Consider the following 276,870-nt stretch of genomic DNA (forward strand, 5'->3'; position numbering starts at 1 on the left):
AATCATCAGGGAATTTTAAAGTCACAATGAATTATCTCTTTTATGCTTGTTAAAAAAACATTAGGTAAGTTTTAGTGATTATGTGATGAGAGGGGAGCTCTTGCACACTGTTGATGATAATATGTACTAGTCCAGTTGTTATAAAAAAAGAGCATGGAATTTTCTTCAAAATTAAGGACAGAACTACCACATGATCCAGTGATTCTTCAGCCAGATAGCATTACTCTCAACAACTAATAAGTAGAATTCACCTAAGATGAATGAATCAAGAAAAAAGTGGTACATATATATAATGCTATATGTTAATGGTTAAAAAAGAAGGAACTCACCTGTGACCACAGATGGGCCTAGAGGATATTATGCTGAGTGAGATATTGCAGACACAGAAAAGCAAGAACTGTACAGTCTCACTCAGATATAATGTCTAAAAACATTGAGCTTATAGAAGATGAGAATTGAATAGAGGCTACTAGTTTGGAGAAAAAGTTCTCAAAGGATACATAGGCAGATAAAAGCAAAAACTTCAGAAGATGTGATGTCATTGTTGAGTAGGGTGAAGATAGTTAATGAGGATACAATGTATTCTAATATTTGGTGGTGGGGCATAGATTTGTGTGTGTGTGTGTGTATCCCAAGGTGGACTTGAGCTCCCAATCCTCCTACCTTTAGTTCTCACAATTTTGAGATTAGAAGCAAGTGTCGCCACACATATCACTAATGCTTTATATTCTTGAAAAAGCAAAGTGGTTGTTGTATGTTCTATGAGTTAATGCTTCTGTTAATTAGCTAAAGTTCATAATTCCACAATGTATGTACACCTGGAGAAATTAAGTTGTATGTGATCAATACATTCAGTGTTGTCTTTCCAATTTAAAAAGTGTCCATCATGATTTTTTTTAAATCTTTTTAAAATTTTTTCTTCACAAATTATTCATTATATATCCCAGTTGAAGCCCCCTCCCTCAACTCTCCCTATTCCCACCCTCCCCCCTTCTTCTCCCCCATCATCTTTCCCTAGTCTACTGAAAGAGTGAGTTCTCCACCATTGCCATCTGCCCATAGCTTGTTAAATCTCATCAGGACTGCCTGGATCCTCTTCCTCTGTGGCCTGGCAAGGCCACATCACCAAGGGCGAGTGATCAGACAGCAGTCAACCCAGTTCAGGATAGAGGCAGCCCCTGCTCCCCTCACTCAGAGATCCACATGGAGACTGAGCTGCCAATAGGCCACATCTGAGCAGGGAGTCTAGGTCTTCTCTATAGTCTTCTATTGGCGCATCAGTCTCTGCAGAACCCCCTGGGCTCAGATCCTTCAGCTTTGTTGGTCTCCTTGTGGTATCTTTTTGTTAGATTATTTTGTGTATATGATTGTTCTGTCTGCATGTATGAATGTACACTACTTACATGCTTGGTGCCCTTGGAGGTCAGAATAGGGCATTGGGTATTCTAGAACTGGAGTTACAGATGGTTGTGAGCCACCAAACTGGGTGCTGGGACCCAATCCATACCCTCTGCAAGAGCAGCCAGCACTTTTAACAATGTAGGCATCTCTTCAGCCCTGTTATTTCTTTGCAAATAGAGAAATCTTTTTTAAAAATAAAAATCTAGAGAAACTGATAAATCAACCCTGGGGGTTGATACTTTGCTAGGAATGTAATATTAATCTTCCAGATTTGGGTACCTCCCAGGAACACTCCTCTAGTCACACATGCATAATGGAAATAAGCTAGAAAGAACTGCCACAGTCATTCTAGTTAGTTTTGTGACCTATGCCCCAGATAAGGTACCTGCCAGTCTGCCATCTGAGAGTAATACCGTGCAGAATACCATTTTCTAGGCCTCTAGAGGGCAATCACCACTTAGGCCAGACTTTAAATTTCTCCTGGTATGGTCTTGGACCCATGGTAGCTAACAGTGGGGTATCTCTTGAGTATTTATCACAGAACTGTAATCACAATAACTTACTAACCATCGTGATTTTTAATAATGCAATACTGTTCAGTCTTTAAGAAGACAACTCTACCATTTGCATTAGCATGTATAAACCTAAAAATCATTATACTTAATGAGATAAGCAAGGAGTAGAAAGACAAATAACACATGCTATCACTTATAAGTGGAATCTACAAAAATAGAGGCTAGGATGTTGGCTGCCAAGAATTGGAAGAATAAGGATAGGATAGGGAAAGATGTTGATCACAGGGTAAAAGGGGTTGTTGCTTCAAGTTCTGCTAGGAAAAAAAAAAGGTTTTGAGATTCATTGTACAGCATGGTGATAACAGTTAATGTGTTATATATATATTTAAATTGTTAGAAGTATAGATTTTTGTTGTTATTGTATTTTGAGACACCGTTTCTGGCTGTCCTGCAACTAACTCATTCTGTAAGTTGAGATCAAATTGCCTCAGATCAGGCTGGCTTTGAATTCAGAGACCCATCTGCCTTTGCCTTCCAAGTACTGGGATTAAAGACATGAACCACCACTAACCGATTTCGAAAGGTAGGTTTTATGTTCTTGTAACCATATATAACCATATGGCTTCCACTTAATGAAGTAAATGAATAGGGAAGCAAAGAAAAAAAAGTTTTTTCTAGCAGTAGGTCAGAATGTTGGGAGATGACAGGCTCTTGCCTTTTAAGTACCATCTTATCAGAAAAATATTTTTAAATGATTTAAAAAAAAATCTAGACAGGGTCTACATAACCAGGATGGACCCAGACTCTATTCTTCTGTCTCAGCCTCTAGACTGTTGAGATTAGAGGAGTGAGCCACAATACCCAGATTTTTTTTTTTATGGTTTTCAAGGGAGATACTCTAGTTCCATACAGGTGTGTGTCCTGTGTTTCAAAATGTGACCTCTTATGGAGTGTGGGCTGTTTAAGTCATCATCAATTTGGGTTCATAAGAGCTCCAATGTGGTGGCTCTAAAAAGTACATATGTGATCAAAATTTCAGTGTTTGAGACAGTTATTGCAATCAGTATTTCTGGCAAGAACTCTTGTAGGTGAGATCTTCTCCAGTATAACTTGTGAACAATGAAAGTGTATATTTAGCTGAAGGTTTGCCTTTAATTTTTTAAAATGTATTTGTATGTGTGGGTGGGTGCTTGTGAGCTCTACAGGCATGCTGTACGTATGCCTTTACACAAATATAAAGGTTGGAGAACAACTTGCATAAGTGAGTTCTCTCCTTTTATCATGTAAGTCCCAGGGACTGATTTCAGGTGTTAGGCTTGGCAGCAAGTGATCTAAACCACTGAGCCATGTCACTGGTCCTGAAGCTATTATTACTTTTAAAAACTGACAAAAAAATAGCAAAATATCCATAATACAATGTTTTAAAATATGCATGCATAGTGGAATAACTAAATTGAGCACATAACATATGCATTACCTGAGCTGGAGCTATAGCTCAGTGGTGGTAGAGCACTTCTTTGACATAGTCAAGGCTCAAGTGTTGTAAGATGGAAAACACTAAAATAACAACAAAAGCTCCCACCTTCCCCTCAAAGAAAACCTGTATGTCAGTACTTCTCAGCCTTCTTACTTCTGTGACCCTTTAATACATTTCCTCATGTTATGGTAAACCCCCAACCACAAAATTGTTTTCGTTGCTACTCCCTAGGTGTAATTTTGCTACTGCTATGAATCATTATCTAAATATCTGTGTTTTCCGATGGTCTTAGCAGACCCCTGTAAAAGGGTTGTTTGACCCTCAGTGGTCTCTGTAATATGCATTACTAAACATATGTCTCTTTATAGTGAAAATACTTTTAAAATATATTCATTTAGTTACATTTATTTAGTAATCCCAAAGTATATGCTGTTGTTAACAAAAGTCATTGTGTTGTACAACAGAGTTCTTGAGGGTGATTTCATTGAGACTAGGTCTCACTATGTAACCAGACCCTCCTGATTCAGACTTCCAAGGGCTTGAATAACAGGTAGCCACCACTAATCTCTTGAACTACCTCCCATTAGATCTGGATCTCTCTCCCAGATTAACTTAAATCTCTTACTCTCTCCTCAAATCTCCCTAGCCCTGAGCTCCAGCTACAAGTAACCATAATTCTACTAGCTGAAGTTATTTCTAAGCAAAGTATCTAATGAATGACCTGCTTCCTTTTGGCTGCTTAGGTTAAAGAGCAAGAAGAGATAAATATTTTAATGAAATTGTTCATCAAGCCACATAGATGGCTCACACCTATAATCCCAGCACCTGAGCATCTGAAAATTAGGACACTTGCTGCAAATTTGGAGTTAGCTTTGACTATATAGTATGTAGTATATTCCAGGCCAGTCTAGGCTACATAGTGAGATGTTTTCTTTAAAAACTAGGAACAAAGAGGATAAAAATAAAAAGAAAATTTTAATTAAGAGGAAGCAGGACTTAAAATTGAGAAAACAGCTAACCCTATCTGGGGGAAATCAGAATGCTTGGTTGCATTCAAGTGTCAACACATGAAAGTCTTCTTTCATAGGATGATGTGGTTAAACCCCATTACAAGAGTATACAGACTAGGCACATACCTTTAGTCCCAGTACTTGGGAGGCAAAGGCAAGTGGCTCTCTGTGAGTTTGAGGCCATCCTAGTCTACAGACTGAGTCCAGAAGGAGGGGAATGCTGGTTAGTTTTACATCAACTTGAAATAAGCTGGAGTTATCTGAAAGGAGGGAATCTCAATTGAGAAAAATCCTCCATAAAATTGGGCTGTAGTCAGGCCCGGAGGACATTTTTTTATTTTGTGGTTGATGGGGGAAGGCCCAGCCCATTGTCGGTGGTGCCATCCTTGGGCTAGTGGTACTGGATTTTATAAGAAAGTAGGCTAAGCAAGGCACCGTTCCATGGCTTCCGCATCAGCTCCTGCTTCCAGGTTCCTGCCCTGTTTGAGTTCCTGTCCTGAGTTTCTTCAGTGATGAACAGTGACATTGAAGTGCAAGCCAAAAAACCCCTTCCTTCCCAACTAGCTTTTTGGTCCTGGTGTTTCATCACAGCAAAAGTAACCCTAAGAGAGGGGATAACCCACATATCAATTAGTGCTGTCCATATGTGCATGAGTGTGTGGCCATCCACTAGAGCATGGGAAACACACCAGTGGCTACAACCTTAAAGAAGAATGATTCGCCCTCCTCCAGCACCTCTCAGCTGCTAATAGCTGAGGAACTAGTTTCTGAAGAATAACGTTTATTTTACCACATCCAACTCCTATTTGAACACTACAAATACTTCAACCGATAGAATGTAGCTGATAAAAAAATAACCAAACAAAGAATTGACACCAGATACATAAATCTCAGTAAAGTAACGTAAGACACAAAATCCAACACAACATAATTACTCCAAAATTTACTAATTCTATAGGAATGGCATCTAGTGGGAATGAATTACATGAAATTCCTGATAGAGATTAGAAAGAATGAATATGAGTTTGTTCAAGGAAAACAAAAAAGAAAATAAGCTCCAGGTTGAGAACATAAACAGCTGAATTAAATAAGGGAGAGGGACTCTGGAATGATGGCTCGTTGGAAAAGAGCACTCACTGTGTGCTCCTCCAGAGGTCCTCAGTTCAATTCCCAGGAACAACATAGACGGTGGCTCTCAACCATATATATTGGGATTTGATGCCCTCTTGTACATGCAGAGAGAGCACTCACATATAAAATAAATAAAATCTTTTTAAAAAAGAAATAAGGGGATGATGCAAGATATCAAAGAATTCAACAAACACAAGCACTGAAGAAAAAAAAAGTTCCAAAATTCTGGAAATGAAAAACATGATAAGTCAAATAAAAAGCTTTGGCAGGGGTATCACCAACAAATGTATCAAGGAGAGGTCAGAATATCTGAGCTTGAAGACAAGGTGGATGAACTGGAAAAACATAACAAGCAAAAGATAAAATAATGAGAAGGTAGAGATAAATTGGAATTCTCAGATACACGTAACACTCAGAAAAGATCAAGTCTACAGATAATAGGCACTGAAAGAGAATAGCCTAGTTCTAAAGGCATAGAGAAATGTCTTCAAAAGAATCATGACAGCATGTTTTGTGCAGTGGATGGTGGTTAACACAAACTCACAACTGGTCCAAGTGCAGAGAATATGTGTCATTGGAGTGCTCAGCCACAAAGGGACATTTTACAATCCCCCATAAGGTTCAGGAACTGTCTAAGAAGGGGAACAGGAAGATTGTACGCCAATGGCTGAAAAATACAGGAACAAACCAGTATCTTGTGGACAGGACCATTGTACTCATGAACTCACCACAGCTGTGGTTACCTACACAAAACTTCAACAATATCAAACCTGTTAACATTCTAGCTTGGATGAGGGAGAGGCTCATGAGCCCCAATTCTTAACAGGAGAGAAATTGGCAGTTGATAACTTCTGGTGGATGGAAAGTCAGTTTTCTTTAAGAGTGTGGCTCTTTGGAAGGAGTCAAGGACACCACAAGAAGACCTACAAAGTACACTAACTTGGGTCCATGGAGGCTCACAAAGACTGAACCATTAACAAAAGAGCATGCATGGGCTGGACCTAGACCCTCTACACATATGTAGCAGATGTGCAGCTTTGTCAACATATGGGTGCCCCAACAATGGGAATAGGAGCTGTCTCAGACTCTGTTGCCTGCCTTTGGATCCCTTTCCTCTAGCTGGGCTGCCTTGTCGGGCCTCAGTGAAAAAAAGATGTGCTTAGTCCTGCTGTGACTTGAGGTTTGGGATGGACTGGTACCCATGGGGCTCTTCCTCTTCTCTGAGAAGTAGAAAAGGGCATGATGGCGTGACTGGGAGGAGAGGAGAGAGGGGGCAGGGATCAGGCTGCAAAGTGATTAAATAAGGATAAAATACAAATGATGAATAAGAGTATGGCTCTTGATGGGTCAACTAAACTCCAGTGGATGGCCTCATACTTAGGACTCTATGGGCAGATGAAATTGGACTTGATGGATTATTTTTTTTTTTTTGTAAAGTAGGACATGAAGTTAGAGGATATAAAGAGATAGGAATGGATCTGGGTGGAGTTAAGGGGAGTGGAGAGTGAATATGGTCAAAATACATTACAAATACACTATGGGAAACTATTCATTTGTAAAGAAAATGAAATTGTGAACTTTGTAGGTAAATTGAGAGAAATAGTAAAGATCAAATTGAGTGAGGTAACCCAGAACCAGAAAGATATCACATGTTCTCCCTCATCTGAGGCTCCCAGTTTTAAATCATCAGCACCTTGCACAGCCTTAAGGTAGCTCAATAGGTTGAAGACTGTCCTTTCCATGTGAATTAATTGGTATAAACCTCTTCCAGGCAGCTTGGCTGGCTTCTGCTTCATGCAGACAGCTAGCTGGGCCTCACAGTTTTCTTTGCAACTTGGCTTGTCTGGGAATGACTCTCAGCAGTATTTATCATTTACTCTGGGAGTGAGGGGGAGTCCTGGTGAATCTAGTCAGTTTCAGGAACTTCCTGAAGCTATTTTGAGATGTTTACCTTCTGGTTTAAGGAACTCTGCAGAATGGGATGTTTAAATCTCCAGGAAAATGCTATACAACAGGCCCAATGGGCCCATGAGCTAAAATTGAACTGACCTGAAAGTCAAAAGGTGCCATGTAGACTTCCAAAGATGGGAAGCAACCAATAGTCATACCCAGATATGATGCATATGAATTACAAAGAATAGAGTTGCACAATAACCCTAAGGGTGTAGTAGTGAAATGAATACCTTGGCAGTAACCAAGCGCTCTGTAATTGAACTTAAAACATATTAAAAAAAAAAGGGAAATCATGTGTGGCACTGAAAATTTCACCAGATATCCAGGGCTAGTGAAGTCATGGATCTTAGAAGACAAGCTACAACCACCACTTTACTAAACTAGTATAAGCCCTAACTACATTCTAACTATTTGTTCTTATACGCACAGGTAAATTTAGTTCTCACCCCTCATCAAGGAAATGTCTGCAACAGAGACTATTGCAGAAAACCACAGCTAATTAAAATGCAGAGTTGTGGAGCTCAGTCTCAATGGATACATCTACAAAACAACTCTGCACTTAAGACTCAGAGAACATAGAAAAGAAGGTGAAAGATTTTAAGAGCCAGAGATAATGAAGTTCTCTGTGAGAATGTATCTCCTAGGAATGTCAAAATCTATATTCATAAAGTCTTTCCAATATGACTGCCTAGACATGAGCCAAACAGGAACAACAGCAATAGACATGCTAAACTAAATGGTGGAAGGCCCATGAGGTCTTGATCCTATACAAAGAACTACAGTCAAGTAAGGAATACTGAGAGTGGGAAAAAGAGTGTTACCCAGGGAAGAGTACACAAATTGGTTATCTAACACCAAATGGTCAGCCCTGAAAATAGACATACAAACAGCATTATACATATTGATCAATCTATATTTAGAATGTATATGTACACACACACACACAGATACACACACATATGTGAAAACTGAGGCCGTGAACTTGAAAGGGAGAAAGAAGGGGTGGGTGGGAGAGTTTGAAAGGAGTAAGGGGTAAATGGTGTAATTATAATCTTTAAAAATAAAAGAAAATTTATAAAACATATTGTATGAAATTCCCAAAGAATTAATAAAAATATTAACAAAATAATCATAACAAAATTCCTCAGAGTTATGAAAAAAAGATGACAATTTATATATTTAAAGGAACTTAGGATGCCAAATAGACAAAACTAGAAAAGAATTACTCTTCATCATAGTTGAATTAAGATGCTAAATACACAGAACAAAGAAAGTATTTTGAAAACAGCAAAAGAAAAACACTGTCACATATAAAGGCAGGCCCATCAGAACAACAGCAGATTGCTCAACTGAAAACTCTAAAAAACAGAAGGCCTTGGGATTATGTATTTCAAGTTCTAAAAGACAACTAACAACCCAAACTGCTATACCCAGCAAAGCTACCTGGCATAATTTAAATGAAAACTAAATTTGTGACCACTAAACCAGCTCTACAGGAAACACTCAAAGGAATCATTTCAACTGAAGAGAAAAACAGATGTCCATATAGGAAAGGCTCTTCTATGCTTCAATTTGAATTCTTGAATTTTTATATTTCTCTGAAGAATCATACTAGAATTTTGATTAGGATGACACTGAATCACAGATTGCTTTTGGTAGATGACAATATTCACATTAATTCTGATCATGAGCATAGGAGCACTCACTATTTTCTAGTCTATTTCTTTGTCAACTTCTTCAGTGTTTTAAGGTTTTCATTGTAGAGATCTTTCAGTTCCTTGTTAGGTTTAGTCCCAAGTATTTTGTGTGTTGTGTGCTGTGTGTCTGTCTGTCTGTCTGTCTACTGTGAATGGCATTGTTTCCATAATTTTTTTTAGTTTGTTTGTAACTGGTATACAGGAAAGCTACTAACTTTTATATATTACTTTTGTGTTGTACCACTTTGCTAAAAGGGTTTATCAGCTCTAGAAGTTTTTAGGTGCAGTTTTTAGGGTCTTCTATACATGTAGAATTGTATTATCTGCATATGAGGATACTTTGACTTCTTCCTTTCCTATTTATATACTTTTAAATTTCTTCTCTTTCTTATGGCTCTAGCTACAATTTTAAGCACTATATCAAATAGGAATACTAAGTTCATTAGAAGAATTTGGAAGCATTTTTTTGGTCTTGTTCCTGATGGGGATGCTTTGAGTTTTTCTCCAGTTATCAAGATGTTTACTACAAACTTGTATTATATAGCTTTTAAGGACATAGGTTCTCTCTGCCATTAGTGTTCTGAGGTCTTACACTTTTTAAAGATCCATTGATTTTATTTTATACAGATGTATGTTTTGCCAGTGTGTCTGTATGTTTACTGTTTGCATCCTTGCAACTTACAGAGATTAGAAAAGAGCTTTAAATTCCCTGAAATTGGAATTATGGATTATTGAGACACCATATTGGTCCTGGGAACTGAACCCAGGTTCTCTGCAAAAGCAACAGGTGCTTTTTAACTGTTGAGAAACCTCTTCAGCATGTTTTGGGGTCTTTTATCATGAATGGATGTAGATTTTGTCAAATGAAAAATTTTTCCATCTATTGAGATGATCATGAGATTTCTCTTCAAGTCCAGGTATGTGGTTAATCACATGTATTGAATTATACATATTGAACCATTTCTGCATCTATGGAATGAAGACAATTTGGTTATGATGAATGGTGTTTTTACTATTCTCAGATGATGGGACAAGATGAGAGCCATTTCCAAGCCGCTCTAGCCCTTTCTGGACTCTTTCTGTCTCGTTCAACTCAGCTGTTCTGGATTAAACTCCTCCCCAACTAACTGATTCAAACTGGCTTCTGTTGGCTTCTGATTGAATTGTTCTGTGTTGCTTCAAACTAATTCTGGTAATATATTTTTGTTGTTGTTTTGGTTTGGTTTTTTGTTTTTTGAGATAGGGTTTCTCTGGATAGCCTTTCCTGTCCTGAACTCACTTTTTAGACCAGGCTGGTCTCAAATTCACAGAGCTCCTCCTGCCTCTGCCTCCCTGAGTGCTGGGATTACAAGTGTGTACCACTGTACCCAGCTCTGGGAATATGTTTTAATTTTCTGGCTCCTTCTCTGGCTAATTCTGTCTTCACCTGTATCTAGCTTGTTCTCTCTGCAAACTGTCTCAATAAAACTGTCCCAGTAAAAAACTCTTGGTAAATCTCTCTCTCCCTCCCTCCACCTCCCGCTTTCTCTCTCTCTCCTTGCACTGCTCTTAAGTAACCTGTCTTTTCTGTTCTGTTCTTGTGAGACTGGGGAATATCCTATCTCTGACTCATTCTGTCAAATCTTTCTCTGTTTCGTTACTTTGTCTATCCCTCAACAAGACATCACTTTCAAACATGGGTGCTTCCTTCTATAAACTAACTTTGCCTTCATTGTTTGAGATTAAAAGCGTGTGCTAAGGATGTGTCTCTATTCCAGCCAGATCATACTGTAATTCAGAGTGTGTCAGCATTGCAGCTGGATAATTTAGACTTAGAAAGTCTTTAGATGTGATCCCTTGCCAGAGAAGCTATGTTGCTGGATTAAAATTCCTCTACATAATGTCTTCTAGAATTCAGTTTTCAAGTATTTATTTTATTTGTTTGAAACAGGGTCTCACTATATGGCTATGTATAGCATAGAAATTACTGTGTAAATCAGGCTGGCCTCAAACTCAGAGATCCACCTGCCTCTGACTAGGATTAAGGGCATTTGACACTATGACCAATACATTTTTTTGAGACAGGATCTCACTAAATTGCCTGGCTAGCTGCAAACTCTCCATCTTTGTCTCAGCCTCTTGAGTTGCTGGGATTACATACATATTTCACCGTGCCCAGCTATATTTCACCTTCTTAACTAAATGTTAGAATTTAGAGTTTTAACTGCCTACAGTTTATATGGATATGCCAAGTGTGTAGATCTACACTTGTGAACCATGGTCAAGACAAAATGTTTGGGAATCCTATGGGTTTGAGTTTGAATTCTACCTCTGACATTCTTATATCTGTGAATCTCAGTTCTTACCTCTGTAACAAACACAATGTCTCAGGCAGCATTTAGTCTCAGGTGGGACAATAATTTCTACCTAATAGTTGGGGGGGAGGAGATTGTCATAGATATTGCATATAAAGCATCCAACACCAGGCTTGTTAGACAGCAGGTGTCAAAAATAGGAGCAGTCACTTCTTAATGGGGGCGAGTGGAAAATAAGATCAGAAAGATTTGAATCAGGTGTTCAGAGGACTGGAATGCCAGGTCTGATCCTTGTGACACTGAGGAACCTTGGCAGGTGTGTCACCAGGGTTGTTAATTAATCCTAAAGCATCTGTGGCATTGTTCTCTTAGTCTGGTCTGGGAAAGGAACAAGAAGCCCTTGGCCCAGCAGCTCTGGGGTTAAAATCTTTGCCTGCATCTGAGTTATTTGTAACCTGTTGTCATGGCAACAAGTTTGGCAAGCTAGCCAGTGCTGCAAGCTCCTGACAGTGGGGCGGGGAGGGCAGTAGGAGAAGACAGAAGATTCAGAAAGGGGTTCATCTGTGACCAGTGTCTCACTTTCCTCTGATTTTCCCAAAGCTTTTCCTCTCCAGATGAGGGTGAGTGCCCTTTGGGAGAACCTCTGGATGTTGGGGCTTCTCCTCCCCAATCTCCTGATATTTCAGATGGAAAAATAGGCTGAGAGGTCCAGCAGCTGGCTCAAGGCCACAAAACGAGTCAGGGACAGGGAGAGTACTAGCACCTACCTTTTAAAAGCCCCTGTGTCATGGAACTAAAGCACCTGGAGTAAGCCCTTGAGAGCAATCCATCCATTTACCCCCACAACACACATCTGTCTTCTTTTTGTTGCTGTTGTTCATATGGGAAACTAGGACCCAGGGTGATTTACAACTGACTGGGCATCACACAGCAATTCTGAGCTTGAGACTAGTGATCTCTTAGGCCTCTATGCTGACCTCCAAGATAGAGCCTCCCATAGTAACATTGGTACAGTTGGTACAACTGCCTTGGCCTTTGATGCCTGTCAAAAGCACATGTGTTCTGGTCACACATCCCCTTCGCTGAAACCCCTTCAGTTGTGTGTAAGGATGTCTGTATTAGTCATTTTTCTCATTGCTATGGCAAAATACACAACAGAAACAACTTACGATGAGAGGGTTTATTTTTGGCTCACCATATGAGGGTACAGGGAAGGCATGGTAGCAAAAGAATGAGGCGATGGGTCACATTGCACCCACTTTCATGATCCAGAGAGATAAAGAGCTGGCGTTCTCCTTTCTCCCTCTTTATTCAGTCGGGAACTCCAGCCCATAGGATGAAGTACTCAAATTCAGGGTGCCTCTTCCCCTCCTCAGTTACTCCTGTCTGGAAACACTCTCACAGATATACCCAGATACGTCTCCTAGGTAATTCCAAATCCAGCCAAGCGTGCAATGGAGATTTGCCATCATCAATATACCCCCCATGCCTGCAGCAAGGGCAGCAGGGTTGTGTAAATATCATGCAACCCCACTCTGACCCAAGTTACCCCCAGAGATAGGCCCTTCCTGAGTCCTGAGCACTCTTTCCCTTTAGTGTGCGTGTGCGTGTGTGTGTGTGTGTGTGTGTGTGTGTGTGTGTGCACATGTGTGATTACATGTGTGTCATGGAGTCCATGTGGAGTTGAGAGGACAATTGCTGGACTTGGTGTTCTCCTTCCATCGTGTTGGTCCTGAGCTTGGCCTCAGATCATCAGGCTTGGTGGAGGCTCTTGTATGTGCTGAGCCATCTCCCCAGCCCTTAGCATCTCCTTATGTAATGTGGTCCTCACAATTTGTCTCTGTCTTCTTATTTAGCAGGTGGAAACCTAAAGGACCAGAAAAAGTCAATGTGGCTGGCCAAAGTCACACAGTGAGTCTTAGCCTGAATCCCTCCTCCTCCAGAAAGGTCTTTCTGCCTGTCCTAGTCCACAGCCCTCAGAGTTCCTCTGGTGCTTATCTTTCTTACATTTTTACACTTATGCATGCACCCCACTCTGTGTTCTCTGTCCTATGTGCAGGACAGGCTCCTGTCTCCTCATAGCTGATCCCAACAGGTCCACCTGTTTTTCTCCTGTCTGTCAAATCTACCACTGCCTGTCAATCTGCCACTACCCTGCTACAGCCTGGAAGTCTCTTAAATGTATAATACCTAGTCTTCCCTGCTAGACTAGCTATCTATTTTGTGTAATTTAAAATGTGCAAATGGTTGGTTGGATGGTGCCTAAAGAAGGCCCATTTGATGTCACTTGTCACATGGTAGGTTTCTTTCTATATGTGGATTGTCTTTGATTTTTATTTTTTGATAATTTGGGTTTGTTTGCTTGGTTTTTCCTCTTATCGAAAATAGATTTTTTTCTCACATAATCCTGATTTTCCCCTTCCTCTACTCCTCCCAGTTCCTCCCCACCTCCTCTCCCAACCAGATCTAACACTTTCTGTCTCTCATTAGAAAACAATTAGGCTTCTATAGGATAATATTAAAATAAGATAAAACAAAAACTAACACATGAGAATTGAACAAAACAAAAAGAATAAAAACATCCCATGAGAATGCACAGTAAACAGAGAGGAAATTATTCACATAGGCAGGAATTCCATAAAAACTTTGAAGTGGAAGCCATAATATGTATACAGAGAACCTACAGGGTAAAAAGAGATGAAAAACATAAATAACATAAAAATAAAAAGATAAAATGCTAATAATACAATGTTTTTTTAAAGTAAGAGCCCTGATACAACATTATTGAGACAAGGAATTTCCAAAGATTCCAGTGAGTTCATTTTCTGTTGGCCATCTACTGCCAGGTATGCAGCCTCCCCTTAAGAGTAATTTGTTTCCCCATCAAGATTCCTTTGAAGAAAACTAAAGTTACATTTGCAAGTGGTTACCAATTGAAGATTGCTTCTGGGACATGTATAGGGGCATATGTATTCACTTCTCATTTCAACTCTAGGACCCTGTCTGGTACAGAACCGTGGAGGCCCTGTGCATGCTGCCTCAGTTACTGTGAGTTCATATGAGCTTTGATCACGTTGATTTAGAGGACCTTGTTCTCCTGGTGTCCTCCATCCCCTCTGGTTTTTACGCTGTTTCTGCCTCCTCTTCCATAGAGTCCCCTGAGCTCTGAGGGGAAGAATTTGATGGAGGCATCCCATTTAAGGCTGAGAGTTCCAAGTTCTCTCACTTTGCAAAATGTCTGACTGTGGGTCTCTGTGTTTATTCTCGTCTGCTGTAGGAGGAAGCTCCTCTGATGGTGGCTGAGCAAGACACTGATCTATGAGTATAGCAGAATGTCATAAGAAGTCATTTTATATGGTGAGTGCTCTCTGTCACAAACAACTCCATATTTGGCTAAGGCTGAGGATCTGGCTGGCTTCCGTGTATGTGGACCTATCTGCATTGCCCACGAGGCACGCTGGGGTTGGCTACCCAGAGGCTATTTAAGCTGTGGGCTGGCTTTCCCCAGGGTCAGAAGATTGTTCAAGGTTCCTGAATAAACTGCATTGAGAAGAACAAAAAAAAAAAAAAAAAGATCAGAAAGAAGGAGAGGAGGACCTCCCCTATCAGTGGACTTGGGGAGAGGCATGCATGCAGAAACGGGGGGAGGGTGGGACCGGGAGGGGAGGAGGGAGGAGCTTATGGTGGAAAACAAAAGGAATAAAGTGTAATTAATAAAAGTTAAATAAAAAATTTAAAAAAAGAAGTCATTTTATTACTATGTTCATTTAGTAGAACAGTAGTGTCTGGTTATACCCTAGATTCCTAGGCTATCTAATCTCAAGGTTCTTGGTCATTCAACCAGTGTTGAGTATGGCTTCCATCTTGTGAAGGGGTCCTTCAGTCAAATCAGATATTGGTTAGTTACTTCTACAAAATTTGTGTCACAATTGCACTAGCATTTCTTGCACTATTGTAGGTTTGTGGCTGGGGTAGTGTTTATGTTTCTCCTATTGTAGCCTGTAGATTACCTTCTAGTACCAAAGACACTAGAATCTAAGGGCAAAGACCCAGCTTGATATCTCTGTGTTCAGGGAGTTGTACAGGTATTGTATTCAGCAATGGGGCCTTGCCATCAGTTTATGGAGGGCAACTTATAGTATTGTCAACAAGCTGTTTGTTTGGAGGTTCCCATGGGACCCCTTTGTCCAATAACTCAATAAGATGTAACATAATCCCAGTCCTGGAAGCTTCATTTGGTTGTGAGATGACTAGTTGGGTCTCTGTGTCCCCCCCTTATTTTGTGATTTCTTTTGGATTACCTTTTTAATTAGGTTATTTTTTTCTTTTCTTTCTTTTTATTGAAAATAAAAAATAGATTCTTCTCTTACACAATACATCCCAACCAGTTTTCCTTCCCTCCACTCCTCCTTGCATCCTCCCCAACTTCTTCTCTGCCCTTAGATAAACTCTCCTTCCATTTCCTCTTCAGAAAAGAGCAGACCTTAAAGAGACAACAGCCAAATAGGAAAAAAAAAAAGATACAATAAAACAAGAATAAAGCTCATATCAAGCCTGGACAAGGCAACCCAATAGAGGGAAAAAAGTCTCAAGAGCAGGCAAGAGTCAGAGACACACCGACTTCCATTGTTAGGAGCCCCACAAAAACACCAAACTAGCAGCCATAACATGTACATCGAGGACCTGGTGTAAACCCATACAGGCCCCATCCTTGTTGGTTCAGTCTCTGTGAGCCCATGTGAGTCCTGCTCAGTTGATTCAGTGGGCCATGTTCTGGTGTCATCCATCCCTTTTGACTCCTACAGTCTTTCCTCCTCCTCCTCCTCCTCCATAGGGTTCTCCAATCTTTAAGAGAAGGAACCCTACAGAGGCCTCTAATTTGGACTCTCTCTACATAATGTCTGGATGTGGGCCTCTGTACCCTCTCCCATCCACTGTTGGAGGAAGCCTCTCAGATGACAATAAGACATGGCAATAATTTGTGAGTATAGCAGACTATTATTAGGAATCATTTCATTTATTATTTATTTATTTATTTATTTATTTATTTATTTATTTATTGCCAGTTACCTTTGGGTCTATCCTAGGTCTTTGGGCTATCCAGTCTCCAGTTCCTGACCATCCAAGCATGGATTTCCTCTCGTGGAGTGGGCCTCAAGTTAAACCAAACATTGATTGACCACTCCCACAAATCCTGGACCACCATTGCCCCAGCATGTCTTACAGATAGAACAGATTATAGGTAGACGGTTTTGTTGTTGGGTTGGTGTCCAGGTTTCTCTTTCCATAGCCTACAGAGTACCTTCTCACATTAAAAAGGCTAGAACATAGAGGTGAAGGCTCCAAACCCACCCAATCTCAACTATTCTATGTTCAATGAATTTTGTGGAAGTTGCCCTTTGCAGTCAGTCCTCACTATCAGTTTGTAGTGAGCAATCTTTTGTCTTAGCAACAACCTAGGTAATTTAGGGAGTTTGAATTAATTTGCATAACAAATAAATTGAATGCAACCCAGTCCTGATATTGGATGCCTCACCTGGCTATGAAAGATGGCCAGTTGAGACTCCATTTTCCCCATTACTAGGAGTCCTCACTAGGACTACCTTCAGAAATTCCAGGAAGTTTCCACTGCGTATTTCCACACTAGGCATTCCACAAATGCCTCCCATATTCTTTTCCTCCACCCCATCCCCTCTACTTGATCCCCTAGCTCCCATCCCAACCAGCTCCCAGTCTACCTGTAAAATCTATTCCATTTTCCCCTCCCAGGGAGAGCCATGTGTCCCACCTAGACCCCTCCTCTTTACCTAACCTCTCTAGGTCTGTGGATTGTAGCTTGATTATCATTTATGTAACAACTAATACCCAATTTTAAGTGAATACACACCATATTTGTTTTTATAGGTCTGGGTTACCTTACTCAGGATGTTTTTTTTCCTAGTTGCATCCATTTGCCTGCAAATTTCATGCTGTCATCTTTTTAACTGTGGAGAAATACTCCATTGTACAAATGTACCACATTTTCATAGTTCATTCTTCTTTTGAGAGACATCTAGGTTGTTGTTAATAATTTAGTTATTATTACTAAAGCTGCAATGAGCATAGTTGAGTAAGTCTCCATGTGGTAGGATGTAGCATCCCTTTGGTGTGTCCAGGAGTGATATGGTAGAGATGGTAGAGTCCCAACTTTCTGAGGAACTGTCATACTTAACTCCATAAAGACTGTATAAATTTGCATCCCCCACCAGCAATGAAAGTGTGTTCTCCTTGCTTCAAATCCTTTCCAGCATGAACTGTCACTTGTTTTTATTGATCTTAGCCATTCTGAGAGGTATAAGATGGAATCTCAAAGTAGGTTTGATTTGCATTTCTTGATGCCTAAGGATGTTGAACATTTCTTTACATGTTTCACAGCTATTTGAGATTCCTCTGTTGCAAATTCCTTGTTTATATCTGTACCCCATTTTTAAAATTAGGTTATTTGGTTTTTTGATATCTAGTTTCTTGAGTTCTTTAGTGATTCTATTTCTACAGTCAGGTCTTAGAGTGTATCCTAGTCACTGTTCTATTGCTGTGAAAGAGACATCATGACCAGGGAAACTCTTATAAAAGAAAGCATTTAATTGGGGGCTTACAGACAATGGGGGTTTAGTCTATTATCATCATGGCAGAGACCATGGTAGTTGACAGGTGTGCTGGAAAAGTAGCTGAGAGCTACATCCTAATCCATAGGCTAAGAAAGAGAGCAACTAGGTCTGACATGGTCTTTTGAAAACTCAAAGCCCACTCACAGTGACACACTTCCTTCAACAAAGCCACACCTCCTAATCCAATTCAAATAATGCCACTTCCTAATAACTTAGTGTAGTTGTTTGAAAAAAGATGACTCCCATAGGCTCACAGGAAGTATCACTATTAGGAGGTGTGGCCTTGCTGAAGTAGATGTGGCTTTGTTGAAGGAACTATGTCTCAGTGTCTTCCTGTTGTTGGTGGGTGATCAAGATATAGGACTCTAAGCTACTTCTCTAGCATGATGTATGACTGCATGTCTCCATATTTCCTGCCATGATGATAATGAACTAAATCTCTAAACTGTAAGCCAGTTCCTTTTAAATGTTTTCTTTTATAAGAGTTGCTGTGGTAATGGTGTCTCTTCACAGCAATAGAAACCCTAACAAAGATACTAAACATTCAAATATATGAGCCTGTGGGGCCATTCTTATTCAAACCATCACAGACTGTTGTATTCTTTCATTGTCTGTGTTTTCCGTAGATTAAGGGATTTATTTAGTTCCTCTTTAAGGACCTCTGTCATTAATAAAAGCAATTTTAATGTATTTGTCTTGTGCTTCAGCTATGTTGCAATACTCAGGGCCTACTGTGGTAATGTTGCTGGTTTCAAGTGAAAACAATGGTTAAAAAAAGAGCCTATAAATTTTAAAAGGGGGCTGGAGAGATGGCTCAGAGGTTATGCACACTGACTGTTCTTCCAGATGGTCCTGAGTTCAATTCCCAGCAACCACATGGTGGCTCACACCATTTAAAAACTGATATCTGGTGCCCTCTTCTGACCTGCAGGCATATGTATAGGCAGAATATGCTAAATAATAAATAAAACATAAAAAAATTAAAAGTGGAAGCTGGGTGCAGTGGCACATGCCTGTAATCCCAGCACAATGGAAGGTAGAGGCAGGTAGATCTCTGTGAGTTCGAGGCCAGCCTGGTCTACAAAGTAAGTTCAGGACAGTGAAGGCTACAAAAACAAGCAAACAAACAAACAAAAAACACCCTGTCTCAAAAAAAAATGAAAAAATTTAAAGTAGGGGTTGAAGATGGGTGGAGTAGTAGAGGGAAGATAGAGGAGAGAAATGTTTTAGTTTTATTTCAATTATATTAAAAAAATCAGTGAAAAAAACCAATAATATGTATTTGTATATACATAGACAAAATTTTATAATTCTGAAAGTAAAACTCACAAAATACATTAAAATAATTGTCTTTGGGAATAGAAGAATGGGGAGTAGAGTATGAGAAATCTAGGAATAAACACAAATTAAAAGACATAGATTAACAGATGATGAAAATGTTCTTAATTTGAAAAATATGAGTAACCTCACTCTGCACAGAAGCTCCAAGTAGCATATTAAAGTCCTGTTTCCTCCAAAGAATGCATGTCTACTAATGACTATTTGGGGAGAATGAATTATGTCAAGTTAGTTAAGGCACTTACTCTTCATTGCCTTGACTGGATTTAAATTTACCTGTGAAACATGCCTCTTGCCTTGTCTGTGAGGGCATTTCTAAAGAGGTTTGACTCTGTATGTGGGTGTATCAGTATCTGGACTGTAGTCTTGGACTGAATGAAAACAAGAGAGCTGGACATTGAAATTCATTCTTTCTCTTTCTCTTTTCTTCCCTCCTCTTCCTACTTCATGAACATAGAACACAAAGCAATGCCTTATGTTCCTATTACTGTGTCTTCCCTGCCATAATGGACTGAACCCTCTTCAAACTGTAAGCCAAGGTAAACCTTTCCTGTCAAGTTCCTTTTGTCAAGTATTTGATCTTAACAAGAAAAATAATTGATACAGTGGTGAAATAGGAGCTTTCCATTATCATTTTCATGTAAGAACAATGATTTTGATAACTATACATAGATGAGTATACTTCTGTGGAAGTCTAGAAGTCCACAAAGATATACAACTGGGTCAGAAAATCTAAGCATTAAGAGACTAAGAAAAATTACATCACCTTATTAGTCTTACCCATTTGCCTATTGTAGAAAAACTCAGAAAAAGACCTTTTTGGTGCACAGTTCCCTTCTGTGATAAGAGAAAAATGAGTCAAAATGCCTGGCATCTCCAATTTAAGATGCTGTTCAAGATACCCACTGCTTTATTGTACCACCCCTATTATTAATGTAATAATGCATTTGAGAGGTTAGGACTGGCTGAGAGCAAGATAAAGAGAACATAGCCCTACTAACTCCTTGGATTCCATGAGAAGGTCCAAAATTTAATTTTTTGGAATAGCTCACCTACAGATATCTCCTAGTTATCCATGAATATACCAAATGCTCTGCATGCTTTAGTCCTCCCAGGCCAGATCCCAAAGCATTTCATGAATGACAAATGTGTCTTACAAAATCAGGTGAGTTATGTAGAGTTGGAGAAGGTATACTACTTGGTACCATGAAGGGAAAGGGATAGGAATCTTTCGATAATCAGTCTAAGTGTCCTCAATCAAGAAAAGGCATACAGGCTTAAAAATTACCTTCCAATAGGAATCAATCAGCATGAGCCAGGCATATCTAAAGTAAATGTCAGGAAAAAAAATATTAGGAATTTCTAGATGGGCTTACTGGTGATGTTCCCTCCCTCCCAAAACAAAATCAGTAAAGCCTAGAGGATGTCTTTGCTCCTTTGGATATAAATACAACACACAGGACTTGAAGGAACAGTAAACATCAAAGAAACATGAACTTCCCATAGTACTACAGTATTTATTATCACACTAACACCAATGAAACTAAAATTTAAAAAATCATCTGTAAAGAATTAAACATCGTTGTTTCACAAACATCATCAACTTCTAAGAGAAAGCAGCTAAGTAACTCGATAACAGCAAAAAAAGAAAAATGTAGAGGAACTTTAATCCAGCAACACAGCTGCTCTGGCAAAGGATTACATCCAAAGACCTTCTAGGTCTGTGTGATCCTGATGGAATACAAACATGCCTTTAAAACCTGAAGATAGGTAAATGTACCAGCCTAGTATAGAGCAAGTTTCAGGTAAAGAAAAGCTTAGTTCCAGCTTAGTGAAGGTAAAGTTAGTTTGTAGAAGGAAACACCCATGTTTGAAAGTGATGTTTAATTGAGTGGCAGAAAAAGTAATGAATCAGAAAAAGATTTGACAGAGTAGGATATGCCCAACTCTCTTGAGAAGAGAGAGGAAAGGGAAGCTACTTAAGGGGCAATGCAGAGAGAGAGAAAGTTTTACCAGGAGAGATATACAGAGACAAGTTGCAGAGAGAGAACTCAGGTGAAGGCCAAATGAACCTAAGAAGGAGCCGGAAGATTAGAGCAAATTGCTAGAGTTAGTTTGAGGCCAAGCAGAGTAATTCAGAGGCTGAGAGAAAAGCCGGAAGGAATAAGTCAGCTGGGAGAGGAGTTTCTTTGATCTAGAAGAGCTGAGTTTAACCAGCCAGCCCAGAGCTCAGCAAGAACAAGAAAGGATGAACTTGTTCAGTAATACATCTCAGAGGCTGAAAATATTCTAGGCCTAGGTTAGATTGTAGAGGCTAGAAGCTTCCAGAATGAGGCCTAGGTTAGCAGACAGAGGCAATGAGTCTCCAAGACAACAACTTAAGCAGGTAAATAAAATAAAAGTATATTTACAAAGAAGATCTATAAAGAAAGCACTATTTTTTTAAGCATAAAAAATTCTGGACATGAAATGAGATTAAAAATGCAACACAGGGGTTGGGGAGATGGCTGTACTTGTTGGTATTTGTCAACTTGACACATTTCTCATTCCTGGAAATGAGGAATCATAATGAGAAAATGCCTCTATAAGAAAATGCCTATAAGCCAGGCCCAGTGGCGCATGCCTGTGATCCTATCACTCACGAAGGCAGAGGCAGGAGAATCTATGAGCTCGAAGCTAGCCTAGTCTACAAAGCAAGTCAATGACAGCCAAGACTACACAGAGAAATGCTGTCTAGAAAAAAAAAAAGATTGGCCTATAGGGAAGTTTGTGGGTCATTGTCTTGATTAATGATTGATGTGGGAGTGCCCAGCTCAATGTGAGCAATGCCATCCCTTGGCAGGTGGTCCTGTGTTGAGTAAGAAAGCAGGTTGAGGAGGCTGGAGAGATGGCTCAGAGGCTCAGAGGTTAAGAGCAGGTCCTGAAAGTCCTGAATTCAATTCACAGGAACCACATGGTTCCACATCAATTCACACAACCACCTATAATGAGATCTGCAGCCCTCTTAGGGCATACAGTTATACACACAGTACAGAACACTGTATAAATAATAAATAAATATTTAAAAAAAAGAAAGCAGGTTGAGCAAGCCAGTAAGCAGCATTGCTCCATTGTTTCTGCTTTTTTCTGCCTCCTGGTCCCTGCCCAGACTTCCTTTGATGATGATGTGGAAGTGGGAAGTGTAAGCCAAATAAATCCTTTCCTCCCCAAATTTCTTTTGATCATGTGTTTTTGTTGTTGTTGTTGTTGCTGCTGCTGCTGCTGTTGAATGCTTTGTTGTGTTGTGGTTTTGTTTTGTTTTGTTTTGTTTTTCTTTCCACAGCCATAGAAACCCTAACTAAGACAGAAATTGGTACTAGGTTCCTGAAATATTGCTGTAGCAGACAATTGTTTTGTTCTGGGGAGGAATGTGGACGTATTTGGAACATTGGACTGAGAAAGCCTTTGTGCTCAGAGCTTAATGGGATGTTCTGTGGGCTCTTGTAAGATAATGCTGAGTACAACTCAGACAATGGAGGCCTGGCTTATGAAATTTCAAAGGGAAGCAAAGACTGTACTGGGGCTCTTTGAATAAAATTTTGAGTTAAAAATCTGTGGTTAGCTGGGGCTGAAGAATCAGCCATAATTGACAAGAGACCAGCACTACTGAAGTAAAACCTTTGCTGTACTAGGATGTTTGGTATTGGTTAGCTGGAGCTGAGAAATTAATGTCAATTAAAAAGAAGCCAACCTCACTTGGGTGGTGGTGGGGAACGCCTTTAATCCCCGCAGAGGCAGGCAGATCACTGTGAGTTGGAAGCCAGCCTACTCTACAGAGCAAGTTCCAGAACAGCCAGAGCTTCACATAGAGAAACCCCGTCTTGAAAAAAAAAAAAAAAAAAAAAAAAAGCATCATTGAGGATAGTAACTCTGGGAGTATTTCCTCAGGGTCATCACACAGAAGCTGTGGTCCAGAAGGGGATAATAATGTAATTCATGGTAGCAGCCAAACTTGGTAATGTGATGTTTCCCACATGGTACTGGTTTTGAAGGCTTGAAGAGGTTGTGGAGACTAGAGGAGGCTTGGCACCATGAAAAGCCATTGGTGAAAGTGCAGCCTCAGTCAGGACTGTGGTGTGGAACTGTAAGCCAAACAAACCACTTTCTCTCCAAGTTCCTTTTGGTCATGGTATTTTGTGACAATAGAAATGCTATTTAAGATAATGGCTCAACTGGTAAAGTGTTTGACATACAAGACGAGGCTCCTAATTTCAGATGCTAATTAAGCACTCCTGTTTTTAAAAAAATTAAAAAGCTAAGCTTGGTGGCACATTGCTGTAATCCCAGCAAGGGAGACTAGCATCAGAAGGATCCCTGGGGCTTGCTGGCCAGCTAATCTTGCCAAATCGGTGAGTCCCAGATTCAATATGTATCCTAGTTTACTTCCCAGATTCAATATGTATCCTAGTTTACTTCTCAGTTATTGAGACAAATACCATGACCAAAATGCAAATTGGGGAGGAAAGGGTTTATTCATCTTAGAGTCATGCAGGAATTTAAGCTAAGGCAGGAACTCAAGGCAGGAATCTGGAAGCAGGAACCGAAGCAGAGACCAAAGAGGAATTCTGCTTACTGGCTTACTTTTTTACTTTTTTTATGGCTTTTTCGGTTTTGGGGGGTTTTGGGTTTTTTTTTTTTTTCACAGCCTGGGACAACCTGTCCTGGCTAGCACTGCCCACAGTGGACTAGGCCTTTCCACATCAATCATTAATTAAAAACAAAATACCCCAAAGAAATGCCTACAACTCAATAAGATGGAGGCTATTCCTCTTGAGATTCCCTCTTCACAAGTGACTCAGTTTGTGCGAAAGTGTCAAAAACTAACCAGCACAATGAGAGGCCATGCCTCAGAAAATAAAGTGGAAAGTGATGTAACAAGACATTCTTAGTGTGCATGCATGCATGAACACACAAAAAATACACAATAACACACACAGCAATTGATAGCTGGGTATGTTGGCTTGTGTTCGTAATTCCAGCACTCAGGAGGAGAAGACAAGATTATCACTATATTCAAGGCCAGGCTGTACTACTGAGTAAATTTTGAGATATCCTGTGCTACAAAGTAAGACTCCATCTTAGAATGAAAGCAAAAGCAAAAGAGAGTATCAGCAGCATAATTGGTCAAACAGAAGAAATAATTTGTGAATTAGGAGAATAGGATTTTTCAAATCATCTAATTAGAAAACAGAAAAGAATGAAAAACAATGAAGAAAGCCTATGAGATTTATGTGACACCAAATATGGCCATAACATTTGTATTATGGATGTTCAAAAACAAGAAGACAGAAAAAAAAAGACTCAAAAAGCTTTAAAAAATAATGTCTGCATTATTCAAATCCAAGGAAATACAGACATCAAAATAGGTGGAACTTAAATCCGCTTTCAACCTGAAGAAAAAAATACATTGACCCAAAAGTCACAGAGACTTCTGAAAATCAGTAGGAGAAAAAAAAGAAGTTTGTCATTTACAAGGGAAAATGAATGAGGCTATTAACTTCTCAGCAGAAACCTTAAAGATATTGTGGTTGTTAGTTTAGATTGTCTACTTTATTGGATTAGGAAATACCTAGAGCATTAATAAGCCACACATTTAAACATGTCTTTAAGGGTGTTCCAAAGAGTATTAAGCATCATGATGGGCAACACATGTCATGAGCTGGGGTTCCAGGGTAAATCAGATGGGGAAAATGAGAAAGCCAGTTAAGCACTAGTGTTCATCCCTGCTTCCTCACTGTAGGAGTATTGTAACTAATCACTCACACAGTTACCACCATATCTTCCCCTCCAGGATGGACTGTGTCCTTTCAAACTGTAGCTCAAAAGTTATTCCTTTCTTGAATTACCTTGGTCAGGTTATTTTGTCAATGATAAAAGTAACTAATATAGGCTTGGAGAATGAGTGCTGGTGGGAAAAATAAAGGAGAGTAAAAGATTTTTCCAAGCTGGGTGAAGTGGTGTACACCTGTAATCTCAGCACTCTGGGAGACAGGGGCAGTTAGATTTCTGTGAGTTTGAGGCCAGCCTGGTCTACAAAGTGAATCCACAACAGCCAAGGCTACAAAGAAACCCTATCTCAAAAAACAAACAAACAAACAAACAAACAAACAAACAAACAAAAAGTATTTCACAAATAAAACCTGAAGGAATTCACTACCTGGCCTACCTTATAAGAAATGCTCATTTCAGGCAGGCCAGATCTCTGTGCATCTGAGGCCAGGCTGGTCTACAGAGCAAGGTTGAGAACAACCATAGCTACAGAGAGAAAATCTGTTTTGGAAAAAAAGAAAATAAAAAGAAATGCTAAAGGGAATTCTTTAAGCTGAATGAAAATGGTGCTAAATAGTGTAAATATACAAAATGTTGAAAATACAATACAGTGGTAATGGTAAGTTCAATATTCAAAATACTCAAATACTCAAATATTATGAGACATATAAATAAAGACTAAAAATGAAACTACTTAGGATAATACTAGCTCTCATAATTTAAGGGATAGACAGTATAAAAATATGCGAAGTTTAATACCAAAATATGTGTAGGGAAATGAAATGAGAATGTTTTCATGCAATTGAAATTAAATTGAACTATTGCATTATAACTTGGGTTTTGACAAAATATATTTATTTTTATTATTTTTAGTAATGTATTAGTGTGTGTCTTTGAATGTAGGTATGACCAAGTGAGTGTAGGAGACTGAGGAAGCCAGAGGCATCAGATCCCCTGGAGTTACAGCCTCAGAGTATTGTGAACCAACTGATGTGGATGCTGGGAACTGAACTCGCTTCTTCTGAAAGAACAATAAGAGCTCTTAATCTCTGAGCCATCTTTCCATCAATAATAAGTCTCTTATTGATATTTTATATAAGCCTTTTAATAATTACAAATAAAAAATATGTAACAGATACCAAAAATAAAAGTAAGGTATTAAAATATATTACTAGAAAAAAAAAAACTAGTCAAAAAAGAGAAAGGAAGAAAGGAACAAGGAATCTACAAAGAAACAGAAAATAATTTTCTAAATGCCAGTAATAAGGTTTATCTACCTTAAAAGATCTATCATGTGTTCCTCATTAAAATGGAAGGACATAATACATGTGTTAAATGATGAAAGGATAATAAATCAATGCTTAGTGATGATTGTTTTTCCTTCAAACTGACGCTAGTATGACTTTAAATCTGGGCATAGAACTTTTCATTCTACTCATTTAAAGTGTAATTGGCTGGAGATAATGCTTAACACTTCAAAAAAGAATTGCATTATTTTAGTAGAATGTCATTTTTCTTTTCTTTGTTTTTTTTTCCCTCTTACAATACATGGTAAATGCAGCTTCCCCAGCTCCCCTCCTCCCAGTCCTTCACCACCTCTCCCCAAGATCTACTGGTCCTCTAGTTTCTTTTCAGAAAAGAGCAGGTCTCTCAATGATATCAAACAAAGTTGGCATAACAAGATGCATAAGATTAGGTACAATGGAGAGATGGTTCAGCAGTTAAGAGCTCTTGCTGCTCTTGCAGAGGACCCTGGGTTTGGTTCCCAGCACCCACATGACAGCTGACTCCCTAGAACTGGCCTCTGTGAGTACCAGGCATGCATATGATACCCATAAATACATTTAAGGAAATACTCATATGTATAAAATAAAAATGAATCACTAAAACAAACAAACAAAAAGGTTTATCTAGCAACAACTATCTTCCATATAAATGATTTAAACTCTTCTTTCAGGAGACATACGGTGTTGAAACAGAGTGATTTTTTTTTAAGATCCAATTGTATACTGCCTACAAAAGACTACAACTTTGGGGGCTGGAGAGATGGCTCAGCGGTTAAGAGCAGTGGCTGCACTTCCAGAGGACCAGGGTTCAATTCCCAATGGCAGCTCACAACTGTCTACCTCCTGTTCCAGGGGATCTGATGCCTTCACACATATATGCAGGCAAAACACCAGTGTAAGTAAAATAAAAATAATAATAAATTTAAAAAATTCTCTTTTTAGGGTCCGATGATTGTTCAAGGTTCCTGAATAATCTGCATTGAAAAAAAAAAAAAGACTATAACTTTAAAGACAAATGTAAAGTGAAATGTTGTGAAAATATATTCAATACAAATGGAAACCAAAAGAAAGTAGAAGTAGCTACATTTATATCAGCTAGTAGATTTTTGGATAAAAACTAGGAAAAGAGACAAAGAAAGTCATTATGAAATAAGGGTGTTAATTCACCAAAAAGGTGATCACAATTAGAAGTAAATATGTACCTCACATTGGAGACCTTAGATATATAAAGCAATCATAAGCAAATTTGAAGAAAGATTTAGAAAAATGTATTAAAATATCGGGATTGGAGAAGTTTAGGTAAGATGGTGAGTTGGAAGCTGCATCTATGAGATTGGATGAAAAGAAAGACAGAAAAACAATAGATCCTGATTCTATAAAAGAAAGTGCAGTGATGAAAATAGCTCTTAAATTCTATGAGACTAAAACTTTTCCTGGACCTCTCTGCCAAAGTTAATAATACATCTTGAGGTCACTTAAGACTGCAATCTTACTGTACACTCATCTATTTGTTTAATGTGCCTCTAAAAGAACAATGTTGCAACCAATCTTGCTTGCCTTGAATTTCCATGTAATCAACTTTTACAACCTAAGATAATCCTTAGCTGTAATCTTAAGATATGCACCCCTCCATGACCCTTCCCAGAACAATGCATGTGTATCATTTACTGAAAGCAGCAAATGCAGACATTGAAAGCAACCTAAAATTTACCATAAAGGTTGAAAGCATCCATTTATAATTATTGGTTAATAACCAATGGTGTTTGTAGTACTGCTTTTTGTCTGTGTCCGTTGGGATCAGTTGAAGCCAGTGACTTAATGCATTGTAAACCTGTTAGCAATTTCTGTGAAATGTCCCATTCCTTCCCCATGTGATGCTTTTTGTGCAGTTCAGTAAAGACAGAGTGAAGCCCCTTGTAATTGACATACAGTCACACACAGACACAGGCAAGACACACACATGGCAGACACACACTGAAGACAGAGTCATGCACACATGGACAGGCACAGATTCACAAGACAACCTTCCTTAGGCAGACACAAATTCAGACTCATGCAACAGACAGACCAAAGACCAAAGATGCAGGGAGCATAAGGTAGAGAATACTAATACAGATGTGCTTGCGGCTAAATGACTGAGGGGAAGTGCCTTTCTTTCTTTCCTTAGTGAGACATGAATGCATTATTGGCAACTCTAGAGTTAATCACTAACATATATAATCCACACACAAAAAGAGTGAAGGCACAAATAAGAATAGGTGGGATTTTTCTCCATAAAAAGCAGCCAAGACAATGTTTCTACCCACACCACATGGCTTGCATCAGGCCAAGTTCAGATGTAGTTGTCAGGGAAGTACCCTCAATGAGTGCCAAGTCCTAAAAAGAACTGGAGAGATGGTTGAGGCTGTAGAAACAAGACAAGAGGCTGGAGCCAGTAGAGTTCAGAAAACCATGGACTGTATAGCTATAGAAGCAGAAACATGCCCTGGGACTGTATAGATAGCAGCAGAAGCATGCGTGGAATCCTGAAGCTGAGGTGTGTCACTATCCACCCTTCCACCCTTGTCCTTGCCTGAAGAAACTATACAAAATTACATGAAGTATATTGCAGAGCTAGTGCAGTATGTTTATGGGAGCAACAACAGTGAAAACAGTCAGGAAGGCCATTTTCACCCTCCAGTTACAAAAAGTTCTGTGAGGAAAAAATCATCTCTAAATCACCAGAGACAAAGTGACAATAATCTGCAGGGAGGGAGTCTCTTACCAGGAAATTCTGGCGGAGTGAATTTTTGTCACAACAATTCTTCTCAGGGGAAGAACATGTTGAAGACATGTTGACATACCTTGCTTGGATTACAGACAATGGCAGGTCTGCCCCCACCTGTGGAAACTGATAGAAGAGATAATCCAAAAAGAGGGAAAAAGCATATCTTCCCAACTGAAAAGAAATACTGGCTGAGATCATAATAACTTTTATCTCATTTTATTGTACATTTTAAATTTTATTACTTATATTTTTGTACTTTCTTGTGTTTTAACTTGTATCTCACAAGAAAAAGTTTTTCACTGTCCTTTTGTTTTTCTACACCTACTCTACAGTACTTTTCTTTGTTATTTCTGTTATCTCTAACTGATATACTTTTCTTCTCATTTTATTTTTGTTTTTATTTTTTTCAGACAGCATCTCTCTACATATCCCTGGCTGCACCACCACTGCCTAGCTGTCTTCTCATGCTTATTCATTCTTTTCTGCATCCCCTCTCCATTTCACTACTTAAATACCAACACCCTCAGCTCTTAAAAAAATCTGTAAACTTTCCCCACCAGTACTGTAGTGCTGTTGTCCCTGAATCTTATCAGGAGCATAAAGTCCATGTGTCTTCTATGGTATACCACTGAAACCACTGTCAGTATTATGTCCATTACTGTATTTGCCTTCACCTATGAATTGCAATAAGAAACATAAAATGAATGAAGATAATTCACCAGGAGGACCCCAAAAAAAAATAAAATAAAAAGGGCAAAAAAGAAGGTTTAAAATAAGAAGCTGGAAAAAATCCTCATCCCAACAGATGCCAAAACACAACAAAGAAGCCAGGCACAGGTGGTGCACACCTATAATCCCAGCACGCAGGGAGGCAGAGGCAGGTGGATCTCTGTGAATTCGAGGGCAGCCTGGTCTACAAAGTGAGTCCAGGAGAGTCAAGGCTACACAGAGAAACCCTGTCTCAAAAAACAAAACAAAACAAAACAAAAAAAAACCCACAACAAAGAAACAAAACTATGAAACATTGACCCACTACAATATCTTGACAACTCCTAAAATGGTAGAAACCAAAAACAATGAGATAGATGAAGTGCCAGAAAAAAAAGTACCTGAGTCCTACTTTAAAAATAATCAATGATTTGTGGGAGAGATGCCTCAGAAGTCAAGAGTACTTCCAGAGGACTCAAGTTCAGTGCCAAGTACCCATTTCAGGTGAATCACAATTGCATAATAACTCCAGATCCAGGGAATCTGATGTCCTCTTCTGGCCTCTGCAGGCACCCACACTCATGCACATAACAGCACACAGAGACATATCTAAAATAAAATATATCTTTTTATTAAAAAATCAATGATTATATTGTTGTGGGTTATTAATATTAACTATTGATTTATCTTTTAGTTAAGCAGCCATTATTCTTAAACCACCCAAATCACCACACAGAGACTAAGATGTATTTAATTAACCTAGAGCACAATGCTGGGCATAGTTATTCCATCTGAAAACTCTAAGCCCACATAGCTTCCTACCATTCAGATTTCACCCATTGTACTTGCTTTTCATTATATCTTAGGTCCGGTCCACCTCTCCTCATGGTTCCAAGTCCTCTCCTGCCAATCCCTGCTCCTCCTCTCCTCCCACTCACTTCTTCTCCCCTCTGGATCAGTATGTCCCACCCTATTCTCTCCTTTGCTCAGCTTTGTGGCTGGTTGTTTTACTAACAATACAGAGAACAAATGGTTGCATGTTTACACAAACTTGAGACAAGTGATGCTTAGAACAAGCATCACAATGCAATGTCCAGATTGAAACCAGATAGTGGGTTAGAGAAATTAGCATTTGAATGAACAAGGGTAAATTGTATACATTCCACAAGAACATTATACCAACATTTCCCCCCTTTTATTTATTTTTATTTTTATTAATTATACTTTATTCACTTTGTATCCCCCTATAAGCCCCTCCCTCCTCCCTACCTGACCCCACCCTCCCTCCCCCTTCTTCACACATGCCCCTCCACAAGTCCACTGATAAGGGAGGTCCTCTTCTCCTTCCTTCTGATCTTAGTCTATCAGATCACATCAGGAGTGGCTGCATTGTCATCTTCTGTGGCCTGGTAAGGCTGCTCCCCCATCAGGAGGAAGTGATCAAAGAGCAGGCCAATCAGATTATGTCAGAGGCAGTCCCTCTCCCCATTACTATGTAACCCACTTGGACACTGAACTGTCATGTGCTACATCTGTGCATGGGTTCTAGGTTATCTCCATGAATAGTCCTTGGTTTGAGTATGAGTGTCTGGAAAGACCCCTGTGTTCAAATTTTCTGGTTCTGTTGCTCTCCTTGTGGAGTTCCTGTCCTCTCCAGCTCTTACTATTTCCCACTTCTTACATAAGATTCTATGCACTCTGCCCAACAGTTGGCCATAAGTCTCAGCATCTGCTTTGATAGTCTGCAGGGCAGAGCCTTTCAGAGGCCCTCTGTGGCAGGTTCCTAACTTGTTTCCTGTTTTCTTCTTCTTCTGATGTCCATCCTCTTTGCCTTTCAGGATGGGGATTGAGTGTTTTAGTCAGGGTCCTCTCTCTTGATTAGTTTCTTTAGATATACAGATTTTAGTAGGTTTATCCTATGTTATATGTCTATATGAGTGAGTATATACCGTGTGTGTCTTTCTGCTTCTGGGATACCTCACTCAGGATAATCTTTTCTAGACCCCACCATTTACCTGAAAATTTCATGATTTCCTTATTTTTCATTGCTGAGTAATACTCCATTGTGTAGATGTACCACAATTTCTGCATCCATTCTTCAGTGGAGGGGCATCTGGGCTGTTTATAGCTTCTGGCTATTACAAATAAAGCTGCTACAAACATGGTTGAGCAAATGTCCTTATTGTGTACTTGAGCCTCTTTTGGATATATGCCTAGGAGTGGTATGGCTGGATCTTGAGGAAGCACTATTCCTAGTTGTCTGAGAAAGTGCCAGATTGATTTCCAGAGTGGTTGTACAAGTTTACATTCCCACCAGCAGTGGAGGAGGGTTCCCCTTTCTCCACAACCTCTCCAGCATGTGTTGTCACTTGAGTTTTTCATCTTGGCCATTCTGATGGGTGTAAGGTGAAATCTCAGGGTCATTTTGATTTGCATTTCCCTAATGGCTAATGAGGTTGAGCACTTCTTTAAGTGTTTCTCTGCCATTCGATATTCCTCTGTCGAGAGTTCTCTGTTTAGCTCTGTTCCCCATTTTTTAATTGGATTACTTGGTTTGCTGTTTTTCAGCTTCTTTAGTTCTTTATATGTACTTGATATGAGTCCTCTGTCAGATAAAGGGTTGGTGAAGATTCTTTCCCAATCTGTAGGCAGTCGTTTTGTTTTGATGATGGTGTCCTTTGCTTTACAGAAGCTTTTCAGTTTCATGAGGTCCCATTTATTGATTGTTGCTCTTAGAGCCTGTGCTGTTGGTGTTCTGTTCAGGAAGTTGTCTCCTGTGCCAATGAGTTCCAGGGTTTTCCCCACTTTTTTTCTAGCTGATTTAATGTGTCTGGTTTTAGGTTGAGGTCTTTGATTCACTTCGAGTTTAGTTTTGTGCAGGGTGATAAGTATGGATCTATTTTCATTTTTCTACATGTAGACATCCAGTTAGACCAGCACCATTTGTTGAAGATGCTATCTTTTCTCCATTGTATGGTTTTGGCATTTTTGTCAAAGATCAGGTGTCCATAAGTTTATTTCTGGGTCCTCTGTTTGGTTCCATTGATCCACCATTCTGTTTCTATGACAGTACCATGCAGTTTTTATAACTGTTGCTCTATAGTACAGCTTAATATCAGGAATGGAAATAGCTCCAGAAGATCTTTTATTGTAAAGGATTGTTTTAGCAATTCTGGGTTTCTTGTTATTCCATATGAAGTTGAGAATTTTTCTTTCCAGGTCTGTAAAGAATTGTGTTGGTAATTTGATGGGAATTGCATTGAATCTGTAGATTGCTTTTGGTAAGATGGCCATTTTTACTATGTTAATCCTGCCAAGCCATGAGCACGAGAGGTCTTTCCATCTTCTGATATCTTCTTCTAATTCTTTCTTCAGAGACTTGAATTTTTTTTAATACAAGTCTTTGACTTGCTTGGTTAGGGTTACTCCAAGGTACTTTCTGTCATTTGTGGCTATTGTGAAGGGAACATTTCCCCCCTTTAAGTCCAATAAACAGCTCCTTTTCTTTCAATACAATAATAATTATAAAAGTTATGAATACTATTTGGTAATGTCCAATTCACATGCATTTGGCGAATTAGGAGAAAGTATTTGATTATCTATCATATCTTGACAAGTTGAGGGTTCTATACCTAAATTAACTGTTATTCTTATTGGTATTACCTATATGAAAACATCTTCTTAAATTCTAAACAACTTAAGCTTAATTGTGGAACTGTAACTATTTGGTCTTCAACCCCACCAGAGACTTGAAAAAGAGTAAAATTAGTTACTGGTGTTAATAGGAAGTGTATGTTAACAGCTTCCCAAAAAAAAAAAAAATGACAGAGACAGTTTGCTGCCTGAACGGTCACCCAAAACTCTTTATAACATTGGAGCATCATCTTCAGCCTTCTGGTTCAGAATATTTGACAGACATATATATGAAGTAGGAACTATTTAAGACTTGCTTACCCTGTCTTGGCAGGGTTTAGCAGTCGACTTGTCCTGCATTTAAACCTGCCCATTTTTGGCAGAATTCTGTCTGTCATGAAATGAGGGATTTTTCTTTTTGCCGGTTGGCTCATTTGCCACATTTGATGCCATCTCCATATGGAGGTTCTTTGATGATCATCATCTTCTTTGAGGTAGGCAGGGTGCTGCCAGAAGATGGCCTGTCTCATTGTCAAAGAATCTTTAAAATAATAAAGACATTTTAAATGCCATATTCTGTAGGTCTCTGAAGGTTATGAAGACTTACCTATCTTTATGTAATCGATCTGTCTACAAAATAATTTCTATCTGTTAAACCTAGGATGTATATGCCTGTGATAAATTAGACTAGTGTCTGACATGAGCATGAGTTGAGTTACTAGCAATTAACTTGCATTACCTAATAACCTGAACAGTTGGTAATAGTAGTTTAAAACTATTGGAAGTAACCTTGAATTTGTATCAATATACTAAAACTTACTAATGTATTAAAAATAGACTTATTTTTGCATCAATATACAGGATCCTATACCAGAGTTAAAATTAACCTTATTTGAGAATGACAAATAAAACCTTAAGTTGAGTAGATTCAATAATCTACCTTTTGTCTTATTATCCCTATAAGATACCCCTGTATTCTCTTTTCTTTCTTTTCAACCCCTTTTCTCCTTATCTAAGAAAGAAAGATAGAGAAAAGAAAAAGGGAAAGAGAGAAATCCTAGAGTCTAACCTTGTTTTCTCTCTGAATAAGACCATTAATAATTTATAATCATCTCTCAATTGTCATTCATAGCCACAGAAAACAACCTAAAACCTACCCAATCCCCCTTAAAGGAAATTGGACATCATTCTCATTAATTTCTTTTAGATGACTTTTTGGACACGCAGAAATCCTGTTAGGGAGCCCAAAGGAAATTGGGAAAAATGGTTAATTAAGCAAGTATTAACATTTGTGGTCCAGTCTTTGCATGTTGAGAAACTTCAGGCTTAATGGAAGTCCTGTTTGGAACAGTCTAAAATGCTGGGCCAATTGCTTTCTTCAAAGCTTTCTTAGGAGCAGGCTTTGATGAGAAACAGCAACTGAAGCAGTTGATACAGGAACAAGCAGAATGCTGGAACATGCAAAATGCTAGGTCCGGTCCTTTTGTTCTGCAAACATGTAATTTATCACAAGCATTATATAGTCCTAAAATTGTGAATGTATGAGATTTGTAAGATGAACCTAAGCTGTAAACCAATTTTTATCCATGCCAATTAAAAGAATGGCATAATAAATTTTGAGGATATTGTAGCTAAGGATTTATTGGCCATGTAATATTGAAGTTCTGGCTGGAGACATTTTTTTATGTCTCAGTCAGTTTCAGAGTTGTTCCCATGTAAAGGGATCAGCAATATAAGTTACCATTATTATTGAACATGCAATCATTATCATGTTGAAATCAAAACAAGGTTCTATAGATCAAAATATCTTTTGTGGGCTTTTGGGCACCTGTTGTAATAGGCCAAGCTCTTACCTATCTTCCCCAGAGAAGGCTTCCCCTTAGAGACAAGCTGGTTGTCTTAAGCAATAGAAAAGGTATGTTTTGAGTAAACTTTATATAAACTCCTTTTTTTAAATAGACTTTAAGCATACCCTAGACATCTTGTACCTCTTTAGAGGTTTAGGTCTAGGTTTTTATATATGTTGTAGCTATTTTTGTCTTATCCAGTTTTCTATACAGAATGGGCAGTTATGCCTTTATAGCCAAACTTTATATAAACTTCCATTTACCTTTAGCATTTAAGCATACCCTAGGCATCTTGTGCCTGGATTTTTACATTGGTTGTGGCTTTTCTTTGGTTTACCCTTTTTTGATCTGAAATGGATGGTTCAGCCTTTTAAACATATGAATTGTAATATTTGAGTTTCTAGGACTTAACTAGGCTGGTGTATACTTTTGCCATCTGTAAGCCCCCTGTGTCTTTTTAGCATTAAGTATGACCAATATTTGCTCCTCGCTCCCCTGTCTTACATTGAAAAGGATAAGCCTGCTTCCAGAACAGTGTGACACCTTTATCTAGTCAGCATTTAAAATTGTTTTTGATGTGGGAGGCATGCAGTTTGCAAGTTTGTCTCCTAGCCTAATTTTGAGTCCTTACATTGACCAACAGAACATATTTCATAAGTGGAAATGCCCTTTTGTACCAGTTCTGTGGAAGTACCAGTTTTTGAGATTGTTTGGCCTTTTTTGAGCAGTGTGACATCATTTCTGCTTACATAAACCTAAAATTGGTATAAATGCAACCTTTAGATCAGTAAGGATATAACATCTATTATTAAGAAAAAAGAACTCACATAGTAATTTTAAAGAAAATTTTGTCATTTTGAATCTTAGACTATCTCACTTGCAAGTGGCTAAACAGCATGAGTTGCCACCCTGGCTTTTATTATGTAAATTAGGCTGATCTGGAACTCAGAGATCTGCCTAATGTGCCTTCATCAACTTGTTTAATTTTTTTTCTCAAATCCATATCATTGTAACTCAAAGCTTTTAAATGAAAATCAAGCAAAGAGATGAGAAAATTTTAAGTTTTGGGTCAGTTGTATTAATTTAGGCTCTAACAAGCAAAGCCCAGTTGGTTATTTTTGGGAATTTAGTTATTACAGTGAATTGGCAGACGCTCACCAGAAAGAGTTGACAAGCTCTCTTGCAGTCAGAGAGCTTTGAATTTTAGCTGCTATTAATCTAATTTTTATTAGGAAGAGTGCCCTTTCTATTGTCTGTAACTTCATATTCCATTCCTTGCCTTTTTCCCCATTTTCTCCTTGAACTTTCTTGGAGAAGGCATGGAAAAGAGCCATCACCATTAAACCTATTGCAACCAGATCCGTGACTATGACAACCAAAACAAAGCTAAAAGGGATTAAAACATCCTCTGCCATGGCATTTTTTATTTTAGATGCAGTTTTAGGCCAAGCTCTATCTAAAGATCTGTATGCCTCCAGGTCCTTTCTTTCCAGCCCTGGTTGCTGTTGTTGCTCTGAGCTGAGGCAGCCACAGTATAAGGAAGCCATGCTTGTGTACCCCTCCTGTTAGACTGTAGCAGCAGCCAGTTTTGTTATGTTAAGTCTCAGGTCTGCCCTCAGGAGGCTGTCTTTTGCTCATTGGCCTGTTTAGGAGTCTCTCTTAAAGAGACAGTAATTGACCTGGCAGATTTTAGGTTTTAAGTTTGGGTTGTATCGCTGGGAATTTATTCTCCCCACCAAATTATGTTAAAGTATGATTTAAAAGGTATGGATACTTAGATTGGTTGGGCACCATTTGTTGTGAGCTATTAATATTTATTATTGATTTATTTTTTAGTTAAGCAGCCATTATTCCTAAACCAGCTGTATACCCAAATCACCACACTGAGACTAGGATTATTTTAGTTAACCTAGAACACAATGCTGGGCATAGTTATTTCATCCTAAACCTCCAAGCCCATATAGTTTCCTACCATTCAGATTTCACCCATTATACTTGCTTTTAGTCATACCTTAGGTCCGGTCCATCTCTCTTCATGGTTCCAAGTCCTCTTTGGCCAATCCCTGCTCCTCCTCTCCTCCCACTCCCCTTCTTCTCCTCCCCTCCTGACCAGGATGTCCTACCCTATTCTATCCTTTACTCAGCATTGTGGTTGGTTGTTTTATTGACAATACAAAAAAACAAATAGTAGCATGTTTACACAAATTTGAGACAGGTGATGCTTAGAATAAGCATCACAACGTAATGTCTGGATTGAAGCCAGATAGTGGGGTAGAGAATTCAGCCTAAGAATTAACAAGGCTTTAAATTGCATCCATTCCAAAAGAACATTATACCAACATTATATAGAAGATTTAAACAAGCAGATGAATGAAGTAGGGAAATCAATTCAGGATACAAACAAGGTTATCAAAGTGAATGAAATGCTCCATAATTCAGAGGAGAAATCTTTTTTTTTTCAAATAATTATTTTATTTTATTTTTTAAAAATTCTCCAACAATTTTATAGTTTATTTATTTATTCACTTTATTTTTTGACATTAAAAATTTATTTATTTTTTATTTATTACAATTTATTTACAAGAGGAGAAATCATAAAGCACAGAGAAAAATATCAAAAATGAAATTGGGACTCTGAAAAAGAACTGAACAGAAATACTAGAAACAAGAGTCAATGAATTCAATAAAAATACGGTGTCAAGTACTACCAACAGATAAAACCAAACAGAAAAATGAATTTCGGCTAAAAGACAAGGTCTAGACAATAATACATTAATGTATAAATAAAGGAAAATTTAACAAACATCACCAAATTTTTCAGGAACTCTGGGATGTATTTGAGAGATCAAATATAATATTATGCAGAGACAGGAGCCAAGATAATAAAATTAACGAAAATTTCACAACCCCAGAGGAAAAAAAATGGCATCCAAACACAAGATATTTAAGAGTTCCGAGGGCAAGATTAAAACCCTTTCCACAACAAATTATAGACAAAATGCTAAAGATTCATGGCCAAGAAATAATATTAAAACCTGTAAGAACAGTATGTCAAATCACATATTAAGACAGAAAAAATCAGCATAACATCACTTTTCTCATGAGCAACCTAAAAACCATGAAAGCTTTCAGATGTATTTCAAGCCTTGCAAACTTGAGTTGTTGAGCTGTCAACAAAGATTGATGTATTCAGCAAAATTATCTCTTAAAATTAATGGATGCATGAGAACATTTCAAGAGTAGCACTTCTTTAATCGCCACACTCAGGAGGCAGGAGGACCTCTGTGAGTTCAGGGCCAGTCGTTTACTACATAGCAATCTCCAGGACAAGAAGGACTACATAGAGAGACCCTGTCTTAAAAAAAAAAAAAAGAGTCCAGGAGATTAAAAATTTCACAGGTAAATGCATGCAGCTGGAGTCAATCATTCAGTGAGGCAATACAAGAAAGACAAATTTTGCTTGCTTTCTTTTACTTGTAGGCATGTGTGTTTTATTTGGAATACCCACAGAGGTCAGAAAATTAGTAAGGAATCATGGGATGTGCTTTTAAGGGAGGGAAATAAAATGCAATTGTAGGGGTTCTAGGTTATCTCCATGAATAGTCCTTGGTAGGAGTATGAGTCTCTGGGAAGTTCCCTGTGTTCAAATTTTCTTGTTCTGTTGCTCTCCTTGTGGAGACCCTGTCCTCTCCAGCTCTTACTATTTCCCACTTCTTACATAAAATTCCATTCACTCTGCCCGACAGTTGACCATCAGGCTCAGCATCTGCTTTGATAGTCTGCAGGGCAGAGGCTTGCACAGATGTAGCCCATGGCAGTTCAGTGTCCAAGTGGGTTACATAGTAATGGGAAGAGGGACTGCCTCTGACATAATCTGATTGACCTGCTCTTTGATCACCTCCCCCTAAGGGGGGAGCAGCCTTACCAGGCCACAGTAGAGGACAATGCAACCACTCCTAATGAGATCTGATAGACTAAGATCAGAAAGGAGAGGAGAACCTCCCCTATCAGTGGACTTGGGGAGTGTCATGCATGCAGAAAGAGGAGGGAGGGTGGAATCGGGAGGGGAGAAGGGAGGAGCTTATGGGGGATACAAAATGAATAAAGTGTAATTAATAAAAAATTTTAAAAATGCAATTGTATAAAGGGTTACAGGAAAATAATGAAACAAGAAATTTTAAATTGTGGTGAGGGACAGGAGGGTAGAACAGATGAGAGAATACAGGGAGAGATAACTAACATAAAAGCCTTTAGAAAAAGTAACTCCAGTCCCTGGAAAGCTAATTCACAGCACCCTCCAGCACTATGAATGCTATCCAGCAGGGAGGAAGCTTCCTGGTTAGTTCCAGATTGATTACTCTATATCCTTTAGCCAAAGTGTTCAGCAGTAGGGTCTTACTGTCTAATTATGGTGGATAATCAAGAGTACTGGACAATATCCTGTGTTGATTTAGTTCTACAACTCATAAGAAGTATTCCATGCCTGCCACTGAGATTTTTCTTTTTAATAATCCATGTTTTTAGGGAGCTGCATTGCCTCCCCTTGCAAGGTTCCTGTGTTTAAACTCCATTAAGTTTTTGAAATTATATTTTAAATTATCTTGCAAATTAATGAGGTCCATAAAAATGTTCACAAAGCCTCAGTTTTAGTTGGCTTGTCCCTCAATTCTTCCTCCATCTGCCTGCCTCCATCCTTCTTTAACCCCCTGTGTTGGTTAGTTATTGTTATTGTCAAGTTGACTCAAATGAGAAGATTCTTCCATCAGACTAGGCCATAAGACAGCCTGTAAGACGTTTTCTTGATTGGTGGCTGCGCTTCAGTTTTTGCTTCTAAGTTCCTGCTTGAGTTCCTGCCCTGACTTCCCCCAATGATAAACTGTGAGGTGGAAGTGTAAGCCAAGTAAACCCTGTTTTGCCCAAGTTCCTTTTGATTATGATCTTCACCACTGCAATAGAAACCAAACTAAGTCATTCCCTGAGTCCCCACTTGTACTTGAATATCACATGTGTTCTACTACCTCTATCTTTTATGAAGGATTGTTTCTCTCCTCCATCTCATGGGCCCTTTCTATCAGACCTCTATAGGCACTCCAAGTCAAATATAAAAATCTAAAGTTTTGAGGCTAAAATCTTTCTGGGTCTAGATTATCCCACTATAATATTTTCCAGTTACATCCATTATCCTGATATTTTCATTTTAAAGTAGTGAAGAACATAGTTATGCAAATGTCTCTTTGGTAGGATATGGATCCATGGTATATTCTCAGGAATGGTTAGTGGAATCATAGATTTTAGGTCTACACTAATTTCATCAATAGTGGCTACATGAATTTGCACTCCTACCAACAATGGATAATTGTTGCCTGCCCCTGCCCCCACCTTTGTTTGTTTTGTTTTGTTTTTTATTTCTCGATGATAGCCATTCAGTTTGGAATGAGGGGAAATCTTAAAATTAGTTTCAATTTGCATTTCCCTGATCGCTAATGATGTTCAACACTAAAAAAAAAAAAAAAAAAAAAAAAAAAAAAAAAAAATCCTTGTTAGACATTTGTATTTCTTCTTTTGAGAATTCTGTTCAGTTTCTTTTGTTGTTGTTGTTCTTTTTTAATTTTAATTTTATTAATTATAGTTTATTCATTTTGTATCCTAGCAGTAGCCACCTCCTTCATCCCCTCCCAATTCTACCCTCCCTCCCTCTTCTTCTCCTATGCCTCTCCCCGAGTCCAGTGATAGGGAGGTCCTCCTCCCCTTCCATCTGACCCCAGTCTATCAGGTCTCATCAGGACTGGCTTCATTGTCCTCCTCTGTGGACTGGCAAGGCCGCTCCTCCTTTCAGGTGGAGATGATCAAAGAGCCAGCCCATGAGTTCATGTCAGAGACAGTCCCTTTTCCTATTACTATGGAAGCCTCATGGACACTGAGCTGCTATGGGCTACATCTGTGCAGGCGTTCCAGGTTATCTCCATGCATGGTCCTTGTTTGGAGTTTCAGTTTCAAAAAAAAAAAAAAAAAACAAAAAACTGTGCCCAGAGTTTTTTGGTTCTGTTGCTCTTCTTGTGGAGCTCCTTTCCTTCCATGTCCCTCCATCTCCCCCTTCATTCATAAGACTCCCTGCACTCTGCCCAAAGTTTGGCTCTGAGACTCAGCATATGTTTTGATACCCTGCCGGGTAGAGTATTTCAGAGGCCCTCTGTGGTAGGCTCCTGTCCTGTTCCCTGTCCTTTCCCTCTTCCAATGTCCATCCCATTTGCCTTTCTGAATGAAGATTGAGCAGCTTACCCAGGGTCCTCCTTGATTGGCTTCCTTAGATGTACAAATTTTAGTATGATTATCCTACATTATATGTCTAATATCCACTTATAAGTGAGTATATAGCATGTGTGTCTTTCTTCTTCTGGGATACCTCACTCAGGATAATCTTTTCTAGACCCCACCATTTGCCTGCAAATTTCATGACTTCCTTCTTTTTAATTGCTGAGTAATATTACATTGTGTAAATGTACCACAATTTCTGTATCCATTCCTCCTTTAAGGGACATCTGGGTTGTTTCCAGCTTCTGGCTATTACGAATAAAGCTGCTATGAACATGGTTGAGCAAATGTCCTTATAGTATACTTGAGCATCTTTTGGATATATGCCTAGGAATGGTATAGCTGGATCTTGAAGTAGCACTATTCCTAATTGTCTGAGAAAGCACCAGATTTATTTCCAAAGTGGTTGTACAAGTTTACATTCCCACCAGCAATGGAGTAGGGTTCCTCTTTCTCCACATCCTCTCCAGCATGTGTTGTCACTTAAGTTTTTGATCTTAGCCATTCTGATGGGTGTAAGGTGAAATCTCAGGGTCGTTTGGATTTGCATTTCTCTGATGACTAAGGATGTCGAGCATTCTTTAAGTGTTCCTCTGCCATTTGATATTTCTCTATTGAGAATTCTCTGTTTAGCTCTGTATCCCATTTAATTGGATTACTTGATTTGTTGCTGTTTAACTTCTTAAGTTATTTATTTATTCTAGATCTGTAGTTTCTTAGTCCATGTTTTGATTGGATTGTTTTCTTGATGCTTAGTTTCTCGAGTTTTTTTCTATTCTAGATACTAACCTCTGTTGTATTTATAGCTAGCAAAGATTTTCTTCTACTCACTTTGTTCTATTGACAGTTTCCAGTGGTGTCCCACTCGGAAAGTCCTTATATATGCATGTATCTGGCAGTCTACAGCATAGCTTTCTTCTATCAATCTCAGAGTTTCCAGTCATGTGTTAATGTCCTTGATTTAAATCAGGCTTTTGTTAAATATCCTTGTTAATATTCTTGATTGTGTTGAATTTTGTGCAAAGTGAAGGACAGGAGTCTAATTTCATTCTTCTCTATGTGGACATTTGGTTTTCACACCACCATTTTTGAAAATGCTGTATTTTTCTCAACGTGTATGTGTATTTTTTAAACACGTTTATAAAAAATTAGCTGCATGGGTGCATGGGCTTATATCTGTTTTTATCTTCTATTCCATTGATCTATATCAATGTTCCTTCTTAAATTGATAAGTTTGTTTTGTTATATTACTTTATCTTATAAATATGGTTTCTTGGCTTGCCCTTATGAGAATATGCTTCCACATACTATCTTTTGATATGTTATATGGTAAGTTCATATGATAAATTCCTCACCAAAGTGTTTGACTTGGTTTGGTTTATAAGTAAGCACTCAAATAAATTTGGTACATAAATAGGTACTTTCAAAATGTCTGAGACATTTAGAATTTTCTTATAATTTAATATAATTTTGGAAATGGTAGAAATCATAATGATCTCAGCCTGAGAAACATACAAATAAGGATGATGTAGTCCTGTTGATTATCTTTTAGTTATGATGCTTTGCTTACCCACACCTCTTATTTTACTTAAACCAAGTTTTGTGTTCAAAAACATTCAATTTTCTAATGACTCTAATAAAATATCTTTTTTATTTAGTAAATATGGATTTAAAAAAATAAGTTTTAGATTTTTTTCCAAGACAGGCTTTCTCTGTGTAGCCTTGCCTGTCTTGGACACAATCTGTAGACCAGGCTGGCCTTGAACTCACAAAGGTCTGCCTGTCTCTGCCACCCAAGTGCTGGGATTAAAGACATGTGCCACCACTGCCTGGTTCAATTTTCAGATTTTCAGAGACCTATCTTCAATCTCAAAAAAGCAGTGCATTTGGTAGAATACTTCAATGTTTTTTTTCTTATATACCAAAAATTCTATAAGCAAAACAATAGAGCTTTTTCTTCTTAAGAAAAAAAGGACAAAATTAACTTAGTCCAATATATTACTGCATTACTATTGATATTAAAATCTTTAACTAGGGTTGTAGCTTACTGATACAGTACTTGCTTAACATATAGCGGGACCCAGAGCTTGAATAACTAATGGGACTGAAATAAATGTGAAGATGCAACAAATTATTGGAAATAATGGACAATCAGCTACAGATACCTTTATTTCCTGTCACAACACAACCTGTTCTGATGGCCATCTACCTTATATTTGTTGCTAGGTTACCAATAGCATGAGACCTACCTTTCAATCTCATATACTTCAATTCAGAGGATTAATTTGCTAGTCTTGAATTCCAGATGGGTAAAAACTGCCATCTGACCTGAAAGCCTATGGTGAATACTCAAACTTCTGCCTACCTCAGAGTATCTTTGACTCTCATTTTGTTACTCAGAGATTTGGGGTTGTCATCCTCTATCTTTTTTTTTTTCCTGGTTTTATGAGACAGTGTTCTCTGTGTAGCCTTGGCTGTCCTGGACTCACTCTATAGACAAGGCTGTCCTCAAACTCACAGAGATCCACCTGCCTGTGCCTTCCAGAGTGCTGAAACTATAGGTGTGCGCCACCGTGCTGGGCAACTCCCTTTATCCAGAATTTACAAAATCGGTGCCTGGTAGCAACAGCATTTACAGTTTTGTTTTGTCTTTTTTTTGTTTTTTTTTTTTCATATCAGAATTGAATAAAAGAAACTTCACTGGAGATATAGGTACTGAACTATGAATTTTAGGAAAGGCTGAATTTACTAAAAATAATGATGAAATATATATCTTATAAAAGCATTCATGTTCAAAAATAGAACACACAAAAAAGTGTTATTTTGAAAAAGAGTGAACTTGTAACCTTAGAGATTATACCTTGAGAGCCCACTGTTCCCTGATTAAATGCATCTTCAAGGAGTTCCATGCTACAGTGAGTGAACATTGGAAAAATACTAAACAATGTTCATACTTTACCAATGAAAAGTTGATGGGCAACATTAAATAATGAGTCCTACTTCCTCTTCTGTTTGTGAAAGAAAAAAAATATATATATATACTTTTGACATACTCACAAAACTGTTGAGATACTGATTTCTCACATGCCTGGCCTCTTTTCCCAATCCCTGTCACTACATGGTACATAGGGAAAGGATAGTTTTCTTGGAAAAATGTTCAAACATACAACATTGTCCTCTAATTCCTTCTGTAACAGGATTATCCATTTTCTTCCCTAACCTGAATCCAACATAATACCAAAAAAGAAAAAAATAAAAACTATTACTCACAAATAAGAGTTACAATAATCTGTACAATAAAGATCAATCTTTCCTAAAATTAAAATTAGTGAGATCCACATGAAATTGTTGCTATAAAATCAAACTGGCCAGGAGAAACACTAGAATTAAAAATAATTAAATGGCCAGGTGTGGTGGTGCACACCTGTAATCACAGCACTCGGGGAGGCAGAGGCAGAGGCAGGTGGATCTCTGTGAGTTCGAGGCCAGCCTAGTCTACAGAGTGAGTCCAGGACAGCCAAGACTACACAGAGAAACCTGTCTCAAAAAAACCAAAAATAACTAAATAAATAACGAAATGTTTAAAATAATGTAAACATTAAATCCCTTTTTTCTTTCATCGTGCTTTCTGTTTTTATTTTTTATGAGAAAAGTCTTCCCTTTTATTTTGAAAATAGAAGCATTAAAAGTAAGAGAGAGAGAGAGCAAACTGGATACATTAAGAAACATGAAACATTCCAATAAACAACCTCCAATTTTTTTTTAATATAAAAGTTTAGTATGTTACCAGGTATAGTGACACACGCCTATGATCCCAGCACTCAAGGAGGCAGAAGTGGAAAGATCTCTGTGAGTTCAAGGCTAGCCTGGTCTACAAAGTGAGTCCAGGACAGCCAAGGCTACACAAAGAAACCCTATCTCAACAAACAAACAAACAAACAAAAACTCCATCTTTATTCCATTGTAGTCAGATACAATACCAGGATGTTGTTTCAATTTCTGTATTTGTTTAGTCTTATTTTGTGTCTTAATATGTGGTTAGTTTTGAAGAAAGTTGTATGGGCTTCTGAGAAGAATGTCTATTATTTAATATTTGGGTGAGATGTTCTGTAGAAACTCATTTGGTCCATTTGATTTATGGTGTAATTTAATCACAAAATGTCTCTGTTTAGTTTTTTCCAAGTGACCTATCTATTGGTGAGTGGGGTATTAAAATCACCCAGTGTGGTGGTTTGAATAGGTTTGGCCTCATAGATTCATGTGTTGGAATGCCAGGCCATAGGGAGAGGCACTATTAGGACGTGTGACCTTATTGGAGTAGGTGTGGCTTTGTTAGAGGAAGTGTGTCACTATGGAAACAGGGCTTTGGGATCTTAGATATATGCTCAAGCTCCGTCCAATGGAGAAACTAGTCTCCTGGCTTCCTGCAGATCAAGACGTATAACTCTTGGCTCCTCCATAATCATATCTGCCTGCAGGCTGTCATACTTCCCACCATGATGATAATAGACTAAACCCCTGAAACTATAAGCCAGCCTCAATTGGATGTTTATTTGTTTGTTTTTTTTATAAGAGTTGCCTTGGTCATGGTGTCTCCTCACAGCAATATAGCCCTAACTAAGGCACCCACTATCATTGTGTTGAGAATTAATCTATTATTTTAGATCTAATAGTATTTCGTTCATGAAATTGGAGTAGTAGTTCTCACCTTATCTCCCTTTAACACTCCTGTTTGTCTTGTGCAGAAGACAGGTGGATCATGGAGAATGACAGCTCACTATCACAAACTTAATAGTGACTCCAATTGTAGCTGCTATGCCAGATGTGGTGTCCTTACTTGAGCAGATTAACAAACACATCTCCTGGTACATGGTTTACAGCTATTGATCTAGCAAATTCCTTTTTCTTAGTACCTGTTGAGAAAAGGACCAGAAGCATTTTGCTTTCAGTTGCCAAGGCCAGAAGTACACCTTTAGAGTTTTACCTCAAGAACATAGTAACTCTCCAGCCCTGTGTCATAACTTAGATAGAAGGGATCTTGATTGTCCATCTTGTCCACAAAGTATCACACCAGTGCACCATGTTGATGACATTATGCTGATTGGACCAAGTGAGCAGGAGGCAGCAACCACTTTGCACTTGTTGGTAACACATATGTGCATCAGAGGAAGGAAATAAATCCAACCAAAATCCAAGGACCTTTTTCCTCAGTGAAATTTCTAGGAGTCTGGTGGTATAGGGCACACAGAGATACTCCATCTAAAGTAAAGGATAAGTTATTGCACCTGGCCCCTCCTGCCACCAAGAGAGAAGCTTACTGGACCTATTTGGAGGCAGCACATTCCTCACTTGGGTGTATTACTCTGGCCCATGTACCAAGTGACTCATAAAGCTAACTAGCTTTGCGTGGGGCCTGGAACAGGAGAATGCTCTTCAACAGGTTCAGGCTGTTGTGAAGGCTGCTCTACCAGTTGAACCATATTATCCAAAAGATCCAAAGGTACTTGAGGTGTCAGTGGCAGAGAAAGATACTCTTTGAAGCCTTTGGCAAGCTCCTATAGGTGAATCACAGAGATTTCTGGAATTTTGGAGCAATGTATATGCAGACAACTATCGTCCCTTTGAGAGATAGCTCTTATCCTACTATTGAGCCTTAGGGAAAACTAAACATTCGACAATGTGCTAAGTTACCATGTGACCTGAGCTGTCCATCATGAGCTGGGTGTTTCTTGATCCATCATGATTATACATGGGTCCATCATGGCAATCCATTATCAAATGGAAATGGTATATATGTGATCAGACCTGAACAAGTCCTAAAGACACAAGCCAGTCACATGAAAAAGTTTCCCAAATGTTTCTGGTTTCTTCTCCTTTTGCAATGCTTTCTACTCCCAAACATGGACCTATAGCCTAATGGGATGTGCCCTATGATCAGCTAACTGAGGAAGAGAAAACTAAGACCTGATTTAATGATGGCTCTGCACACGATGTAAGCACCACCCAAGAGTGCACAGCATTACAACCTTTTTCTGGGACAACTGTGAAAGACACTGGTGAAGGCACATCTTCTGGCAGTACATTTTCTTTGGAAGAAGAAATAGTCAGATGTGTGATTATTCATTGGCTGTAGCCAGTGGTTTGGATGGGTGGTCAGGGGTTTAGAAAGAACATGATTAGAAAATTGTTGAGAAAGATCTGGGGAAGAAATGTGTGGATAAATCTCTTCAAATAGGCAAAAGATGTAGAAATATTTTTGTCCCATCAAAAGGTAAGTTCAGGATGACATGTTCTGTGGACAGGACAGTGAGTCTCTTTCCTCAGACATCTCTGTCATTTTCCAGTTTGCCCATGAACAAAGTAGCCATGGTGACAGAGATGGGGGTAATGTATGGTCTCAACATCATGGACTTCCACTCACCAAGGCTGACCTGGCTACAGCTGATACCGAATGCATTATCCACAAGCAGCAAAAAACAACACTAATCCCCAGATATGACATCATTACCAGGGATGACCATTCAGCAGCGTGGTAGAAGGTTGACTACATTGAACCACTTCCTTCATGGAAAGGACAATGGTTTGTTCTTCCTGGTATGGATTTGTCTTTCCTGGTGCTTCTGCCAAAATTACCAGGGTCTTACAAAATACCTTAGTCACCATTATAGTATTCCATACAGCATTGCTTCTGATCAAGGAACTTACTTTACAGCCAGAAAAGTGTGACAGTGGTCCCATGTTTATGTAATCTCCTGGTCTTACTATATTCGCCACCATCCTAAAGCAGCTTACTTGATAGAATGATGGACTGTCCTTCTGAAGACACAGTTCCAGCACTAATTAGATGACAGTAACCTGGAGGGCTAGGACAGGGCTCTCCAGAAGGCAGTGTATGCTTTGAGTCAGCATCTAATATATGTTATGGTTTAAAGTCAGGATTCATGGGTCCAGGCACCAAGAGGTAAAAATGGTAATGGTTCCATTCACTGTCGCTCCTAGTGATCCACTAAGAAAGTCTTTGCTTCCTCTCCCTGTGACTTTAAGATCTGTTTGCCTAGAACTATTAGTTCCAGATGGGAGTGGGTGATTGGGGAGTAACAAGCACTCATGCTTGGAGACACAACAAACATTCTATTAACCTCTAAGCTCAGACTTCTTACTGGCCACTTTGGGCTTTGGATGCCCTTATGACAAGAAATGACAGTGTTAGGAGGGGTTATTAATTCAGATTACCAGGGGGAAATTGAATGGCTTCTCCACAACGTAGGTAAGAAAGTGTATGTCTGGAGTGCAGGAGATCCATTAGGCCATCTCTTGGTGCTACTATGTCCTGGATTAACATAAATAAAAACTAAAACATTCTAATTAAGGCAGGATGACAAATGGCACAGACCCTTCAGGAATGAAGGTATGGACACTCCTAAAGGAAAAGAGCCAAGACCTGCTGAGGTGCTTGCTGAGGGTGGAGGGAATACAGAATCGTTAGCAGAGGGAGGTAGTTACAAATACCAGCCAAGGCCACATGATCAGTTGCAGAAATGACATGACTGTTTCTGTCCTATTTTGTTAAAAACTTGTTTGTACCTATATTGAGCAGTTATTTTTGTTTTCTTTCCTCTATTTATTTATCATATTCTGTAATATACCTAGGTAATATCAGTGTTTATCATATTAAATTTAGAGACACTAAAAGACTAAACATTCCTCAAGGGATATTGCTACCAATTCTAAAATATATTATTTTCAGTTGAATTTGTTGTAGTTATATTAGGCATAATTATTACCTGGTTATTGTTTTTATTTGGAAATTAAGTATGACATAAAATGTGATTGCTTGTCAAGTTTACACTGAGTTGGCTTATAATGACCAACCTTTGTTGTCAATTTTACTACATCTGAAATCAACTAAAATTCAAGCAGCTGGCCATGCTTGTGAGATAATTTCTTGATTGGGTCATTTGCAGCTGGAAGTTCCACTCAAAATCTGGGCCACACATAGAAACAGAAAGGAGGATCAATGGAACCGCATAGAAGACCCAGAAATAAACCCACACACCTATGAATACTCGATATTTGACAAAGAAGCCAAATCCATTCAATGGAAAAAAGACAGCATCTTCAACAAATGGTGCTGGACCAACTGGATGTCTACATACAGAAAAATGAAAATAGATCCATATTTATCATCCTGCACAAAACTAAAGTCAAAGTGGATCAAGGACCTCAACATAAAACCAGATACTCTAAATCAATTGGAAAAAAAAGTGGGGAACAGCCTAGAACTCATTGGCACAGGAGACAACTTCCTAAACAGAACACCAACAGCACAGGCTCTAACAGCAACAATCAATAAATGGGACCTCATGAAACTGAAAAGCTTCTGTAAAGCAAAGGACACCGTCATCAAAACAAAACGACTGCCTACAGATTGGGAAAGAATCTTGACTAACCCTTTATCTGACAGAGGACTAATATCCAGTATAAACAAAGAACTAAAGAAGCTGAAAAGCAACAAACCAAGTAATCCAATTAAAAAATGGGGAACAGAGCTAAATAGAGAACTCTCGACAGAGGAATATCGAATGGCAGAGAAACACTTAAAGAAATGCTCATCCTCATTAGCCATCAGGGAAATGCAAATCAAAACGACCCTGAGATTTCACCTTACACCCATGAGAATGGCCAAGATGAAAAACTCAAGTGACAACACATGCTGGAGAGGTTGTGGAGAAAGGGGAACCCTCCTCCACTGCTGGTGGGAATGTAAACTGGTACAACCACTCTGGAAAGCTATCTGGCGCTTTCTAAGACAATTAGGAATAGTGCTTCCTCAAGACCCAGCTATACCACTGCTAGGTATATACCCAAAGTTTGCTCAAGTACACAAAAGGGATACTTGCTCAACCATGTTTATAGCAGCTTTATTTGTAATAGCCAGAACCTGGAAACAACCCAGATGTCCATCAACGGAAGAATGGGTACAGAAATTGTGGTATTTCTACACAATGGAATACTACTCAGCAATCAAAAAAGAGGAAATCATGAAATTTGCAGGCAAACGGTGGGATCTAGAAAAGATCATTCTGAGTGAAATATCCCAGAAGGAGAAAGACAAACACGGTATATACTCACTTATATAGACCTATAAGATATGATAAACATAATGAAATCTATACACCTAAAAAAGATAATCAAGAGAGCGGACATGGGGTAAGATGATCAATCCTCATTTAGAAAGACAGATGGGATGTGCATTGAATGTATTGCAGGAGTCTATTGAGCGCATCTGAAAGACTCTAACTAGCAGTGTTTTCAAAGCAAAGACTCATAACCAAACCCTTGGCAGAGTGCAGGGAATTATATGAAAAAAGGGGAGTTAGTATGATATGGAAAGGATAGGAGCTCCACAAGGACCAAATATATCTGGGCACAGGGTCTTTTCTGAGACTGATACTCCACCAAGGACCATGTATGGATATAACCTAGAACCTCTGCTCAGATGTAGCCTGTGGTAGCTCAGTAACCAATTGATTTCCCAAAGTGAGGGGAACAAGGACTATTTCTAACAGGAACTCAATGACTGGCTCTTTGGCCTCCCCATCCCCGAAGGGAGGAGCAGTCCTGTTAGGCCACAGAGGAGGGCTTTGCAGCCAGTCCTGAAGATACCTGATAAAACAGGATCAGATGAATGGGGAGGAGGTCCCCCCATCAGTGGACTTGGAAAGGGGCACGGTGGAGATGAGGGAGGGAGGGAGGGACTGGGGGAAAATGAGGGATCGGGACACGGCTGGGATACAGAGTTAATAAAATGTAACTGATAAAAAAAAAAGAAGTGAAGAACTGTTCTAAGCAGTAAATAAAATTCATATTCATCATCTAAAAAAAAAAAAAATCTGGGCCACACCTTCTGGTGGAAGCACACATAAAAGGGCATGGAAGAGGGAAGCTTTTGCTTTTTGCTTGCTCTCATTCTTGTTGGCAAGTTCATGTATACTGCTGTTGAGGCATTCCTTTTCTAGTATGAAAATCTACTTCTTGGGGCTGAAGAGGTCAGTCAACGGCTAAAAGAAACTGTCTGCTCTTCCAAAGGTCCTGAGTTCAATTCCCAGCAAGCACACGGTGGCTCACAACCATCTATGATATAATATGATGCCATCTTTTGGTGTGCAAGTGTACATGCAGATAGAGCACGCACATACATAAAAGAAATAAATCTTTAAAAAAGATAAAGAAAATATACTTCTTCAAAATTCTGACATAGGCTAAAGACCAGTAGCTCAGCCTTCTGGGAATTCTCCACCACTCCAATACCAGACTGGGAATGCTAAAATATCTAGCCTTGTGAACTTAAAGAACTGGTGAATTATTGCCTTTGCTCTGGGAAATAGCCATTAGTGGTCATGCTGGAACACAGCCTGTAAATCACTCTGCTAAATCCCACATATATGCATATGGACAAATCTCCTTGGTGAAGATAAATGTGAACTTCACAACAAAATAGTTGGAAAGTGAATTAAAGAACAAATCAAAAAGACCAATTGTGGGTCAGCCAGATGGCTCAGTTGGAAAAGCTGCCTGCTGCCAAGAGGGAAGACACAAACAGTGTTAAGAATTAAATATCCTCAACCATTACCCCAGAGTTCAGCTATAATAATGCATGTACAATTTCAGGGCCAGTCATAATACTGAAAATCAGTGTGGAGAAGTCTCAAAAAGCTAAAAGTAGATCTACCATGTGACCTATATATAGCACACATTGGCATATACCCAAATGACTCACTATACTACTACACAATTACTTGTTAAGCCATAGTCATTGCTGCTCTAGTAACAATAGCCAGAAGATGGAAACAGCTTAAATGTCTTCAACTGACAAACGAACAATCATGAAATTTACATATAAATAGCTGGACCCATGAAACATTACAATTAGTAAGGTAAAAAAGACCCATAAAAGCACATGTTCTGTCATCTGCAGTTCCTAGGTCTAAATCTTCAGATGTGAATATACAACACAAATAACCACATAAAACAGGAAAGCATAAAGGAGGGGACAGTTTGAGAAGGGAATGCAGGTGATATGAAGTGTAAAATTGGGCCAGGCATTGTGGCACAAGTCTTTAATCCCTTGGGAGGCAGAAGTGAGTTTGAGGCCAGCCTGGTCTACAACAGGCAAGTCTAGGACAGGCAGGGCTCTGTTACACAGAGAAACCTAAGATTTCTGTTACTGTTTTCCAGAAACCATTTATTTGTTTAGAATTTATCTCACTTTGTAGTCCAGGCTGGTCTTGAGCTCGCAGAGATACATCAATGCAGTCATTTCTAGGAGAGATTATTTTACAACTGTCTTCCTGGTATTCTGCCCCCTCAGTGTTCACCGAGCAACAGATGCAGGAGCTGTGATGTAGAAGTATTAATTGCGGCCTTGATTTTATGTTCAGGGTAAATATTAGATCATAGGATTCCTTGAGGATTTATCAAACAACCTTAGCATTATTTTTCTCTTGTCCCTCCTCATTCTGTATTGATATCCCTTCCTCCTTCCTAGCTGGAACCCTCTCGTTACTTTTCAAATTCATACTTTTCAAATTCATTCTTTTCTTTCTTTCTTTTTTGTTTTGTTTTGTTTTTCAAGACAGGTTCTAGGGATGAGCCATTAATTGGTTATCTAATGCAAAGTGGTTAAACCTGAAACCAGACACACACAAACAACAAAAATGGACTCGGTAGGTCATTTTTATGGTTTTTTTTTTGGGGGGGGGAGTGTCAGATATGGTTTCCATCTTATGGAGTGGGCCTTAGGTCAAATCAGACATTGGTTCGCTACTCCCACATGTTCTATGCCACCACTGTGTAGCAAATAAACTTCTGGTCCTATCTTCACTGTTTGTTGGAATTGAAGACACAGCTTCATGAAAACAAGCTACCAATTGAGCTACAGCTATAGCCACTATCATAGGAGATAAATTCTAAAACAAACAAAAAGACATCTGATATGATTTGGATATCATCACCAAAACTCATGTTGAAATTTAAACTCTGTTATAAAGTAAGATGAGAGTTTTTCTTTCTTTCTTTTCTTTTTTTTTTTCAGATAGGGTTTCTCTGTGTAGAGTTGGCTCTCCTATAAACTCTCTTTGTAGACCAGGCTGTCCTCAAACTTACAGAGATACGCTTGCCACTGCCTCCTGAGTGCTGGGATGAAAGATGTGAGCTACTATGCATCGCTTGATTTGATTTTTCTTATTTACGTATTTTTTTAAATCTAAGAGTGCTCTGGCTGCATGTACACCTACATGCCAGAAGAGGGCATTAGATCCTAGTACAAATGGTCATGAGACACCATGCGGTTGCTGGGAACTGAACTCAGGAACTTTGGAAGAGCAGCTATGTTCTTAACTGCTGAGAGATATCACCAGCCTTAATTTGATTTTTCTAAACTGGGTTTCTCTGTGTAGCCATGGCTGTCCTAGAACTCATTCTGTAGACCAGGCTGAGTTTGCATTCAGAGGTCTGCCTGCCTCTGCCTTCTGAATGCTAAAATTAAAGTTGTGTGACACCACAGCCCAGCCAAGATGGAAATTTAAGACAGGTTTAAACTTAGTTGAACTACAGACTTGAAAGTGGGACCTTTCAGAAGAAAGGAGAGTTAAGTGAGTCAATGTGTGGGCATCTCTAACTCAAGGGGTCTATGTTTTTTTAAAAGGCAATGAGAAAAGGCCTGAGCTGGCTGTTCACTTCGTGCCACCATGTGATGCTATGCACTGCCACCAGGCTCTATAGAGAGTCTCTTACCAGCAAGAAGGGCCTTAGCACATTTGGCTGCCCAGACTTGAACTTCCTAACTCTTTAAGATTTCTTTATTATTTATACAGTATTCTGCTTGCATGTGTGCCTTCATGCCAGAGGAGGGCAACATTATAGATGGTTGTAAGCCACCATGTGGTTGCTGGGAACTAAACTCAGGACCTCTGGAGCAGCAGCCAGTGCTCTTAACCTCTGAGCCATCTCTCCAGCCCCAGAACTTCCTAATTCTTAAAACCATGATGCAAGCACATCTCTTTTCCTGGTTCATGAATATGAGAGGGTGTAAGTAAGGGAAGAAGACAAGGAAGGAGTTGGGGAGAAGAAATAGGAAATGACTGAATTACATTTAAATTAAAATTTAAAATATCAAGGGAAAAAAAACCCTCTTTCCTAACAAAATCCTCAGTCTGTGATATTCGTTTATAGCAACAGAAGGTAGAATAAAGACACTAGACCCAAAGGGAACCAATAGAAAATATTAAAAGTTCAATTCACAAAGAAGATAGATAATTCTAACCTTGTTTGCTTCTAGCAACATATTTTCAAAATATATAAAACAAAAAAATTGCAAATCTAGAAAGAGCAAAAGATAAATTTATAATCATGTTAGAATGATGGTGGGTGATACAATTTAGTGGTGCTATAAGTTGAGCAGCGAGGCATATAGGCAAGAAAGCAGTAAGAAATGCAAAAGTCAACATTACAGTTAATGCTCTGGCTGTAATGAGTATAGCAGAGCTTTGTGCTTCATCACTGAAGAATACAAATTATTTTCAGCCTCACATGAATCATTCAAAAAGTTGGCCTAACACTCCACTATAAAGTCAGTGTTAGTAAAACTTAAAGGATTGTCTCATGGAAATCACTTTCCTTGCCACTATCCAGTTTAGTTAGGAATCAATTTAAAACATTAGAAAAAACCTGTACATAGGAAATTTTTATTTTTAATTTTATTTTATTATTTATTTTTTATTTATTTTGAGAAAGGGTTTCTCTGTGTAGCCCTGGCTTTTCTACAACTCACTCTGTGGACCAGGCTAGCCTCTAACTCACAGAGTTCCACCTGCCTCTGCATCTCGCGTGCTGAGATTAAAGGCATACAATACAATGCCTGGCTTTATTTCATTTTTCTCATGCTAAGGAGGGAACTCAGGATCTTGTCCATGACAGTAAAGTAGTCTACCATTGAGCTACATCCCCAGACCTACAGATGAATTATTTTTTGTTTTGTTTTATTTTGTTTGTTTATTTTGTTTTTCTTGAGACAGAGTCTTACTATGTAGTCCTGCCTGTTCTGGAACTTGCTATGTAGGTAGACTAGGCTGGCCTTTAACTGCAACTGGCTCCTGAATACTCGAATTAAAGGCATGCAACACCACATTGGATATATGGAGTTTTTAAACTACGTCATGGAACACTTTATAGGAGAAGAAAGTTATGGTTGATATTAGAATTTTTTTCTTTTTAATATTGTTCAATGAACCCAGTGCCTTCAACTTACCATGGTCTCTACTGCTGAGCTACACACCCAGCCTTCATTTTTTTTTTTGAGACAACATCTAACTGTTACCTAGGCGAATCTTGAATTAGATCTTCCTGCTTCAGTCTCACATGTAGGGAATTATAAAGTCTATTCCACCAAGCAAAGGCTTTTTGTTATTTTTGTATTGTAGTATATTGAACCTAGAGCTTTGTTTATGACTATTGAGCTACATCCCCACCCAGAAAATTATATTTTATAATAATAAAATGTTATGTATCAGAAATTCATGGCGTGTCATTTTAAAACATTGATCTTCGTCATTGAAACCTATGTTAGAGTTCAAAGTCTAACAAAGAACAAACTAAAAATAAAATAAGAAAAGGTAAGACAATATGGAAGAATGTATAAAACAAAGACATCGGTACAAAGTCCCAATTTATTTCTAATATCAGAGATCAGACCTCTACTCTTGCCTGATGCATCTAAAACAAAAAGGGGGAACTGTAGAGAGCTATGTAATGCCGCTCCTTAAAGATGGAGCTGGTTTCCGCCTTCCACCTTCCTGATGGTGAGTGCTCTCTGTCAGGAACAACTCCACATTTGGCTAAGGCTGAGGATCTGGCTTGCTTCCATGTATGTGGACCTATCTGCATTGCCCACGTGGCATGTTGGGGTTGGCTACCCAGAGGCTATTTAAGCTGTGGGCTGGCTTTCCCCAGGGTCAGATGATTTTTCAAGGTTCCTGAATAAACTGCATTGAAAAAAAAAAAAAAAAAGACCCAGTTTTGAGGATTAAAAAAAAAAAATCATCAAAACTGTTCATCTGAGTGGATAGGATGTACAATCTTCTCACATAATTGATCAAGGGAGAAGACACATGGGCTGGAGCAATGATTCAGTGCCTCAGGGCACTTGCTATTTACTCCAGAAAATATAAGTTCAACTGTCTGCAGCCAATTCTCTCACCTATAACTCTAGCTCCAAAGGATCTAAAATCCTGTTATGGTTCCTGAAAGCGTGTGCATACACACCATACACAGACACAGACACACATATCTACAGATAAGTAAAAATGAAATCTAAAAAAAAAAAACACTTTTTAAAAATTCAGAGGGAAGACACTAACAATATTAAGAATGAAGAGTCCTCATCCATTGTATCCCAGAGGTCAGCTACAACAATACATGAACAATTTCGCATCTAAATATAGTATGATGTAAAACTCAGTGTGGAGAAGTCTCAAAAAGTTAAAAGAAGACCTACCATACAACCCTGCTATACCATGCCTTGGCATATACCCAAAGGATTCACTACTGTATTCTACAGTTATTTGTTTGGCCGTGGTCACTGCTTCTTAGTAAAAATAGGTAACAAATAGTAACAAACAAATGTCCTTTGACTAACAAATGGGGAAAGAAAACGTGGCACATATACATAATGGAATTCTATTCAGCTGCAAAGAAAAACAGTCTTCAGGTAAACTCATGGAACTGGAAAATATTATCCTAAGTGAGGTAACCCAGACTCAGAAGACAAACCCCACCTATTCTCTTTTATTTATGGATTCTAGCTTCAGATTTTTAGCTGTCAGTATGTAACCTGAAGCAGCCAAAGAAGCCAGGAAAGATGAAGGGGGCTATGGGATTGGGGGAATAATGAGCTCTAGAAAAGGGAATAGTAGGAGACAGGTGCTATGAAGTTGGTATGGAGAATAATTGTGTGTGGGGGCTGTAACTGAGGAGGAGTGAGGAACGGTAATAAAATGAGAGAAGGAAGAAAGACAAATAACACTACAGATATTTGATAAAGCCACAGGGAAAAATTATATTTTGCAAGCTTACTTAAAATGCATATAATGTATGCATAGACAGACTATATTTACGTATAGTTTAAATAAGGTTAAGCCACACAGGAGAATAATGCTCCCCACAAGAGCCATTGACTATCTAACAAAAATCCTAGTGCAAAACATGAAGAGTCTCCCTTAGAGTTGTTGGTCACAGGAGACCAAGAAATCCTCAGAACAGTCCAGGCTATTGCTATTAACCATGATTGCCTTCTAGAACTTGAAGGTAAGACCCTATTGCTGAAGATGCTATGGAGAGTTGTTCTCTGAAATCTCATGAGCCAAATCGTCTGTATTTCTTCCAAGTTTATTGCAGAATGGGCTATTAAGTTCTGATTACAGCATTCCAGAACTTCTTGAATTCCCAGCTCCAAACTCCCACATTCTTCCTGAAAACATATGAGATGCAATGAAAGCAGTCCTAAGAGAAAAGTTCCTAGTTCTGTCTATATTAAAAATTCAGAAAGAGCTAAAAGAAATGACTTAATGATGTACTTTAGGATCTTGGGGGGGGGGAGCCACACCTCCAAATCAGTAAATGTAAAATAATAATAATAATAATAATAATAATAATAATAAAACAACTAAGAAAATCAAATCATTGTCCATGGTTAGCACAGACCAAAATTTTCTCAAAAATAAAAAATACCTGAAAACAGACACAAGGTTCAGTGTTGCACACCTTAATTCCAGCACTTAGGAGGCAGAGATAGGCAGATCTCAAAAAGCCAGTTCTAGATTCAGAGACTCTTTGGATTGTATGTTGTTTTTGGTGGTGGTGGTCTGTCTGTCTCTATTAAATAATTTCTGTTCTGCTTTTTAAATTTTTATTTCTTACCATATACTGGATTTGGGTTTGGTTTATTCTTGTTTTCTAAAATTCTTGATTTTGTGAAGTCATTTATTTGTGATTTCTCTGATTTTTTCAATGTAGGCACTTTGAGCTATAAATTTCCCTCAATAAATTTCCCTTTCAATTTGTCCTAGATGGTGTGTGTGTGTGTTGTGTTGTGTTTTCATTTTCATTTAGTTCCAGAAAGTTTTTAATTTTTTCTTAGTTTCTTCTTTGACCCATCCATCATTCAGTAGAACTGTTAATCTCCATGAGTTTTCATGCTTACTAGATGTTGTTTTTTGTTTGTTTGTTTGTTTGTTTTTGCTAGAGGTTAAAATTGCCCTGTTAATTTTCAATTTTAAATGTTATTTTGTTATGGTCAGATAAGATACAAGGAGTGATTTCAGTCTTTTTGAATTTGTAAAGATTTGTTTTGTGTCCCAGGATGCGGTCTGTCTTAGAAAAGCTTACTTGTCAGGCAGCATGGTGGCACACACCTTTAAACCCAGCATTTGGGAGACAGAAGCAGGCAGATCTCTGTTAATTCAAGGCTACCCTGGTCTAGAAAGTGAGTCCAGGACAACCAGAGTTACTACACAGAGAAACTCTGTCTTAGAAAACAAACAAAACAAAATAAACAAAATAGCTTTCTTGTACTGCTGAGTAGAATATGTATCTTTGGTGTTTGGATAGGATATTATGTAGATATCTGTTAAACCCATTGATATGTGATGTAATTTGATTATGATGCTTCCTTTTTTCTTTGTAGAGATAACATATCTGTTGGTAAAAGTGGGATATTTACTCTTTTATTCAAGACAGGGTTTCTCTGTATAACCTTGGCTGTCCTGGAACTGGCTCTTTAGACCAGGCTGGCTTCAAACTCAGAGGTCAGTTTGCCTCTGCCTCTCAAGTGCTGGAATTAAAGGCATGCACCACCACTGCCTTGCCCTGAAAGTGGGATATTTAAATCACCTACTACTGATGGGTCAATGTTAATTGCCTTTAATTCCAGTGGAACCCTTTTTATGAAATTTCGTACACCAAAATTTATTGCATGTGTATTTATAGTAGTAATGTCTTCTTGGTTAATTGTTCCCTTGATTAAATGAAGTGTCCTTTATCTTTTCTGATTAGTTTTAGTTTGAAGTCTGTTTTATCAGACATTAGGTAAGGGATGCCTGCTTGATTCCTGCTATCATTTATTAAGAATACTTCTTTTTATCCTTTCATTTTAAGGTAGTGCCTACTATTACACCTGACACGAGTTTCTTATAGACAACAGAAATATGGATTCTGTTTCCTAATCCATTTTGCCAGGCTGCATCTTTTATTTAGAGAATTGAAGCCATTATATTTAAAGTTATTATTGAAAGGTGTGTGTTGGTTGCTCTTATTCTGTTATTGTTGGTTTTGTTGTTTACGTTTTTAGTCAGAATTTGTGTTTCAGTAATTCTAGATCCACTTGTTTTCTTTGTACAGTCTCTTAGCTATGCTTATTCCTTTCATCAGCCCAACATATTGCCCTTTATATTCTGTTTAGGGTTGATCTATTGGACAGAAATTCTTTTAGCCTGTTTAAAAAACAGAAAAGTTTTTCTTTGTCCTTCTTCAAAAGCAGATAGTTTTGTTGGGTACTGTTGTCTAGGTTGGCAGCCATCAGCTTTTAGAACTTGGAGTGCATTACTCTAGGCCCTTCTGGCTTTCAGAGTTTCCATTGAGAAATCAGCTGTTATTCTGATAGGTTTTCTTTTATATGTGACGTGCATTTATATGTGACATATCTCTTATAGTATTCAATATGCTTTCTATGCTATATATATATATATATATATATATATATATATATATATTTAGTATTTTAATTATGCTATGTGTGGTGGTTTGAATAAGAATGGCTTCCATAGGCTCATATATTTGAATGTTTGGTTCTTAATTGGTGGACTGTTTAAGAAGGATTAGGAGGTGTGGCCTTATTGGAAGAGCTGGGTCAATGGGCATGGGCTTTGAGACTACAAAAGCCCACACCAATCTCAGTCTCTCTCTCTCTCCTTATCTCTCTATATATGTCTCTCTGTCTCTGTATTTCTCTCTGTCACTTTTTGTGTCTTCTCTCTTTCTTTGTCTCTCCCAACTGCTGCTTGCAGATCAGGTTATAAGCTCTTATCTACTGCTCTAGCAACATGCCTGGCTGCCTGCTGCCATGCTTCCTGCCATGAGAGTCATGGATTTACCCTCTGAAACTGTAAGCAATCCTCTCAGTTAAATGTTTTTTTTTTTCTTTTTTTGTAAGTTTCTTTGGTCATAGTATCTCTTCACAGCAATAGAACTAATAGAACTAAGATACTGTGCTATGGAATATTTCTTTTCTGATCTTGTCTATTTGATGGTCTGTGTGCTTTTCGTATCTGTATGGTTATATCTTTTCTTAATTTTGGGGAAGCTTTCCTCTATGACCTCATTGAAGATCTAGTCTAAATCATTGATAAGGGATTCCTCTCCCTTCACTATGCCTATAATTTGAAGATTTTTTTTTTCAGTGTATTTGTGGATTTAGCCTGGAGATGGTTCAACATAGCCAGTCAATAAATGTAATAAATCACACAATCATCTCATCAGTTACAAAAAAAGGCTTTGACAAAATCCAACATACCTTCAGAATAAAAGTCCTTGAGATTAGGAATAGAAGGAGCATACCTCAGCATAATAAAGATTATATATGACAAACACACAACCAGCATCATTCTAAGCAGAGAAAAACTTACAGCAATTCTACTGAAATCAGGAATGAGACAGAGTTGTCCACTTACAAAAATCAATAGCTTTTTTTATATGTCAACAACAAACAAGCTGAAAAAAAGACCATGGGACACTTTCATTCACAATAACCTCAAAGAAAATAAAATATTTAGAAATAAATCTAACCAAGGAAGTGAAAGACCTCTTCAACAAAGGCTTTCAGTCTCTAAAGAAAGAAATTGAAGCAGACACTAGAAAATGGAAAGGTTTCTTAGATTGTGGATTCTTAGAATTAATATTGTGAAAAATAACCATTTACCAGAAGCAATTTACAAAACCAATGCAACCACAATCAAAATCCCCACAGTATTCACCACAAAAATAGAAAAGTTTATCTTAAAATTCATTTGGAGCCACAAAGACTCCAGATAGCCAAAGCAATCCTGACTTAAAAGAACAATGCTGAACAGATTACCATTCCATATCTCAAGATATATTACAGAACAGTAATAATAAAGCCAGTATGGTACTGTCACAAGAACAGACATGTAGACCCATGGAACAAAATGAAAGAACCCAAACAAGAATAAACTTAACTTCAACTACTTATTGTTTGACAGAGATACCAAAAACATAAGCTGGAAAAAAGAGAGCCTCTTCAACAAATGGTGCTGGGAAAATTGAATGTCCACATGCAGAAGAATGAAATTAGATCCATATCTATCATCCTATAGGAAAACTAATTCCAAGTGGCTCCAGGACCTATATCTGAAACCTGAAACTGCTAGAATAAAACATAGGCAGTACTCTACAACATAAAGCTGTAGAAAGGGACTTTCTGATCGTAACTCCATTTGCTCAGGAATTAAGGCTGGCAATTCGGGGCTGGAGAGATGGCTCAGTGGTTAAGAGCACTGGCTACTCTTCCAGAATTGACCCAGGTCCAATTCCCAGCACCCACGCTACAGCTCACAACTGTCTGTATTTCCAATAAATAATTTTTAAAAGGCTGACAATTGACAAATGGTACCTCACAACACTAAAGAGCTTAAGGAAACAATCACTTAAGGGAAAGGAGTCCCACAGAATAGGGGAGGATCTTTATCACCTATACATAAATCTGACAGATGACTAATGTCTTTAATACATGAAGAATTTAAAAAACAGAGACAAAAAACAAATAATCTATTAGAAAACAAACTATGGTAAAACTAAAGTCTATCACACAACCTGGCTCGACCATTCCCTGGCACATACTAAAAGGATTTAACATTCCATCCCACAGATACTTGTTCAGCCATGTTTGTTGCTGTTTCATTAACAATAGCTAGGAAATGGAAATAATCTAGAGGTCCTTCATCCAATGAAAGGATAATTAAAATGTATATACACTATGGAATACTATTCAGCTATAAAGAAAACTGAAATGAATTTTGCAGGTAAATGGATGGAACTAGAAATGCTCATGATACACATAATTCCATTTATAAATATGAATATATAGTTTTAATGAACTTTCCTCATCTGGGTTCATGATGCTCCCTCTAAGAGCTAAAGACCTAGCAGGGTGAGGTAGCACACAGCTGTAATCCCAGCACTCAGGAAAGTAAACAGGCGGATCTCTGTGATCCGCCTGTTTGAGTCTAGCCTGCTGGTCTACTAAGAGAGTCCAGGACAGCCAAGGCAACACAGGAAAATCCTGTCTCAAAAAACAATAAAAGGAGCTAAAGACCACTTAATAAAACCCTAATACCAGGCATGAGAAGCCCTCTTTTGAGTTGTTGGCCAGAGCTGTCCAATAGAGTCCCCCAAACTCACAGTTTGTTGCTATTGCCCTTAATTATCCCCCAGAGGTAGAAGCTAAGTCTCTATTGCTGAAGAAAGCATGCATTTCAGACACAGGGCCTAGAGGCCCTTGTGGTAGAAATGAGCTGAATGGATCCTCCCTTCAGATTAGCTTTTATGGTACCAGAAAGTGCCAGGTTGGCTTTCAAAAGAGGAAGCAACCAATAGTCCTACACTGCTAAAATGCCTATGAGTCATATCAATGACAAGTATGGCATGATAACCCTAAGGGTGCAGGATTAGCATGCATACCTTTGTGGTAACCAACAACTCACTAAGTAGGACTAAAACTTGCTCAATAAGGGGGAAACCTTGCCTGGTACTGGAAACCTAGCTAACCTCAGTGCTATTCAATGCTAATGATGTCACGATTATTGGAGAATCTATAACCACTAATTTACTAATCCAGCATAATCCCTATAACAATCTATAAATATGTGTCCTTATACCCACAGTGAAGTGTAGCTTTCACACCTCATCAAGGAAACTTCTCTTTGCAACAGAGACCAACACAGAAAACAAGGATCCCAGTCCCAGTGACTACATCTACAAAACACTCAGGGAACATTGTGGAAGAGGGAACCAAAAGACTGAATGAGCCATTGGCTGGAAAGATGGCTCAGTGGTTAAGAGCACTGGCTTCTCTTCCAGAGGACCTGGGTTCAATTTTTAGCACATGGCTGCTCATACCTGTCTGTAACTTCAATTCCAGGGGATCTGAAACCCTCACACAGACATAAACACAGGCAAGACATCAATGCACATAAAATAAAAATAATTTAAAAAAATATTGTAAGATCCAGATGACCAAGAAGTCTTCTACAAGTCAATATCTTCTGTACTTGATAGGGAAGCTGCACTCATGAAGTATCAACAATGAGCCAGACATGATGGCACAAACCTTTATTTTTATTTTATTTGTTCTTTTATTGAAAACAGATTTTTTTCATACAATATATTGTGATTACACTTCCCTCTCCCCCAACTGTTAACCTTGATTTTTAAACAAATCCAATTTATTTAGGGTTAGTAAACACTTCTACCTCCCTTCTCACCCCCAACACAGTGTAAGAGGGAAAGAAGGTTCGTGTGGACAGGGGGCGGAGTTCTCTCTGTTACTTTCCACTGGGTAGGGTCATAGGGTTGTATTTTTGGGGCAATACCAGTATCGGTTATCAAGAAATCCAAAAGTCCAGGTAACCAGTAAATCAGCAAACAACAAATGCAGCAACATGATGAACCAGCAGCAAGCAGTCCTCCTCCAAGCAGCCACGCCTTCTTCCTTTGGGCTGTCATATTTATACCCCTCAAAGTCCTCAGATTTCAACTAATTCTACCTGGCAAAGACCACACTTCACCTGAGACAATTAACAGGTGTGAAAAAACTAAAAACCCCAACTAGGAATTTTAACGAAAACATATTTACCTATCATAAACCAAAATGTCCACAATACCCTACTCCTCCCACTTCCTCCCCGCCTCCCTTCCTATCCAGATCCATATCTTTTCTGCCTTCCCTTAGAAAACAAATGAGAAGGGATTTCTCAGAAGAAACAATAACAAGTAAGATAAAATAAAAACAAACATCAGAATAGTTTGAAACAAACAAAAGATCCAGAAGAAAAGCACAGGAAGTGCACAGAGATACAGGTTTTCACACATAGGAATCCCACCAAAACCCAAAACCGCAAGCCATAACATATATGCTGTGTGTGTGTGTGTGTGTGTGTGTGTGTGTGTGTGTGTGTGTGTGTGTGTGCTCAAAGGACCTGTAAAGCTAAAAACATGTCCTGGTTTAACATTATGAGACAATGAATCAACAAAGATCCCACTGAGTTCATTTTGTATTGGCCATGTATTGCTGGGCATACCCTTAGGAGTGGTTGTTTGTTTGTTTGTTTGTTTGTTTTCTGCAGAGAGACTCCCTTAAAGAAAAAAATTTTCATTTGCACGTGGCTATCAATTGGAGATAGTTTCTGGGTTAAGGATGGAGTCTTTTTACCCCTAGACTCCCATGTGGGCAGACCAGAGCAGGTCCTGTCTCAAACCTTTAATTCTAGCTCTCAGAAGGCAAGCAAGTGGATCTCTATGATTTTGAGGCCAGTCTGGTCTACATAGCAAGTTCCAGGACAGCCAAGGCTACATAGTGAGATCCTGTCAAAAACAAACAATTCTTTTTCTTTCCATTTGTTTTCTTTTATTGAAAATAGATTCTTTTCTCATACAGTATATCCTGATTATAGTTTCCCCTTCCTCTTTACCATCCCTCCCCTTTCTGTTTCTCATTAGAAAAGAACAGGCCTCTAAAAAGATAACAGCAAAACATGATAAAATAAAAGATGAAAAGATGAAGCCTACATGGAACCCTCACCCCTATGTTCAAAACTCATTTAAAAAAAATGTAGGCCTTGCCAGGTGTTAGTGGCACATGCCTTTAATTCCAAGCACTCAGAGGGAGACAGAGGCTGGCAGATCTCTGTGGGTTTGAGGCTAGCCTAATCTACATTAGTGAGTTCCAGTACAACGGAGGCTAGTAGAGACCCTGTCTTAAAACAACAATAACAAACTAAGCCTAAAGGCAAATCTAGTTAGACACACCTATAATTCCAACCCTTTGAAGGCTAAGACGAGAGAATCACAGTTCTAAGCCATACTAGGCTACATAGACTCTCCAAAATAAGGGAAATCTAACTATGATTGTAATATTATTTCATCTCATGTTAATAATATCTTTGGAGACTCTTCTGATTCAGTGTTTTTAAAATTAGAGTTCATAGTATTGTAGAGGAATTGTAATCCAGCAACATGTCTGCTCTGATTACCTCCAAAGAATTTCTGAATGACCTGCCTGGAATGCAGACAGGCTACACATCTCTGGCTGGAATACAGACATGCCCTTAGTACACACCTTTAATCCCAAATAATGAAGGTAAAGTTAGTTTGCAGAAGAAAGCAGCTATGTCTGAAATTGACATCTAATTGGTGGGCAGACAGAGGGATGAATCAGAGAAAGATTTGAAGGAATAGGATATGCACAACTCTCAGAAGAACAAACAGGAAAAAAAGATGATTTAAGAGAGCACAGGGAGAGGCACTTCAGAGAGTTGAGTTCAGGTCAGTCAGCTAAATTCAGTCGATTCAGGCAGTTTGGTGCAAATCAATCAATTCAGTGTAGTGGAGTTGAGTTGAAGTCAGTCAGTGGCAGTTCTGATCAGTTCAGTCGGGAGTCAATGAGTGCAGAACAACGAAGTTGAATTCATTGGTACAGTTCAGTGCAGTCCAGCAGAGGTAGGTGAAGCCAGAGAATAAGAAGGAGCCAGAAGATTAGAACAGATTGTCAGAGTTACTTTGAAACCAAGCAGAGCAATTCAGTCAGAAGCTAAGAGAAGCCAGTTTGAACCAGTCAGCTTGGAGAGGAATTTGAGCAGAACCAGCCAGCCAGAGTTCAGAAAGACCTAGAAAGTGAGCTTATTCAGCAATAAGCCTTCAAGAAGGCAAGTCATCTAACAAATACATGATAAGTTTACATGGTATTCTGGAGTTTTAAAAGCATTTATGGTCCTATTTATTGATTGTTGCTCTTAGGGCCTGTGCTGTTGGTGTTCTGTTCAGGAAGTTGTCTCCTGTGCCAATGAGTTCAAGGCTCTTCCCCACTTTTTTTTCTAAGCGGTTTAGTGTGTCTGGTTTTATGTTGAGGTCTTTGAGCCACTTGGACTTTAGTTTTGTGCAGGGTGATAAGTGTGGATCTTTTTGCATTTTTCTACATGTAGACGTCCAGTTAGACCAGCACCATTTGTTGAAGGTGCTGTCTTTTTTCCATTGAATGGTTTTGGCATTTTTGTCAAAAATCAGATGTCCATAATTGTGTGGATTTATTTCAGGGTCTTCTATTCGATTCCATTGATCCACCAGTCTGTTCTATGCCAGTACCATGCAGTTTTTAGTATTATTGCTCTATAATACAGCTTGAGATTAGGGATGGATATACCTCCTGAAGATCTTTTACTGTAGAAAATTGTTTTAGCAATTCTGGATTTCTTGTTGTTCCATATGAAGGTGAGAATTTTTCTTTCAAGGTCTGTAAAGAATTGTGTTGGTAATTTGATGGGAATTGCATTGAATCTGTAGATTGCTTTTGGTAAGATGGCCATTTTTACTATATTAATCCTGCCTGCCAAGCCATGAGAATGGGAGATCTTTCCATCTTCTGATATCTTCTTCTAATTCTTTCTTCAGACTGGAAATTTTTTTCATACAAGTCTTTGACTTGGTTGGTTAGGTGTTTGTAGCAGCTTTATTTGTAATAGCCAGAAGATAGAAACAACCCAGATACCCTTCAGTGGAGGAATGGATACAGAAATTGTGGTACATCTACATAATGGAATATTACTCAGCAATAAAAAAACAAGGAAGTCATGAAATTTGCAGGTAAATGGTGGGATCTGGAAAAGATCATCCTGAATGAGCTATCCCAGAAACAGAAAGACACACACAGTATATACTCACTCATATAGACATATAGGATAAACCTATAAAATCTGTACACCTAAAGAAACTAATCAAGAGGGAGGACTCTTGCTAAAATGCTCAATTCCTATCCAGAAAGGCAAAGAGGATGGACATCAGAAGAAGGAGAAAAGAGGGAACAAGTCAGGAGCCTGACACAGAGGACCTCTGAAAGGCTCTGCCCTGCAGACTATCAATGCAAATGCTGAGACTTAAGGCCAACCTTTGGGCAGAGTGCAGGGAATCTTATGAAAGAAGTGGGAAACAGTAAGATCTGGAGAGGACAGGAACTCCACAAGGAGAGCAACAGAAGCAAAAAATCTGAGCACAGGGGTCTTTCCTGAGATTGATACTCCAACCAAGGACCATGCATGGAGATAACCTAAGACCCCCGCACAAATGTAGCCCATGGCAGTTCAGTATCAAAGTGGGTTCCATAGTAATAGGAACAGAGACTGTCTCTGACATGAATTGATTGGCCTGCTCATTAATTACCTCCCCCTGAGGGGGAAGCAGCATTACCAGGGCACAGAAGAAGACAATGCAGCCACTCCTGATGAGACCTAATTGAATAGGATCAGAAGGAAGGAAAAGAAGTCCTCTCCTATCAGTGGACTTGGAGAGGGGCATGCATACAGAGGGTGAAGGAAGGGAGGGATTGGGATGGGAGAAGGGAGGGAACCACACGGGGGATACAAAGTGAATAAAGTGTAATTAATAAAGAATTTAAAAAAGCATTTATGGAGCAGGAGAGGTGAGCTAAGAGCACTCGTTGCTACTCGTTGCGTTTGTAGAGGACCCAGGTTCAATTTCCAGTACCCATATGGTAGCTTAGTCCCAGGGGATCTAACACCCTCTTTGGCCTCCAAGGACACTAGGCATGTACATGATGCACAGTTGTACATTCAGACAAGACACCCATACATATGAAATAAATAATCTCAACATTCAGAAGTTGGAGACAGGAAAATTTTAAGTTCAATGCCAGCCTGGGCTACATATCAAGACTCTCATAAAACAAAGAAACAACACAAAGTATTCTAAATTCTTCAGAATTTATTTTAATTTTGTAATTTTGATGCATAATAATAATCATATGCATGTTCTATATATGGGCAACTACTCTATAATCCAGTATAGCAATATAAATTTAGTTCTCTGGTCCAAATTAATGTTTCTCATGTCACTACTCCTCTTGATGCATTAGCCTGGCAGTTCTCAACAGATGTGCTACTATATTCAGTAGCTAGTTTCCATGACCTTGAGGGAATGGTAAATGTTCTCACTTTTTTTTCCAGTCTTTGCATGTACTCAAGAGCTTCTTTCACAATGTGCATGTCACAATTTGATCTCTCATAATCTACTAGCATCACACACACACACACACACACACACACACACACACACAAATCTTACTTTAAAAGGAAGAAAACAACAAATTGGTCGTCTTTTAGAAATGGAAAAAATCCTGTATGCTTTCAAAATCAGTGTCAAATGGTATAATCAGAGGTGTAGGAGCTATTCCTCCTCCTCCTCCTCCTCCTTCTTTTCTTCTTCTTGCCTGATTTGCTCTGCTGACAACATTCTGATTGCAAGGTGCCAGCATAAGGAATGTTTCTTCCTGAACATTAAGTTTTATTACTCAGAAAGATCTTCCCAAAAGTTCTCCAGGAGACTTCTTCTCAGATCTTTGGACTAAAGCACAGACTCATGCCTAAACTAACCACCAGCAAGAATAATGAGTCTATTTATTTATACTTCTGATTGACTATTCAAAGTTCTACCATCACCCCAATATAAACCTGAAATAGGACCCTTTTCCTTAACACAGGATTACAAGGGGCCAAAGGAGTAAGGAAGAAGATGCAACAATAGATTAGAGCAGACAGCCAACATCATCATCTTTACCTGCCTACATCCAGATTCCCTACTTGTGGATTGTTTGGTTCAATGGTACTACACAGGAACTCAGAAGCCTGTAAGTAGGTGGGCATTTTGTTAGATGGCTGCATATCTCCTCTCTCAAATTTCCTAAGCAGCTTTCCTTTACTCTCAAATGGTTTAAGTACTAAATTGCTCAATTTTGCTGGGTTTGGTGGCATGGGACTTTAATTCCAGCACTTGAGAGGCAGAGGGAGGAAGATCCTGTGAGTTCAAGGCCAGCCTGGTCTACACAGTGATTTCCAGAACAGCCAGAACTGTTACACAGAGAAACCCTGTCTTGAAAAAAAAAAAAATCCCTCAATTTTGAGCAAAGCTCAAAAATCAAAATCTCTATGGGGCTTTGTTTCTGCCTTCTTTCTGGAAGAAAGTAGGCCTATTCAATCTACTCACTAAAATATAAGGATAGTTTTCCTAAATAACGCCTGTATGCAAAAGTTATTTGGGTGGTTCACTTTACTGGACTTGTCTCACTTTCTGTTTATACTTTGTACTTTAGAGGGGTCTAAGCACATGCAAAAAAATAACTCATAGAACGACTCCAGCTTTCATAATATCACTCAGCCCCCTATCTTGTTGCTACCCTTACCTTTTCTTTCTTCTGTTGAGAGATGGCTACCACCATTTGCTAGCCAGTAGGAATCAGAATAGTAGAATACTGAGTGAACGCCAGCAAGATGGTTCAGTGGAGAAAGACATATTCCTCCAAGCCTGATGACCAGATTTCTGTCTCTGGGACTCACACAATATAGAGAAACAACTCCCACATGTTGCCCTTTGACTTCTACAGGCATGCATTGGCATGGGCGCATGTGCAACACACATACACACACACAGAGACACACACACTAAAATAAATAGATGTAATTATTTTAAAAAATACTGAGTAAAATTCCTGTAGACTTGGTAGAAAATATGCGGTAGTACCGTCATTTGTCCTTGTTATGTTCATGTGTAGTTCATCAAGGGATCAAAGGCAATAAATAACTTGGTGAGAAAAAGAAAAAAAAAAAGCTCTCGTAAAAATCTCTTTCCTCCACACCACTACCATTCATTTGTCTACAGATTCCCCCCAAGTCATCATGCTGTCTCTAGCCCATATTCAAACAACACCAATGGCTTTTTCTGGCTTATACAGGTCCAGTATAGCTTCTTAGCTCTTTAGACATTTCTAGTTTGCAATCTTATAGCAAAATATTAAGACCTTGGGGGAAAATAGAACTTTTGTTTCTTTTTTATCACTTTCCTCAGCTCAGATTTATCCTTTTCTGCCTTCCTCTGTTCTCCCTAAATGAGTTAATAATGAAGAATGTAATGTCACATGACACAAAACAGCCTGTGCAAAGGTCACGTACTGTTCATTTCTGGGTGTTCATTTAAACCTATTTCCTCTGGTTGGGGACTTTCCCATCATGATTCTTGGAAGGTGGCAGAACCCATCTCTCCCTTTAGATGAAAATGCCTCATCCAATCTCCTCCAAAGTTAGGTTTCAGAAACATTACCTAGTCCAGTCACTCTAGATGTTGTCTTAGGAGTTAGTAACAAAGAATTGAGGAAAAACCGAAAGTTAGTTTTTCTTTTCTCTTTGCTCCAGTGTCTCCAAGGTGCTGCACTGAGCTCCTCATCAAACCAGTTCTGCATCATGCTTTCAGTGTTCTCCCTGGCTGCAAAACTGCTTCTTTACCCTACCTGCAAAGTCTGGAAGCCACTTAGCATCTTTTTAATGAATTATTTTGATACGAAAATAAGAATTCAATTATGTTGCTTATACTCAAAGATCTGCACTAATAGTTGCTTATAATGCCTTTAAAGTTTTGTCTTACTTCTGAGAATACCAAAAGGACCGTATTTCCAGGGAGAGTTTCTATTGAAGGAAAATCGTTGTAGAACTATGTTTTGTTGTGAATAGCAAAATTAAAGACTATAAATCTACCCACAATTGTCCCACAACATCTAATTTAGTGCCTGTGACTGCATGTGTTCAGCAATGCTGGAAATCCCCATTCAAAGAGCTTTTGCTCTGGTAAAAGACTTTATAATACTTCCTGAAAGAAAGAAATTCATGATGTTCTTTATATAGTAAGCCTGGTCTCAGCAAACAGATCATTTTCAAATGATGATTTTAAACTGTGTGGGAATACACTATTCAATTGTAATGAATTAATTGATTATGAATGTTCCAATTGAGATGATGCAATAACTGCCTGGTATTGCACCTCCTGCTTCAATGTGTAATGCCAAAGCAGTTTCAAAGTTGATCTTGCTACAGCTGAGATCTGGGTAGCACCTCTTTAGAGGCCTGTTTCCAAATTCACTCACTTTCTAAAGTACTAGAGATGGGGTTTTAACAATACAAAATTTAGACAGACAAGAATTAACAAGAAAAATCATAATTCCTCTAACACTTGGCAAATTCTTTTAAAAATCTTAATCTATTAACTTTAACAATCAAACTTATGTTACTTCAGCAGTGTAGCTCTTCAGATTAGGAACAGATGAAAGTTCAATAAGGCAGTTCATGTTCTACCTCCATGAAACTGTCCTTCCAATAATATCCCTGTCCCTGTTTTCTTTGTTTGTTAATTTGGTTGGTTGGTTGGTTTGATTTTGAGACAGGTCTCTCTCTATAACCCTGGCTGTCCTGGAATTCACTATGTAGATAAGGCTGGCCTTGTAGAGACCCACCTGCCTCTGCCTCTTCTGCTGGGATTAAAGGCATGTACCACCATGCCCAGCTACTGTCCATCTTAGGACCAACATTGAATAATTCTGTTTTGCTGCCAGAAAGTTCTGAAGTGGCTCACAATAGCATAATAGCTAAATAAACTCCAAATTTCTTCATGTATCCTAGACTACAGAGCTTATTTTCTACTATTTTCACATTCTAAATTATGCCCAGCCACATTGTCCAAAGAAGTGAAACTGAAGTTGTAGTCAGACCAAATTATAGCAAAAAATATCCAGAGCCTAAGCAATATGAGATCTATTCACTTAGGGAGTTTTTAGAATAAATTTAAGTCTCAAATCCTTTCCTTCTCAATTTCCTTTGGAGTTCAGTCTCAGCTAGAAGGGTCTTGCTCTGAGATGTACATCCTGATGTACAAATTACATCCTGAGATGTTGTCTGCTGTTGTCTACTGGAATTAGTGATATTTCTGTAGAACAGGACCTCCAAGACAGAATTAATCCATCAGTAAAATTCTCATATGTCTCAATTTCTAATAGTTGCAAAAGTAATTTGGGCTCATGGTATTTTCTCAGGACCAATGTCCCATGTATAAAATTTAAAAGAAACTGAGACAAAGAGGCAACCAAACAAATTTAGTAAGTAGAACATTCCACAGAAAAGTCAGCTTGATAAAGTTGGTAAATCAGATTCCTTAAAAGTGGTAGTTGGGTTAGATCAAAAAAGATGATAAAGGACATAAAATCACTTTTAAAAAAGTGTGGTCAGAACTGAATACTGATTTGGATAAAACTATAAGGAGCATTTTTAGGTAATTCAGGAAAATATGAATAGAAGTTAGGTGTTAGAATGTTGAAAATGTATAGAACTAGCAAAATGAAGGTATTAGACTTAAAGAAAAGGTTGATGAACAATATTTGCAGCATGTTTTCTACTCAGCAGAAAAATAAAAGCACGCAGAGAAGCCAGATTTGGTGGCTAAGTCTTGAGAAGTCTAAGACTGAGTACTACTTACATGAGTTCAAGGCCATCCTGAGCTACACCATAATAATACCCACTCCAGCCTGAAATACAGAAGCCAAAATATAGCCCAGATTGGTTCAAAAGTGAGAGCCCTAGCTGTCCTAGAACTCTGTAGACCAGGCTGTTATACTGTCTTTGGAGTACAGTCATTATAATATCCCCATACCCAGCCAAAACCACATTTCCTGTTCATTCTTATGGCTGCCATTCTTCTTTGAAGTAGGCTAAGCTTACTTTCTTTTTAATTGTGAGAAATATGAAAATTTAAAAAAATTTTGGAGGAATACTGTTAATGAGGAGGAGCCCATGTGGAGCTGGAAGTGGAAAATGGTGGGTAGGTATAATTAAAATACATTCTGTGTGTGCATAAAGTTCTTAAGGAATAAATTAAAATATTATTTTAAAAGCTTCAGAATGAGCTGGGTGTGGTGGCACACACTTTTAATCCCAGTAATTGGGAGGCAGAAGCTAGTGGATCTCTATGTTTTTGAGGTCAGCCTGGTCTACATAATGAGTTTCAGGACAGCCAGCACTATGTAGAGAAACCCTGCCTCAAGAACTTAAAGATAGATAGATAGATAGATAGATAGATAGATAGATAGATAGATAGATAGATAGATAAAAATAAAGCCAGGCAGTTGTGGAGCACACCTTTAATCGCAGCCCTTGGGAGGCAGAGGCAGGTGTATCTCTTGAGTCTGAGGTCAGCCTGGTTTACAGAGTGAGTTCCAGGACATCCAGGGCGATGTAGAGAGACCCTGTTTTGAGAAACAAAAACAAAAACAACAACAACAAAAAGCTTCAGAAAGTATAGTAAAACTTCATATCCCCATCAACCAGAATTGTGGATATTTTGTTATACTTGCACTTTACAAATAAAAAAAATTATAGCTGTAACTAATGTGTTCCATTTAACCAATATTTATTTTTGTTCTTTTGTTTTTTGAGACAAGGTTTCTCTGTGTAGCCTTAACTGTCCTGGACTCACTTTGCAGACCAGGCTGGCCTCAAACTTACAGAGATCTGCCTGTCTCTGCCTCCTTGAGTGCTGGGATTAAAGGTGTGGGTCACCATGCCTGGCTTTTAACCACTATTTTTATTGGCTTCCTTGTCTTTAGTTTTTCAACCATGGCAGCCATCTTCAAGTAATTTATCACATGACAAATACAAAGGGAAAGAGTAGAGTGGCACGTGCTATGTGTTCTCTAAGACTTTTAAAAATGTGGAGTCGTTCCTTTGGGCACATGTATATTAATCTACAAGAAAGGTAATATTATAGACACAAGAAAATGTGTACTGTCTAAAAAGGACTGTCCCATTAATATCACCATGGCAAAACTGGAGGTGTCCAAAATGTCATTTACACACTGTTTGCATTAGTGTAAACAAACAACTGAAGGGCAAGATTCTTGCCAAGAAAATTCACATGTGTATTGGGCATATTAAATACTATTTCAGCTTCCTGAAATAGATGAAGGAAAAGGATCAGAAGAAAGGAAAGTCAAAGAGAAAAGTCACTTGGGTTCAACTGAGGCAATGGCTTGCTCCACCAAGAGGAGCACACTTTGTAAATACTAACAGAAAGAGGCCTGAGCTGGCAGAGCTATGAATTCATGGCTTAATGTACAAAAAGAGGTAAGAGACTTAGACTGTTGAATAATATTCCATTATGTAAACATTACACATTTTCATGATCCATTTGTCCATTGATGAACATCTAGGGTGTTTCCATTTCCTAGTTATTATGAATAGATCAGCAATAAACACAATAAATATAAGTAGGTAGCTCATGCCATACAAAATCCCAACATGAGCCAGGCGTGGTGATTCATGACTTTTTATCCCAGAACTCAGGAAGCAGAGCCAGGTGGATCTCTGTGAGTTTGAGGCCAGCCTGGTCTACATAGTAAGTTCCAGGACAGCTAGGACTGTTGCACACCCTGTCTCACAAACAAAACAAAATCTGTAAAAATATTTTTATACCTGATGTAGCTCCCAAATAACAACACAAAGACCTTTGTATTTATTAAAAGCTTCAAGCACTATAGCTGGGCAGATACTCAGCTTTTCTAACCTGGCTGTGTTAGTCAGGCTTACTTCCCAGCCATGTGGTCCATTACCTGCCATCTTAGTCTTACCCTGGATGCTCCTTCTTCATCTGTGTCCTCATGGTGACTCCCTCATAGTGACTTTTCTCTCTGTGTGTCCACCTGGGATATTCCTCACTTGGATCAGAAGTTCAGCCTTATCCTTCTGCCCAGCTATAGGCTGTTCATCTCTTTATTAACCAATCAGAGATGATGGAAAACAATTCTTACACAGCATTGAGACCAGAGATGCTTCAGTAATAATGACAGTGCCAACATCCAGGCTGCAACCAGGTATCTAGGTACAAAACTCAGCATTTGAATACACAATGCAAGAAAACATCCCCCAACAAAAATCTTAACATCAAGATAGAAGGTGCACATGAAGTCCCACTCTTAACTAACTAGCTATCAGCAATTGATAACTGCTAGGAGTAAGATAATTTGTTGTCTTTGATGTTTTAGCTGCTGATGGGTTGATCATTATTCAGTGAATGCCACACATCTGGGCAGCAAAAATTGGACTTGATGGGTCAAAAAAAAAAAAAAGTGGGCACAACCTGGCACTAGTGGCGCAAGCCTTTAATCCCAGGACTCAGGGCACAGAGGCAGGTGTATCTCTGTGAGTCTGAGGCCAGCCTGGTCTGCAGAGTTCTAGGACAGCTAGAGCTCTCAGACAGAGAAACCCTGTCTCAAAAACACAAATAAAAAAAAGAGGACACAGTTGTGTGGATTGGAAATAGGGGATGGATCTGAGAGGAGTAGAGGAAGGGGTAAATATGATCAAAATACATTGTAGAAAATTCTCAAAATCATAGGAAAAATAGTAATAAAAACATATATTGAAGATGTGAGAAATATTTAGGGAAATAATATATGAATGTGGTCTCAATATTAGTAGATTGCATCAGCATATTATTAGTAGAATATTACTATTTATGTCTTAGGTATAATGAAAGTTTTGTAGTCATTTCCAGATGCTCATTGAAGTACTTTGAAATGATAGAGTCTATTCACTTTCAGAGGGTACAAAAATTAATAGTGTGCTAGCAAAGATTTGGTCTTCCTTTTCATTTCCTAGAAGACAATTCCTAAAGTCCTTGGAATCTCTGGTGACAGTGTCTTTTGTTTGATAACAACATTACTGAAATCTGGAAGTGCCCAGGTCACTTCAGAAGTGACTGTTAATCACTAGAAATACCAAAGCACTATTACAGCATTGAAACTGTCATTCCCATCCCTCAACCTCCAGGGGAAACTCAAGAGAGACTCAAGGTTAAGTTGATCACCAATAGCCAATGATTTAATCAATTATGCCTAAGTGATTAAAAATCCCCAAAGGACAGGATTCCATCCAGATACCTAAACACTAGGAGTTCCCCAACAAGTGGCATATCCAGAGAGGTCATGAAAGCTCCCTGCCCATTCTCTAATATTTTGACCCAACCATCTCTTTAATAATATCTTTTATGATGTCCTTGACAGTAGATCAGTAAGCATAATGTTTCTCTGGATTTTATGACCCAGAGATAAGGGGAGAAACTCTAATATATACCTGGCTTATTAGAGGCACTGGTAAAACAACCTGGTGACTGTCATCTAAAGGAAGAGGTAATCCCAAGGGATATTTCCAGATAGACAATGTCAAAATTGAATATGAAAATACTCAGCTAGTATCCTCTTTTGTGGAACTGCTTGCTAATGGAAAGAAGTCCTTACACCTATGGGAGGGGTCTCAGGAGGTTATTAAAAAACACTGTTTTTTATGATTTATTTATTATTTATACACTATTCTGCCTGCATGTGTGCCTGCAGGACAGATGAGGGCACCAGATCTGGTTATAAATGGTTATGAGCCACCATGTGGTTGCGGGGAATTGAACTCAGGACCTTTAGGAAGAACAGCCATTGCACTTAACCTCTGAGCCATCTCTCCAGTCCCAAAACACTGTTTTCAAAAAACTCAGTACCTTCTTGATTTTATGAGCAAACCACTTTCCTAGATGAGGTAGTTTTTGAAATTTTTTTTGTTTTATTTAGACTTTGTAATTTTAATAATTTTACAACATGTTTTTCTACCTCATTCCAAAAAAAAAAAAAATACATCCTTATAGAATAAAGTCTCTAATTTCACTATCTGTACTTTAATGAAAATCACCTGCCCTTTTGTTGTTGTTGTTGGCTGGTTGGTTGGTTGGTTTTTTTTTTCTTGTTTGTTTGTTTTTGTTTTTGTTTTCTTTTTTTTCCTATTTATTTTTTTATTTAACTTTTATTAATTACACTTTATTCATTTTGTATCCCCCCATAAGCCCCTCCCTCCTCCCCTCCCGGTCCCACCCTTCTCCCCCCTTTCTGCATGCATGCCCCTCACCATGTCCATTGATTGGGGAGGTCCTCCTCTCCTTCTTTCTGATCTTAGTCTATCAGTTCTCATCAGAAGTGGCTGCATTGTCAGGGTTCTAGGTTATCTCCATGAATAGCCCTTGGTTGGAGTATGAGTCTCTGGGAAGTTCCCTGTGTTCAAATTTTCTTGTTCTGTTGCTCTCCTTGTGGAGTTCCTGTCCTCTCCAGCTCTTGCTATTTCCCACTTCTTACATAAAATTCCATTCACTCTGCCCGTCAGTTGGCCATCAGGCTCAGCATCTGCTTTCACAGTCTGCATGGCAGAGGCTTTCAGAGGCCCTCTGTTTTCTCAAGACAGGGCTTCTCTATGAGAACTCAGTCTGTAGAAGACCAGGCTGGCCTTGAACTTAGCCTGCCTCTGCCTCCCTAGTGCTAGCATCAAAGGCACATACCACCTCAACCCAGTTTTCACCTCCCTTCTTTTCAGACCACATTCTGAGTCTTTAATGTTGCAAAGGCACTATTATGGTTTAGGTAATTATGAAATATATAGCCTGACACCATGCACAGAGAGTGGTAGGAAAGGGTAGGGAGCCTGTAGTTGTGCCACATAGATTCAGGAAAATAGGTCCCTCACAGTTGCTGGGATTTCCTTTCTTCCTTCCTCCTTTTCTTCCTTCCCTCCCTCCTCTCCCTCCCTCCCTCCTCTCCCTCCTTCCCTCCTTCCTTCTTTCCTTCCTTTGTTTCTTTTGTTCTTTCTTCAAGAATGGACTGGACTAGAGTTGTAGCTCAGTGGTAGAACTTCTCCTAACTTGTACAAGGTCCTGAATTCTATTCCTATCCTATTGAAAAAAAAAGTGCTACAATTCAGAACAAGGTAGAGGAGCAGAACTTACAGAATGCCACTGAAGAAGATATACAAGGCCTAATCTCACTCTTTACTCTTCTGTGCTTCACATGGAATTTGGATTTTTTTTTTCAGCTCAAAATTCCACCTTGTAATCCTGCCTGAGAAATGGGGGGAAAGTAGGGGTTGGGGACTGGGGTTTGGAACTGTTCTGTCTTTTTATGGTGAAAAGCCCTGAGATGAACATTCACCAAGACTAAAATATTCTTCATCCATATCCTAATCCATACCACAATCACAAAAAGCATTCACTGTCTATCCTTACTTAAGGTCCACATGGACATAGCTGCTTTTAGACACCAGCCATACTGTAAAGTAAAAAACTCAAGAGGACTGTGTTTTTGAATCCCGCTGTCTAAGAAAAGCAGTTTTTATCCAGAGGACCTAAGTCATAGGATCACTTGAGGCCAGGAGAATAAACAGAGTAAGACCCCTGTTTCAAATATTAAAAATTGGTTATATGCCTGTGGGCCCCAGACATCATACAAAGTGCTGTAAACTTTCTCAAGATAGCACTTTTTATGATAACACTTATGAATGCCAGCCACTGCACTCCCACAAAGAAAGTTATTTCATAGCCTGGGCATGGTAGTCCCACCTGGGAGGCTGAGCTAAGAGGAGCATGAGTTTGAGGTTAGCCTGGGTAATATAAAGAATTCAAAGACAGTATGAGCATACCAAGATCCCATTTAAACAAAACAAAACGTCTATTGAGATGACTCAGAGGGTAAAGGCACTTGCCAACAAGACTGCCAACCTGAGTTCAATCCCCTGGAACCATATGGTGAAAGGAGAGAGCTGACTCCCAACAGTTGTCTTCTGACCTCTACACATACATGGACCATGGCATGTGCAGCCCAACACACACACATCTCCTCTGAGACACACACACACACACACACACAAATATAAAAAAGGGAAAGACAGTTGAATGCCAATCATCAAATTAATTCACAATGTTTTCCACCCAAACACTGGGATCTCTCTAAAGGTCAAATAATCACCCCAATTTTCTCTTAAATCCAGAACTAATTGAGAAATAGATGCAGAAGTCACAGAGGTATCAGAATATTAAGAGGTATTCTGACAAGACTGATTTAGAGAATATGTTGGTGGCCTGCAGCCTGAATCCACTTTCTAAGTTATTGATTCTAAACCTAGACCATTATACAATTTGAGTAGATTTCTGGGTCTGTAGAAACTGTCACCCTGCCAGTCAGAAAGGACATTCATCCACCATTAGGCAGAGAGGTGAACATGGCTGTGTTATAAGCTAAAGAGTACAACAGGAGCTGAGCCACAAGTGCTAGGTTACATTTTTGGATTTCACAAATCAAGTTGACATGAGAAGGTAGGAAGTGGAAGCCTATAGTACAAGGCTATACTAGAAACTCTTTTCCCCGTACTTTGGAAATTGTCAATGTTTCTGTTTCATGATCAGGTGGGAATACACACACACACACACACACACACACACACACACACATACACACACAATGATGTCACTCAAATGAAGTATGTTGTTAAGAAATGAGCTAAATGAATAAGGATTGAGCATCTTACCCAGGGTCCTCCTTCTTGCTTAGCTTCTTTAGGTATACAGATTTTAATATGTTTATCCTATGTTATATCATTCAGAAAGGAAAATGGGATAGGTATTGGAAGAAAGAGAAAACAGGGAACGGGGACAGGAGCCTACCACAGAGGGCCTCTGAAAGACTCCACCTAGCAGGGTATCAAAGCAGATGTTGAGACTCATAGCCAAACTTTGGGCAGAGTGCAGGGAATCTTATGAAAGAAGGGGGAGATAGAAAGACCTGGAGGGGACAGGAGCAACACATGGAGAGCAACAGAATGAAAATATCTGGGTCCAGGGATCTTTTCTGAGACTGATACTCCAACCAAAGACCATGGATGAGATAACCTAGAACTCCTGCACAGATGTAGCCCATGGCAGCTCAGTCTCCAAAAGGGCTCCCCATTATGGGGAACAGAGGCTGTCTCTGACATGAACTCAGTGGCTGGCTCTTTGATCACCTCCCCCTGAGGGGGGTGGTCAGCCTTGCCAGGCCACAGTAGAAGACAATACAGACAGTCCTGATGAGACTTGATAGGCTAGGGTCAGATGGAAGGGGAGGAGGACCTCCCCTATCATTGGACTGGGAAATGGGCATGGGAGGAGATGAGGGAGGGAGGGTGGAATTGGGAGGGAATGAAGGAGGGGGCTACAGTTGGGATACGAAGTGAATAAATTTTAATAAATTAAAAAAGAAATGAGCTAAAGTGTGGATTCCTTCCTCAAGAGGTTGGGCTCTCTCCAGCTGATGGCCTATATTTTTATTGCTGGAACAAACCAGAACAGAGCACTGAGTAGAACTGGACAGTCTATTGCCCTGCAAAAACAGTGGACTATTGTAAGAGTCCTACTTGATTACTCTGAACATTCATCTGAAAGGAAGAAAGCGTTGGAGCTAATTTAAGCCCAGTTACTATTTTTGTTTTTCTTGGCCCCAGATAGTAGAGGACAAAAGGATAAAAGAGATTTAAACAGATCTTGCACACTGTTAGCCTGCTGAATCGATCCAATCTACAGATGTGTTTGAGTTGGTCCATATTTTTTTTTTTCAAAAAATATCTTTAAATTGTCAACAAATACAAATTGGTAGAACCCATATAAAAACACAGAATTTATGGTTTCTTTAGAAGAATTCGTGGATTCTGGCCATGTGAATGTGCCCTTCTGAGTGGTAGAATCGGCTGAATGCAGTAGACATTGCTTCTTTTAGGAAGGAGTATAGTCCTCTACTCAGTCTTTAATGTAAGCTGCTAGGCCCTGCCTCCATTTCAGTTTGTGGTCTCTGTGTTTGACTAGTACTAGGAAATATTTGTGATTTGATTTGAAAGAATTGCAAATCATACATTTTTATGAGGGTTTAATCATGTCAAATCAAGTATTTGGCAATGTGGCGAGTTCCAAGGAGATATATGGCAGGAATCTGACGATTCATGAGAAAAACGAAGGAGGAATAAGACCACATCCGTCTATATAAAAAGGATGAAGATATTATTATGAAAAGCAAGAGAAAAGAGGCTCCAGTGCATACTGAAGCAAGGCCAACTAAGCTGAAGCAGGAGACTACAGAAGTTAATTATAGCCAAGGGTTGCTAGAATCCTGGTCTGGTCACACCAGGGACTCTTAATTGAACCATGATGCCTGCAACAGATTGTTTTCTGTTCTACCTTTCCCTAACCACGACTAAACCATATATGCCTTAAAACCTACTTTCTCTCAACTGCCCTGCCCTTACCATGCACACCTGTCCCTCTGCTCAAGGCCACTCAGACTTGGCATCCTGCATTGTGCTCTGAGCACCCAGGACAAGGCAGATACTCATGCTGCGCCAGAATATGGGGGAAAACTGTAACATTCATTGCAGACGCTGAAACTGCCAATTCATACACAGACACAGCTTGCTTCTAAACTATTGCTGTTAGGTAAGCAATTGCTGGGGACCCTGCACACACAGAGATGGCTAATAGATTGCGCTGCTCTCAGGACCCATAGGCTAAGTTTTAAATTTCCCACAGAATGCCTGCAGCGAGAAGCTGGCTTGCAGAGGAGGGTTTTCAGTTGCGCAGACTTCTGATCAGCCATGCCATGCTTACAGAGTTTCGAATCCAGCCAGGACAGCCATCCCACCAGCAAGCACCTGGTCTTGCTATGCCTTGCTATGGCCATGCACAGCACATGGCTAGTCGTCATGTAGATTTTGGGGTAAAGAGGGTAGAGCTATGGCTTCACTGCCATCTCCACTAAGGGCAAGTATACGGTTTCACCGCCATCTTAGGGCAATCAAGGGCAGTCACATGATTGGCAGCCATCTTGGTTATAAATAAATAAAACAAAAGAAAAAATGCTGTGGTATCCCCCTCTGCCCTCTGCTTTTACTACTTTCTCACTGTTTTCAGAGCTGCATAACTGCAGTCTCTTATACACCCTAAAAGGCCACCGTGCCCCTTCCTACCTCCATTGTAAAGCTGCCTATCTGCTCCTCTCCTTTCCCGTGGATGAGATTCCCCCTATGAGAACTCGGCCTTACTGCTGATAAAGCCCTGGTACTAGGCACCGAGGTTCTCGGGCTAAGCCCTTGACCTGCTGTGATATTTGGTTGATGTACCACTAGCAGCATGGTTCATTTCCATTTCCCCTTTCTCCTTGGCAGGAATGGCTTCCTCATTCTCTCCTCTTAGGGAAACCTCTGGCTTCTACACCTATGTTTGCCCTACTCAAATGGCTAACATCTAGTAACTCTAAGAGTGACCCATTAAGTAAAAACAATTCCCTATTTCTCTTTTCTCAAAGTCGTTTCTGTTTCTCTCTGCCTGCTATCTCACTGGTTTCTTTTTATACTCTCAAAAAAAATCTTAAAACAGAAAAATCTTAAAATTAAACTATAAATCTTAAGGTGACCACGTGATATGAACAATTTTAATCATAATTAGTTCTCTGTTAATTTTATCTCCTTTTAGACTAGGACAGCAACAAGTCTCATTTTAAATTGGTATGGATTTTTGTAAAAATTCAATGTTACATTTTACAATATATATGATTCAACCCTGGTTCAAAATAATTTTTTATATAATGCTAAAATTTCAAAGTTATAAAGGTCTATTCAAATTGAGTTAATTTGAAAGGTACACCTAACTGTTTATGTCTTTATCAATTCCTATATTAATAAATGCTCTTTCTCCTGCCATGAGCTGCCTATGATCCAGATTCACCACTAGGCTTTCTGGCTAATAGGTTTGCTATAATAAATTTAAATGTAATTTAAAAATTGCTTTATACTGTTCTACTATATTGTTGGTTTTAAAACTAATAACTCAGGGGTGCAAGTTTTTACAAATACTCTAAATTAACATCTATTAATTTTAGAGGTATTTATTCGTTTATGTTAAAACTTGGTCATTGTGCTATATCTTCACTATGAAAAGGTTAAATATGCTTGGTTTTGTTTTCTAAAAATGGTAATATTATTAATCTATAGTATATAGCCTTAGACTTTTATAAGCTATGAACTTTTTATATACTAAATCATACAGAAAAATGTTATGCTCTCACTTTAATGGCCTATGTGACTTTTAAGGCTCCAACTTAACAGGGACAAAATCTGAAGTCTTAATATTTAATGGTTATCAAATGCAAGTTAATAGTCATCTCATATATAATCAAGTCCTTTAACATGTTCAAAAATATATTTATAGTATTACAGATGCAGACATGGTCTCACTGCTTACTTAATTAAACAGCTAAGGATGGTCTTTGAGTCACCATACAAAGAGTTGGTAAAAATAAGAAAGGAGCTTTCCCAACAGGTTCATCTACAACAAAAACTATGCTCCAGACCTTGGCTGCTGCTCAGAGGCTGTCAGCATTCCCACACAGAAAACAAGAGGTCTGCAATGCCCCATCCTGCCGGGGTATAGCCAAAAATCAATTCTTCCAGGTAACTGTTTGAAATGCAGAGAGGACACTGGTCCCATATCAGCCTCAACAAGCCACACACTGCCTGCTGGCCAACTGGCTTCTGGAAGTCAAAATGCTCCCATGCAGGCTTGTCTTCTATGCCCAGCCATGGAGGCTCAACCAGCACAAGAGCCATAGATACTTCCAGCCTTTAAGCTCCTTGGCCTGGTGGAGGACAAATGGCTACTAGATTCAGCAACCTCTACCAGCCCTGCCAAGCTCAGATAATGCTGCAGGTTTGTTTTAAACCCACACTTGGGTCCCATGGTCATATTGCCAACTTTTGTCTTGGGAGGCTTCAGATGCCTTTTCAAGTCCTCTTCATATGCAGGAGACCAGGCCTTAAGCCTTCTAGAGCTGTTATTGTCAGGTCTAGACACAATATGCTTGTTCCCAGACTCAAGAAACAGGCCTCAGATGTAACCTTTTACTATCCCTTTAGCTAAAGGTTAATAAATGTTCATAGTAGTCTCACCTATGTCTCATGGTAAATAACTAGATACAAAGGCCTAAGAAAAATGTTGTTTGAGTGTCTAAGAAATTGTTTTAAGGTTGGTAAATGCAAATTATAAATGTTGAGAGTCTAAGAAAGTGTCTTAAGGTTGGTAAACGCAAGTTATGTGTGAGGGTCTAAGAAAGTGTCTTAAAGTTGTTAAACACAAGTTATAAATATTTGAGGGTCTAAGAAAATGTTCTAAGGTTGGTAAATGCAAGTTATAGATGTTTGGGAGTCTAAGAAAGTGTTTTAAAGTTGGTAAATGCAAGCTATAAAGGTTGGAAGGTCTAAGGTGATTTAAGGTATCCTAAATAGGTAAAAATGCTTAATATTTCTTCCTGTTGCTATGCTACTGTTACATTGACTTTCCAGAGCTTTGACCTTTATCAGTAAAGCTCTGATTTATTAATTTAACTCTAACACAAAAACATTCCATTATAGCACCCACTATCATGGTTCCAACTCAAGATTTTAAATCTCCATAATGTGTAATCATACTAAAGGTTAAGATCAAGTGAGCTTTTGTCCCTTGTATTTCACAAAAGGCTTCTGCCTTTTCAGACCTCATCTTAAAGAATGCTTAATTGTGTTGTTAACACAAATGTGTGTGTCTACTGCCTTTTCTACAATGTATATTTCAGTGCAGATTACAATTGTGATGCTAACATGTATAAAGTTTTATCTCCTTTGTAAAACTTCAAAGTAATTCTTGTAAGCTGCAGGAAATCCATCTAAATCCACCTCTCAGGTCAATTGGGCTCCAGATAAGTACTGCACTTATTGCCTATCTCAGAGGGTGGGATTCCTCCCCTTTCCCTGATTTTGGGACTTCGCTTTCCTGGCTACTTGATTGCTACATTCATACAACCAACACTGGCTGATTGGTGAGTCTCTTCTGGTTGGCACAAATGCTTCCTACCACTCTTGCCAAACTATATCCAAAACCTTCATCTAAGACATTCTTCTCCCTTGGGTAAGATTTTCTCTCCCTCCCCCTCTTGGTCATCTACAAAAATCCTAGCACTAGGTAAATCCTGTCTGCTACAGGCAACTGTGCCCTTGGTCTCTGGCCAACACTGACAAGCTGTTGGAACAGATTGTACCAATCTACTAAGTCAAACTTTGCTCTTGGGACACCTTGACAGGTCACTGACTCCTACCTACCTAATGGGAATAGTCCATTCAGCCGTTCCTCCAGATTCTCCTTTGGGATGTCTTCTGGAGAATTTCAGATTTCTACACCTAATGCCCTCTTTAAGGGCTTCTAAGCTTACACACTTCTGTAACCAAACATGGCCTCAATTTCCTTAGATGACAGATCCAAAGCAAAGCCTTTTTAATTACTGCCAGTGATTGGGTAAATGGAGATTACCATGTTCAAGTCTCTTTGATCCAAACCTTCCACCTCTGTTCGCTCTCCCAAAAGTTTTAAATGTACACCTAAAGAATTTTCTCTATAACCTACTTATCTTCTTAACTTTGTCTTCTCCATATATATATATATATGTTCCAGTATCCTGCCAGACCCAGATGTTTCCTACATCCAGGACAGCGCCTAAGCACCTACGACAGGTGTTTGAGTCTGACCTCACAGACTTCCATCAAGCTGGACCTGCACTTTCCCTCCCAGCCACCGATGTTCTCACACGCCCTGGACAGCATCAAAACAGCCTGTTCTTCCTGGACTTGGCCAGCATTTCAGCCTTTTAACCTCCCTATAGGCCCCCAGTGTCAGCAGGAAGTAACCAGAAGAAAATCTATGCCCGTTATTCACTTATTATTAACAAAAGGCTGGAATTGTATGCTTCAGGCTGAAGACAAGTAGCTCCAGGCTCTCCCAGCGTTCCTCAGTTCCCACCTGCTGCAGTGCATGGCCGGCAACTCTCTACTGGCAACATTTTACCCTGAACCTTCCAGGGCAGGGACTTCCCCTCCTCCTCTTAACCATGTAATCTGGATATTTTGTTGCTATTACTTTCTCTTTCTCTCACCCCCTTGCATGACAACCCAGAGCTGTTTCCAATGAACCTACGTTTATATACTTTAACATATCTTACATGAGAAGCAGCCCAAGCTCCTCATTTTTTTTAATTATAGAAAAAGGGAGGAATGTTAGTATTTAGACAACCTGCTTCTGGATGGCCTGGCAACCTATGATGTCATCATGTGTCGCCCACCGGATAGCCACACCTGGCAGGCGTGGTTAAGTTTCTCCTTGAAAGGATCAAGGATACTTTGTTGCTCTCTTGACCTCTTGACCTCTTGCTCTCTTACTCTTTCCCCTTTCTCCGTCAGGGTGGCCCTTCCCTTCCCCAACATGTCTTTCTCGCTCCATCTCTCTCTCTCTCTCTCTCTCTCTCTCTCTCTCTCTCTCTCTCTCTCTCTCCATATCCAGCCAATAAACCTCTTTCAGATAAAATTTGTTGTGTGCATCATCATTTCATTGGTCCTAACACTTTCTTTTATATTTTTAGACATGGTTTCTCTGTGTAGCCCTGGCTGTCCTGGAACTCACTCTGTAGACCAGCCTGGCATAGAACTCAGAGATCTGCCTGCCTCTGCTTCCTGATTGCTGGGATTAAAGCTTGTGCCACCCGTCTTCTACCCGTCTTTTGTCATGAAGGCATATTGGATTTTGTCAAAGGCCATTTTTGCATCTATTGAGATGATTGCAAGATTTTTGTCTTTAAGTCAATTTATATGATTTATAACATTTATTGACTCACACATATTTAACCATCCCTGCATCTCCAGTATAAATCCAACTTGACTGTGGTGGTCAATCTTTTGATATATGCATGTGTTAGGTATGCAGGTATTTTTTATGGTCATTCCCCCCCCCCCATGCTCATCAAGGATATTGGCCAGCAATTTCCTTTTCTTTTTTTCTTTTGTCTTTGTGTTTTGAGACAGGTTTCTCTGTGTAACCCTGGCTGTCCTGGAACTCTGTAGGCCAGGCTGTCCTTGAACTCAAAGAGCTCTACCTGCCTCTGCCTGAGTTTTAGAATTAAAGGTATGCACCAAAACCAACTGGCTTAGATTTTCTGATTTAATGGACTACAGGTTTTTAAAGTGATCCCTTAAAATAATATTCTGAATTTATCTGTTGTTTGTTGAAATGTTGTCCTGTTTATTTCTGATTATGTTAATTTAGGCCATCTCTTTCTTTTGGTTAGTTAAGCCAAGGTTTGGCCAATATAATTTATCTTTTCAGGAACCACCTCTTAGATTTGTTGATTCTTTGTATCATTTTCTTTTTTGTTTGTTCGGTTTTTTTTTTTTTTTTTTTCAAGATAAGGTTTCTTTGTGTAGCCTTAGCTGTCCTTGACTCGATCTGAAGATCAGGCTAGCTTTGAAATCACAGAGATTTGCCTGCCTCTGCCTCCCTGATTGCCAAATGAAAGTTTTAAACTATCAGTGTGCTGGACAGTCAAGCCACAAGCTAAGAAAGGAACCTTAATTAAGAACTCTGTGCCTATAAGTATGTGGAAAGCAAAAGAGATCTTAATAATAAGCAATTGCGAGACTGGTAGCTAACTGACATAGTAAAGTGTCACAATATCTACAAGTTTTTAGTAAGAACCATAGGAAAAAAATCAGGAACTTAGTGCTATAAATTTCCTTCTTAGGTCTGCCTAGGAGATTAATAAATATATTTCTTGTGGTTGTGAATTTCCAAAAAGGGTTAAACTGTGGGGAAAGATGTGTCCTAAAACTGGGCTATACCATTCTCTGGGCTTGATATACTTACTGATGAAGAAATGAGAAAGCACCCTAGAGCAGTCTATTTCTTTCTCTCTTTCTCTCCCTCCCTCCCTCCCTCCCTCCCTCCCTCCCTCCCTCCCTCCATTGCTCCCTCCCTCCCTTCCTCCCTTGCTCCCTCCCACTCCCTCTCCCTTCCTCTTCTTCTCTTTCTTCCTTCCCCCCTTAGACTCACAAAGTCAATTTCTCTCTCACTATACTTCTTTATCTACCATCATGAGCCTCCCTGTTCTTCTCTGGGAACATTCTCATAGATTCACACAGAAGTATTCTTTACTAATTTTCTAGATGCTTCTCAATCCAGGCAAGTTGACAAACAAGATTGACCATGACATCTGCAGAGAGTGTTTTATGATCATGAATTTACACATATTTAGGAAAGAAATTTTAAAATAAAAGGGGAGAAGCTATGTTAAATAAACACTGAAGGAAGAAATGCTTCATGTTGTCATAATAATGTTAGAGACAGGAGAATAAGCTGGTTTACTAAGATAGCAGGATCCTCCCTCCACTACTCAAGTAGCGATGTGGTAAAGTAGTGATGTGGTGGGAGCAAGGCCTCCAACTCAATTCTCTGCTTTTGTGAACTCACAGGAAGTATAGCATAGTAATTTGGCATCAAGTGGCATCCAAAGGCTAGAATAAGCAAATTCTGAGAGGAACCTGGGACTTTGATCACCCCAGAGAACCAATGCACCATGGGAGGAAGAGTAAAATGGGTCACTGACATTGAGATGTCTCTACTGATCAACTACTTTAAGGTGAATGGATAGGTCTAAGCGACAGAAAACAGGGATTAGAACTTTATGAACTTTAATTGAATATGTGAGCAAACCAAGCATAAAAAAATGTTCAGTGTTAAAAACTGTCTACTGGCTCTCCATCAATCAAATAGTCAAGCATTTCTCTAACTACCATGAGATGACTTGGAAGAATTTGATGGTGAAGAACATCAAGAGATACAAGAATCTTGAAAAAGAAGAGAATCTTCTGGAAGAGGAAGATAGGAATGGACAATATCTGTATCTGAATTTTTCTCAAGTCACCGATTTGTTGCCCCCAACTTTAGTCTCTTTATGGATGAGTTTAGAAAGAGCCTATTCAGCATCTGGACCAGGAATCATCGTGTGGAAAAGCCAGAGACACAGTCATCTTCCTTATCAATAAGCCCTCAGAAATTCACTATACATCACTTATTTCACTATACATCACTTATCTCTTACTCATTGGTAGGCTTTTGGTGTCCATATACAGGCAGCTATGTTGTATTAGCTGAAATTTTTTTCTGGTTTCCCACAGTGAAATACACTCAGAGCACTTACTTGGATGCTGGGAATGAGGTGTTCAGAAGTATAGGGAAGATTACAATTTTAGGGTCAAGTGAAATAATAAATAACCTACTCCTCTACCTAGGGAGTATCTGTGGCAAAGAATTAATAAGTAAGCTGTTTGATGAGATCCACTGGATCAGTATGCTATTTCTCAAGGAGGTGTGCCAATGATGAACAATGACAAACACTACTTTGAGTGCAAAGGCTACCATATCTTCATTGTTGATAAGCTGAAGTCCTTTCTAATAGGAGAGATGGAAGTAGATGGCTCAAGCCCTTCAGGCCCATTTCAGGCTTTAAAATCCAATATTCTGCACTACCAATGATTACATGTTTTAAGTACTACATGATTAATATCGCCCTTGACATTGTGGTCTCCAATAAGAAGATTTCAGACTGCAAATGAACAAGTTCTCTTGTTCCTACTCCAGACAAGGAGCTGGTCCAGGGTGACAGGTGTCTACTGAGATCTCGGAAGCTAACCAAGAACTCAGAAGTTGCAAGACAAGCTGTTTGGGTCTAAATGGATGGTAGCTGCTCAAGAAACTTAGGGAGATTCAGCTTTATGATCTGAAAGTAGCTGCTACTGGAAATGAAAGACCCTTGGACCACTTCTTGGACACTGATGGAAGACTTTGGAATTTCCTTTTTTCCCTATATGGATTATCTTTTCCTGGATTCTGTAAATAAATAAAGGCACTTTTGTGAAAGGTGAAATATTATAGACAAATATTCAGTATTATGACATTCACTAGGTCATTAATAATTTACTGTTATTTTTGTTATAACTATGTCTATTCCATGTAATATGTAGATAAATGTTAAGAAAAATATAAGATTAAAACATTAATAATTGTTATCTCTAGGTGTTTAGAGTCCAGTTTTTTAATGTTTTTGTTATGCTTTCATATATTTTGTTAGGACTTTTAAAATAAGAAAAACCAAAACATATATGTGGGGAGATGGTAGTGGTTGAAATTAATACTGGAGGAATAGAATCAGCAAAAGAATGAGCAACTGCTGCAAACTTAAATGTAAACTAAGGCTGTGGGACATATGGGATTTTAGAATTGGAGGTGTGGAATTAGATTTCAGGGGTTAAGAAATTAACAGTAGAAGGCAGGTGCAGCGGCATAGGCCTTTAATCCCAGCACTCAGGAAGCAGAGGCAAGTGGAACTCGGTGAGTTCAAAGCCAGCCTGGTCTACAAAGTGAGCCTAGGACAGCCAAGGATACAGAGAGAAACCCTGTCTCTCTCTCGCTAACAAAGAAGAAGAAGAAGAAGAAGAAGAAGAAGAAGAAGAAGAAGAAGAAGAAGAAGAAGAAAGAAAGAAATAGGGGTTACAATTAAGAATGGACATAGAATTAAAGCAGATGCTGTAAGAGACCAGAACCTACAATGAACAGGCTTATTAAATGGATGGGGTGAGGGTATAGAAGTATTCTAAATAAACTAGAATTTTCGTACATTTCAGGTGAGAGTGCATTGAAACTTTTTTTGGAGAGCTACTTTCTTTCTACAAACACCATCATTAGAAAGTTCCTACCAACAGTTCTTTCTTTTCTGTATTTTTTACAAAGGGGAAGAGGAGGTCAGTCTTTGGTAGTGGCTTCCCTCAACACAACAAAGATTTTACTTAGCATTTCTTCCTTTTGGAATAGATTTGTGTCCCCACCATTTTCTTGGTGAATTTATGGTCTCCTTTGTTCTTGGAGACATCAAGTAGGTCCATTGTGTGCTGCTTTATCAGGCAAAGATACGTACCTCTCTGATCAGTTACTGTTTAAAGTTGATATACTTGTCTTCATTATCTTGTAGCCCTTTTTGAAGCCAAGGTGGTGGATAGAAGGATGGCACAGAACCATGCCTGCTCCTTTCCAATGTCTGCTATGATAAAAGCCAAGTCTGCTTTTTAAAAAATAACAAATAGGACTTAAACATAGGGTATTAGTTAAAAAATAATTAGTCACTCACTAAATACATCGTTGTTAAGAATATATAATGAGACCACCTCAAAAGGCCTTCTGTGTATCTTCTTAGGTTGTACGGAAAACTTATTGTATAACTGCACCACGGGGAAGGAGGGAGTAGTTCCATTCAGCAGATTTCCAATTCAAGGCATGAACCACCGTTCTGTAAGGTTGGAATTAATGTCTCAAGGATTCTTTCACTAGTGCCTTTTCATTTTTGCTTTAAAAATCAAATTAATACATTTGTATTAATTCAAACCTTATTGAAGCACTCCGAGTTGCAAATCAATACCCTCCATCCCCAATCATTTTACTCTCCAATTTCATTCTATTCCCAGACCAATAGCTGTTAACAGGGTCATTTCCAACCAGGTCATTTTTATTTGTATACATTTACAAATGTAAATCCTCTACAGATTCCTCCAATCACAGTGCCACCTCACCTAATACAAAGGAGAAATGTTTGAGTGGGAGTACTATGCGCCTGAAGTGTTTTGCAGATTTGCACTGCGGTTCTCATTCCTTTCTCTGACCCTCCACAATGGGTCCTTATCGTGCTCTCTTATCCCTCACTCCCAATTCCTTAATTTTTAAAATGTATACCATTTCATTGTAGAGGAATCAAATCCCAGTTCCTTAGTGATCCTACTATCCTCTAAGGTTGCCTTCATTGGGCCATTAATAGTAGCTCCCGCAAGGTCTCCGGTAGGTGACCAGAATATACTACCAGGGGAGCAAGAGCGCCCCCTCAAGGGACAGAGGCGGGGCTTATCGCGTGGTAGGAGGAGCCTTAAAAATCAGTGTGAGCGAGCCGCAGGGGGTGGGGGGAGGATTTATAAACCGAGGTCGAGGGAGGGGGTTGGGGTGGGTGGGGGGGAACAGGATTGCTACTGGCATCACATCCTGCACGCTGTTGTTGCAGGCCTCGCTGAGCCCCTGCGGCTGAGGTGAGCGTCATACCCTCCTCCCGGCTTCCTGGGCTTGAGGGACGGGCTGATTTAGACTTCCCGAGGTAGGGGGTAGTTCCCACGGGATCCACCTCCGAGGCTCCAAGGTGGCGGCCTTAGAGAGCCTTAGGGAAAGGTTGCTGAAGGGGCCAAGCGGCAGCAGCAACCTTCCTTGAACCCCTCCTCCTCTCCCCTCCCCCAGACCTCAGCGGCCTCCAGCAGAGAGCTAGCTGCATCTTTGGGGACTGCAGGGCAGCTGGGGAAGCAGCGAACAGCGCGCGTGACAGTGGCCAACAGTGGGGATGCGAGGTACCGGCAATTAGCCCTGGCCAAGTGGCCCTAGAGAGGGAGTAAAGGCGGTGCCTTCGGTTTTCCTCTTAAGGGTTGTGGAAAGGCGGCCTCAAGAGGAAAAGGAAGGTGAGGGGCGAGCAGGCAGGCTTCATGGTTACTACTAGACGCACACACGCGCGTGCGCGCACACGCGCGCATGCTCATAATATATATATATATATGTGTGTGTGTGTGTGTGTGTGTGTGTTCTGATATGTATGGACTGGACACACATTTTTGCTTTAATTTTTTAAAACAGTATGTCTTGTAGATCTTAGTATCAGGGAATCCGACTTTGTTCTATTTTTATATTGCTGCATTGTATGCCTGGGCTACTGTTTATTTAACCGTTTCTTGACTATTGTACACTAGCTTGTTTTCTTTGGGGGGTGGGGGTTATTGCAAGTAGTGCAGTAATGAATGGGTTTGTGTATGTTTCGTGCACATGCCTGAGGGTATTCCTGTGGGAGAAATTCTGGAGAAGTAATTGTTGAATCAAAAAGTGTATGCATTTCGAATTTTAACAGATTTGTCTAAATTCTCTTCCCCAAAGGCCATTATAATTTACAATCTCCAGTGTAGTACAAGATAACCCTATTTTTCCCTAGCAGTGCCTACATGAATTGTTACTGTTTATTTTTAACAGTTATAGAGTAAAAAATCACGTCGTTGCTTTCATTTGCATTTTGCTGCTTATTACTATATATTTGATCATATTTTTATTTTTCTCATTACAAAAGTGAATAGTAAGATACGGACACTCTTTCTATATATAAGCAATGGACATTTTGAAAATTTAATACTAAAAAGCCCTACTCTAAATACCTAGAAAAATAAAAATATCTGGTAGTAAACTATGAAACTTTGAGGATCATTTGCATAAATAGGGAAGGAATATCATGCTTCTGAATAGGAAGGCTCAATTTTATAGTGATGTTCATTTTTCTATATTGATTTATACAGTTGATGCAATTCCAATAAATATACTAAGTTTTTGGAACTTGACGATTCTAAAGTTTATGATGGGGGAAGGCTAAGAATAGCCGAGAAAATGTTTTTAAAGATAACTAAAGGTGGGGGATACTGTACTCTGAAGGAAGCATGTTTAAATTAGAATAGGCAGAACAATGCATTAGAATGGATAAAGCCCACAAACGGGCCAGGCTGCGTCCCAGGATATATTGGAGAAACATTGTTGGTTAGATATGGAAAAACTGCCATATTAAAATGTTCAAGCACCTACCTCCCCACCCCGAGCTTGAATTTGCTTTTGAGGGCAGACTCCTTTGTTTGGAGAAAACCACTTTATTGAGTGTTTTGGTAATGCAAAGGTACAGCTTCGGTAATTAAAACTGGTGACTTGGGAGGTAAAACTAATGATGGGAGCCTTTACTTAGATTAAGATGGATTCAGGTTAGCCTGCAGTGCGGCGAAGGAAAAAGCATGGATATTAGAGGTCTTTACATTTTTTTCCCCAATGTTATGAGCAAAAACTGTTGTGTCATTGTTTTCATTTGCATTTATGTGTTTATTGTGATATTGAACATCTTTTTATGTGTTAGTTAAGGATAGCATGTTATTCTTCGAGGCAGGTAACAATGGATACTCATTTCTTCGCTTCCAGAATGGAGTTTGGCTAATTGGTACAGCCTGATGGAAGCGTGAGAATAGACAGGTTGACTTTTTAAATTTTCCTCAAGCACTAGACAGGCTATAGACACCTAAATCGGGGGCGGAGGTAGTTTTCAAGACATGGCCGAGATTTGGCGCTGAGCTGTGTCATCGCGATGTTTGGTACCAAGCTCCGCAGTGGGTCGAAAACCTCGTGGTAAGCGAGATCACTAAAGGACGAGAGCTTCCTCCCTTTCCCCGAAAAACTCCCAGTCATTTTCACGAAGCCCCGCCTTTCTCCTTTTTAGGAGCGTGCACCCGGTCTCGCGAGATCTCCTGTTTCCTAAAGGCGAGGCGCGGGCGGCATTCTGCAGTGAATTACGAACGTCTCGCCGAGGCTGAACGTAATATCGCGATAGTTCTCACAGCGCATGCGGGAGCCGGCGGCGGCATATTGGCTCCGCCCCTTAGTGCTCCGTGAGGTTGTGCGTCATTTGCTTTTCGCTTCGCGTGGGGTAAGAGTGGAGCTGTAGCGATTTCGGATCTGGTTGAAGGAGAGGTCTGGGGCGGGCTGGGGTTCAGTTTTTCCCGGTCCGGTGGAGGTTCTTCTGGGATCACGCGAAGGCAGCCGAGGTTGGCTACTGAGTGCAGGAGCTGCGGAGGCAAAAGCAGCGTCTTCTAGTGGTGCTGTTCTTAGCCGGTGAGTTCTCGCGGGAGCAGGGTTACGTCCTCGTGGGATTCGCCAGCGGTGGCGGAGATAACTTGGAAGTGGGGGGGCCGGTTACTAGGGTCGGCTTGCCTGTTAAGATGGCGGCGGAGGCTGATGTCTTTCTTGCTAGTACATGGTACCAAGGGGTTAGCTATCCGCGTTTGTGACGCTTCTACTAGACGTTAAGGAGATGACGCATGGTGGAACGTCGTGGTGCCGGTAAATCCTTCCTGAACTGAAGACCATACTGTTTCTTACCGGCTAAGGACACAATTTCTTCGGCCTTAGCCGCGTGTGGGCCTGCTTTTGCCCCACCAACCGCTCCACGCCTCCGTTTTTGTCGGCGCAGTGGGCGGGTTGGGAAGTGTGGGAGGGAGTCGATAGTTATTGGGTAGTGGGCTGGGGATTAGGTTAAAAGGTGGAAGAGGGGACGCGCTGAAGACTGGTCTCATCATTTTTCTGCGCTTGCTGCTCAACCTTTGCGACGACCTATATGAACCACTAGTTTTCTTGAGTCGAGGTGGGCTCTACTTCCCCAGCTCCCATGGGTTTTGAGCTAAGGTTTGAGGGGTTAGTTTGTAGTCACTAGAGTACTCACTCCTTCCCCTCCCCAAATTCTATCTCCCTGTCAAATCTCTTAGCTACGTGGATATTGGGATACATTATTTGGGGAGGGAGGGTAGAAAATTTCCCTGTTCTCCCTACGCCTAATTTAGAGCCTAGCCTGAATCATCTAGCCTGTCCCATCTCCTTCCATGCTTTTGGCGCAGATGTTAATAGAGCCTATCTTGTTTCCATCTTTGTGGATGGAGCCATAGAAACCTTCCGTTTTCTTAGGTCCTCTTTATTCGTAACGTGGGGTCAGGATACTGGTTTCTTCAACTTTGAAAGCTTTGATACCATTCTTGGGCAGAACAATAAATGGGTCAGTGGTTGGATAATTGCAGTCTTAGTGGTCTTGTTCCCTCCCTCCACCAAACTTTCTGTGTTTCCAGCCCCTTCCACTCTACAAACCCTGGGACCCGCCCCCTTTCCTGTTTCTGTACTCTGTTGATCTGTGGCTATCTTTTTGTTATTTTTGTTACTGTTAGCCACATTTAAGTACTTGTCACTTCTTTCCCCTAACAATTCTCTCTCAACCACTCTTCCTCCCATCCCCAAGAACTGAATTCCCTAGTGAGGTGTCAGACCTCCAGTACATTTTTCTTCCACTACGTGTGTTTTACCCCTTGAACAGTCACACTTTTTAAATTTACTTACTTTCCCCTCACATCACCTGTTAGAGACAATTCCCTATCGTGTGTTTCCTTTGTAGATAACGTGATTTGAATTACTTCTTTTAGCACCAGTGTTGCATAGATTTGAGGAGATGCCAACATTCCCCATTCATGGGAAGCAGCTGGGTGTAGAAAATATTGTTTGCTTCCAGTTCACATTGAACTCATGACCTTGGGCAAATTACTTTTCAGATTCAGTTCATCTATATAACAAGGATAGCAATGCTTACCTTAAAGGTTTGTTTCTGGAATTAGAAAATTTGTAAAATGCCTGCCTCATAGAAACACAATACATTTGGGTACCTTTTAAATGTGAGAATATATTGGTAGACTTTATAGCTTTTATAGCCTGGGAAAAGTTAGTTTTTTTTTTTTTTTTTAATTGTTAACTTAAGCTGTAAATTTTTTCGTTTAGGAATAATACCTATCCACTCCTATCTGCTTTGTATTTTTTCCTTATGAACCACTTTGTATGAACAGTGGCTCATGATATTAGAATACATTCCCACTCTTTGAAGCTTCTATTAGAGTAAGACTGAGTGAAAAATTCTCTTGGAATGACCACCAGCTGTGTTTCTGTCATGAACCACACCCAGGTGTTCTACCTTTTGGAAGTGAGTGCCTCATCTCTTGCCTGCTCATTTCTCCAACTCCTTCAAAGACAATCTGTCCTGTCCTTGACCCCACAAAAGTAATGAAATTTCATGCTATACCATTTTGTAGTGTTAAAGAGAACTTCTGTTAGATAGGTTTCAGATGTTTTTATTTCTTTGTCTTTATCTCATTTATTTAGACTCTCTGGTCAGTATGAAGGCTTGTTTGGCATCATTTTATTTGAGCAGGATAATACCTATAGGCAAGGCATTAGGAAGGTTGATTTAACCAAATCCCAGCATTTTCCTCCAAAGGCAACCACAGCTGCCTCTTTGATAAACTACCTCCTGTTGTGCTTTTGCCATTTTAAATTTTGTAACATTTGATTTGGGAGTAATTTTCCTTACTGTTAGTATTTTTGTTAGATCAATACTAAATACAAGATAGTGTTTTTCCCCCTAAGTATGTTGGTTGGATGACAAGGTTGAAATAGGAATATGTTGGCAAAAGAAGTACAGTCATTGAAATTTTACAGTGGCTAACCGTCTGATAATAACTATATGTAGATTTCAGTTTTGAGCTTCAGGGTTTGAGTTGGAAGTGCTCTAGGTAAATGAATTTCCTCTTTCATTGGAAGATAAGTCACATTCCTTTGAGATTCTTGTCTTGGTGCCTTTTACAATGGGTTAAGTAATAATCAACCAATTAACTTTTGTCCTTCAGCATTATCGTAAATCTGGGAATGATGATCTGGGCATGACCCAAAAGGTTTAATTTATTCTAGGCAGATTTCTGAGAAGAGAGGAAGGAGTGACAGTACCAAATAAAAACTTTGTCTAAAATTCAGTGACAAAGTTCAACCTGAATTTCCAGGATGTTTATTGTTTGTCTTCTAGTATAGCCAAAAAGCACCTACGAAAGTGAAAAATAATTTTAATGTATACAGCTTTCTTTTTTAAGAAAAACACGCCTTTTCCTTAGTATCAGTTTCTTAAACATGCTATCTTTTTGTTTGAAACAGTTTTCAAGGGTATTATCTAAGTGTCATTAGAAACATTATACAGCTCTTGGTTTCTGGGTTCTTTAGTTACTGCTCAAAGCAGGTCCCAAAAATGCATATTGTCATTCAAGAGCTATTGCTTCAAAAATAACTGATTGTGTTTATTGATATAATGGTTAACTACCCATTTCTAATAAATACATACTTCTTTCTCTCCTCACCCCTTTTATTTTATAGGTCCTCCAGGAGCCTGACCTGAGTGGCTTTATTAGTGCTTCAGTGGAATAAACCAGCAGAACAGAACTTGGTCAGGAAGTTATAGGAAGCTCTTGCAGCAGATTTCCCACCAGGATGACTATGATTGGTTGTGATTTTAGGTTAGTTTTCTTTAGATCTTTATGGGTGGTATTTGTAATTTATGTCTTGAAATGGAGATGGGCCGGAATTTCCATTTTGTGCTTGTGCTACTTTGGTTCCATTGTGCGTGTTTTTTTTTTTTCTTGTTTGTTTTTTTGTTACATTTTAGTGGATGGAGCTCATTACTGAAAGGGAAAAGGAACTGTTTAAATGTATACTCTCAGTACATGATTTTAAAGTTTATTTACAAATTTTTAAACATAGTATGATGTCCCCTCACTCAGGTACTTTTAACATTTATTAATTTTAGCCTTTCTAGTTCTACCCTTTGGCATTTTCTTTCCCATAGAATTACTTTGAAATGAACCTCTCCTGTCGTGTTATTTTATCTATACAAATTAGATACATTGAGAAAGTTCTTGACAGTATAACTGTAATTTTCACAATTGAAAATTTAAAAGTAGAAATTACACTAGTTTTAAATTTTCCTTTATATTTTGTTTTATTTATAGTTTGTTTGAACCAGGGTCCAGAGAAAAGTCCATTTACCAAATAGTTTATATAGACTTTAAATCCATTTTAAACATTGTCTCGTTTTTTTCCAATTTGTTTTTTAAATTGTCTTGCATTTTCCTCATATTTGAAAATTATAACCCATAGTGATGTCTAACCCATTCTTGTTAAAGACCCTAGAGAACCTATTATGATTGGACAATGGTAGTAATCTCTTACATTCCAGTTGGAGTTGATACTGCTGGCCTAGTCCGTATATTAAAATAGCTAGTCATGGGTTCCTTTTTCTATGGTATTTTGATTTGATACTTGATTTTAGTTCTGTGTCCTGGTTCTGTGTTCCACTGAAATACAGGCCTTCTGGTAGAAAAAGCTAATGTTTTCTAGATAATGACCTGTTGTCTAAGATGTTTTTTTTTTTTTTCCAATCTGTATTTGCAATAATCTTAGGTAGTTTTGTTGTTTTTATGCGCTGTTTTGGTGTTATCCTAGCTTTTTTGATCCTGAACTTTGCCATTAACCGGTTGATGAATTATGCTGGCCACTGCACAGTTCTTGAAATCCCAATAATAAAAGTTTTTGAGGGCTTTGTTACTTTCAGCTTTTATACTCAATTATAGTATTGATTGTCCTAGGATTGTACTTTTTATTTCATTTGGAAATAATTTTCCCTTACATAAGTTCCTGTAAATAGTTTGTTACTCCCTTCTGCCCCCCTTTCTTTGTTTAATTATTATGCTTATGCAGTGTTAGCCATTTTGGGTCTGTACTATGCTCTTTCTGTGGTCAAAACCAGAAAATGAGAGTTGGACATATAGCCTCCAGCCAGCCTCATATACAAATGTGGGCAAATTAAGTGTTCTTCTACCTGGCTTAAAATAGTAAGAATTGTAAGTAAAAAGGGCAGAAAGTGGAAAAGTCGTGGATGTAAAATGTTGATTTATATAAATACGATTATGGACTCACCAGTGAGGAGTTCAGGTGTTTCTGCTCTGTGTTCATTATTGGAGGAATAAGCTCTTATTTGAAAATTGATTAAATATTAAATAAAGGATTTCTTGGGGATTCTAGCAATTTCATGCTTTCAACAGAAAAAAAAATTAACCATGTTGGATATAGTGATTAAATATTTACACTTCAATTCTCTAGTTTAAACAAAATCACTTAGACTTAAACTGGTGCAGAGCTGTACACAGTGGGCATTCCAATATTTGAATCACCCTCTTTTTAACACTGAAAGTTCACAGTGGAAACAGTGTTGGCTTGTTAATTCTCCTTTTGTTGTGTTTTTTACTACCAGTTCAAAGTATTATTGAAATGCCAAACTTAGTTGCTTTAAAAATATTTGCCCTTCACACTCCACATTGCCTCTTATGGGCAATCTTGATTAAGTCATTAAGTCTGTTGTGTAGTTGTGACCATGTTGGGCTGCTTTGCAGTGATCTCAGAGGTAGACCCAAAGGCAGACAGTTCACAAGTGCTTGTGCTCTTACGGTTTTCTTGTATTGTTTTTTTGACCCCTTTCTTCAATGACTGGTTACCAAATGTTTATATATGTTAATGTCATGGATAACTCAGCTCTTAAGATTCTCTGGAAGCTTTTTAGTTGATGTGTCATAGAGGTTGAGTTGGTAAAACTTGATGTACTTGTTGACCATCTTGGTTTTCTGGTTATAAAAATGCTTTCAAAGGAGTGGCTGCATAAAACAAGTTTGAGGTGTTAACCTGATAATTTTCAACTTTGCGTTTCCTTAAAAGGTTTTCATCACTTATCTTTTAGAATCATAATGGTGACACAGTGGTTTCACAGAATGTTTGAATTTGTTTCACTTTTATGAAGTACTGTCAAATAGAAGTTGTAGATCTGATTTGGCTGATTGAGCTAGATAATATGAAATTTTTTTCAACCTGGACACTTTGTTCATATAATTTTAAATGTTGAAAGCAGTTTTACTTTTTCAATACTGGTAAATAAAAGGTACTAAAAGTAAAAAGTGGAGGGGGTCTTAAATTCTTTTCATGATTTAAAATTAAAAGATTTGGGGGTAGAGAAATAGCTTACCAGTTAAGAGTACTTGCTGCTCTTTCAGAGGACCCAGGTTTGGTTCCTGACTCCCACTTGGTGGCACACTAACATATAAAATTCCATTTCCAAGGGATCTAATAACTTTTTGACCTTTCAGTGAACCAGTCACACACATAGTGCACATATGTGCAAAATACTCGTACACATAAAAGAAATAATTAAAAAAAAACTAAAAGTTTTCTAAATGTAGACAGACTGCTATGAGTTAGCACAACTTAGGTTTTAAGTTCTTATAATTACATATATTTTATTTGGTGGGTGCTTATGTTTTGGAACAGTTTTTAAAGATAGCTTTCATGGTGGTTATTTGCTAAATTTATTTGCCTATCTTTTTTTTATTGAGGCATATTTTGTTTTTTGCTGTTATTTCCCCATATACTTCAGTTCCCCACATTCCAAGCTGGCTTTGAATGTTTGTGTACAGGTAATTCTCTTGTTTTAGCCCGGAGTGGCTGAAACTAAGGATATGTGCCATTGGTGGAAGCTTTCCTTTCACAGATTGTTGTAACAGTATGCTGCAAATTAAGTGGAAAGATTTATATACAATGTTTAAGAGTATTTCCTCAGTTCAAGTTTTGACACTTTCTTACCTGCTGTATCTTATACAAAGTAACCTCTTTATGCTATACTATAGTTGTTCCTCTATAAAGTACTGATTATTACCATATGGGATTTTGGATAAATTGAATGGAGTTAATGCATGAATCATACTTAAAACAGTGGCTCTGAAACTTTAGGGAACATCAGAATCATCTAGAGGATTTATTAAAACATTGCTGCATCCCCAATTTCTGATTCCATAATTTGAGGGGGAATAGATTTTGCATTTGTGGGTTTTCAGATGATAGTGGTGTTAATAGTTAGAAACACTATTTGCATTGTTTGTAGTATTCGTAGTTGATGCAGACTGTTAGCTATTACTGTCTATAGATACAAAATGAAACACTTCACTCTTAGTTGTATTTAGTTTCACCTTCAACCCAAATAATTCATGTGTATAGAGTGCATTTTGGTCCCAGCTTCATGTTTCCACATTATTCCTCATATATTCCACATCATGTTTCAAATTCATTAAAAAATGAATTTGAGAAAAAAATTAGCTTGAATATTGTTGTTCATATGTGTACAGGTGTGGAACCATTCACTAGAGCATGTGCAGCTTATCAATGGCTACTTTCCCAAAGAAAAATGACTGTCCCTCTCCCAGTAACCATCAGCTGCCAGTAGCTCCTCAGCTAGGGGTAGGCCTTGGTGTCTCTCCCCTATCCATGCAGGAATTTTGATTGTTTACCTGTACAGACAGGTAATCACAGCTGCTTGAGTTTATGTATGCAATGGTCATGCCATATCCAGAAGGCATTATCTTATAGCATTCCTTCCTGTACTGTGGCTTTTACATCTTTGTGCCTCCTTTTCCTAAATATTTCTCAGCATTGGGGGCAGGGTTGATGTAGATTTCTTGTTTAGGGCTGAACACTCAGTCACTTATTTTTAGTCTGTATTAACTTTTGGTCACCTTAAAAAGAAGCTTCTATGACTAAGATTGAGAACAGTTTATTTAGTATTGTCTTCAGCTAAAAGCAGTTCTGAAAGCCTCTGTTGCTAGGATTCTCAAAATATAGGCCCAGATCAGTGTTTTATTTCCTGCATATTGGTAGCTGGGTCCAATGGTGTTATAAAATTCAAGTTCATTACCTTTGGCAAACATTGAAGGTTGTGTTCATTACGACATTATTTTGATGATGTGAATTTTTAAAATTCATTTAATCTTTGAGGACAGTGAAGTCATGATGTTTCAATGCTGGTATTTTGTTTTCTCCTAATAGCTAGCATTTTACTGTGTTTCCCTTATTTTTTATTTGGTTGCTCAGAGACAACAAGGGCAGGATGAGCAAACACATAGTTGTTATATCTTAAAAAATGGTGTGTGTAAGACATAGATTAGCTTCAAGTGTCATTCTTCAGCTGTTTAGTCACATTTCTTATTGTTGGTTTTGAGATACAATATTCTCTGCCATCCCAATGCTATCATTATGCTTATAAACACCTAGTTGTTTTTGTTTGTTTTGTTTTAAATGGGTTCTGGAACTCAGATCGTCGTGCTTGCAAGTAAGCATATTACTTATTGAGCTGTCTTCTCAGTTCCTTTTTAGGTCTGGCCTGCATCTCACTATGTAGCCCAGGCTGATTTTAAGCTCAAAGCTGTCCTCCTACTTTTGGCTCCTGAGTGCTAGGATTACAGATATTATCCACACTGAGCTTTTCTCTTGTCCATTTTTTTTTATGTTTGAGGTATTTTTTTAAAATTTTTATTAATTACACTTTATTCCCTTTGTATCTTTTCTCCCAAATCCCTCCTTTCAGCACCCTTTTTCACCCATGCCCCTCCCCAAGCCCACTGATAGGGGAGGTCTTTTTTATTTTAATTTTTATTAATTACACTTTATTCACTTTGTATCCCCTACCCCGTAAACCTCTTCCTCCTCTCCTCCCAGTCCCACCGTCCCTCCCCAAGTCCACTGATAGGGGAGGTCTTCCCCTTCCTTCGGATCCTAGTCTATCAGGTCTCATCAGGACTGGCTGCATTGTCTTCCTCTGTGGCCTGGTAAGGCTGAACACCCTCCTCAGGGGGAGGTGATCAAAGAACAGGAAATCAGATTATGTCAGAGACCGTTCCTGCTCCCATTACTATGGAACCCACTTGGACACTGAGCTGCCATGGGCTACATCTGTGCAGGGGTTTTTAAACACAGCTTTATTTTTAAAAATGTGTTTAGTGTATGCTGTATACAGGTATCCATGGAGGCCACAAAATGGTATCAGATCCTTTGGAGCTTTAACTAAAAGCCATTTTGGTTCTTGTAACAAAATTCCAGTTCTCTTGAAAAGCAGGAAGCTCTCTTAATCATTGAGCCTTCTCTCTAGCCCCTAAAGACAACCTTTGTTACAATGATTTCCTTCCCTGCCAGCTTCAGAAGGTTATGTAAATCTGTATAATGTGGTACTCATGGTTATAAATATTTTTGATGATAATGTTTTTCGTGTTTTGAAGACAGGGTTTCTCTGTAGATGCCTGTCCTAGAGCCTATTCTGTAGACTAGGATAGCCTTGAAGTCTAAGAAATCTGCCTGCCTCTGCCTCCCAAGTGCTGGGATTAAGGGCATGTGTTACCACCTTCAGGTTTAAGCTAATATTTTGAAATTCAAATTGTTCATCTTCTAGCTAGGAGGATTCTATAATATTATAAAGTTGGTTCCTGATTCTTCTTTGCACAAACCCTAATATCTTTGGTAGTTTCTTTGTTATTGGTATGTCATGATGTTCCAGGCTTCTTGTGCATTTCTGCCCCAAAGCTGGAATCAGATAATGTGATAAGATAAAAGGTAAGGTTGAAGGAAATTTTCTCTTTGCCTTGGTAGCACTGGGTTTTGTATTCAGGCTCCATTTTCTCGTTTCACTTTATCTTCCAGGGTTGCTTCTTTATTGTCCCTAATCCCCTCCCCTTTCTTAATAGGAAATTTTTCCTAGAATTTAAGTGGAAATGTTTGAAAAATATTGATAAAAGTATAAGACAAGGAGTTCAGGCAGTTCTAGATTTGGGGGTTTTCATTTTATAGTTGGGGTAAGTAAACCTTTTGTTTCAGCTATGGAAATACTTTCTTTATGTGGTTATTGGAATCAGTTTTGTAGTGGTATATACTACATTGGTTGCCATTATCTCCCCTTTTCTATAGCTCTTTACTGTTCACTGTTTTTGTATTCAAGGTTCTGCTAAAACCTTATTAGTCTGTAATGAGTCATTGCAACAGTAATCATTTTCACCAGCATCAGTAAAGTTAGAAGAGTTATTGAACATTAACTCATTTAAAACCATTTATTTACTATCTAAAGTACCATGTATGATTCAGTAAGTGGCAATTGTTCTTGATTTTTTTTTTTTTTGACTTTTTGGTGCAGTCTGGCCTTAAATGTATGATTCTCCTGCCTCAGCCTTCTGAATGTTAGAATTTCAGCTCTGTTCATTTTAAAGTAATGTAAGGTTTTCAGTTTCATTCTTGAATCTTGCCTCTCTTCATTTAGTTGAATAAGCATAGGCGTCCTAACTCTTGTGTGTTTCCTCAGCCTTTAAGACTGCTGATAGGTTGTGAAATCCTGTAATTGGCTTCTATGAGTACCAGGTAATAATAACAAGATTTGGACCAAGGTTCAAGTTTACAGTGGCACATGGCATTTGCTATTACAGTACTAGTTTACAGTCTTTGGGTAGACCTGTATCTGGTCTGAGGTCTTTGTCCAATTTTGAACTGCCTTCTTCCCACTTTCTTCCTCCCCTGTTATTTCTATCTGTTCTCCTTAAATTGCATATATATATATAGAGACTCATCCAGTTGTTGGTAAACATTAGTATACAAATTAATATTTAAATATGGCTAGAATATTTTACTAAATTTATTATTACCTATAAAAAGCGTATCAAAAACCTACACATTTGTGTACATATTGTGTATATGTGTTTGTATCTATACCTATACATAAAATAATTTTAAATGTGCTCTATAGCCTTTAAGTACGATAATACTGCAATTATAGAGTTCTGTACAAGGATAGGGCCATTATAATTTGTGTAAAATAAATAGGTAATGGCTTTGTCACTTAGGGCAAATTGCGTCAGTTTCTTCACCCTTAAAATGAAGGCAATATCTATGCAACAGATTTTCTTGAGGACATACTCATTGCTGCCACATAGTGGGGATACAATGATAAGCAACAGATTGCTGGCAAGATGGTTCAACAGTTAAAGGCAACTGCCATCAAGTCTTGAGTTTTATTCTAGGGACCCACATGGTGGAAGGAAAGAACCAAGTCTTGTAATTTGTCCTCTGACTTTCCCATGTGCACTGTGGCATACTCAAACCCACACACCTATATAGAGCACACAAAATAAAGAAAAATTTGGTTTACAAAGATAAGTAGTACAAATGGAGAGCTTGGAGGGAGATTTGTAAATCACCTTGAAAAGCTAGTACGAATAGTGTGAGGAAGGAGCAGAATGTTATAGCAATTTTTAGAGGTGCTTTGGAGAATACAACATGGAATATTGGTTAGGATTAAACAAGTGTCTTAGTTATTTTTTCTGTTACTATGAAGAGACAACATGGCCAAGGCAACTTACAGAAGACTGTTGAGGCTTACAGTTTACATGACTACTGTGGTGGAGAGCATGACAGCAGGCAGGCAGGTATGCATGGTTAAAGAACATTAGCTGAGAGCTAATGAAAGCACAAAGCCTGACCTCAGTGACACACTTCTTTTAACAAGGCCACACCTCCTAATTCTTTCCCAAATAGGTTAACCAACTGAGGACCATACATTTCAAATATGTGAATGTATGGCAGCCATACTCATTGAAACCACCACAGCAAAGTATGTAAAGATGGGTTGTGAACTCAAAAATATTTAAGATGCAGTTCTGTGAGCTGGATTTTATGACTTCCTTAAAGGGTAGTAATATTTACCTGAGATAAAATGCCCTGAACATAATGCTTTTGGTCCTTTTCTTGTATCTGAGTCAATTTTAGGAAAATCAAGAAAATGTACAGTTGCTCCACAAAGCCCAATCACCATGCTTTTTAATGTGTTAACATCATGGTTATAAGGTTAATAGTTAAAGGATAAGAAAACAGTTTATTAGAAAATTTAAAGACAGGCTTTTCTTAGAATAAAAAACTAAAAATGTTAATAACAAGAAGATACTCAAACTAAGAATAAGAAATACAAACTAAAATGACTTTTTTTTAAAATCCTTATTTCTCAAAAACAATTTAATACTATGAAGTCATAAAAAGAAGTAAAAGGGAGAACCTGGTCTTAAAACAGTGTTCATAGGTGGTATTGTACAAAATCTACTATTAGGTAATGTTAAGTTTATACAGCATTTAAAGTTTTATAAAATCATTCAGTAAGAATGCATTGAGAATGGGCCTTTTGTTTTTGTGCTTTTTTATTTAATGGTAACTTGTTTGAGAACACTACTGCTTTTTTGTTTGTTTTTGTTTCTTCTGCTTTTTGAGATAGTCTCTACCTAGCCCTGGCTGTCCTGCTATAGAACAGGCTGCCCTTGAACTCAGAAATTCTCTCTGGGATCAAAGGTGCATACCACCACACCCATATCTGCAAGTGATTTTACCACACAGTGATAAAAAAGAGATAAGTTCTCATAGCTTTTGAAATGCCATCACTCAGCTTAATTTGGCTTACAGTGTATTCTCTTAAAACTTTTCTTTAATCCAATGCAGTCTAAATGTTTGTGTGTGTGTGTCTGAGTATGATTTAGAAATATTTAGAAACATTTATTAGTGGATGTATGTGTGATTTCAGGGAGAAAGCACATGTTTTGTGGTCAGAGGACAACTTGAAACATTCTCTGTATACCTATACATGGGTTCTGAGAAATCTTAACTCAGGTTGCTGGACTAGTGTTGCAAGTTCGTTTATCTACTAAGCAGTCTCAACCTCCAAAAATGTTCCATTTAAGTTGGATTAAAGATGTGTTAATCTGGGTTTGTTCCCCAGTACTGTATATGTTTCTGGGTCATATGAAGTCAGGATAAAGTCTCATTAAAATATCTCATTTAAAACTACAGTATCTTAAGATTATAAACATCCAATGCACATTCGTTATTTGCTCAGGGATCCTGAAACACTATTCAGTCATTTCCTCCAAATTAGTGTATAAATAGTTATTTATTTGTTTTGTAATATGCTGGAGATGGAGCCCAGGGCCTCGCACATACAAGGTCTGTGCTCTACCACCTTCATCTCAAATGTTATCTTTTTCTTCACTGATTTTGAACTTTATTTTATTATGGTTATGTGTAGGTACCTGCTTGTGTGTTCAGGGAGGGAGCAGGACAGTATTTTCCCATGAACCATCTTAGCACAGAAATGATATTTCAAATGTTGCTGTTCCATTGACCTCAAGGGTCTGTGATACTGTGCATCTTTCTATAGCATTTTAATGGATGCATTATGTTCTGATGCGTATATGAGTCCTATTTTCTTGTATTCATACCTTTGTTACAGTTTTCATTATATTAGTGCACAGACATTTGCTAACTAGTGTTGAATGAACTTAAAAAGGATAGAAACATCCTAATAAATCTTCATGGACTTAATTTATTCCTTTAAGAAATTTCTAAAACCAGAATGCAAAAATTTAAGCCGGGTGGTGATAATAGGCGCCTTTAATCCCAGCACTCAGGAGGCAGAGTCAGGTGGATCTCTTAAGTTCTAGGCCAGCCTGGTCTACAGAGTAAGTTCCAGGACAGCCAGGGGCTATACAGAGAAACCATCTTGAAAAATCTAAAAGGAAAAAAAATAAGGTTTTTGATACTTATAGCCTGAATGCTGTTTAGAAAGACCATCTTTTTTTAGTATGTTATGTTTAGCATATGATCTATGATGATTTAGATTAGTGTACCACCTTGTGGTGAACCTTGATAAACTTGTAAGAGAGCGTAAACCTGGCTATAGCTAGTATTGGTGCTATGAAAACGGTTCTCTCCATACCTTTATCAGCTGGTATGTTTTTACAAGGGCAAGATTCTGGAGTTCCTTAAGACTTTGCCCATTCCAGGTCTCTGCTCCTCCCTTGTATAGTTTGAAGACAGCCTTTAAAACAATTCAAGCTGAGGGTTAGCTCAGTACCATTGTCATGTGAAACCATGGATTCAGTCCCCAGCCTTGTGTTTTAAGAAATGGTAGTGGAGATATCACTTGACAACAATCTTTTATGGCAAACATTTTAGATATTTGAAGGTTAAGAGAGGAGTAGATTGGATCCTGAGGGGAAAAGCGGTGTGGGGAGGGACTGAGAAGAGAAGAGGGAGGGACAACTTTAGTTGAGGTATAATAGATGAGAGAATAGAATAATTTTTAAAAATTAAAAATAATATCATTTTAGATCTACCTCTAGAAGACAGTATAGTTTCTGTTTGTGCTTTATTTTGAGAAGCTATCTCATGTAACCCAAAAACTCACTGTACAGTTGTTAAGAATGCATTCTGTAGTGGAAGATGACATTAACTTTCTGAAATTTCAGGCATGTGCTACCAGATCTGGCTTTGATATATGATGCAAGACTAATTTGTTTTTGCTGGTGGTAGAGATTACCGATGGATTACAGATACAGAAATTTACATTGCCTACTGATAGTGAAAGATTTTATTAGTGAGTAGCAGTCTTTGTAGACATCTACTTTAGGATGCTTACATAACAGTGAAATTCCCCTAATAGTGCATGTTTTACATTTCTGTTATGTGATTCATGACTGCACCAGGAGCTTTTAAATAGAAGAATCTTTTCCATATCCCAACAGAAAAGTTGGAACAGAAAACTTACTATCCATATCTGGGCCTATTTTATGGAACCCCTCCTCCCCTACTTAGGGGTAATAACTTGGCCATAATATTTATATAGTGGTGTAATGGGGAACCAAGCACAAACAGTCTAGTATTCTGCCTGGTTTCCTGCGTTGTGCTGTAGGTTTCCTTCAAGCAATTTGCTTCTATTTCTAAATGTGCCACCAGGTGTCATCTGTGAAAGTACAGAATGAATGGTCTCATTGGGGAAAATTTTAACAAAAGAAACTGAAGAAAAAGGCAGGATTCCAAAGAGAGCTCCCCCCCTTCTGACTTAAATTCCAGTATGTGTTTAATTTGTAGCCTTTAAAAATAATTTTTATTAGTTCTTTGAGAATTTCATACAGTGTAATTTGAATATCTTCATTATTGTCCTTTTCTGGGATAGCCTAATTTGCCTATTTTTAAGAGTGTTTTTATTGGTTTGGTTTTAGGAGGAGTTTTTGTTTTAACAGTCTCACTCTAGCCCACGCTGACCTGGAACTGTGTAACCCAAGCTAGCCTCAGATTTATGCCAGTCCTACTGCTTTAATGTCCCTAATGTTTGGATTTCAGACATGAGCTACCACAGCCAACTCGTGTGTATGTTTTCACACATATATGTGGACACTATATGCCAATAAATGTGAATGAATCCTCTTCATAAAACTTTTTAATTAATGTTTTCTGAACTGGGAATGTAGCTTATTAGTGGAGCACTTCTTTTGCCCTAAGCACTGAAAAAGAAAATGCTTCTAAACCTAATTTTTTTCTCAACTGTTTTAAATTGCGAAGTGATGTTTTGATACTTAGGAAAAAAATGTATATGTCAGATGAACTTTGTTTTCACAGATTCTTTTAAGCATTTTTATTTTTTGAGAAATTTTTGTTCATTTGATCATTTGATTTTTTGTTGTTGTTGTTTATAGATTTGGTAGTATTAATCACTGTCAGATGAATAGTGTAGGTAGTTTCTCCCATTCTTTAAGGTGTTTTATTTACACTAATAATTCCCTTTGCTATGTAGAAACTAATTTCATGTGATTCTCATTTGTCAATTCTTATTATATCTAGAGTATTGGTTGACTCCATTTTTTATGACCACATTGCACTTAAAAAACTATTTTTTTTAAGATTTATTTATTATGTATGCAGTGGTCTGTCTACATGTACACCTGCACGCCAGAAGAGGGCACCAGGCCTCATTATAGATGATTGTGAGCCACCATGTGGTTGCTGGGAGTTGAACTCAGGCCCTTTGGAAGAGCAGTCAGTATTCTTAACCTCTGAGCCATCTCTCCAGCCCCTCACTTAAACTATTAATGTACTATAATCATTTTTGGTTGTTGATACATAGTTGGCCCTGAATTAGAGGGAGTACCAGTTGAGAATTTTGGCTTTGCATTTATGTATGTGTAAGTAAATATGTTTGTTCTATTTTTAAGTGTATGTGTGTTTTGCTTGCAAATATATTTGTGACTTGTTTGTACCTGGGCCTGTGGAGATCAGAAAAGATGTTAGATTCTCTGGTAATGAGCTACCATGTGGGTGCTGAGAATTGAACTTGGGTCTGGAGAAGGCAGTGCTCCTAACCAATGAGCCATTTCTCTGAGCCCAGTGTGTTATTTTTAAAGTTTTATTTTGGTGGTGGAATATCCTTTAAGGTACAATACTTGCCTAGCAAGTATGAGGTCTTGAATTCAACCTTTATGCCTTCCCCAAAAGGATTTGGTACCTCTTTTATCAATGAACTAATTTGATCCACAATAAAATCTTGTAAAGTCAAGGTTATTTTCATTATTACTTTTCAGTAAAAGAGTTTGTAGTCATACTGATAACTAATAATATACATAATTCCTCTGATGAAACTGTACAGTAGAATCTTTGTTTCAGGGTATTCTAAGTTTGTTTGAACACAGTGATAATAGTAGAGATCCAGGTAAAATCTTTGATTAAGTCATACAACCTATTATTTAGTAGGCTACTTAACTTTTGGAGAAATAATGAAGATTTAATTTGAGAATAAGACTGGAGTCTCTTCAATTTGATTATTATCAAAGTAGATTTTCACTTAGTTAATACCAGCACCTAAGTCTACCAGTTTGGACGTTAGTAGATACTCAATGTTATCCTTCATATGTAATTTATTGAAAGGTTGAAAAGAACCAGATCCTTTTTTCTTTTGATGATGTCTGCACACTAATTTTCATTTATACAATATCTGGCAAAGAGATTGTTGCTCCTGAATTGATCTGGTACAGAAAGAAATACAACAAATAAGTGTTTATCTTATTTTTTGCCATGCAGTTTTATGAAGTAGTCTTTTATCTTACAGAGGTTACTGTGGCTCAGGTGTGTTAAGACCTCCCAAGAAAGGACTTGGCAAAGCTTTAAAAATGGTATTTTACAGACAAGCCTTTCTAGTATGGTGTTGTGCTTTTTGTTTTTTATTTCCTCTTTTTCCCCTCCTCCCCCCGCCCCCGTTTATGTAATTATAGCCTGATCCTAGCCTCCTTCCTCCTCTCCTCTCTTTCCAGTCCCATCCTCACTCCCCTCCCACCTCTCAACCCCCCCCCCTGCTTCTCAGAGAAAGGGAAGACCCCAAGGGGTACCAACCCACCCTGGCACCTCAAATCTCAGCAGGACAAAACTTATCTTCACACATTGAGGCCTGATAAGGGAGCCCAGTTAGGGGAAAGGGATCCTAAAGCAGGCAAGAGATTGCTGCTGCAATTGCTAGGGGACCCACATGATGACCAAGATGCATATATGCTACATACCTAAGTCTATCCCATGCATGCTCTTTAGTTGGTGGTTCAGTCTCTGTGAGCCCCCATGGGCCCAGGTTAGTTGACTCTGTAGGTCTTCTTGTGGTGTCCTTGACCCCTCTGGCTCCCTCTATCCTTCCTTCCACTCTTCCACAAGACTCCCTGAGCTTGGCCTTTTGTTTGCCTGTGGGTCTCTGTATCTGTTTCCATCAGCTGCTGGATGAAGCCCCTCAGAAGACAGTTATGCTAAGGTCCTGTCTGCAAGCATAGCAGAGTATCATGGTATTATTAATAGTGTCAGGGGTTCCACTCTCCTATGGATGGGTCTCAAGCGAGGCTGGTCATTGGTTTGCCATTCCCTTAATGCCTGTTCCATCTTTATCCCTACACTTGTAGGCAAGACATTTTACTTTTGCTTCCCATCAAGGAGTGTTCCTCCACTTCAGAAAGAAAACTCATAAAGAAAGACATATGTAGAAGCAGATAAATTAATCACACAGCTCTCTTCCATTTTTTGTCAGAATATATTAAAATAAATAAAACTTAGCTTTTAAGAAATATATGAAACACTACCATTTTAAACTATACTTGTGCTTTTTTAATATTTTTTTCTTGAGAATAAAGTATCTAGAGGGTTTTTTTTTCCAGGTATACATAATTCCCCATATATATAGGTGTTCATCTTTAGAGATGTTACTTGTTTTCCTGTAAACCCAGGGAGATGGGAAAGGAGCTTAAGTAATACAAAAGGAATAGAATTCTCTTTCCTATATTGTTTTTATTATATATGACAGCAACCTCTGATATGTCTGTGGTTCATAAATAAAAGGGTTATACAAGTGAAAACATTCTCAATGATTAAAGAAAGCAGTGTCTTAGCTTTCTTTAGGATTGTTCAAGTCTTTTAAAGAAGCAAATGAGGGAATGGGAAGATGTCTCAGTAAAGTGCTTTCTGTGGTGTGTCTGTGTATGCATACTGCTTTGCAAATGTAATCTCTGAAAAATCCAGTGTAGGTGGCTCAATCAGTGAGTTGTATGTGTATGCACTGTTTTGTACAAATTTAATCCCCGAAAAATCCAGTCCTTTCCCCCTTTTGTTTGCAATGCTTGGGGGGTCAGGGCCTTTGTGCATGCTCAGTAAAAGCTCTCACTGGCTACATACACTATATCCTTTCATTTTTTTGAAGGGCATGATTGTACAGACTGAGCAGGGTATACTTATGTATTTAGGTATATGTATGTATATATATATATATATATATACACCTAAAGGTATATATATATACATATACCTAAATGTGTGTAAATGTATATATGTGTTGTGTATATATATATAAATGAAAAGGACCGTGAATTTGAAAGAAGATGTATGAATTGAAAGGAAGGGTGTATGGGAAGGTTTGGAGGGAGATAAAAGGAAGAGATTCGTCATTAAACCTAATCCCCCAAAATTTAGTAAATAAATATAATGAAGCTTTAAAAGGCAACAGTATCTATGATTGACCGTAAAAAGATTGTTGGTTTGTAATTGTTTTTCTTTTTGCTTTTGTGTACTAACATAATTGTCTTTATGTTACTATTGCCTCTAATCTTTTTTTTTAATTGTTTACATTTCTATAATCTGGTGATCTAATAGTACCCATGTTAGTGTCTACATACAGTGTTTTCATAACCATGTCGAATGGAGAAAATGAAGCTTAAAGCATTTTTTTAATCCTGTGATAGTTTCTATGCAGGTGACTATGATGCAAAGATGGTACAGACCCAGTCACACACATCTTCTGAAGAAAGTGTCAGGTAGAATGGTATGAAGTTGAGGGTATGAATGGAAACAATTAAAGGCTTCACTTTTCCCCTGGGAGAGATGTCTCAGCCTCATAGAGAGGAGGTAACATTTAAGCTGAACTTAGAGGGATACTGAAAGTCTTTAGTGTTAGGGAAGCTTAACAAGGTCAAAGCATGAGAGGAATATTATGTAACTATATGTTGCCAGTAAGAGAGAGAGGGGCGGGTCTTGGATGCTGTTTTAGTATTTTGTATACTTAAATTTAGAGATTTAGGAAGATTGCTCTGGTAATAATACAAGGACAGAATTGGAGATCAGGCAGGATAGAGCCTTATTTTAGAGTTCTTTTTTTTTTAATTTAGGGTACATTTTTATTTGTTTTTTTTTTAGGGTACATTTTTAAAATTTTTTAATAATTACACTTTATTCATTTTGTATCCCCCCATAAGCCCCTCCCTTCTCCACTCCCGATCCCACCCTCCCTCCCCTTTCTGCATGCATGCCACTCCCCAAGTCCACTGATAGGGGAGGTTCTCCTCTTCTTTCTGATCTTAGTCTATCAGTTCTCATCAAAAGTGGCTGCATTGTCCTCTACTGTGGCCTGGTAAGGCTGCTCCCCCTCAGGGGGAGGTGATCAAAGAGCAGGCCAATCAGATTATGTCAGAGGCAATCCCTCTTCCCATTACTATGTAACCCACTTGGACATGAACTGCCATGGGCTACATCTGTGCAGGGGTTCTAGGTTATCTCCATGAATAGTCCTTGGTGGGAGTATGAGTCTCTGGGAAGTTCCAATTTAGGGTAATTTTAAAGTGTGGAGATAGTACAATGAATAGCCATGTGCCTGTTACCTAGCTACTAAGTTACCAGTATGTAGCTGCTATGTTATTTATTTATACCCTACTCCCTCCTTTGATCATTTTGAAGGAGGTTCCTAAGTCAGGCATGGACTGGCAAAGCAAATATAGCAGCTTTCAGAATTGGCCTTTGCAGCCAAATCAAAATTCAAACAGAAAAAAAGGAAAGAAAATTCAAAAGGAAAAGAAAAAGCATTATCTATGCATTCAAAAAGTGCTTGGAAAAATCCTCATCTACATTCTTTATGAATTATATTCTCTGTGGCCAGAGTTGGTGGTAAAGATCTTTTATATAATGTTAAGTCTCAAAAGTCTTACCGTTACATCCAGTTTTTAAGATCAGTCTTTTCTTCACCCTTGCCCATTTCTAAAAGAAAATTAAGATATCACCCTTTAAACTACTATTCTTTATTCAAATTTCAGAAACTCGTCTTCAAAAAACAAACAAGCAAGCAAGCAAAATAGCCCATATCTAATAAGTGAATTTCACCACAGAAAAGTAAATGAGTTCAGGAAAATATTTTAATCTGTCAGAAATCAAGTCACTTAAAAATTAACTCACTTCCCCTGAAACTCCTTTTAGAAACTAAAAATACCTGGTTATACAAATACCTAACTCAGTTCTGAGGTAGACTATCATATATTTTTTTTAAGCTGTATTTCATCTTACTGCCATTTTGTGGTAAGATTTAGCCGAGCAATCTTCCCAGTACAGTCATTTTATGTAGGTGAGGATAGGGATACTAGTGCCTGTACTAGGGGCCTGGGGTGATAATAGGGGCCCGGGTGATGTTGGTACTTTGAACTAAGTCTGATGAGAATTGGTAACTGAGATGGCATCTCTAGCACATTTTCTGTTTAGTTGCTTTGCCCAGCAAAACATCTAAACAGAAACTGAGATTCAAGCCAAGCAATGGGTGGAGCATATGAGCCTTGAGTGGGAGGGGGAAGGATAAAATGACTCTGAGGGGACAGAAGCTCCACAAGAAGACGAACGGTCCCAACTAACCTGGGCCCAGAGGGACCTGAGGAGACTGAAGCACCAACCAAGGACCGTGCATGGAATGGACTTAGACCCCTCTACACATATATACCCAATGGGCAGCCTAGCCTCCATGTGGATACCCCAGAAAGGGGATGGGGTCTGTCTCCGAAGTGATCGCTGTTGGATGCTTTTCAATCACTTCACCCTTGTGTAGCTGCCTTACCAGGTTACTGTGAAAAGGAAAGTACACAGTCCTAATGAAACTGGATGTGCTGTGATGGGTTTGGGAGCGGTGTTCTCCCTTTTCTGAGGGGCCGGGTGGGGGGAAGGGGATGGGAGGAGGAATGCTACAATTGAGAAGTAAAGTGAATAACTAAATTTTAAAAAATGGAAAAAAAACGTTCTGTGTGTATGTTATTATTTTTTAGAATCATTAAGTATGTGAGCTTGGCAGGTAATTCTGCTCATAGCATTTCTTAAATACAGGGTATTGTTTGGCTTATGATGAACACTAAGTATTCTCCCCTCTATTGGAATTGATGTTGCAAGGAAACTTCTATCTTTGATTACTCTTTAACTATTAATATTTCTTGTAGTTGAATGATAGAAACCAGACTATCAGTTCACTGACAATAAGGAACATCATTTTGTTTGTTCATTTATGTTTTGTTTCCTAGTGCATGGGAGTGTGGGTGTGTGGGTGTGGATGTGTGTGTAAGCATGTACCAGATGCTCACACTTGGGACTTGAGACCTGAGATTTACAGGTCTTTGTGCTACTACCAGTAACTTCTGGATATCTAAAATCTGGTATTGGCAGCAGAAGCACTCCAACTAAACTGCTTCTATGACCCACCCTTGGATATGATTACCTAGCTTCCTTAAATTCTGCCATTTTCTGAATGTGGATCTAGGCTCCTGTCAGTTCTGTGAGCTACTAGCAATTTATTGGAAGAGGAGTAACTCTTCTAAATTAACTGGCTTTTATGTTGTTCCAGACACTTGACTAATGTGTCTATAGTCAAAACAGTTTTAATTAGAGCCAGTTGCTTATTTCTGGGACAATTTACTAGTGACCTCATCTACATTTCTTGGCAAACAACAGTAAAGTGGTCATTATATGTTTATCTTAGTGTGTAAGTTATTTGGTGCTTTGTGCTTTGGGAGACTTTTTTTTTTCTTAATTTTATCTTATTTTATTTTTATCAGTTACATTTTATTAACTCTGTATCCCAGCCATGTCCCGATCCCTCATTCCCTCCCAGTCCCTCCCTCCCTCCCTCCCTCCCTCATCTCCACCGTGCCCCTTTCCAAGTCCACTGATAGGGGGGACCTCCTCCCCATTCATCTGATCCTGTTTTATCAGGTATCTTCAGGACTGGCTGCAAAGCCCTCCTCTGTGGCCTAACAGGACTGCTCCTCCCTTCGGGGGTGGGGAGACCAAAGAGCCAGTCATTGAGTTCCTGTTAGAAATAGTCCCTGTTCCCTTGTGGTATTTTTATACAATGGAATACTACTCAGCAATCAAAAAGGAGGAAATCATGAAATTTGCAGGCAAATGGTGGGATCTAGAAAAGATCATTCTGAGTGAAATATCCCAGAAGGTGAAAGACAAACATGGGATATACTCACTTATATAGACCTATAAGATATGATAAACATAATGAAATTTATATACCTAAAAAGATAATCAATTGAGCGGACATGGGGTAAGATGATCAATCCTCATTTAGAAAGACGGATGGGATGTGCATTGAACGTATGACAGGAGTCTACTGAGCGCATCTGAAAGACTCTAACTAGCAGTATTTTCAAAGCAAAGACTCATGACCAAACCTTTGGCAGAGTACAGGGAATCATAAGAAAGAAGGGGCGTTAGTCTGATGGGGAAAGGATAGGAGCTCCACAAGGACCAAATATATCTGGGCACAGGGCCTTTTCTGAGACTGACATTCAACCAAGGACCATGTATGGATATAACCTAGAACCTCCACTCAGATGTAGCCTGTGGTAGCTCAGTAACCAATTGGGAGACTTTTTTTTAAGACTTTACTTTTTAAAGTAGTTAATCACATAGCAATTGAACAGGATTGGCATGTATCTTTAATTCCAACACTTGGGAGGCATGTGGGTTCCAGGCTAGTCAAGGTTACATAGAGAAACCCTGCTCAAAAAATTTTGTTTTGAGTAGAAGGCATGGAAATTTGTAATACCTTGTTTCCATCTATGCAGATGATTTTACATTATCAACATTCCTTCACCAGAATGGCATATTTGTTACAGTTAATGAATCTACATTGATGAGTTGGCATACGAAGATGATAGTTTACATTTGATTTCATCCTTGGCATTAGAAACTTTGGGAGCTTGAAATACATTTATAGTAGCATGTATTGAACATATTATATAGCATAATTTCACTGCCTTATAAATCCTTTGTACTCTGTTCACTAACTCCTGGCAGTCACTGGTCTTTTTTTTTTTTTTTTTTTTTTAACATCTCTACAGAATACCATATAGTTAGATTAGTATGGTATGTTTATAGCCTGTTTTTCAGATTAACTTTTTCTTTTGTTTGTTTTTGAGATGGTCTTACTATGTAGTTCTTGCTGTCCTGAAACTCACTGTGTAGACCATGCTGGCCCCATGGAGATCTTATCTGCTTCTGCCTCCTAAGTGCTGAGATTAAAGGTGTGTGCCTCTATGCCTGGCCTTTTAGATTGAGTAAGAATTTTCTATGTCTATTTCTAAATAGCTCATTTAGTACTAAATACTCCATTGTCTGATATACCAAAGAATAGTTGCTTCCAAGTTTTGACATTTACAAATTAAACTGTAGAGCTGTGTGCCAGTATTTATGTGGAGGTAAAATTTCAACTCCTTTGGGGAAAATACCAAGGAATACAAATATGATGTCATATCTTATGAGTATGTTTAGTTGTGTAAAGGCATTTTAGCCCTTTTCCAGGTAATCTATGGGAGTTCTTGTTCTACATCCTTGCTAACACTTGATGTCAATGTTCTGGGTTTGGTCATTGTAGCAGATCTGTAGTGAGATCTCATTGCTGATTATCAACAGTCTCTTGCAGTGTAGCATCTTTTCGTTAATTTTCTATCTGTATATCTTTTCTGGTGAGGTATCTGTTAAAAGTTTCATTGGTTTATTTTTGACTTTCTGGTCTTGTGTATTTTGGATAATTGTTCTTTATATGTTTTTTTTTTTCTCTGTCTTCTGGTACTTTGGATTGAACCAAGCAAGCACGTTACCTGTGAGCCATGCCCCAGCTACCTTGATGCCTTTAGCGAATAGTTTCTCTAGTCTAACTTTCTTTTTTTTTTTCTATTTAAAAGAAAGTACAGTTTATTTTTTATTTTTATTTTTTGCTTTCTTAGATGTTACCCTTGGATTTAATCCTCACCAAAACCTGCATCATCTAACTTTTTTACTGTTCTCTTCTTGGAGAGAGAAATATTAGTTTACATTTTACAGATAGGTCTGTGATCCATTTTGAATTGACTTTTCTGAAGAATGTATTGTTGAGACAGGGTTTCTCTGTGTAGCCTTGGCTATCATGGATTCGATTTTTAGACCAGGCTGGCCTTGAACTCACAGCAATCTACCTGTCTCTGCCTCCCTGAGTGCTGGTACTACAGGCGTGTTCCACCTTTCCCAGCTCACTCTCCAAAGTACTATGACTATAGGTATGTACTACCATGCCCAACCTCGTCTGGATTTTTTCTTTTTCATGTATGTATACAGCTATTCCAGCACCTTTTTTTTTTTTTTTTTTTGGTAAACACCCTCATGCATGTATTGCCTTTGCTTCTTTGTCAAGGATATGTTGACCAAAATTATATGGGGCTATTTTGGGGTTCTCATTTTCTGTTCCGTTGATTTGTTTGTTCATCTGACTAGTATAAAACCTTATTACTGTGGGTATGTATCGAGTCTTGAAGTGGTGTTTTGCTGGGTTCTAGTTTTTGGCCTCCATATAAACTTGAAAATCAGTTTGTCAGTATTCACAATGTAATTTGATGAGATTTTAGTTGGGGTTGCCTTGAATATGTAGGCCCACTTAGAAAAAAACTAACACCTCTTTTTCTTCTTTGATACAGAGTTTCTGTATGTAGTCCTGGCTATCCTAGAACTCACTTTATAGATCAGTCTGGCCTCCACCTAACCTAACAGAGATCTGCCTGAGTCTGCCTCCTGTTTGCTGGGATCAAAGGTGTGTGCACCGCTGCCCAGGCAGTAAATCTGAGACAGGGTTTTTCTGTGTAGTCCTGGCCATAGTAGAACTCACTCTGTAGACTAGGCTGGCCTTGAATGCAGAGATTCTGCCTGCCTCTGCCCATCAAGTGCTGAATTAAAGGTGTGTCAGCACTGCCCAGCTAAGAACTGACTTGATAGTATTGATTTATTTAGCTTTGGTTTTGATTTCTTTCATCAGTGATCTGAAGTTCCCCTCATAGAGCTTGAACATATATTGATACATTGATCGTTAAGTATTTTTAGATGGTAATATAAATAGTATTCATTTCAAATCCAGTTGTTCCTGGTGGTATATGTAAAAGTAGCTCTGGTAGTCAACCTTGTACTGTGGACATTTCAGGAGGGAGTTTATATTTGTGGCCATTGAGTGTATCTCTTGGATTTTCTACATAGGTGAAATGATAGGACACATTTTCGTTCCAAATCTGTATATCTTTTATTTTGGACCTCCCTTAATATTATATACATTCAATGTCCATCCATTCCCAAATTTTATAGTTTTTATTTTTCCTTAGCACTGAATAGTCCATTTTATATATGTACCAGATTTTTATTATCCATTCATGTGTTGATGGACATCTAAGTTAGTTCCATTTCCTTACTATAGTAAATAAAACAACAGACATGGATGTGCAAATATCGCTTATGGTAGGATATGGAGTTCTGGTTATATGTCTTAGAGTAGAGTAGCTGGGTCATTTGGTAGTTCTGTTTTTAAATTTTTGAAGCAGCCTAAAGTTACTTTTCATACTGGTTATGAAAAACTAATTAATAAATTAATTAACAAATTAATAAATTTGCACTCTGACCAGCACTGGATAATTTTTCTGTTTTTTTTTTTTTTTTTTTTCCTCTGTCTTCTGGTACTTGGGGAATGAATAAGGATCCCTCTTTCATGGTTTCCTTTCCTATAAACAGTTAGATAGCTGTTCTCATTGAATGAGGTGGTATGACAAAGGAGTTTTTATTTTTATTTCCTTGATGACTAGGATGTTTAAAATGTTTAACATTGCTTCTTTTGTAAACTGTCTACTCAGTTCATTACTCATTGATTGAAATTTGTATTTGCTTTGTATTTAATTTATGCAGTTCTCTGTAAATCTGGATATAAACCTATTGTCTGAAGTATAATTTTTTTTTAAGATTTATTTATTGTTTATACAGCATTCTGCCTACATGTGTGCCTGCACACCAGAGAGGGCACCAGATCTCATTATAGATGGTCATGAGCCACTATGTGTTTGCTAGGAGTTGAATTCAGGACCCTTGGAAGAACAGCCAGTGCTCTTAACCTCCGAGCCATCTCTAGCCCTGAAGTATAATTTATAACTATTTCCTCCCACTTTGTGGGCTGTCATTGTGTTTTCTTGATAGTTTTGTTTGCTGTGTAGAAACTTTGTATAGATATTTTCCCTTACTCTGCTCTTGAAATACTACTCAGAAATTTACCTACCGGGAGTGGCCAGAAGAGTATTTCCTGTGTTTCTGTCTGACTGTGTGAGAGTTTGAGGGGTTAAGGTCTTTGGTTAATTTCTAATTGATTAATGCACAAGGTGAAAGATAGGAATCCAATTTTATCTGGTTTATTTTGTGTATCACTCTTCAGTTTAGTTATTAATCTGTTCTCTAATCTTTATTATTTCTTGCCATTTACTATCTTTGGGATTGGCAGTCTTGAGAGCCTTGATGTGCTTCTTAGATTATTTATTTGACATCTCTCACTTTTTAATGTGAGTGTTATAAATTTTCCTCTTAGGACTGCCTTGGCTGTGTCCTGGAGAGATCTAACCTAGTAGGTTGTTCTCATTTTCATTTGTCTCTAGGAATTTTTAAATTTCTTCTCATGATTCTTGGATGACTCACTGTTACTTAAAAAAATATATTATCTAGTCCCCAAATATTTTTGTAGTTTCTCTTGTTGAATTCTTTTATTTCATTATGATCTAAGGAGACACAAGGAATTACCTTGGCTTTGTTTTGTTTTGTTTTGTTTTTGAGACTTTCTTTTATGATAGGATCAGTTTTGGAGGTTCACATGTACTGCTGAGAAAATGCATATTCCCTGCCTGTTAGGTGGAATATTCTACATGTATATGTTAAGTTGATCCCTCTGAAATTTCTTTGACTGTCTTCATTTCAGAAGACCTATGTAAATGAGTGGTGTGTTTATTGACATTCCTCACTATTATCGTGCTTGGACCTATGTGGGTTTTTTAAATGTCTTTTGATGTTTATGAAATTAGTGGCTCCCATTATGCTGCATAAAATTATCTTCTTGATGAATTGTTCCCTTTATTTATATGTAGTCTCCCTTTTTGTCTCTAATTTTGAATTGAAGTCTACTTTATCTGATAAAATTGTAACTACATCTGGTTTATGGTTTCCATTTGCTTGTTCGTTTGTGTTTGTCCTTTGATAGGAGTTTGGGATTATCATTGCTAGTTAAAGGTTTCTTAGAGACAATATATTGTTTCTTGTGTTTTAATTCAGTCCATTAGTCTATTTCTTTTTAATAATGAGTTGAGACAAGGTTATTATAGGGAGGGATTTGCTAATTCTTACAGATGTGTTAGGGGATCTGTTTTACTGGATTATTGGTAGTTTTCTTTCATAGTAGTTTTGGGAATTAGCTGATTATGGTTGTTTATTTCCTAAGACTGACTTATTTCATCGGTTTCTTTCATAGATTTGTACACTTTCATGTGTTCTCATAAAGGGAAGGCTATTGTTTTGTTCCTCCTCCCTGTATAATTTTCCATTAAGAATTTCTGAAGTGCGAGCTAGGTTGTTGATTGTCATAGTTTGTGTTTGTCTTGAACTATCTTTATTTCTTTATCATTTTCATGAAGATATAACATTCTTGGTTCACAACTACTTACCTTCAGAGTTTGAAATAACTTGATTTGGTGTTTTTTGTTTTGGCTTTTATGATTGCTAAGGAAAAGTCTGGGATATTTCTGATGTTTCTGCCTTTGTTGACATTTTTTCCCATGTTACTTCTAGTATTTACTTGGTATTTTTGACATCCTGATTATGATGTGTCGTAAGAGTTTCTTCTCTGGTCATGCCTTTGTGGAGTTTTATATGTCTCATGTGTATAGACGTCTACTTATATAATGCCAGTATTTTGTCTCTGTTCCATTTGATTTTACTCCTTCTATACCATGAATTCTTATATTTGACCTCTTGAGTGTATCTGGACATTTTTGGAAATATCATTCATGATCCTTAATTTATTTTTATTATTTCCCCTGAAATTTATTCTTCTGTGTGGTTGTACTTGTTAATGAAGGTATCTCTTGTGACCATCTCCTTTAATTTTAAGTATTTTTCTTTTGTTTTTTTCAGTGATTCAGTTTCTTTGCTGAATTTTCCATATATAAAATATATATAATATAGTTATATATACAATATAATAATATATAATTTCTTCCAGTTTCCAAACTCTTTAACTCACTTTGTAGACTATCTTGTTAATGTCTTAGGAAATTTTCCTTAATTTATGTATCTGTTTAAAACTTCTTTATGATCATTGATTTTTTTTTTTTTTTTAAGTAAGACTGAAGTCTTTCTCAGACATCTCAGCTATTTCTACAATTTTGGATTCCCTTATAGGAGAGTTGGTTGGTTGTATAATTTATTTTTCACATCTGTCTTGAGTTGAATGGTCTTTCAGCTTTGATTGTCCCTTCTGAGTATCTGGATATTTTGTTTTCTGTAATTTGTCATGCATGAAGTTCAGCTATGGAGACTGGTGAACTTGAGTGTTCATTTGTTAAATGGTGTCACTGAGGCTATCCTATCTTGCCTGTGTGTCTGCACGACCAAAGGTGGGGTTGCAGCCATAGCATCAAGGTAGCTAGATGGAATAAAATGTACTCCTTGGATTCTATGAACCTGTTGGGCAAATACCAAATATTAGACTCACTGAGGTCTGTTTTCTGTACTGGGGCTGTGGTTAGAACTACAGGACCTCTGGACCACAGGAGTATAGACGTCCCAGTCCTTCAGTGAGGTGACTGCTGGAACCTCAGAAGTCAAAATCCAAGATCCACACTGCCCCTTGAGACCACTGGAGTAAAACTTTAGTCTCTCAGGGATCCTTGGAGCCACTGGGGCTGGATACCCAGTCATATAGTCTTCTCTGGTCCCTTTGGAGTCAGAGGTTTAAACTTGTGGTTCTTCCTAAGCCTGGTTCCATCCTGCACTCCTGAGGGTTCCCAGTCATAGCTACCAAATGGGAGAGAATAGATCCCTGGGGCACCAAGTTTCAGGTTTAGCCCAGGATGCCAGGCAAGCACTCTACCGACAAGAAGCTACAGGGAAGTCACTTGGTAGAGTTTCCAAAGCAGTCTGCTTATAAGAGCATGGGGTAGAGTCTTGGACCAGAGTCTGACAGGCTACCAAGGTAGGCAGCTAGGAAGAACAACCTCAAGGTGACTGGAGAGCAAACAACATTGAGAATTCTTTATATAATATATTCTAAGTAATGTATATGGTTTGCAATTATTTTCTCCCAATAGGCTTTTATATACATTTTATGTTTAAGTCTGGAACACTTTCTGTTAATTTTATAAAAATTTAATTAAATGGATTTGTGCATTTGTGTGGCCATGTGCATTGAGTTCAGGTTCCTGTGGTGTTTAGAAGAGGGCTTCGATCCCTTTGAGATGGAGTTATATGTGGTTGTGAACCATCTGAAGTGGGTGCTAAGAATTGAACTTGGGTCTTCTGCAAGAGCAGTACAACTTGCCAAGCCATTTCTCTAGCCTCTTGAATTAATTTATATAAGCTATGACACTCAGGTCATAGATTATCACCTGTATTATGAATGTCTTCTTGTTCTGACCACTTTTTTGTTTTGTTGTGTTATTTAGGAGAAAAGGTTTTTCTGTGTAGCCTTGGCTGTCCTGGACTGGCTTTGTAGACCAGGCTGGTCTTGAACTTATAGACATGCACTGTGACCAACTTGTTCTGACAACTTTTATTGACATGTTTCCTTGAGAGTACTTGGGTGTATTTGAATTTGTATATCTGGTTTTAAAAATCTTATTTCATTGATACACTTGCCTGTTCCTCCTCAGTCTGTACTATTTGTGTGTGTCTGTGTTGTGTACATACACATATGTGCACTTGTATCTTAATATTGTGCAGGATGATGAAATAGTGTCGAATGGCATTAATATTTGCTAAGGGTTTGGGAAATGATGGCCAAAGAATACAAGATTTCTTTTTAGGAGAGTGAATTCCAGCAGTATTATATAACATGGTGAGAAAAGTTAATAGATATATGAAAATTGTTGAGAGTAGATTTTATATTTTCCACACCCCAAAAATGTATGTTAATTAAATGTTTTAGCAATTCTACAAATTGTGTATAATTCAAAACCTGTTAGATGCCATAACTGACCCTGTATGGAAATACTCTTGTCTCCAAAAATAGTGATTCACCTATGAGAACGGACAATCCCCCTTCCCTGATCTATTGGCAGCTAAGGATTGTTGGGAGGCACATCATTTTTTTTTCTGGTCTAGTCACTGTTAAGTCGTTCTTGCTTCAGCAAGCAACCTCCCACCAGTGTTCTGACAAGAAACTCTTTAATTTCTGCTCATTGGGGCACACACAAAAAGAAGTAATGAAAGTAGGAGGGATCTTGCTGAGAAGAAGCAGGAATCGAAGAAGCAGGTTCGAAGCAGGAATGGGAGAGAGCAAGATTGGCATGGGTTGGGAATTGAAAAAAAAAAAAACTAAAATTTTAATGGAGCTGTGCGAACTGAGAAAAATAATTATTTGTTCTTGTTTTTAGTTTTCAAAGTTATTTCCTATTGTCATTTCTTTGCTTTTCATATATACTTTGGGATAGTTCAGGTCTATTTTTGAGTCTTGCTGGGCTTTGAGTAGGAATAGTATTAAATTATATGTCAATTTTAGGAGATTTGACATCTATTATGTTGAATCTTAAGGATGGCATGTGTGTGCATGCACACAGGTGTGCTTGCCAGTGAATATGTGTTTGAGATCGGAGTTCAGCTTTGAGTACCTTCCTCTATTGTTCTCCACCATATTTTTTAAGACAATCTCTGACTGAACCTGAGTTTTTCTGCTTTTGTTAGACTGGCTGGCCACTGTGTCCCCAGGATCCACCTGTTTCTACCCCACCTACTCCAATCACTGTAGTTACAGGCTATCGCTGCTGTGGTTGACTTTTATCATGGGTTCTGGGTAACTGAAGTCAACTCTTCATGCTTACATTGCAAGTGCTTTTATCACTAAATTGTCTGCCTGGCCCCTCTAGGAGGTGTTTTATAAATGTGGGATTTGTTTTTAAATGTAGATGATATTTTGTATAGAAATAGGGATAGTTGCATTTTCTGGTATGTGTACCTGTTACTTTCTTTTGTGTGGTATACTATTTGAGGGCTAGAATTTCTAACATTCTGTTTGAATAAAAGTGATATTATTCTGTTTGAATAATATTGATATTGTTCCCCATTCATTCTAAAGGGAAAGCATGCATCAGTTATTTGAGTTGTATAATGTTGGGGCTGATTGCTACTTCCTCTAGCAGAATACTTCTTGTAGCAGAAGCAGTTTAATTGCTTTTCTGCTAATAACTGCATCTCTCTAATAATGGCAATCTGCTTTTAGCTGTAAAATCTTTTGTAAGAAAAGAGCAACAACAAAAAACCCAAGCCTTGAATTTAACTGTTTAAATTGCTCAGTATATGGATTCTATTCCATGGTTTAAGATTGTTGGTCTCGTTTTAGGTATTTTGAAGTTGTTGGTAAGAGTCATCTTATCTTGTTCATTTGTGTTAGATGATAAGGTAGTTTTAAAGGGAATTTGTAGTTACATATTCTAAATATTAATTATAGAGGAATGTTGTTTAGTATTCCAATACTGTATTTAGGTGGTAAATATTCAAAGTGATGATATGCTGTTACTTTGATTTATATTTGTGTCAAAAATGATAGCCTCATAAGTATGTAAATATTATGTACCCATCATTAAAACAATAATTATGAACATCCTGAATATTTTTTACCAATTCTTCCTAAATACCCATTGGAATAGATTCAAGCAAAATAGGTAAATAGGCCAGAAACTACCTAGAAAATATGTATGTATTCTTGCATGGCTACCTTCTATAGTTAGTACTAAATCTTTCTAAAGCGCCTGCATTCTACCTCTACTACTGTGCATGTGTCCTCTTTGATAATAGAAATGTTGTTTTCTTACCACACCTTGGTCAATGTATCTTTTAGGACTTAATCTGTTACTAAAGATCCCAGGGATTACATGGGTCTGATCAGACTGTTACATACTCTTGGTTCTTCTGAGTTACGTGATCTTACTAAAGTGATTGTGTTCCAGAGTAGGTGTCTTACACATTGTTATACATTGTTTCCTAATTTTTTTTAAAGGACTGTCTTTGTTGTTAAGATACAATTTATCTTACTTCTAAAAGGCACATTGCTAAAACCATCAGATGTAATCCTTGTGGTTAGCCATGAATTAACACTGGTGCAGGCCTGGAAAGGGTTTATTTTGGCTTATGCTACCACATCACGTAGTCCATCCTGAGAAGTCAGGGAAGGAACCCAAATAGAAACCTAGAGTCTTGAGCTGAACCAGAGACCATGGAGAGAAACATTTCACTGCCTTGCTCCTACTGTTCTGCTCAGCCTTCTTTTTTATATATGCCAGTACCACCTGCCCAGGGATGTCACCATCCACAGTGGGCTGGGCCTTCTACATCAGTCATTAAGAAAATCTCCTACAGACGACAGGCAGCCTGGAGGCATTATGAATTGACATTTTGATTAATTAATTTCCTTTCTCAAGTATTTTCTGTAGACATAGGTTTATATTTAGTTGCTTTTTGAGATAGCTCTGTTGCCCAACCCAACCCAACCTTGAATTCCCATTGATCTTTCTGCTTCAGCCTGGGGTTGCAGATGTGAACCACTGCTTGATTTAATAGATTTGCATTCCATGTTAAAACGTTTTTACTTAATCATGAACTTCTCTGTTACATAATTATTTGCAATATTTTTAGCAGTTATACAGTCAGTTTAAAAACCAATGCAGGGCTGGAGAGATCATAGTTACAAGCACTTGTTCCCAGCACCTATATGGTGGCTCACAACCATCTTTATCACTAATTCCAGGAGAGCCAATGATTTCGGGTCTTAGGCCCCAGGCCTGCATGTACTATACATATATGTGAGCCACACACACACATAAAATAATTAATAAAAATTTAAAACAGTTGTATTGGGATTTTTTTTTTACTTCCTGAGTTTTCACTTTTACACATAGTTATGCAATATAAATTAATGTGGTTAAATATTTGTGTACATCTTAAGACTTTGGCTAAATTCCCAGAAGTGGAATCACGGTCCACACCCCCCAGAATTAGAGACTTCTGGTGAGTTTTTCTATCCTTAGGTATCAAGAAACGTTGTATACTTAACTGTCGATAAAGGATTTGAAATCCCTATAAAAGGAGAGAAAAAAAAGCCTTTTTTTTTTTGGCTTATTTTGGTATTGGGCTTATTGTGACAGAGTTTGTAGGCCAGCTGTATCTACAGACATTCTTTCCTTCTTCCTCTCATTTCTCCTCTCCTCTCCTCTCCCTCCCCTCTTTCTTCTAGGCAGTTTTTCTCTGTGTCCCTCCCAAGTGCTAGGATTAGTGTTTGCTACCACCACCTTACCAAAGATATTCTTTACCCCCTTCTATCTCATAGCCATACCCGTGAATTAGCATGACATAACTCCAGTGTTTCTATAATAAGGTTTCTTGCATAGTGTTCATCCAATTTTTTGTATGTTTTAGAATATAGAACTCTAGATTATATGCAACTTCATGTTCTTTTAACTTTGGGGATTTTCTTTTCAGATCTTAAAGCAGAAAATTGGAATCATGAAAGTAGACAGGACTAAACTGAAAAAGACACCTACTGAGGCTGTGAGTATCCAAGGTTGTTTTGTCCATTTTCTTCATTTCAGGAAGAAAAATCATTGTGACCAGTTCAACTGTTCTGATCTTCCAGATAAATATGCCCAGTTTATACAAAGTGTTACTACAGCGACTTTTGAGGCTAGGAGAAATAGATCTCTTGTAGAGTGTGTGTCCAGCATGCATGAGGCCTTGGGTTCCATTCTGAACACTACAAAAGAAAAAAGTACTACCTTGCCTTTTTAACTTCTTTTGATTAAAAGTTAGTAGCTAAGTGACCAGTGGAAAAGGAGTAGTGAACAGTACTCTGTAGATTTAGGTTCCTAAAATGGGCTCTCAAGACTACCATATAAGAATTGATAGTATAACAATGGAAAAAGTAGATGTAGAGTCAAAATTGACTAGCTATTAAAATTCAGGCTTTTTTGACTGGTTTTTGGAAACAAAGGGTAAGTTCATAGACTTATTAGTTTTCTGTGTTTCATTTTGTATTTTGATGTTGGAATATGTTTATTACTAAGTGTCATATATTGACCATATTAATTTTCTTATTGTATAGTTATAATTTGATTTTGGTTTGTTTTTAGCGTCTAAATATTGATATCTGTAATATCATTTGAAAGTGAAGAATAAAAAGTTATAAGGAATTAAGATTTAAAAAAATAAGACAGTGCCATCAGGGTAAGAATCTACTGATTCGAGAATTGAAAATCAGGACAATCTAGAGTACATAAGAACTTAATAGAGGGATTATGTATTGTGGGAAAGAACAGTATTAGTCAATAAAATGTGCCAAGACAATTAATTTTGATTTTGGTGGGATGGTGTGGGGTACTGTTTTACTGAAGTAGATAAATCATCAAGTCAGATATTTTTGAAAGAAATTATAGGAGAAGTAGAATATACAGGTGAATGTTTACCTTGTCTTAGGTGGGGATTGCCCTTCCAAGCATTAAAGCAAAGGACAAAAAACCAAAATGGAAATGTAAAATACCATATCCAAAATAAAAGGACACATGACAATAGCCATTCTAACAGGTATGAGGTAATATCTCATTATGATTTTGATTTGCATTTCCCTGATTATTAGTGGTGTTGAGTACCTTTGTATGTGCCATTTGGCCATTTATATGTCTTTGGAAAAAGGTCTTTTCAAATTTCTTTGCCCACTTTAAAATTGGGTTATTTGGGTTTTTTTTCCGCTACAAAGTTTCTTATATATTTTTTCTGCTACAAAGTTTCTTATATATTTTTTAAAGTAACCTCCAGAAGAATGAGAAGTGAAATAAGTTAATCACAGGGGAACAAATGTTCCTCTAATATGGGGCATCTAAAATAGTCAAAGGTATGTAAGTAGGCAACAGAATGAATGGTGGTTATCAGGGGAGGGAAGGGTGAAATTGTTCTATGGCTATGTATAATTTAGTTATACAAGTGAGTAAAAGCTGGGTGTGGTGGCCCATGCCTGTAATCCTATCACCTAGGAGACTGAGGCAAAAAGACCACAAGTTCAGGGGCAGCCTGGGGTACAAAATGATATACCCCATTTGAAAAGAAAAAGGATTAAGTTCCAGAACTTTACAGTTACAGGTAAATTATTGTGTACTATTAAGAATTTTGTTGGGAATAAATTTCATGTCAATTGTACTTAACACACACACACATACACAAAGGGCCACAAGGAAACTTGGAGGTGATGTTTTTCACCTGGAACGTGGTGATGGGGAAATGAGTGTATGCATCCATCTAAACTCACCAAATTATGCAAATTATGTGCTGTTTTGTATGCCACTTAATATCACAATTAAGCTCAGTTATGTGGGGAGTCATGGCACATGACAAGGTGTAGAAAATATTTGTAACCCAGTGTAGTTAATATCTCTTATGCTAAGTTAGTAGAAATGAATATCCCAATGACAAAATGGGCATAAAAACCTTTCAGAGAAGGAACAAAGCGAGTAAACTAGAAAGAATCGATTTTACAGGTGATCAGAGAAATGCAAATTTTATTTTTTTATGCTAAGTGAATTGTAAGGCTCATATAGCCACGCTTATCTAATTTCCTAGCTTCATCAGATTACTTAGAGTATAAAGTCACTGACTAAATGTGTTTAAGGCTTGAATTGCCATTTTAACGAAGCAATGTAGAACATTGCCCAGTTTCTCATACTGGTGTTAGTACTAGGTTTTATTTTTAAGAAATGTTTTTTTTAATTAGCATATTGGCAGCATTGCAAAGTATTTCCCCCCATAGCTTTATCTGTGGAAACAAATTTGTGTAAATCCTGGTCGCTGGTATGTAGCTTTGATCTGACAGATGGCTTGCCTTTTCCTATGAGTGGAGACAGTCTCACTTGGTTTGCATTTATATAGCAGAGAGGAAAGATACAGTAAGGCTAAGTAAGTCTTATGATTAGAAAACACAAGCACCTTAAATGATTTAAATGTGTGTCATAGATAAACCCTGTGAAAATTTTGGTTGGGGTGGGTCTACTACAACAAGAAAGGTTTTTTGGGCCCATGAGATGGCTCACCACATAAAAGCACTTACCATTTAAGTTCTATGAGCTCAGCCCCTAGAATCCAAATAAGGTGAAGAAAACCAACTCTGCATGGTTGTCTTCTGACATCTGTACATATTTATTTTCTCTCCTCCTCCTCCTTGTTGTCCACCTCTATCTCTTCCCCTCCCCCTCTTCCCTTCTACTGCTCTCTCTCTCTCATTAAACAATTTCCTCAGTCACAAGTCTAAGGGATGTTGGAACATTTCTTTGAAAACGAAAGGCAAGGGCTGGGTATGGTGGTACAAGCTTTTTAATCCTAGCACTTGGGAGGCTGAGGCAGGTGAATCTCTTTAATTCAAGACGGACTTGGTGTATATAGGGAGAACAAGGGGCATAGGGAGACCATGTCTCAGAAAGAAAGAGGAAATGAGCCATTTGCTTTATTTTATATACACATAAAGAAAGAGGAACCTGATACTTGAGTTTGGGAAGTAACATTTAAGTCTCCTATTTCACTCTATTCCTTTGTAATCTCTAAAGCATTTAGTGGGCAACAATGAAATGCTGGTGAGGTTGAGGTCTAGAAGAATAGCAAAATGTCCAGCTTGCTATATTGCAAGCTGCCCTTGTGTGTGTATGGCTTGTTCAAGTAGACCCATGTATATCACATACGTGTGTTTGTTATAATGCCAAGCAGAGTCTTTTGGCAAGCCTGAAGTCAGTCATAGGCAAAATCTTAAGTTTAGCGAAGGGCATAATATATTTTACCAACAACTGTTTGCATTCAAGCAGCTTCTGGCTTGAGTACCATATACCATGGACATACCAAGTTATTACAGGACCCAAATATTAACAACAAAATGGGTATTACCTAAACTACAGAATCATAAAATTGAATTTTCTAAGTGTGCCATTAGAAATTTAAATAGATATACTTTATACTAGATCCAAGTAAGTAGAGAAGAGATAGAAGAACTGTGTGAACAAGTGGTTCACATTTTCTGTTTTCTGTTATTTCTTCTGCTTCACTGTTTCTCCTACAGCAAATACTTAAAAAAAAATGAGGGAGAGGGGAGGTCAAGCCTGGTTTATTGAAGAATTTGATGCTAAGTGTTTTTCATACATTATCATACAAATTTGAGGTAGATCTAGTAAGGTTGAGAATTTGGCTTAAAGAAAACCGTCTTTTTAAAATATTATACTCAATAGTAATATTTGGAGTTTCCTTTAGCTTTAGATCTCACAACTGCATTGTTGGATATCTAGACGGTAACTTAACTCTAGATGGTAACTTATCTCTTGGATGAGGATGCTGAAATTCAAAGAAAAACTCACTTTAAATCTGAATCCCATGTTCTTTGTTTAAATACTGAGACAGCATGCTCATTTCAAAACAAAACAAAACAAAAAAAAAACTATTGTGTGTACTTGGACTTACTCTTCAAGCCAGCTTATTAGGTTGTGTTTTCCTGGTAAGTAAATGGACAGTAAGTAGGACTCACTTGTAATCAAACAGTTTAGTAATCATAAAACAAAAATCATCGAGTGTAGATTTGTTTGATTCCAAAGCCAGCTTTATTTCCATGGCACCATTTATAGAGTTAAATGAAAAGTGTTAACACTTTTCCCACCTGCTGTCCATTAATAGAATGCTTTCCAGTCTCAGTCCCTATACCATTTTCCTTTCCACTTTCAGAACCTTTACTATAAACTCTCAATCCACTCCTTGATACCTGATAAATGGTCCTGTTCAACAGTACAAGAGATCAGGAATATATGGAAATGGGAACAACAAGTAAGAATGGAGTCTTAGTTTTACAAAGTTCAGAAGCTCTATGCTGTTTTCCAATTAAAGGTTTAATATTGTAGAAAAATAAACCGTCGTTAGCCTTTCCCTTTAACTGAATTTGTTCAGGCTCTCTCTTTCTCTCTCTTTTTTTTCTTGTCTCCCCCTCCCCCACTCATTGTAACAATACCAGACATTCTGGTTACCTTTTAGACTATGTCGTAGATTAATTAATTCTACTTTTAGTGCTGCTTAGTTTTACTTTTGTTGTCAGTGTACTGCTGAGTAGTTTGTCTACATATACAGGTTTATTCAGCTTGAAACAAATGCATAGTGAATTGATGGGAATGAAAAGTATTTTCTCATGAGGTTTCTATCATAACCCCATCCGGTCTTCTAGAAGATCTAGTTTTATATAAGCAAGAGTTGAATTGCTTTGTGGGTTTAAGGGTCACTTATCTCATTCTTCTTTGTTTCTCCCTCATTCTGTAACACCGTTTGTGAATACTTGTTTATTTTTCTTAGCCTGCAGACTGCAGAGCCTTAATAGACAAACTTAAAGTTTGTAATGATGAGCAACTCCTCTTGGAACTGCAACAAATCAAAACATGGAATATTGGCAAGGTATGTAAACTCATGATAACAGAAGATGGGGGTGCATGCTTATTAGTACATCATTTTGTATGCTTTGATAATGACAAGAGAAACCACAATGGATTAGCCTGATTCTGTAGTCACTTAAAAGTGTCTATGTGTATCACAGCACTAGACCACTGGCATTGAGCCTGAATTGTTGCCAAGAAACCTAAGAAAATAAAAAAAAAAAAAAAAACAATGTGTTGGGTTCAGTTATTGCCAAGTCTGACCTGAGAGATCAAGTCTGATCCCTGCATCCCTAATAATGGATGGAAAGAACCAATTCCCTCATAATTATTCTCTGGCCTCTACTTGTGTGCTGTGGTGCTCACACACAAATAAACCAATGTTTTAAAAAGTAAAAACAAAAATTTCAGTCTTAAAAGAATAAAACTATACTCCAAAGTACCCATTCAGTGTTAGTACCATTATTATTTTTTTGATGAAGGGGCTCACTGTGTAACCCAGGCTTGTCTTAGACTCCGGATCCTTCTACCTTAGCCTCCTCAATACTAACATTACTACAGCACACCACATTTCCCAACCACTTTTATCATATTTTTATGTTATCTTTATCCTTCTCTCTAGTGTGAGTTATATCACTGGGTGGATCTGTTGGATCGCTTTGATGGAATTTTGGCAGATGCTGGACAAACAGTGGAGAATATGTCATGGATGCTTGTATGTGATAGGCCAGAAAAAGAACAGCTTAAAATGCTTCTATTAGCTGTATTGAACTTCACAGCCTTGCTTATTGAATACAGCTTTTCTCGGCATCTCTACAGTTCCATAGAGGTAAGGGAATATAAGAGTATGTGGTTTGTTCTTAACCATAACTGTGCATATCTATGAACAAGGAAATTTGTATTTCTCACGGCTTGTTCCTTTCCTTTTCATTGAGGAGAGTAAGTTTTTCAGCTTCTAAGATAATAGTGTGTGTGGGAGTTTTGCTTAGTGGGAGTGTACTTGCCTAATGTGTGTTCAGTTCTCAGAACTGCAAGGGGAAAGCCATAATAGTAGGGCATTTCTTAGGCATAAATACGACCCATCTTAGGGTTGATGTTAAAGGCTCTCTCTATTTCATACTTACTCTACCTTTTCAAGATGTAAGGAGTATAACACACCTATTGAAGTATTTTATGTAATATATAGTAATCTTCGTCCCAGATTATTAAAGATGTTACAAGTTTTTTTTTTTTTCTTTTGTTTTTTTTAAGACAGTTTGTCTGTTGGCTGCCCTGGACTTGCTCTGTAGACCAGGCTGGCCTCGAACTCGTAGCAATACTCCTTCCTCTGCCTCTCTGAGTGCTGGGATTAAAGGTGTGTGACATCATGCTCAGCTCCAATAGTTTATTCTTAAACTATTAAAAATAGTTTGATTTCCTTATATTAACATGTTTACATTTTTCAATGTCTTCTATTCTAAACACATACAGTCCTTATCATACCTGTGGATGGGATTAGTAACCCCTTCCAGTATGCCAAATTTTGTAGATTCTTGTTTCTTATTCAAAATGGTATATTTGCATGCAACCTATGTATATCTTTGTAAATCCTCATCTCAAGATTATTTGCAATATCTATCACAATTATTACTTTTGTTCCTGTGACCAAATTCCTTACTAGAAACAACCAAAGAAAGGAAACTTAATTAGGTTCATGGTGTTAGGGGACAGAGTCCATCCTAGCAAAGAAGGTGGTAGGCAGCTTCCCAGTGGGGGAGCATGGCAGTTGTATACTCTGTTTTTTTGTTTGTTTGCTTGTTCGTTTGTTTTAATAATCAGAAAGCTCAAGGTTCAACCCCGGTGACCTACTTCTAAAAATTTCCACAACCTTGAAAAACTGTTCCACTAGCTGCTGACGAAGGGTTCAAACACAAGCCTATGTGGCAACATTTTACATACAAATTATAGCAGTGTGTGCAGTGTTAATAATTAACCTTGTCTAGAAATACTAAACAAAATGTGTATTTTTAGAGGTACACCTCTAAAAATATATCCATGGTAAATTGAATGGATGGATGTGAGTGGGACTTAGTTATGAGAGCCCATGATAACCTCTGTACCCCAAGAGACGAAGGTGGACAGAATAATCCATGAGTTTTAAAAATGGTCAAAAGGAGACTGGAGAGATGGCTTAAAAATTAGGATACTTAATTGCATAGGACTTGGGTTTGCATTCCTAGTAGACATGGGGAAGCTCACAACTATCTGTAACTCTAGTTCCAGTGGATTTTACTACTCTTCTGACCTTTGGGGCTGTCAGGCATTCACATGATACACAGACATACATTGAGACAAAACAAGCACTCAAATAAAATAACTCTACAAATTTAACCGTCAGAAAATACTGTAAGAAGAAATTATTTTCCTTTATGCCAACTTGATTCCCTTTGTACCACCCTTTTGTTCATTATTATTTTCAATCAACAAATAAGTGGAAAGAAAATGACTTTGGACAAGGTCTAGTACCAGCTCTTTTAAGTAGGGATGGATAGACAGTTTTGATAATGAAATAGATGTGCTGCCCAAGGAAGTCCATGACTGTTAAGATGATCAGCAAGTAAAATGCCTCTGTTAATTTTTAACTTTGACCAGTTATTTGCTTTAATATATTGGTGGATGTTCACTGTCTTTAAAAAAAAAAAAGTCACTCAGGTTACTCCCAATAATTTCTCGCTGTGCTTTAATAGTTTTATCGTTGATAACTTTAGTTTTGTGAGTTCTTTTTACATTTGTAATAAAGCAAATAATAGTATAGAGTTAGCTTATTTTCACAATTCTTGGAAATGGGTTTTTTTTATTTCTACATATGTTTTATAGCATATTTCTGTCAAGATATTCTTCCTTACGTAGAGACACAGATAAAATTTTGAATGACAATTTTTACGTTTATTGCACTTTCTGGCTAACTGTTCCTTGGGTGCAAGATTATATATTGTAAGATATTTTGTGTATTGTGACTGCATAACTTGGTAGGTGTAATGTTGACATTCATTATTACATTAAAAACTTTTAAAAAGTTTTTAGTGCCATGTGTCTAATGCATTAAACTCCATTCTTTTTGTTCTATAGCATTTGACAACGTTATTGGCATCCTCTGATATGCAAGTGGTGCTGGCAGTCCTTAACCTTCTATATGTATTTAGCAAAAGATCAAACTATATCACACGTCTTGGATCTGACAAGAGGACCCCACTACTGACAAGGCTGCAACATTTGGCAGAGGTGAGTCTTGGGTGAAGACTGGAAAAACAAACATTATAACATATGATTTCTTTAAACAGGCATTTTCTTGTTATGTCGAAGTGGATTTGAATCTTTTACTTAACTTTCTAACTTGAGTACAAGTATTTGGGACAGTGTGATAAAGTTTCAAGAAGCATCAGTATTCTTAACTATTAATTAAATTTGAAGCATTTCATTAGCTGCTCATGAAACAATCCTTTGTTCAAAACTGACAGTTCTACTTCGGGGAAGTTCAGAATTAAGGATTCTTTGTGAAAAAGAAGCCTATGGTGGGAGGGAAAGGTCTAGATTTGAATCTTTGTTTGAAAACATTTTTATTATCTTGGAATTTCATATTAAGAATTTGGTACTTAGTGCTATAGTAGGTCATCAGTTTCTTTTCATGGTGGTAATTTTATTGAAATCAGGAGTTCTTACAGAAATATTCAACTGTACCCAAAGATTATGTGGTATTTCTAGAGGCAGTTGGTAACACAGTCAGGTTTGCTGTGAAGTTGTCTTAGAATTTTTTTCTCAGGGTCATTATCTTAGTTACTGTTCTATTGCTGTGAGGAGACACCATGACCAAGGTAACTTTTAGAAGAGAGCATTTAATTGGGGTCTTGGTTACAGTTACAGAGGGTTTAGTCCATAACCATCATGGCAGGGGAGTGTGGTGGCTGGCAGGCATGTATGGTATGGAGCAATAGCTAAGAGCTTACATCTTGTTCTACCACAGTCAGTATAGCATGAAGTTCTCCTTCATGAGCCACTCCAGTGCTAGTGTTACAGGCAGAAGACTGAAGGCTTCTTTTAATACCTAACTTGATGTTTACTTTACGATTGTCTGAAAGTTTCAGGTTATTCTTAGGTTCATTACTTTGAAAACTAGTTCAACAAAAATTCTATGACCATTATGAAGATATGGAAAAAAGTAATCATTTCCTTCCAATGAGACTTTTTTCCTTGGATTTGTAATTACATACATGAAGACATGCAATCTCCTCTTCATTTCTGTTTTTCATCAGTGCTGGGGATAAAACATGGCTTTGCTCATTCCTGACAACACTACCACTGAACTACACCTCTGGCCATGCATCTTGCTTTCTTAACATATAAGTAATATAAAGCAGTTTTCAATATGGGATCCAGACTTCAAAAGAAAAAGTTTAATCATTTGGCAAAATTGATAAAATTACACCATGTTTGCAAGCAATCTCAGTTTAATTCAGTGGAATGCACACACTTAAAGACATGAAAGTAGGAGGTATTGTTGAGAGAAAGGGTTTTGGTGGGAGAGAGAGTGGAAGGATAAGAATGGATAATAGCTGGGCATAGCAAGGCATGCCTTTAATTCCAGCACTCAGTAGACAGAAAAAAAAGAGAGAATGTAATTTATGTTAAAGATGACATTAACAGAGGATGAATTGGATTGTTAACATCTTATTTACTATTCAGGAAACAATTTGTTGGGAAGCAAAGTTAAAATATATTAAGGAACTGCATGCTAAAAATACAAATCATTGGCTTAAGATATAGTTTAGTTGGTAGAGGGCTTGCCTAACATGCATCCCAGCACTTAAGAGAATCAGAAAATGAAGGTAATTCTTACCTATACCAATTTCAAGACCAATCTAGGATACAGAAGGCTCTGCCTCAAAGAAAGAACAAAAAAAAAAAACATGAGTTTATAAAATCATTCTGCTGAAAGTGGCATGGCACACCTCTTTAAGTCCACCAGTTGGGCAGCAGGAGCAATAGTTGGATGCTTAGTTGTTTATAAGCCTGAGCTATATAGCAAAACAGAGGCGTGGGCAGAGAAAAATAAAGCCAAATAGGGATAAAAGGGCTGTTTCCACGAAGGAAGAAACCAAATTCTTTTTCTGTGTAAACTTAAACTTTCATGTGAAAATTTTAAATACAGTCAGGTTATGCCATCTGTGGTTGTCTTAGTTTTCTTTCTGTTTGGGTAATTTTCAACTTTTTCTTCTTATGAACATTTTCTGTAGTAAATAACTTTCGTTCATGAATATTTGGGCCATAATTAGCAACAGTTGCTTTAAAAACAATTAGTAAATATTTGACCTTGTGCTTTACATGTTCTTATTTAACTTAATTATTTCTTCATTGGTAACCCCTATATGTATTTGTGGAAGTGTACTCTTTTGGTCAATCTAGCTACAGTTTTGTTAGTTGAGTAATGTTACTCTATTTAATTTATCTCTTTGGGTTCCATGTTCCTTTGGGTTGCATTGACTATGCTTTATTTAGGATGAGAGTGTTGAGATACATAATTTCTTTGGGTTCCATGTTCCTTTGGGTTGCATTGACTATGCTTTATTTAGGATGAGAGTGTTGAGATACATAATTTTTAATTTTAGTTTGTGGGATTGTGCTCTCATTTTAACTTCATGATCAAGTAGCTTCATGGTTTTCCATATGATTTTTCTTTCTCCTTGACTCATTGGAGTGGTTAAGAAAACTGTTTAATTACTATGTACTTGTGAATTTTCCAGATTACCTTTTGTGATAGATTCTGATTTTTTTTCCCAGATCTAATGACACTGTCATTGCTATAAGTGTATTTAGAGTTGTTTTGCTACATAACTTAAGGTCTATTGGGAGAGTTTTCAACGTCATGGAAATAATATATGTTCTAGTCTTATAGGTTCTGTATGTGTATTAGGTATAGTTAATTACGCTTTGGCATTGTTCAAGTTTTCAGTTTTCCTTTTTGGTCTAGTTAATTTGGCATTGTTCACGTTTTCAGTGTTTTGTTTTGTTTTCTTTCTTGCCTGGGAATCAAAATTGATATCTTATTTTACAAATTATACTTTAAGTTAATACCAGCTTAAATTGTTGTTTTGTTTTTTGTTGTTGATCATGTGATTCATTGGATTGAAGAAACTAGGGTTCTGTATATACTCTGTAAGCACTCAACCAGTGAGCTTTACATCCTTAACCCCCCCCCCCATAGGGTTTCTCTGTGTAATAGCCCTGGATGTCCTGGACTCTGTGGACAAGGCTGGCCTCTAACTCACAGACATCCACTAGTCTCTGCCTCCAGAGTGCTAGGATTAAAGATGTGTACCACCACACCTCATCTCTTAGTACACAAAACATTGCTCTTATTTCTATGTTTTCTTCCTCTCTTTTTAATGTTGTTCCCTTTACAAACTACATTTTATGTGTGTGTGTGTGTGTGTGTGTTTGTATATCAACATAGATGTATAGTTCTTATGTAGTTAGCTTTTGCAAAGACAAGTTGCACATCAAAAGTATTGGACATAGCTCACAGGAAGGTTCTTGCTCTACAAGTATAAGGATCTGAATTGAATCTCTAGAACCCACATAAAAATGCCAGGAGTGTTGGGAAAGTTTATAATCCTAACACTTGGTATATAGAGATAGGTGGATATTTACAGCTCACTTGCCAGCCAGTGAAGCCTTACTTGATTAATTCTGGGCTAATGCAGGAGACCTTGTGTCAAATAAAACCATGTAGATACCACCCGGGGAAAACCCAGCTTTGGCTTTTGCCCTCCACAGGCATGCAATAACCAGAATTGTGTGCTTTGTCCTAGAAAGGCAGGGGCTACTTACTTACCATATTTATCATTCAAAGTTTTCAACAAATTCCTGCCCTTGTGAAAGTTCCAAATTAAGCAAACTTAAAAATAGCAAGGCATTTGAACTGGTCTTTCAGAAACTGAAACAATCAAATACTGTTATTGCATGAAAATTCATTGTCCTGAATGTGAACTATTGTTTACAGGGAGTGAATATAGGACAGGGTCAGGGCATGTTAAATATCAAAGTGCTAGTTTGCAAAATTCTTATAAGTTGTCTCCAAACTGTTTGTCAAATGCATTCACACCTTTATTATAACAGGTGGGCTTTTGGAGTTCTCTGCTCTGCCATTTTCATTATTATCATTGTTATGAAAATACTTATTAGCCTGTTGAGAGGTAAAGTTTCTAGTAGGTTCTTTTAGTTTCTTAATTAGTGTTTTATGGCGGTGATAATCACCACAACCAAGGTAACTTGTAAATTAGAGCTTATTTGGTGGGGGGTTCTTATGGTTATAGAGGGTTAGTGTCCACGACCATTAGGGCTGGGAGCATGGCAGTGAGCAGATATGGTATTTGGAGAAGTAGTTGAGAGCTACTATTTGAACCACAATCGAGAGATGGAGGGAGCTGATTGAATTTGATGTGGGCTTTTGTAAACTAAATATCACAGCCCATCCCCAGCGATACCTCCTTCAACAAGACCATCTGTCCTAATCCTTACCAAGTATTCAAATGTAGTCTATAGTACAGGGGCCTTTTTCATTCAAACTACCACCTTCTACTCTATTCTCCTAGGCTCATGGCCATGTAATGCAAAATGCATTTAGTACAACTTCTTAAAGTTTCCATAGTGTTTCATAGTGTCAACACAATTTAAAAGTCTAGTCTCTTCTCTGACTCAAGGAAATCTCTTTAATTATAACCCCTTAGGAAGTCAAAATCAAAGCAAGTTATATCCTTTCAACATACAACAGCATAGAATATACATTACCACTGCAAAATGGAGGAATGCAGGTAATAGTGAAGAAATACTAGATCAAACCATTATTAGCTCAAACACAAAATCCTTGAACAACAAACATGTCAAAGAACTTACATGGTTCTGCTCTAACAACTTTGCTGACTGTGACATACTTCTTTCTTGGTTTGGTTCTGCTTCCTGTATGTAGTTCTCCCTGGCAGACATTTCACAGCCCCATTTTGTGGCTTCTCAGAGAACTCCCCTGCCACAAACCTGGCTTCAGGGGCACCATATAAAATAAAACATTTAGTTTGGTGCTCTTGGTTCCAAAGGGTTAGAGTTCATGATCATTGGTAAGGTGCATGGCAGCAAGTGGGCATGGTGTAGGAGCAGTAGCTGAGAGCTTATACGTTGACCCGTGGTGATGAGGCAGAGCGAGCTAATTGGGACTGGGATTGGCTTTTGAAATCTCAAAGTCCACCCCTGGTGATACATCCCTTTCATCAACAACTACCTAATACTTTCCAGACAGTTATACCAACTGGGAATCAAGTACTCAAACATAAGAGCCTGTGGTGGCCATTCTCATTCAAATATCCACAGTATGGTTTTCACTGAAGAACCTGAGGTATAAAGCCCGAAAAATAATCTATTATGTATAACAAAATTTCAAAATTGCTACCATCATCTGGAGAATTAATAAAAATGACCCACATTTTCTGTATTCTGTGCTAATAAAGACTTCAAAAAAGCTTAATTCTCTGGGATTAGGTAGATTTTTGTTTTATTCACCAGTAGTATTTTGTATTGGAAATCTCTGAATGGCCACTTCAGTGATATATACACTGTTTTGTAGATTTACTACAGAGGTGGTGACATGATTGTATTTCTAAGGAAGGACATAATGAGATTATATATAGAGATATTATTATGTATACAACTTTTCCTGGTAGACAAACAGTTCAATTGTGATTAGGACCCACATTGGATTTGTGTGAATTAGGTGAAGACATTTGTGTTTGACCTGGACCAGGCATGACTTACCTTAAGGCAAGAGTAGAAGTAGCTTATTAAAACTTAACAGTTGTAGCTGAGATGACTAGCAATTATTGAAATTTAAAAATATTCTGTTCTTGCCAGGTGTGGTGGCATGTATTCTTTTAATACCAACAATAATTGGGCAGAGGCAAGTAGATCTATATGAGTTCTAGGCCATACAGAGATACACAGTTAGACCTTGTCTCAAAAAAAAAAAAAATTGCTATTAACATCTTTGATATTGCAAAGGCCAGAGAAGATAGAGACAGGTTTATAAGCAAAATTATATGGCTGGAATTTGGGGTTTGGATGTTATTGGGAATTGTGCCATTTACTGTCATAGGCACTTGTTTGAAAGCTTTTATATGTTGGTAGAAAAACATCTTAGTCAATGTTTGATTGCTGTGATGAGCCGCCATAAGCACAGCAGCTCTTTTAAAGGAAAGTATTTAATTAGGGCTTGCTTACAGGTTCAGAGGTTTAGTTGAAAAAAAAAAAATGTTGGCATACAGGCAGACATGGTGCTAGTGAAGGAGCTTGAGAGCTCTACATCTGGACCCAAAGGCAGATGGAAGAGAGAGAACATTGGGCCTGACTTGGGCATTTGAAACCTCAAAGTTTAACCCCAGTAAGGCCACAACTACTTCAACATGGCTACTCTGTATGGGTCTATATAGGCCATTCTTACTCAAACCAATACAAAAAAGGGTATAGACACTTAGAGCATTTAATGTGGCTCTTGTTAAGAAAAAGTGTGGAGAAGGATGAAAAATCAAAATGGTGAGAAAGACCAGCTATGACTGATCGTCAGCAAGCATGAATTCAGATATACAGAATGCAGTAGCTGGCCTTGCTGCTTTGTGCTCTTATCTTAAGCACTCTCAAGGAACCAGGATGTAGATTTTATTGAAGAAACAAGAATTAGAGACACTACCTTGCTTTGAGTCTCAAAGTCTTGCTCTGTAAATGAGTTGAGTATTTTTTCATTAAACACTCTATAAGCATGACCATTGTGTTAACATTGTCTTTTTTTCTTTACTAAGAGCTGGGGTGGAAAGGAGAATGGATTTGGACTTGCAGAATGTTGCAGAGACTTGCATATGTTGGTGAGTAATTGTTTAGGATATAATATTGTCTCTTAATTGCCTTATTTAACAATGAATGTATGGTATAAATTGATACCTAATATCAGGTCTTTTTTGTACAACCTGAGAAAAATTAATACATAATGGTTTTAGGAAACGTGAGCTCTGTTGATTATCGAGAAGAGAGTCTCAAAGAGAGTAGTATGTATTCATATACCTAGTTCTGAAATAAGGTGAATTTGTTGAATCAAATTGAATGGTTTTTTGTTGTTGTTGTTTATTTTGTTTTGTTTTAACCCCAAAAGGCTGGGAATATGTAGTGCATATTTGCAGTTTCTATATTGGAGAGATTGTGGGAAGATTACCAGATCAAGAACAGCTTTGACCTCATGATATCTGTGTAAACATTCAAAACAAAAACCAAAAAAAGCACATTCACTTATGTCCTCACATATCAGAACTTGGAGCAGTGCTGATTGGAAGTAGTTTTGTTGGTTTTTTTGTTTTTAGGATTACTTAAAACTTAATACAGGGGATTGGAGAGACGGCAGATCAAGAACAGTTAACTCACATTTGGTTTCTAGCACCTACACAGCAACTTAAAACATTTGTAACTGCAGGGCATCTGGTAGCCTCTTTTGACCTCTATAGGCACCAAGTACTCACATGGCCTAGTAGACATACATGCAGGCAAAACACTCATACAGATAAAATTTTTACAATATTTTTAAAAAATCTTAATGCTGATCAGTATGTGTTCATATTTACCTCTTATCTCTCACTCATGCTCTAGTTACGGATTTAGGCTACCCTCCCACTGCTTTGCTGTATTGCAAGTATAGCTAGATGTCTGTAAGGCACACTTGATGCCTAGGTTTTCATGTTTAACATCAAATGGATATGATCAAATTTATCTAATATATCTTCTGGAAATTTTTATACCTTAGTATAGCTTTTTTTTTTCTAGTCACAGAAATCTACATATTAGAGCACCTTCTTTCCTACCTTAGTTGGCATTCTTTAGTAAGTAGCCGTGAATGGATGTTGGTAATATTGGAGGCATATCTTTTATGTTAAACTATTCAGTTTGGTGTTCCAATTTTGAGAACAATACTTTATTTTAAAGAAGAGTAGGTCAATTCTAAACCTTGTTATTCATATAAATACTTTGTTGGTTTCTGTGGTGTCTGTTAGCTTTTTCAGTTTTCTCCTACATTAAGGTTGAGATCGGACATGTTAAGAGTTTGAACATTTTGTATTTTAAGTAGTAGATACACTTGCTGAATCATTTTAAAAGGTATATAGTGATAACATCATTGTGTTATCTTTCAAAGGAATGTTTTAATGGACAGGGGGCTATTATTGTAATTTCATCTGTTGGGTTACTTTTGTAAAGTCATAGGAAGATGTACTTTAAGGGTATAGATTATTTGATATGGTGTGTATCTATGCAGAAGAACATGTAACATGTTCCAGAATGGTATAGAAATGAGAAATGAGTGTTTAATGCAATAGAAAAAGTGCCTCTGAGGAGACTGGTAATAAGTTTTCACATGAATTCCCTTTTCCATTCTTTATCTGGTGCTTAGATTTTGACTGTGGTACTTGTTTCCCATTATTTCTTAAAATTCAAAAGCATTATTACTTGGTAGTCTTTACCCCACCGAGAATAACTATAGCTAAACTTTATGTATTAAAAGAGAAAAAGGTAACCTAGAAGTAAAAACAGATTTTTCTAGCCTGCTCATTCTGCTTCCAACTAATGTCATCTAAAATGTGGTCAAGGCAAGGGATTAGTGGCACTATTGATGTAGAATATACTGCCATTATAATGTGTTGTTCAGATACCTAGATCTTTGAGGAAGGCATTGGAGATGTCTATGTCTAAAGTCAATTTAAGCTCTATGTCTTCTCTTTTATACACAGAAATATCCACCCAGTGCAACCACACTACACTTTGAATTCTATGCAGATTCTGGAGCTGAGGTCAAAATTGAGAAGAGGGTGAGTCTGATTGTTTTGTTGTGGTTTATAGAATCTCTTACTTTAAATGAGGGAATGTTTTGTTCTGTATCACTGTCCTATGAAGCTAGATGTACTTAGAAGCTTTTCAGCAATTAATCTTATGCTTCCTCACATTATTAGGTTTTATGTAGGAACCTGCCAAAAGATAAAACCCCTTTTATTGATCACTGCCATATTCGTGTATTTTGCTCATAGTCTCAGTTGGCAAGCCAACCTAATGGTCTTGGATAATTGGGTTTCAGGTTTCTGTGTTTAAGCCAGCCTGCCTGTAAAACGCTCTTTATGTTGCTTGTAAAATCTTACTTAAATGGTGTGGTTGTTTCAAATTCCTTGAAGCTGCTAAGATTTTGTTTGGTGTAGAAATTCCCTAATGAATCAGATCTTTGTTCCACTTTGATTATAGATTAAAGTTGTTTTCAGAACACCAGTCTCATGGATTCACTCTTTGGTGTAAATACTGAAATTTTGGAGGAACACAAAATAGGATATATGCCTGTCTAACAATGTTAAAATTTAATACTAGTGTTTTCAAAGAATCAATCTTGTGACTATTGTATGTGGAAAGTGGATGGTTTAGATGACTCTGAAATTACCTTTATTTTAAAGAGGTTGGCTTAAACCTAGAATGGCATTTTGTTCTCAGTTGGCTCTTACAGGGTATTTAGTGACCTCTAACAGCTCTTTTTAACTTTTTAATTCCAGACAACTAGTAATACACTACATTATATTCACATAGAGCAACTTGACAAGGTAAGAGAATTCTTTGACAACTGGTTAGTTTAATTTTGGTTGTAGGTAGCTTTGTTTCTAACTAATTTTTTCTAATACAGATTTCAGAAAGCCCTTCTGAAATAATGGAATCTCTTACCAAAATGTACAGCATTCCTAAGGATAAGCAGGTACAATATGTTTGAAAAATACCTACCATCGTATGGTAGTTTTCTAAATACTGATGATATGTGCTGGGCAAGCAAGAAGACATAGCAAAGTTGATGTACATTTAGAGTCTGACCATAGCAAATTAGCTACCCAGATTTGTTTTTTTTTTTTTTTTTTTCTCCTAAGGCCATATTATGTGAGATTGGAAACATTAAATAAACTTGCAAGATGACTCAAAATTATTATCTAGTAGTGGTGGTAGGTTTCTCAACATTTTGAGAATTTGTGTTAGCTTTTTCTGTTCATTTTTGCAATGGTTAAATACTTACTTTATTGAAAATTAGAATTTTTTGAGTCATGGTTTCTCTGTGTAGACTTAGCTGTCCAGGACTTAACTTTGTATGCCAGGCTGGCCTTGAACTCAATAGATGTGCCTGCCTCTGCTGTCCAGAGTGCTGGGATTACAGGCATGTACCACCATACCTGGTGAAAATTAGAATTATTTTCTGTCAGTGTAGTGACCGTTCTTGGCTTACCTTGAAATATTAGAATACTGAGAATCCCTGTTTTATTACTCTGGTTTTGTCAACTAATCTCAAAGTGATACTAGTTAAGTTTTACCCTAGCAAATAGCAACAAACCATTTTACCAATCAGCCTAAAAGATAACAGCTGGATGGGGGGAGGGGGCTTTGTAGTGATTTCCTAATAAGTTTTGTATCTCTACAGATGCTGTTATTTACTCATATAAGGCTGGCCCATGGCTTTTCTAATCACAGGAAGCGATTACAAGCTGTTCAGGCCAGACTGCATGCAATATCTATATTAGGTAAGAACACACTAATTAAATGATCCTAATTAGGCAGTTTGAACTTGATTTCTAATGAATGTCATCCGTCCTTACTATTATAAGGCTTTATTATGCCAATTTAAATTATAAAATTATCTGCATTCACAAGGATTACTGTAATCATTCATCAGTTTGAGCTTTTTTATGTACCAGAAAAATAAAACCTTTATTGCCATGTCACATGGGCTTGGTTGTCATCATCATTTTTTTTTGAAAGATTTATTTATTATTTACACAGTATTCTGCCTGCACTCCAGAAGAGGTCACCAGATCTTCTTATAGATGATTATGAGCCACGGTGTGGTTGCTGGGAATTGAACTCAGGATCTTTGGAAGAGCAGCCAGTGCTCTTAACTTCTGAGCCATCTCTCCAGTCCCCTGGCATCATCATTATTAAAAATGTATAATATACACATAGTCATCTTACTGGTCCCTACCCTTCCTCTTGATAGTTCCTCTTCCAGTTTTCCCATCTTTTCATAGGTATAACTTTGAAGTCTGAAGATAAATACTCTGCACTTTTACTCTGGTATAGTAGATTAGAAAAAAAAACACAGGTTTTCTTTTGTTTTTAATTATGCAGGATTCTAAAAGGCCATCTTCATATGAGCATATAATGTACTTTGAACATGTAATTGTTATAGCTGATTGCACTCCTCTTTGCCCAAATTCACTTCTGTTTGTTCCCTAGACTTCTTTAGACTATTATATTGTCAGTACACAAATGATTTTATTTATCTAAAGTCTAAGACATACAAATGGGAGAAGACATGTTACCTGTTGTCTCGAGTTGCATCCATTTTCCTGTAAATGACACATGTAGAAATCATAGGGTTTTTGTTTGTTTTTCAGCTGCTTGCTTGTTTGTTTGTTTTGAGACTGTTTCTCTGTGTAATGTTTGCTGTCCCGGAACTCACTCTGTCCACCAGGTTGACCTCAAACTCAGGGTCCTGGGATTAAATGCATGCACCCCTGCCACTCAGCTGAAACTGCTGTTTTTGTTTTTGTTTGTTAGTTTGTTTTATACTTTATTATAATTTATTCAGTTTGTATCCCAGCTGTGGCTCTTACCGTTTTGAAGATTGTATAGCCACACATTGCATTGTCTCAGTCACCTTCAATACTTTATGTTGGGACAATATTTCTAAGCTATTCTAAGAATTGAAAGAAAGCCTGTCATGTGCTAGGCACATTAGAAGGTATAAAAGGCCAAGTACAGCTATTACTACCTACCTTCATTTAGTTTTTGCTTGCTTACTCTTAAAAGCTGAGCATCTTGTCATGAAATCCTTTTTCTTTTATTTGTGTCCATATCTAGTATAACGTATGGCATTCTAATGATTACCTAAAATTGTTTAATAAGAACTTAATGTACTCACATCTCAACCATTTTTCTTAGAGTGTATGTTCAGTATTACCTCATATAATTCAGCAAAAGTGTAATAATGCATTTTTTATTTTTAATTTTTATTTTTTATATTAATTACAGTTCATTTACCTTGTATCCCAGCTGTAACCTCCTCTCTCATTCCCTCCCAACCCCACCCACCCTCCCTCCCTCATCTCCTCCCTGCTCCTCTCTAAGTCCACTGATAGGGGCAGGCCTCCTCCACTTCCATCTGACCCTAGATAACTCATTTTTTTTTTTTTTACAAAACAGTTGAATAAAATTCTTCTGTGTTTATGTGCTATGTACAGTTCCATTGTCCACTTATCAGGTGACCTACTGATTCCATTCCTAGTTATTTATTGCATTTTCTTTTTTAAAAAAAGTTTTATTTATTTTATGTATTTGAGTTCTCTATCTACATATACATCTGGACACCAGAAGAGGGCACCAGATCACATTATAGATAGTTGTGAGCCACCATGTGGTTGCTGGGAATTGAACTCAGGAAGAGCAGACAGTGCTTTTGAGACAGGATCACAGTATATAACCCTATATCCCAGAACTCACTGTTTAGACCAAGCTGGCCTTGAACTCGCAGAGATACTACCTGCCTCTGCCTCCCTAGTCCTGGGTTTAAAGACACCTGGCTAGATTATACACATTCTAAACTTTTAGTAGTGTCGTACAAGCTTGCCACCGAATCTACAGTAGTCATAAATACTCTGTTATAAAAGCTATTTAAGGTGAAAACAAAGGAAGAGGTCTGAACCTATATCCAAAACATAGTTATAGTTCTATTAAGTAGTGATGTTAGAAAAATCTTTGCTCTTTTCCTACAAAGTTTCCCAAAATCCTTCCCGAAGACTACTATGATTTTAGTAGGGAAATAGGTGGGTATATAGATCTTACCATCTGTCATAATTTAGTGATGTTTTTAACCCTTTTATGCTGATTAGAAGGTCTTATCCACCGGTGGCTTAATAACTGCATTTATGCCAAAGTCTTTGCTTCTCTTTTGCAGTCTATTCCAATGCCTTGCAAGAGTCAGCAAACAGTATCTTGTATAATGGGTTGATAGAGGAGTTAGTAGATGTCCTTCAAATAACAGATAAGCAGCTTATGGTAAGTATGTATGAATACCTACAGATGTGCATATCTGCCTTTGTTTCTTTCTTTGAGTATTAAACTATCATTATTAACGAATACCAGATTTGTGGTGTTAATCTCCACCAATCTCTGTCTCCTCAAATAGTTTTAATAAAATTACTTATATTTTGAGTTTGAGATAGCACTACCTTGGTTCAGTTATTCATGTACTTTTGACTCTGTTTACTTTGTACTTAAAGGAAATTAAAGCTGCTTCTTTACGAACATTAACATCAATTGTGCATTTGGAGAGAACTCCCAAGCTCAGTAGTATTATTGACTGTACTGGAACTGCCTCCTACCATGGATTTTTGCCTGTGCTTGTGCGGAACTGCATTCAAGCTATGATTGGTAAGTTTGCATGGTAATTATCCTAAGAACAAGAAGATCTTGAACTTTTCATTGTTTAACAATGTGATAGCTTAATACCAAATTCTGGGCTTTTTTTTTTTTTTTAACCTTTTCCCAACTTCTTTTGTAGATCCTTCCATGGACCCATATCCCCACCAGTTTGCTACTGCTCTCTTCTCCTTTTTGTACCACCTGGCCAGCTATGACGCTGGTGGTGAAGCCTTGGTCTCCTGTGGAATGATGGAAGCCTTACTAAAGGTAATCTACTTTTCTAATATAATTGTGGCTGAATCAACTAGGAATACAGGTTGTGACTAATTTATAATAATTAATAAGCATAGAAAGCTTATCCTAAATGAGTTATAGTTCTAGTTCTGGTTATCACATTATCAAAATGTATCTAATACCAATATTAAGATATTTTTATAATCCAGCATAATTTGGTAGCCCTCTGTAAAGATGGTGCTACATGTTAGTGTGGCATTAGATATGACTCTAAGAAAGAAAATGTATATAAGGATACTTGAAAATTTTTGCTTTAATTGTAATTGGGTTTCATTTGATTGGTTGGTGGCACTTTGAGGAAATGGTTCTTGCTATCTATTGTTGGCTTGCATTAAACTTAGCAGTTTTATTTATTTTTAATTAAATGTTGTCCACCTGGCCTCAGAGGAGGTTGAATCCAGCCTTTGAATTCATAGCACTATTATTTGACCAAGCACAAAACCTAAGGCACATGTCCTTCTCTTCCCTCTGCTTTCATGCTATACTTTCTCACAGGGACTTGAGCACCATATCTGTGCAAAGGAATATAATTTTTTTTGTAGTTCCCCTTTTAAATAACTGTTTTCTTCTCTCTTTCTTGTAGGTCATAAAGTTTCTTGGTGATGAACAGGACCAGATAACATTTGTCACCAGAGCTGTCAGAGTGGTTGACCTCATCACCAACCTGGACATGGCAGCTTTTCAGTCTCATAGTGGTCTTTCTATCTTCATCTATAGACTTGAGGTATTACTGTCTTAAGAATCACTTTGCATAGACTTCATTTAGTTCCAGTGAGTGCTGAGTCTAGGAATTTTCCCAACTACCCTAAGTAACCACCTTATCTCTCTTACGTTTCTATTAACTGAATTTATAATCTGCTTGATATTCTTTAATTACAATTTTTTAATCCCTGAAATGTATAGGATTTTTAAAATATTTTCCCTCGATTATAGCATGAAGTAGATTTGTGTCGAAAAGAATGTCCTTTTGTGATCAAGCCAAAGATCCAGAGACCTAGTACCACTCAAGAAGGAGAAGAAATGGAAACTGATATGGATGGTAATTAACAAGTTATTAAGTCAATATTTTTGTGTATGAGATTTTTCTTTATCCTGCCCCAATTTTAGTTCTTCCTCATAAATTAAGAGGTACATGGATTTCCAGGTATTTTCAATATTTTTTTTATATAGGTGATGCATGAATTGTTTGGAATAGTATGAGGTACAGCAGATGGTAGAGCTTCGGTAGACCACTAAAGTCACTCTGCAAATCACTTAATAATTCATGTTTTTAATGTGTTGGTTCATTATCTTATTCACACCACTAAAACTAAATACCATCTCCGGAGTTAAAATATTGTCTGTTTTACTACTATAGTACCATATATCCTAGGTATTTAATATGCTTGATAAATTACATGGAGATTATAAACTCTTAACTGGGACCTTGAAACAGTATCTGGTTGATTTAAGAAAGATGGGAAACTTAAAGTGGTTATTGTTTGTGGATATTTTAAGTGATAAAACCAGAAATAAAAAGCTAGATCATCTTAGTTTTTATGTGTATTATTGTAACACTTCCAACTCTCTCTTATTAAATAATAGAATAAAAAGAAAAACTGGTCCCTAAAACAGCTTTCTTAGAATTTGCCATACTCTTGTCTTAATGACCCAGATTATTATTGCATGTGTCTATTATGCTTATGATAAAGATAATAGAAATATAAAAACAATTTTCTTAACAGTAAATCATAGTATACTATTTCTTTTGGTAAAGATTCTGACACCACCTGAAATGCTTGGTTCTGTAAGTTTGCAACTGGAGACCAGGAAACAAGTATATAAAACTAATCCAAGTGATTTGTTGTATTCCTAAAGAAATTAATTACATATTCAATGCAAAGAAGGTTGCATATTTGTGAGTTTGTGCTTGCTTCTTGTATAAGTAGGTACATACATGTATAAAAATAACTTGAAAAAACTGTTTCAAAATGGAAACACTAAAGGGGATCTTACTACATACATCCCATAAATTGTAGAGAATAAATATTTGCATTTACACGTTAAAAATTATTTTCTTCAATGGTATAAAGGAAATGTAATTGCTTACTCTAACTCTCCAATGTAGTTACTAATTTAATGGCTCTTTCCACCCTTGTTATGTCCTTTTCATGCTCACCTTTACATGTATATAGTTTTTAGTACAGAAAGATGAAAGCATAGCCATGTTCACTTGCATTGCTCATTCTATGTTTCATAGATATCCTTCCCTTTTATCATCAGTGCTTTTTATATTTGTTAATTAACTTCCTTTAATAGGCTCTACTTACTACCTACCGCCTACCAATAATATACAGAGTTGCATGTTTTTTTATCATTCATCTCATCTCAGTGGAAGAAGTTTTCTCAGAAATCTTTCTTGGTACCTTTTATTCTAATTAGTTTCTTTATCATAACTTGTACTTTAGTTGCAGATGTAACTATGGAAAGCAGTCCAGGCTCATCCATATCTATGGAGCACCGGCTGGATGTTGAATTAAGGGCATCAAGTTCCAACAGCAGCACTAGCATCTCTGGCCCTGCCCCAGGTCCTGGCCCTGGCCCTGGCCCTGGCCCTGGCCCTGGTCCTGGCCCTGGCATTGGCCCTGGCCCTGACCCTGGCCCTGGTCCTGGCTCTGGCTCTGGCCCTGGCCCTGGCCCTGGCCCTGGACCCCGTCCTGGTGCGTAGACACAGTGACTGACTTACTAATCTAGTGAAGAAGAGGGCTTTAGGAGTTACTTAATGGTATACTTGAGGTTATCTTATAAGAACATGTCCTGTAACATTTTATGGTCTTCTGGCACTTTGCACATTGATTATAAACATAGACATTTTTGGAGGGTAGATAATAGCCAAAAGAGGAGCTAAGTGAAGTTTGAAGTTGAATATTTTTATTTTATAATATTTTTTCCTACTTTTAAAAATTTTAAGTCTCTTAATTTTAATTCTGATCTAGTGCCATCCTTGACAATTTAATTTCCACTTTCAAAATACTCTGTCCAATGTCCAGAGATCTCACTTTTTTGAATGTTTTGTAGTTTTGCATTAGTAGATGTAGATGGGTCTCTTAATACATGTCTCATGTGCCTATTCACTGATTTAATGTTGAACTCAATATGACGTTGCCTTTTTCTCATGCCAGGAGTCCAGTGTATTCCCCAACGAGCAGCACTTCTCAAGTCCATGTTGAATTTCCTCAAGAAGGCCATTCAAGACCCTGCTTTCTCAGATGGCATACGGCATGGTATTTTGATTATGTGTACTATTTTCTAAGACTTCTTGATTATCCATAATTGGTAAATTCAGAGCTTTTTGTTACTTGATTATCATGTTTGTTAGACATGAGTATTATTTACACATGTCCCCTCTCCCTCCTTTCCCAACCTAAGCTCTGATCATTTCTATCCTATCACTACCTCTCTCACAATCTCCGTGTCTGTTTTTATTTTCACCCACTGTTAAAGCTTACTGCATGAACAAAATAAAGGGCCGTGTCAATTAGAGGTCACTAGACTGGAATCAATGCAGATTTATTTACTACAGTTTAACATACTGTTACCTATCACCCATCTTCATGCCTTTCCTAGACTGATCATATTCTTTGTACATATTTCTTTTAGTGATGGATGGTTCTCTACCTACCTCTCTGAAACACATCATCAGCAATGCAGAATACTATGGCCCATCACTCTTCCTCCTAGGTAAGTGGAATTGAAAGTGGGGTTCAGGCTGAATGTGCTGGCATGCATCTATATTCTTAACACTCACATGGAGGCAAAAGGCACCAGATCTTTGAGTTCAGTGCTAGCCTGCTATACATACAAGCTGTTAGAACTCCTTGAAAGCTAGATTGTGCTAGAGTACTTAACCTCACTCGTACAGAGCCCTTATTTTTATCCTATTCTGGCATCACAAAAGCAAATTGAAATTCCACTTAGAATTCTATAAAGGAAGTTAGTGAGAGATATAATAATGGCAGAATCTTTGAACCTAGTGGAGTATGCATTTTACAAACAGTTTGGGCAGTCTAGAGATTTGTAGCTATTAAGACTTTTGCTTTTTTGTTATGAGGCAATCGAAGAATCTCTGTGTTTCTATCTTATGATCTTGGAAAAGTTTACTTGTTTTGTTAAGATTTCTTAGGATATTTTACCTAGTTTTGTTATCTATAAATAGTATTCCTTTAGTACCCTATCCTTTTCCTTATCTTACTGCACAAATATTTCTAATGCAATGTTTTAATATGAGTGGGTACGACCTTTTCCCTTTCTCCTTTGTGAATTTAAAGGGGAAAACATTCAATATTTACCATTAACTATGATGTTAAGTAAAGATTTCATGTTAAAATTTTCCATTTGCTTATCTGGTTAGGAAATTTTTTTATAAGAATTACCTCAGATCAGGGAAAGTCTTCCCAAGGTTAGGTTGGTATAGTAGAACTGTAAGTAATCCTTGGGTATGATTTTTTTTCTTTATTATTATTATTATTATCATTAATTACACTTTATTCATTTTGTATCCCCCCATAAGCCCCTCCCTCCTCCCCTCCCGATCCCACCCTTTCTCCCCTTTCTGCATGCATGCCCTTCCCCAAGTCCACTGATAGGGGAGGTCTTCCTCCTCTTCTTTCTGATCTTAGACTATCAGATAAAATCAGGAGTGGCTGCAATGTCATCTTCTGTGGCCTGGTAAGGCTGCTCCCCGCTCAGGGGGAGGTGATCAAAGAGCAGGCCAATCAGATTATGTCAGAGGCAGTTCCTCTTCCCATTACTATGTAACCCACTTGGACTCTGAACTGCCCTGGGCTACATCTGTGCAGGGGTTCTAGGTTATCTCCATGAATAGTCCTTGGTTGGAGTATGAGTCTCTGGGAAGTTCCCTGTGTTCAAATTTTCTTGTTCTGTTGCTCTCCTTGTGGAGTTCCTGTCCTCTCCAGATATTTCCACTTCTTACATGAAATTCCATTCACTCTGCCCGACAGTTGGCCATCAGGCTCAGCATCTGCTTTGATAGTCTGTAGGGCAGAGGCTTTCAGAGACCCTCTGTGGCAGGTTCCTAACTTGATTCCTGATTTGTTACTTGCATAGATAGGGAAGTCCAAGGCTAGGGGGTGAGTATGTGGCATTCTCTACAAGTAAGCTCAGAATGTAGCAAGTTCATAGCTAGTAGTTGTTTTGTTTGGTTGGTTTACTTTAGGAACCAGGTGGGTTAGAGTGCTGGAGGTGGAGGTGATGGTACAATACAGTACAGGATAGGCAAGTGCCCTAACACTAAGCTGTTTCTTTTTATTATAAAATGGAGTATCAGTAGTGAAATTTTTTGCCTATAACTCCTGAGAAGTTAGGATTTCAGGTCTGCCATAAACCTGGCATTTGGGAAAGTTTTGAAAAAAGAGAATACATGTACTTGAAGGTTATCCCAATCAGTATTGATGAGAGCACTGTGATGCTGTAGACAGCAAATGAAACTATATCATTGATTAAATCAAATATGGCTGTGTACATTCTATTCTGGTGATCTTTTGTATTAGCATAATTCCTATAAATAATTTACTAAAGACCAAAATGTGTGTAGTCAACCCACTGTTAATTGTAACAATTGTCAGTTTGGCTCCCTGAATACAATAGTCATTTACTTCAGACAGGAGATGGTGGAGAGAAGTCAATGTGGATGTGAAGTCCTTTTGGAGCATTTTAAAAATAAAATGTACTCTTTGGGTTTTTTTGGTTATTCACTGAACTATACTTTTTCATATTGACCCATTTGCAGTAAGAGGTCCCTTTAAGATACAGACTATCTTATGCCAACATAGAGTTCAGTGACTGCAAATCAGCCATTCTAGAAACTACACTATTGTCAATTACTGAGGATTTCTGTTTTATTTTTGTTTGTTTGTTTTTGTTTTTTTTTTTTTTGCCAGAAATTAGAACATTGTCTGAATAGCCTCAATAAGTTGAGTCCCTGTTAATGAACCAAAACATGTTTGCATTTACTCTTTTTTTTTTTAAGTGAAACTTGATGAAATAAGGTATACTAAGTAGCTGGATCTATGATATTCTCGGTACTAAATATCATTAGTACTACAGGTCAGGTCCTGTAAAGGCTTTGGAGTTGTGACAAAGAAAAATCAGCCTTTGGTAGATTGAAGGTAGTTTCTAGTGGGAAAATTTTTATCAGAGCAGACAGAATACAACTAACATAGGCTCAACAGAATAGCATTGTACATGATTTTAGTTAGGCATCTGGGACAGATAGGATTCATGAAAGGGAAATTAAGGAGGAAACAACATCAAGGTGAGTAGCCTGCAGTAATTTCATGCTGAAAACCACCAAATAATCAATTTGACATTTCTTACCCTGTCCTCAATTCTAAGTTCTTGGTCTTCACTCTTTTTGAGACAGGGTTTCTCTATGTAACTTTGGCTGTCCTGGCACTCACTCTGTAGACCAGGATGGCCTCACTCAGAGATCTACCTGCTTCTGCTTTCTGAGTGCTAAGATTAAAGGCGTACGCCACTACCACACAGGTTTGGTCTGTACTCTTATATTTACTTTTGTCCTCTTTATTGTCTTTTCATTAACCTCATACTTTCTTAGGCAGTCACCTTCTACCTTAAATGCAGACACTTTTAGGAAACCATTGTCCATTTTGCCATTTTATGTCCAGATGTTGTTTAGAAGGCCACTATGCCTATATTAGTACTTTCTGCCTGGATAAGACTCCGAGTTTCAATACCTCTCTTTTTAGGGCCATGGCCAGATTCAATGTTTTTGGGAACCTTATAGGAGATTTAATGATTTCTGAGACTATAATAAATAGGGTTAGCAGTCACGTGGTAAGAAACTCATGTTTTAAAAAGGGCTTGTTAGTTTTTGGTTCATATCCCTGGGGAGGGGAGCAGCTGCTCTCTTCTGAAGGGAAATGGGGGAGTGGATCTAGGGGTAGGAGGGAAGTGGGGAGGTTGCGGGCAGAGTGGAGGGAGGGAAACTGTTGTTGCTATATAATGTATGAGAAGAATAAACATAAAAATAAATGATCACACACATAGCTTACATTATTGAGGGCACAAAGGTTTTTGTAAATGTATTAAGACAGGGATGCAGTATACTCAGTATGCCATGGTAAAAGAGGTATTTACTTGTTGGAAGATTCCCAGTAGCAGTGAGTCTAGTTTTGGAATAGGACACATTTGGGACACAAGAATTTGAATAGTACCAACAACATGGGGAACTTAATGGCATTTAGTCCAAAATTCAATAGCCCAAGATCTTTGATGACTAGAAAGAAAGTCTCAGTGAGTCAGTTAGAGCCAAGACAAAGGACAATACGATTTTATTAAAATTGGAAAGTAAGAGCAAACAGTTAAGGCACAGCTTCTTAAACTTTAGGCTATAATTCCTTAAGGAGGGATTACATAACTGAATGTAAGCGTCACAAAAAGTTGGCAATGATTTAAAAGCAAATATGTACTGAATCTGAGGTGTTCAGGCAGTACAGTTCCATGTTGCACCACAGTGCTTCTCCAAGACCTTGTTTCTGAATATACATCATGTACTTTTTATAAGTGTATGGCATCACATCATGTAATGCTAACAAATGCTTCTGAGTCATTGGCTCATATTTTATTGTGTATAGAATTTTCTTCTCTTAAACAGAAAAGTACATTGGTTTGATTATGGCAGAAAAAAAAACCACTCTTAGTATTTTCCTACCATCTTTTCTCGACAAACAATTATCAAATTGCTATGTGTTTTGTTTGGATTGTTATTTTTTTGTTTTGTTTTAATTGATGTTTGAGGCTGGGCATAGTGGCTGTTGGCTGTAATTCTGTTGCTTGGGTGGTAGAGTAGAAGCAAGAAGATTCAGCGTCATCCTAGATTATCTGAGGCTCCCCTATCTAAAATACAACAATGATAATTATTAGTTGCTGTCTTGAGTTTAATAAAAATACATATTAAATTAATTTTGACTTGGGATTAGTACAGAATTTCCAACAATTCCTGAAACGGTCCTAAACATACTTAAAACCTTTTCTCAAATCAGCATTCTTAGCACTGAAGGTTTTAAAATCAAAAGTTCTATCAATTCTGGAAAATGTTGAAGATGTTCTATATCTGTGTCAACTGTTAGTCAAGATTGTATTTGATATGTAAAAATAAGCACAGTTCAAAAATGGATTTAAATTTTTTTCAGGAAAAAACATCCCAAACATGGGGTTAGAGAGAGTTTAGTGGTTAAAAACACTTGCTGCTAGTCCTGAAGAAACCTGATAAGCTAGGGTCCAGATGGACTTGGAAAGGGGCAGGGAGGAGATGAGAGAAGGAGGGTGGGATTGGGAGGGAATGAGGGAGAGGGATACAGCTGGGATACAAAGTTAATAAACTGTAACTAAAAAAAAAAAAAACCTTGCTGCTCTTCCAGAGTACTAGAGTTCTGTTCCCAGCTCCCAGTTGAGGTTTACATACACATGCATGCACACACACAAAGACAAAAAATTCATGCTAAAGAGAGCTGTCACATATCTGCTTTTTCACTGCCATTTATGGCAAATCTGAAATGTTTCACTCACCATCTTAAATGAAAACTTGATTTCTTTTAGGAATTAAATATTACCACAAGCAGGTTTGTTCTTTCCTAGATGGTTTAAAGAAACTGTCTATAAACCTTTTTGTAAATATTTAAAACATCTGATAGTCATTTTGAATACACATTTCTGAATATTATGTGTGTTAAAGTGGTCTAATTAGTATGTGGTTTTATGTGCAGTGCTAATGTGTACTTTTTGAATCCTGACTTCTAATTTAAATTTACTAAATAATCCTATAAAACAGTTTATTCAGATTCATCAGTTAGGTTTGCATTCACTTTACCCCAGAAAGCCTGCATTAGAAGTACGTGTGCTTAATCAGACAAGACGCGTTGAAGAGGTTAGGGTGATAGGAATTACATGTGAAAATACCAAATTATATACCAGTTATATAAAGATGTGCTGGTAAAATGTCTTAAAGGATAGTCACTAACATTCTTCGTATTTATTGAACTATACTTAGTATTCTCCTGGAATATTATTATCATTTCAAGTTTAAATTGTTAAACATCTAGTGTATATGTTTTAAGTTTATTTGCTTTTAATGCCTGTGAAGAGTCTCAGTTCCCCATATTTTTCTCAACTTTTTTTTTAGCTACTGAAGTGGTGACTGTGTTTGTATTTCAAGAGCCATCACTGTTGTCCTCACTCCAGGACAATGGGCTGACAGATGTCATGCTACATGCACTGCTCATCAAAGATGTGAGTTAATTTTACTATTCTATAAAGAGTACCTCATTTACACCCCTTTTCTCAGACACATATGCACATGGTTTAGAAACAAGTGATAAAATAAATTCTCTGTTTTGTATGTATGTTAAATACAATTGTGATATGGTTGTCAAAATCTCTTCTAGTCCTTGGTGTGGTACCCCTAGCTCTGTTCTCCTTGCATATGTACGTAACCATTTTTGAGTTATGTTTAAACCCTCTTTGTCTTCTCTAGGTTCCTGCTACAAGAGAAGTCCTTGGTTCCCTCCCAAATGTATTCAGTGCACTTTGCTTGAATGCCCGAGGTCTTCAGTCTTTTGTACAATGTCAGCCATTTGAACGTCTCTTTAAAGTTCTTCTGTCTCCTGATTACCTCCCAGCCATGCGGAGAAGGAGGAGTTCTGATCCCCTTGGTGAGTTGTTACTATTCCTTTTATAGAAATTTGGTTTTGACAAGGAAAGTTTTCTTTCTGCTCATCATTTCCCTGGCTAGGTGTGCTCAGCCTAATGGGAGTTATCCCATGTATTTATTCTATTGTTACAGGTATGAAGGAATACTTCATTCTTAGCCTTTCTTCTTACTGTATTTCCATGCTTCCAAATAAGTAGTTGACTGTTCTAATGGTGGGTAAGAAACAGGTATAGGGACCAGTGGCGCATTTTCAACTCCACCATCTAAGTCTATAAAAGTGGAAAATGAGTCTGTTGTGCACAGGTATTTCCATTCTCTCTTAAATAGTCAGAGATAACTAGTGGGTTTTTTTGTTTATTTTGTTTTTTTTTCCTGTGTATTTGAGTCTAGATTGGTGAGATAGAAGAAAATATTTGAGAATTATTGTAGTTTGCAAGTGTACTTTCTTACTTAGGAGGCTGATAATGACTTTAGTCTGGGCATCTTAATCTAGCCTGGGCAACGTAGTGAGGGGACAGCACAACAACCTTCATATCCTACCGCTCATTTCCATGTCATAAGTAAATGTATTTCATACTTAAATCCATCCTTTCGTCTTGATCATTTTTTATGGAGACAGCCAAAGGGTTGTTTTGTTTCTTTTCTACTCATTTCTATATAAGACTAGCTCAGATCTTGACAGTATAGATTTCTAGACTGATATCTTTTCTCCTCCACAATGATTTGGAGGAATAAGGCTTGTAAATTTCATTCAAGAATGACTTGTGTTAGAAAATCCAAACAAGCAGTCAGTTTCTTCTTTCCATCTTAGGTTGGCACAAAAAGTTTGGGGCTCTATATAAATTTTTTTTAGTCTAAAATGTTTCCTTTTTTTTTTTTTTTTTGCTTTAAGGGGATACTGCATCCAACCTGGGGAGTGCTGTTGATGAGCTCATGAGACATCAGCCCACTCTTAAAACGGATGCTACAACTGCCATCATCAAGGTAGGGATTGATAGTGGCTATGGCTTTGATAACTTAGAAAGTTGTCTGGCCAATTAGGAATGCTACTACCTCAAGATCTAGCTATACCACTCCTAGGCATATATCCAAAAGTTGCTCAAGTACGCCAAAAGGACATTTGTTCAACCATGTTCGTAGCAACTTTATTCATAATAGCCAGAACCTGGAAACAACCCAGATGTCCATCAACGGAGGAATGGATACAGAAATTGTGGTATTTTTATACAATGGAATACTACTCAGCAATTAAAAACGAGGAAATCATGAAATTTGCAGGCAAATTGTGGGGTCTAGAAAAGATCATCCTGAGTGAGGTATCCCAAAATCAGAAAGACACACATGGTATATACTCACTTATATAGACATATAAGATAGGATAAATATACTGAAATCTGTACACTTAAAGAAGTTAAACAAGAAAGAGGACCCGGGGTAAGAAGATCAGTCCTCACTTAGAAAGACAAATGGGATGGACATTGGATGTAGGAGAAAACAAGTAACAGGACAGGAGCCTACCGCAGAGGGCCTCTGAAAGACTCTACCTAGCAGTGTATCAAAGTGAATACTAAGACTCATATCCAAACCTTTGGCAAAGTGCAGGGAATCATAAGAAAAAAAGGTGGGGAGTTAATATGATCTGGAGAGGACAAAAGCTCCACAAGGACCAAATATATCTGGGCACAGGGGTCTTTTCTGAGACTGTTTCTCCAACCAAGGACCATGTATGGACATAACCTAGAATTTGTGCTCAGATATATCCCATGGAAGCTCAGTATTCAAGTGGGTACCCTATTAAGGGGAATGACCACTATTTCTGACATGAACTCAATGGTGGGTTCTTTGCCCTCCCCCCTTCCCCGAGGGAGGAACATCCCTGCCAGGCCACAGAGGAGGACTTTGCAATCATTCCAGAAGATACCTGATAAACCATGGTCAGATGAATGGGGAGGAGGTCCTCGTCTATCAGTGGACTTGGAAAGGGGCAGGGAGGAGACGAGGTAGGGTGGGATTGGGAGGGAATAAGGGAGCAGGATACAGCAGGGCTACAAAGTTAATAAACTGTAAGTAATCTTTAAAAAAATAAAAATGAAAAAAAAAAAAAAAGAAAGTTGTCTGGCTTTCTTAAATGGTTGTATTAACTCTGCCTAATTTCCGAACCTTTCATTGGGGTTGTGCCTTTACAAAATGTACAACCATTAATTAAGTCTTATGAAAAAGGCATTTATGTTGATTCTAGTTTTATATCAAGAGCATTTTCTGAATTAAAACAGATCCTCTGTTTAGTGTAAAACCCTGTATATTATTTTGTTATGAAATTAACAGATACACAAAGGCTCGGCTTCTGTCTGTATGAGCTTCTTGGCTGGTTAGTTTTTTCTTGGATTTTCCTCTCATTTTTTTTAACCATGACAGTGGATTATTGGAATCCGTATATGAGTTGCTGGTGCTTGGTAAATTCAGACAGGGATGTGATCTTTAAAGATTTTTAACTTTTTACACAACTTCTGTTCTCTTATTGTAAAGCTATAGTTAATGAATACATTTCAGCAATGGTGTATATATTACTAATACACATATTGCACATAGAAAATTCTCACAAAATGTTAGCCATTCCTTCATTACAAATAAATCTTTTGCTCTCTGGCTTTTAGTTACTTGAAGAAATATGTAATCTTGGAAGAGATCCAAAATATATTTGTCAGAAGCCTTCCATCCAGAAAGCAGATGGTACGGCTAATACCCCTCCTCCAAGGTCCAATCATGCTGCAGAAGAAGCCTCTAGTGAAGATGAGGAAGAAGAGGAAGTACAGGCTATGCAGAGCTTTAATTCTGCCCAGCAGAATGAAACTGAGCCTAATCAACAGTAAGTGTTTATAAGGCAGATTCTCCTACCTTATAATGTTACTTAACTTAGTACATAACAGTCTTATTATCCTGGTGATGGTGGATTCCTCTATTCCTGGCCCTCGGGAGGCAGAGGTGGGCAGATCTTGGAAGACAGCCAGGACCACACAGCAGAAATACAGTCATTGGGGAGTGGGGGTCTTATTTATTTGTGATCAGTGGGATGGAACTCCAATCCAAGCAGCAAAGCAACTGCATTGCTATTGAGCTTATACCCTCATCCCAACCTCTAATGTCGCTTTAGTCTATAAAAAAGTAAAAGTTACGTAAGATCATTTTGAGGTTCTTTCTAGCCCTTGTGTGCATTGTAGTTGATCCTTTGTCGTGTTATGGCGCTGTGCTGTAATAGCATTGGTTGCATTAGAAATTTATCTAAAAAAATAAGTTCATCATATTAAATCAGAATTCACTATGCCAAGTTGTTAGATTTTTCTCCTATGTTGCTTGATTCAACAGTGTTTTATGTCAGAAGTGGAAGTGATATCTCTAGATGGTAGTCTTGCATTTATGGTGTTTCTTTGATGTGTAGATACTTTTGGGAAAAGAATGAAAGTTTTAGCTATGAATATGACTAGTTTGATCCGGTGCTAGTTTAGCACTGGAGTTAAGAAAATAGTCTGGTAAAGTAAGTATTAAGCCAGGAGCAATAGAAATAAAAAACTATTGGAACTTTAGATAGCAATGTACTTGCTGGTGTCAATTATTTTCTGGGGGAGGCATTACTTAAGTCTCTGTTTATCCAAGGAAGCAAACCTACTTCTCTTCTAGTGCAATCTTAAGTATAGATTAAAATCATGTTTCTAAAAGTGGGAGCCATTCTCTAAGAAAATATGGCCTATCTCTTCAAGGGAATAAAGCTTCCGTGTTTTCCTTCCAACCTATCCTAATTGCCAATAACCCTGCAGGGTTGAATTGCTTTTCCTGTCTACAAATGAGAAAAGATGGAATGTAGGAATTGATTGGTGGTAATTTTAAGTCAAGGTGTATGTTTCTATCTGTGTGTAACTTCTTTACCTGGATGGATGTCTTACAATTATCTTAGATGTAATATGCTCAGAATTCAAGCTGCTGTTAGAGTAAATTAACATTTTCATAATAGCGCTCATTTCTTCACAGTATATTCTTTACACGAGGTATTACATATCATTACTACATTTGTTCCCCATTCCAGAATATCTTCATTTGGGATAGTAAGCATATGTTCTCCCAATAATTGTGTATGCTAATTCTTTTTTGTTGTAATCCATATAAATTTCTATTTAACTGAGCAGTTACTTCCTATCTCTGTGTTTATTTAATAGATCAATCAAAGAACTTTAGATTAAGTACCTATCACTCCTCTCCTTAACATTTCATTTGCCCCCTTTCCAGTTTGAACATTCTTTAGTGGACCTACCCATTTTTATTTCCTTGCCTCTATCCATCTTCCAGCACCATACATACATATTCAGGGGAATTTTTCATATATGTGTGTGAATATAATTTCCATATAGTAAAATGCAGTTTTTATTGTCTGCATTTTTCCACCTCAAAATAGAGCTACTGATCTTATTTATACTGTGCATGAAATAGTTTCGCATATTCAAAAATACCCTATACCTACAGTGATAATACAAATATGCATCTAATATAGTTTCTTATTATTTGGTTTTACTTACTGTGTTTTGGGGATTTATCCATGGTATCAACTGGTCTCAATAGTCACTACTGTTCTTTTTTGTTGTTGTTGTTGTTCTGTTGTCTAATTAGGGTTACATTTATTTAGTTTTCCTGTTGATAAACTTGGATTTTTTGCTTGTTGGGGGGGAGAAGGCTAAGATGGTACCTTTTTTCTTATTTTTTAAGATGGTGGCTTATGGAATATCTTGAAGTGTAGTTTTGTGCTGGAAATCTGGAATAAAAAAGCTTAGGCGGTATAGTCTATCCTAAATTCTTAGGTTGCTAATCTACATCCAGAAACTCTAGTCTTGCTATGCATTTAAGGATATACTGAAATTTATGTGTAATATCCTCATACTCATGGTTTTCAGCCTTCTAAATATTGGGGATTATATGCATGTATTGGTATTGGCCACTATAAATAATTCTGAAACAAGTCTTCTAATCCCTCCAGAGGGTCTTCCGGGTTCTTACATATTTTCATGGCATAGTGGGGCATTCTACCACATGAGTTGGGTAGCCACTAATAAAGACTATACCTCAAAGTTCCCTTGGTCCTGGACTGTTGGGAGAAGGAGGGGCTGGACTTGCTTTTTAACCAAGGCCTTTGTTCTCTAACAGTCCCAGGAAATGCCTGTCAGTTCTTCCTTCTAAGGGATAGGCTGGAATGTGGGGGAGTGTGGCCTGATATCCCCAGGCTGTTCAGTCTCTTAGAGCAGTCACAATTTAAAGTGCAGATCCATGACCTACGAATGAGAAACTTTGAATTATATGCATAGTCTGTTGTGGTCTTTGCGACCCAATAGCAATTGTTTGTATTTAAAGCTTGTAAGTGTAGAGAGTGTTTGTTGCCTGAAGTGTGACCCACTGAGCCAGCTTCTTTGTCAAAGGCAGTTTCTTCAAGAGCTAAGAAAATCTGACTTGGCTAAAGGAAAATTTGACAGTTATGATAAATTGATTCATTACTAAAACCAGATTTTTGTTGTTCAGAGATGTGTCTGTTCCAAATAAGGTTAAACTTAGAGAGGCATTTCTTGAGACTAGCTTGTAGGTAGAGTTCTGTTGCAGATGAAATGAAACATAAAACTCATCATTTTCAGTATTCTTAAATGACTAAAAGATGTAGGAAAGAACAAAAGTAGATGTTTGAATGAATTTGTTCCTGGAGTTATGTTAAGAACACATCTTGCCTTTCCTGTTTTTTTTTTTGTTGTTGTTTTTTGCTTTGTTTTTCTTTTCTTTTTTTTCTTTTTCTCTAACTTCACCAATCAAGAGGCCATCTGGGTTTCATTTCATTGTATCACCTAGGTTCTGCACAATCATATTTGGCATCTGCAAAGGGGCAAGAATCTCATCGAATTGGAGCGATATCTGCACTTGTTAGTTGCAGAGAGGTGGATCTTTAGATTTTTTTTTTTCCACCGAGGAGGTGAGACCTAGTTGGGAAGGATAATTGGTCAAGTAATGGAATGCTGCAGTTGTTCTAAGAAGGAACATTATAGTCAAGGAAATGTTTTTGGTCTTTTTGTGAAATCTTTTTAAATCCTGACCTAGAGATTCCTCTCTTTGGAGGGTCTTATAATTCTTGAAGGACTTAGGTTCTCAGAGTGGTATAAATATTTAACTGGTATTGAAAACCGCACAGTACAGTGCTTGATACATTGTGGGACTGGACTATACCAATTTACTGTTGTTTCTTGTGGCTGTTGTTCACAACAAGGATTAGTTTAGAGATCCAGAAAGACCTAAGGATTAAACTTTGCAATTGTAAAGACCAAAGTGGCTTCCCAGATTTCAGACAGGGATCTCAGTGTCCAATTTCCGGCATGATGAAGCCATTTGAAGTTCCCTTCAAGGACACCACTACCATCCTGCTTTGCCCAGAAGGCCTGACCAAGTCCTCTTCCTGATTTCAACAGCACTTTCTGGAATGGAATGAAGAGGTGCAAGCTGCCACACAAGCTATTATTTCTGCTTCAAGCCTAGAGAGTACAAAGGGCCATTTTCATCACCACCAAGCTTCAGTCTCTGCTGTGATTTTTATTAAAATCATGAAGTAAGGAAAATGAAATTAATCCAATCTTTTCATTAATAAAGGTCAAAAAACAAAACAAACAAAAGATTTTCTTTGTAGAATGTTCTTTTCCCACGGGTCTAGAAAAATGGCTCACCTTGCTGCTTTTATGGAAGACTGGACTTGAGTTCTCAATATCCATCCATGTTCTGTGGTTGTGTGATCCAGTGCCTCTGGCCTCTATAGTTACCTGCACTCACATGTATATACATAATTAAAACTATACATATATACATAATTGGAAATAAAACTAATCTTAAAATCAAGAATTTTTTGCAAGTTTTATCTCTGTTTTCATTTATTTTTATTTTGTTTAGTGTACATGTGTGCAAGCTCAAACACATGTGATAGGTCAGAGGACAACATTCATGAGTTTGTTCTCTGCTTTCCTGGATTCTGAGGATTGAACTCAAATTGTAAGACTTGCATGTGGTGAGTGTCTTTCTCTGCTCTTCTATCTCACCAGCCCCTTTATAAATCTTTCATTGAAGGTACTTATCTTTAACCATAAATCTTAGCCTTGGATGTTTCATTACTGAGGCTATTCATAAAGCTTCTCTGTTCTCTTGCTCTTCTTCATTTTTGTTTCAAACGTTTTCATGACTGGCAACATTTTATTCATGGTGTTTTATTTGTGATCTTTTATTCATGGTCTTGCTGAGATGAGAACTATTAGCCTTTTATCTTGCAGACATTTTTACCATCTTTCTCTCAGTGACCACTAATAGTTATCTCTGTTCCTTCTGTGCTACTTCTTGCTCAGAACTGTTCCAAAGACCCACTGATATCATCATCATCATATGCTCTTTTCTTACTTAGGTTTTCTTCTTTCCCAGAGTTTATCTTTGAAGTGTATTTTCTTTTCATATCAGTACACTGTTTGTGGTTGTTTCTCCCTGTCATTTTCTTTCAAAGGGCAGTTTAAAGATGTCTTTTCTAAATCTATGACCTCATTTGTCATCTACTGTTGAAGCATTTGAAAAAAAAAAAAAAAAAAACAACAACAAAACCTTGATCAATTGTTATATACAATTCAGGTGTTATCATCCTGCTAGTACAAATTAATAGGAAAAGGAGGCCTTGGAAATTGACTTGAGCTTTGACTACCTTTGACTGTTCATGAAGATTTGTCATTTAAGCATTTTAAAACAAAACTAGTAGTCCACTTTCTAACCTCTAAACCTAACATAAAAATATGGCTGTGTGCTGGCTGTGGTGGTGCATTCCTTTGATCTCAGAGTCCAGCCCTGCCTCAAAATCCAGGACAGCCATGGCTACACAGAGAAACCCTGTCTCAGCAAAAGAAAAAAAAAAAAGAAAAAATTTGGCTATGCTTTATGTTTGATTCTTTGACTGGTCCTTTTCAGTAAGCAAATGTTTGGTCTTCTAATTGAATTCCTTTTAAATATTTTCATGTTGAATTCTTCTAACAGTGGTTTGCCTTAGATGGGATAATGTCATTTGTGGTGTGTGTGTGTGTGTGTGTGTGTGTGTGTGTGTGTGTGTGTATTAAAGGACTGGTTTTTCATTTTATACTCTGAACTGTATTGTGATTATTGATTTTGGCTCTTTTTTTCTTTCTGTCTTCAGAGTCTTAAGGTTCATATATTAAAGGATAGGACTATCATTTGGAAAAAGGACTAGAATTTCCCTCTGTCACTTTTTCCTCACTTTATTCTCTTCTCACTAGTGTGAATTTCTGTATAACTTACTCTTTTGTTCTTAACAGGGTTGTTGGTACAGAGGAACGTATTCCTATCCCCCTCATGGATTACATCCTTAATGTGGTAAGATTCATTGTATAGATTTTTTTTTTTTTCAGGACAATGTGTAAGGTTATCAGAGCGTTTAATGTTTGATTTCTGTAGGGCCTTTAAAGTACAGAGGGGAAGATGTGCAGAACTGAAAATACTTTGCTCTGCCCCTTTTCAATAACCAGTACTCTCAGCCTTTTTATATCCTCAATTTTTTGTTAACTGTTACTGTTGTACATTTGAATTTTAACAAGATTTGGTGTGTTAAGCCAGTATTACTTGAATTTGTCTAATATGCTTCCCACCACCACCATACACACAAATTTTACTTCCCTTTTTAAAAAAGAATTCAAGAACCTTTTAATTTGTTACAGGAAAATGCGAAGAGTGCTATTTCCCCAAATTATTTAGCATTTATTCTAGGTTATTAAGCACTTCTAAAACTTCCACAGATCATTTCTTTGGTGCTTATGTGTTTGTTGCAACATTTTTTCCTTAATTTTTTTTTGTTTTATTTCAAATCACAATACTAGAGTTCATGTTTTATTTATATCAGTAAGTACTCTTATGTGTGAGAAGCCAAACGAAAGGAATACACGAGACAATTAAGACATTAGATCTGTTTCTGCCACTAATTCAAAGTGTGCCTCCGAGCAAGTCAGTTTAACTTCTCTTTGCTTTCAAATTGTTTGACTTCTGGAGTGGTTAAAAAAGTGGATTGAGAAGTTATAATTTCTTGTTATATATATATAAAACCTTTTCATTACCTAGATGAAATTTGTGGAGTCTATTCTGAGCAACAATACAACAGATGACCACTGCCAAGAATTTGTAAATCAGAAGGGACTATTACCTTTGGTTACCATTTTGGGTCTTCCCAATCTGCCCATTGACTTTCCCACATCTGCTGCCTGTCAGGCTGTTGCAGGTGTCTGCAAATCCATATTGGTAAGACATCTAGCCAACTATTTTACATCTATGTATGTACTTTCATTGTGTTCTCCCTTACCTATAGTTAAAAACTGATAAATTTGTGTCTGTTCTACTTAATATATTTTATAATATTTCTCAGAAAATATTTTTTGTTTCTGCATTTGTCGTGTAGTACTGCCATTTGAGTTCATATGAGTGTAAAGTGTATTTTCAAGAAAACTTTCTAGCTTTATTTATGCTTTGTTATGATAAGTTTTTGATTGTAGTATGCTCATTCATTTTGCAGTGTATTTTCCTCTTCCCAAACCTTTATTAGTCATGAATTGATCTGTAATTCATTGCTCAAATTTTACCAAAAACAAAACGCGTTTATTTCCAAAACACATTTGATTTAGCAAGCTTTCTCAGCTTGAGGTACTCTAGGTACCTTATGTAATAGCATTGTATAGTATTTGAGATTGTTGTGGTGAAATCAGTGTTTATCAGGTTTGTCAGTTTTATCGATTTTCTTTTTAAAGCTAATTGATATTTCACTGTATACACATTACATCATATAGATTGCTTCTATTTTTGCCCATGATGAATACTATTGTAAACTTGAGTGTATAAATAGCTCTTAAAGATTTGCCTTTTAATTCTTTTGGATGTGTACTTTGAAGTGAAATAGCTCAATCAAATGATAATTCTAATTTTTTCGTGTCTGCATGAAAACCATCAAGGTGTATTTTCCATTCCTACTACCTACATATAAGGATTGTAATTTCACCATCTCCATACCATATCATTTTGTTTTTTTTTTTATACTAGCCATTCTTGAGATTATAAAGTAGTTTTTCATTTTGACTTGCATTTGGTGGTATTGAGCATAGCTTCTCTTTTTGTGTACTTGAGTTATTGTCTGTGTGTATCTTTTGTTAATATATATTCGTGTCCTTTAGAATATATTTAATCGAATTAAGGCGTTTTGCTGTTGATTGTAGAATATCGCTGTATATATTGAATATCACCCTCTTTTTCAGATACATCACTTGCAAATATTCTCATTCTGTGGGTTGCCTCTTTGTTGACAGTATCTTTGACATACTAAAGATTTTTATGCTGACCAAGCCCATTTTATCTTTTGTTGTTGTCATCATTGCTTTCTATGCTTTTGGTGTTGATCCAAAAAAAATTAGATAATTTTATTTTTATACTTTAATCTAGGAATTATATGTTTTCAGTTCATAGGTCTTTGAACATTTGGAGATTTTGGAAACTCTGAAGGTTTAACTTTCTTTTTGTATGTGTGTGCATAATCACATTTCCCCTCCAATATCATTTATTGAAAATACTGTCCTTTTATTAAACCATCTCCTGTCACTCTTTCAAACACAATTTAACTATAAAATGTGAAGTTTTCTTTCTGGGCTTTATTCTTTTCCATTGGTTGCCCAGTACCACAATTTGGATTACTATTAACTTTGTAATAGGGTTGGAAACCAGGAAGTGTAAGAATTCCAATTCAGTTGGTTCCTGTAACCCAAGATTATTTTGGCTTCAAGTCCCTTGAAAAGTTGTATGTGAATTATGAGAAAAATTTATATCTGCCTCCAACCCACCATAAGAAAGATTGGAATTTTGATAATAATTACAATAAAGCTCCTGTCAGCTGTTTTGTGCAGTGATAAATCTTTTCTAGAAACTACAATTTAATGGTTTATTTTGTTTCACTCTTTGCAGGTATAAAGTGCTTTCATAGGAGAACAAGGGGAAAGGACTGATCTAACTACCCCACCTCAAAGATGCTCTGTGAGGAGGGATAGATTTATTTCAAGCCATAGGAAGGCAAATAATTTCTAGCTTTGCGTAACAAGTGGTAATCTTTAATTGCCAGATTTTTTCTTTCCTAACTTGAAAAGAAATGTAATATTTGGGTTGTCTATTAAAATAATTTGCCTTCCTGATGCCAGTCTTATAGAGTCAGTGCTCTTGTTTTAGAGAGAAGACAGCATTATATCTAAGTACTTCATGACCTGAAAACATAATTTATCTATTAAGAGTTTGGCTAGTCAATAGCTTTTATAATACTTGCTTTCTCCTTTATTTCCCTCTGTTCCATTTGTTCCATTAGATATGTATACGACTGTTCAATTTATATAACATTGTATGAGGTGAGGATTCACATGCCATCCCAGCCTCCTTACTTACCAATGTTTACTTGTGTTTTACTAAAATATCAATTTACTCTTTAGAAATAAGTGGAAAGCAACATTGTAATATGATTCATTTTCAAGATTTGGAACTTTGCCTACCATTGCTCTTTTTTAAGCAAAATATGAAACCAACCTCTTCTATAGCAGTACAACAGACAGTCCTGTTTCATATTTACATACTTTTAAGTATGATTGGCTCATCAGGTTTAAAAATAGTCTGCTATTACCAAAGGTAGTAAGATAAATCATTACTAGCTTCATATTTTAGAATTGTCATTTATAAAGTGAGGGACATGACTGACTGAAATTTGGGAGAGTTCAGGTAATAGTCACTTTCACTGTGAATGTTAAAAAACATAATGTATATGTGTTTCGTTACATAGTGCGACACATGCATTATTCTTGTTTCAGACCCTTTCACATGAGCCTAAAGTTCTTCAAGAAGGTCTCCTTCAGTTAGACTCTATCCTTTCCTCCTTGGAACCTTTACACCGGCCCATTGAATCCCCTGGGGGCTCTGTGTTACTGCGAGAACTGGCATGTGCAGGCAATGTTGCTGATGCTACCCTCTCAGCTCAGGCCACGCCTCTGTTGCATGCACTCACTGCTGCCCATGCCTACATCATGATGTTTGTTCACACCTGCAGAGTTGGGCAGGTAAGAATTATCGTGAAGCTATGGTTTCAGCTTAAAGCCAGTAAAATGCCAACGGCCTGTATACACTTGCTAGATTACTGTGGTTAGGAACAAATCCAGAGCTAAAAGAATAGTCTTATTTAGTATTGAATTGTTGGACAGTACATCTGGTGGTTGATGTCTTGTGCTTTAAATTGCTATGTGGTTTCATTCTCTCTTTTAATTTTTATTAGCATTTGTGTACCCATATAATTTTTCATTTGAATGGAACTTTAAGAAGAATCATTATTGTTAAATCTATAACATAAAGGTTGAATTGATGCTTTTGAAGGCAAAAATTTGTTGGATGTCCATTTTATCTTACCACTATCTTTTTAATAGCAGATATGAAACTTATTTCATATGAAACTTATTTCATATCTTCTTTCACCTTTATGGAGGTTCTAAGTATTGAGCTCAGGTTACAGAGCTTGCATAGCAAGCATCTTTATCCCTGAGCCATCTTGATAGCTTTTGTTTATCTAATTTCTATACAAGCACATTTAGATCAAACAGTGGTGTGGCAAAAATTATTTCACCACAAACATTTAAATTAATAGTTAGCAGACAGCAGCAAGAAGATGCATCAATTCTGTATTGCCTGCAATCTGTGATCTCTGTTGTTCCGTAAAGAAAATGGCTGTCTAGACTAGAAAGATGACTCAGTTGCTAAGTGCCTGCTCTATAAATCTGAGGACCTGAGTTTAATCTCCAGAAATTAGATGTAAGTGCCTACAAACATGGCACATGCCTATATTTCCCAGCACTGTCGAAACAGACAGGTTAGATTCCTGGGGCTTGTGAGCTAGCCCAAAAGGCCAAATGCACAAGGTCTAGGTCGAGAGAGTCCCTGTCTCAAAAAGTAGGGTTGACAGCATCAGAGGAATAGATTGTTTGCTGAACTCCACAAGCAGAGGCACCCATACACACATGATAAAAGAAAGTAAGTAGCCTGCCTCTGGGTATTTGTGGTCACTATTTTGCCACCTTTATTTTTCAAGAAGTTATCAGAAAAATAAACGGTCTAATAGTTCAACAACATTATTTTGGGAAAGAGTACATTCTTTTTCAGCTAACTGTGTAGCCCAGGCATGCCTGAACTCATTATCAGCTCCAGCCTCCAAAATTACTGGGATTATAGGCAAGCGATAGCATACCAAACAGGAAAATACTATCTTACACCTTTCTAAAATAACTAAAGGTTGATATTTTTAAAATAAAATTGTTTGGGGACCATGTTAAATATGAAAATACTTCTCCTTTGGTTGCAGAGTGAAATTCGTTCTATCTCCGTAAACCAGTGGGGTTCTCAGTTGGGTTTGAGTGTTCTCAGCAAGCTCAGTCAGTTATACTGTTCGCTGGTGTGGGAAAGCACTGTCCTCCTCTCACTGTGTACTCCCAACAGGTAAGAGAATGATTATTTCTCTTAGTATCTCTCTTGGTTTTTCTAACAGACAAAGTTTATAAAAAGCTTGCAAGATTTCTTTGAACAGGGTGGGCAGATTTGATTTAAAAAAGTGGTTTATCCTTCCCACTTTTTAGACTAGGACCTTAACTGACAATTATAACATCTTGTTCATGTGTAATTTGATTTCCTGGGGATGGTTGTATTAGCATAAAGCAGATTTTGTTTGTTGCTACTTCAGGATGTTTTTATTGAATTTAGAAAAACATAACTTCTCTGGAAGGTATTGGCCAAGCAGGTCAGAGACCATGCAGAAAACAAGGAAACTATAATTGTGCTTTTTTCTTTTGCTTTGGTTTTTATATGTTTACTATTTTCCTTGTTGTAGCCTGCCATCTGGATGTGAATTTGGACAAGCAGACATGCAGAAACTGGTTCCAAAGGATGAGAAGGCAGGTACGACCCAGGGCGGAAAAAGATCAGGTAACTCTAAGAAACTAAAATCTTAAGTCATTACTTCTCCTTAGTATTGTCCCTGGGACTTCATAGGCTTAGTGAGAAACTTAGCGGTTTGTCATATTTAGTCTTCAGATTTTATCATTTTACTGGTTTTTAATGTCTAACTTTAGATTTCGTCATTTCTTCTGTAAAAACATATATGTATATATTATATTAGCATAACAGGAGAACATGTATTTCTGCTACCACATAACACACAACATTTGAGAGTTAACTGCCTGATCTTTTCCCTGAAGATATTTAAAAATGATAAAAAATATCTATTTTTGTGTCTTAAGTATCAAGAGTTGACTTGCTTTCGAAAGTGCTATTTTGAAAAATAAAAGTGTTTGCATGTAGTTTAATATAAATACAAGATTGAGCCATAAAAATTTTTCCAAAAGCTGATGCTTATATTTAATGTATGACTTTTAGTTTTTAGTATAAATTCTCTGTCACCTGTTGAGAAAAGCATTTTTGCTCATGCTGAATTAAATGATTGTTAATTGAAAACTTCCACCTGTTTAATACCTGGAGTCTATTTTAAGTACATAAAGCTAAAAAATAATAAAGACAGTTTTATATATATATATAATTATATATATATATATATATATATATATATATATATATATATATATATCAGATGTTCTTTAAAATACATCTCTGCATGAGGGGGAGCAGGGACTGCTTCTATCATGAATTCAGTTGACTGCTCTTTGATCACTTGTTCCTGATGATACAGCCTTGCTAGGTCACCAAGAAAGAGGGTCCAGGCAGTCCTGATGAGACTTAACAAGCTATGGACAGATGGCAGTAGTGGAGAACTCCTCTTTCAGTGGACTGGGGAAATGGGATGAGAGGAAGAAGGAGGGAGTTGAGGGAGGGGGCTTCAATCAGGGTATATAATGAATAATTCGTAAACAAAAATAAATTAAAAAAAAGAAAAATGCATTGAAATTACTGAGAGAAATTTAAGGAAACAAAACATATGAATCTTCTTAATATATAAGAACTTCTACCAGCTGGTTATTATGGGGTTTGGGAAAGACTGAGACAAGTATATACAGACCTCTAAGGTGAATTTTAGAGAAAATATATATCTCAAATTTTAGACTATTTCAAATTTAACATAAGAATAAACTTTATTGAGAACTGCAGATAAAAATGAAAGGGTTAAAGAATTACTTCTGCCAACAGTTTACAGACTTCATCTTGTTTGGTTTTTTTCCTGTCCTTTGTCAGTTTTCAATGTATTCACCACCCCATTTCTAGCTGTAACAAAGAAGTCACAATTGCCTAAAACTATCAAAAAGAAAAATTAATAAGTTCATAAAACTAAAACTAGTTCTGAGGTTGAAGAATGCATAAACAAAGCCAGGTAATCCTATCAATTGTGAGATAATGGCTCGAGGATCAAGAGTTCAAGGTCACCTATTACCACATAATGAGTTTCAAACCAGCATGAAACTTGCCTCCAAAGGGAGGGCCTGGAGAGATTGCTTAGTGGTTAAGAACACTTTGTTGTACCATCAGGAGGACCCAAATTTGGACATCTCAGCACACATACAATAAGCCTGTCATTGCAGGTGTGCCTGTAACCTCAGTTTAAAGGGGAACAGGTTGGAGATAAGTGCTGGCTTCCAGGTTAGCTGGTAACTCTCTAACCCCAGGTTGAGTTGAGAGACCCTGCCTCAAAGGGATAGTTGGAAATAGAGGAGGACAGCAGACACTCTCTGGCCTATCTGCATACCTACACAGGCATACATAAATAAGTAAATAAATCATCAAAAATGTGTACTTCAGTGGTTGAAGGCCCTTGCTGCCAATCGTGACTGATGATTTGATATTAGTTTCTAAGACCCAAATAAGAAGAGAACTGACTCCTGGATGGTGTTCTCTGACTTCCTCTCATGTACTCTTAAATACTGGGAGATAAAATTGTCTAGTAGTCAAGCAAAATTGTCTAGTAGTCAAGCTATAATCTAGCAGGGCATCTTTAGTGATAGCTTTAAATTTGATACACTGTGCTGTGTGTTAAGATGATTCTTATGCTTTCATTTGAAGATTCAAGCAAGTATGTAGTTTGTAGAACTTCAGACAAAAAGGCATATTGGTATAGGTTTATTTTGTTGTTCTGCTTTTGATTTGGACGGTGGTTTGGTCTGATCTCCTAATTAAAATTTAAGAACACACAAAATAGATAACTCTCTCTTGGTATTCTTCAAAACATGGATACAGGTAAGTGCTTGCTCTGTACAGTCTTATTAATCCCTTCTTAAATCTGCAGAAGGAGAACAGGATGGGACAGCTGGAAGTATGGATGCTTCTACCCAGGGCTTATTGGAAGGAATTGAGCTAGATGGTGACACATTGGCTCCCATGGAGACAGATGAACCTTCTTCTTCGGATTCTAAGGGCAAATCTAAAATCACACCAGCTATGGCAGCCAGAATTAAACAAATCAAGCCATTGCTGTCCGGTCAGTGATTCTCTTTTTTTTTTTCTTCTTTCTTTTCTTTCTTTTTTTTAAGCTCCCTCTCTGAACTTTAGAATTCTAACAGTCATCAAACAAATTAAATTGACAAAACCATATTGCTTGCAGTAAGACAAAGTTGTAGAAATGTATCTTTCACAGGTACTTTGTTGAATCCCTATTGTATGACATGCTCTATACTAGTTACTAAGAATATAAAAGAAAATTTTTTCGTGAGCTATAGCTGCCTTCCTTAAAATTTCTTAACCTTTGTTCTTACTATTCTGATGAAATGTCTCACTGAGGTACCTTATTGTTGCATCTGCCAGATACTTTTATTTTAAGAAGTGATAGTTGACTCAGTTTCTACTTCTATAAATAACTCTTCTGGTTTTTATAACTAAGCACTCAGAGTTGTTACCATTCTCCTTTTGCTTTGATTATCTAGTGACATTTGTGTTTTATTAAAGTCATATTGGCTACTTCAAGGAGATTGCATTAGCAGGGTACAAAACTGTATTAAAGATGTGAAAGGAGTCGGGTGATGGTAGTGCATGCGTTTGATGCCAGCACTTAGGAGACAGAGGCAGGCAGATCTCTGAGTTCAAGGCCAGCCTGGTATAGAGTGAGTTCCAGGACAGCCAGAGCTTTTACACAGAGAAACCCTGTCTTAAAAACAAAAAAAGGGAGGTGGTGAAGAAGACCCAACTTCCAAAGCAAGGAAAATGACCTTCAAAGCCTTAAGATTTTGTCTTTTATTTATGTTTGTTTTTACAGTTACTCCTAAATTGAAGCAAAATTAGATGGTGTTTCTGTTTCTCATTTCTTACTGTATCTAATTGAGTAGTGTGACCTTTGAGTATTCTGGGTATTTTGTGGTGGGTCCAAACCATGCTTTTTTCATCTGTTCCTGTGCTGAAAAGGCATTTTGTTCCATAATTGAAATTATGAAATAACTGTTTTCTTTCTGTGCTGTATGCGTCTTGTAAGTTTGTGTTTGATGTTTAAGACAAGCATGAATAGGATATAAAGGTCCTATTTATATTCATATACTATTACATAATTTATATTTTTCTATTTATAACTTGTGTTCTGTTTATGCTTGTGTGTGTGTGTATGTGTATATATATATATATATATGCACATTCATAGTGAGATGACCAAAGTGACTTCTGGGTAAATTAGAGTCCCCAGTTCAGATCCCCAACACCCAGACGAAAGCCAAGTGTGACAACACATTTTCTGAAATCCTACTACTGGCAGGCAGGCAGGCAGGCAGGCAGGCAGGCAGGCAGACAGGTATAAGGAGGATCCTGAGGTGCATTTTCATTCTAGTCAAACCAATCCAGATTCATTGAGTCATAGAGCAAAACATCTAGTATGACTCCTGCTCGCTCAGGTATAGCAACAAAAGTAAAAGAAAAAATAATATAAGAAGACATGCAGATCCTGACTTCTGCACTCCACATGCACACACAGTTAATACATCCATGCATATACCATAAGTATAACACCAAAAATGGAGAAAAAAATGCTTAAGGGAAACAATGTTTGAATATATTTTCTTTTTGTAATAATCCACTTGTAAAACTTTTATGCCTTTCATGCCAACCTTTTTAAATTATAATGTGTGTGTGTCTGTGTGTTTGTGTGTATGAGATCTTTTCTGGGTCAGTCAATTGATTCAACGGTTCTCAATCTGTGGCTCACTACCCCTTTAGGGGTCTAGTGGCCCTTTCACAGAGGTTGCATAAGAGCACTGAAAAACATACTTATACAATGATTCATAACAGTAGCAAAATTATAGTTATGAAGTAGCAAAGAAAATATATGATTTGAGGTCACTACAAAATGGGGAACTGTATTAAAGCATCACAGCACTGAATTGATCAAACATTTTTTTTTCTGTTTTAAAGTTATGTGTACGCATTTTAAGTGACTTTAAATCTAGCAAATGTATCATTCATTTGTCTGTATTTACTGCCATATTGTTTCAGCAAAGTCAGTGTCAATTTATGTTTAATTTAGCAGTCTAAGTCCTTATCTTACATGCCTTTTGTAGAAGGAATATCTTGTAAGGATGTAGCACCTGTCAATAAAATTCTGATGGCCTATAGCTTAAGCAGGTAGTAGGAGGTCAAACATCCAGCAAGCAGAAGGGATTCTGGGATAGGCACATGAGATTCAGCCAACAAGATTTGAGGAAGATGGAAGCATGGTTCCTTGAGCTCAGGTAACCAGCCACATGGCAAAATGTAGATTAAAATAATGGGCTACTTTAAGCTGTGAGCTAGTCAGAGAAGAGCCTAGCTTTATGGCCTAGGTATTTGTAAATAACTATCTTGAGTCTCAAGAGCTGTTTTTCTGGGAGCTTAAGCCCAGGAGGAAAAGCCACCCACAACAGCCTTACATTTATGTTATATAATGAGTGCCTGTATAGTTTTACTTCCTGCCCTCAAAGAATACATTTTTTTTGAGAAACTTCTTATTTAGGTTATTACATAAAGAGGTAAGTCTAATAATTTCTTTGCTGTTGTTTAGAAAAAGTATTCAATCATGAAAAAAAAACATTGTCTAGTGAGATGGGTACATGGGCAAAGGTACTTTCTATGCAAACCTGATGACCTATGCTCTATGATTAGTTCTCAGAGCTGATGTAAAGGTAGAAAAAGAAAACTGACTCCTCAGTGTTGTTCTCTGACCTATTATACACATACTATAAATAATACAAATTGTTATTTTTAAAAATGACATGTTATTAAATCATATGAGTACTTTATAGCATTATACTGCCTTCTGGGTTTCAGCTTCTTCCAGATTGGGCCGAGCACTTGCTGAGCTCTTTGGACTCCTTGTTAAGCTTTGTGTGGGTTCTCCTGTCCGCCAAAGAAGGAGCCATCATGCTGCCAGTACCACTACTGCACCAACACCTGCTGCTAGGTCAACAGCTTCAGCCCTCACTAAGCTACTCACAAAAGGCTTGTCATGGCAGCCCCCACCATATACACCTACTCCTCGCTTCAGGTGAGTTCCTATTTGAGAAGCAGGAAGTAGAAAAAAATAATGTATGGTTTTTCCTATTCTACATGGGAACATGGAAATCTCTTGTTTTCTCTTTATATATATATTGCATATGAAGTGTTTTTGTTGTACTTAGTCTGCAACATGGAGTATTTTTTTAAAAAATTTATTTATTCACATTACATTCTGATCTTATCCCTACCTCCCCTCTTCTCCCAAAAGGGGCGCTCCCCCTTCACATCCACCCCAGCTCATCAAATCTTGTCAGGACTGAGCTTGTCCTCTTGCCTCTGTGGCCTGGCAAGGCAGTCCCTCCAGGGGGAAGTAATTGAAAAGCTGGCAAGGGAATCAATGTGGAAATTTCCAAAAGGTTTTCAGTAATATAAACTGCATTTCAATAACCTTTTAATTCGTAAGTGGGTGGCAAGTGTCATCCGGCTACCTAACCAATCTGTCACGTAAATGCTTTGTTAACTTTTTTTAATTAATTTTCTGTTGCTTTTGTATGTATCTTAGAAATGGTTGTTTTTTTACTTTCTTTTTCTTTTTTAGGCTGACATTCTTCATCTGTTCAGTTGGATTCACATCTCCAATGCTGTTTGATGAGAGAAAGTATCCTTACCACCTTATGCTGCAGAAATTTCTCTGCTCTGGTGGTCACAATGCTCTTTTTGAGTAAGGATTATTTGTTTCACAAAGAATCTTGTATTTGCTCTTTCCTACGTGCCTTGTCATTTATCCTGTGATCGTAGGATAGAGAGAGCCATTAGCTTTATTATTTTGTATTCTAGAAACAAGCCATGTATGTCTTTATTTCCCTCAGAAGTAAGAGTCTGCTTTTGGGCTAGAGAGGTAGTTGAGCAGTTAAGAGTGCCTGAAGTATTTCCAGGGTACCCAAGTTCTATTCCCAACACCTTTTTAACATCTCACAACCATCTGTAATTCCTGTTCTAGGGCATTTGATTCCCTCTTCCATTGGCAGTAAGCATATACATCCGAGTGCATGGAGATACATGTTAGTAAACATTCATAAAATTAAAAACATGTATGTCCATGGGTGTATAAAGAATCTCTGCTTTTTTTTTTTTATATTTGGATTTCCATTCCTAATTTTTTTTTTTAATAAACCCGATTTTATTTTTTTCTTTGAATACAGCAAGTTAGTTGCTTACTTTGCTTGGCCAAAAGATTTTATTTTAACCAGTTTGACTGGATGTTGAGTCTAGCCTGACATATGTAGTTCTTACCCCTCATCAAGGAAGGCTTCTTTTGCAGACCATTACCAAAAACCACAACCAATCAAAATTCAGAATTGTGAAACCCAGTCCCATTGGTTACATCTACAAAATAACTGTACCTAAAGCTCAGGGAACATTATGAAATAGTGGGTGGAAAAATTTTAGGAAGGCCTTTGCTTTGAGACTGTTTCCTAGTAATTCCAGAAACTACATCTGTAAAATCTCACCAACCTAACAGCCTAAACATGAACTGAACAAGGACAATAGACATTCCAAAGTCGGGGAGATAAGCCCACAAGGACTCAACTCTACACAAGATCTACACAGGCAACTAAGGAATGCTGAGAGTGGGAGAAAATCTTCCCTAGGGACCAGCGCACCAATTGGTTATCTGATACCAAATGGTCAGCATTGTAAATATACGTGCAAGTGATATACAGATTGAATAGGTTACATTTAGCAATATATATGTGTATACATTCATGTTAATGAAAAAAGAGGCCATGAATTTGAAAGAGAATAAGGAAGGTTATTGTGGGTTCATGGAGGGTTAAGTCAAGGAAGAAGTAATACAATTATAATTTCAAGCAAAACAAAAAGTAATAACAAAAGGAAAGAAAATATGGTACCAGTATGGTAGTGAGTGGAATCCTTTAAATATGTTTTCCTGTATGTAAAATACTAGTTAATATTCTATCCATATGTTTTGTCTTACTGAATTTAGAACTTTCAACTGGGCTCTGTCCATGGGAGGAAAAGTTCCTGTTTCTGAGGGATTGGAGCATTCAGACTTACCTGATGGCACAGGAGAATTCCTAGATGCCTGGCTTATGCTTGTAGAAAAGATGGTGAATCCCACCACAGTGCTTGAATCTCCACATTCGTTGCCTGCCAAATTGCCTGGAGGTGTTCAGAGCTTTCCACAATTCAGTGCCCTCCGCTTCCTTGTAGTAACTCAAAAAGTGAGTATTCTGCATTTTAAAACCAATGGGAAAACCTCTCATGCCAACTGAATAGTTGCCACTATGCTTTGTGCATAATAAAATATGATTGTTGAAAAGTAAATGGATTAAGGTTTCCAGATAAGGTTGTTTACCAAAAGGAATAGAGACTATAGATTGTTTTCCTGCTATAAAAATGAACTTTAAGCTTCTGTTTGGTACTTTTAGATGAATTAAATGTCCACACTGTACTTTGCTAAACCACCACAGTGCCAATCTGAAGTTTGTTTTTGTTGTAACTGACTCATTGTGGAAGGAGTGTCTATTAGTCTTTCATTTTCCTTCTGGGGATTTGAATTGAAGGGGGAAATATTCATATCATATGCTTTTCAAATGTCTTACAGGCAGCCTTTACTTGCATCAAGAACCTGTGGAACCGGAAACCCCTTAAAGTATATGGTGGACGAATGGCTGAGTCTATGCTGGCCATTCTGTGTCACATTCTTCGAGGAGAACCTGTAATTCGAGAGAGACTGAGCAAAGAGAAGGAAGGATCTCGAGGAGAAGAAGATGGAAGCCAAGAAGAAGGTGGCTCCCGCAGAGAACCTCAAGTCAACCAACAACAGCTACAACAGGTAGAGTGTCTCAGATTCTGGGCCTTATTATTTGCACCTTATAGAATTTAATGCTCATAACTTTTGTTTTATAACCTTGTTTCACTATGTAAGCAAGACTGACTTCAAACTCAGAAACCTGTCTGGGCCTCCCAAGTTCTGAGATTTGCCACCTATCTTACAAAATTTCTAAGCTTCCATACCAGTAAGTCCTTCGTTCTGTTGGCCTGGAGATGTTTTCACTTTAAGAAAGGTAAAGAGTGTGGCCCCAGTACTGTGTGCAGGTGACCCATTTGTGTTCTCATAAGTATATTAATTACATTGTTTTTAGGGATCCTCTAAGAATTTTTTTGGTAGACAAACTGTCCTCAATTACTACTGTTAAACAATGAGGCAAACTTATTGTGTTTAAATTTATTCTCCAATAAAAGCTTTTTAAAACTGCTCATCTCTAAAGTTATATCACTTTAAAATAGTTACATTTTGAAAATTATAAACTAGACGGGGGAGAAGATTCAAAGGATAGTTTAACATTGTTTCCCCAAATTTTATTTTGCACTTTGAGAATTTTATACATGTATTGTTCATAGCAACCCTTTCAGCCACCTTCCCAAGTCTCCCCAACCCATTTACTTTCCACCTTCATGTCTGATTTCTTTGTTTTTTTTTTTTTTTGATAACCCACTGAGTCCAGTTAGTGCTGACCGTATGTATGTGGGTATATGGCCAGCCACTGAAACGTGAAAACTTACCAGTGGCCAGATCCTAAATTACTGTCTCTTTCCAAAGAGCCATATTCAAATGTTCCTCAGCTAGAGGTGTGGCTTTGTGAACCCTTTACTATCCTTAGTTGAATATATAGTTGCTTTGTCTTGTCCAGGTAATGGAACTATTGTGAGTTCATGAGTACAGAAGCCACACATGTTCCTATAGTCCATCCCATATTCTATCTTAGGATTTTTCTGACTTAACTCTTACACCATATGCCCTGAGATTTCTGAGGGTGGACTTCATTATGGCCTAATCATTATAAGGTTATCTTATTTTAAGCACTCAGAGCAATTAAAAGTCTCTGCATTAACCATTCTTACAAAAAGAAATTTCTGACAAAGGTTTGGTGCAGAACTAATCTATAGGTATAAATATTTAGAAGGCAGCTTGAAAACATGACCTCGTCAACCATGGACTTTTGATCAGGTATACAGTACCAGGCATGAATTCCCTCCTGTGGAGCAGGCCTCAGATTCATTGAGAAAGCAGTTAGTTACCTCCATAATAATCATTCCATCACTGCATTAAGTTTGTATTATAGTATGCCTGGATTCACAGCTGGGGAAGTCTGTTAATTGCTTTTCTCCCCAAGTAGTGTACATATCACTTTCTGCTACTATGAAACCTAGCCAGCAAGGACATGTGCATATTCCAGCTCCATCATAATTTGGTTTCTCTGTGTCCTGCAACCAGAGTGTGTTATGTCTTCAGCAATGTGGTTTTAACAGCCTAGCTTATCATTGGCAACCAGTCACAAAGGTAATATCCTGTGTTGTTTAAAGGGATACTGGGGACTCCTTGAACAGTGCTTTTAGGGTAGTATCCCATGCCTGGCACTGAGATGTTTTATTTAATGATCCGTTGTTCTGGAAGCAGTGTTTTCCACCCATGCTGGGTACTTGACATTTGTCTTCCTCAAATTTGTTTTTATGTATGAAGGTCCTCATATTTTAATCACAACTGTTATATATGTATATATATTTCTACTTTTTATTATAAAAATAAGTTCTTGTTTAGAGAGTTTGAGATATTACACCATTATATATTTAACAGATTGGGTTTGAGGAGGGGAACGTTCCTTTTGTTTTGGAGGTTTGTTTGCTTGTTTGTTTTTTGAGATACAGTTTCTCTTTGTAGGCCTGCCTTTCCTGGATCCACTTTGTAGACCAGGTTAGCTTCAAACTCTCAAGAGTTCTGCCCCCCGAAGTGGTGGAATTAAAGATGTGCACCACTGCACCCAGCTAATTGTGTGTGTGCGTGAGTGCGTGCGTGCGTGCATGCATGCGTGTGTGTGTATTATTCTCATTCATGAATTGTTTTATTAATAGATGCTAAAAAGCTGTGATGTAGTTTCCTTTTTCTTTGTAACAAGTTTCTATTCCAAAATATAAATGCCAACCCTGGCCTTCATTTTGACATGTTAAAGTTGAGAAATATATTGGTTCTTTATATCAATATATAACATTACTGTTTAAATATTATAGAACTACCAAAGAGAAAAGAACATTCATGAGAAATTACTGCCCTGACTTATAAGTAGTGTTTGTTCATGTAAACTTAGAAAAACTTAAGTTCCTTGGTTTTTATTTTGAAGTATATTTTTATATTTCTGTTAATGTCTTTTGGGCTCTTGCTTTTTTTAAATATAGCTCATGGACATGGGTTTCACAAGAGAACATGCCATGGAGGCCCTGTTGAACACCAGCACAATGGAACAAGCAACAGAGTACCTTTTAACCCATCCTCCTCCAATTATAGGAGGAGTTGTTCGGGTGAGTAAACACAAAAAGACTTAATGTAGTTTTGCTGCTGATAACCTTTTTTCTCCATCTTCTATACCAGTGCTATATGTACTAATTCTGAAAGCTTCAGAATATGCTTCAAGAAACTTCTGTTCCCTAGCCATGCTCCATTTTGTTCACAGAAGAACTCGTTTTACACTTAGTTTTCCTTTTAAGTTTCCCTATTGTCCCTGTAGTGGTAACCATATATGCCTTAGTTGGGTTTAGTTGGAGAGACCAACATTCCAGCTCATTCCTTTCCTTGTGAAGTGGTCTTACCTATTTAGGTTTCTTTGGATTTTGATTGTATATTTATTGGATTCTCTGCCGTCACTATGTAGGATCTTAGCATGTCTGAAGAAGACCAGATGATGAGAGCAATTGCCATGTCTTTGGGACAGGATATTCCAATGGATCAAAGGGCAGAGTCACCTGAGGTAACTAAAGTCTAGCATCCAAAATTTCTTGCCCCACTAATTTGTATTTTTGTAAACAGTAATTCTGAGTTCTGTGATCACTACATAATCATAGAGAAAGTCAGGGGAGTGCTTGTTCATCTCAATGTTTTATTTCTATCTTTAATCTCCCTTGTATTGATGAAAATGAAGCATTAGATGATTCAAATGAAACATTAATCTTCATTATCAAGACCCAAAATGTAACTGGTAGTAACGGATAGTCCAAACTTAGTTATGTGTTCCTTGGTAATACTACTTAAGTTTACCACACTGGAAGAATATATTGGATAGGATCTAAAAATGAGTTTTCTGGAGAATAGTACATAGGATGTTGCCAGTTACAACTGACAGTGCTTCTGGGTACTCACCTGTTTTGTGCATTAACCTATGTGACTATTATTACATTTATTCCCATGCCCTTTTGAACGTTTCAGCTGTTTGAGAAGGTAAATGGTATTCAAACACTGGGTCAAGTACTCATTTTTCATGCTTCACCTCTGGCCTATGTTTTTATGCATCCTTTCCTGCCTCCAGGAAGTTGCTTGCCGGAAGGAGGAAGAGGAACGGAAAGCTCGAGAAAAGCAAGAAGAGGAAGAAGCTAAATGTCTGGAAAAGTTTCAAGATGCTGACCCATTGGAACAAGATGAGCTCCATACTTTCACAGATAGAATGTTACCAGGCTGCTTCCATCTTCTTGATGAGCTGCCTGATACGGTGTACCGCGTCTGTGATCTGATCATGACAGCTATCAAGCGTAATGGAGCAGATTATCGTGATATGATTTTGAAGCAGGTTGTCAACCAGGTAAGTTCTCAAGGTGCCTGAAGTTGGGAGTATTTAAAGTTGTTTTCCTGTTTTCTCTCAAAACTATATTTTTGAAAAGCCTTGCGTTCTACCTGATGTGTCTATTTTCTGGGTTTGAATTCTTTTGGTTACAGTCTCGCTCTATTTGGTTGTCTATCAATTAATTTTTCCATTTCAGACACAAAAATAGTCTTTAGAAGGGAAAACCAAAGCTTTCCATCAGATTAATGTAGAATATTGAGCTAAATTATTATGTGTTTATTCCTTTGACTTTCTGATGGATACCCATAACCCAGTTTTGTTACTCTTTTAGTGTCTGTTTCCTCTCCCATTATAACATTAATGTATTTTGATTGTTGGAATAACAAACAAAACATCCATAATCTCTACATCTAGAAATAACAAATTTACTTGTATTTCTTTATAATTTTGTATCATTGGATATATTTAAATCATTAAGATTTGGGCAGTATGGCACATGACTGTAATCCCAGCACTCAGGGAGGCAGAGGCAGGTGGATCTCTCTGAGTTTGAGGGTAGCCTGATCTAAAAAGAGAGTCCAGGACAGCCAAGGCTACACAGAAAAACCCTGTCTCAAAAAAAAAAAAAAATTGAGGAAATTTTAAAAGAAGAAAACCTGTTTGGGGACAATATGACAATACAGGTTTTATTGTTGTTGTGTGTATGTGTTTTTATTTGCTTGTTTTTTAATGAACGAGTGAGGTTTTAAGGTGGAGTCACTTACATGATTTACACAATCGGGAGCAGAAATGACTCAATGACTGTTACATCACTAAATCCTACCCTGGCATGGATGATAGCTCACAAAAGCTGGAAACCTAGAACACACTGCACTACACCAGGCTAGAAACTGTCCTTTCCAAGTAACAATTGGACTGAACCTTCCAGGCACTCTCCCTGGTCTCTACTTCTTCTGGGCAACAGACCAAAGCATAACTTTTTAAAGCTCATAAACATAAACCTTAAAAAAAAAACTAAATACAAAATCTTTTACTGGAATATATGCTTATACATTGTATTTTAAGGAAGGTAGCAATTTGATAGTGAAAAGCAGCGATATCACCATACTCTTCAAACATTTTGAAAATGAAAACCTGGCTAATAATCTAACATTGTAGACTTTGATAAAGTAATTTTAGGGGAGATGTAGTAAAAATTGACAGAACATTTTGAAGGTTGACTATGAACACCATGAGGTTTTTTTTTTCTTTAATGTATACTCATTTCCTTTGATTTAGTTCTGTAGTATAATTTCAGAATAACTGGGTTAGCAAGATAGTTCATTGTAAAAGACAATTATTGCCAAGCCTGATGACCTAAGTGTAGTGCCAAGAACCCTTGTGGTTGAAGGAGAGTACCATTCTTACAAGTTTCCTTTTGTGCATGTCAATTTTAAAAGGTGTTTAGATTGATTGTTAATGATTATGCCTTCTTTTGATACCTTAAATCTCTTTTATGAATTGGTTGTTATTTCTATTCCTCAGCAAATATGTTGAGATTGGGGTTATGTTTAAATATTTGTGCAGATTCTGGATTACTCTGTATTTAATGTGACTTGGCCATTTTTCTGCTCTCTAGGTGTGGGAAGCTGCTGATGTTTTGATCAAAGCTGCTCTTCCTCTAACAACAAGTGACACAAAAACAGTGTCAGAGTGGATCAGTCAAATGGCTACCCTGCCACAGGCTTCCAATTTGGCTACTAGAATCTTGCTTTTAACACTACTTTTTGAGGTAATATATACATCTTTTGGCCCTTGCAGTTCACTTACTGAAGAATTAACCAGCACTTAACAATACATTGAATTATGGAGAAGCACAAAGAATGATCCCTGTATTTGATATAAGCCTATAATCTCCCAATAGGCTACAATGTATATAATGAAGTATAATATTGTAGAAGGTTCTGAGTTTGGAAAATATATATGTATCACTTGTGAATAAAGAGCTGCTTATAAAAAGTGTTGAATCAAAAGATGGTACTTCGTTTGTGTCTCTGGCTTTTATACTTGTGCATACTCAACTGTGTGCACAAAAGTCAGATGTCATTCTAGAAGGGCATTGAAATGATAATCATGGTAGATATGGAATACTGAGGAATCCTAAATAGGAACTTCATGTACAGTAAATTATGAAAATTGGATGTTGTTAGGTTTAAGGTGATTAGAATCAGATTCCTTTCCTTACCAGATCAATTAGCCGGTTATTTAGGTAAAAGGGTAGTTTGGACAAGATATGTTACTGTTCTTAACAATATAAGAATAAGAAGGCAATTGACTTTGGAGAAGTGGCTCTTCAATTGTAAGTCATCCTGTTTATCAGAATAAACTTAATTTATCAGAACAAAATTTTACGGTAACTTAGATGAGTCCAATATTTATGTCAGACTGTCTTAAAACTTCATGTAGAATACGAGTTACAATTTATTTATTTCATTTTTGGTTTTTTTAAAAACAGGGTTTCTTTATGCAGCCTTGGCTGTCCTGAAACTAGCTCTGTAGATCAGGCTGGCCTTGAACTCAGAGATCCACCTAACTCTGACTCTGCCTCCTGAATGTTGAGATTAAAGGTTTGTGTCACCACACCCAGCTCAAGAATTATAATTCGTATAATGCTTTGAGAATAGACACTTTTTTGAGAAAGGTTTTGAAGAACTGAATGTTTATCATCCTTAGTGACATTTAAGTTTAAAGAAAAGTCATTCATAGGCCCCTATTTTGTCCATATAACCACCTATTATTGAACAATCACGGTGATTTTCTGTTAAAAACCAACACTTCAGTATAGTCCCTGTTAAGAAGCTTCCTTGTAAGTCAAAAATTTTACAACTTAAATGTTTTTAAGGCTGCACAGCTACTGGGTTGTTGTGGTGGCACACACCTTGAACCCCAACACTTGGGAGGCATAGGCAGGCATATATCTGAGTTCAAGGCCAGCCTGGTGTACAGAGCTAATTCCAGGATAGCCAAGGCTGTATGTAGAAACACTGTCATGAAAAATAAAACAAAAAGACTGCATAGCTTAGTTGACTCCCTAATTATATATGTGACATTACTATGACCCTCAAAGTATAAGTAACTCATCTGAGATCACATCGCTCATAAGTGATATGAAGTAGAATTTGTGTTTAACTCGTTTTGTAAATGTTAACCTTTGGTTTTGTCTTTTTAAATCAGGAGTTGAAGCTACCTTGTGCCTGGGTAGTTGAATCAAGTGGCATCCTTAATGTCCTAATCAAGCTCTTAGAAGTGGTTCAGCCCTGCTTGCAGGCTGCCAAAGAGCAAAAGGAAGTCCAGACCCCAAAGTGAGTTTTTAGGTTTATTTATTATTTATTACAAATTATTCACTTTGTATCCCGGTTGTAGCACCATCCCTTGTCTCTTTCTATTATCCTGGTTTCATTTCTGTTGTTTCCCCGGGGCTTGGCCCTTGAATATAGGGTTTAAATCACTTTTCTGAAGCATATATGAAATTAACCTTGAGCATTTTATAGTTAGACAGCTGTAAGATACCTGACCTTTTCCCAATTTGTGTGGGTTTGTGTGCTTTGCCCTAAAACATAATTTCTTCTTAGGTGGATCACTCCAGTACTGCTCCTTATTGATTTTTATGAAAAGACAGCCATTTCATCAAAGAGAAGAGCCCAAATGACTAAGGTGTGTGAAGTACTATGTCTGTGTTTTTATCATTACATTTCTTGAGTTTACAGTAGAACTAAAGAGAGTAAGAGAAAAGAAATGAAAAGTGTATAATCAACCCACCAAAATATAACTCTTGAGGGATTTCATTAGTTCTCTCTTTTAAATGGAGAGTTCAAATTGTTTTTGGTGGTGGTGGTGGTGGTGCTGCTGCTGCTGCTATTTGGTAAAAACCTCATGATCTGTCTCTCATGATCATATTCTTTTTGGGGAAAACAAAAGGAATGTAGATGATGGCAAGAGGGAAATGGGTAGGTTTTTTTTTTTAATTGATTTTTTTTTTGCCTTGGAAAGATAATTTTTAAAAACACACGTGTATGAAATCCTCTTAGAAATATATTAAATACCCAGTTCTTCTTTTTACATTAGTTTTAAGCAGTGTCTACTGATTGTTTTGACAATAAAGTTTGCAGGAAATATGAAGAAGCTTTATGCGTTTGCATTTTATTTAGTACCTACAGTCCAACAACAACAACTGGCGTTGGTTTGATGACCGTTCTGGACGTTGGTGTAGTTATAGTGCTAGCAACAACAGCACCATTGATTCTGCCTGGAAATCTGGAGAAACAAGTGTAAGATTCACTGCAGGCCGACGAAGATACACTGTCCAGTTTACTACAATGGTGCAGGTACATGCTCATCTAATAATGTAAACTTTGTTGAAAAGAAGACATTGTACTCAGCATGCATTTTGCTTTGTTTTTGTTGTTGTTGTTTTTCTGAACCAGTCCTGTCAAGTTAAGGAATAAAATGTCCACTTCAAAATCCAGCTTTAAATTTTCAGAGAGCTGAGTCTTTCTAATAATCAGTAGCTAGAACATAGGTCTGTCCTTCCTTGAAATGAGTTTTTAGAATCAGGCAAGGATAGGTATGTATGTGTATTCCTTTTATCTCTAAAGGCCTTCTGCTTTAATCTTTCTACATTATAGAGATGGGATAAATTGTCGTAGTTCCTACATATTGCAGCATCTTGCCTGGAAGGTCTTCCCACCCTCCTTTTTATATAGAGATTTTTGTTTTGTCTGAATTCCTAGGTTAATGAAGAAACGGGGAACCGACGCCCTGTGATGCTAACTCTCCTCAGGGTACCACGACTGAGTAAAAACTCAAAAAGCAGCAATGGACAGGAACTAGAGAAAACACTGGAAGAGAGCAAAGAAACCGATATCAAACGTAAAGAAAATAAAGGCAATGGTATATGCTTAGCATTCATTCCCCATCTATTTTTCCCTTCACATGGTGGGTTTTGCTGTATATAGCCCAAGCCAGTCTCAAATTCGTAATCCTACTACCTCAGTTACCCAATCAGTTGGGATTATAGGTGTGTACCTCTATACCCTGTATTAATTTTTAATCCTTAAGAAAATATTTATATTTTTAACTGTGTGAAAGAATGAGTTTGTTTAGGGTAATGCAGTATCTTTGGAGGCCAGAAAATGACATTAGATCTTCTTTAAGGTTGACAGTTGTGAGCTGTCCCACATTGGTGCTGGGAACTAAATTCAGTTTTCTGCCAGAGTAGTAGTACATGATCTTGATCACTGAGCTATACTCCAGTCATTTTAAATATTTAAAAAAAATTTTTTTTAACCTAAAGTTGATACACTTTTACCTGATTTAACATAGCCGGTTTTGTGGCTAATGATTTCCTTTCCAAGGAACAGTAAGAGATAGATGGTCTTCTCCTATGCCCATCTTTATATCTGGTCTTAGAATTAGGTGTTTGGGTTTTGGTTTTTGATTTGGTTTTTGTTGTTTTTTTGTTTGTTTGTTTGTTTTGGTTTTGGTATTGTTTTTCAGCCCAAGTGATAGCTGATTGTTTTGGAAGGAGAATTGTGAGATGAAGTAGCAAACTGTATATACCCTTTCTCCCCATTTGTAGATATCTCAGTGGCTATAGAGAGTACAAACACTGAAAAAGAAGCAAGCTTGGAAGAAACAAAAAATGGGGAGATTGTAATCCAGGGCCTGACAGAAGATATGGTGACAATTCTAATCCGAGCCTGTGTGAGCATGCTGGGAGTCCCTGTGGACCCAGACACTTTGCATGCCACCCTTCGCCTCTGTCTTAGGCTCACTCGCGACCACAAATATGCCATGATGTTTGCAGAGCTGAAGAGTACACGGATGATCTTGAATTTGACCCAGAGCTCAGGCTTCAATGGGTTTACCCCCTTAGTTACCCTTCTCTTAAGACATATCATTGAGGATCCTTGTACTCTTCGTCATACTATGGAAAAGGTTAGTATTTTTGGTGTTTCATGCTTATTTTTATGTCTTTGTTTTATAGTTTTTAAAGTGTTCCTGGTCTGTTAGGCACCATTGGGCATTTAACAATTATCCATTGTAAAATTCAGAAAGTAGGTTAATATGTTTGAGAACTAAATGAATAAATCATTGGGAAAAAATGAGCAAAAATCATTTATGAAAACAACAGATAATAAAGAGATAAATGTCCTTTTAATTTTCCTCCTCCATACTTTGCAGAATTCTCAGTTCTAAATCTTTTTCAGTAATCATCATGAATATTAGTAGGATTCACCTCCCTCTTCCCTGTTTTGGAACATTTTTTTGTTTGTTTGTTTGTTTGGCACATAGATAAACTGGTGTTGCAATATCTATTTTTGTTCCTGGCATTGTTCAGGTTATTAAAATTCTTGCCCTTAGGGATTCCTGGAAGTCAGAATAGATCAAAATAATGTTTTTGGTTTTGTTTTTGTTTTTACCTGCTTGCCAGAAAAGTGGTGCAAGATTGTATATGTTTATATTCGATTTTTTCCCCCTCCATTCTGGTTAGTTTTGCCTCACATGTATAAAATCAGGAGCCTTAGAAAAGGCTCCTGATTTACAGCAGTCTATTTTGCTCGGTGGGGAAGAAACAATTACATACAGAATTTGGACTAAATAAATGTTTAAAAATGCTAAGATTATGTACAGATCTTGAATGGATGAAAGGAATCTTTGACAGACTTATGTATTAAGTTAAAGTAGATATAACAATGAGTAGCAGTAACATCAAGTTGGCCAAATGGAGTACAGTTTGGTAGGAAAAGACCACATAGGGCAGTTTTATACTGCAAATTAAGATAACCTTTTCATTTAGAAATTATTTTTTTAAAATCTTTCTAATTGTGAGTATGTGCCTAAGATTATAGTGCCCTCAAAGTTCAGTAGAATGGGCCAGATACCCTGCAGCTGGAGTTATATACAGTCACTTGTAACCTGCCCATCTTAGGTTCTAGAAATTGAATTCAGTCTCTCTGCAAGAATAGTATGCTCTTAACTGTTAAGCAGTCATTCTCCATCTACAAATTCTATGGCTAAAAATTTGCCTTGTGATAAACAACAGATTTTTTTAAATCCTTAGACAAAAATATTTGGGATTGCTTGTAATATCAAGAAGCTAGAAGACTGATATCAAGCAGTGGACATCTATACAATTTATAAATTATGGTTATACATAAGAATCGTGTGTGTTTTTTTAAAAAAATATAAAATAAAATAAACATTATACCTGTCTAGACAAGCCAAAGATCTTTAAGGTTATAATATGCTAGACAAATGGTGTGGCTTGTTTGGTAAAGTGCATTAAACATAAAAGGATGATATTTTTGTGAACACTTTTATCATAGTGGATGCTATCCATAAAGTTGGATGGCTCCTGTAGCTCTCATCTTAAACTGATGATTGACTAAAACTTAAAGAAAATTTTTATTTTGTTAAGCTTAAAATTGCAACATTTCTGGAGGCTAGAGCTGACAGTTACATGTGAAAGTTATATGGCATCTGTGATCAGATACCTCGCCCAATTAGTACACAGTCATATAAGAATTGACTTTTGAGATCTGTTATAATTTGTGTATGAGGCACATTATTTTAATTTTAAAGGGTCTTAAAGACCAAATATATCTTTCTCTCAGATATCTAGAGCTGTCAGTCTACTATTTCAAGGCAGAGCTTCGTTAGTATTTTAATCTTTGATAATACTTCTTTGATTATAATTATATTTTTAGAAACTTAAATTGGTAATGCTTTTTAGGTTGTTCGCTCAGCAGCTACAAGTGGAGCTGGAAGTACTACATCTGGTGTTGTATCTGGTAGCCTCGGCTCCCGGGAGATCAACTACATCCTTCGTGTCCTTGGGCCAGCTGCCTGCCGCAATCCAGACATATTCACAGAAGTAGCCAACTGCTGTATCCGCATTGCCCTTCCAGCCCCTCGAGGCTCAGGGACTGGTCAGTTTTATTTGCTGCAATTCTTTGAGACCCTGAAGTCTGGCCTTTTTATGAAGAGATAACTTGAAAATCTTCTTTAGGCAGATATTGAGGCATTGGTTCATCATTTGGGTCGGTAAATTTTATAGATAATTCTCAGTAACTTCTCTAGTCCTTGCCACAGCTACTAAGGATTCATTCACTCTAGTCTTTGCCTAAAAGAGTTCATCAAAACGTGGCAATAGAATTTACCTGTAGTTGATGGTTTGTATACAGTGTAATAATTGAAGAACAATTATTTGTGTGACTAATGGGGTTCAGTGAGAAGTTTACAGTGATTTATTCATAACAAAAAGATAATGCCTTTATTTCATTATGAGTAAATAATTATATTAATATCAAATTGTGGACTGTTTTATAGGACAGCTGCCCTAAGCGCATGATAAATACTAATATGAAAGGAAAAATATAAGTGTCTCAGCATAAAAGACTAGTGAGAATGACTACTTGGATTGGGTTTGGGATCTATTTCTATTATTGAACTATGAATAACAAGTAACTTCCTCGGGAGTTCATATAGACATACTTAAAAGTTGGTGAGATTGTTTATTGAACTATTACAAAACTAAGTTTCAAAACAAGATTTCTCTAAAGTTTATAAAAGGCAGATTTTCGTAGTATAAGACTTGAACTTCTTTTTAAAACATTATTTCTCTAGCTCTTACATATTACATAATCCTTGTTCCGGATACTTTCTTGTTGGTGATGACGTTTAGGTACCAGTGTTGTATTTTCTGAATCTTTCTCTGATTTTGGCCCAGCTTCAGATGATGAATTTGAGAATCTTAGAATTAAAGGTCCTAATGCTGTACAGCTGGTAAAGACAACACCTTTGAAGCCTTCATCTCTGCCTGTCATTCCTGATACTATTAAGGAAGTTATCTATGATATGCTGAATGCTTTGGCTGCATACCATGCTCCAGAAGAAGGTATGTATCTAGCCAACTTTTGGATCTAAGATTCTGGGCGATAGGTTATCTTGCCTCAGTCATTTCAGCTAGCACATGGCTTAGTAAACATTATGCCCACAGTTCTGGGATCAAAAAGTTAATATGACAAGGATGAAATAGGTAGGTAAAAACTGGAAGGTAAAAACACTTGCTACTCTTGTAGAGAGTCAGTTTTCAAGCATTCACATCAATCAACTCAACTACTTGTGACTCTAGGTTCACAGGGTCCCATACTCTTTTGGACTCTGCAGTCAACCTGCATACATATGCACATATATAGACACATGTACATAAAAATAAATCTTTAAAAATGAATGTACACACCTGAAACTAATTACAATAAAATGACAGGTACAAGAGTAATGGTAAGGTGCATAAATCTGTTCTGATATGGATCTTGAATGATACTGATGAAGTTATTGCCAAGTGACTGTTGCATGAGAAAGGAATAAACCATGTGGAGACATGTGAGCAGAAACTCAAAAAGAAGTAATAACATTGTGTGAACAATGTTATACTCAAAAGAAAAATGTCTTTATAGATATGTCATAGAGCTAAGGATATTATTAATGTGGCATGGCTTCTTCACTTTTCAGACCACCATCCCAATCCACATTTATATGTGAGTTATTGAAAAAGTATGTTTGAATTGCTTGGAACCCAAGGTTCTATTCCAGTCATGCTTTTCAATTTTATTCAGGTCATAATTAGTGAAATGAACAGTGATAGTAATAACTGCAGAGAAATAAAAGACTTTTCCTTTGATGTTTTTCATTCGTACATTATTCTGATCCTTTCAGAGTTTCCTGCTTTTACTCTGAGCATAATACCATTACCCCATGTTCTATTCTCCTATCCCCACAATGACTTAGCTCTAATAGATGGATCTATATCCTAGCCTTCCATTATACAAATCTTTTGCACTAAATGTGTTGATTGTGCCCTTAATATTGGCAATACAAGAATGCAAAAAGACTAAAACCACTTTGGTCATAAGACTAGTTAACATTAGAATAATAACTGTGCTTTATCAGTGGGATAGTCATGCATCACGTAATGAGAGACATGATCAGAGAAATCATGAGTAACTGATACTGTGTAAGCATTATAATGTGTATTTGCAGAAAACGCAATGATGTAACTTACCCAGGTTATGATGCATATACCAGTTAATTTTATTTGTTCTGTAGCATAATTACTACACTGTTGCTCTTAAGTAAAACCCCACTAATATTGTACAACTGAAGGACCATATTTTAGTTTAGATGTGTGTTTATATTTCTCTAGCAGACAAATGTGATTCTAAACCTGGGGGAATGACCCAAGAGGTTGGCCAGCTCCTGCAAGACATGGGTGACGATGTATACCAGCAGTACCGGTCACTTACTCGTCAGAGCAGTGACTTTGATACACAGTCAGGTTTTTCCTTAAATGTAAGTGAATTCCAGCTGTCTTCCATTTTTCTTTTCTTTCTATTGCCCCTATTTTCTCATATCAAGGGTTATCCAAATAAAGCTTTAAAAGTATAAATTTTGTCAGAATGATGACCCACACCTTTACTTAATCCGAGCATTCAGGAGACAGACAGTTTTTTTGTGAGTTCAAAGCCACCCAGGACTATATAATGAGACCCTGTTTGGAAAAAGTTTTAATTGTAATAAATAAATTATTTATTTCCAAAAAGTGAAGAAAAGATTAGGATATCTCTTGAATTCTGCTTTTCTTTAGGTTCAAATGTTTATTTTCCTCTTTACTTGACTATTCTAGTCACTGTGATAGCTTCCCGTAGATTATTAGGAGAAAGTGGTTGAAAGGTCAACAAGAACCTGTAGCATTTTTACCATTATCTTCAAAACGAGTTTGCTACTTGTTGACTGTTTTTGGAACTCATCATAGCTAACATGTATTCCTCTTCCAGAGTCAGGTCTTTGCTGCAGATGGTACCCCTGCTGACACTTCCTCGCCTGGAACCTCGCAAGGAGAGGGTAACAATTTGCCTTTTTTTCCTGTGTTATCTGTTGTGAAGATAAAGAAACTGGTTGTCTCGGGCCTAGAGTAGACTAGCACGTGTCATTGTCATGTTGTCTTTTTGTTTGTTTGTTTGAAGTAATTTTTTTTCATGGCTGAGCCCAGTACTCTATCTTGTTGTTGTTTTTTTAGGGCTTGAGACTAACCAGATACAGTCTGTTAAACCTAAAAGAACTGTAATTTTTTTAAACTTTTTTTTTTTTTTAAGAATCTATTTTTTTCTTTATTGATGTATATGAGTACTCTATCTACATGTATACCTGCATGCCAGAAGAGGGCATCAGATCGCTGTATAGATGGTTGTGAGCTACCATGTGGTTGCTGGGAATTGAACTCAGTAACTCGGGAAGAGCAGACAGTGTTCTTAACTGCTGAGCCATCTCTCCAGCTCCCCACAACTGTAATTTTTATTAACTTGTTAATGGTTACTAGAGTGATGCCCTTTGGTTGTACCAGCTCATATTGCTGTTTTTGGACTCTCATAAGCTGTCTTATAGAGTATTTGCGTCAGTAATATGATTATAGCCATTTGCTTTTTACGGTTGATGTCTTTAATAAAAGAGCTTTAAAATAAAACTTAGGAGATACTTTGGTCAGCATACTAGTTCTAGGAGATTAAAATGTGAGAAAGTAGGGAGAGACTAGAGAGATGGCTCAGTGGCTGATTTCCAGAGGACCTGAGTTCAGCACACATCAGACAGCTTAAAACCACCTGTAATTCCATTTTCTAAGGATCTGACACATGGTTTCCTCAATCACCTTTATGTGTGTGTGCCTCTACACTGATACAGTTAAAAATAATGAAAACCAGCCGGGCATGGTGGCACCCACCTGTAATTCCAACACTTGGGGAGGCAGAAGCAAGCAGATCTCTGTAAGATCAAAGTTGAGTCCTGGATACCCAAGGCTACACAGAGAAACCTTGTCTCAAAAAAAATAAAACAACAAAAAAATCTTTGAAAAAAATAATGAATTTTTTTTAATCAATCGGGGAAATGGTGGCTAATTCAGGAGCTGGGATTTTAATAGTTAAAAGCCCTAACACATAATATTCTTGGAGAGTACCTGAATTCTGTTCCTAGTACCCTGTCTGTTGTCTGACAGCTTCCTTGGGCATCATTACTCATGCACATATCCATATACAATTAAAAATAATAGAAATAAAATAACAGCTAATGCGTTTTAATGGTCTTACTGGGTAATGGCATATTAGTCAAAGAAAATGTCTGTGCTCTTACTATGTGGTAGATGCCTACAGTTAAAGAATTTTGTCTAATGAGGGAGACTGCAACAATTATAATTGATAGATTGAACAGATACTTCCATGAGATAGAGTGGGCATGTAATATTTCCATGTGTCTAAATGTCACAGGAGATCAGCATTTGAGTTGAATTGCATAAGTATATGTGCTAGGCAAGTATATGAGAACGAAAGAAAGAAAATGGGTATTTAGTGAATTACTATTAATGCATTATTTCTGAGACATAAAATTGCATAAAGATCAGGAAATGATGGATGCATGGATGGTTCATCCAAGCCTCCCTACTGTTTTTTTTTTTTTTTCATGTTCATCATCTTTGTCATTCAACTACAGTAGTAATCTGTGTTTGATTTGCACAGTGGGCTTAAAAGGAGCAAATACTATTTCTACATGTGGCTTGATTTTTAATTTTACTCCAGTGTGAAATGGAACAACTGTTTGACTTTTTCTCAGGAGCTTCAACTCCAGAGGAGAGTCGAGAAGGGAAGAAAGATAAAGAAGGGGACCGGACCTCTGAGGAAGGCAAGCAGAAAGGCAAGGGCAGCAAACCTTTAATGCCTACCTCTACTATCCTTCGTCTTCTGGCAGAGTTGGTGAGGTCCTATGTTGGTATTGCTACCCTGATTGCAAACTACAGCTATACCGTGGGCCAGTCTGAGCTGATCAAAGAGGTAATAAATTTTAGTTTTTCCTTTCAGTGTTATACTTTGATCATTTGTGTACCTATTAGACTGTTGGAAACTTGTGAATGCCAAGTATTCGTTGAAAGAAAAGCTAGTCTTTTCACAGTGCGGTGAAGCAGTCAGGGCACCTGTAAGGAAATTAGTTGATAATATCTTATATATCTCGTTTTGCTTGACAAATTTTGATTCATTTTTGTGCATTTAGAATTTCTTCTCACGGTTGTGTTTTCTGTTCTATGAATGTACGTAATCTTGATCCATTCTATTATTAATAGACATTTGAGTCATTTTTCTGCTTGGAACTATCCTATAGTTCTGCTGTGAATACTCATTCTTTTCTTTGTAAATATGCAGTATGTAACTCTTGGGTGATATATGCCTGAGAGTATTACTGCTAAGCTTTAGAGCTTTTATTTCTATAGCTTTAACAGATGGTACCTGAGTTTACCAGAGTAGTCTGAGTATATATACCAGAAGCATATGAAAGTTCTGATTGTTTCTCCTTATACCCTTACATGATAATTTATTTTACTCATTCCACTAAATTTATTAGTGGTTTTGTGGTTAGGATTTGCATTTCCTTGTTGACCATATTTTCATATATTTTATTAGTTTTTTGGGACCTATCAAAGATAGGTAGGTAAGTTAGTTGGTTGGTGGTTGCTTGGTTTCTTGGTTGGTTGGTAAGACTCTTGTTCAAACTGGCCTTAAATCCCTGGGCTCATTCTTCCCAGCCTCAGCCAGCCTTTGGAACAGCTGGAACTACACTTGAATTCCTTATTGCTTAGCTTTAATTTTTCATTAGATTCCTTATATATTGTATATATGAGCCCTTTTTGATGTGCAATCAATATGTATATATTAGGTTTTATATAAAAGATTTTCTATGTTGTACTTATTTATAAAACAAAACACTTGGCTATAAATGTATTGAGTATCTCGCCTATTACATATCCAAACATCTTACAAATTCCTTGCCTCCACTTCAGAGTCAATAGTATCTCTTCAGAGTAGGAGAAAAGGGTCAGAGGCACATGTCAAAGCACCCTGTCTAGTGCCATAACTAAAATTGAAACCCTTGTCTTGAGGGTAAGAATTTGCTACTTGAATAAGAATATTGCTTTTATTGCATTATTAAGAATATTGCTTTTCCAAATTGAAAATCTTTTCTAAAATTGTATAGTAATAATGATATGCCATTACTTAGATTCAAGAAGTAGTTTTAGCTTTGTATTTCATAGGGAATTAAATTTTGTTTCTATTAATTTGCTTAAAGCTCACTTTGTCCAGTTTTCCAGGCTCTAGATTTCTAAAATGTTTTCTAATTGTAGATACTAATTTGACATAAAATCTATTAAGAGTGTTTTACAGCTAAATTATTTCTTCCAAAGTCTTCCTGAATAATACAACCTAAGGTTTATTTGATTCTTTATTTTTTTCTATAAAAATGAGAGCAGAAGTTATAGAGAAAACAAAGAGTCTGTCCTAGTTTCCTGTATTATTGGACATACTTGCATTTTCAAGTAATTCTATATTGAATTTTTTTTATTTACTTGTTTCTCTGCCTCTGCTCTTTTTCATTCGGCTCCCAATTTCTAGCTTAGGGTCTCAGGCACATTGCAAGTATCAGAAGGAATGGTAGCATTCAAAAGCAGACACTTGAATCCTCTACCCTTGACTAAATTCTTGGTGCAAGCTACTTTTTTTAGGTCTCAGATTACCTAACAGTTGGAGGAAATGCTGGATTTGCTTCATTCTCTTGTATTGACTTGCCATAAGCAAGTCCATTAAAGTCATTCAAAAGTTTAAGAAGCCAGTTTGGTTGGCTCTCATCTGGAATCCCAGTACTCTAGAGGTAGAGCTAAAAAGGACTCCAAAGTTTCAGGCTAACCTAGACTATATGAGACCCAAATACAATACCAATTATTGTTAAATGTAATGGTCCACATCTTTAAACACTGGCACTGAGGAAAGTTAGTGGCCTAAATAATCTATGTAGCAAGTTCCAGGCAAGCCAGGGCTACACAGTGTGAGCCCACATCTCCAAAATAAAAACTAGAAAGCAAAGTGACACCTCCATGACAGTCTGTACCATGTGGTGAGAACTAGATGGGATCTGGAAGCTTTATAAAGCCACCTAAAGATTTCTAATTGGTTTGCTACTTACCTAGCTTATATCTTGGATTACTTGAAAGAAAACTGTCTACTTTGCTGCTGTACAAATGAGGCTTAATTGCACTTGTGAGTAAATGTCACAATTAATGACTTTTCAGGACTGCAGTGTGCTAGCTTTTGTGCTAGACCACCTCCTCCCACACACCCAGAATATAGAAGACAAGGACACACCTGCCCTGGCCCGTCTGTTCCTTGCAAGTCTGGCTGCTGCGGGGAGTGGCACAGATGCCCAGGTGGCTCTAGTGAATGAAGTAAAAGCAGCCCTGGGACGGGCGCTTGCTATGGCCGAGAGTACAGAGAAACATGCCAGGTAAAGCCCATGCCTGGCCTACTGCTGATAAGCAAGAACATCTGGGGGGTTCCTTATACTTGACCAAGAGTTGTGGTCACACAAACAATGTACATATAATGTCTGAAGCCCATGGTTAATTGATTACATTCTGAGGAAATACAGGGATGTTTTCACTATATACATACACAAAATTGTACAGATCTTATAATTTCTGTAGTAAAGACTACTCACTGAAAAGCAAGTTCTCTGTGTAGTCATTCTTTTCAGAACAAAATGCAAAAAACCTAAAGATTACTACCTAAGGCAAGCTAGTAAAGATGTCATTTAAGTATGGGCTGTATTCACTTGACAGAGGTATCAAACTTCTCTCCCAGACTTCAGGCAGTGATGTGTATCATCAGTACTATCATGGAGTCCTGCCCCTCCACCTCCAGCTTCTACAGTAGTGCCACACCCAAGACTCAGCATAATGGCATGAACAACATCATTCGACTGTTCCTGAAGAAGGGACTAGTTAATGACCTGGCCAGAGTTCCTCACAGCCTAGACCTGTCCAGGTAAAGTAATATTCTGTCCCATGTGGTTGATTAGGAAATAGCTACTCTTGCAAGAAAACTTCAGATATAGGTGAAAAGTTCCAATGTGTTTACTGAAAATGGTTAGATCTTAATTGGTTTGTTAGTGTTCTTGATACCTTCTGAAATGATGAAGCCTGCTTTTCTACAAAAGACTGCCTTCTAGATTTAGTACAATTGCTTCCTTGCAGTATATTTTATATATACCATTACTCTGTTACTTTCTGTGAGCCTACAGTTGGCTCTTTAAACTACTGAAGCAGTTTAAACCTGTCTTAAGGTGATAGACATCCCATACTATGTTGTGTGGAAACAGGTTTTTGGCTGTTTTATGTTGTTTTGTTTTAACCTGCTATCAGTAATCCTTGTTGAGATTGACCATTAATCTGGGACCTGCAATCCCAGCAGGGTTCATGTCTCATCAGCCTTCTAAGTGCTAGGATTACACACCATACACACATTTTGCTCAGCAAACCTATTAATGTTTTTTTAATTGTCTAAATCCTTCAGATGAGGGTTAAGGTCAATAAAAGCACTTAACTAGCAGCACTATCTAACACTACCAATTTATTTTTAAAAATAAAACTTTCAAACTCAGTAATATAATGCTGTATGTCTATATTTATGTCTTAGTAGCAGTCTTTGCTCCATTTGTGTTTAACTTTTCCAGCGCTTAGTTGTTGAAAATTAGTTTTTAAAAACATAATGTTTAACCACCAGATATTAAGCAAATGTTTTCTAAAAATGAAACATTTATACCCAAAAAAAAAACCTTTCCATATAATACTTGGTAATCATATATTCTCTGTGTTCTATGTTTAAATACTCCCAATTATTTTAATTATGCCTCCATAGCCTAAGAGAGTATTTTGATCCAGGGTCTAGTGAAGATGATATGTGGCATTTGGATATAAAAGTGTGATTCTCTAGGGAAGGATACATCTTAGTTTGTAGTCTTGGTTAGCATGCATGAAGTCCTGGGTTTGATCTCCAACATTGCATAAATCAGTGTTGGCAGCAAATAGCCATAGCCCTAGCATATAGAAGATGGACGTAGGAGGAGAGCCAGGAATTCAAGGCCAGTCAGGGATGTATGAAACACTGTCTTTTAAAAAAAAATCTATGCTTTGCACATTTGAATATACTGAAGAATTCAGGGTGAATGTGTTACAGATGATCCCCTGAGTATATATTTATGTGATTCCCCATTATGCGAATGTTAACATATATACTCTCTACATCATCTGTGGGGACATATAGATCAACTAGCATTCTTAAAGGATTAAAAAAAAATCCTGCTCTTGTATCCCTATCACTGTAAAATTATTCTGTGTTCTGCATACCTGTAGTCCTTCGCCATCAGTGTTCTTGGTACTCAGACAGTTTGTCTTATTTGTGATTTCCATGTCCTAGTCTTCAGATGTGCACTGATGAGCTTTGGTTCACTTTAGTGTTGGTTGGGATCAGAGATCACTGTCAGGTAATAGGAGATTTCAGAACTAAAGGGTAGGCATGTGGTGGCATACACCTGTAATCCCAGTACTTAGAAGTTGGAAGACTGTTCTTCCCTTGGGGGAGAAGGGGAGGTAAAGGAACCAGTCATTGAGTTCATGTCAGAAAGAGTTCATGTTCCCCTTACTAGGGAAACCCACTTGATTACTGAGCTACCGTGGGCTACATCAAGCAGGGGTTCTAGGTTATAAGCTAAGGTCAAATGGAAGGGAGGGAGGGTGGGATTGGAAGGAAATGAGGTAGGGGGCTACATCTGGGATACAAAGTAAATATTCTGTGATTAAAAAATTAATAAAAAAAAAGAAATTGGAAGATTCAAGTCAGGGCTCATCATCTACTACATAGAGACTTTGACTAGCCTGAGCTCTCTACATGAGACCCCCCCCCCAAAAAAAAAAGATTAAAGGGGTTTGGAAATGTTTTTGTTTGGTTTTGATTAGTCGGTTGCTTTTGGTTTTCCTTGATAATCTGAGAAGTCGTTTGCTATTTGCATATGGTCATCCAGAATTTATTCTGGCTTCTACTTAAGAATTTCTCAGTTTTTGCTTTACTGGGCTATATTCCTTGAAAGTTTTTAAATCAAATAGTATTCTAACCCCCAGTGAAAGTCATAGACTTTGTGCCCATTTATGTCTTAGCAGTTTCTTTTATAAGAACCTTAGTTATACTTAGCAGGTTGGCACCTAGTATTTCTATTTTTAGTTCTTGTATCTTTTTTTATCTCAGTCCCAATATGGCCAATACAGTCAATGCTGCTCTAAAACCTTTGGAAACACTTTCTCGGATTGTAAACCAGCCCAGTAGCCTTTTTGGCAGCAAGAGTGCTTCTAGCAAGAACAAGGCTGAGCAGGATGCCCAAGGAGCCTCTCAGGACTCAAGTAGCCATCAGCAAGATCCAGGTAGGGAGTCACAAACAATCAACTGGACAACTGAATGGGTGGGAGTTGTTGCTTATGGAATTAAACTGTTCTAGCTCTGTTGTCTCCCTGAGAACTTGCTGTATTGCAGATATCTGTCATAATGCTGTGGGAATCAGCCCCACGAGGAATTTCTTCACATTGCAGCCTTGTTTGGCTATCCTCACATGTAACCTTCTCTTTTCCTTTGTCACCCATTCATTTATACTTTGAGAATTTGTAAACTTGCCCAAGGAAGGGTCATTGTGTTCATGCTTGCCTCCTGTTGCCCAGCATATAAGCACCCTTTGATTATTATGCTGGTTGGTTGATTGTTTCAGGCGAGCCTGGGGAAACAGAAGTGCAGGAGGAGGATCATGATGTCACTCAGACAGAGGTGGCAGATGGGGATATCATGGATGGGGAGGCTGAGACCGACTCAGTGGTGATTGCTGGGCAGCCCGAGGTGCTCAGTTCACAAGAGATGCAGGTAGGGAGGCAGATCATTCCAGCATTCTTCTGCTGCGGCGTTGAACCAAACCCCAGGTGGTGTGGGTGGGTGAGTACTTTAGATCTTTGCCTCAATGCTGTTTTTTGCCTCAGTGCTGTCTTCAGAGGAACATAGATGGTGATATGCTTAGTAAATGCTCAGCAAATGTGTCTGAATTATTTTATGGGGCCTGGGGTAGAGCCAGAGTGCCATGTATCGTGAAATGGTATCAGTCCCAACCAGATAGGTGAAATGTTAAAGTAGAAAGCTGCCCTGAGGCCTTTGGGCCTTTGATTTACTTGGCACTGGTCATTATTGAAATCTACTTAGCGCCACCTTATGCCATACCACCAGATCTCACTGGTGGATTTAAATGGTGGTCTTCTAAAGATACTAAAAAAAAAAAACCTGGTAATTTGGTCACAGTGGTTAAGAAACTGAGCCTATGGGCCTTAGCTGCTGGCCCTGAACAGTCTTAAAAGACAAATCTTGTGTTAATTAGCCAGGGTGAACCCATTTGAAGGACAGTATAAGTGTGATTTATTGGAAGCACATAGTAGTCTCTGTGTTAATAGCACCAAATGTATGGTTTCTATGTAATATCATATCACATTATCATAGAAACATATGCTTTCTGGCTGGCTTTTTTTTTTGGGGGGGGGGAGGGTACAGTGCTAGCACAATGAGACTTGTGTACATCCATATGTATGTTCTATTTCTCTCCAGGTTGAGAATGAGCTGGAGGACCTGATAGATGAGTTGCTTGAGAGGGATGGCGGATCTGGGAACAGTACAATTATAGGTGAGAGCCCAAGAACTGAGTATAGCTCTTCCTTTGTTACAGTCTCTCTTGGGAGGACCCTTTTTCTCATCACCTGCTTGCTCAGCTCTGCCTAGGGGCTCATAGCCAGCCTAGATTGCTGCTTGTTATTGTTGTTGATGGTCTTAACAAAAGAGAAATTTGTAAGCCATCTATAGGCCTATGACAGGTCTGAAGGGTTGCCTGTGAGGGGTGGTGGTGGGGTGACCATCAGTGTAGATGTTAATATCAGGTACAACAAAAGAATGTTTTGTTTATTTGTGCAGAACTAGAAAAGGCTGTAGGATGAAAAAAAAAATGCTTTTCTTTCAGTTCTTCAATGAAGTCCAGGGGCTTTTTGCCCTTGTGTCTCAATGTAAAAAAGTGGTCATTCCTTAAGGATGGCCCTTTTTAATTCTCAAATGGAAAATGACAAAGGTAACCAGCTGCCACCTCATTGTGAAGGGGTTTATGTTTTTATTTTACTATCAAGAAAACCAAAGAGTAAATGGAAATAGACATATATTCTTAAAGATACAAAGCTTTTTCACATCCATCGTACTTTGTGATTGCACAATTAGTGGGATTGGCAAGACAGATGTGATCATTCCGTTTTACAGATGAGGAAACTGAGACTCAGACAGGTAAAGTGACTGGCCAAGCTCACCTAGATAGTTGACATCAGAGAATCAAGTTATTTTACCTCATCGGAAAAAAAAAAAGAAAGAAAGAAAGAAAGGAAGGATGGAAAATACCAAACAAACATGGATATCTGTTAGGTGTACATAGCTACTTAGACGCACCCAGTCTGGAAAGGGAAGTCCTCTGTTGTTCAGTGAAGGCTCTGCTCTGTAACCTTCAGTGAGCAGAAGTGGAGAGGATGAATCACAAGAGGACGTGCTGATGGATGAAGCTCCTTCCAACCTCAGCCAAGCTTCCACCTTGCAGGCCAACCGAGAAGGTGAGAGTGCCGAGGCCAGAAAGGCCTCCCTTCTTGCCCTGCACGTCTGACAGACACTACACTAGGGTTTTCCTGAAGGCAGCTGCCCTTCAGGAATAAGGAAGCATCTGTCTGCATGTGCTGACATACACCATCCACTTTATCCTCAGCCAGTTTTTCAAATAACGTGTTACTACTGCTTGTTACTTGGTTCGCTTTCTTCTCACCCACCTGCTGTCATCGCTCCAGATTCCCTCTTATCAACAGGATGCAGTCAGTAGCAAAATAGGACTGGAAAGGCAAGGGGGCACCGACAGACTTGGCCAAGTCCTACACCGTGGCTCCTCAAGCACCACCCTGGAGCCAGCTTCCACATTCAGCAACCCTGCTCAGCGTGTCGATGCATTGATTGGCACTCTCAGGAAACATGGGCTGGCTCACTAAGTCTGTACATCACCCTAAATCTGATTCTTCCTCTCCTAGAGTCAGATACCCCATCGCCTTCCCACTCAGTCTGCCGGCCTGCACAGTGGCCTGTTTTCTAGCTACTCAGTATAGTCCTCCAATGTGCTCCCTTTGTTTTAGATTCCATGAATATCCTGGACCCTGAGGATGAGGAGGAGCACACTCAGGAAGAGGACAGCAGTGGCAGTAACGAGGATGAGGATGATAGTCAGGATGAAGAGGAGGAGGAGGAGGAAGATGAGGAAGATGATCAGGTGAGGGGGGACTGTGTTTGGGTTGGTTCAGATGACCTCTTCCATGGGAACACAGAACTACAGAAAAACGGACAATCTGGGTAACTAGCTAGCCTCGTCGCCTCCCTCCCTCATGTGCTCATGTGGCCATGACACCAGGCTTCAGAAAACACTTACCTCCAGCAATTCTCCATCTCGTATTTTCCCTTAAGGAGGATGATGAAGGTGAAGGAGATGAAGATGATGATGACGATGGTTCTGAGATGGAATTGGATGAGGATTACCCTGATATGAACGCTTCTCCCTTGGTCCGATTTGAGCGCTTTGACCGGGAGGATGATCTCATCATTGAGTTTGACAACATGTTCTCCAGTGCTAGTAAGATACAGGGGCTCAGCTGGGTTTTATCTATTTATTCTTATACCCTACTCTAGGGTAAGCCAAGCAGTGAACTGAAGCAGCCATCAGTCTGATAGAGAACAACACTTCTTTTACTGTCCTGACATCCTAGGGCAAGGGATGTCTGAATCCGTCTCTCTGAATAGCATATCCTTGCAAGAAAGAATCGGAGGAGGCTGCCCTTGCTATCTCCATCTCAGTAAACAGGGAGTTCTTAGATCCTGGACAACTTGATGTTTTGCTTGATTGGAAAAAAAAATGAGAACAAGTCTGACTGCATCAGGCACCTGAATGCACACTGCAGTGACAGGGCAATCAATAATCCTTTATTCTGTAACGCTGGATGTCAAGGGTATGGATGGACACCGCTGATCCTGCCATTAGGGAGTGGATTTTAATATATTCACTGTTCATCACAGATGCAACTGTTCAGGAGAGAGACTGGATCTCTCTACTCCATTCCTATCAACATCGACAAGTTCTTACCCTCAAGCTGTCTTCATGGGACAGGTCTTACCTCAAATCACGAGCATATTATTGCTGAAAACAATTCTGGTCTGTTGTCTTGGCCATAATCTTTTACCTCTGAGCCTCAGTTTGTCACCTGTAAATGAAAAGCATCAAGAGAAAAACAAAATGAGCAGTAGATAGTTTGCATTTTTGCAGTTTTTGTCAATCTGCCTTATATTTGAGCCTTCATCAACTCAACAAAATGAACAAATATTTGAGATGTTTCTACTGGTCGTTGGTACTGGGGATAAGGTTGTAAAACGAAAATGCTTGTATTCTGTTAGGAATTATAAGTAAGCATGCGTCACATCGTGGTACATTAAGAAAACACAGACTAAAGTGTATCTAACCCAACCTATTAGACTTTAGAAGAAGTAACATCTTGGGCTGAAAATAAAAAGAACAGGAAATAGAGGGGCCAGCATGTATCCAAAGGGCATAGAAGCATCACTGTGGTTATATTGAAGAAAGTTGGGGGAACACTAGTTTAAGATTGCGTTGAGGTGGTGGCATAACCTGTGGTATTAGAGACTGTAGATTAGGTGTGGGCATTGAGGGAGAAAGATGAGGTTTTCATGTGAGTAAGCGATGCCCAAGAGACATGGTTCTACTTGAACAGCCATGGAAAAAATGTATTTTTGACACTGACCCCTTTGCATATTGTCCTTGCAGCAGACATCCCCCCATCCCCAGGAAATATTCCTACCACCCACCCATTGATGGTACGCCATGCAGATCACAGTTCCCTGACATTGGGCAGTGGCTCTTCCGCAACTCGTCTCACCCAGGGGATCGGTCGCAGTCAAAGGACCCTAAGACAGCTGACAGCCAATACAGGCCATACCATTCATGTTCACTACCCTGGGAATCGCCAGCCTAACCCTCCACTTATACTCCAGAGGTGAGTTAGAAGCAGAATCTGTTGGACTCAGTGGAGCTAAGAATTTTATCTGAGCTTCAACATTTTATCTTGACCATAAGGATAAACAATCTCTCACAAATAAGTCTTTGAGGGAAGAAGTTTGTATGACATTTACTTTTACTTAAAAGTACTGCACAGCCCCATGTAGTGACACACACTTATAGTCCCAGCACTCAGGAAGCTTAGGCAAGATCATAAGGTTAAGGCCAGCCTTGGCCACTATTTACATAATAAGACCCTGATGTATAATTTAGCAAGTATCTTGTTTATCAAGAATCTAACAGTTGAATTTACCCAAGACAAGCCTATAGCTTAGACCTGTGCTATAGAACTTAATTTTAGTAAGTGAAGCAATTGTAAAATGAAGGAATGTATGTAAGTGCCTTAGTGGTGTCCAACAGAGGCACTATACCTGACACAGTGTCTGGCATATGAAAGCTTTCTGGTGGCACTTAGGTGTTCAAAGAACTATAACATAATAAGCAGTTTAAACTCAAAGTTATCGAACTTTGAGAATGGTAGTAAAGGTTTAGGTGCAGTATGATAAAATCTATCCATAATCCTATAAGTTTAGTAGATCTATATGTACAGTCTCATGGTAACATGTTTCTATGGACATCAGAGTAACAGTGATACCTTAACACTACCCTACAGGTTGCTTGGTCCCTCAGCTGCTGCCGACATCCTTCAGCTGAGCAGCAGCCTTCCCTTACAAAGCCGAGGCCGGGCCCGCCTCCTAGTGGGCAATGATGACGTCCATATCATCGCCAGGTCTGATGACGAGCTGCTGGATGACTTTTTCCATGACCAGAGTACAGCTACTAGCCAAGCAGGCAAGTTTATGCAGTGAGAGGGAGGATAGAGCTGTGGGATTCTTGTTCAGTCCTAAGAAGAGCAGTATCTTTCCTGGTGAAACTACATTTTATAGGAGACAAAACCACTTAGTAACTTAGCTAAGGGCAACAAGTCTTTATTGCCTCCAAGTACCCGTTATACACCAAACCTTGTGACAGACTATGGGTCCTTTTAGGAAAATTCAACACTGTATAAAGCCAAGATTTTCACTTCATTTTGTTCTCATAGGAACTTTGTCCAGCATCCCTACAGCTCTGACCCGATGGACAGAGGAATGTAAAGTTCTTGATGCCGAGAGCATGCACGACTGTGTTTCAGGTGTGTGACAACTTAGTTATTGGGGTAGTAATGAGCCTTCAGTGCTAGGATGTGTATGCAGAGAGTTGTTTGTGATTCTCTGGCTGCTAGCTCTGCCTCTCTACTTCTCAACCTTTCCAAAGCAGCCTCTGATCTTTGCCTTTTTTCTTGTAGTGGTTAAAGTACCCATTGTCAATCACCTGGAATTCTTGAGAGATGAGGAGCTAGAAGAAAGAAGAGAGAAACGGAGGAAACAACTAGCTGAGGAAGAAACAAAAGTAATAGACAAAGGCAAAGAAGATAAGGAAAACAGAGATCAGAGTGCACAGGTGACTCCAAAGGGCTAAAGAGATGCACCATTTTGTCTTTATTATGGTTTTGCCATGCCCATAGTACCAAACCTCTAAAAAAAATTTCTAGAACATTACATTGGACCTTGGGAATTGTTCATTCCAGATTGACTCTTCATTCATCTGGGTTTTAGGCAATAATAATCAAACCCAGAGGGGAATTATTTCTCCATTCCCTTACTGGGAAAAGCTGACACCTGGACCGTAATGGTTCCTTGCACAACAGTCCTACTTTGTAGTCTTTATATTTCTAATGCCTAAAGATAGACTGAATCAACCCATGTTCTTGGTTCTCACTTCTGTTTCATGGTGGACTTCAAGGATGGAAAGTCTTACTTTAAATAACCATATTATATCATCTAAGTAAGTTTGGCTTAGGTTACAAGATTTTCCCCCTCTGAAATCTGTTACCATGTAACTAAATGTGTATGCATAAAAGCTCATAGAAGCACAAAGAAATTAAGAATGGAGTAGAAGACGACTGTACTATACCCCAATCAGCAATTAGGATGTTACATAAATTAAAAATAAGGACATGAACTGGAGATAACCTGGGTTACAGCTTAAACCTGTAATTCCAGTTCCCTGTGATCCAAAGTCCCCTTTGTTCTCATTGTAGCCAAAAACACATCTAGCCCTAAATTAATAAGGCAAAGAAAAAGAAAAACACTAAAGATTGGGATTAGCTCAGTGATAATGTGCTTGCTCTACATAAGTCAAGTCCTGTGCACATACATACATGCAGGCACACACTCTTATCTATATAAAAGGAATTGAAGGGGGACATTATACTCCTACATATAAAAGGAATTGAGGGGGCGGGGGCTTTAAATATTGAGGGTGTAGCTTAGTGATAGAGTACTGTCCTGGTCTGTACAAGGTACAGGTTTGATTCCTTACATGCCAACTAAATTGACTAGTTCAAACACTTGAGGCATTTTTAGTGTGTTGCTGGAGATAACAACTGGTAAACTTGGACTCTCATATCCCCTACGTCCTCTCCAAAGCTATTCAACATTGGTATAGTATGTGTAAAGAAATTGGATTTTTTTTTTTTCTAATTTGAAGTGGGCACATGGTCAGGTCTCTGAATTCCTGGGTAGTCTAGGTAAGGGATGATGACTCATTTGACATTCTTCTGTGCTTGCAAAAGTCTCCCAATGGTCTCTCTTCTCTTTGCAGTGTACTGTATCTAAGACAAATGACTCCACTGAACACAATGTCTCAGGTAACTCTCCCTCCCTCCACTCTTGCTAATTAATCAGTGGATTCTTTCCAAATAGCTGGCCATGTGAGCTGAAGATAGACACTGGTGCTCTGTGGGATGAGGTAGTAGATTGTATAGTTTTAGGGTCATAACCCATCTTGGAGATAACTATACAGTCTACTGTCTTTCCCACGGTGGTACACTTCCCATCCAACTAGCCCTAATCAGGTTCTGGTTATGGTTATACTGTGTTTCGGTCTGTAGGTAGGTCTTCGAATGTACGTAGGTCATGTATCTTGTTCTTTTCCCCACCAACTAAGCATGTACATCTTTGAGGTGGTTGATCTTTGGTATAACACTTCATGAGAACACCTGATGTCGGTGGTTCTCAGTTGCCAGTCCTCAGTGGATGTTAACACAGAGAACTCTAATGTGTGTTTCAGAGCTAGACTTATTCCATTCAAAAGACTTTCATATTTAGAAATTATGTTTTCCTAGATCTTGGAAAGTAAAATATTGGTACTAAATTGGAGTTGATTTCCTTACAAAACTGAAGGTAATGCCTACTTTAGTCCTTTTCATTCTTAATCTAAATCTTGGTGATTTATAGAATCTAAAAGTCTTAAGAACATGTATTGAACAATTGGCTTTTGGGGACAGTAGCTTTGTGGGCTATGTGTGCTTTCTATTTCTTCTAATCATAACAGTGACCAGTAACCATTTTGCCATTGGTCCATGTAGTATCTATCATCTCTATTCAGAACTTCCTTCTGGAAGCTTTCTTAAATCTTCTGCCCTTGAATTGGGAAGCTTGTTTTACCAAAGCCTACACAATATTTTTAAAGTATTGAAAGGAGAATAGATATCCCAAGTGTTCTTAACCTAGGAGAGGTTTACAAAGGAATCTGCTAAAAAGTAAAATGGCCTTTTGCCTGCTGCCCTTACTAGACACTTCTGCACATTCCGGGGTGAGGTAGTAAGTTGTATTGTTGTGGGGTAGGGATTTTAGGCCCCAGTAAGAAGATAACTATACAACTTACTACTTTCCCTGGTGTGTGGCATGCTCACATTAAGTCCTGGCATTATTGCCTCCATTAGAGAAAAACTGTAGATCTTTATTGAATAAAGAGGTCGATAAGAAAGGGAGGTAGAAGGGGACGAATGATAAAATAATGCAGATACCATTAGTAAGTGGTATCTCCATTAGTAAGTGGCTTGTCCTTCATACATTAGAACATACTAATTTATTAATTTACCATTGGGTATAAACTGAACATTCTGCTATTCTTTCATTCTATGATAACTTCGTTTACTTAGTAATAGAATATGACTATGAATGGAAACGGTACTTAAGAAATTTTGAATTAAAAAGCCAGGCTTGTTGGCTCATGCTTGCAATTCTAAAACTGGAATGTAGAGGCAAGAAGAGTTTAGCTTCAGAGTGAGCTCAGTACAGAGCTACATGCGACCCTGTTTCTAAACACCAAAGAATTATGAATAAATTCTGACTGTTTCTTGTTCCAAGTAGATTAGGAAATTGAGGATCTATAAGCTTATAGTAGATTTTTCTGGGTAGCTTCACCCTATCTATGTGTTTTCAATTCCTTTTTACCAGGAACAGAAAAGATTTTATTGTCTAGATTGTCAGTCATATCTTTGTCCTAGCACTGTGATTTATTTAGTCCTCATAATGATTATGGTACACCAGCAAAGAGCTGTTAGAGGAACAGTTTTTTGTTTTTGTTTTTTTGAGAGAGAGAGATTTTCATGTCACTTGCTGGATAAGTCCTTACCAAGCTGCATGTGCTTGATTCTTCCCATGGTCATTGGCTAAGTTCCCTTTAACCTCCAATATCATTTTTTCCAATAAAGATGGGACTCCTATGCCTGACAGCTATCCAACACCTCCCTCTTCAACGGATCCAGCTACATCTGAGTCCAAGGAGACACTTGGTACTCTACAGCCTTCCCAGCAGCAGCCAGCACTCCCACCCCCACCAGCCTTAGGAGAGATTCCTCAGGAAGTGCAGTCCCCTGCTGAAGAAGTGGGGAACTCTACACAGCTATTGATGCCTATAGAGTTGGAGGAGCTGGGTCCCACAAGGACAGGTGGAGAAGCAGAAACAACTCAAATGGAATTGTCCCCAGCTCCCACCATAAGTGAGTAAAATGTTAACTTTAAGGGGGATTAAAAAAGAGAGGAATTGCTATCTTTGTAAGTTTTCTTTCTCACTTTAAAGAATTAGGAGTTTGGAATTCTCAGTTTCAACTTTAGCCTTCTTAGTTCAAGCTGAGATTTCTTCTTTGTGTTCTCAGTTATTGTTGCATGTCTTAATAATAGTGTTAAGCATGTCACCATTTACCGAGGCAATACTCATTTTTGAGCTATCATTTCAGATTTATTATTTAACTTCTTTGAAAGTAATTCTTTTAAGTTGATGGTACCTTCATTCATAAATTGAAATTCAGACATAAAGTAATTAGCTAGAGTCATTCAATCAGTAGTAGTTGAGCTGAGATTACAATCTATATGTGCCTGATGTCAACAATTCTGCATGTAATAAACATGTATCTCATTCAGTTTTCCTATCCTCCTTATTCATATACCTACTTCTCACTTACTTAAAATGATGTCTCAAAATTCTTCTTGACAAAGTATTTTTTTTAACAAGGCAAATGGAAACTGTGTTCACTATACCATAAGTTCTATGATGTAGCCTAGAGAAATTTTTAAAGTGCCAGTTTTGTTTGTTTTTTTTTTTGTCAAGAACTATTATGGTTTCTTTCCTATAGCTGTGATAAAATAATCTGACAAAAGTTATTTTAAGGGAAGAAGAGTCTATTTTGACTCACAGTTCCATAGCCTGTCGTAGCAGATAGTCACGGCAGAAACTTAAGGGAGCTGGTCATGTACATTGTACATAAAATAGTAAAAACAATAAATACATGCAGTTAAATAGCCCAGCGTCCGTAGCACCTGTGTATTAACGCTGCTTGCAGGAAAGCTGAGAGTGACAAATCCCTTAACCTGGAATGTCTAGGGACAGTGTTGCACAGATACGTGTAGAACAAACTAAATAGTAAATAGAATAGTATTGAATCTTAAAGGGCAGTTGAGATGGAGTAATGAGTAACAGATGCTAAAGAAGTGAAAAATCTGTACTAACTGTTGCAAAGGAAATAATCCTACCAAAGACCTTGCTTGTTATATTGCCTTGATTTAAAGCAGCTATCTCACTGGGTGCTGTAGCACACACCTGTAGTCCCAGGCAGAGGTAGGCAGATTTTGAGGCCAACCCGGCCTACAAAGCAAATCCAGGACAGCCAGGACTACACAGAGAAACCCTGTTAAAAAAAAAAAAAAAACAGCCATGTGATTTCTCACTCTGACTTCCTTCTAGCCTCTCTTTCTCCTGAGAGAGCTGAAGATTCAGATGCATTAACAGCTGTCAGCAGTCAGCTGGAAGGTTCTCCAATGGACACCAGCAGCCTGGCTTCCTGTACGTTAGAAGAGGCTGTGGGTGATGCTCCAGCAGCTGGGAGCTCTGAGCAGCCCACAGCAGGGAGCTCCACTCCTGGGGATGCCCCACCAGCTGTGGCAGAAGTGCAAGGCAGACCTGATGTGTCAGGTGAACCCGCCCAGCGATCTGAGGACAAGTAAGCACTGTATAGCCAAGAACATTAGAGAGTATTTCAAGCTGAACTCATATTTGTTCACTATTGGGCAAGCTTCTTGCACTATGATCATTGTATCTTATGATATTAATTATGAAATGGTATTAATTAGGTGTGGTTTGTTGTTTGGTTTCTTTTTTGTTTATGAGAAAACAGTATTTAAAAAAAATACCTGAGAATTGTTTCTTTCCTTCAGCTCTCCCCCTGCATCCTCTGAGAGTTCTTCTACCAGAGATTCTGCTGTGGCCGTCTCTGGAGCAGATTCTCGAGGAATTCTGGAAGAGCCACTACCTTCAACAAGCAGTGAAGAAGAAGATCCCCTTGCCGGTAAGTCCGTGAGTCAGTGCTCAGGCCATAATGATATTGGTTCTGTTTCCAAAAACTTTGTAAGGACATATCCTCTGAACACTTTCCTCAGGTGTTTGTGTGTGTGGTATGTTGGGAATAGGTTGTGTGTTGAAGAAGGAGTAGCAGTAAGAGGATGCTGGTGTTACATAATTGGGTGAATTTAGTCAAGTTACCTTAGCTTTCCCATATCCTCCATCTGTACCACTTCCGACCTTTATAAAATAAGACTATTATTTAAGATCTTTTATCGTGATTGACATTGTTTTAAGTCAACTTTTCATTACTGAATCAAATGTCTAAAATAATCAACTTTTAAAAGAAAGGCTTATCTTAGCTCACAGTTATATATCTTTGGTGGATTGGCTGCCTATTGCTTCTAGGCTTGTGTAGTAAGACACTACATAATGGTGGCTACACACAATCTGCATGGTAGAATCTTTATAAAGGTTGGGTGACAGTGTATACCAGTAGTGTACTATTTGAAATGATGAACTATTTGAAGCTTAGATGGTTTATGGTTCTTCTCCATAACTTGGCAAGCAGTGAAAGCACAAAAAAAAAAAAAAAAACAAAAAAAAAAACCTGATTTTTCTCAACTTATGACATGTTTTCTTTCTTAGAGTATACCTTTAAACATCCATGAAGATGTAAGTCCCTTTACATCTTACATCTCTCTTCAGGTATTAGTCTCCCTGAAGGTGTGGATCCCTCCTTTCTGGCTGCTCTTCCTGATGATATCCGTCGGGAAGTCCTACAGAACCAGCTGGGTATCCGTCCACCAACCCGAAGTGTTCACTCCACAAATATCTCAGCTCCTTCAGTAGTGGAGAATCCTGATGTGACTGAAGTGAGCCCTGAGTTCCTGGCTGCCCTACCTCCAGCCATTCAAGAGGAAGTATGTGAACGGGAAAATGGAGGAAACAGACTACCTTGAAAAGAGCTATATTCTTACTGATTTGTTTTGTTCCATAGGTGTTAGCACAGCAGAGAGCTGAACAGCAGCGACGGGAACTGGCCCAGAATGCCAGTTCAGACACCCCCATGGACCCTGTGACCTTCATTCAAACTTTGCCCTCAGACCTGCGCCGTAGTGTCCTAGAGGACATGGAAGACAGTGTGTTGGCTGTGATGCCACCTGACATTGCAGCTGAGGCTCAAGCCCTAAGACGAGAACAAGAAGCCCGGCAGCGGCAGCTCATGCATGAGCGTCTTTTTGGACACAGCAGTACCTCTGCACTCTCTGCCATTCTCCGAAGCCCAGGTACAGAGGGAAGGAAGGAGGAGGGCCCTGAAATATCTTGATCTTATTTTAATTAGCCTCTTTTTTACTACCTGTTGCATTGATTAAACCCAGCTTCTCCTCACTTAATCAAATTCAGTTTCCTTTTTCTTTCCTTGTAGCTTTTACCAGTCGCCTGAGTGGAAACCGTGGGGTCCAGTATACTCGCCTTGCCGTACAGAGAGGCGGCACCTTCCAAATGGGGGGTAGCAGCAGCCATAATAGGTACCCTTGTCTGTCTTTAAAAAAAAAAAAAACAAAACAAAACAACAACAAAACCTTGCCATATTACATTCTGGGTCCTTTAATTTTATAGTTAGAGAAGCTAAAAGCTTTTGAGGCAGCTTTTATAACCATTCTGGGTTGTTTTCCTCAAATAAGTAGACAAGCAAATCTTTTTAAACTCCCTTCTCAGAGTACCACTGTTTGACTCGTAGGCCTAGCTAAAAGACCAGACTCAAAGGCATTCTGGCAGCAGTCATTACGGTTTTAACAAAATAGAAAGGGGGAAACCAATTGGCCTTAGACATTTAACAGATGGTTACAAAAGTAGGGAAGAGTTACTTATTAACTAGGCTGAAACATAGATTTAACATTCTAAAACAATTACAGAAGAGATCAATACTTAAAATTAAAAGGGTGGCAGCCTCCTAATCTAGAGAAGGCAAAAAACAAGCACTGGCTCATAGACTTTAGACTTTCATCACTTGGTAAAATAGGAATCTATGTTCCCTTCTCGGTGGTCATGTCATTAAGAGCAAATTACCTGATTTGGTTGAACCTCTCATTCACAATCTCAATAATGGTGTACAACATCCTTCAGGAAACGAAGTTGTAAAGTACCTGCTATATAGTAGATGTACAAAGGGGTCATTGTTGTGAATAGCCTGTCTTCCTTTTACACTCTCCCTGGGATTATCCCACTCATTCTTCTCCCATGTACTTATGCCTCATCCTAGCGCTGTAGCTAGTGTTACCCAGAAACCGTGCTCTGTTTTTAGGCCTTCTGGCAGTAATGTGGACACACTCCTCCGCCTCCGAGGACGACTACTTCTAGACCATGAAGCCCTATCTTGCCTCTTGGTCCTACTTTTTGTGGATGAGCCAAAGCTCAATACTAGCCGTCTACACCGAGTACTGAGAAATCTCTGCTATCATGCCCAAACCCGCCACTGGGTCATCCGCAGCCTCCTGTCCATTTTGCAGCGCAGCAGTGAGAGTGAGTTGTGCATTGAGACACCCAAGCTCTCCACAAGTGAAGAAAGGGGCAAGAAGTCAAGCAAGAGTTCTGCATCAACCAGCCATGAGAACCGTCCCCTGGATCTGCTCCACAAGATGGAGTCCAAAAGTTCCAATCAACTCTCCTGGCTCTCAGTATCTATGGATGCTGCCTTAGGCTGTAGGACTAATATATTCCAGATTCAACGCTCTGGAGGGCGTAAACATACAGAGAAGCATGCAAGCAGTGGTTCCACTGTCCACATCCACCCCCAGGCTGCTCCTGTTGTCTGCAGACATGTTCTGGACACACTCATTCAATTGGCCAAGGTGAGGAGCTTGAAGGAATCTTTGACTCCAAGGGCTGGAAGTGGGTGGCAGCAACACCTTGGGTGACATCTGGACAGTAAGGGGCTAACAAGTCTTTGTTTTTATTTTATATTGTGACATGTGCTGTTTCTGAGAAATTATCCAATAAATAACTTCATGGAGTTTTATCTTTTCTTCACATTTTTTAATGTACTGTCTCAGTCATCAAAACAATTGTTTGCACCCTATATGTTTATTTTACAGATAAAGAATCTAAGGTTCAGAACACTAATGACTTTGTTGTGTGACTAGAAAGTGACAAGCTCAATATTTTTTGAATAATGAACAGTTCTACTGTTTATCGGGGGTCCACCTGTACTAGGCACTGGGAAAAATTTTGCATTACCTCATTTAATACCAACAACTTTGACAGGCTATGTTGTCTTCCCTGTTTCATAAGTACAGAGAGATGAAGATTTAGGAAAAGGTTGCTAATCATTATCTTCAAAGTCCTTATTTCTCTAGGCTACTTCACCACCTGCTGGATAAAACTCATGTAATCCATCTGCCCTATGTTACCAAGAGCTTTTCAAAGAAAAGGAGAGTCTAAGAAGCAACTTAGATCAAGCCTATTCTTCTTATCCCGGCAGGTGTTTCCCAGCCACTTTACACAGCAGCGGACCAAAGAAACAAACTGTGAGAGTGATCGGGAAAAGGGCAGTAAGCAGACATGCAGCCCATGCTCCTCACAGTCCTCCAGCAGTGGCATTTGTACAGACTTCTGGGACTTGCTGGTAAAACTGGACAACATGAATGTTAGCCGGAAAGGCAAGAACTCAGTGAAGTCAGTACCAGTGAACGCTGGTGGTGAAGGGGAAACTTCCTTACACAGCCTTGAAGCTTCTCCACTGGGACAGCTCATGAACATGTTATCACATCCGGTCATCCGCCGGAGTTCTCTCTTAACCGAGAAACTCCTGAGACTCCTCTCTCTCATCTCAATTGCTCTCCCAGAAAACAAAGTATCGGAAGCACAAGCTAACTCTAGCAGCAGTGCTGCTGCCAACTCAACCACATCTACCACCACCACTACTGCCACCATCCCCACGCCCACAGCCCCTGTTGCAACCACCCCCATCACTTCTGCTCCAGCTCTGGTTTCTGCCACACCTGTTTCCACCGTTACTGTAGCTGCTTCTACCACAATGACTACCCCCACAACTGTTACCACTACTGTTTCAAGTAAGTGTTGTCAACTCAGGGTTATGGGGTGTATACTATGGCTCCCAACTTACCCTCACTTTCCAATCCAGGTAGTCCTTCCTAAATGATAATTATTGTGAGATGTGTTCTTTCTCTATTTGTCTGTTTTCTCTTTGTAACAACTCTTTTTTTTTTTAACAATTTGTTCATTATATATCCTGATTGAAGCCCCATCCCTCAACTCCTCCCAGTCCCACCCTCTCTCTTCCCTTCTATCCCTTGCCCCAATCCGCTAAAGGGGAGGAGGTCTCCTTCTCTGCCATCTGCCTATAGCTTATCAAGTCTCATCAGGACTGCCTAGATCCTCTTTCTCTGTGGCCTTGTAAGGCTACATCTCCAGGGGCAGGTGATCAAAGAGGCAGCCCCCTTACTAGGGAACTCACATGGACACTGAGCTGCCATCTGAGCAGGAATTCTATGTCCTCTCCATCTGTAGTCCATGCATCATTGGTGCATCAGTCTCTGCAGGACCCACTCCCTGGTCTCAGTATTTTTAACTCTGTTGGTCTCCTTGTGGGGCTCCTGTACCCTATGAGTCCTTCCATCTCCCCCTACTTCCATAAGACTTCCTGAGCTCTGCCCAGAGTTTGGCTGTGAATGTCATCATCTGCCTTAATCCCCTTGTCTGTTTTCCATGTGTCTGGTGTATGCACGTGCACACACCTGTAAAAAGCTGAGCCTCTGGCTAGACAGCAAAAGTGGTGGAGTTTATTCGTAATCATCAATGATTTTTAGACTACAATACACTGAATGAATGCAGTGTGATTTTAAGGTAACAGATCATCTTGGGAAGTAGAGAAAATATACCAGGTAGCAGGTGACTTTAAGAATTATCTGCAGGAGTAGGTTTTTAAAGAATAAGTTGGGGCTGTGGTAGGGGAACAATTGGGAGAAATACAGCATTTTTGGTCACATTACAAGGCACACTTAAGAGTCAGCTCTGGGGCTAAGAATATAGCTCAGTGGTAGATAGTGCTTCGATGGAATGCATAATACCCTCAGTTCAATTCCCAACATACAAAAAAGATTTGGCTTTGATAGATAGGTTGTCATTTTCTCTGCTTTTGTCATTTTGAAGCCCTGTACAGTGCAACAGTTTCCAGGCTTAGAGCACTCACAGAGCTTTAATATGTTCTGTTTCCTCAAAGCTTTCACTACTAAAGGCAGCAAATCTCCAGCAAAGGTGGGTGAAGGAGGTAGCAATGCTATAGACTTAAAAATGGTATCCTCCGGCCTCACTGAAAACCAGTTACAGCTCTCCGTGGAGGTGAGTCTAAGATCTTCATACCTTCTGAAATTGAAGGGAGGGGATAGACATTTCAGTTCTTGGGTTAGGGCTTATTATTTCTCCTATATTTTACCTAGGTGTTGACATCCCACTCTTGTTCTGAAGAAGGTTTAGAAGATGCAGCCAATGTGTTACTACAGCTCTCTCGGGGGGACTCTGGGACCCGAGACACAGTTCTTAAGCTGCTACTGAATGGAGCCCGCCATTTGGGTTATACCCTTTGTAAACAGATAGGTAATAATGGTATTAAAACATTCTATTCTGTCTTATTAAAAGTATTCCCAACTCCCCTCATCCCCCCCCCCCGACACACACACATGAATTAGACCATGCTCCTAAAGCACAGCTCTTGTTTTCCTCTGCTAGATTGTTCGTCAACAAGGCTGACTAGCTGGCTAAATAGCTGTCATCTGTGCTTAGTGAAGGGATAAGAGAATACTATTTGTGAGAACAGAAAAGACCTCCTTTTTTTCTCTCCTTGATAAGTGTCTGTAAGAGCCCCATGACGAAGGCACAGAGACAGCTTTTCTCATCTCAAAAGATGATCAAATCCAGCAATTATATTCAGAATAATGGCCTCTTTGTATAGGTTGGAGGATGCAAAAGCTCTAGCACTTTGAAGGTGCCTCGTTTCCTTTGTCTTACCTGGTTTTTGTCCAGAACAAAACTAAGCCCAATATGAGAAAATTATTGGACCAAGGAATAGAAACCCATCTTTTTCTTGGTATGGAATGTTTCTATTTTCTTGCACCACTCTCCTAGTTCTATATCTCCCTCAATCTTAACTACCTGCTTAGCATTCCACAAATGTCGTAGAAGCTCATATGGGAGAGTTGATAGGTCTGTATCATGCAAGTATTTCTTCTTTTTATGAGAATTACAAGTTTTTTCCTAAAAATTTGTCTCTTGTTGGACATTCCTCGACTGCTGCCAGTTATTTAGAACCCATGAGCTGAACACTGTCTGAGTGATAAATGATTATCTCAGAGTTCTCATAGAAAACTTTCAGGATACAAATACCACAAAACCTGAGAAAGTTTAAGAGCTATGTTGAACAGAACATAGGTCATAGTCTGTCTGCCTCCAGAAGAGATTTTTTTTTCTTTTTTTCTTTTCTTTTCTGCAGCAAATTGCATTTTGTGTAGATTCAATGGGCCAGTTACAAATTGGTAGTCTCTGAGTGGTTGGTCCTTAGCACAAACAATAAACCAATTAGCCAAATTTCCTGTTTAACTTTAACTTCCTGAAACAGTTTCCTGATAAGGTTCAGCTTTCTGAACACTTGACTCCTGCCATCCCAGGTACCCTACTGGCTGAGCTACGGGAATACAATCTAGAACAGCAACGGCGAACCCAGTGTGAGGCCCTCTCTCCTGATGGCCTACCTGAGGAACAGCCACAGACCACCAAACTGAAAGGCAAAATGCAGAGCAGGTGGGTAGTAACTCTTTTGGATGTGGGCTAGAATCCTAGACATTTGAAAAGTGGCTTTGGCTGGTTTTCCTCTTGTGTTTCATCTCTGCAGGTGGTTTTTCTATTGATCCTATAAAATACTTGACATGGTGTTTCTCAAAATTTCCATACTGGTTAATACTATATTTGAGGTTATTTTTTTTCTAGTTAATATCACAAGTCCTCCTTCTTCAAGTATTTATACTCTGATGTTTTCAATATATGCAAGTCATCTCTATACTATACAGGTTTGACATGGCTGAGAATGTGGTAATTGTGGCATCTCAGAAAAGACCTTTGGGTGGCCGGGAGCTCCAGCTGCCGTCTATGTCCATGTTGACATCCAAGACATCTACCCAGAAGTTCTTCTTGAGGGTACTGCAGGTCATTATCCAGCTGCGGGATGACACACGACGAGCTAACAAGAAAGCCAAGCAGACAGGCAGGCTAGGTATGGAACTAAAGAGTGTCTAAATGAGGGTGGTGGTGGTGGTGGTGATGAATCCCTAGAGGAGCAGCGCTAAAATGTACTATTTGACCTTTCCAAAAAGAACCCTACACCCCCTTTTTTAAGATCAAAATGTTAATGGCTGTATCGTATAACCCATTCAAGTTGTCTACCTGAGACTGGAGAGATCAAGTTACAATTAAGGGGTACTTGAAATCTGGCAGAGAAATTGGGAAACACATTTTGCTGAGAAAGACTTAACTTATACTGTGTGCTTTCTGCCTCCTTAAACACTCCTGACTGAAACATTAGCTATGTTCTCAGACATTGGCTTGATGTGTTATCTTTCCTCCTGTCCCATAGAACACTTTACATGCCACCATCCCTTTGCCTGGTACCATTACCCCTACTCCTCCCTCCCTACCTTTGGGGATTGATTATGAGTACACAAAACTTCCTAAGCTAAAACTCAAACTCAACAAGATGCCCTGTGGCATCTGAGAATAGAGGAGAGAATTTTGGGCATTCCCTCTTCCTACATTTTATATTGTGTCTTCCTTTTTCTCTTTTCCCTCTTTCTCCCAGGTTCCTCCGGTTTAGGCTCAGCTAGCAGCATCCAGGCAGCTGTTCGGCAGCTGGAGGCTGAGGCTGATGCCATTATACAAATGGTACGTGAGGGTCAAAGGGCGCGGAGACAGCAACAAGCAGCAACGGTTAGCATGATGCCTGCGGCCCCTCATTCATTTTTTTCTACCCTCCTTCCTGCACCATGTCATCAATGGGGTTTCATTATCCATACCTTGTATGCTTTTGCATTAAGTTTGCTAAATGAATGCCTCTAGACAACAGGGTTACTTTCTGTTGGTGTTTCCCTTACTGCTCATTGTCTTACGGGTTTGTATTGACATCTGGTTGGATTTGAAGCTTGGCCATCATACCTCACTCCCAGCTATCTAGTTAGTGGTGTTTTGCAAATTGTCTGTGCAGTGCCTTGGTTCTGAGGGGTGTGGGGTTAAAAGTATAGTGACATGAAGTAATGCAGAGACAACTCTAGAGTGCTGCCCTTGAATGTCCCCATGCTTGGTACATTATCTATAAGCACTTCCATTATGTAGTTAACTCCGTCCACCCTAGTCTCTGCCTCTTCATAATTCTTTGGCATGTAAGAAATGAGCTACTTTAGGAGGAAGCTTTTGGGTACTCAAGTAGCTGCCTTACCATTGGGGTTCCATATTAGAATGACTGTAATAAAAGCTGTGGCACTCTCATTGCCTTCCTGTTCTTGAGACATGGAAATCATTTTCTAAAAATAGCAAGGTATCCCGAGGCCTGGTTTTTCTTTATATAAAACTTCTAGAGCCAGATAGTGGTAGCATACACCTCTAATCCCAACACTCAGACCACAGGCAGTTAGATCTCTGTGAGTTTGAGGATAGCCAAAGCCCACACAGAGAAACCCTGTTTCAAAATAACAACAAAAATTCTGCTATACAGTATACTGCCGGTCACACTCTACATAGTATAGATTGTGAGGAAAACTACTCCAGCAGCAATTGAAAGAGAAAGTAAAGAGCTGCTGTTCTGGGGTATTTATTTCTGCCCAGTGTCCTGTCCAACCTGATAAAGACATAGCTTTTCAAGTAACCCACCAATGGAAGATTAAATAGTAAGTTCAGTTTGAACAAATAGAAATAGTCAACAAGCCTGCCTTCTTTCTACCTTAAGTGTACATACACAAACAAAAAGAAAACCTATTCCAGAAAACTTCCTGAATTTTTGTTTATATTCAGGTCATGAATGTGGAAGGTAGAGTGGGGTCTCAGTGGGAATTAGGTAGGAGCAGCTTATAGAGAAAGCAGGTTTTCAGGGAGCTCTTGGGGAAACCTGTAAGCTCAGAGTGAAAAGGAAGTATTCATAGCATTCTTTTGACCTGGAGACCTGTAGACTTTGATAACCAGGTAGGACAAAGTGTCTTCTAAACTCAATGTGTGAGACATTTGGGGGCCAACCTCTATTCCCAGAGGAAAGCAGAGTTACACCTTTTATGTGACCTTGCCTCCTTTTATCCAGTCGGAATCTAACCAATCAGAAGCACCTGTTCGGAGAGAGGAGTCTCCCATGGATGTGGACCAGCCATCTCCCAGTGCTCAAGATACTCAGTCCATTGGTCAGTACTACTGCTGCTTGTAGCTCAGCAGAAGAATAAGTTAGACGTTTTACTGGATCCCCTGTTCCCAGAATATATAAGCTCATTGAGCACTGGTTTTTTATAAATGTTCACAGAATCATAGATGTGAAGTCAGCCTAGACAACAGAGGAAGAACCTGTCTTTAAAATAGATTAGGGCCTGGAAAGATAACTTACTGAGTAGAGGGAATTTGTGCTAGCCACCAAGCCTAACAACTTGAGTTTGAGCCCCAGAACCCCCATAGTCAAAGGGGAGTACTAACTCCCACAAGTTTTCCTTTTTTCCTAAATATGAAACTGAAGCAAGATTGAGCTACTCACACACCAAAACTGCAGCCACATAGTGAAACTTTGTCTCAAAAGGAGATGAAATAGCTGCATTAGCAGGTAAGGGTACTTGCTACAGAGCCTTTAATCCTAGTATTCTGGACGCAGAAGTGGGCATATCTCTGAGTTCAAGGCCATCTGGTCTACATAGAAAGTTTCAGGCTAACCAGAGCTACATACTGAGACCCTGTCCCAAAAAAAAGAAAAAAAGGAAGTATAGTATAATACGTATGGATATGGCATGTGCTTTAAGTCTTGGCTCCCTCATTTATCAGCTCTGGGTTATAAACAGTGCTGTTTGGGACGGGAAACAGCCCAGTCTAAGTAAAATGCTTGCCTTGGTGGATGAGTTTCAATCCCAGGTCAGAAATACCAGACAAATACTCTTATAATCCCAGTGCTAGAGAAAGCCAAGATAGTCGGATCCCTAGGCTTCCTACCCTAATCAGGGAGAGACCCCATTTTAAAAAGCAAGTGGATGGCCTTGGAGCAGTGGTTCTCAGTCTGTGGGTCATGACCTCTTGGGGGTTGTGGTTGAATGATCCTTTTCACATGTTTCCTAAAACCATCTGAAAACAGATGTTTGCATTATGATTCATAACAGTAGCAAAATTACAGTTATGAAATAACATAATTTTGTAGTCAGAGGTCATCACAACATGAGGAACTATATTAGAGGTTCCCAGCGTTAGGAAGGTTGAGAACCACTGACCTAGGGAAACAATCCCACAGCTGATTTTTGTCCATATACACACATTTTTTTAATTAAAATAGGGATATTTATAGTTTTTATAATAAAATAAATGGTTTCTTATTTAACCAAGTACCTGGCATATAGTAAATGTGGCATTTTTTTCAGTGAGTTGCACAAAGAATCCTTTTGATACCCTTTAAACACATTAAAATAGTTTTTTTCATAGGACACCCAGTTTTGAAATGCTATACTGAGTCACCTGGACTTTGGGAGATAAATATTACTCCCATGTTCTATCCATCATCTTTTAGCCAAGGTCATATGATCTGCAAGTGCCACAGCCAGGACTCAAACCTAGGGCTGTCAGACCCTTGAAGAATAGTCAGGATTTGGTTAGAGGATGAAAGCAAAGGTCAGGTCGGGTGTAGAGGGAGGTGGGGAAAGGGCTAGTGAAAAAGCAGTTGCTTCTCTTTTACTTGGCTATTAAGCAGTTGTGAATAAATTTTCGGAGAACTAGGAAAAATACCAACCATGGAGGGTGGAGGTGTCCATCTTGCACAAAGACTTCTTTGGGGCTGTAAAGTTCTAAGACTGACTAATGTAAAATGTATTAGACTTTTAAATGATTAAGTCAAAATAAAATTAAATTATTGAATCAAAATAACTAGTTTATGTTGTAGCCATATCTCTTAGAAAAGAAAATAGGGAGAAGGCACCCTGATTGCAAGGGCATCTATCAAAATATTCTAAAACATACTTGTACTTGAAGGCAATTTTTCAAAAGTTCCATCATAGCACATAGCCCTTAAATAACTTAAACAAAAAGGTTCTTTATGGGCTAAGAGGCAATGCAAGACTACACAGTATGTGGCCTTTAAACACTAAAAATGAGACTAGCATAATTGAGGAGCCAAATTTCTTACTTAATTTACCTTCTAGATGTTGTTCAATGTTCTTTGACCGGTGAGCCCACTCTGTCTAGTAGCCTGTACTTTGGGGGGTGGGGGGATCTCAAGTAAGAAACTCTGAAAGCTTTCTGACTGTCTTTTGTATATCTAGTAGCCTCAGATGGAGCACCACAGGGAGAAAAGGAGAAAGAGGAGAGACCACCTGAGTTGCCACTGCTCAGTGAGCAGCTGAGCCTAGATGAGCTGTGGGACATGCTAGGTGAATGTTTAAAGGAACTGGAGGAATCCCATGACCAGCATGCAGTGTTAGGTGAGTTGCTCTCTGAGGTTACAGGTGAGTTGCTCTCTGAGGTTACAGATTCCAAACCTTTTGTCCTGTTCTCAGACACTGCCTCGTAGTGGTGGTGGCGATATCTTGCTCTTTTTTTTTCTTCCTCAGTTCAAGGTTGTTCTCTGTGTGTGTGTGTGCGTGTGCGTGCATTTATAACAAGAATTTAAAAGAATTACCTTCTCTCTTGGTAATTCTAGTACATTTTACTGTTTAGACTGAGATTTGTTTTTATAACTGATTGACTGTTTCCAGTTTCTAACTTCCTTTTTGCCTTTGTTACTATTATATTTCCCTACAAGTTTTCATTATTTCTTTCATATTTTGTTTTCTGGAATGGTTAAGAAAAAGTGGGGCATATTTATATGTTAGTGTTTGTAAAATGTCACTTTGTTGTCATTACTATCCCCAGTGCTACAGCCTGCTGTCGAGGCCTTCTTTTTGGTCCATGCCACAGAGCGGGAGAGCAAGCCTCCTGTCCGAGACACCCGTGAGAGCCAGCTGGCACATATCAAGGATGAGCCTCCTCCACTCTCCCCTGCCCCCTTAACCCCAGCCACTCCTTCCTCCCTTGACCCATTCTTCTCCAGGGAGCCCTCGTCTATGCACATCTCCTCGAGCCTGCCCCCTGACACACAGAAGTTCCTTCGCTTTGCAGGTACAGGGAACACTTTGACCAACAGATATGGAAAGTATTTTATCCCTAGCTTATTCAGCAGAATGAGACAGTTTCACATATTGCAAAAAACCAGACATAGTAATGATAGAAGAGTTCTGCTGTAGAAGCTCTTATGTGCTTCCACTCTAAGGGATTTATTTGAGTGTTATATGAGACCATGTGAAGCCAGGTGATATAAATGCCCAGATTTCACATTCATACTCAGGACTGGCCCTTAGCCTTAAGTAATTACTGATTTAGGCCCCTGAAACAAGAGCAAATTGGTAGCTAGTAGACTATTGTGTAACTTCTTAGGACCTATGATATACTGATTTCCTGTTGTTATCTCTTCTCAGAGACTCACCGCACTGTGTTAAACCAGATACTACGTCAGTCCACCACTCACCTTGCTGATGGGCCTTTTGCTGTCTTAGTAGATTACATTCGTGTCCTTGACTTTGATGTCAAACGCAAGTATGTGCCCTGGTATTGGGGTGAAGAACTACTTAAGTGATAACCTGTCTCCCCTCTGAGAGAAAAAAAGCCATAGGGTCTCCTAGGACTATAAGGGTTTCTTGGTGGCACTATATTTCTAAAGTCCCATTTCATCCTTTAGAGTCATGGTGGTGCAGTCAAAACTAGGCTCAAGACTCCTCATCATCTCTACTCCTTCCTGTACACAAAATTGTACTTCCTTGTTTGTTGCAGGTTAATGTAATAGTCTATGATCTCTTATTCAGTAGAAATAGGGAAAAAATATGATCTCTTATTCAGTAGAAATGGGGAAAAATTTTTAATTCATAATAAATGATCTGTCTCTCTCAGCTGCTATGTGCTTTCCAGATGTGTAGGGTAAAAAGAGAGTCACTGAGTTTCCTTCTAAATGGACAAATACAAGTTTGCTCTGCCACCTCCAACCCTACCTACCTTCCTTTTCTTCATCTTAAGATATTTCCGCCAAGAGCTGGAACGTTTGGATGAAGGGCTCCGGAAGGAAGACATGGCAGTTCATGTCCGCCGTGACCATGTATTTGAAGACTCCTATCGTGAGCTGCATCGCAAATCTCCAGAAGAAATGAAGAATCGATTGTAAGAACTTAGGAGAGAAAAACAGCCAAGATGGTTCAGGGCAGGAAGCTCTTTCTGTATGGTAGCAGTGGCCTAAGTCTTTGTAGTGGGAGCTTGTACCATTATTAGGGTATGACTAAGAATCTGCCTCCTGAGCAGGTGGTTACCCTGGCTTTGGAAGGCACCATGTTCTTGAGTGCCCCTGCCAAGTGAGTAAATTGTAATTCACTGGTAGATTATAAAGCCACCTAGAAGAAATTGGTAGCTTGCAACACCAAATATCACAGTAGCTAATAAGACAGATTAAAATCATGATCTGTTTTTCCAGAGTTCTCTTGGTATTCTGTTCACTTTTCCATCTGACAGTGGAATCTCCCAAAGTCAGATTCAGAGACTCTTTCTTGCTTACATCATGTTACATGAATAGTCCAGATTTGTTCTGGCTTTCTGCACAGCTCTCTTATCTCTGCTCTTTTAATGCAGGTATATAGTGTTTGAAGGAGAAGAAGGGCAGGATGCTGGAGGCCTCCTGCGAGAGTGGTACATGATCATCTCTCGAGAGATGTTCAATCCTATGTATGCCTTGTTCCGTACCTCACCTGGTGACCGGGTCACTTACACAATCAATCCATCTTCCCACTGTAACCCCAACCACCTCAGCTACTTCAAGTTTGTTGGACGCATTGTAGCCAAAGCTGTATATGACAACCGTCTCCTGGAGTGCTATTTTACTCGGTCCTTCTACAAACATATCTTGGGCAAGTCTGTCAGGTGAGATTGCAGTAGTCTTTAGACTCTCAGGTCCTTATCTCCCTGTTCTGACTCTTCCTTCACCAAGTCATGACCCTATCTGATTGCATTTTTCTAGGTATACAGATATGGAGAGTGAGGATTACCACTTCTACCAGGGCCTAGTTTATCTTCTAGAAAATGATGTCTCTACACTAGGCTATGACCTCACCTTCAGTACTGAGGTAGGTTGGGAGATACATTTGGGGAACTGACTCTTTGAGTGTCAACAGTTCTGAGAAAGGATTTTGACTGTATCAAACAAACATCATAAACAGAAAACAGAATTGGCAAAATAATCTAACCTGATTCCTAGTTTATTCTTTTAAAAATATCCTAGAGCAGAAGAAAGATGGCTCAGTGTATAAGAGCACTTGTTTTATTTATGTGTATATACCACATGTGTTCAGGTTAGCACTGAAGCCAGAAGTGGGGATTGGGTCCCATGGAGCTGCAGTTACAGGATTGTGGGCCACCAAAATTGGGTGCTGGGAACCAAAACTTTAAAGATTTGGAAAAGTAAGAACACACACACTCTTAATACTGAGCTATCTCTCTAGCTCATATATTTTTTTTTTCAATAAAGGTTTCAGAACTAGCAAGATGACTTAGCAGGTAAGGGCATTTGCCAACAAGCCTGAGAACCTGAGTTTAACCCTAGGGCTCAGCATGGTAGAAGGAGGGAAATGACTCCTTCAAGTTGTCCTGATCTTCTTACACCATACACATAAAAAATAAAAATAAGAAAAAAAATATTCCAATTCCAGGAGGGGCTAGTCATAGTAGCATTCATCTGTAACCCCAGGGCTAGAGGTGCAAAGCCAGGTGGCCAGATCGCTGGGAACTCACAGCTAGTCATAGCCAAATCATTGAACTTCAAATTCATTGAGAGACCCCTTTCTCAAAAAGTAAGGTGGGGCGTGGCGTGAATAGAGGAAGATGCTTGTCATTGACCTCTGCTCCTCCCACATACACAAAATGTTCTAATAGGTAATTCAATGGTAAAGACAGACAAGTAGTTCTATAATTGAATTAGACAAATAGAGGTACCCTTTCTTTCCTCATTTGTTTTAGAGCCAGAGACTAATATTTCATTACTTTCTTCAGCTTTTTCCTATGTAGAGGAGCTTTATGCTAATGAAAATGGCAGTTAACTATTGTTGTGCAACTTTTCTGTCTGGGACATGGCAAAAAGTTAAAGAGTGTGTTCCTGCATCTCTGTGTTAGTTGAAGCCTAGGACAAACCTGATATATATGGTTGGTGTCCTGGATGTTCTAGGTTCAAGAATTTGGAGTATGTGAAGTTCGTGACCTCAAACCCAATGGAGCCAACATCTTGGTAACAGAGGAGAATAAAAAGGAATATGTACACCTGGTGTGCCAGATGAGAATGACAGGTAGGAGTAATGTCCTTTAGATAATGTCCTCTACTTGTTCAAGGAACAAGCTCAGCCGTTTATTTATTTCATGTTTTTTGTTCTTATTTCCAAAGACAAAGCCACAAATGCCTTGCACAAAAGGAGTCAGAACACTTGACCAAAATACTTAGCTTCATCTCCTATCATATAGGGGCCTGGAAACAGTGGTAGGTGAGGCAGGCAGATCTGTCAGTATCAGGTGTCGAGTTGAGACTACCTCTTCAGTTGTATGAGTTCTGAATCCATGTCACTTTTTTCATTTTTTTACCAGGAGCCATCCGCAAACAGCTGGCAGCCTTCTTGGAAGGCTTCTATGAAATCATTCCAAAGCGCCTAATTTCCATCTTCACTGAGCAGGAATTAGAGCTGCTCATATCAGGGCTGCCCACCATCGACATAGATGACCTAAAATCTAACACTGAGTACCACAAGTACCAATCCAACTCTATTCAGGTGAGTTGCTGCTAACAGAAGTATCCCCGTACTTTCATACTTACCAGTGCTGGTTTATGGACGACAGTGTATCTATGCCTCTTTGTTCTTCTGGAGCATATTTTCAGCTGATATTCTCACCCATCCTATAAAGAAGCTGAAGGCCATTCCACAAAGGGGACTTGACTAATATTTTAAGTCCATTGCCGATTCCTGATCTTCACAAGCTCTCCTTCTAACATTGGCTTTTGTGTTCTCTTCCTACAGATCCAGTGGTTCTGGAGAGCATTGCGTTCCTTTGACCAAGCAGACCGTGCCAAGTTCCTCCAGTTTGTCACGGGTACTTCCAAGGTGCCCCTGCAAGGGTTTGCTGCCCTTGAAGGTATGAATGGTATTCAGAAATTTCAGATTCATCGAGATGACAGATCCACAGATCGCCTGCCTTCAGCTCATACATGGTGAGAAACAACTTTAACTTTTTCTTTTTCAGTGAGCTTATAGACTTGATAACTTCTAGATATCTACCCAAGGATGGGAGCACAAGTATGGCCAGCTCCATGACTTTAGAAACCTCAGTTTGTTTGGTCTATGGAGGTTTAAGTGAGCAGGGCCTGGAAAGATGGTTCAGTAGTTAAGAGCTTTTACTGGTCTTTCTTAGAGGACCAGAATTTAGTTCTCGGCACACACGAAGGTCAGCTTGCAACCACTGTAACTCCCAAATACAAGGTATCTAATATACTCCTCTTGTTCACATTACAGGCACCTCCACTAACATGCATATATCCACATATATCAACAGTAAACCTAAATGCCTAAATGCCTCTTTAAAGACAATTGTTTCTTAGAAAGTGTTATGACTCCAGTTATGTATGTAATTCAGTTGGTTAGAATACTTGCACCAAGGTTCCATTCCTCACACCATATAAATTAGGTGAATTAGTACATGCATGTAGTCCTGGGAGGTGGAGGCAGGACAATCAGAAGTTCAGGGTTATCAGTGTAGTGATTTGGAGGCCAACCTGGGATGCATAAGACCCCACCTCCAAAGTATTAGAAAAAGTTTAAAAACAATAGATGACTGGCTGGATCAGCAGATAAGGTGCATACTACTATTGCAGAAGACATGCGTTCAGATCCCAGCACCCACATGATGGCTCACAACCATTTGTAACTCTAGTTCTTCAGTGCTCTGCCCTCCTGCTATGTGGTGCACAAACATACATTCAGGCAAAACGCTCATAAGCATAAAAAAATATTTTTAAGGTAAAAGTTAAATGAATAAATGGAATTTACCAACTATTCTATATGTTTCCCAGCTGGTTCTTCTCCAATGCATGGCCTATAGATAGGCAAAGGTGTATAAGTTATAGCAGGAGCCAATTTATGTTGCAGTATTGAGGCCAGATCAGCAGATTGGGGAAAAGATGGGAAAGTCATTGAGAAGCAGTGGTTAGATTAGTTCTAACTCAGAAAGGAACATAAGGTTGATAACACTGAGACTCATTTATCTTCTCTCATGGATTAATATTTTTTTCATTTTAGTTTTAATCAACTGGACCTGCCTGCCTATGAGAGCTTTGAGAAGCTCCGCCACATGCTACTATTGGCCATCCAGGAGTGCTCTGAAGGGTTTGGGCTGGCCTAATAAGGTCTGCCTGATTGGGGATTTTCTACCATTGTTGGACCTGGGGAGGGAGGGATTTAAAAGATCCAGAAAGAAAATGTCAAAGTCCAATAAATGAAATTCACCAACTCACCATGTGTGTGTCCCAGCTGCCCATCTTCCCTAGTGCATACCTGTTCCCTTCTCATTCTCTTTCCTCTCCCCTTTCCTTCTTGCCTCTCCCTTTTCCATTCCGTCCATGATTCCCCACCCCATGTGTTAAAGAAGGCAGTAGCCTTTGCAAGGACCTGTTTGTCCCAACTGAACAGTGTGCTCCTCAGATTCTGTGTTCAGAAGGATTTGCTGCATTGAGACTTGAAACCTTTGGATAGGGGAAAAATTATATATATATATATATATATTTTTTGTTCTGTTTGCATTTCTTAATTTGTGCTTGGAATGTGTTGATGTGCACAGCTAATGATTCAATGCGAGACAAGATTGGCATCTGTGTTGTGGAGGTTTCAAATAAAGAGCACTCTTCATAACTCACTTTTCACAACAGAGTTTTTTTTTTCCAAAATAAAAATTGAGAAAAAATACCCTCTTATGTACATACTAGACAAATTAACTTTCCAGAAGACCATTTTTGCCCCTCCTGCTCATCCACCCACCTCCACTTCTGATACAACTTCCTTTCTCAGTCAGTTTCCTCAGAGAAGAGACTGACAGCCACCAAAAATTGGGAAGATTTTTGGAACACACTGCAAAAGGTTCTACCAAAACTTTCAAGAGTTCACTCAAACCACGCAGTGTTTTATTTGGTGAGCATTTATGATAGTCTCAAGTTTAATTTCCTTACAAGTTTTGGCTTATTTTTAGTTAATTTTAATAGGCAAAAGATTTGACTAGGTCTCCACAAGGGAACCCTTTTTGTTTTGTCTGTCTTGCCATTTGTCTGCAAGTCTTCACAGATTATCTAGTAGTGTCTTCTGGTTTTTATCCTATCTAGCACTTAAAGCTGATCAAATTCCAGCCTTGAATACCAACAAAAATAATAATAAAAGTTAGTTAGAAAAACAATCCCAAGTAGTACTTTTCTTTGTGTGTTTTTTCTTATTCACTGAAACACTGTGGCTTAAAGATTTTTTCCCTGTTGACATCTCATATTAGGTAGGTGTGGGAAAACAAGGGGTGCCCTCACTTTGATCCTGTGGGCCTGGTAAGTTGGCTGGCAGCCATTTTCTTTCTATTCAACATTAGCTTTTCTGTATCTAACCTTTATCTGACAACTGAAAAGACAGATACTTGCATTGCTCCTATCTCAGAACATATTGTCTGGGAAGAAGCAGACACATGCAGTATATAAAGATGTGTCTGAGTAGATGGGACAGGACTTTTGTGGGTTCTTTAAAAAGATTAAGAGTCCAGCACTTCATAATGAAAGAATTGTTGGGCCAACAATAAGAGCTAGTTCCTAGCTTTTTATGGCTGCTCACATTATTGAACTAAGATGGCTAGGGCACGATTTGCTGCGAGCTTAAGGCCAGTCTGGGCAATAGAATTGACAGCCTGTCTCACAAAACTATTATTGGGCTGAAAATATAGCTCGGTAGTAGTATGTTTGCCTAGCATTTGTGAGGCCCTAGATTTGGTAACCAGATCACAAAAGAATTGAAAGGAGCTCATGAGTTGGAGGTTGAGGAAGTGTAGAAATGGAGAATACAGGTAGAATCCTAGTGAAGGAAAAATAAATTGCTAGACTTTAAATCCAACAAAAGGCCTAGTTATAATACAAGATGTAAAAATTGGGATGTATTCATAAAGTAGGATCATATGCAGTATGAAAATATGTAACATGCAGCAAAAATGTCAAAAAAGTTACATACAGTTACGAGTTCTGTTCAAATGTTCGATGTGATGGTACACCTGTAGTTCCAGCTGCTTGGGAGACTGAGGTAAGATTGCTTGAGCCTAACAGTTCAAAAGCAACCTGAACCACAGCTCAAAAAGTTGCAAAATAGGCCAACCATGATTGCATATGCTTACCGTTCCAGCTCTTGGGAGATAAAGTATACCCTTGGCAATGTAGTAAGACCCTGTATCGAGACAACGTTGCAAAATATTCCTATGCATAAAGGATCTGAGAAGCCATATAAGTGACAAAATTGGTGTTTGATGTCCAAGATAAGTGATACAAGAGTAAGTAGAATCGTAGCTGGGAAGAGAGATTTACACAATAGGCTTCAGCATCACTGATATTTCTTAAGCTGGATGTAGCTGGTTATATAAATGTTCCTTTTCGTACCATGTACTGTGCATGTACACTGAAGTAGGTTTTTTGGTCGTTTTTTTCGGACTGGGATCTGTGCTGCTCAAGCTGGCAATCCTGCCTCAGCCTCCCAAGTAGCTGGGTCTGCATATATATGCCTGCTACTGTGCCCAGCAGTATTTTCTTTCATGTGTATGGGTGTTGTGCCTGAGTGTACACTGTGTACCATGTGTGTGCAGTGGCCAAAAAGTATGTTGAATCCCCTGGAACTGGAGTTAAAGATTGACAGTGCAGGAACTAAAATATAGCTCAGTAATGACAGAGCATTTTGTTAGCATATATGAGAGCCTAGTTTCAATCCCCAGTTAAATGAGAAAACTGAAGTGAAGGAGATGCGTGAGTAATGGACATAATAAGTGAGATAGTAGGACTAACTTCTTTTTCCAATGCAAACTATCATTTAGAAAACAACAAGCGAAACATGTGCAGGCCCATAATCCCAGCCACTCAGGAGGGTCTGAGTTTGAGGACAGCTTGGGTTGTACAGAGAGGAACCCCCAACCCCATCTCAGAAAAGAATGGGGAGGTGATAGGGTAGAGAAGAAAAAGAAAACACTAATTTTACAACAGCAACAAGGACTACAAAAATAACCTTCAGCAGTGTCCCTTAAAACTATGAGGATCCGGATGTGGTAGCACATGCCTGTGATCCCAACACTCAGGGAAACAGATGTAGGCAGACTCTGAGTTTGAGTCTGGCCTGGTTCAGGACAGCCATGGCTACACAAGAGAAATCCTGCCAAAAAAAACCCCAAGACACTGTATAAATAAAAGTCTAGTTGGCCCCTACACATAAGAACCAACTGACAGGGTAAATAACATGGGAGCCAGAGTGAAAAGACCACAGAACATACTCTTTTTTTTTTTTTAATTAAAATTTTTATTAAATTTACATCTTGGTTATAAACCCCCTCATTCCTCTCCCAGTCCCACCCTCCCCCAATAAAGGAGCCCCCTACCCAGACACCCAGCTCATCTATTCACATGATTATTATATATTCTTAGTGCTTATTCTGTATTCTCATCTATTATTCCCCTATAGCCTTGTAGTGAAGTCCCATCAAGGGGAAGTGATCAAAAAGCAGGCAACATAGTCTTTCAGAGATATCTCCAATTCTCCTAAACTAGTAGGTTGACATGAAGCCTAAGATGCCCATCAGACTTAATCTTCTTGCTCCAACATACAACAAGGACATTTGCTCAACCATGTTCATAGCAGCTTTGTTCGTAATCGTCAGAATCTAGAAACAACGCAGATGTCCCTCAACCCAAGAATGAATAAACTGTGGTACATTTATGCAATGCAATACTACTCAGCCTTTAAAAACAAGGAAATCATGAAATTTGCAGGCAAATGGATGGAACTAGGAAAGAGTGAGGTAACACAGACCCACAAAGAAAATATTCTTGAGTATGGGCATTCATTGCACTATGGTCTGCAGCAGGCAGAAAATAAAAAGCCAGTTGAAAAAGGAATGACTTTATTGTTAAGATTGGAAAATGCCGGGCTGGAGAAACGGCTTAAAGGTTAAGAGCACTGGCTGCTCTTCAGAGGTCCTGAGTTCAATTTCCAGCAACCACATGGTGGCTCATAACCATCTATAATGAGATTTGGTGTCCTCTTCCAGCCTGAAGGCAAAACATTGTATACATAATAAATAAGTAAATCTTTAAAAAAAAAAAAAGGGATTGGAAAATGTCACAGTAAGCAAGATAGTAAGCTTGCTCTGTACTAAATTCTAATTGAATGCTTCAAGAGTGAAAAAAATGTAAGCTTACTTATTTAAACAAAATGAAAATATAGGCAGCTGATAGGGAATATACTTTTTTTATTTTTCAAGACAGGGTTTCTCTGTGTATCCCTGGCTGTCCTGTACTCACTTTATAGACCTGGCTGGCTTCAAACTCACAGAAATCCACCTGCATCTGCCTCCCAGAATGCTCGGATTATGAGTGTGCACCACAGAACTCAGCTTCTGACAGGGAATATTAAAAAAATCTTGCTAAGGCTAAAATCTACAGAACACATATAATGGGAAAAACTGAAGTAGTTAGCTAATAATACATTGGAGACAGCATGAACAGAATTAAAAAGCAATAACAATATTAGAATATACATTTTTACCAGGCAATATGTTAATCTTACATATATTTTTTTCTGGTTTTCTGAAACAGGGTCTTATGTAGCCCAGGCTGACCTTGTGTTTACTTATATAGCTGATGATTTTGAGCTTCTAATCCTCTTGCCTCCACCTCCACCATGCTGGGATTACACCTGGCTTTATTCTATTTTTTTTTTAAGGTTTTGTTTTGTTTTACATTTATTGGTGGGGGGCTGTGCACACTTACCACTATACTTGAGCAGAATTCAAAGGATAATTCACTGGCTTTGGCTCTCTTCTTCCCTGATCTCATTCATAGGGATCAAACTCAGGTCTTTGGCCTTGGCAACAAGCACCTTTACCTGTTGATCCATATGTATTTAAGTTTTCTTTTTCAGAATTTTGGGTTTGGGGTTTGGAGGTTTGGAGGTTTGTTGTTTGGTTGGTTGGATTTGGGGTTGGTTTTTCAAAACAGGGTTTCTCTGTATAGCCTTGGCTATCCTGGAACTTTGTAGACCAGGCTGGCCTTGAACTCAGAGATCCGCCTGCCTCTGCCTCCCAAGTGCTGGGATTAAAGGTGTGTACCACAACTGCCCCACTGATTGTTTTTGTTTCTTTTGTTTTGATTTTAGGAGAGAGCATGATGTGGAAAGGGAGATTGGGGGTAAATGTGATCAAATTAAATTGAAATTGTCAAATTGAAATACTGTTTAACAGATTTTCATGTGTATGTGGAAAGAGGAGCTATGTGCACATGGTTCCAGGTTCCTGAAGAGGCCAGAAGAGCCTATAGGAGCCTTATATAGAGCTGGAGTTACAGGCAGTTGTGAACTGCCCAATGTGAGTGTTGGGACCTTAACTCAAGTCCTATGGAAGGACAGCAAGCACTCTTAACTACTGAGACATCACTCCAGTCCCCATTAAATCTCTGAGACAAACAGAAAAGTACATGGACATGAGAAGGTAATTTACAAAGAAGAAATGCAAATAGGCAATAAGTGTATAAAAGTGTTTATCTTACTTTTTTCTGTAATAAGCAATTCATTAAAAGTTCAGTGAGAACTACTTGCTAAGTGTATGTGTGTGTCCTTACATGTGAATGGTAGGTAGAGTAAGACTTTTTTCCCCTCTAGGTTGTACAGTCTCTACCATTCTTCATTATAGTGGGAAAAGTAGATATTCACATGTAAAAGAATGGAGTTATGTCTGTTCATAGCTCTCAGCTTGCACAAAAGTAAATTCAGAGTGGCTCAAAAACCACAATGTAGACATGAAATTCAGACTGCTAAAGAAAAACATAAGTAAAACACTTGAAGATAGAAGTGTAGGCAATAACTTTCTGAAAAAGACTCCCAACAGTACAGGAAATAACACAAAGAATAGGCAAATGGAATATCATTAAATTAAAAAACTGCTAAGGAAAGCATCCTCAGAGTGGAGAGCCTAGAGAATGTGAGAAAATCTTTTCAAGGTATACCTCTGACAGAGGATTGATATATAGACTATAAAAACTGCATCAATTCAGTAACAGTCCCAAATCACTCAGTCAATAGATAAGCCAATGAACTGAGTAGACCTCAAAGGAAGAACAAACATTTGAGACAAAGTTTCAAGAATTAGCCATCAGGGAAATGCAAACTAAAATCACTTTGAGATTCCAACTCTTACCCAGTTAGAATAAATACTATCAAGAAAACAACAAGGACTGGAGAGATGGCTCAGAAGTTAAGAGCACTGGCTGTTCTTCCAGAGGTCCTGAGTTCAAGTCCCAGCCATCACATGGTGGCTCATTAACCATCTATAATGAGCTCTGGTGCCATCTTCTGGTGTGCAGGCAGAATGCGAATGAGTTTCACTGTCTGGTGCAAACACACAGGGAGGGAAACGGCTGGTCTGATCTCCGAGCATTCAGCCGACACCCCCAGCCTGAAAACGTCCCCGGAAAATTACCCAGCTTAGGGAGGCACCCAGGCTCCCAAAGGCCGCAAAGGCAGACACAGGCAGTTTCTGCGCACCAGACAGCTGGCGGAGACTGAGCCGCCATCACTCAACTGTGCTCCAGGCACAGGCAGTTTCTGCGGCCAGCCAGCTGGCGGACACTGAGCAGTGTGCACCAGGGCAAAAAAGACACTGGTAGTCCGTGTCTCCAGAGAATCCACAAGGAAGGAGACTGTACTGACTTAAATCACCCAATCCTTCCCTAGAAAAAGTCTAGCAGTCTAGCAGACCAGTGGGGCCATCACTCAGCTGTGCTCCAGACACAGGCACAAACAGTTGCTGCTCGCCTGATGTCCAACTGGGTGACAGCAGCTGATCATTAAATTTACAACAAGAAACCCAGAAACAGGGCAGCTGCCCTCAGGACTTCCCTGGGTGAGAGGAGAACCCTCTCGACTAACAAAGACCACAGTTACCACTCAGGTCTATATCCCTGAGGTGAGCAACTCCTGCTAAAACACCAGCCATCCAGGGACTATACCCAAAAAGCTGAAAAGACATCCTTCAGGAAAAACCAGCTTTCTGCAAAGGGGACTCTCTCCACCACAGGATCCCCAGGAACCACCAGAAAATAACCCCAAACACCTAAGATAGCACAATGGGTAGAGGCCAGCATAAAAGCTCAAGCAACAAAAGACAGAGCAATATGGCATCTCCCGAACCCAGTTACCCAGGGGCAAGTAGCCCTGGACACCCCAGCATAACTGAAATCCAAGAAGATGACCTAACAACTATGCTCATGAAGATGATAACAGAGGAAACAAATAAGATACGTAAAGACATAGAGGAAGATAAACTCAAACAGAATATTGCCATCCGTAAAGAAATAGAGGAAGCTGCAGCCAAACAGAATGCTATATAAATAAATAAAACTTTGAAAGAAAAAAGACTTAAAAAAATTCTGACAAAGATGTGGAACAAGAGGAACCCTTTATTTACTGTTGTTACCATTATGACCGAGCTATACTAATCTGAAGGAGTCTGTTTACATCACAGGTATACATGTACCTTCATGTTTATTGTTGTACTCTCCACTATTGACAATATATGAAACCAGCCTAGATGTCCATCAACAAACGAATGGATTAATAAAATGTAGTACATATGCACAGTGGAACTTATTCAGCCACACAGAAAAGGTAAAATAATGTTATTTGCAGAGAAAACAACGGAACTGAAAATCACTTTGCTGAACAAAATACAGACTCAGAATGACAAATATTACATGTTTTCTTTCATATGTCGAACCTAGATTTAAGTGTGTGTGTTATAAAATTAAAAAGAGGACTGGGGGGTGGTGGGGAAGGAGTAATAGAAAACATGTGTGGTGGTAAGTTTTAATTGAATGAGTAAAGAGCTTCAACTGAGTAACTGTCCCGACTGGTGCGAGAAGACCCACTTCACCAGAACAACCTCTGTCCTAGTTTGCTGTTTGATACTGTGACAAAACACTGACCAAAAGCAAACCTGGGGAGGAATGTCATTTCGCCTTACAAGTTACAGTCTTAAATAAATAAATAAATAAGAACAAGTTACAGTCTACCATCAAGGGAAGCAAGCCAAAAAAGTGTTTCTCTGTGGATTCTTCTTGGAGTTTCTGACTTGAGTTACTTCCTGGGTTTTCCTCAATGATAGACTGTAACCTATAAAATGAAATAAATCCTTTCATCTGCAAGTTGCTTCCGTTCATTTTATCACAGAAATAAGTGGCAAACTAGGACAACATGTGACATGAAAGCATAAGGGGAGACTACTTGAGGAAGAGAGGAAGGAGGGCAGCAAGAGAGGCAGGAGAGTGAGGTAGAATAATTAAGTAGAAGAAAGTATAATGGCATGTATGCAAGAGGCTGCCATAATAAAGACCACTGATTTTTGTGTGGTGACTTTAAATTCAATAAAAATATTAGAAAAGGAAGTATAGCACATATGCACACTAGAATTTTATAATCTGTAGAGAAATATAAAATTATGATGTTGATAGAAAAATAAATGGAACTGCAAATTATTAAGCAAAATAAGCCAGACTTGGACAATATCAAGTTTTCTCTCATGTAGAATGGAAATATACATTTAAGTTTACATATATAGATAGACATAAATATAGAAGTGAGGACTATGAGAACAGAGGAACAGATAGAAAGTAATTGAATATGTCATGAAAGCAGAATGGGGAAGGAGGAGGCCAAGAAGAGGGAAAAAGTAAGGGAAAGGGCAGGAGGAAGGTGAATAAAGACAAAGTATAATTGATATGCATGAAAATGTCACAAGGATACCCATTTTTATGCTAAACAAAAATAATTAGTCGACTGCTTCAGAGATGATTCAGTTGTTAAAAAGCATTGGCTGGTCTTCCAGACAGCTCAAGTTCAAGTCACAGCACCCACATGACAGCTCACAATTATCTGTAACTTCAGTTCTAGGGATTCTAGAGATCTCTTCTGACCGCCACAGGAACCAGGTACACACTACACACATGTGTACACACACACAAATATACATGCATACACTCATACACATAAAAATAAATAATTCAGTGGACAAAACCATATTTTCTATGAATGTCAGTTAACCTCTTTCATCCTAATGTTTGCTCAATGGGTACATGAACAAACGTACTAATAATAACAGGGATGGAAATTAGGTTTGGGCTTAACTACATGGGTTCTCCCTTATTGTGGAGGGCATTGTTAATTGTATTACTACGTGCCTACACTACCAACCAAGAGACACTATAGTTTAGGTCCTAATGTAGTGTTATTTCCCATGGAAGCCACCAGACACCAGACACCTGGTAGTAAGTTTATCATTACATTGAACCTCCAACATCATTAAAGGGAACAGAGATGCATCCCAAGATGAATAGATATATTCTAGACACAGTTTTCTCTTCCCTGCATGTAGTACAAGTAGCAGAATGTGTAAAGCCTTCTGTACAGTATTGCCCAGAGCAAAGTAAGTGTTGCAGTGGGTTCATGACTAATGAACTGGCTTTATCACACACCACACCATCCTAAAGGGCCTGGACTAACTGAAAGGTAGAATAATTTACTAGGTAGTCAATTGTGATCCCAGTGGGAAACCAACTGAGAAAGGTGAGATTTTTTTAAAAACAGGTACTATAAACTTCAAGCTAGGGAACATTATGTAGCACTATTTCATAACCACCATAAACATCCTAAAATTAGGAGGTATAAATGGGAGTAGCTACCCTCAATATTACAATTAGTAATATTGTAAAATTGTATTGTAATATTGTATTGTAAAACTCATAGTTTTTACTTCATGGCTCAGCAACTTTGAGCTCTACAAGTTTGGAAATCTTAGTCCCCCAGGAACTAGACATTTCCTGCCACAAGGCACAACAATGATTGCACCAAAATGGAAGGTCAAACATTTTGGATGTTTGGGATTTCTTGATACCATTAAAACTATAGACAAAAGAAGGGAATTTGAAAATTAATTGAGTCTGACATGGTGGCAAACACCTTTAATCCCAACAAAATGATCCAGGTGAGTTTGAGGCCAGTTTGGTCTGCGTTGCAAGTTCAGACCAGCTAGGGCTTCATAGTAAGATCCTAGTACAAGCTTATATAGTGTACTTTTTAGTACTTCTGTGCCCAGAGATAAAGGTTAAGAAATACAGGAACAGCAACAAACAGAATGCTCTTCAACGTCTTTAGGAATATAAGTTTGGGCTAGCCCATCAGGTACAAAAGATCTTTTGAGGATCTGTATGAAAAGAAGACAAGTGCAGATGATATTAGAGGAAAAAAGCCATTAGGCATTAATTATAACCTCAATGATCAATCACAGAACTGAGTGCTATAGGAGCTTTGATTGCTTTTTGTTTATTTGTGCATCTATTTAGATATGTTAATCATTTTTCTCCTTATTTTCACTTAAGTAGTTGTTGGAAGATGATTTTATAATTGAGTCTCTAGATAATGGGTGGTCAGTTCAACTGTAATTCAACTTGAGGAATAATTAATATAGACAATGATGAGCCAAATGTAATTTTTTAAAAACCTATTTCTCATAGTATACAACAAAACAACTTTATTTCTACCTAATAAGATATATCTGGCATAGTAGCATACTCTTGTAATCTCAGTACTTGGGAGGCTGAGGCCAGTCTGTACTGAATCTAGCATGGTTTGGTCCTGCAAATCTGACTGACATGATGAGCAAATGAGGAAGAACACATAGGCATACATATGGAAAAGCTGGGGTCAAGTGGGCTGTACTCACTGGGATGGAGCAGCACCACCTATGGTCTCCTGGGAACCTCAGTGCATTTATTAGACAGCAGAAGAAAGAGGAGTTAGCTAGCATCAGTAGGAAGCCTCTGGAGAGGCTTGCAGTTACCTGGAAAGAGGAATCTGTGGCTGCTAGATTTTTCTCACACTGCCAACACCTACACAGGAACCAGAGGAGAGCTTTGCCACTTCTCAGCCTGACCTGAGGAAGCCTTTGCCAGTTTTCAGGGATCTGAGACCTTGGTCCTTGTCAACAATCCACATTCACTGGAGGCTTCAGCTAACCCTTACACATTTACTTAAGGCTTCCCTACTTCCCACAGGCCTAGGTTATATAGTGAGAGAGATCTTGTTTTTTTAAAAAAATGAGAGCATGCTAGGTATTATAGAACACAAAAATCTTCAAGGCCAGCACTTGGGGAGACAGAGATAGGCAGATCTTCTATGAGTTCAAGTCCATCCTGGTCTACCTAGTGACTTCCAAGTCAGCCAAGAATGCATTGAGATGGTCTGGAGACAAAGCTTGGTTGGTGGAATGCATGTCTAATATATGAAGCCTTTGCTTAGATCTCTAGATCTGCATAAACCAGGAATTTAGGCCTAACATACATGCCTAACACTTGGCCAAGTGGAGGCAAGAAGGATCAGAAGTTAAACGCCTAGAAAGTTCATAGCCAGCCTAAATGGGGGCTGGAGAGATGGCTCAGTGGTTTGAGAGCACTGGCTGCTCTTCCAGAGGACCTAGGTTAATTCCCAGCTCTCCCACGGAAGTTCACAACTGTCTGGACCTCCAGTTCTAGGGAACCCAACACCCTCAAACAGATATACATTCAGGGTAAAATTAAATGCACATTTAAAAAAAAAAACCAGCCAACAAACAAAAAGCTAGCCTAAATAAGTGAGACTTTGAAACATAATAATAGAATTGGGGTGAGGCGGCTCAGTGGGCAATGGTGTTTGCCAGGAAGTCTATTGAACTGAGTTCGATATTCATGACCCATATGGTGGAGAGGAAGTACAACGAACATTCAGGTGCTGTGGTACACTCTTCCCAATGCGCGCGCACACACACGCACACACACGCACACACACACTTTTTTTTTTCCACAGACTGGGTTTCTCTGTGTAGCACCAGATGTCCCGTAACTCACTCTGTAGACCAGGCTGGCCTTGAATTCACAGAGATACACTTGCCTCTACCTCATGAGTGCTGGGATTAAAGTACACCACCACTATGTTTTAATAGAGAAATAGAGTAAAGACTGGATAAGAAACATGGATAAAATAACTCCTAGAACTTGTTTCTCAATTAATGGAAAGATTAATTTTTGTCTTATGCAAAGATAACTATATTTTTGTGGTTTGTTTGTTTGTTTAATATAGGGTCTCATGTAGTGCAGACTAGCCTCAAACTCTGGTTAAATGAAGCAGCTCTTCTTATACTCCCAATAACCCCCAATCTGGGATTACAAGAGTATCACCATGCCGTGCCAGATAGATCTTATTTCTTAGCTATGTTTCGTTTGCTGTGACAAAACACCATGACTAAGGCAAGTTATAGAAGAAAGAGTTTACTGGGGGCCTATGGCATTAAAAGATGACTTTACACTGGTGGAGCGAAGGCATGGTGGCAGAAGCAGATGAGAGCTTCTATCTTGATCCGAAAATAGGTGGCATACAGAAACACATTATGACCTTGTTGAAGGAGATGTGTCACCTCAAAGCCTGTTCACATTCTCATTCTAATCACCATATCTTGTTAGGGAGAGATAAAGTTTTATATACTAAGAGAAACAGGTTAAAAAAAAAAAAAGAAAAGCACGAAGATAAGACAGGCCATGGTGGTGCACACCTTTAGTCACAGAGCAGGCAGATCTCTGAGTTCGAGGCTAGCCTGGTCTCCAGACTGAGTTCCAGGACATCCAAAGCTGAACAGAGAAACCTTGTCTCAATAAATAAATAAATAAATAAAAAGCACAAAATAGTTATGCTGGCAAAGATTCATATTTCCCAAACCTTGCCCTCACTGGCAGGTACATAATAATTTTCCCAGCCATGTGCTTCCAGTACTAAGCCAGGTATCAAACAGAGCTGATCCTTTGAAATGGCTAAAGTTAGAAAGTTCATGTGAATTTACAGTAGGCCAGAGAAAACTTGGGAAGTCACATCCCAGGCAGGTCCCAAAGGTTGGATTGTTAGGTGCTAGACAAGCTCCTGCCAGGCATCAGCTACAACTGTTGGAGGCAAAGAGAACTCCTTCTTGGGCAGGAGGAGATCCAGACTGTACTGAGGTTTAGTGCCTGCTCTTTCAGCCTGGTATCTCCCTGCCTGTTTTCCTATAACTGCAAGTATTCTTTCCCTTCTTGAGACACAATTACTCCATGCCTGTTTTCTGCCCCTGCAATCCCTGGGTGTTTTGCTTTGCTACTCGTGTTCCTTTCCAGTTACAATGACATTGAAAGCCCAAGGAAAAGAACAGGCGGATGCCATCTCTTCAAGGTGCTTTTAGATTTTGTTATTTTTCTGGGTTCCTTTAAATTACAGGTACTTAATCCAATATTGGATGTAGTAATTGATAATGTGGCTTTTTTAATCCAGGTTGCTTTGACTGGTAGATCTCTTTGTTAAAAGCCTGGTATAGGGGTACATGAGGCAGAAGTAGGAAAATCTCTGTGAGTTCAAGGTTAGCCTGGTTTACATCATGAATTCCAAAGATAGCCAGGGCTGTAGAGCAACAGAAAGAAAGAAAGAAAGAAAGAAAGAAAGAAAGAAAGAAAGAAAGAAAGAAAGAAAGAAAGAAAGAAAGAAAGAAAGAAAGAGAAAGGAAGAAAGGAAGGAAGAAAAAAGAAAGAAAGAAAAAGAAAGAAAGAAAGAAAGAAAGAGAGAAAGAAAGAAAGAAGCAAGTAATCCAATTTAAAATGGGGTACAGAGATAAACAGAATTCTCAACAGAGGAATATCAAATGGCAGAGAAACACTTAAATACTCAGAGTCCTTAGTCATTAGGGAAATGCAAATCAAAATGACCCTGAGATTTCACCTTACCCCCATCAAAATGGCTAAGATCAAAAACTCAAGTGACAATACATGCTGGACAGGATATGGAGAAAGGGGAACCCTCCTCCATTGCTGGTGGGAATGTAAACTTGTACAACCACTTTGGAAATCAATCTGGCACTTTCTCAGAAAATTAGGAATAGTGCAACCTCAAGATCCAGTTATACCACTCCTGAGCATATATCCGAAAGATGCTAAACCATACAAGGACATTTGTTCAACTAAGTTCATAGCAGCATTATTCATAATAGGCAGAATTTGTAAACAACCTACATATCCCTCAACTGAAAAATGGATGCAGAAATTGTGGTACATTTACAAAATGGACTACTACTCACAAATTAAAAACAAGGAAATCATGAAATTTGCAGACAAATTTCATGAAACTAGAAATTTCATAGAAAATTTCTAGGAACTAGAAAAGATCATCCTGAGTGAGGTATCCTGGGTGAAGTATATGGTATATACTCACTTATAAGTGGATATTAGCATATAATATAGTGTAAACATACTAAAATCCATAGTCTTAAAGAAGCTAAACAACAAGGAGGACCCCAAGGAAGAGGCTGAAACTTCGCTCAGAAAAGCAAACAAGATAGATATTGAAAGTTGGAGAAGACAAGGAACAGGACAGGAGCTTTCCACAGGGGCCTCTGAAAGACTCTACCCATTAGGGTATTTAAGCAGATGCTGAGACTCATAGCCAAACTTTAGGCAGAGTGCAGGAAACCTTATGAAAGAAGAGAGAGATAGAAAGACCTGAAGGGTACAGGAACTCCACAAGGAGACCAACAGAGCCAAAAATCCTGGGCCAGGATAAAAAGTGAAAAAATTGTAAAAATCCTGGGCCAAGGAGGCCTGCAGAGATATGCCAACCAAGGACCATGTATGGAGAGAACCTATAACCCCTGCTCTGAGGAAACCCATAGGCGGCTCAGTTTCCAAGTGGGTTCCCTAGTAAGGGGAGCAGGGGCTATATCTGACATGAACTCAGTGGCCAGGTCTTTGATTACCTCCCCCTGGGGGGGGGTGCAGCCTTGCCAGTCCACAGAGGAAGACAATGTAGCCAGCCCTGATGAGACCTGATAGGCTAGGGTCAGATAGGAGAGGAGGACCTCCCTTATCAGTGGACTAGGGAAGGAGCATAGGTGGAGAAGAGGGAAGGAGGGTGGGATTGAGAAGAGATGAGGGAGGGGGTCACAGCCGGGATACAAAGTGAATAAATTGTAACAAGTAAATGAATAAACAAAAATAATAAATTATAAAACAACAACAAAAAAAGGAAGAAAGAAATTCACACTGAGTGCCTAAGTGCTATCATGCTTGCCTCCTATCTAGATTGAGAAATGTAATATAGACTGACAGCTTACAAATTTATGGTCTATGACTGTATGTCTATGTATTGTATAAAGACAGTCTTGTCTTTTCTATAAGGTTTGCCTGGAAACTTATAAAGTCTCATAATTTACTAGTATGTACACAGGTAATGCTAATTTATTTAATTAACATATGTATATGGTTTGAATTTGCATCTTCTTAAGGTAATATTATTGCACAATGCTTTCTTACAAGCTAAACAATTGTGGTCTTCATAAAACCAGCTGTGCCTTATTGATTGTAGATGTTCCTTCATAAAAGGAGCAGGTACAAAGGACCATTGGCTTTTCACCTGAGTATACAGCCTCTCCTCCAAGCCAGTTTTTATGCACTTCTTCCCAAATCACATACAGCCTCATGGCTTGGGGGCAGAGTCAGAGTATATAGGTTAAGAGCAACTAAGGAGAGCAACTCCACCTATAGGGAAACCATCACACATACTGGATAAAGACTTTCCAGTGTGGCTGCTTTCAGGTCATCCTCACTTCTGTCAGTAATCCCTCATCTGTCTTCTACAAGGGACCTTTATAAGGAGGGGATAAACATTGCTTAGTCCTTCCACTGGGAGAAAAGTTTTACAACAAATGCTAAATTCATCTTTTAATGTTTTTATGTCTCATGGCATTAAGAAAGAAGACCAGTAAAGACAATGTTAGAAGGATATAAAACTGTAAAGAAGGATTGATTTGTGTACAAAGATTAAGGTGTCTGGATGTTTCCAGAATGGAAGAGAAAACTACGACATTATAAAGGTCTGAGTAGTTATTTACAGTATGTAAAAGATGACCCTTAGAAATGACATCTGTGATTGTGTTACTTCTTTTTCTGTTGCTGTGATCATGGCCAGGGCAACTAATAGAAGGTAGAGTTTGTTTGGGCTCATTGTTCCAGCTGGGTAAGAGCCCATGATGGCAGGGCAGAGGCAGCAGACTTGGCATCTACAACAGTAAGCTCCCATCTTGAACTGTAAGTAGGAAGCCAAGAGAGAGCACTAGGGATGGCACTTGGTTTTTAAAACTTTCAAGCCTGTCCCCAGTAACATACTTCTTCTGGCAAGGTCCTACCTCCTAAACCTACTCAAACAGCATCATCAACTGGGGACCAATTATTCAAATATCTGAGCTTACAGGGAATATTTTCATTCAAACCACCACAATGGTATTAAAATATATAAGTTCAAAGTTCAATATATTGATGTCAAACCCCTGCTTAAATCAGTAGCTCTCAATAATGATTACAAGGACTTGCTTAAAGAACAAAAATATATGTATAATCAAAGTTTATTTAGAAGTGTTTGGTTTTTGTCCATGGTTTATCTAAACATTACACAGTAGTTAAAAGTACCAGGCTGGTGTAACTGACCTTCTGGATGTTCAGTAACCATACTTGGAGGCTGTACTAATGGGGTCAGAAGGATTAAAAAGAAAAAATATTTTCCCTCTTGCAGGAGCAAGGTCAACTAGGTCCCAGAGAACTGTGGAGCATCTCTCAACGTATGGAAAGACACCTGTTCTCTTGTTCAGGGAGCTCAACACAGGAAAGTTTCCCTCTATCCTTTAGGGCAAAGCCATGGTCAAACAAGTACTTTTACTTATCTTCACACAGATGGAAAAACTGGTAAATGAAGACCAAGTGATCTTTGAGGATCAGATCCTCAACTGACCTTGCCATTTGAAACACATGATTTAAGACATGGTTTTAAGAAAGTAAAACCAAACAGTGAAAATGATAGATACGATTTTTAACAGTCCAAGCGACCACACTCATCAGACATTAGACTTGAATCCATATGAGATATTATTTAAAACAACAGTTTCTCACTAGGGAGTTTCTGCTTAATTACAAAAAAAAAAAAAAAAATGCTAGGCTGGAGACATGGCTCAGAGGTTAGGAGCACTAGCTGTTCTTCCAAAGGTCCTGAGTTCAATTCCCATGAAACCACATGTTGGCTCACAACTATCTATAATGATATAATGAGATCTGGTCCCTTCTTCTGGTGTGCAAGCATACATGTAGACAGGCCACTGTATAAATAATAAGTAAAGCTTTTTTAAAAAATAAAAAAAAAAATGCTGCCAAGATATAAGATTTCAGACCTGGGCTCACTGCATCATCTGCCTAACCAAAAGAAATAGACCCATTCTTGTTTTAACCTAAAATTAAAAGATAGTTATATTTATTTTCTCTCCTTATGTTCAAGCTATCTAGGAAGTACTTCATGCTGATTCTAGTCACTTCAACGGCTATCAGAATGCTGAAAGAAGGTTCTGGGTTCATCACTGCTGAGTCTAGCTCTGGAAGCCAAGAGAAAAATAAGGAGAAGCTCAGTAGATAGGTGTTCTTTTAAAAAAATAATTTATTTAATTTTATTTTGTGTGCATTAGTGTCAGATCCCTTGGAATTAGGGTTGCAGACAGCTGGGAGTTGCCATGTGGTTGCTGGGAATTGAACTCAGGTCCATTTAGAAGAGCAGACAGTGCTCCTAACCACTGAGCCATCCCTCCAGGCATAGAAGATGTTCTAACGGACTTTGGTTTGGATATTCTCTTTTCTGAATGGTTCTGATTCCCTGCCTAAGGTAACTCTTGCTTTTACTGCTCCATCATATCTCTTTTCAGACATCATTCAAGGACTCCCTTTCCTGTAATTGACAGTTAGAGTCTGCTAGTTTGGCCCTCTGAAAGGGTACCTCCAAACTACCACATCCAATGCCCCAAATTCAATTTGAAGAAGCTAGATTGGTTACTGCCCAAATCCCACAGTTGTGGCTAAGGTTGCATCTTTAGAGGCAAGAGGATGATAAGAATAGGAAGCAGAAAATTGACTGGGAAGTTTAGGGTAAAAAGACCCCAAAGAAAAGTAAGTAACCAAGTTCTTTCTTGAGTAAAAGCATATATATATATATATATATATATATATATATATATATATATATATATGTCCTTGGAATTCTCAGCAGTCTCATATTGCCAGAAGACTCTAAGCTAATTTCTAAACTCCTCTAGAGTTCCATTTTCAAAGGGAAAAATAGTAAAATAACAGTAAAGGCCTGTTAGGACCAAACTCCTTCTGGGAAAGAGAATAGAATTTCTGTCCAGGGTAAAATGCTCACATTCCAGTTGAGCAAGATTGATGGCTTGGTTAAGGAACCACCTTAAAACATGCTTAAGTCATCCCTTATTATAACAATAATTTACCTTTACTAGAGACTTCAAACAGCCAACATATGCTAGCTAAGGCTGAAAAAAAATGTATAAAAACGAGGAGGAAATAATGAGAAACATTTTTTTAAAAATCAAAGGTATGTAGTCTGGCAAAGGCTCATATTTCCTAAATCTCTCTCTCTCTCTCTCTCTCTCTCTCTCTCTCTCTTCTCTCTGCCAATTAGCTAGTTGCATCACTTTGGGAAGTCAAACTCCCACCAATGGGATGAGATGCAGTTACCACCTACTTCAGCGATAAAACATGGGAGTCATGTTAGCCCATGTGTTCATAGCCCCATTTGGGTTCAGGTGCACCCTTTATGTTAAAAGAATTAACTGCCTTGCCAAAGTGCTTTTGTTTTGTGTGTCCCTTTGTGTAACACCAAGACTATTCATTTTTTTGTTTATAACAATACAAAATCAGATGTGTGTAGAATGGTGTACATGGAAGCTTGTTGGCCAAAGGGGTAGATTGCCACGTACCATTTTCCCCCCAGTGGGTTTCTAATTCAACCAGTGAAAATGGATCTGATTGTTTTAAATATTTTTTCCTTTGCCAGGTGACACGGAAGCTTTACCAGTAGAGGGCAGTGGAGGCAAACTTGAAGAAGAAGGAGTTTGCTTTCTCAAGCAGAGGGCTGTAGCACTTGCAACTTTTCCAGTGCTTAGTTAAAAAGGGGAATTCCACATGGCCTGTTTAGAAGCTAGCACACCGACCTTCCTCGGTCATTTCAGGAAGGGAGGGTGGGGAGGAGGGAGAGAGGTAGGGAAGGAAAAAAATGGGGGGGGGGAAGGATCAGTGGTGTATTTTCACACACATACACACCAAAAGGCTAAGGGGCTTGGAGAAGTGGCTCAGAAGTTAAGAGCACTTGCTACTGCTCTTGCAGAGGACCTAAGTTCTATTCCAAACATTCATATGTTGGCTTACACCCATGCATCACTCCAGTTCTAGGGCATCCAACACCCTCTTCTGAACTCCATGAGCACCAGGCAGGCACATAGTGCAGATGCATAAATATAGGCAAAACACTCATACACATAAAGCAAATAAACAAATCTAAAAATAATTCTTATATGAGGGCTGGGGATGTTATCTCAGTGTTAGACCACACCCACTTAAGTACGTGCAATGAATGTCATGGTTCGAACCCCAGCACTAGGAAGATGGGAAAGAAGAAGAGGTGAGGAAGAGAAGGAAGAAAAAGGAAGGAAAGAGACTGGGGTCCCACAATCCCTGAGCACCCCTTCTGATGCATGGCTACCACCAGCACCTAGTAGCCAACTGCCATTTGGAGTCACCATCAAATGAATTAGCCCTTTGCCCCTGGATCCTAAAGCACATTCACAGCTTCTCTACTTCCCAGCTCTTTCAGGAGATGGCTAGCAGCACCGGTTGCCAACAACTTTCCCTGGCACAGCCGTGTTGGGTTTGAGTGTCATCCAAGGATTAATGGTTCGGGGGCTTGATCCCTATCTAGGCTGCTGGTAGTATTGTGAGATGGTGGGGTATTTCACAGGGACCACTGGATAGAGCGGGATATGCCTATTATCTCAGCCCTTAGAAAGCCTAAGTTACATAGTGAGATCCCGTGGTTAAGCACACTGGTTGCTCTTCCAGAAGACCCTGGTTCAATTCCCAGCATGCACATGGTGGCCCAAAACTCTTTATAACGCCAGTCTAACAAATCCAATCCCCTTTCTGGTCTATTTGGGGACCAGACATGCACATGGTGTACAGACATACGTACAGTCAAAACACCTATACACACTGTTTGTTTATTTTTTTATGTTGGTATTTTATCTCAGTACCCTGGAGGCAAGCTTTTATGAACTCAAGGCTAATCTGGTCTACACATTGACTTCCAGGCTCACTGAAGCTACACTGTGAGAATCTGTCTCAAAATCCAAACACACAAAATAAAGGTTGAGTTGTGAGAAATCCTAAGGTTAGTTGATGGGGTGCCACTGGGAGGACTTGGGGAATCTTGCTCTCTCTCTCTCTCTCTCTCTCTCTCTCTCTCTCTCTTTCTTTTTTCTTATCTGCCAATGTGATGTCTTGCTACCACATATTTTCTTGCCATCACAGTCACCATGAGGTGACACCCCCCAAGGGGAGTCCTCACTAGAGTCGGTCCTATGCCGTTTAAATTTTCACCTTCAATTTGTGAGCTACATAAGCCTTTTGAAACGTTTATTTATCCATTATTGTATATGTGTGTAATTGCCACTTGAGTGCAGATGGATTTGGAGCCAGAAGGTGTCAGTTCTTCTGGAACCAGAGTACCAAATAGTTCTGGGCCACTAGTATGGTTGCTAGGGACAGAACCCAGGTCCTCTGCAAGAGCAGAAAGCTCATGACTATGGAGCTCTCCCTCCAGCCCATAAGCTTCTTTTTAAATATGACATAAGCCTACCTCAGGTAATTTGTTACAGTAATAAAACAACTGACTAGTAAATCTCCCATGAATTGCTTTCTTTAGCATCCTGGAGGGTGACTTTCTGTAGAGTAACGAAAACCAGATTTCCAGCATGTTCTACCCCTTGATAAACCATGGCCATGTTGTCTCCAGTAAAGACTGGGTCTCAGCCATGAGTAGAAGGGTAGCAAAGAATTGTGTGGAAGAGTTTCCCTTGAGTGTTGTTATTTCAACTGTGTTTGTACCTTTTGGTGCCTTCTTGAATATATAACATATATTTTGAGACTGGGTCTCACTATGTAGAACAGGCTTGCCTGGAGCTCAGAGATCTGCCTATCTCTTCCTCATAAGTGTTGGGATTAAAAGTATCTGCCACCACTCCTGGCTATAACATGCTGGGCAAATGCTCTGCTACTGAGCCTTATACCCTAGCCACATGTCTGATAATTTTTATTGAGTGTCAGATATGAATTTTACCTTTTTGGTGTTGAATTTTTTTCTTTTTTCTTTTTTTGTTTATTTGGTTTTTTCGAGACAGGGCTTCTAGGTGTAGTCTTGGCTGTCCTGGACTCACTTTGTAGACCAGGTTGATTTCAAACTCACAGAGATATGCCTGCCTCTGCCTTCCTAAGGACAGTACTGAATTTTTCATATTTAAAATTTTGCACTGTGGGTCCTGTTCCTAGCAGCCATACCAAGCATCCCGGAAGCACTTGTGACTCTCGTTCTGGAAGAACCGACACCTTCTGGCTCCAAAGGCACCTGCACTCATGTGGCAAGCACACACCCATATCATAATACTGATCCTCCCAGTGGGAAAGTTTGGGGGGTTTGGTTTGGTTTGGTTTTTCATCCAGGCTAATTAAGATTATTCCTCTTGATCCTAACACCTAGTCCTTGTGAAATTTCCTCACATGTGAATGCTCATCAAAATTCAACTGGTGACTTGAAAGCCACCCATCCAGGTCTGCTTTGTTGGGCAACAGTTATTTCTGTGTTACCCTGCACTGCTTTTGAGTCCTAGATGCCGTTATTTCCTCAAATCCAAAACTGTGTCTTCTAAACTCAAGGAACAGAACTGAGAGAGAGACAGAGACAGAGAGACAGAGATAGATAGAGGATTATCCATCATCTATATAATTCTAAAAAGGGATCCATTAGGTTGGCTGCCATGATCTAATGGATAGCCCAGACTGTCAATCTCAGACTGGGAAAAACAGCACTCAGCCCAGGAACCTTGAAGCCTTCAAACAAGAGGGACCAATCACACACCTTGAGTCTTAAAGCTGAGGGCTTGCAAGCCTGCTGGAAGGTTGCTGATGCCAACTCTTCATTCTAAGGCTGAACCTTCTGAGCCTGATTTCTAGGAGAGGTAATGGCAGCAACAATAACAGAATGCATCCACTCAAACAAGGTCAAGGGCACACATGTGTGTGCTTCCCCATGCACCTTTTCAAAGGTTTTTTTTAAATTACATTTGTTCTTTGACAACATCTGAAATGTATACAATGCATTCTGACTACTCTCACCTTCCACTCTCATCTCCTTCCTACCCTTGTTAACCATCATCCTCAATACATTTCCCTTTGCTACATCTCTCTCTTCTCTCCCATGTTTTGTGACCTTTTTTGTCTAACCAGGGTCATTTGTGTTGCCATGGGTGTGGAACTATCTCCTGGAGCCTGGTGGGCTCACCAGTGGGTACATAACTGAAGACAATGACACCTCCCCCTGCAAGAATCTGTCAGCTATGAGATAAGGTCTCACTCTATAGACCACCTGACTTCAGGTCTCATTATATAGACCAGCTGACCTCAAACTCATAGTGATCCTCCTGCTTCCACCTCCCAAGTGCTAGGGTTATAGGTGCACGCCACTCTGCCTGCCTCCTTCCCACTTTTGTTTGGATGGTAGCGCCCACATTCAGGGCAGGTCTTCCTGACTTCATTTCACTGACCCACATGCCAGTACTCAGGAGACAGAAACATACTTTACCAATTTTCAAGGTGCTTCTCACTGCAGTGAGGTTGACAGGCAGGATTAATCATCACATCCTCCCTGCACAATTTCTGGAAGCTCTCCAGGCCATCATGATTCATTCATTTGCTTTCCTTCTCTTGGGGAGCACAATAGCACACTTCCTGTGGCTTCACATCTGGAGGCTTTTGCTTCACATATAGTATCTAGTTTTTCTTTTTCTTTCCTTTTTTTTTTTTTACTTGTTTAAGGTAAGAGAGTAATCTAGTCTCTGTTATTTCATCATGCATAGAAATAAAATTTCCTTTTCTAATCTGCATTATGAGAACTTGTCTTCTGCAACACAACATTTACTCATTCACAACATCTTTGATGGTTGTGGTCACTTTGCTGTCCCTATGGGAACATGGATGGCTCATTTTTTGCAAATACTGCAGCTTTCTCAAACTATGGCCATTTTTTTTCTCCCACCAGTGATTCTAAAGACAGGAGTCTTTCTGGTGCTTCGTAGATGATCCCCAGACCATGCTCTCTCCCTTCTAGGGAAATCCCACAGCTCTCTCCGTGTGTGTGTGTGTGTGTGTGTGTGTGTGTGTGTGTGTTTTCTTATTACTTCCATCCTTTAGACTCCTCATTCCCCATCAGTTTTTGAGGATTTTATTCTTGAGTCACTGCCACACTGTACTATACCTGCAGACCTTCTTTTTAATGCATGTGCTCCCATGTGTATATGTTCTTACACATGTATGCATGCATGTGTGTGCACCTGTGTATGTGTATGGTGTGGTGCAGTTTATGTGCACATGTGCACACATTGAAAAACAGAGGCTGATATCAGGTGTTTTTCTTGATTGCTCTCCATTTTATTTTTTGAGGCAGGTTCTCTCACTGGAACTGGACCTCAATTATTGACTAGACTGCCTGGCCAACCAGCTCCACAGATCCTCCTATCCCTGTCTCAGAACGCCCGGCACTGGGCTCATGAAGGCCATGCTCAGCTTTTACATGAGTACTAGGGATCCAATCTGAGGTCCTCATGCTTGTGTGGCAGGCTCTTTTCGGAGGGAGCCATCTCTCCTATCCCATTGTCCAGAGTGTTTTATAACTTCACTGATTATAGATTCAAGACCCACATTCTAATCATCTGCTCCCTCTACTGATATTGTATTACTCTGTGTCCGCCACAAATTCCTACTGTTGTATTGTAGGCCTCATGGTTAACCTCTCGTCAGACCCTCAATTCCATTTATTTGAAGGCTACAACTCTTCTCCTCCTAGGTCAGCACACCTTTGTATTTATCAGAGTGCTCCACACAAACAGTAAATATAGGCTTGTACATACAGACATGCTTCTTAACTTACAGTGGGGTGACATCTTAGTAAACGCAGAATCAGTTGAAAATATCATAGGTCAAGTGGCATTTAATGTACCTCACCTACTAAATGTCACAGCTCATAGCTTCGTATTACAGTGTGCTTAGAGCACTGGTTGTTTCCTTTCACAATTACATGGCTGACTGGAAACTACCGCTCGCCTGCTGCTAATACCCAGCGTGAGAAAGAATATTGCTAATACAGAAAAAGGTCAAAATCAAAACTTCCAACTAAAGTTTCTACTGAGAGCAAATCATTTTTAAACCATAGCAAAGTGAGAAAAAATAGTAAGTTGGGCCATCATACATTTGGAACCATTTGCGGGGAAGGGAGGCAGCCACAGAGACACAGACACACACACAGAAAGAGAGAATGGGAGAAGATTATGAAGAATTGGCTACCGTAACTATTGGGGTAAAAGCCTCAAGACCTACAGATTGAGTCAGCAAGCTGAAAACTTAGATTTGAAGGTCTGGGGCCCAAGAGAACCACTGATATAAGTCCTAGACACAGAACAAAAGGTTCAAGTTCTAGGAAGAGCTAATGTTTCAGTGTGAGCCCAAAGGCAAAGAAAACAATATCTTAATTCAAGAGCAGTCATATAAGTATTTTGTCTTTTCGGAAGGGTTCATCGTTTTATTCTAGTCAGGCCTTCAAAGTGAAAGTAATCTGCTTCACTTGGATTACTAATATAACTGTTAGTCTCATCCCAACTCTATTTAATAGATTCTATTACTATAACACTAAAAAATGCTTGACTAAATATTTGGACATCCTATATCCCCAATCAAGTTAATACCCCAAACTGACCACCACAGGTCTATGCATTTGCAATTTGACACCTAGACACATCACCTTAAAGCATATGTGATCTTTAAAAAATGGAGATGATAAGAATTGTCTTATTATTACAGGTGTGGTTGTGCACACCTCTAATCCTAGCACTTGTGAGACTAAAGCAGAAGGATGGAGAGTTGGAGACAAGTTTGTGCTACATAATAAGGCCATGACCCCTGCCTTCCAAAAGAGAGAGAGAGAGAGGCAGAGAGAGAGAGAGAGAGAGAGAGAGAGAGAGAGAGAGAGAGAGAGAGAAGGACAGAGACAGAGATTATCAACCTAACTACTTGTGATGGCTAATTTTGGTCATCAGCCTGGGCAGAGGGTGAGTTAAAAAGCAAGCCAGTAAGCAGTGTTCCTCCATGGTCTCTGCTTCAGTTCCTGCCTCCAGGTTCCTGTATGAACTCCTGCCCTGGCTTCCTTTTTCTCCTCAAGCCGCTTTTGGTCAGTGCTTTATCATGTTATAACTATTCTACTATAAAAATGGAAAGTTCTCAATTTGTGCACCATGTGCCAGAGAGGGTCAGATGCCCTGGAACTGGAGTTACAGACAGCTGTGAGCATGCGGATGCTTGGAATTAAACCTAGGTCCTCTGGAAGAGCAGCCAGTGTTCTCCACCACTGAGACATGTCTCCAGCCCTTGTTTCCTATTCTTAACCTCCTATAACACATACTGTTATAAAATTAATACAGCCAAAGAGAATGATAAAAATAAGAGAAGGAAGAAAACAAAGTTACTGAATTCACAGATATACTCTTATCATAGTAAGGAGGAAATGGTTATAAGCCTGTTTCTGTAACTAAATTCCTGCTTATAACGTAGTATTTATAATTACCTTCTTTTGTCTATTCATTCTTTCAACTGCTCACATTTCTTTATTGAGAGTAATTTGAATCTTCATTTCTGAAGGGCATGGGATGTTGGTAAGTCCTGGATTAAGCTGTTGAAGTTTTCCATTGACCTTAGTCACAAGTTGTGAAAACACTTATAAATTCTCTGAGGGATCTCCTGTATTCCAGACTGCTTTTACTTACCTCCCTTTAGTGCTCAGGATCAGCCACTATACTTTCATTTATTTTGCCTATTGACTCAGGCACAAGGAACCCAAAGTGGCTCGGTGCCATTCTTCATTACTAGGACAATGGAATCGCTGCTCTGTCTCTGGTAGAACTCATTCCTCTAGAGGTAAAAATCTCTGGGTAGCAGGAATAGGAAGCACCCTATGATTCAGACAAGTGGACACATGGAGTTAGCCGTTACTCTGCAATTTACATTAGAACTGACTTCTTGTCTGCTCATGCATTCTGCTTTCATTCTCTCAGCCCTCTCTTATCTCCCTCTCATTCCTCTTATTCCCTTTCTCATCTCTCCCAGTCCCTTTCCCAGATTTGTGACTCCTTTAGTTTAATCAGGGCCCTCTGTGCGGTCATTAGATTAAAACTACCTATTAGAGCCTGGTGGGGTCACCAGTGAATACACAACTGAATGGGAATGACTGCCCCTCTGCAGGAACTTATCAGCAAATACGTAAGCAGTGGGAGGTAATATTCCACGGAGACTCTCCTCCATTCATGCCTGCAGTCATCGGCAATTGCTGTGAGTTTGTGATCTCAAATAGCTGGGTCTCGCACAGGACATGCCATTCTGTAGCTCTTCTCTCTATCTTCTGGCTCTGAACATTCTTTCTACCCCATCTAAAATGTTCCTTAAGCCTTAGAGGGCATGTTGTAAATGTTTTGATTGGAGCTGAGCATTCAACCATCACTTAATCTCAGGACCTTATGTAGCCACACATCTCTTCGTTCACCACCATTCACTAGGAAAAGGCTTCTGTGATTAAAGCTCAGAGCAGCATTTGTCTATGGGTATAAACATAAATAGTTAGAAGGCAGTATACAACTATGTCAATTTAACTAAACAATAGTATTGTTTCCTCTTATGACCTGATCTCTACCCTATTTTTTTAGATTAATTTTATTTATTTATTTTGGTCTTTTGAAACAAGGTTTCTCTGTGTATCCCTGGTTGGCCTGGAACTCACACTATAGACCAGACTGGTGATCTGCCTGCCTCTGCCTCCTGAGTGCTTTAAAGTTTGTGTGTCACCACTGCCTGGCTATGATTTATTTTATCTTTAATTATGTATGTGTGTGCTTTCATGGATGTGTCTCTCTCCCTCCCCATATACTTTGTGTGTGTGTGTGTTTGTGTGTGTGTGTGTCTCTCTGTCTGTCTGTCTGTCTGTCTGCTTGCCTGTGTGTTTGTGCATGCCTATATGCACATGAGTCTGGGTGCTCAGAGAGTCCAGAGACATTGGATTCTCCTGGAACTAAAGTTACACACAGTTGTGATGAGCCTGACATGAGTCCTGGGAACTTAACTTCCATCTTCTACAGACGTCATCTACTCTTAACTATGGAGCCGGGCATGGATTTCTGACTCTGGAGTGGTCTCCAATCCAATTCCTGACAGTAGTGTCACTATTGCACATGTGGGAGCATCTTGCCTGACAGGCTGATATTAGTATCAGTCTCAATATCTTGCTCATAGCTCGGCAAGACTGTCTCCTTGTCTCCCTAGCAACCTGCATAGCACCTTAAGGCACTAGCTGGCACTGAGGAAGCTTTCAGCTTAGTGGAGCCAACTATTTTGAAGATGTTTAAGGACTTTGATGATCTCCACATATTGAACATAAAATACAACAGAAAAGCAATACGTGGAAAGACTCTTCACTGAAGATTTTTGTTTACTGGTGTACTTTTGAGTGGGAAATCTCAGGCAGCTCAGGCTGACCTCGAACTTTCTATGTAGCTGAGGCTGACCTTGAACTCTGAATCCTCCTCTCTCTACCTCTCAAGTGTTGAAATTACAGATGCATGCTACCACACCTGGCCTCTTCACCAAAGATCCAAACACTATAATAATTAAGGCTAAAGAACTGAACGGAGAGTTATCAGAAGAAACACCAAAAGCCAATAAGTAGTTTTTGAAGTGCTCACTATGCTTAGCTATCAGGACAACGCAAATTAAAACTACTTTGAGATTCTGTCTCACCCCAGTCAGAATGACTAACACCAAGAACACAAATGATAGTGAGGATGTGGGGGGCAGAGGTACCCACAAATATACTGCTGACTTGTAAACTGGTATAGCTATAATGGAAACCGGTATGGAAGTTGCTCAAAAAGCTAAAAACAGAAATCCTATATGACCCAGCTATACCATTTCTGGGCATGTAACCAAAGGACTTTATATTTTATAAAAATACTTGTACATTCATGCTTACCACTACTATACATACATACATATATATATGATATATATATAGTATATATAGTCGTTTATATAGTATATATATATATGTTTTCATGATCAGTTCTTTTTTATTTTTTATTTTTTTATTAAGTACAGTTTATTCACTTTGTATCCCAGCTGTTGCTCCCTCTCTCATTCCCTCTCAATCCCACCCGCCCTCATCTCTTCCCATGTTCTTCCCCCAGTCCACTGATAAGGAAGGACCTCCTCCCCTTCCATCTGACCCTAGTCTATCAGGTCTCATCAGGACTGGCTACATTGTCTTCCTCTGTGGCCTGGTAAGGCTGCCCCCCACCCCCAGGTGGAGGTGATCAAAGAGCAGGCCGATCAGTTCATGTCAGAGACTGTCCCTGTCCCCATTACCAGGAAGCCCATTTTGGAGACTGAGCTGTCATGGGCTACATCTGTGCAGGGGTCTTAGGTTATCTCCATACATGGTCCTTGATTGGAGTATCAATCTCAGAAAAGACACCACTGCTGTATTTATATTATCAAGCAAATGGAACCAACCAATGAAAATATGGTATATATGCATAATGGATTTTTCTTTTTGAGGCAGGGTCTCACATAGCCATGTTAGCCTGAAACTCATTATGCCTATATGTAGCTAAGGGTGATCACAAACTTTTTATCTATCTACGTCTATCTCTCAAGTGCTGGCATTACAAGCATGTGTCATCACCCCCCTCCCCCGCTTTTATGTGGTGGTGGGGATCAAACCCAGAGCTTCATGCAAGATAGGCAAGAACTTTATCAACTGAGTCACATCCCTAGCCTACACCAGAAGTTTATTGAACCATAAAGAAAAATGAAACTAGGAGGAAAACAGATGGGAAAGATTATATTAAGTGAAGTAATTCAGACTCCAAGCGACAAACACCACATGTTCTCTCTTATATGTATATCCTAGCTCCTGACTTTTAGATATGCGTTTACGTAGGAGTGGGTGTGTATAGAGCCCAGAGAACTATAAAGGAGCCCAGGACAGGAGAAAAAACATTCTTTAAGAGAGAGTAGTGGAACACATGTGATATGGAAGTGGAGAAGAAGGTACTGGGAGTGAGAAGGTTCAAGCAAGGGGAGAGTGGGTAGAGCAATGGGGGATAACCAAAGCTAATTCTGTATGAAACGGCCATAAGGAAATCTCACACTTGATAAGAAATAAAACAGTTTAAAAGGGTTTGAGCAGAAGTACCTATATGGATGGATAAAGCTGCTCCCAAGGGCAATAAATTATTTAACAAAAATCCCAGCGCCAGAGATGGGCTACTACTTATGAGTTGTTAGGGAGGCTCCTGAGGCCCCCAATGGAACATAAGTAATTTCCATTGTTGTTGATTGTCCATCAAAGCTAGATAGTGAGAACCTCTTTCTGGTATTGAGCCACAGGAAAGAGTTCATGTCTACTATTGTAAACCTGGTCAAAAGCCTGTGGCTTTGGGGGGGGGGTCAGAGGCCCTAGTGCAGAAGCTACTGCTGGTGCTTTGCTAAATGAACATAATGTGCCTGTCAATCGCCTTCTAAATGACTGTATTTATTTACTAATAAGAAGTAGCCTATCTCTGGCACTGGGAGTTTTGTTAAATGATCTATAGATTTTGGGAGTAGCTTTATCCATCCATATAGGCACTTCTGCTCAAACTCTTTTTAAAATTTTTATTTCTTGATTAGCTTATCAAGTATGAGATTTCCTTATGGCTGTTTCATACAGCATGAGTGATATAGATTAGTGATCCTGTCAGCTTTATCAGGGAAGTTTCTTTTTGTGGTGGTCAATAGTTACTGCAGAGACTCATTTATGTCAAAGTATTGAGAATCCATGACTGTTGGATACCCAGCTATAAATGGGCTATCACACTCTGTAAGGCTCAGAGAACATCAAAGAAAGAACAATGACCTGACTAGTTTTATATTAGTTTGACATAGCCTAGCATCATTTTATAAGAGGGACTCTTAATTGAGAAAAATGCTTCCTTAAGATTAGTCTGTAAGCAAGTGTGTAGGGCATTTTAAAAATGTTAGTAATTAACATGGTATGACCTAGACCATTGCATGTGGTGATACCCCTGGTTGGATTGTCTTGGGTACTATAAGAAATAGGCTGATTAAATCACGGAGAGCAAACGAGGAAGCAGAACTCCTCCATGGACTCTGCTTCAGTTCCTACCTCCAGGTTCCTATCCTGTGTGAGTTCCTGCCCTGACTTCCCTCAGTGATGGACTGGATATGGAAGTGTAGGCTGAAATAAACCCTTTTCTTTCCAAGCTGCTTTTGGTCATGGTGTTTTGTAACAGCAATAGAAATGCCAGCTGAGACACACAGAAAGAATGTGAGAGCTGGAGCAACAGGGAGAGAAGTGTGGATTGCTGAGTCTCAGGCATGATATGGCTGTTGAACCCACAAAACTGTATATATCTATACAAGATCTGCATAATATTGGGCCTATCGACACCCTGTCATGGAAAGGGATGGCATGCTACCTCTTATCCAAGGTTTTATATGCAGTTAATGGTTGATGGGGGGAGAGAGAAAATTTTTTTCAGTGGTGTTACTACTGGTAAGGTGCCCATACTCCTATAAACAATTTTGTATCCATGTTCTGGTTTTAACAACCCTAATGAAACTCATTGGGTCACCACCACCACCAAAAAAAAAAAAAAAAACAAAAAAAAAAAAACATGAAAGTAGAAGGGAATGATTGAAAAGAGGAACAGAATCAACAGGAGTGAAAGAGGGACCAGAAAAGGAAATGCATTATGTACATGTATGAAAATGCCGTAATGAAATCCATTTGTGATATCTAATATTGGTCATCTTTAAAGGACTTAAGCTCCACCTAGAAGACAGCCTTTGAACATCCCTGTAAAAGATTACTTGACTGGTTAGATTCCACGTATGTCTGTAAGGATTAACTTAATTGAGGAGTGAATGGCACCATTTTATGGGATGGATTCTGGACTGATGAGGCAGATCCTGGGCAATGATGTAGCCTGTTTCTATTGAGGTGACCCGAATCTTGGAAGTAGCAGGAATGGGAACAGGAGGCAAAGATGAAGAATGGTAATGTCTATCTCCAAATAGAGCTTTTATGAGATAACGAGAGCCATTAGTTAAGTCCCATCTAAAAAAGATCCTGGTTGGAGACTTAATCCCCAAATTCATATGTTCATACATTTTGAGGTGGGGCCTTTAGGAGGTAGTTCTGATTGGATGAAATCATGAGAGTTGGTCCCCACGTTGGCATTAGTGGTCAAAAGAGGGCACGAGATTCCCTGGAACTGGAGTTACAGACAGTTGTAAGCTACGATGTGGGTGCTGGGAACTAAATTCAGGTCCTCTACATGTGCGTTTAATCTCTGAGCCATCGTCTAGGCCCTTGATCAAGGTATTTCAACACCACAACAGAAAAGTAACTGATACATTCCCTTATCAGCAGCCCCCGCAAACCCTCTACTTTCTTCCCAGCCTGCCCTCAGCCTCCAAAAATTCTTGTTTCTGTAACTGCATGTAGTATTTTAGCCTCATTTAAGCAAATGCTCTGGTCTTGTATGTCCCCACAGTCCCTCCAAATGTCAGGACTGTCCTGTGATGTTTGTTCTTAGACGAGTTTGTTCATGTTCTCATAAATTTCTTTGCTCTTTTTTTTTTCTTTTTCATGGTGAAGATGAGTTTGTTTTCTTTACTGCCTCACATGTCCACACGGAAACCAGAAGTCTTTTCATGTCTTTCTAATCTTCAAAAGCACTCTCCTGTACATTTGTTTCCTCAAGCCTCTCATTAGAGGCTTCTGCTTACTGGTTTTTACACTCCTTATGGTGACATCTGCATCTCTGAATGGATTTTTGTTTTGCTTCTAGTGTGTCCATGAGTTTGACCACCCGGATTCTGAATGTGTCTCATTGTGACTTATGTCGCCCACCTCCTGCCTGGTAGCATTTTCTAATCTCTCTGAGCTCATTTGGAATACTAAGAGTTTCATTTGTTTTGTAGGGAACGCTTTCTTATCGGTAATGTAGGAAGTGGGAACAAAGCATACTTAGTCTTTCCTGCCAAAAGTTAAATTGGAAAGTTCCACCTGGAAAGAAATTTGTAAAGATACAACCTAGCAGAAATCCCTTCCCCACGTCATCCTTTTTCTAAGGTAAAAGTTTGTATTCAAAGTTTTCTCCTGCTATCATCATAAGGCTATTTTTGCCTCTCAGCTGTGTAATGGCGATTAGCCAACTACATAAGAATGTGAGGCTAATCCCGGATCCCTCAGAGTGAAGCACAGGAGCCCTGTACATTAGGAATGAAAACCTAGGGAGACGTCCCCTGGGTGTGCTAGCTTGCTTGATTTAACACAGCTATCCACATTTCTGCAGAATTGCTTTCCTGAAATACTTTGGATTGTGTGGCCACTTCATGGAGCCCCAGGCACATTTCTAGCATGTAAGGGTGTGACTGTGCTGTTGTTGATTATTGATATTTACTATTGATTTACCTTTTAGTTAAACAGTGGTTATTCCTAAACCAGCTGCATACCCAAATCACCACACAGAGACTAGGATTTATTTAATGAACCTAGAGCACAATGCTGAGCAATAGTTACTCCATCCTAAACCTCTAAGCCCACATGGTTTCTTCCTATCAGATTTTACACTTTCTACTTGCTTTTAGTCATATCTTAGATCAGGTTCATCTCTCCTCGTGATTCCAAGTCCTGTCTTGCTGATCTCTCTCTCTCCCACTCCTCCTACTCGCATCCTTTCTCCTCCCCTCTGGACCAGGATGTCCCACCCTATCCTCTCCATTGCTCAGCATTGTGGCTGGTTGTTTTATCAACAATACAGAGAACAAATGGTGGCATGTTTACACAAATTTGAGATAGGTGATGCTTAGAATAAGCTTCACAATGCAATGTCCAGATTAAAACCAGATAGTGGGGTAGAGAAATCAGCATTTGAATGAGCAAGGGTAAATTGTATACATTCCATAAGAACATTATTCCAACATCGTGCCTTATCTTTTTGCTTCTGTCCAGTTTTTCCAGTATGGCTCTTGGGCAGTTCACAGGATCCAGACTGTGCCAGCCTATCAGTTAGCCTTTACTAACTGTGCAGTCATGGCTGCTCTAGAATTTTCAGTAGTCCTGATTCAGCAGCTTCCTGAGTTCTGGGTTTATAAGTGTATGCCATCATACCTAGCTTCCAAAATATTCTTTACACTGTTTGTCTATTTTCTTTGAGATACACTCTTTGTCTATTTTCAAGGTTGGCCTTGAACCATTATCTTCTTGCCTAACCCTCCCAAATGCTGGAATGACGTACTATGCCCGTATGACTACGGACTCAGATTTTTTTCATTAATTAATTAATTTATTCACTTTACAGCCCCCTCACTTTTCTCTTCCCAGTCCCACTCTTACAACCTCCCATCCCCCCTTCTCAGAGAAGGGGAGGCCCCCCGTGGGTACCACATCACATATGCCTCTCCACAGGCCCCTCCCATGGCACATCAAGTCAAAGCAGGACTAAGCATAGCTTCTCTCACTGAGGCCAGACAAGCCATTCCAGCTGGGAGAAAGGAATCCAGAGGCAGGCAACAGAGTCAGAGACAGCCCCTCCTCCCATTGTTAAGGGAACACACATGTTGACCAAGCTGCACATCTGCTACATATACATGGTCCAGCCCATGCATGCTCTTTGCTTGGTGGTTCAGTCTCTGTGAGCCAGGTTAGTTGACTCTGTAGGTCTTCCTGTGGTATCATTGACCCCTCCAGCTCCTTCAATTCTCCCCCCCCACACACACACACTCTCCCACAAGACTGCCTGAGCTTCGTCTATTGTCTGGCTGTGGATCTCTACATCTGTTTTCCATCAGCTGCTGGGTGGATCTTCTCAGAAGACAGTTATGCTAGGCTTCTTGTCTGCAAGCATAGCAGAGTATCTTAATAGTCTGACACAGATTTTTAAAGATAGTAATTTTGTCATAGTTAATATATTAATTATAAAATTAACTGTTTTCATTGTGGCACTTACACACATGAATGTATCATGTTCTGGTTATATTTGCCTTCCTTTTACCCTCTCTTGTCCTCCCATCTCTTCTCCTTTCCAATGTGCCTTCTATTTCTGAAATAAATCAGTAATTAATTACTAGTTCCACTCCTGGGAATGCAACATGTTACATATACAAGGTTATTCATCATGATAACCAGAAGTTGGAAATACCTCAACATTAAAAATAAATTAGTGCACATTCACACAAAAGAATAATAAAGAGCTCCAAGAAGAACAAGAAGAAGAAGAGGAGAAGGAGGAGGAGGAGGAGGAAGAGGAGGAGCCAAAGATGGCTTGGCAGTTGAGTACTTGCTATTCTTGCATAGGACCTGGGTTTACTTCCTAGCAAAAGGTCTCACAACCATCTGTAACTTCAGTTCCAGGGGATATGATGATCTCTTTTGGCCTCCACTGATATCAAGTATGCATGTAGTGGGCAGACACACATGCAGGCAAAATACCTGCACACATAAAGGAAAAGAAAAAAAATGAAGAGGTACTGGGTGGATATTTTCCTACTTGGTGGAGCACTTACCTAGTATGCACAAGGCTCTGGGGTTAATTCCAACACAATAAAGGAAGGAAGGAAAAAAAGAGTAAGTTCTCTGTACACTGATTTGCAAACATTTCTGGGATATAGTGCTCATAAAAGGTACAGAACAGTGTAAACACAATGTGAATTTTTTGTTCGACATACTTAGCTATCAGAGAAATGCAAATTAAAACTACTTTGAGATTTCATATTACCCCAATCAAAGTGGCAAAGATTAATAAAAAGCTAGCAAATACTCCTGAGAGTGTGAGCAGTGGAATTCTTACACACTGTTGGTGGGAGTGCAAACTGGTACATCCACTATGGATGATGAGTGTGGTGGTTCCTCATAAAATTAGAAATAGATCTGTCACAATATGATGTAGCTATACAACACTTGGACACAATACACAAAGGATTCTATTTCCACTACTGAGACACATACTCATCCCTGTTCATTACTGCTCTAATCGCAAAAGCTAGGACATGGCAACAGCCTGAATGTCTACCGCCTCATAAATGGATAAGGAAAATGAGTTGCTTATACAACATGGAGTTTTATTCAACTGTGAAGAAAAATTAATTTACATGTTTGCAGGTAAATTGATGGAACTGGAAAATATTATACTCAGTGAGGTAACCCAGACCCCAGAGAAAAATCTCTCAAGCTGGCTCACAAATACAAAATATCACACTGAGATTAATTTGGAATATCTGTAGAATGTGGGCACTCACTTTTCATGGATCACTCAGCTTGTATGTATATATATATATATATATATATATATATATATATATATATATATATACAGCCCAGGTGTCCAGGGTTGGTACTACCCACAGTAGATTGGGACTTTACAGATCAGTCATTAATCAAGAAAATACCCCCACAAAGTTGCCCACAGACCTATCTGATTGAGGCATCTTCTCAGTTCAATCTCCTCTTTCCAGATGGATATAGTTTGTGTCATGTTGAAAAAAAGAAAAAAGAAAAAACTAACCAGCATAGTTGCTCACCATAACTTCATGGTAAGACTCTATTGCTGAAGACACTACAAATTTTGGACACGGGATATGAAGAAATTAAGTTGGTACTAAGATGTTTCCTACCTAATGGCTAGCTTTCATAGTATTGAAAAGTGTTCTGTAGGCTGCTGGGGACAGGGGACCATTAACTGTCATATTCATCTGTGAATGGTGAACAACAATGACCAGTATGTGAAGGTGTGTCTGTGACTGCCATAGTGGCACAAATGTTATGAGTTTAGCCAGCAAATTTCTGATTGGATTTAAGGTACACACCACAGAAGGAAATACATGTCTGGTACTATAACTCCAGCCAAAAATCCATGACTGGGGAGGTCATAAGCCAAAGGGATGAACCTACTACTATTATATTGGTAAAATGGGGGTAGTATCAAACTGCCCTCTAAATTCACATCTCTGTGTTTGTAGATTAGTGTAGCTCTCAGACTGTATCAGAGAAGGCTTTGTGTGTGTGTTTGTGTGTGCGTGTGTGTAGTGAGGTCAGCCAACACAGAAATTCACAACTGATCAAAGTGCAAAGAGTATCTGCGTAGTTCTCAGCCACCAATTGGACATCTATATCCCTCCACATTCCTCCAGTGCTCAGAGACCATCAGTGAAGAGGAAGAGGAAAGACTTTAAGAGCAAGAGGTCGGGGAGGACTGAAGTGAAACAGTGTCATTTGGACATGACAGGGCCACCACTCTCATCACCTCACAGCAGCTGTGGCTGCCTGCCTAAGTCACTCAACATTCTTGCATGTAGTGGGGAGCATCTCGTAAGCCCCATCTTGAACTGAGGAGTTATTGACGGTTGATGGCTTCTAGAAAAGGAAGAGTCAATTTTCTCTAAGGCTGTGGTCCATGGTTAAGTCAACCACTGCAGTGAATTTGCCTCCATCCCCCACGAGTATAAGGACAGCACAAACTGGGCTCACTGAGTTATTTTTTAAAAGGAGGAGATGAAGTTGGGAGGAGATAGGGATCAGGGGATGGGTTTGGGAGGAATTAAGGGGAAATAGAATCAAAATATATTATATGCATAAACTCAAAAACATTAATGAAAATACTTTATTTTTAGAAGCTCTGCCATAGCTTTACGGGGACAAATAATGAATTAAAATAAAATGGTCCCGGATTAAGTGCTTCTTCTATGAAGGAAGAGGGCCAGAATTGCATTTTTCTAACAGACTACTTAGTCAGATCTTCAAAGGCACTGTCATTGAGCTTTGTAGTGAAGGCCAATATTTGATCTGATCTGTATAAGATGGCTTCAAAATATCTTCACAAATCTGGAACTTCTCACCACCTTCTCTGTTCCAACAAGAATCTCTTTAATGGGTGATTCCACTAAACACCAATGAGGTTGTGCTCTTCCAGTCTGTTCTCCCTCGCTGCCAATTCTCAATATAGGGGTGAGAAGAATAATTCTAAGTATAAACCAAACCACAGTACTTCTGAAACTCTGAAAGATTCTGATCTCACTTGTTGAGAATAAAAACCTTCTGAAAAAAAAAAAATAACACGATAACTTGTGTGAGAGAAACGGGGATTATTTAGTCTTACCTGTTTGTAGGTGCATGAAGAAATAGAATGCTTTGAATACAGCCCGGCTATCATTTTGTATTAGTTACTGTATTACTGTACTTTGTATTAGCTGTTGCTGTGATAAAACACTATAATCAAGGCAACTTAGAGAAGGCACGATTTATTTGGCTTATAGTACCAGAGTCTATAATGGTGGGGCAGCATGGCAAAAAGCAGCTGGCTGGAACAGGATATTATGCTCACATCTTGAATCATAAGTAGTAAGCAGAGAAAGGGAACTTGAAATGACACTTGGCTTTGAAACCTCAGAGCCTACCCCTAGTGTCATACCTCCCCCAACAAGGTCATACCACCTAAACCTACTGAAACAGTGCCACCAGCTGGGGGTCAATTTTCTAAGTGGTTAGAAGAGAGGGAACAGGACAGGAACCTACCACAAATGTCCTCTAAAAGACATTACCCAGCAGGGTATCAAAGCAGATGCTGAGACTCATAGCCAAACTTTGGAGAGAGCGCAGGAAGTCTTATGGAAGAAAGGGGATATAGAAGGACCTGGAGGGGACAGGAGCCCCACAAGGAGATCAACAAAGCCAAAAATATCTGGGCCCAGGGGGTCCTGCAGAGACTGATGCATCAATCAAGGACCATGTATAGAGATGACCTAGAACCCCCTGCTCAGATGTAGCCCATAGACAGCTCAGTCTCCATTGGGTTTCCTAGTAAGGAGAGAAGAGATAGTCTTTGACACGAACTTTGTTGCCTACTGTGGATCACTTCTCCATGGTGGGACAACCTTGCCAGCCCACAGAGAAAGAGCATACAGACAGTCCTGATAGGATGTGATAGGCTAGGGTCAGACAGTAGGGGAGGAAGACTTCTCCTCTCGGTGGACCAGGGGAGAAAGATAGGGGAGGAAGAGGGAGAGAGGGTGAAACTGGGAGAAGATGAAGGAGGGGGCTACAACTGGGATACAAAGTGAATAAATTGTATAACAACAACAAATTTCCAAGCCTCAGAGCCTGTAAGGGGCATTCTCATTCAAATCACCACATTGCCTGTAATCCAGTGGTTCTTAACCTGTGGGTCATGACCTCTTTGGAGGTTCAATGACCCTTTTTTTTACCCCTTTGGGGGTTTCATGACCCTTTTGCAGGGCTCACATATCAGATATTTACATTACTATTCAAGACAGTATCAAAATTGCAGTTATGAAGTAGCAACAAAATTAATTTTATGGTTGGGGGGATCACCGCAACATAAGAAACTGTATTAGAAGATCACAGCATTAGGAAAATTGAAAACCACTGCTGAAGTTGTTCACATTTCTATTTTTTCTAGCGCTTTTTTTTTTGTTGTCAATTTTTTTTTCTTTATTCACTTTGTATCCCAGCTGTAGCCCCCTCCTTCATCGCCTCTCAGTCCCCCTTCCTCCTCTCCCCCCGATGTCCCTCCCCTAAGTCCACTGACAGGGGAGGTCCTCCTCTACTATCTGACCTTAGCCTAACAGGTCTCATCTGGACTGTCTGGATCCTCTTTCTCTGTGGCCTAGCAAGGCCACCCCACCAGGGGAGGTGATCAAAGAGCAGGCCAGAGACTGCCCCAGCTCCCTTAACTAGGGGAACCCACATGGAGACTGAGCTGCCTGTGGGCTACGTCTGAGCAGGGGCTCTAGGTCCTCTCTACGCATGGTCCTTGGTTGATTCATCAGTTTCTGCAAGACCCTCTGAGCCAGACTTTTTTACAACTTTAATCCCTGAATTCACGAGGCAGAAGCAGGCTGATCTCTCTGAGTTACAAGGCCAATCTGCTCTATATATAGTGAGTTCGAGGCCAGCCAGGGCTGCATAAGTAAGATCCCATTTCAAACAAACAAATGAAGGAAAACATTATTTTGAAGGCTAGAGAGATGGTTCAGTTGATACAGCACTTGCCATGAGAGCATAAGGACCTGAGTTCTATCCCCAGCACCACATAAAAAGGCAGGTTGAAGTGGTGCCCACCTATAATCCCAGCACTGGGGAAGTAGAGGCAAGAGGATCCCTGGGGCTTGCTGATCAGCTACTCCAACAAACTCCAGGTTCAATAAAGGGTTTTGTTTAAAAGACATAAGATGGAAGGGCTGTTGGGGTGGCTCACATGGCAAAGGCTTTTGCAGCCAAACCTATAAACCTGAGGTTGGTTCTGGAAACACACAGTGGAAGAGAAAATTGAGGACTGGCTCCTAAAAGTTGCTTCTAGCCCCCAGAGCATGCCCCCCCCATTCTCATACAAAATAAGTAAATAAATGCTAATAATAGTATAAATTTTAAAAAGACAAGGTGGAGAGTGATTGAAGAACACACCCATTGTTGAACATGAAATGTGCAAAGACATGCACTTGCCTACACACATACAAACACACATAGACACCTAGGAGAGCTCACGGCTAGCCCTATTCTCCCACTAGCTTTGCCATGGATAACATCTCTGACATGTTGAGTTATGATGATAAGCAAATGTCTAGATTACTTTTCTGGGTTTAAAAACACTTTGGCTGAAAACATTTACTCTTCACTTGGTCCTGCAAATGACAAATGAGAAGGCTTGGCATCTCTTCCCTAATAAGTCTTTTTTCTTGCCTCAACATGTCAGATTCTATTCATGTCTGTATATACACATGCCAACCACTTAAGAAATAATATGCCAAATTATAATATAGGGTTCATTAGACCTAGACTTGACTTGGTCTTTCTCCTCCCCTTCTAAGGCTAAAGGCACCTACCTACCAGCAACCACAATGGGAAACACCAGACCAAGAAAGGAGTGACAACAGATAGTGACCAGAAAAGATACACCCATTCCCCTTTCTTTAGCCTATCTCTCTCTTCATTATTCCTGTATTTGCAACCTCTCAACTTGCTGCAATTGAGAAGTTTATTTTTGAACAGAGCTCCCACTTCTCCATTCTTTGTCCACTGAATAAATCCTTTCACATGCAGTCCCCAGCACCTATGTGGTGCCACACTTAGGTCACTGTGTTAACTCCCTGTATATTTGTCTGAGTTGTCCATTAGTATGAAGATATATATATATATATATATTCCATCTCTGCCTTCCTTCCCAGCAGTATAGGCCCTGCATAAAAGAAGTACTTAGAATGTTTGCTGAATTTTGTTACACTGTGGGGTTTGCTGGCATTCATCATGAAAATTGTCATTCTCTCCTTTAAAGCTGTGATAACTGTGAACTACCCAAAGTATCTCCATTTTGTCCTAGTTTTAGCTAACTCATCCAACAGCCCTCAAACCCAGCCCACACTCACCCCCACCCCCAGCTAACCACATCCTGCTGAGCAGAACATTCTCATTATGCAGTTTTGTTCTACATCCATTGTTCTACAATATAAAACAAATTGTTTGAATCAACTGAACTAAAACTTTTGAAAACACCTCCCCCATCCCCCACTCCCCATGGTAGCCTGCCTCTTGTATGATGTAATCGAGGTTTTTAGGTTATAAAGCCTACTGTGCCTCCTTCAGGATCAATAGTCCTTTCTTGGTGTAAGCTTGCTTTTCACCTCTGGCAAATAAAGAACTCTTAATGCGCTGTGCATTGAGTGGCATTCTTCCCCGTGTCTCATGTGGGTACAACAACAGAACACTACCGTCTAAGACTAGTGTGAACAGCTCTAAGGAAACTGGATTATCACCTTCATTTTAGCTCATTTCTATCAATAGACCGTAGGCTGAAGATCTCAATACCTTATTTATATCACATTATCAAGGCAGCCTCGAAGGATTAAGATCTTATTAATGTTAACACACCAGCCCTTAAGTACTGCCCCCTCAGCTAATTCGCTACCTAACAAATTGCTCTGTTTAGTCAATGGTTTGCAACTCTGACTATACATTCAACTCAGTTGGAAAGCTTTTAAGCAACCTCTTACTCAGGCCTCCCTACAGAGCAGTCATATTAGAATCTCTGGGGTGGGTGCCAGGCGTCAGTAGTTTTGAAACTCCCCAGGCAATCCCAGTGAGGGCCAGAGTTGAGAATGAGAACCACTAGTAGATTTTAAAGCACACTCATCTGGCTCTGCCCACTTCCTTCCCCTCCCTTTGTCCACCCTCTCCTCCAAGCTCCCTTCCTCTCCTTTCCACTTGTCTGCCTTCTGGTTCCTCACCCCTGTTGTCTGATAATGGAGAGATTCAGTAAGCCTGGAGCTCTATGACCTTGTGACCTTGCGGCCAGTCATAGCATGGGTTGGTTTCTTCTCCAACCCAGTCCTAACACTCGTGATCACAGGAAATAAGGAACCCTGAAGTCCCTTGGATGCTGAAGAACATCATGCAAATGTAAGAGAGTACAGCCCTGAGTACCAACATATATTACGTTGTGGGACAAAAAGCCACCTGCAAACAGTACCACAAATAGTTAACACAGACCTAAAGTTCCAATCCAGGCACATAAGACTGTATTGTGACAAAAAGCTACTTGAATACCGTCACCTAAGACCAAAGGATAAAACATCTGCAGGGATACGAAACTCCACACTCGGGATGAGAGTAACGCGGAGGGTAGAAGAGCACATGATGTACCTAGCAAATGGCACAGATATATCTTCAGTGCTTTGTTTCAAAATTAGTTTCATTTGTGTGCATATATGTCTCTTCTGATTTTTCTTTGTGGTTTTTCTCTTGTTGTTATGTTTTATTCTGGGTTCTATTTGTTTGCTGTGTTGGTTAGTTTTATGTCAACTTGACACAAGCTGGAGTTATCTGAAAAGAGGTAACCTTAATTGGGAAAACGTTTCCATAAGATCGTGCTGTAGCAAGCCCATTTTCTTAATTAGTGATTCATGGTGGGGGAGGGCTCAGCCCATTGTGGTTGCCACCC

General features: G+C 38.6%; 1 protein-coding gene and 1 pseudogene across 17 annotated transcripts; both read left to right on the top strand.

Annotated features, from left to right (window-relative positions):
* The first annotated feature begins 89,357 nt into the window (after positions 1-89,357).
* On the top strand, positions 89,358-95,329 carry LOC110542677 (polyglutamylase complex subunit TTLL1-like; annotated as a pseudogene).
* Positions 92,833-235,151, top strand: Huwe1 (HECT, UBA and WWE domain containing E3 ubiquitin protein ligase 1). 17 transcript variants are annotated; one of them, XM_060375777.1, is made up of 85 exons: positions 92,854-92,907; positions 95,157-95,548; positions 98,666-98,805; positions 129,356-129,424; positions 134,231-134,329; positions 134,930-135,136; positions 137,416-137,568; positions 144,183-144,245; positions 146,151-146,228; positions 146,952-146,999; positions 147,080-147,148; positions 147,857-147,956; positions 150,389-150,489; positions 150,714-150,864; positions 150,995-151,122; positions 151,733-151,873; positions 152,083-152,188; positions 153,597-153,848; positions 154,311-154,412; positions 154,789-154,869; positions 160,352-160,458; positions 160,703-160,880; positions 161,772-161,863; positions 163,534-163,745; positions 169,249-169,306; positions 170,045-170,221; positions 172,810-173,055; positions 174,345-174,478; positions 174,867-174,961; positions 177,267-177,458; positions 180,260-180,476; positions 181,026-181,148; positions 182,436-182,673; positions 183,057-183,287; positions 185,687-185,809; positions 186,160-186,255; positions 186,811-187,080; positions 188,681-188,833; positions 190,276-190,403; positions 190,674-190,755; positions 191,250-191,426; positions 191,832-191,991; positions 192,680-193,038; positions 194,837-195,032; positions 195,833-196,000; positions 197,309-197,454; positions 197,940-198,006; positions 199,765-199,982; positions 202,268-202,479; positions 202,836-203,018; positions 205,275-205,447; positions 205,786-205,934; positions 206,661-206,736; positions 207,596-207,694; positions 208,259-208,392; positions 208,584-208,749; positions 209,953-210,181; positions 210,857-211,035; positions 211,286-211,375; positions 211,529-211,683; positions 212,887-212,932; positions 214,784-215,071; positions 216,313-216,568; positions 216,783-216,913; positions 217,615-217,829; positions 217,907-218,195; positions 218,336-218,438; positions 219,215-219,761; positions 220,391-220,982; positions 222,152-222,270; positions 222,369-222,525; positions 223,593-223,725; positions 223,992-224,194; positions 224,777-224,859; positions 226,262-226,358; positions 228,462-228,617; positions 229,048-229,293; positions 229,650-229,767; positions 230,242-230,382; positions 230,845-231,132; positions 231,230-231,335; positions 232,430-232,547; positions 232,840-233,021; positions 233,268-233,458; positions 234,543-235,151. In XM_060375777.1, the coding sequence occupies exons 4-85, from the start codon at positions 129,380-129,382 to the stop codon at positions 234,643-234,645; spliced, it is 13,320 nt and encodes a 4,439-aa protein (XP_060231760.1). In that variant the 5' UTR covers positions 92,854-92,907; positions 95,157-95,548; positions 98,666-98,805; positions 129,356-129,379; the 3' UTR covers positions 234,646-235,151. The 17 variants fall into 17 exon arrangements, with proteins under 17 accessions (XP_060231751.1, XP_060231760.1, XP_060231755.1 ...); XM_060375772.1 differs by having other exon boundaries at positions 92,855-92,907; positions 224,777-224,904; XM_060375776.1 differs by having other exon boundaries at positions 92,855-92,907; positions 228,459-228,617.
* The last annotated feature ends 41,719 nt before the right edge of the window (positions 235,152-276,870 follow it).

This window comes from Meriones unguiculatus, chromosome X (genome assembly GCF_030254825.1).
Source record: "Meriones unguiculatus strain TT.TT164.6M chromosome X, Bangor_MerUng_6.1, whole genome shotgun sequence".
Taxonomy (NCBI): domain Eukaryota; kingdom Metazoa; phylum Chordata; class Mammalia; order Rodentia; family Muridae; genus Meriones; species Meriones unguiculatus.

Bases quoted from the DNA above. Each gene is read 5' to 3' on its own strand.
- Huwe1 (XM_060375768.1), top strand. From the start codon at position 129,380: ATGAAAGTAGACAGGACTAAACTGAAAAAGACACCTACTGAGGCT. The intron at 160,459-160,702 runs GTGAGTTAATTT...TGTCTTCTCTAG, and splicing joins ATGCACTGCTCATCAAAGAT to GTTCCTGCTACAAGAGAAGT. The intron at 205,935-206,660 runs GTAGGGAGGCAG...ATTTCTCTCCAG, and splicing joins TCAGTTCACAAGAGATGCAG to GTTGAGAATGAGCTGGAGGA.